Here is a 288358-nt window from a genome sequence, read left to right as displayed (position 1 = left end):
CATTTTTATACATAAGATTAGTTCAATCAATTTTTATAAGGGGAACTGCCAGAAGTTGGCAATTTTGGAGACCTTTTAAACACAACAGAAAACTGGATTCCATAAAAGTTCAACCGAATATTCTTCTAGGTTTTCTTGTGTATAAAGGATCCTCATCTATGTATGATTACCGACTCTGGGGAGTATGAAATCTTTGTCAATCTGAAAAGGAAAACTTAATCTTGATTTAGTGTGCATTTCTGACTTACTGGAGAGAATAATTTTTGTATGTTTATTTGAATTTTTATATTTTTTCACAGTACATTGCCATGTTGTATAGTGACACTTACTTTCCACTACAACATTTGTCTTTTTTTCTTTTATTAAGTTGGAAAAAAGATTGTTACATGTAAGGAGTTAATTTTTTTAAATATACTTTGTAAATCTTATCCTATCTCATCCTTTAACCTTGTTGTTGCTATATAGAAATTACTCCTCATGAGGCAAATTTTTTAAATCATTTTTTCAGTATGATGGGGAAACAGTTATTTCTTACAGATAATTCATATTTTTTCTGGAATTTCTGTTCTCTTCCACCCATCTGTCTCTCTTTGCTATCTCGAGTTCTTTAAACAGATGTTTTATTGTCTGGCAGGCAAGGATCTCCATTTCCTAGTGTTTGTTTTTTGTTTTGCTTTCTTTGCAAAAAATGCTTTGACTGCTTAATAATTATATTTTCCCCAAACTCTGATTTTTTAAAATAAAACTTAAAATCATATTGTTGACTCACATATGCATGTACACAACACATACACACACACATGCACCCCACACATGCATATACACATGCAAATATTCACACACACATCCACAAACACACTCAAGTACACCCACCTACACATGCACACACACATGAACAAATGCACATACACATGTGTGCAAACACAATCACATGCACAAGCATACACAGTACACATGCCCACACATGTATATATGCATGCACACACAAACACACACATAACACACATGCATGCACACGTGTGTGCACACACAAACATTCACATGTCCAAACACATGCAGCACACATTCACACACAGATTTATTAAAAGGTATTGGTACACATGATTATGAAGTCTGAGAAGTCCCATGACCTGCTGTCTGCAAACTGGAGGCACAGAGAAGCTGGAAATGTAGATTCCAGTCCCCTCAGATGGTCTGAGAATCTTGGGGTGCCTAAGGCAAGAGAAGGTTGATGCTCCAGCTCAAGAATCCAGTCCACTCTTCCTTTGCCCTTTGTTCTACTCAGCCTCTCCATGGCTCAGGTGGTGTCCACCACATTTTGGAGGGTGATCTACTTTACTTCACTCACCAGGTCAGTTGCTAAGCCCTTCCAGATATCTGGGCATACTGTGGCCCAGGCAAGTTGGCACAAAACCAGCCATCACACTCTCAATATTCAGTTTTGCATTTATTATTCCCCATAAATTCAAGAGTCCTGTGTATAGATTATATTTTATTTCTTAACAAATATTTGCTGAGCACTTACTCCATGTCAGGCACTGTTATAAGTGCTCAGAACACAGACAATTAAACAAGCAGCTGAATTTCTGTCATGAGAAAATAGAAAGTTAACCTAACATTAGTAAACTTAAATACTCATAGTGGGAAGAATTAAGAAAACAGCAAAGCCAGGCAGTATGATAGGGTATAATTAGAATGTGGGAGTGGAGCCCTTACTTTATCAGGTGGCTGGGGGAGGGGGTCCCCTCCAAAGCAAGGCACTTGAGCAGAGATTTGAATGTGGAAAAAGATCCAGTGAGCTGGGGACATGTCAGGAGGGTGGCGAGCAGATGTAAAACACAGACCTGATGGAGCTCTTGTTTCAGGGCCAGCAGAAAAGCAGCGTGGTGGGGCAGACTGCACAGAGGAGCAGTGTGGTAAGGACTGAAGCCGGAAGCAGTCAGTGTCCAGATCGCAGCCAAATTTGAAGTCTAGGAAAAGGTGTTTGGTTTGGCTGTAAGCAGAGGAGGGATATTATGGATTTGTGTTTTATGAGGATGGTCCCAGCTGTGCTGTGGAAGACGGAGTGTTGGGTGAAGAAGGCTGAAGCCAAGATGCCTCTCAGGAGGCTGTTGCTATATTCCAAGTGCAGCCCATGCTGAAGATGAAATCAGAACAATGAGGGAGAACTGGTTACTTAGGTAACCTGAATGCTTAGTGAACTGTGATTCCCTAAGAGGTGGCCTTCAAACCAGCTTCTGATGCCCTTCAGGGAAAGAGACAGGAAGAACAAACCTAAGAGGCCACTTAAAAGAGTCTGGTGAGCAGATAGCTGTTTTGATAGTATTTATCTTGTTTTCATGTGAGATGTGAGATATTTAGTTATTTTTTAAACAAAACCTTGCTGTGAGATGAGCATGGTGGTACATACCTATAATACCAGCAATCAGGAGGCTGAGGAAGGAGAATCATGAGTTTGAGACTGGCCTGGGCTACATAGTGAGACCCGGTTGAAGCCCCCTCTCTCAAAAAAGAAAAAGTCACCAAAACCAAAAAACCTTTGCTGTGAATTTTTCAATATTTTGCATCTATTAAAGAATACTAATGTAAATTATGAAGTTTTATTTTGATGAAGACAGTGACTAATATTTGTGAAGTCTCAAGACTTCTTAGAAGAAGAAACAGCAGTAGCAACTGCCATCCTGTAAATCAATAATACAAATTATGCAGGGGCATTAGCCCATGGCCATTTTATTTTTATTTTATTTTATTTTAACAAATATAAGAGAGCATGTAACAAGTGTCTAAGAGATTACTGGGTTTTTTCATTTTTGATTTTTTCTTAGCATATATTAATTGTACAAAGTAAGGGTTTCATTATAACATTTTCATGCATGCATATACTGTGTGCATGCCTCATAGTCACCCCCCATTGCTCTTTTCATACCCCCTAGTTTCCCTTCCCACATCCCCAGTAGTCTCCTTTTGGTTTCCATTTTCTTCTCCCCCACCCCAGATCCCACACAGGAGAAAAAACGTAATGTACTTGGGACTGATTTATTTCACTTAACATGATGCTCTTCAGTTCCATCCATTTTCCTGCAAATAACATAATTTCATTCTTCTTTATGGCTGAATAATGCTCCATTGTGTATACGTACCACATTTTCTTTATCCATTCATCTCTTAATGAATCAACACATAGGCTGATTTCATAATTTGGCTGTTGTCAATAGTGCCATGATAAACAGGGGCCACAAGTGTCTCTAGAGTAAGCTATAATTTTGATTCTTTTGGGGTATATACATAGAAGTGGATCATATCAGAGTTTTATTTTTGAGGAATCTCCATACTGATTTTTATAGTGGATAAATGAATTTATATTCCCACCAGCAGTGAATAAGGGCTCCTTTTCACCTGCATCCTCACCAGCATTTGTAGTTTGTTTCCTTGATAATAGCCATTCTGAATGAGGTAAGGTGGAATCTCAGTGTAGTTTTGATTTGTATTTCCCTGGTAGCTAAATCTGTTGAACCTTTTCCGTGTATCTATTGGCCATTTGTATTTCTTCATTTGAGAAGTATCTGTTGTGTTTCATTGTCCATTTATTGATTGGATTATTTTCTGATTTTTGTTAAAGTTTTTGAGTTCTTTATGTATTTTAGATATTAATGCACCATTGGATGAATGTCTGGTGAAAAATTTTTTCCCATTCTGAAGGCTGTCTTTTCACTCTGTTGATGGTTTCTTTTGTTGGGCAGAAGCTTTTTAATTTGATGCAATCTCAATTTGTCAATTCTTGCTCTTATTTCTTGAGTAATTGGTGTTGCCTCTGCCTAGATCTTGAAGTGTTTCCCCTATGTTTTCCTCTGGCAGTTTCATAATTTCAGCTGCTTGGGTCTTTGATCCATTCTGAGTTGACTTTTGTATAGGGTGAGAGATAGGGATCTAGTTACAGTCTTCTTTTTGTGTGGATACCCAGTTTTCCCAGCACCACTTGTTCAAGAGGCTGCCTTTTCCAATGCATAGTTTTGTCACCTTTGTCAGGAATAGGATGGCAGTGGCTGTTTGGGCTTATTTCTGGATCTTTACCTCTTCCACATATATATTTCTATTTTTGCGCCAGTCCTATGTTGGTTTGGTTACTATGGCCCTGTAATATAGTTTGAAGTGACATATTATAATACTGCCAGCATTGCTTTTTTTGCTCAGGATTGCTTTAGCTATTCAGGTTCTTTTGTGCTTCCCTATGAAGTTTAGGATTGTTTTTTCTACTTCTTTCAAAAACAGTGGGAATTATGTTGAATTTGCATATCATTTTTGGTAGTCTGGTCATTTAATAATATTAATTCTGTTGATGCAGAATTATCTTCTATAATTTCTTCAGTGCTTTATAGTTTCCACTTAATAGCTTTGGCTAAGTTTATGCCTAGGTATGGTTTTTGAAGAAGCTTTTGTAGATGCAATTATTTTCATGACTTCTTTTTCAGCAAGGTCATGTTGTTGGTGCATAGAAAAGCTATGGATTTTTGTATGTTTGACCTTGTATCTTACTACTTTGCGGAAAGGCTTTATCAGATCTAAAAGTCTTCTGGTAGCGTCTTTAGGATCTAAGGATAGGATCATATTATATGCAAACAAGGATAATTTGACTTCTTCATTTTCTATTTTTAACCCTTTAATTTCTTTTTCTTCCTTATTGCTCTGGCTAAGATTTCAAGTACTATATTTGATAAGCGGTGATAGTGAACACTCTTGTCTCACTCCTGATTTTAGAGGAAATATTTTCAGTTTTTCCCCATTGAGTAAAATGTTGGATATAGGTCTGTCATGGAAAGCCTTTATTATGTTGAGGTATATAGTCCTTGTATTCCTAGTTTCTTCAGGGCTATTATTATGAAGGAGGTTGGAGTTTTTCAAGGGCTTTTTCTGCATCTGTTGAGATAACTGCGATTCTTGTCCTTGATTCTGTTTATATGTTCTATTATGTTTATTAATATACATGTATTGAACTTTCCTTCAACATTCATCCATTTCTGGAACAAAGCCAACTTGATTGTGATGTATAGTATTTTTAATGTGTTGTTGAATTTGGTTTGTAAGGATTTTATTGAGAATTTTTGCATCTTTGTTCATGAAGGAAATTGGTCTACAGTTTTATTATTGTGTCCTTATCTAGATTTGGTATCAGGGTAGTGATAACTTCACAGAATGAGTTTGGGGAGTGTTCCTTCCCTCTGTATTATGTGGAACAGTTTAAAGAACATTGGTGTTAATTCTTCTTTGAAGGTGTGGCAGAATTCATCAATGGATCTGTCCAGTCCTTTGCTTTTATTTTTGGGAGATTTTTTATTATTACTGTAGCAATTTCATTGCTCCTTACTGATCTGTTTGGGCTTCTTGTAACTTCTTGGTTCGGTTTTATACGTCATATATGTCTAGAAATGTATTGACTTATTGTACATTTTCCAAATTATTGATGTATAAAATATTCAAATATTCAAAATATTGCCTAATAATTTTCTGTTTTCCAGGTAACTAATATCTAATTTTATTTATTTGTGTCTTCTCTCTCTGTTTTTGTTTGTTTGGCTGAGAGTTTGCCAATTTTATTTATTGGTTCAATGAACTAACTCTTTGTTTCATTGATTCTTTTGGTTTTCCTTTTAGTTTTCATGTTGTTAATTTTAGCCCCAATCTTTATGATTTCTTCCTTCTATTAATTTTGGGATTGACTTGTTCTTATTTTTCTAAGAGCTTCACATATGTTGTTGGAGTATTTATTTGCAATCTCTCTGATTTTTTTAATGTAACATTTATACCCATCTATTTCTTTTTTAGAACTGCTTTCATTGTGTCACACAGGTTCTGGTATGTTGTGTTTTAATTTTCATTTAATTCTAGGAATTTTTAAATTACCCTTGATTTCTTTGATGACCCACTATTTGTTCAAATATGCATCATTCAGTCTCCATGTATTTGTATATGTCCTGTAATTCCTCATCCTGTTGATGTTTTAGTCCATTGTGATCTGTTAAAACACAAGAAATTATTTCAATTTTCTTTTATATTTTAAGACTTGATTTATGTCCTAAAATATGACCTATTTGGAGAAATTTACATGGACTGGTGAGAAGACGGTGTATTCTGTGTCTATTAGGTGGAATATTATGTAAATGTCCATTAAATCCATTTGGTATTATCATTTAACTGAGTTTTTTTAGGGGATCTGAATAGCCTATGTATTGTTGAGAGTGGGTATTGAAGTCGCCCACTATTATTGTGTTGGGAGTCTATCTGCCTTTTTTTTTTTTTTTTTTTTTAAATATGTGAATAATTTATTTCTGAAATTTCCCAAGAGAAGTCAATTAGTGTCAGGAACTAATATATCATTAAAAAAAATCACCAGTAAGCAAGGAATTTGTACAATTCATTCATTTCTGAATCAACAAGCTGTCCTTTAGAGACCATTCTCGTGTTACAAATCCATCAGAATAATTAATAAGTTAATTATATACAAAAATAAATCACAGGTTTTATAACAAAAGCAAAATTGGGTAAAGAGTACATCAAAGTTGTACTTTGCTTTTTAAACAGATGGATTAAGATATCATTTACATATGTACTAACAGTCACACATTTAAAGTATACAATTCAATGGTTTTTAACTGATTCACAGATAAGCTATGAAATTGTCAATAGATTTCATTTTAAAACATCCTCATTATCCCAAAAAGTAACCCCACAGCCAGTGGCCAATCATTCTTTGTTTTTTTTTTGTTTTTTTTTTTTTTTTCTTTTATTATTCATATGTGCATACAAGGCTTGGTTTATTTCTCCCCCCTGCCCCCACCCCCTCCCTTACCACCCACTCCACCCCCTCCCGCTCCCCCCCTCAATACCCAGCAGAAACTATTTTGCCCTTATCTCTAATTTTGTTGTAGAGAGAGTATAAGCAATAATAGGAAGGAACAAGGGGTTTTGCTGGTTGAGATAAAGATAGCTATACAGGGCATTGACTCACATTGATTTCCTGTGCATGGGTGTTACCTTCTAGGTTAATTCTTTTTGATCTAACCTTTTCTCTAGTACCTGGTCCCCTTTTCCTATTGGCCTCAGTTGCTTTAAGGTATCTGCTTTAGTTTCTCTGCATTAAGGGCAACAAATGCTAGCTAGTTTTTTAGGTGTCTTACCTATCCTCACCCCTCCCTTGTGTGCTCTCGCTTTTATCATGTGCTCATAGTCCAATCCCATTGTTGTGTTTGCCCTTGATCTAATGTCCACATATGAGGGAGAACATACGATTTTTGGTTTTTTGAGCCAGGCTAACCTCACTCAGAATGATGTTCTCCAATTCCATCCATTTACCAGCGAATGATAACATTTCGTTCTTCTTCATGGCTGCATAAAATTCCATTGTGTATAGATACCACATTTTCTTAATCCATTCGTCAGTGGTGGGGCATCTTGGCTGTTTCCATAACTTGGCTATTGTGAATAGTGCCGCAATAAACATGGATGTGCAGGTGCCTCTGGAGTAACAGTCTTTTGGGTATATCCCCAAGAGTGGTATTGCTGGGTCAAATGGTAGATCGATGTCCAGCTTTTTAAGTAGCCTCCAAATTTTTTTCCAGAGTGGTTGTACTAGTCTACATTCCCACCAACAGTGTAAGAGGGTTCCTTTTTCCCCGCATCCTCGCCAACACCTGTTGTTGGTGGTGTTGCTGATGATGGCTGTTCTAACAGGGGTGAGGTGGAATCTTAGTGTGGTTTTAATTTGCATTTCCTTTATTGCTAGAGATGGTGAGCATTTTTTCATGTGTTTTCTGGCCATTTGAATTTCTTCTTTTGAGAAAGTTCTGTTTAGTTCACATGCCCATTTCTTTATTGGTTCATTAGTTTTGGGAGAATTTAGTTTTTTAAGTTCCCTGTATATTCTGGTTATCAGTCCTTTGTCTGATGTATAATTGGCAAATATTTTCTCCCACTCTGTGGGTGTTCTCTTCAGTTTAGAGACCATTTCTTTTGATGAACAGAAGCTTTTTAGTTTTATGAGGTCCCATTTATCTATGCTATCTCTTAGTTGCTGTGCTGCTGGGGTTTCATTGAGAAAGTTCTTACCTATACCTACTAACTCCAGAGTATTTCCTACTCTTTCTTGTATCAACTTAAGAGTTTGGGTTCTGATATTCAGATCCTTGATCCATTTTGAGTTAATCTTGGTATAGGGTGATATACATGGATCTAGTTTCAGTTTTTTGCAGACTGCTAACCAGTTTTCCCAGCAGTTTTTGTTGAAGAGGCTGCTATTTCTCCATCGTATATTTTTAGCTCCTTTGTCAAAGATAAGTTGCTTATAGTTGTGTGGCTTCATATCTGGATCCTCTATTCTGTTCCACTGGTCTTCATGTCTGTTTTTGTGCCAGTACCATGCTGTTTTTATTATTATTGCTTTGTAATATAGTTTGAAGTCAGGTATTGTGATACCTCCTGCATTGTTCTTTTGACTGAGTATTGCCTTGGCTATTCGTGGCCTCTTGTGTTTCCATATAAATTTAACAGTAGATTTTTCAATCTCTTTGATGAATGTCATTGGAATTTTGATGGGAATTGCATTAAACATGTAGATTACTTTTGGGAGTATAGACATTTTTACTATGTTGATTCTACCAATCCATGAGCATGGGAGATCTCTCCACTTTCTATAGTCTTCCTCAATCTCTTTCTTCAGAAGTGTATAGTTTTCCTTGTAGAGGTCTTTCACATCTTTTGTTAGGTTTACACCTAGGTATTTGATTTTTTTTGAGGCTATTGTAAATGGAATTGTTTTCATACATTCTTTTTCCGTTTGCTCATTGTTAGTGTATAGAAATGCTAATGATTTTTCTATGTTGATTTTATATCCTGCTACCTTGCTATAGCTATTGATGATGTCTAGAAGCTTCTGAGTAGAGTTTTTTGGGTCTTTAAGGTATAGGATCATGTCGTCTGCAAATAGGGATATTTTGACAGTTTCTTTACCTATTTGTATTCCTTTTATTCCTTCTTCTTGCCTAATTGCTCTGGCTAGGAATTCCAGTACTATGTTGAATAGGAGTGGAGATAGTGGGCATCCTTGTCTGGTTCCTGATTTTAGAGGGAATGGTTCTAATTTTTCTCCGTTAAGTATAATGCTGGCTGTAGGTTTGTCATATATAGCTTTTATAATGTTGAGGAACTTTCCTTCTATTCCTAGTTTTCTTAGAGCTTTTATCATGAAATGATGTTGGATCTTATCAAAGGCTTTTTCTGCATCTATTGAGATGATCAAGTGGTTTTTGTCTTTGCTTCTGTTAATGTGGTTTATTACGTTTATTGATTTTCGTATGTTGAACCACCCCTGCATCCCTGGGATGAAGCCTACCTGGTCGTGGTGAATAATCTTTTTGATGTGTTGCTGAATTCGATTTGCCATTATTTTGTTGAGGATTTTTGCATCAATGTTCATTAAGGAGATTGGCCTATAGTTTTCCTTTTTGGAGGTGTCTTTGCCTGGTTTTGGGATAAGTGTAATAGTGGCTTCATAAAATGTGTTTGGCAGTTTTCCTTCCCTTTCTATTTCATGGAACAGTTTAAGGAGGGTTGGTATCAGTTCTTCTTTAAAGGTCTGATAGAATTCAGCAGAGAATCCATCAGGTCCTGGACTTTTCTTTTTGGGGAGACTCTTGATTGCTGCTTCAATTTCATTTTGTGTTATAGGTCTATTCAGGTGATTAATTTCCTCTTGGTTCAGTTTTGGATGATCATATGTATCTAGAAATCTGTCCATTTCTTTTAGATTTTCAAATTTATTTGAATATAGGTTCTCAAAGTAGTCTCTGATGATTTCCTGGACTTCCATGGTGTTTGTTGTTATCTCCCCTTTTACATTCCTGATTCTACTAATTTGGGTTTTTTCTCTCCTCATTTTAGTCAGGTTTGCCAGGGGTCTATCGATCTTGTTTATTTTTTCAAAGAACCAACTTTTTGTTTCATTAATTCTTTGTATGGTTTTTTTGGTTTCTATTTCGTTGATTTCAGCTCTTATTTTTATTATTTCTCTCCTTCTATTTGTTTAGGGATTTGCTTGTTCTTGTTTTTCTAGGAGTTTGAGATGTATCATTAGGTCATTGATTTGGGATCTTTCAATCTTTTTAATATATGCACTCATGGCTATAAACTTTCCTCTCAAGACTGCCTTAGCTGTGTCCCATAGGTTCTGGTAGGTTGTGTTTTCATTTTCATTGACTTCTAGGAACTTTTTAATTTCCTCTTTTATTGCATCGATGATCCATTCTTCATTAAGTAATGAGTTATTTAGTTTCCAGCTGTTTGCATGTTTTTTGTCTTTACTTTTGTTGTTGAGTTCTACTTTTACTGCATTGTGGTCAGATAGTATGCATGGTATTATTTCTATTTTCTTATATTTGCTGAGGCTTGCTTTGTGCCCTAGGATATGATCTATTTTGGAGAAGGTTCCATGGGCTGCTGAGAAGAATGTATATTGTGTAGAGGTTGGATGAAATGTTCTGTAGACATCTACTAGGTCCACTTGATCTATTGCATATTTTAGATCTTGGATTTCTTTATTGAGTTTTTGTTTGGATGACCTATCTATTGATGATAATGGAGTGTTAAAGTCTCCCACAACCACTGTGTTGGCGTTTATATATGCTTTTAGGTCTTGCAGGATATGTTTGATGAAATTGGGTGCGTTCAGATTGATGATTATTATTTCCTTTTGGTCTATTTCCCCTTTTATTAGTATGGAATGTCCTTCTTTATCTCATTTGATCAATGTAGGTTTGAAGTCTACTTCAAACTAAAATATGACCTATTTGGAGAAATTTACATGGACTGGTGAGAAGACGGTGTACTCTGTGTCTATTAGGTGGAATATTATGTAAATGTCCATTAAATCCATTTGGTATTATCATTTAACTGAGTTTTTTTAGGGGATCTGAATAGCCTATGTATTGTTGAGAGTGGGTATTGAAGTCGCCCACTATTATTGTGTTGGGAGTCTATCTGCCTTTATGTCTAGTAGTGTTTGTTTTATGAAATTGGGTGCACCAAGGTTTGGTAACTATATGTTTACAATTGTTATATCCTCTTGACAGATTGTTCCTTTGATCAATACAAAGTGACCTTTTCTTTAGTCTCTTCTGATATTTTGGTTTGAAGTTTGCTTTTTCTGATGTGAGTACAGGTACTCCTGTTTGCTTTCAGGTTTTATCTGCTTGGAATATCATTTTTCATCTTTTCACTTTAAAGCTGTGCTTGTCTTTGCCAGTGAGATGTGTTTCATGAAGGCAACAAACAGTTGGTCTTTTTTGTTTTTTAAAATCCAATATCCCAGTCTGTGTCTTTTAATTATAGAACTGAAACCACTAACATTCAGAGTTATTGAAAAGTATGTAAAAAATTCCTATAATTTTGTTTTTTCTATAATGGTTGATCATTTTTCCAATCTTCAATTGCTTATCTACTTTTCTAATGAGATTCTTTCCTATATTCCCATGATTGTGTTTATAATTTCTTCTGTGTGTAAGATTTTTTCAATTTATTTATTTATTTTATCATCATATTATTGTTTTACTGGGTAGGAATAGGATTTCTTTAAATATCTTTTGCACTTGTGTCTTAGTAATCATGAATTCTTTCCAGCTTGTGTTTATTATGGGAGTTTTTTTTTTTTTTTATTTTTCTTTCAATTTGAAGGATGTCCTTGCTGGTTACAGAAATATAAGTTGGTAGATGTTTTTATTTCAATCATTCTTTGTTCTCCTGAGTTTCTGAGAAATCTGCTATTATTCTAATAGGTTTGAATTTATATGCAACTTGGTTCTTTTCTCTTGCAGCTTTCATTATTTTTCCTTATTTTGGACACTTCATTTTTTAACTATAATATGATGTGGGGAGATTCTTTTCTGGTCTTGTCTTCTGGTGTTCTGAAATCTTCCAATACATGGATGATTAACTTTGTCTCAAGACATAGAAAATTTTCAACTATTATGTTGTTGAATATTTTCTGTGCCTTTAGCTTATACCTCTTCTCCTTCTTCTATGTCCATGATTCATAAGTTTGGTTTTGCAATGCTATTCTAGAGGTATTAAATGTTCTGTTCATACTTTCTTATTTATCTTTACTATTGCTTGCATATTCTGATTCACCTTGTCTTCAAGCTCTGATATTTGGTTTCTTCACTTTAAAAATTTCAATTTGACTTTTTCAGAATTTCTCTTTATCAAATTCTTCTTTCATATGCTGCATTGTCTTCCTTTATTCCTTCAGTTGTTTATTTGTATACTCTTTGATTTCATTTAAGTGTTTATTTGTGTCCTCTTTGATTTTGCTGATCATTTTTTGTCTGGCATTTTATATACTACACTATCATTAGAGTCTATTACTATAGAGTTATCATTTTTGGAGGCGTCATATTGCCTTGTTTATATACATATATATATATATATATGAGTTTCTGCATTGGGATTTGTGCATCTTGGTCCAAGACATTGGTTGGAGGTTTTAATCTCCTCTGTTCCTTCAGTGCCAGGTTGTGGCAGGGTTGACATGCAACTTCTCAATACTGAACTGGGGATATATCTCAGTAGCTCAATAGTCATGAAACATACTTAAGGCACTAGGCCCAATCCTTGGCAATATGTAGGGAGAAGAAAATTAGCTACAGAAGCAACCACAACTGATCAACAAACTTGCTGTGAAAATACAGTAATAATCAATTAAAATCAATCAACACTAGAACTACAATAATACTAGAGAAATAATAGTGTAGGGAAAATGCCATTTAAACTTAGAAGATATTAGTTGATAAGGACAGCAATAGAAAAAAATTATGTGAATAACACTACCAAATGGCAGTAAAAAAAGAAAAGTAGAAGAAGAGGGAAGAATAAATAGGAGAGGGGAATGAGAATGAAAAAGGGAAAGGACAGATGTCCAGATAAAAGGAAATTAAGAAAGAAGAGAAAGAAACAATAAACAAACAACAAAAACCAGTGAAAATAAAGAAGAATTATAGAAAGGGGAAAGATAAGAAAGAACCTGAAAGAAGACAGAGAAAGAAAAGTGATCTATTTGAAGACAGAAAGAGAATAAAAACATGGGGGAAGAGTAAAGGAAGGAGAGGAAGAAGAGAGAATTGCATATTAAATACTGAAAACTGGTGTGGGTGTAGTGACCCATATCTACAATCCCAGCTCTGGGAGGCTGAGACAGGAAGACCACAATCCCCACACCAGCCTGTGCCTTATGGGGAGAGCCTATCTCATAAAAAAGAAAAAGAAAAAAATAAGGAAAGAAAGCCCAGGACAAAGACAAAACATGTTAAAGAAATTAGACCTTAAATGGAGAAGTAATATAAGGGAAGTAAAAAAGCAAAGAGAAAAAAGAAATTGTATAAAAATAGTATAAAGAATACAAAAATATTTAAACCAATCAGTCTGTAGAAAGAAGAACCATAAAGAAAAGAAGAAAAAGGAGAAAATAAAATAATTTTTTTGACTAAAACACAGGATAGGTTTTCCAGTCCTCTTGGAATGCCAATTGTGAGGGCAGCAGTACAAAATCTGGATCTGTGCTGACTAGGTTCTCTTTCTCTGGTTACTTCAGCTACACACTACTCTGAGAGCAGTCTGTGTGCTCTTTGGCTTCCTGTTTGCTTAGTAACAAAGTGCATAGTTTGTCAGCAGAGCCAGTGGTAATTACTTTTGCTGAGGTCCTGCTTCTCAAGACTGCAATGGAAGACTACTACAAACTTTCTGCCAGTAGATCTTAGTTTCTGGCACCTTCCAGTGTCTGCTCCTGGAGCAGGGAAGCTCTGTGGGAATGCAATGACCAGCTCTATGGCAATGGAGCACATACATACTCCACTCTCTTGGTCTTCTGTAATGTAACGCCACATAATCACTTGCTACCATTCCTTACCCCTCCAGAGCTCTTGTAGACCCAGATTGGAAGGAACTTCCTCTCTCCCCTGTGAATCCAACCAGTTTCCCACTTCATGGAGTTCTCTGCGTCTCAGACTCAAAGTCTCTCTCCTGTAGCTACACTAGCTCTGAAGACCAGCACTCAGTAGATCAGCATCTGTCTCTTGCTGTGGGTTCCTGGAGTCAGGATGATGCTGGGGAACTTTGACTCCTAAAACCACAGACTCAGATGGTTTCCTGTCACTGCACTGTGACTGAATGCTGGGAAGAAAACAGTACTTTCCCAGTTCGTACAATGCTATGTGGACTTGAAGACCTCCATCTTTTTAGACTGCAGATCTGGTATTGAGTACAGTGTTGTGTTCCTGAGTCTCTTGTTCTTTCTTTTCAGGTCCCTTCCATTGCTGTGCACTTCTGTCCAGTCCAGTTGCTGAATCTCTCTCTTTGTTCCACTAAATGATAATAAAAAAACAAATTAGGATTTTTGTCTGTTTGCAATGGAAACAATAGCTGTCAGTGAACATTTTAGAACCTGCAGGCATTATGCCTTAATTTGGGATTTAAAAAATTTATGTACTAATTATATAATTAATATAAAGATTAGATAGTGATACAATTTATCCATCTACAAAAATACTTCTTACAATGGGAGTGAAGCTCGGTGATAGAGCACTTGCCTAGCACATGCAAGGTTCTGGGTTCAGTCTCAAGTACCACCAAAAAAGGAAACCAAAAATCATTTTAAAAAATCTCATTACACTTTCGGAGAACCTAAAAATTCCATTATTAACTTGGTCACTCTTCATTAGTTATCATTATTAACTTTGCACTACTTAGTATTTCATAGTTAACATATTTGGTGAAAATTTTGTTAGTTTTCCCTGTCACACTGTGCATGTATATATTATTATTTTAATATCACAAATAAGAAAAAAACTCACATAAAATGACTTGCCATTAAAGGTGACTTAGTTGGAAAATGGTTGAAAGGGCATTCAAATTCTAGCATTCTCCCTTCAAGATAAAATTAGTTTTCACCAGCCTAATGAAGATATTGGTATAATTTTATGTTATATGAAAAAAACAACTCACTAGGACTGGTAGAGTGGCTTAAGTGGTACAATGCCTGACTAGCAAGCATGAGGCCCTGAGTTCAAACCCCAGTACCATCAGAAAAAGAAACCAACCCACATTAATACTCATAGTTATTTGAATGAAGTTAGCTTTCGTTATCTAGTAAGAGCAAATCTCAAAAAGTGAAGTAGGTGTCTAATGGAATGGGACATATAGGAATTCTTTGGCTTGTGAGACGAGGTCTTAGGATGGCCTCCAGAGGTGGGATTAGAAGTAGGCAACACCATGCTCAGGTGTAGGGATTCTGAGGGTGGAAGGTTGGTAATATTTGGGCAGTCATGAGGTCCCTGGATCCATTTGAGACTGACCCCTGCTGTTGAAGACCCCAGTGAAAAACAGCACACTGCCAAGGCACTTTGAGAACACACTCAGACTCTGACCTACTTAGGAGGGGCAGGTGGGGAAGAGAGGATAAGGAGGCCTTGCACTGGGTTGAACACTGGTAAGGAATATTTTTAATATTTCTTTGACTGTCTGATATTTGAAAAAAAACACTGATGATTAGTGGAAATCTGCCTTGTTCCTACTAACATCACTGTTTAGCTCTACCTCTTTCATCTTTATTATCATTCAGTAAGAGGAAAGTGTATATAGAAATGATAGGTATAGTAGGTGTTAATATAAGCTCCCTCCCTAAATTACCCAGGAACTCAGGTGTTTAAAAGGTTTTTGTTGCTTATGTCTGCAATCCCAGATACTTGGGAGGCAGAGATTGGGAAGATCATGAGTCAAGGCCAATCTGGGCAAAAAGTTACCAAGACCCCACCTCAACCACAACCTAGGAGTGTGGTGCACATCTGTAATACTAGCTATGAGCATAAGTAAGAGTATTATTGTTCAAGGCTAGCTCTGAGACCCTACCTGAAAAACAAAAAGCAGAAAAGGGCTGGGGACATGGCTCAAATGGTAGAGCATGTGCCCAGCAGGCATGAGGCCCTCAGTTTAAATCCCACTACTACCTACACACACATATACTATTTTTTTGTTGTTTGTTCTCATACTGGTATTCTTTATCAAATGCTGTCCTGGGTGGCTTCTTAATTTCTACTTGAATTTTCCTCAATTATGCCTTGTTTTCTTCATGTGAGTCTAAAGATTTCTTCTTCAGAGAGACCTCTGGGGTGTTTTAATTTTGTGCAGGGCTTGAGACATGAGCCTTTGCAACATTTGAGACCACCTCTTCCCATATTCCTACAAGTTTGTCTCAGTCTAAATGTCCAAGTCCCCCTGCCCATGCCAAAGACCTGAACTTACAGATGTCTGTGCTGTCATTCAAGTTTGTGCTCTCTTTCTAAATGACATATTTCCCCCCAAGAATAGTTTAGAATTATAATAGCCACTATTGGGGACTTTTAACTGGCCTAAAATTATTTATTTGAAAGGTGCCTTAGAACAGAAAAAGAATGAAATTTCAAATGCCCAAAGTCTGTATTTTTTCACTGGAGTAAGGAGGGGTCTAAAAGAAATTCAGATTTCAAAATTGTGGCTTTAAGATATTCTTTGGCTAAAGTAAAATTAAAATGTGAAAAACCTTAAACTATCTTTTTTTTATAACCCCTAACATCACCACTAAGGCTGTATAGCCTTTATCATGCAATAATTGTATCATTGTTCTTTCTCTATCCTATATTCCTTCCTCTGTTTTTCTCTGCCTCCATCTCTTCCTTTAACTAGTTCGCCATCCCTCTCCAACCACCACAAATCTCAACACTCAATTATCTCTTACAGTGAAACACCCTTCAGAACAGAAAACAATCCCTAGAGTTGGTTTTAAGTCCAGGTTTTGCTGAGAGCTGAGAGCCATTGTGAAAGGCTTCAGGAAACCATCAGAGCTATTTTAACTAGCTCATATGTTACTGAGAACCTCAATCATTAAAACATGGGTATAATGGGAAACTCCAGAGTGATTTAAGAGATCCTGAATTGCACAGGAAACCAGAAAGGTTTAGAAGAGCTGTGGCTGTTGGCCAAAGTCTTTTAGAGGCTGTCCCCAAAGTCTGTTATATGACAATAGATTAAGCACTAATCCAGTCTCATAAGTGAAGAGAGGATGAGTCTATGGAAGTGTCTGGGGACAGACTCTTGAACATGTTTAGAGAGCAATAAGGAGTACATTGTAAAACCAATGTGACTACAGCTTTCCTCTCAGTTTTTGTAAATGGCATTAGGCTTTGAGTAGAAGATTAAATAGTAAGCATAAACTATAATGGGAAGTAGCTGCATTGTTTAAACTCTAACCTCAGCCAGGCATGGTGGCTCACACCTGTAATCCTAGATACTCAAGATATAGGATTGTATTCTGAAATCAGCAGGATCTCAGCTTGAAGTCAACTTGGGTGAAAGTTCATGAGACTGTAACTCAACTAGTAGCAGAGCGTGGTGGTGTGTGCCTGTTACACACCACCAGTTACACAAGAAGCCTAAATAAGAAGATCTTATTTGAGGCCAGTCAGGGCAAAAAACAAGATCCTAACTCCAAAATAACCAGAGCAAAAGGACTGAAGGAATGGCACAAACAGTAGAGTGCCTGCCTAACAAGCACAAAGCCCTGAAACTCTTAACACTTCACTGAGTATTTTGAAAGTCTTCAAATTCAGAACAAACAATTAAACTTATACACATTATGTTTAGTTAGGGTTCTCCAGAGAAACAAAACTAGTAGATATATTTATTTACCATTAGGAATTGTCTCGCTTGATTATGGAAACTAAGAAGTCTAGTGAATGCATGGGTTTGGATTTATGGCAGTCCATCCCCCTGGGCCTATGATAGTGTGCCATGCCAGAGCAAGCTGTGGCTCTGAACCATTACCTGGCCTCTACCTGTAGGCTGCTGGCAGCTGCACAGTGTGAAATAAAGGAAGTCTGGCGATGTGCCACCTGAAAGCTAGAGACTGAGCTTGTTGGGTGGTAGAATTACATTTTGAGGGCAAGAGAAAATGAGATGATACATCCCAACTCAAGCAAATAGGTGGGAAGCAGAAAGGGATGAATTCCTCCTTCTGAGTCCATTGATTCAAATGCGAAACTAATCTAGAAACATCCTCACACCCCAGGAATGATGTTGAATCTAGGCATCCCAACATGACCAATCAAGTCGACACATAGAATTAACCATCACACATATTAAAAAAACCATATGTTCTCATTCTAGTTATTAAACCCTGAGGGAAAGAAACTCTTGATAAAAAGGCTTTTAGACGCTGAGAACAGATAGAACTTGTGTGAAAATAATTGACCTGCACTAGCAAAGTAATGAAAGGAGGCAGTGAAAAACAAGTGGTCAACAAAGGTGATTTGAAGAGGGAAAGTCAAGCACATAATTTCCTATTTTGCCCTTGATAGTCAATGAGAAATTCATGAAGGAATAAAAAGGCAAATTTGGAAATTTTTGTATTGATATATGTGCTATGGTAGATTTATTAATCTTAAACCCTACCACTCTAACTTTCCAAGGAGTCAATAAACTAGTCAAGTGATACATATCTCTAAGAGTCCTCTGGCATTTTCTATGTCTCAATCCTTAACTGAAACCTTTACCCAAGGAGTATTCTTACCTCCTCTGTGATGCCACATGCACTGACTTGACAGGGAGGGATTTAACTGCAAATGGAATCACCAGGTTGAATGCTGTCCTGAGAGTTTCTTTCTTGTAGTTCCCAAAGACGCCTCTTTATATAACAAGATTGTACCTGACTGGGACAAGTGGTTTACCAACACCTTATGTCCTCATCAAACACAAAGATTGCAAGGAGGTACAGTTTTTTGGAGACAAAGCATTCTACTTACATATGCAGGATTATTGGGGTGGGACATATTAATAGTCAGACTGATGCATTGAAATGTCTTCCTCAACTGCACAGAATAGAGAAAGATTAAAAACAATAGTTGAACACCAATAGTTAGAATCCTAATAGATAAATGAATCATCATACCCTTTATAGTCTTTGTTACATGTCTATCTGTCCAGTAACAAAAACAACAGATGTACAAGAGGTGGTGATATAGGCTCTCTTTTAGCATGTCAGGACTGTAAAGAGAATAATCATTCTCCAAATATTTCATCATGGAGCCTGCTGAGGTAGTATATAAACTAATTTCTCTCTTTCTTTTTGACAGTGCTAGGGTTTGAACTCAGGGCCTTGCACTTGCTAAGCAGGCACTCTGCCAGCCCAAGGTAATATGATTTACAGTTGTATATTTGTGTTCTATGAAAATTTCTTTGCTGTTCCTCCAGAGTCTAAAGTTTAAATACAGTCAATATTTCTTTTCCATCTCCTGGGTAGAAATGCACAATACTCCTAGACCATTGTGCCCCAAGGATTGCTGAACCTCCATTTGATTTTTCAGTCTGTCATCAGCTAGGACTTTAAAGGCATTTAGTTTCCTTGGGATTCTAATTTTATCCAATATGTGAACACCTTTTGTTATGTTCAAAAGAAGAAGTAAGCCACAAGATGGATTCTGTCTAACTACTTACTGTTTTGGCTCAGAAAGGACATAAGACTTCCAAAAATTAGTTAAATTTTTCTCAAAGTAAATGTCATTATCTAGGACAGGATTTCTCCCAAGAAGATAAATTCTTGATTTCTGAAAAACTGCAGATGGTTAGAAACCTTCCTAGGTGAGTCACTAGGAGAGAGATAAGTGGATTTCTGGGTCTCACTGGCCATTTAAGGCAGTGGTTTCACAACTAACTGAAATAATCACACCACTATATGACTTAACTAAGTCCTTATTGATGGAACCTCTTCACTCAGATCCTAAACATAAGGAGGACTTTTGTGACTTAAAAGTAGTCCTACTGCCACCCATTCTGGACTTGACCTAGTTATCATAAGACTTTCTATATATTTGTATATGAAAAATATGGATAATACCTTGGATTTCTTATTTAACTTCATGGTAATTATCAGAGATCAATGATTTCTCTCTTGACCAAGTGGCAAAAGCTTTCTCATCGTATCCCCAGGAGCAGTTAAACCAGAGGAAGCTTACACCAACTTGATATTAGGCTCTTCTTGTATTTAATTGTCTTTCTATAAGCCTTGTTGCTCACTGAAAATGCATAATACTTCTTAGCAAGTGGGGCTTACCGCCTATGAAATCATATCATGGATTTTGCTTGCATTTTTCTAGTCATCACTGTAATACTTTGAATTCTGATATTCTTCTTCCATAACTTGAATAAGAGGAGAGTCTGGTTATGAACTCTTTATACACAACATAGATTTCTTAGAAATGACTTTAGAAAATCCACACGTAACTTTTATTTTTGGTGTGTCATACCTCTGGATGAAACAGGGAAATAATGGGCAGGATGTGCCGTAACAGAGCTTACATCATTCCTGGAATATGACTTCTTGCCAAATGGCACGTTCCACAGGATGGCAGAACTTGCTTTGTATAGCAGAATCTGTCATTAGCTTCAGGTTAAAGGGTTAAAAAATACACAGACAGTAGTCATTTTGGGGGGAGGGGACTTAATTTTGAAATGCTTTGGAAATAAAAAGCACTGTTGATCTTATTAAGAACCTCTATTAAGGAAAAAGAATGTTCAGCAAATTAAGTAAGGTTAGCATGTTATATTGCTTCATAAAGAGATGACTACTCAAAAGCAGATGCTCATACACAAAGACATAGCATAAGGGTTAAAATATATGAAATGCTATGACTGATATTGTGCCAGGCAGGCAGCACTCACTGAGTTCCTAAGTGAATCTTTGGGGAGGTTCAAAAGGCTCCAATAGAATGTGCATAACCAGTTTTAGCCAGAAACAGGGTACCGGGAGAAATATGAATGCAACTCTAGTGGAAGCTAGCTATCTTCTCTACACCCCCAATTTTGCTGGTTCAGGTGGTTTAGCTGTGTTAGTTATAAAGCTACTACCTTAAAGTTGCTTCTCCCACCCTTAACTACCTGTTATATGAGCCCAATACATGGCTACAGTTTGCTTGTGAACTGAATAAGGAACCAAACTGACTATTGGGTTTGTACACATTATCAGTTGGGAATGTACCACTTTCCTAGGGCCAACAAAGCATATTACCACACATCAGGTGTTTAAAATGACAGAAATGAATTATCTCACAGTTCTGGAGGATGGAAGTCTGAAATCAAGGTTTTGGCAGGGTCGGTTCCTCCTGGAGGACATAAAGGGTCTGTGCTCCATGCTTCCCTCCTAGCTTCAGCAGTTGCTGGCAGTCCTTGGCATTCCTTACCTTGTGTCTGTCTAGTCACTGCTTCCATTACCATACAATACTTTCCTGTATGTCCTGTGTGTGTCTCTGTCTCCCTAGAGAGACACCAGTCACTGAATTAGGGACCACTCTAATGTAGTGCAACTTCGTTTTAACTTGATTACATCTTCAAAGACTTTATTACCAAGACATTAGATTCATAGGCTCCAAGTGAATGTGATTTTTTTTGGGTGGGGGGGGCACTGTTTAGCTAAGAATAGGAAATAACTCAGACTCCCATAGTTCTAGGTCCTTGTAATAATTAGTCCTAGGTGAATGAATTCAAGTACTAGCTCATTTATTTATTTTTAAACACTTAAATATTTTATTTTTGATTGATGTATAATAGTTGTACATTCTAAGTGACTTTTTAGATGGAAAACACCAAAAAGGTCAGGTAACCAGAAATCCCAAACTCCCTATTATGTCACAACTGGAAAAGAAGGTTCCTATCTCCCCTGAAAAAATATGGTGACCTTTTGTGGGATCTAGCTTTTGCAACTAGACCTCCACAGAAACAGAACTTGAAAGAAGGCTAGGGAACAGATGATGTCTATCTGGAGAATGTCTCACTTCCACAGATCTTACAAGTAAGAGCTCTGCTTTTGAACTACCTAATAATTCCTACACTATGTATTTCATTTCTGGGTGCCAAATTATCCCTGATAAGTGCTGTGAAAACATTACAACACTTTGACAATCTAGTAGGTGTATTTTGGTCAAAGAGAATCATTGAGTGGCTTCAACAACTGATTTTGAATTTGTAGTTTGATAGACTGTGAGATACTATTTATAAACTGGAGAGGAAGATGCCATAAACTGGTGTTAGACCTTCTCTAAGTATAGGTCCTGACATCACTCAAGGTTTGCTTTGGATCATACATTTCTTCTTAAGAAAAAATAAACCATTAGAAAACATGACTCAAAGAAAAATCTAGGACTTGATTTAAGAACCAGAATGCTAACCTCTCAAGGGAAATTCTGGATGGATTTCTTCTCTCTTAGCCTCTTCACTTCATGCTCTACAAAAGGTCCAGAAAATGTGACAGAGTCCTTTACCTGGTATTTAGAAAAATTACAGGTAAGTTAGACAATGCTTCAGCTCCTAAGAGCTTCAGGAAATTGTCAGGCAATAGTTCAAAGCAGAACCACTTTGGATATAACATTGACCTCTCAAGAGGGGAAGTGTGCTAATTTAAGAGAAGAATGGGTACTTACATCTCCACAGATGAATATTGGTAAGCAACAAAGAAATCAATTATTTGTTAATTTATTTAATAACCCCATATGTGGTTCTAGTAAGCACTTTGGATTGGGGATGAGATATTTTCTCCTGGATTAGCCTTGAAACTCTTAGTTCCTGACTGAGAAGAGGGCTACAAATTCTAATTTACTCTCTCTATTAGTATTTGTTCATGTTGTGGAAATAAGAAGTGTCCCAAATGCTGCTGTATAGTTGTGCTCCCATAAAATGACCCAGGAAATTTTAATACAGCAAAAAAAACAGAAAATCTGGACATTTATGAAGGTTGAAAGGCTATGTTGTGAAACAGCTTCTAGTGACTCAAAGACAGACTCTTATAGAGATAATAAAGTTAAAAACAAACTCATTGGGATGGTCCACTCTCCAGCACAACCGGTGTCCCTATAAAAGACATGCACATAGGGAGAACACCATGAAACTTTTATTTGGGTGGGAAAACAGATTAAAAACAATGAGGATATAATTTCAGCTAGGTGAAATTTTTATTAATAAACCAAAGCAGGATTAGGGAGAAGAAATGAATGGGATTATCTATGTAGCAGAAGACGAAGCTATTGTAGACAGGGTCGGGTCAGGTCAGAGAAAGATTCTTTGGGAGTGATATTCCACTAGCAAATGAAATGCAGTAACAATGAGCCATATTAAGATCTAAATGAGGAGTATTTTAGACAGATTAAAAATCAGTTGTAAAATTCTTTTCACTTATCATGTTTAGGAAAGAGAGGTAAATCATGGAGGACTTGTAGCTGTAGTAAGTTTTTCCTAAGTGTCCAGTGGTGTAAGAAATTTTATTTATGAATAAATCTTTTTGCCTTTTGTGAATTTGGTGTGAAGGAGTTCCCAAAGAGTCTAGAGAATTCTTGTTAAACAGATAAAATGAAGTGTCTGAACCTGAAAAGCTGAGGACTTGACCCTAAACTTGACTCTGAACTCATAGTGCTGTTACTTCCTGAAGCAACTTGTTAGTTGTCTTCTTTGATTTTTCTTTAAATTTGTCAGGATTCTTTTCATGAGACATAAAACACCATTAAAAATGCATACTAAAGAAAGATATATTACTGTAACTGATTATGGGTACCACCCAGAGCTGAGATTCAATGTAGCTTAATGAGTTAGGTCATTGTATTGGTTCCATGCCCAGGGTGGAATAAAAAAAAATATATATATATATGTATATATATATATATACATATATATATATATTTAAATGGCCACAGCAATCCTGAGTCCCAGTGTTTATTCCTTATATCATCAGAGCAAATGGTCTCTCTTAAATTCACTGAGGTATAGAAGGAGTCAGAAGAAAAGAGAGGAAGTTTCTTTCAAGAAGCCCTAGCAAATATTTCTCAAATCTCATTAGGTTAAATTTAGCCCAGATTTGGCTAGAGCTAGGGGCTTCTCTCTTTTCCTTCCTAGTTCCTTTCTCCTGCCTTCTCTTCCTCATTTCCATCACTGGGCTCTGTGTGTTTTGTTTGTTTGTTTGTTATTGTTTTTTCCTGTTGGCTTTGTTGTCAAGAATGCTCTTCCCAGGTGGTAGCAAATGTACGTCTAACAGTTCTGGGCTTATTTTGTTCCCACAGTTAGTGAACCCAGAAGGCATATATTTCCCAAGGGCTTTAGCAAAAGCCCAGAGGAAAATACTGATGCCACTGCCTTAGATCTCCAGCTCACAGATGGAATAAATTCCTGCGGCTAAAGAGTGAAGCGTTCCAACTAGCCAGGCTGGTGAAGTGCTCACCCTGCATCAGGGGTCCTGAGACCAGAGGACTGATGGCCCCTGCTGGGAAGGAGGAAATTCCCAAAGGGAGGGATGCTGAAGGACAGAAAGCATCAGATGTTTATGAAAAACTTACCTTTAAGTTTTTCAAAGCTTATTTCTTGTCTTAATAGATAGCAAGTGACCATTGACTTTATTTCAATGAGCTTGTTTTTATTGCCCTATTTATTTTTTTACTTTAAAGGTTTAAATTAAATATATTTTTAAGTAAAAGTGATGCACAGATGTTTTAATGTGATGGGTAGCATGTGATGTTTTGATACACATATACATTGTGCAATGTTCATAAACTTATTTCTAGAAGTTATTTCTTCCAGCAGGTATGTACAGTGATATTGACTGATTTTTCACTCATAATTTGCCTCAAACTTTGGAGAATTGTTCAGGATCTATTTTGTGATAAGTAGTTGGCATTGTAAAGCAGATTTCTTTTTCCCCAAAGCCTATTCAAGGAAATCTACGTCTGCTTATCTAGTCGAAGCATGAAACAAAGGGGAATGTTTTCACAGCAAACAGCTTTTCAGAGAACAGTTGCTTAGGCAGTTTTTTGGAGCAATGGGATTTAGATGTGGTGGAAAATACATAAGGACCAAGTACCTGATGAAACTTGTCAACACTTTTAATTCTACATCTGTTGTTGATCACACTATGGGACTTGTTAATATGTTTATGATCATGTTGCCACAATGGAAAACACCAAGTTAAACTGTCATGTCTAGTCAGGTAGGGCATGAGGTCCTTCATGTATATTTGATGACAAACAATTTCACTAAAACATGGCTGGGTTATTTCATTAATGTAACTCATAGAAAGACTTGTGTTTGGTTTTGTTATTCTTTGTGCCCCAGGCATAAGCAAGTAGAATTCAAGACACTTAAGCCAAGAAAGTGGAATAATAATTAGCTCCCCCATTAACAAAACATCAGTTTTTGTGGGAAGTGCTAGTTAGGATTTCAGGGTTGTCATCTCTCATCTGGTTAGAAAATGAACAGAAAAGCTGGCTTTTACATAGAATGTGCCAGAGTTCAGGTACTTGCTAAACACCTCTAGTTGTTAAAATTGAGAAAACACTGAGGGCTTGTACGATCATATTGAAATTAATGTTCCCTATCAACACTAAAATATCCTTTTATTTACTTATTTATTTGCTTATTTTTGATGTAGTGTCTCAGTATGTAGTCAAGCTGTCCTTGAATTCATGATTCTCCTGCCTCACAGTCTCCCAAGTGCTGGGGTTACAGGTGTGCGTCACCACCTGTTTCCTCCTTAATGATAAATTAGGCTCATTCCTAATCTGTAATATGTCCATTCTGTTCCTCCCCCCCACCACGGATGTGCCTTCGATTGAATTATGAGGTCAGATATAGATTTACCTTCCAATAAAGCCTACCAAACTTGAATGCAGCACAGAAAATTTTACATGAAATCTCACATAAAAGAATTCATGCTTTAACAAAATTATGGAGTAAGATTCATGTAAAATCATCAAAGAAAATGAAATTTAGAGCTGCACAGTCATGTGCCATCTGTAAGCTTTGTGTGATTGGTTTCCCATAGACTTCAGCAGTTCTAGACCTTTGCGGAAACTTGTCTGACCCACTGTCTCCCTCTATACCAAGTGCCTAGCAGAGTGCCTTGGTGCACAAACACCACATACCTGAATATATGAAGCTAAATGTCTCCAGCACACACTGACTTCCATCATATAGTTGTAATTTTATGCATATTTTAACTTCCACACTAAAGGCCTTCTTCTTTAAGGTGCAGAATCCACTATAAACTGCAATAACCTCCATGTCTAGTACTTACTAAATATCTGTTTTGAAGTGAAAATATGACACTTACTACATCTAAAATGTTTTACCCATATGAAGTAGAAAATTTTAGTGGATAGTGATGTTTGGTTTGCCTCTTAATAATGGCTTATTTTCTCATGAGAACTACTTTTTTAATCTTCATTAATGATCTAGACAAGGTAGAGGTATGTAAACAGATGGTAGCCATACCTGATCTTTCATTTTCAAACATTTAAAATAAAATCAAGGGCAGGATAAAGTTGTAAAACCAGAAGACATGGAGTCCCAAGTTGAAATAGTCTCTTGGATTTTTCAGCTGTTTTATTTGGGAATGATCTTTAAGAGCTATTGGTTTGAAGATCAAGAGAGGAATAACTCTCAGAATGACACTTATTTGGAAAATGAATATCACAATGAGACAAATACTATGAATTTACTTATGCCATCTATAAAAATATTATAGATGGCAGATATTATAGTACATAGGAGTAAAAACAAACTCATATTAAAAACCCCAGCAAGCTAAGCAGAATTTTATAGCAAAATATGACAATAGGTCCATGCCATTTCAGACCATGTAGCAAAGAATTTTTAGTTTCGTGACTATAAATTTGAGATTAAAGGGAGGGCTCATCTTCCCTATATTGCACCTACTATCTACTATAACAGCTGACATGTAGCAGTGGTAAATACATATATGAGTATGAGTCAATGATTTGTGGGGCCAAAAGCCTTCCTCTCCAATGATGCTTAGCTTTGATATTGAGTTATTAAAAAGATGAAGATAGAAAGGAAGCCATAGTAGCTGAGCATTGGAAGAAAACATTGCTTTTAGATTCCTGACCTTTTCAGTGTTTCTCTTAGTTGTAATCTTTCCCACTTTCTTAAACTTTTTATTCCATTGTACATAAAGAGAGGTGAAAATAATTGGTTAAGGAGAGCAACTTTCCATCCATGAGCCATTTAGACTTTCAGTAGCATGATCATACATTGTGAATAATAATGATTATAATTCTTTTAATCAACTGGAGAATAATGTTTGAGTTTGAGAATTTCCATGTTTTCTGTAAACATGAAAAATTATTCTCCTCTGTGGCCAGGACTTGAAAAAAGAATTATTCCCAAATAGGTCTCATTAAGACAACAAAATCAGTTTATGTCCCCAGAGCTTCTCCCCGCACCATCTAGTTGCAATCCCATCTGTTTTTGACTGTTGGTATAACAGTTAGAGTAACATTTTAAGTTAATGCATAGCAACAAGCTAATTTGGCAGACAAGTTAAAATGATACGTTTTTATAAAAGTTTGCTTGTCAAAACTGATGGAGTTTGACTAAGAAAAATGTTAAAGGGAGATCTGGCTGTTAAAAAGAATGTTTACTTTTATATGAATATCTGAAATGGTAAAGGAAAAAGCCATCATAAATAGATGATTTAAGATGGAGAGCAAGTTCCTAAGTACGCTTTTCATGTGAAATAGCCTTGCACTTAAATTTATTGTCAGTGAAATTACAAGACTGGGCTCACTTGTGCTCCTGGTACTGTGCTAGATTCAAAGAAGAATGTTTTGAACTTCCCCCTTTTTCCTTCTTCCTTTGACCTCTTCTCTTAAAGCATAAGGGTACTAAGCACCAAGAAAATCTACCACCACTTTCAACCCAGCAGAGAATTCAATATAAATAAACCATGCATTTCTTTCTCTATGTGTAAAACCTTGCCAGAGTATTCTATATTGGTTCATGCTTTAAATATAATCTTTTTTCTGCTTTCAAAATTACCTTAGTGAGTGCTATACATTTAAGTACGCAAATATTTAGTGAATAGGTACTAATCAGCAAAGCAAAGTGGGATCAGAAAAGTAGAATAGGATTTATTATTATTATTATTATTATTATTGTTAATTGTTTACTATTTTGGTTTTTTTGAGATAAGTTCTCACTATATAGCCTAGGCTGACTTTGAACACACTATGTAGCTCAAATTGGCCTCAAACTCTCCATCCTCTCGTCTCAGCCTCCGGATTGTTAAGATTTCAGGTGTGTGCTACATACCTGGATAAGACTTATTTAAATCCTGTCTAATTTCACAAAAGGTCAGGCAGAGTGTTCATTTTCCTCATTTAAAAATGGAAAAAAAATGCCCACATTGTTTATTTCCAAAAGATGTTGCAAGGATTGAATAACATAAAAAAAGTACCATACAAATGCAAGGTGTTGTTATAAACTGTGTATTAGCTATGTATTACAAAAAATAAAATCTAGAAAGAATTGGTTCACAGGATTATGGCTGAGACGTGCCATGATCAGGTTTGTGCAAGCTAGAGACCTAGAAAGGTAAGCAGTATAGTTTGAAGGCCTGAGGGCTGTGGTACAGACTCTATACCAGTCGGAGGGCCTGAAAACTGTGAGCACCAAGGACAGGAAAAGATCAATGTCCCAGATCAACAGTGAGTGTGTCCAATCTCCTGCCTTTTGTTGTATTTGGACCCTCAGTGGTGGACTGGGTGAGATCAACCCATACTGGGGAGGGCCACCTGCTTTACATCATCCACTAATTCAAATGCTAAACTCTTCCAGAAGCACCTGACAGATGCACCCAGAAACAATGCTTAAACAGATGATCTGGGGGTTTCCTGTGGCCTAGTCAAGTTGACACATAAAATTAACTACCTCTCCTTAAAACTATTGAAATTTGCTTTCTTCATGTCTATTTTCTTCTTTTTGTTGCCTTTCCCCCCTTTCCTTAAAGTACTTTTTAAAATTTTTGTTACTACTTCTGAGACAGGGTCTTGCCAGGTTGGCCTCAAACTTGTGATCCTCCTGCCTCAGACTCCAGAGTTCTGGGATTATAGGTATGAACCACCATACCCAGTTTAAAGATAATCTGCTTTTTAAGATGTCACCAGCTTCCCAGAAAGTCTAGGTTGTTTCTTTTTCCTTTTACCCCTCTCTCCTTCCCTACCTGTCTCCGTTCCTTCATCCCTCTCTCCCTCCTTTCTTTCTTTTCCTTCCTTCCTTCCTTTCTTCCTTCCTTCCTTCTTTCCTTCCTTTCTCCTCCTCCTCCTCCCTATTCTTCTGTCTTTCTTTCTTTCTTTCTTTGTGGTAAGGATGGAGCTTCACATCCTGGACAACTGCAGTACTACTGAGCTACACCTCCAGTTAGAACTCTAAATGAATGGTAAACACCAGCATGTACCTTTCCAAGTGTGCTCCTCACTTAAACCTTGTTCCAGTTCTTTCTATTATTAAGTGTTAAAAATAAACATCCATTGTGTGGTGGTATTTTAGTGTCAGCAATGTGACTTATCTATCTATAATAGTATCTCATTTGTCTTTCTTGGCTTCAATTAGCAATCTTAACAAATGAAATTTATTTGCAGCATGTGCTTGCTATGTGAGGTTTTGAATTTCTGACCAAAACAGAAACCTCACACAGCATAGCAAGAAAGCCTACTATGAAAAAAAAATAGTCCCCTTGATCCAAAAGGCAATTCCTAAAAATTCTAATAAGCTGTCAATATTATTGATTTTAAAAGTGGGTCTTTTATAATACTACTTTAAACAACATGGGGGAGAGAGACAAATTTGTTCAGTGTCCAACAAATATTCAGTTACTTTGTAAAAATAAAAAAATGTGTACAATTTATATTTACAAAATAAATAGCACAGAAGATATAATGAATAAATACATGTTTTTCTTGAAAGAAAAAAGAAACCCTACTATGTCTTTTATAGGAGAAAAGGACTGTCAAAACACTTCTCATCTATCTTTCAAAGGACAGAATAATTGCAGCAAAGGGCTTCAGCTCCTGAGCACTGAAGTGCTACTCTGTGTCAAGAGCAATAAACAGGCTAAGATTGTATACAATTCTTACAAATAGACAAGTTAGTCTGCCATTTACATGAACACTGGTAGAAGACATGAGAATCTGGAGTCAAAGACAAAGGACTTTAATACTTCCAGCAATAGCAGTAGCCAGAGTTTTAGCATTTTTCTTTCTCCAGGTCCCTAAGCCCCAACACCTAATGGGTGATGTGAGGCAGGTCAGTGCCACTCCCAGGTTGAATTAGGGAAGGAACTCAGAGCTTATGGAACCTGAAATTTTTACACTAGACACTAACCGTGCCTGCCCTTCACTCTGAAATAAGCATCTTTCCACCTTCTGAACATACTTGCTATGAAATGTCCTTGAAACGATAATCTGAAACAAAGGCAGTCAGGGTCTCTGCTTGACAAACATGCAGAATCAGTAAGAAAACAATTACAAATGCTGGGGAGGATGTGGGCAAAAGGAACCTTCATACACTGCCGGCGAGAACGTAAACTAGTGCAACTACTATGGAAACCAGCATGGAGGTTCAGCAAAAAACCCTAAAAATAGACTTACATTTACTTTCTGCTCCTGCCATATCATCCTTAGGTAAGTATCCAAAGGAGTGTAAGTCAATATAGAAGAGAGACCTGCACCCCATGTTTATAACAGCACGTCCAAAATTGCCAAGCTATGGGATCAGCATAGGAGCCCAACAACCAATGCATGGATAAAGCAAATGCACTGTGTATACACCATGGAACATGGAACGTTATTTAGCCAAAAATAATAGTGACATTATGTCATTTGAAGGAAAATATATGGAACTGAAGATCATTGTGTTGAGTGAGATAAATCTCAAAAAGCCAACTATTGAATATAGACCTAAAATGGTGATGATGTTGATGGTAATGGGACTTGAGTATAAAAGGGGAACTGTCTGGGGGAATTAGCATGAGGAGAGGATACTGGGGGTGGGGGTTGAAAAGGGTAATTGACATTACACACACACACACACATTCAGCATAATGAAACCCATCAAAACCCACTGTTTGAAAAGGGTGGGGACAAGAGGGAGCAAGGTGAAGGGACTGTAATAGAGGGTGTGAACACATTCAAAGTACACTGTATGCATCTATGGAATTTCACAATGAATGTACTATTAATGTATGCTAAAAATAGTTAAGAAAGAAAGACTGCAGAAATGTAAGAGAAGCATGGAATTGTCACCAGCCCCTCAGTCCCTCCTATATCATGTCTACTAACCACTCTAACTAGCCATCATTACCAGTGTTATAAAAATTAGCAGTATTAGCCGGGTGCTGTGGCTCATGCCTTTAAGGAAGGCTGAGATAGAGAGGATTGCAGTTCGAGGCCAGCGTGAATAAAAACGTTCAGGAGATAACATCTCAACTGAAAAAACCTGAGTGTGGTGGCCCACGCCTCTTATCCCAGCTCTGGCAAGAAGCATAAAATAGATAGATTGTGCCCAGGCTGGGCAAGGCAAAAAGTGAAACCCCCATCTCTAAAACAGACAGACCAAAAAGGGCTGTAGGCATGGCTAAAGTGGTACAGTACCTCCCTAGAAAGCACAAAGCCCTGATTTTAAGCCCCAGTAGCACCCCCTGCACCCCCAAATTTATAGTATTGAGTGATCCACGTAAGTCATGTGAATTTTTTGAAGCTTTCTTACTTTCATTTTAATGCAACCCATGATGGTCATGAAATCCAATTCCTAATTCCTTTCTCACCTTCTGAAGACCTTATTCTATGGCTTCTACAATGGCCACAGGCACTTTCCTAATCATTGAGCAAATGCATTACTTTCTAATTTGTATGCCAAGTACATTATTTGGGTGCAAGGCAAAAGGGTCTGACCTGAGCAAAAAAAAAAAAAAACAAAAACAAAAACAAAAAACTACATTATACTATAAGTAATGAGTGTGGCGCTGATTAAATCTTCTGATGGTGAGGAGGTAAGAATTCATCACTTCTGTAAAAAGGATAATGAGTGGTTTGGGGGCATGCTATGCAGTCTTGAATTAAATGGATTCTGGATGAATCTGATTGTAAAAGCTTCACAGCAGGTCACTTTCAGCTGAGCAATATGGACTCCCATTGGCCAGTAATGAGATTGAATTTCTGTTGAAAGCACAATATGTTAATAGCTCCATGGGATTTTTTGTTTCCACCCTGAACATTGGAGATAGATTTTAAAAGGCTGAATTTACTCCATTTTATTGCAGGTACAGGCAAAATCTCTGTTAGTGATAACACCTTTGCAAAAAGAAAATCATCTAGGTATCCTTAAGACACAAAGAAAATCATATCAATTATACTGTAGGGAAGGTCTTTTAATTTTACTATGCACATATGAAAAAGCTGAATAGAAAGGCTTCTGGGAAGAATTTCTGTTAGAAATTTCAATAATACTAGAAATTAACAGGCCTAGAAAAGTCATTCATGCTTAGATTGGAACAGACTCTGCGACATTGTGAGAAGTGAGCATTCAGTGGGAGGTCAACAAACAGGACATCATGATCCAAGGTCAACTGCCAGGCATTAAAAAAAAAAACTTGGATTAAATCAAGGGCAAAATATATGTATATATGAAAATGTCACAGTGAAAGCCCCTATACAACTGTCATATACTAATAAAAACACTTTAAAAACCCTTGGATCATCTTCCCAATGCCCCCATTGCTAGAATCTATCAGGAATCATTCACACCTGAGAGGAGAATTGATCTAGAAACAGCTGCCTTTTCCACTCATGTTCAAGTACCTCATTGGTAGGTTTCCACTGTGAGCTCAAATGATCAAGGATTGACAAGTAGCTTGACCACAAAGAGGTCAAGGATCTTGTTTTGGTGTCTAGATGAATGCTCCACAAACTTGCTGATTCCTCTGTCCTCATTTTTTTGTGTATGTGTATGTGTGGGTGGGTTGGGTGGGGGTGGGGGTGGGAGAGGCAGGCAAGAACTGAGACAGGGTTTTACTATGGTAGCCCAGGCTGGCCTCCAAATCTCAATCTTCCTGCCCTGGCCTCCTGAGTTCTGGGATTACAGATATGCACCACCATGCTTGGCTTGTAGATTACTATTTTATAGCCAACTCCTCTCTGCCACATGCATCACTTTCTACCACCTGCCTTTGCTTATGCACCTGTCCCCTGTGTAGACAGCACACTCATCTTTCCACAGTTAGCAGCCTTCTTTTTCACCCATTTAAGGCTTACCTTCTGTCCACCACCATTGCCCTTACTTTGGGTTCCTCAGCATCATGGTGACCATTTACCACACTATCAGCTCACATTTTGTTGCTGCAGCTGTTACTTCTGTTTACTTTCTGCCTCCCCCACAGTAAAGTCTCAGTGTTTATTATAAGGCTACCCATTGAATGCTTAAGTATCTTTTCTTTCAATATGAATTTCTTTTAAGACCTTCAAGAACCAGGAGTTGAAAACAAAGGCCAAAAAAACCAGTGTCATCCCTCTGAGATGAACAGAGCAGCTGAAGAGACTCTTACCTTGGTGAGAGTCATGCTGCCTACAACTGCCAACTTCAGGAAAACTTTCATGCAGATGACAAAGGTCAAGAAAAAGCTTAAAAGCAGTTTACTTTAAATATTCTTAAGAAGTGTTAATACAATTATTTTTCCTCTGGCTGGAGGCTCAAGCTATAGAGTGCCTGGCTAGGAGCGCGAGGTCTAAGTTCAAACCCCAGGACAACAAAAAACCCACCTACCAACTAAACAAACTACCAATATTTTTCCTTATTTATTTTTTATAATTTAGATTTTAGTACTGGATCAGTGCCTCCACATTTAAAGTGATGTTACACACTAGGCTATGCAGTCTGGATAGATTTATTTTTGGTGGGACTGGGGTTTGAACTCATGGCTTGCACTTGCAAAGCAGGTGTGCTACTGCTTGAGTCACATCTCCAGTCCATTTTGTTCTGGTTAATTTGGAGATAAGGTCTAGTGAATTATTTGCCTGGCTGTTGCTGAACCATGATCCTCCCAATCTCAACTTCTCAAGTAGCTGCGATTACAGACATGGGCCACTGGTGCCCACTGACAGTTCTTTGTTTGTTTTTCCTGGAGCAACATTCATATTTGCTCAAATTAGGAATGCTCCCACTTCTGTTGCCCATTTGCCAAGAAGAGAGGTCTCCTTGTAAAGGCCAGTATGAAGGGGAGAGGGCAGGAAGAGAGGAGTGGCTAAAAGTCATTTGTTTACCAAGCCAAGAGATCCAGGGATAAAGTGTGATGTAAAGCTGGGGGTCTCTGATTTTAGGAACAGAAGACTCATTTGTCAAAATTCCCTTTTGTGAAAAAGGGGATTCATGATCCTCAACTGTTGTATCAGAATTTCTGGGGATAGAGAGGGAGCAGGAATCTACATTTTTAATTTTTTAAAACAAAATTATGACACTTTTATCCACTCTTTTCCAGGCTGCATTTTAAGAAATTCACTTAACTTTTGGAGACAGAAAACTCCATGTTAGTCACACTCCAGCAACACAGACTTAATCACTCTGTGCTTTGGTTTTTCTGTCAAAGGGAGTCACATCAATTTATGGGGCTGCTGGGAAATTTAAGGGATGAGAGCTGTATGGTGCCTGGCACAGGATGTATTTGGAAATATTTATAGTTTTGACATTTTAGAAAAGTTAATCACTGTATTTATCTGAAATAATCCTCTATTTGAAGTGATCTGAATTGTAAGAATCTCTTTCACATGGACCTGTGCATAGAGCAAAAGGTTGAAATGTCTGTTCTTTCATTTCCGTATTTGTGGTAATGCAAAAGAATCCTAGGTTACAAAATAAATGGCGGAGAAGCTAATCTGCCTGGTCTAACTATATCCACCTACTGTCCCTTTTCTTTTCATTTTTCCTGAAAATAATAGAGCCAAGAATTAATTTCAAAAGTAGATGGTAAAAACTGTAAAGCATCACACTGATTCAGGACAGTGATTTCTTTAATAATACACAGTGAAAGAATGTTCTGGGGGAATGTAATAGTTTTCTAAGAAAGTCAAATCCAAAAGTTGAAAGAAAATACCAAGCCACTCTTCTTTTTAACCAACTGGAACGTGACTTTATAAAAGTCTCTAATTCCTCCTTATGAGACAGTAATATACAAAATCTCACACTTGGAGAACTGGTAATTTTGAAAAGGATTGAAATTCTTGGGAAAAGCAAGATGAATTACTTTAATTTTAATAGCCAGTTTCTCCTAGCACATTAAAGAGGACAATACTACCCAAAATTTAATTGATATATTTTCATGTATTTTGCCTTTGTAAAACATGGCTAAGCTATACTTAAGTTCTTAAAATATATAGTCTTTTGAATAGCAAACTTCATTCTTACTCCCTGCCAGATAAAGTAGCATTTTCTTTTGTGTATTTTGCTATATTTTTCATGTTTCACATAGTTGCCACTTTTTTCCCTATTTAGTTTTTGGACTCAGCATTAATTATGTCAGGCTGAGAAACCATAGCTTTTTAAAAGTCATCTTCATAAGAAGCCCCTGAATCATAAAATAAACTCTGGGCTATTTCCATCGACTTTTTTGATGAAGTGATAAAATATCATACCTTCATTTTGCTTTTTAGATTGTTTTTAGATACTAAAAATCAATTATATTTATTCTACAAAAAAAAATAACCAAAATGAATAATGGGATTCCATTTTATATTTATAGAACTTCCTTCCTTGAAAAGATACTCATCTTGCAAGATGAAAGGATTAAATTCGTAGACTCACAATATGAGGGTGAAATGGCCTTAGAGTTTATCAGAGCACCCTCCCAAGACAAATAATCCAAAAAGTCCAGCATGCCATTTTCCCCATTTATTCTTAAGCCTCATTGTTTGCAATTATCCTAGTCAACCTACCTATTAATTGTAGGTCCTCATCAAGATGTCTGTGACAGTTTTTGAATGTTCCTTAATTGTCACTTTTGTCATATTGTTTCATACTGTTAATGTTCAGAGCCCTATTTTCTGTTTAGTAACTGTGTCTGATATTTAGATATTTTGACAGCAGACGTCAGTCACCTTAGCTGTTATTCACATAGTTGAATAAGCAAAATATAACAAATATCAGGATAGTTGTAGATGACACATGAAGCATACTTTAAGAATATTTTTAATAGCCCCTTCTGATTATAAAAGTAATATTTGTCCATCTTAGGAAATTAGTATAATTCTGCAAAGTGAAAGAGGAAGAAACAAAATTCCAAGCATTCTACCATCTTCAAAAAACAAACCTGTAATAGCTCGACTTATTTGTAAGTAGGTAGATTGAGATAGATACATAGCCATGTATCTGCCCAATGTTTTTTTGTGTACATTAAAAATACTTTCAACTTTGGAAAGTCAATACATGTGCAGCTTTAATTATTGATTGAGACTTTTGATGGGATTACAGTGGACTATAGTTTTTAGATACTGGCCTCTACAGCTATTAATGGAGGTCAGACCTATTTTCCCTGTCATAATAAAAAATTAAATTCTGACCAGATGATTTGTTTGTTACAGAAACAATTATAACCATCATCTTAAAACCAACTAGCAAAAATGCATCAATATGTTGGTTATCATAAAATCTTCCGGTGAGTCTATGTTTAATGTAAATTGACTCTTTTTTCTTGAGACAAGATCTTGTTATGTAGCCCAGGTTGGCCTTAGACTCAGTCCTTCTGCTTTGGCCTCCCAGCTGCTGGGATTGGAGGTACCCTCTGCCATGCTTGGCTTGAAGTTTTTATTTTTATAATTATTATAGTCGCAAATGAGCAAGTAAAATAAAGATGACATCATCATTAGGAATAGAGCATTCAGGAAGGATTCTTTAGATTTAAGAAAGATTTAATGGGCACTGGAGATTTAGGGTCTTTTTTTTCCTCCTTTTGTGTAGGGATTGAACCTAGGGCTTCACGTATAAATAAACATGTGCTCCCTCACTGAGCAATACTCCCAGCCCCTGATTTTTTTAAATTAAAAATTCTCATAAAGTTGGTTTATTTTTTTTCTCATTTGAGATTTTTTTCAAATTAACAAAAATAATGCCTCCTGAAATATTTGAGGTAATTTTTCCCTCACACACGCATTGCTTGACAATGTACATTCATTTTTTTACTAAGATATTGGAAAGATTTGGGAGTAAATTCTGTCTGTAATTTCTCTTTTCCTCTACTTGACGCTTCACCTTCTTTGCAATTTTCTATCATCTTCAGGAAATAATTGCATTGATTTATAAAAATCCACAAGCCAAGTCCACCAGCTATGGTTTAGGACACCATTATCCTTTCTGATGGCATCATGATCACTCTCCAGCTTTCTTTTTCATACCCCCCATTCCCTCCCTCAGCTTTCTTTGCTTCTTTGCTGAAAGATAATTTAGAAATAGGCTGATTTTGTAGGTCCCTGAAGAGACACCTAGATTGCCATGGCAATGTTCGATTGAGAAGAGCCTGCTGTCATGCCCTCATGTAGCCTCCTGTTCAAGCCCATATGTTCAATAATTACCCAGGTATGTGTTCCCTCAGGGCTAGTGATTGTTAAATAATAATACCTAACTTTTCAGAGTACTTCAATGCTGGAAAAACCATATATCCATTTCTTTTTGTTTCAAAGTTTTTTTGATTGAGAGAAAAAGTAGTATTCTTTGGGGGAAAGAAGTTGAAAACTATCTCTGAAAACAAAGTACATATGAGACAAAACTTCCAGCATAACACAGAGCCATGAAAGTGAGTCACAGTGTGCTTGCTGTTCAGAATACAGTGCTGAGTATAAACATGGAAATGATGTTATAAATAAATTAGGAAGTGGGGACCCTAAAGGACATCTGAGGAAAGTTTAATCTAATGTTCACATAAAATGAATCTTAGGTCACATCTCTTTGTTAGCCGAACACTGTCACAGTACTTTATATAGTTAGCCACGATTTTACATTTAGGAGTAAACTGAAGCTCATTTAATGAGGAGTCCCAAACTTGTGGGAAATGAAATTTCCCCAATTCATGCAAGTAGTAACTTTATATGGCAGTGTTGGGATTAGAACTGGTGTCTCCTGCCTCTTTGTACATTACTTTCCTCAATATTATTTTTTTATACATAGGAAGGAGTGTGGTATTTATCACTTTTTTGGTCCTGTTTCATTGCCCAAATTCTTAAAAGATTAACCCAGTCCTAATCTAGCATGGTTGAAATTGATCTCCTTAATTGTCAACATGATATAGCAGCTAAAAATGATGGCCTTTAAATAATACAGAGGCAGGTTGTAATTCCTGGTATCCTTCTCCAGAACCAGATGAGCCTGAGTGGGTTAACTTGCTCCTCTGCCCTCGACTTTGTACATCTGTGGAAGGTACCTAGGATAACTGACCTTTTGGATAACATTGCCTATTAGTTGCACACAGCCCATAGTCTCATGTAAACAGTTCAGAACACTGTCTGGCCCTTACTCTGAGACTCAGTATCACTGTTGTTGTTGTGGGTATGTTTCATGCCACATTACAACATGAATTATTTGCTAAACAGGAATTAAAAGCAAGCATCATTTTTAAAAGATCTGGTTGAGATGTAAAAATCTGCTGTGAAGTTGTAAATTGTTCATGGAAATCTGTCCTGGTACATTTGAGTGTAAGGGAGCTACTGTTGAGAAGGCAATATGGGTAAAAAAACCTCACGAAGAGGCCCCTCAGCCCATGACGTATCCAAAGAGGTCAGCAAAGAGAAGACTCCTGTAGGTGTGTTGAAGAACCAGACTCTCAAATAACAAAGCCCCGTGTAATTGCAAAGGTTTACACAGAGGGGCATGCCAGACGCAGGGTGGAGAAGATGACGTAAAGTGCCGTCAAACACTATGGGACCCTTCCTCCACAGCACATAAACAAAGTGAAGTAGAAAACAAAACAGAAAGTCTGCAGGGTACTCCTCTGCCATACCCTGTTTCACGCAAAGGCTTCGGAGAGCCAGTGGGGGAAGTTGTGCCAAAAAAGCTGAGAGCAAGCAGGCTGAGCCAAATGAGAACAGAGTACAAAATTTGTCAGACCTTTGTAATTCACACAACAGCATACTCAGTGCAACCACAGGCTGGCCAGATGTTGGCCATCTGACTCTTTACTGCTGTGGTCTGTTTTCTCTTTAAAGCCCCCTTTCCTCCTAAGTTCCCAGACACTTGGCATTTCTCTTGAAGTGGAACCTAAGTTAAATAAAGAAGAATTAGTTTTCTTCTCAATTTTCAGAACCATTTATCTCTTTTAAGGAAATATTCTGAGACTCAAAATTCTTTGAATAAATTTACATGATGGCAAGGAAATTTAGCCAAGTAATTGGCTACATTAATAAACCTGGAGTGAAAACTAGATTCCACTAGAGTAGAATCTTGGATCAAATGCTTACAGGGAGTATGAGCTAGCTAGTGATTTAATCAATCTTTACCTCAATTTCTTCCATGGCATAATGCAGATAATTAATAATAATAATAATAATAAAAACCTCATAAAATGAAATGAGATTGTGCATTTCAATTAGCCATAATTTTTGGTGCATAGGAAGCTCATTATAAGTGTAAGTTATTTTTGTTTCTGTGATATTTTAAAACCTGCTTTATTCCTGACACCATTATCTCCTCTGACACAGACGAAAGATGATAAAAGCAGAGATGATGAAGACAGAACCCTTTTGCATTAGTTTATTGCCACTTAATTAGTATGGACTTTGATGAAGGATTCAAATCTGTGTATAAGTTTCAGTGTTGGGAATGGGAGCCTGAGATTTCATCATGTTACATGGCCAGGTGAGAACGCCCTCCCATGTCAGAGACCAGTTTTCTCCATGTGATAGAGGATTATCCTCATCCATCCTTCATTGAAACAGTGACTTGGGAACTATAAGGCAAGATTTGGAAACAAATTATCCCTATAGATTAGAAGGGCGAGGTTAAGGAAAAAAGTTTTCTGACACTTAAACACATGGGCCAAAATTAATTTATGCAAGATGTATCATTTTGTAATATCCAGCTTATTTTCATTAAAAAAGAAAGTCACAAAACTCAACTATTGCTCATTTTCTCATCAAAGAAAAGGAAGTTCACCCTAAATGTAATGAACCAATGTAATTTAAAGGGAACAAGAGATTCTTCTCTACAGTAAAATAGAATCATTTCCGTTGCTGATGTTAAATGTCAACACATTTTGATGGATAGCATAAGGTCTGACAGCCCCCAAAAGATCTTACTCAGTGATATGTGTAGCAAAACAACAGCTGTGATTGTTTTAGGTAATGGAAAAATAATTAATGAATGATATCCAATCCTGGAAAACATTTGCATTTGATCACAAAAATACAATAACATTCCTTCCCATTTTTTAAATGTATGGGCAAAGGAAAAAAACTGAGGTAGTTGCTAAATCCAACTGACTGTCAGCGTTACTTAGGATTTTTCTAAATAATGCTGACACCCAGGCACTGTCCCTGCAGGTTGTGTGGGTAAAAGAAAAGCCCAGGATAGTTTTGTAAAAGTCTACAGGGGACTGTGATGAGCCTGCAGTTTTGGAACCACTCCCTGGAATATACCATGTTGTCTGCTTAGAGGTCTCATATCCTTATTTGATCTTTTTTATGGTGTCTTAAACTAATATAGCTATGAGTCAAGGTTTGTTTGTATTATAAGAATAGATGATAAATGAGATTTTAAATCAGAACATGATTATTGCCACCATGAAACACTTCTTCTTTGTTGGTGTGAAATAATTGAAATTAATCGTTAAATAAATGTGGCATATGAGCATCTACACACACACAAACACACACACACGCTGGAATATTATTCAGCCATACAAATAAATGAAGCCTGTCATTGGTAGCAACTTAGATGAAATTTGATGACATTGAGTGAAACAAGACTGCATAGAAAGACAACAACCACATTTTCTCATTCACATGTGAAAGCTAATTTCATCAAAGTAGAGAGTAAATAGTGGCCACTAGAGGCTAGGCTAGATGGAGGGTGGTCAAATAATACGTACAAAACTACAGCTAGATAGAAGGAATAAGTTCTAGTGTTCTACACCACAGTAGGGTAACTACAGAGCACAACAATTTCAGGTGTATCTTATAAAGAACTGGAAGAGAGGACCTCAGAGATTCTCAATAGAAAATGTGATAAATGTTTAAGGGGATGGAAATGCCCTCTGATTTGATTATTAACATTATACACATATATTGAAATATTGCACTATGAACTATCAGACTCCATAAATATGTACAATGAAAAATAAAAATAATTTTGGAGGGAAAAAGGAGGACCTCAAATTTTTTGGTTTTGACCCGAGAAACTTCATTAACTGAGACTGGGAAGACTGTTAAGAGAGCTGGTTTAGAGGGGATCAGGAGCTAGTGCTTGAACATGTTAAATTTGAGAAGCCCCCTTAGATTTCTAAGAGGAAATTTCCAGGAGAAAAGCATGGTAAACATATAAGTTTGGGAGTCATCAGCATGTGTACGGCGTAAAAGACTAGGAGAATGGCGGCTTTCTCAAGTTGGTGAGTGTTGATAGTGAAATTTGACATAAAACTAAGTCGTGGACATTCTATAGTTCAAAGGTTGAAAAGGGGAGAAACAAGCAAGTGAGGCTGAGAAGGAGCCACTGATGTGATAGGAAGAAAAAAAGAGAGTTATAACTAGGTAAACAAATAAACAAAAGGTTTCAGGAAAGAAGTGAGAACTGCGCTAAGTATTTCTTTCTTGTTGAGAACCTGAATGCAGTGATCGTAAAAGAAAAGTGGGAGGTAGCAACTGGAAAGACTGAGAGAGCAGACAAGATCTTTCAGAAAAGGAGAGAAGACACAGTGAAGTGATTGGAAAGGTATGTGGAATTCTCTGAAGTCTTTTGAAGGGATAGCTTGAGAAAGTGGCTAATGGAGGAAAGGAAAAAGAGGGAATGTATTGTGGTGCAGGACTGGATGGATTTGGCTTCCCCAGGCAGCTGGGCAGTCCATCACTAGTAGAACTAGGAAGCCAAGTTAGTGGTTAGTGGCAAAGTAGTCAGGGGAGCATGCTCTAGGCCTCTTTTCAGTGTTTACATTGCCTCTGGGAGACAGGAAATGGGTTGCCAGCTGACAGTGAGCATAGGAGAGCCACTGTTGGAGTCTGAGGAGAGAGAATAATTATCTGGCAGATATGACAGTGAATGTTCTAGGGAAATAGAGAGTGAATGCCAGCAGCATTGTAGACCTACGTGAGGCTTGTGGTCTTAAATTTGAAGTTAAATAAGCCAGTGTAGTTGTTCTCCAGCCACTTCAATCACAGAAGCACAGGTGTGGAGTCCACAGAAAGGTATATTGAACCAGAGATGTAATTTATACAAGTCGGTCATCTAACATAAGAGAATGCCATGGCATTGAGGGTGAATGAAAAGAAATGATGAAGTGGTTGACCATTCCATTTAGGCTAGATAGGAGGGAAGTAAGATAAGAGGGTTAGGTCACATTGGAAAGGTGGGATTGAGAGACTAGGTGGTGGTGCTATAGAAGGATGTTAAATCAGGGATAAAGAAGAATGGGATAGATTGATTATAAAAACTCGTTCTAATTTCTAATCTCTCCTGGATCTATGCCTTTCCTCCCACCAAGAGATAAAGCCCATGTGTCCACATTCCAGTCTCTTGAATCTGGGCTAGCATTACGAGTTTCCTTCACTGATAGACTATAGCTCAAGGGACAGTGTCATACTAGAGCATATGACCTTAAGCACTTTTAGCCCTTCTCTTGAATTTCTGGCTCCACCACGACAGCAAGCCTAGGAGATGGGAGGTACATGAAAAGCAGAGCCAGGTCATTCCAACAAGTTAGCCCATTGTCTATTTACCCCTGACCACAAATGAGCAAGACTAGCAAGATCAGCCGAGCTCAACCTTGCTCAGAAGACCTGCCCAACAAACCCATAGGCTCAAATAAATAATAAGAGTTGCTACCTCAAGCGATGGCATTTTGGGCTATTGTGTTATAAGACGATAGCTAACTGGTGAAAAGGAGAGTCTAGAAAGATAGACGGTAGTGAGTAGAAAGTTATAACCTTAAAGTTGACAGAATGTGTTGGGAGCAACACAACCAAATGTATGGTTGTGGGAATGAATAGCTTAGGTAAAGGGGATCATGAGCATTAGCTCAAGAAATTGATAAGCCACCAAGTATTAAGGCAAGGTAGTGACAGTGAGAGGTAGGGCTTAGTGCAAGGGAATTAGGTCACAAGGAGGGCACTGCCCATGGAAGGGATTAGTGAGAGACTTAGTTCCTAGAAAGTGGATTGCTATAAAACAGCAAGACTGGCCCTTATTCTCTACATGGCTTCCTGTCTCAACAAGTGATTCTTCTGACGCACACTGTCACCATGATGCCACCATTAGGCACTCACAACAAGCAGAACAAATTTCATCATCTGATCTTTCACTTTCAATCTCTCAAACTATGTGCGAAATAAGCCTTTAAAAATACATTACTTAGCTTCAAGCATTTTGCTATAGACTTGATAAAAAAAAACAGACTAAGACTAAGGCTGATAAGTGAGAGAAGAAGGAAGCAGAGTCTGGTGATATGAGATTCAAAGCAGGGATGCTTTTCATGGAAGAGAGAGGAGAAAGTTCTGAAAGTAACAATGAGGAACAAGAAGGACTCTTAACCCATCTCCTGGTCCCATGTTATACACACTGTGGAAGAAAAAGCAGTCACCACTTCAGGGGAAACTGTGTGTGTCTTCAGAGGAGTGTAAGAAAGTAAGGAAAGCATTTGGAAGAGAGAGAGACAGTACAGGGGACTCTGCTGCTGGTGGGCTCTTTGTACCAGAGGGTATGATGGAAGGGTTTCAAGTGCTGGTAGCACAGTGGAGTGTATAGAGAGCTTTATGAGAACCATAACTCAGGGTGAAGGGAGGGATGCCCAAAGCTTCCGTGGTGATTTTCATAGAGTGTGGTAAATACTGAAACTCCATCTCTCAATTGTCCCACAGTAGTCTTATTTGCATATTGTCCCAAAGTCCTGTCCAATTTAGCATTCCACCTGTCCTGCTGTGATCAGGACAATTTATGCGGGTACTTTACAGATAAATGGCATAATCACATTAGAAGTGGTACCCATGCTGCAGATGGTGATGGCAAAGCTGTGAGTGTTTACAGGGAGGAAAGAGAATTTCCAGCTGAGATTACAGAGATGAAGCACTGGCTAAATCTTGACATAGTCTGAGATAAATGTAGAATACAAACCTATCTCTTCCACAGTTGGTAAATGGCACTACCATCCGTCCAGTTATGAAATCCACAAACTTTAGTTATGCCTCTTACCCCCCCTTATTCTACCCTCATGTTCTCTGATTTTTGTAGAAGAAAAAACATAAAAGATAATAACAGAAACATGGTGTTTTTGCTAGCTTGAGATAAAGATACAGGGAGATTCCTTGTGTTGTTTCCATGCATATGTGTATTACAACCAAAAGTGGTTCATCTCCACCAGTAGAAGATGGCTTTTTCATGAGGCCCATGGTCCTGTCCATTTCTTCCCTTCCCTCACTTCCTACTACAAAACATTCTGCTTTTTTTAAATAAAAGTTTAAAGAATTGGTTCACACAGATGGTGGGAAATGGCAGCCTTGAAGTTTTTGTAGGGCTAGCTGCCTGTAGAGTAGAAACCCAGGTAAGAGTCTAATGATAGATATAAATGGATGTACATATATAGACACATGAGTGGGGATTTATTGGGGGAATTGGCTCACATGGTTATGGAGGCTGAAGATTTCCATGATAGGTTGTCCAAAAGCTGAGGAACCAGCTGGTAGCATGGCTTTGTAGAAGTCAAACCCTCAGAATAAGGGAATTCAATCGTAACTCTCAGTCAGAGGCCAAAGGCTTGAGAAAAGTCCCAGAGCACAAAAGCTAGACAGCCTGGCATTCTTAGGTCCCAGGGAAGGAGATGTGTATCCTAACTCAGGGGAGAGGCAGAAAGATTTCTCTTTCCTTCTATTTCTTCATTCTGATCCCTGAACTGTTTGAATTGTGCTTTTACAAATTGAGGAGAGGTCTTTGCCTGTCCTCCCAAATCACCCTTGTAGACACACCCAGAATAATTCTTTGCCACTTGTCTAGGTATTCTTTAATTGAGTCAAGCTGACACCTAAAATTAGCCATCATAGGCCTACGCCTTATCAATGTGACATGCATACATATCTCCTTAAACCATAGTTAATCTCCAAATAAAAACATCAAACTTACTGTTCCAACTACTTAATAAAACTATCCTGCATACAACCAAAATGCACTAATCCCTTTTCCAGAAGAAAAAGTAAAGTCCTCAAGAAATATTTGCTCTTCTCCTGATATTTCATAAATTAAATACTATGATGTAGCAACTAACATACTTATATATGATATAAAGCCAATAAATCTTATGTTGCATAATAAAGGAATAAGAGGAATGAAAAAAGGTATTTGGTTAATGTATGCATGTGTATCTATGTATAAATAAATAAGTACATATATATAAACATATTCATAACAAAATAGAAAATACTCATGATAGTCACAATCCTTGATTCACAAGTGGCAGCAGATGTTGCTAATTAGGACAAGAAGTAAAGTTCTTTCATGTTTCCTTTAATACCTGCTTAATTTTAAGTCAGGTATTTTAAGTTGTAAAGACCCATAGCCAGGCACAGTGGCTCACACCTGTAATCTTAGCTACTTGGGAGGCTAAGATTGGGAGGATCACAGTTCAAAGCCAGGGAGAGAGAGAGAGAGACATCATAAGGAACCCATGAAGATTACAATTTATATGCCAAATAAAAAAAATCCATAACCACCCATAATTGTTAAAAAATTAAAATTCTGGCTATATTGGTAAATCTAGATTAAACATATACAATGTATATTCCTAAGACTTATATATGTTCTCATTATGAGAGACACATTCAACAAACATTATATGTCAATTAGATAGTTTGTCATTCTGATTTAACTACACACTGAATGTCAAGATCAGCAGAGTGAATTAAAATTTTTGAAGGCTCCCCAAATTAGCAAAGGCCAATGAATATTTTTTAAAACCATGTTTTTGATGTCCTGAGACCAAAGAGCATAGGATACAGATACATGTGTTTAATACATATGTTTTAATATGTAGCCATTTAAACATAAGGGGACTATATACAGGGCAATACTGCAAGTTATTTGGGAAATAATCCTATTGACAATATAAGTGCTATTCTTTCTAGGATGGCACTGCTAGAAATCTCACAGTCAGCAGGATTGGTACCCTAAGTTGTTTTTCTGATTTTGATAATACTTTCCCCCCAAGAAATTTGCATCCTCCTATCTGGTCCTCTTTTAAATCAGCAATACTGGTTTATAAGAGGGCTGAATAGCATTTGGATATAGGCTGTGGTCATGGTCCTTTTCTCTTTACACTTCTGTCTTGTTCCATATGTGCACAAGCTAGGAGCTCATTGTCATTAATACTGTGCTCTAACAGCTAATTAAAATGTTCACACAAGAAAACTACAATAACCAGACCAATAACCTTCGTCTGGAAAAGAGGGTGTTTAGTAGTCCCTTGCTCCTTTCCCCTTGCCTTTGGCAGGAAAGATTCCTCTTGGCCCACCTATCTGAATTTTCTTGGATTTGGATATAGGTTATGCAAGGCTCCCACAAAAGAAGAGAGTTCAAGGTGCTTGTAAAATTAAATTTTAAAATATTTTTTTAAAAGAACAAAGAGTGATTTTGAGTATATGGGATGCTGAAATTTTAGCATTAATTTCATCATAAAAATTAATGAAACCATCTAGTTTTCACTGAAAGGTATAACATAATACAGTTTTGGTTTTTAATTATAAGCAGTTCACACAAATAAACTAAAAAAAAAGACATGACTTTTTTTCAGAAACTAACTTACCCCATTATGATTTTATTCTAGAATTACTAAAAAATAACACAACTTAAAGAAATATTGACAGTCTTAATATGCAGAATGGATTAAAAGGTGACATGAGAGATTCATTAACCTAAAAGCAGCCCAATCATCATTTAAGAAAATCTTTCATACTAAAAATAAAGGAATCTAATTCATAATTCTAGGGACCACTTTGAAAATGAAAGTAAAGTAAGCATTAGAAGCATTGTTTGTGGCTCTTCACTGCTGCAGTTTCTACCTGCCTCCTCTTGCCTCTTTTCATCACCTAGTACCTTCAGCCCTCTGTTCCCCAGTGTGCAGAAGTGAGAGTGGCATGGAAGCGTCTCTAAAGCAACAGGGTGGTCCACTGGGAGCCCAGGTGCCCCCATGCCTACGCTGACAGGTGCTTAATTGGCTCAGCTTGTGTAACTCAAGTGAATTCTCCCAGAGTCAAGACTCAGGTCACATTAGCTTTGGTGACACCTTTTAATGCTTGTGGTATTTTCCTCCCTGTATTTCAAAAGTTCTCAGGGATTTGTACATAGATCTCAATTCTAGCTATCTTCATAGCCTCTGTAAAAAAAATCATGTAAAACATCTAAAAATGTAGTTCATTTTATTTTATAATTTACCTCCAGGTTTATTTCTTCATATGATACATACATATATTAATGTATCATATGAAGAAAGATAGGTGTGTGGTTATATGCCTAATAAAAATTCTGTTTATTTAAAAAATTATTGTACTTGGGGTACGATGTGACATTTACAAAACTTCTTACAATATATCATAGTTGAATTCACCCCTCCATCATTCCTGGAATAATTTCAATAACCCTCATTTTCCCATTTACATACATAATATTTTCCATTTAAATATATAATATTTCCAGAACAGTTTTTTAAAAAATTATTTCAAGGCTATTTATTTATTATGATGGACTGGGCTTTGAACTCAGGACTCTCACTTGCATTTGAGCCACATCTCCAGACCATTTTGCTCTGGTTATTTTGGAGATGGGGATCTCAAGAACTATTTGCCAAGACTGGACTTGACCCTCAATCCTTCTTATCTTAGACTCTCAAGTAGCTAGGATTACAGGTGTGAGCCACAGGTACCTGGCTATAGCTCTTTATAACCTAAAATATCTAACTTAGAATTAAGCAGGTGTTAAAGGAAACATGAAAGAACTTTATTTCTTGACCTAATTAGAAATATCTGCTGCCATTCTAAACAAGAGATATCCATGTTCTGCTCAGCAACAGTTTTTCACTTCTCAACTTCATATTGTTTTTGAACTATTTACTTTACTATCTCCCCAATATGTATGTTGGCTCCAAGAAGCTGGAGACTTCTGTGTTTTTATCACTGTATTCCAGGAATCTAGAATGGTGCCTAGCATTGTTGAATGAAAACATAAAGAAATGAGAGAAAGCATGAGGTTTTCAAATGTAAATTAAATTGCATAATGTCTCATTATGCTCATGTTTAAATAAGGAAAATTATATCTCCCTTACAAGATTGTTGTGATGAAGACTAGATGATACAGGATAGGAATTTGCCCAACCTAATTTTGGAGAAAATGTTGGTTCCCTTTCCCATCTTCTAGAGAGTAATCTTCCATGTGTGACATCAGCTCTGCAGGGGGCATTCTGGAAACCTGTTGAGGGAATTATGGGTTGTAAAAGGGATAAGCCATTGGCATTTATTAGGCAGTGTCAGGTGTGATAGATAGCCTGCAATGCATAGCTCAACCATCCACAATAAAAATTGTGACATAATGGACTTTTGAGTGTCTCATTGAACATTCACGCAGGTGAAAATCTGTTTATAGTTATTGAAACTAGAATCAAACTCCACATTATAAATGAAAATAAAGTTGTTGTTCTGTGTGTGTGTTTTAGAGTCTTTGAACCAGGTCTCACTATGTGGATCCAAGCTGGCCTCAAACTTGCAGTCCTCCTGCCTCAGCTTCCCAAATGCTAGTATCGCAGGTTTGCACCAGAACACCCAGCTAACCATCACTTTTAAAATTTGTCTCTTTCTCATTCTCTGATTCCTTGCCTTTGTAGTACTTCTCATAGAAAATGGTTTTATGAGTTCTTCAATCTCTATGGACCATACAGACTTGCACAGAAGGGTATTTATCTATACTTACATACTTATTGTGATTCCTACAGTGGATGAGTTGAATGTGATTTAGTAATAAGAATAATTGAAGTGATCGCAAAATAAATTACAATGTTATTCATTTTTAAATGCTTTAACTTAGTTTCTTTTTTACCTCTTCTTGAATTTCATTAGATTTAACTATCTTATTCCTTTCTTTTCCCTTCTATTGGCTTGAAGTGACAAATTCTGTATTTAAAATTTTAATTATTACCACAGAATTTCAGCATGTATCCTTACATGGAATCTAAAGTTAATCAATATTTATGCCTTTTGTGCAAATAGAACAAGGACCTTACAATTAAATTCTGAACACTCTGAACTTAAATGTTATTTTTGCCTGTTTTATTTTTTAAATTACTCACGTATTTACTGATTTCTTTGCTTACTATTGCATCTTGAAAACATTATTTTTCTAGGCCCAATTTCCTTCTTAAAGCATTTTATTTAGAAGTTCTTTCAGTGGTAATCTTTTGACATTAAATTCAATCTTTGAAGACTTAAAATGTCTTCATTTTGTCTTTCTCTTGAAAAACAATGTGAAGATATCAACTCATTGCCTTGTGTTAGAAATAAGACCTCTGAAGACCAACAGAGTCACAATCAAAGACAGAGAAATGGAGAATTGTCTCGCCAAGGCAAAATTTACTTCAGCAGAAGGTTGTGCAGGCACATGGGCACAGCAAGTACAAGGAATAGAACATAGGTCCACATTTTCATTCCTGATGTGGTGGGGCCCTGCCCTCTCTACTTGGATTTGTCAAGTTTGGGTATACAATCTGCTCATGTTTGGGTAATGCTACACTTGGAATTTGGGGGTGGGATAGGTAGTAATTTTGGTGCAAAAATGGTGCTCAGTGAAAAAGATCTAAGATGGTGACACACTTTGATAGAAAAGATTATTTCCTCATAGTTCCACCCCTTTTTATTTTCTGTTCTTTTCTTCAAACTCATTTAACATTATCTGACTCTCTATTTCAGCTGTACTCAACAATAATTGATATTATACTGGAGTTTGTTTAGTTAGGGCAGTTTCTATGCATCTAAGAATTACCCATATACAAGGTATAACACAACATCCAGTTAAAACCATTGCCCCAAATACAAGAAGAGATGTTAAGATTGAGGTCATCACCCCCTTCGATTTCCCAAACCATTGGTCTAGCCAGTTAGTAAAGGGGTCATTTATCCCTGAGTTCTTAGCCAATTTGTTTGACAGGGCTGTCAGACCTTGGAGAACCTTTGTTATGGTCCCATCTGGAGCTGTGTTGTTGGGGATGAATGTATAGCATTTACCCCCAATCAGGACACATATCCCCCCTTTTCCTGCCAGAATCATGTCTAGAGCCATTTTGTTTTCCCATGACATCTTACTGGTGGGACCTAGTTGTTCTGCAATTCCCCTCACTGCATCCCTACTATGGTTGACAAATCTCTGCTGGTTATAATAAATATAGTTAATCCAGTCCACATTTTTGTTAATAGTGGACCACCAGAGCAGTACTGATTCAAATCTGGTTCCTTGTTTTGAATTCATCAGGGAATCCTCATGGGATCCAATGACATCTATGTAGACATGGGAGTCAAATGACTCTCCAGAGGAAACAAGATCTCCTTTCTGGCTTTCCTTGGTTAGGGAAGGTTTGGGTTTTCAAAATCCCAGAGTCAAAGTGATAGCCAATTGGACTAGAGTACAAATCCCACTCCATTTGACTGGAAGAGACTCAAGTAAAGGTCCAACACAATACCATCAGACATCTCCCTTGGCAGCAGTTAGAGCAGACTTATTGCTCATCTCCTCAGAGGATTGGCATGCACCTGGATGCATTTTCCAGAAATTCTGGTCCTTCGCCCACCTAGAGAGACAAGAGGCAAAGTTACAGCTTTGAGATGGAAGTCTGATCAACTGAGGCGGCTTTGACCTCTGAAGGTCATTTGTCATGAGACACAGTAGTGACAACGTCCTGCAAGACCCACTGCCCCAGGCTGCCTTTCCTGGAAGAGAACAACCATGCATGCCATACCAGCAGGGTCAGTGGTCCATCCCAAGGGGAAGGAGACAACTTGGGGTTCTGCTCTTCTGGTTGCACAGGTGTAGCAATTGCTCTTATTTAGTGAACAGAATATTTAATCCATTCCAGCCAGGCATTTGTTTCCCCATAATCAGTTTCAATAGCTATAGTTTGCCTCATGTCTTTGACCTCCACTGCAGTTTTCCTTGCCTTACTATGACGGGGCTGGAGGAGCAGTGTTGGAGACAGGGCACTAGGGGGCACTGTGGAAGCAGGTTCTTTGAGTAATTCTAAAAGAAATGAACCTATAGGATCAGTGCTCCTAATAAGACTAACTCCTAACCCACAGCACCTTAAAATAGATGGCTCTGTGGTCATAGAATGGGGATCATTATGATCAGCCTAAGGGGTCGAATTGGAGGGGCTGACAATTGGGAGGGGGAGTAACTTTCTTAAGCTGAATTTTGTCCCTTAATTTCTCTTTCCAATTATCCTTTCCCTGTTCTGGGGGATAGTAATAGAATGGTGACATATCTTCCCCAAGTGTAGTCATCCACCCATCATGTCCCATGCATGACATGGACAGTAACCACCTTCATAACTACCATTTTTGTAACCAGGGACAGGGTCTGCATACATATATATATAGTCTTAGCCCTAGTCTGGATATAACCCTGATTCTCAAGATCCCCCCAAGGTATTACAACACATGCATCAAATTCAATAGATATGGGGAAAGAGATCTGAGCAACACCAATAGTAGTCAGACAGTTTCCCAGATGGAAAAGGAATAACAGCCCTGTTACAGGGCTCTTTAAGGTTATTTTTGTGTTGCTGGGACCTAAAGGCATGGCCCATCAGTCCCCCATGGGAGCTTGTTTTGTTCAGGTGTGGTGTGCCATCCTTTCTCAGGTAAGTACTGCCATCTTGGTAGTGAGTAGCACTTGATAAGGTCCCTCCCAGGATGGCTTGTGCTTCTCTCCACTCAAAGTCCAGATCAGGATGTACTCTCCTAGTTGGTGTGAGTGTACTGGAAATTTGAGTGGTGGAGTCTGGGCCAGCAATTCCTGTTGCCTAAAGGATGATAGAGCTGAAGACAGATGGAGCACAGAATTTTGGAGAAACTGATCTTTGGTTTCAAAGAGGAGAGGACAGAGGGGAGACCCAAATAGGGTAACCCATATAACATTTCATAAGGAGAGATTGCTATGTCCTTCTGGGGGGCCATCGTAATCCTGAGTAAGGCTAGAGGTAGCCATTTGGTACAAGGTAGTCTGATCTCAAGAACTAGCTTAGTCAGTTGCTTTTTAAAAATCTGATTCATTCTTTCAACTTTTGCTGAAGAAGGTGGGTGCCATGGAATATGGTATTCCCACCTGATATCTAATGCTGTCACCAGTTGTCTGATTACATTAACTGTAAAGTGACTTCCATTATCTGAATCTGTATTCTTCAGTAAGTCCAAACCAAGGAATTATATTGTCTAAAAATAGCTTAACTACTCCATTGGCAGAGGTACTAGACAGAGGCATAGCTTTGATCCAATTAGTTAGATGATCCATTATAACCAGTAAATACTTTAGATGGCCCACTTGGATAATTTGGTGTAATCCACCTGAACACTTTGAAAAGCCCTCAGGCCTGGATTTCTTCCCCCTAAAGGTTGCCCCCTTAAGGCCTGTTTGTTAACCTTCCTACAGTTTAGACAGCCTTCAGCGATCTGTTTTGCTAGAGTACAGATTCCTGGACACACATAAAATCTGAGGATGACACTACACATAGCCTGGGCACACCTCCATGACTTCCTTGGTGTAACTGGGTTAATATCGCCCTCATGATAGGTTTGGAGAGCACTTCCCTCCCATCTAGGAGGAGCCATTTCCCTTCCAAGGTTTGGGAGGCTCCCAGCTTTCTGAGTTGTGCTTTCTCCTGGGGAGTGAAAACAGGTGTTAGGGATGGGATCTTGACAATGGGAGTGAGGTGTAGTATTGGCATCTCTGGGAGGAGGGTGGTCTCCTGTGTAGCTCCATCAGCTCAGTTGTTTCCCTGCATCTCGGGGGAGTTGCCTCATTGATACCCTGGGGCATGGATTACTGTTATCTCCTCAGGAGGCATACATAGTTCTTCAGCAATCTGATAATCAGCTCCTTGTGTCCAGGTGCTATCCTTCACTACTAATCAACCCTCTTTCAGCCCATCTCTTCCCAAAAGTGTGTCACCCTGAATGCATATTTGGAATCAGTATAGATCACTCCTTCTTTGTCTTTTAAGAATTTTAGTGCTTGGTTGAGTGCGAATAGTTCTCAGGTCTGAACTGACCAGATATTGGGTAAACTCCCTCACTCAGTAACTTTTCATTTGACTCCATCTACCACTGAATATCCATTATGTCTTTTTCCTTGAATAACTCTAGAGGAACCATCCACAAACAACCTAAGTACATCCAGAAAGGGAGTTGCCCTGAGATCTGGTCTGATTTCAGTCTGATATTCGATAAGATAGGGTCCTGGGCTTACATAGTTTTTGGTGGTGAGGACCAAGTCATCCCTTTCCAGTAGGATGGCTTCATATTTTAATATTCTAGAGTCAGTCAGCCACCTTCCTACTTTTTGCTGAAGAATAGTTCTGACCTGGTGGGGTGTGCTAACTATCAGGAACCCTTCAAAAGTTAATTTTCGACTTTCTTCAGACAATAGGACCATAGTGGTCAAAGAATTTGGATAAATAGGCCACAGGTTGTTTCTTTCCCCATGCTCCTGAGTGGGGACCCTAATGGCATTTCCTTTATCTATATCCTTCCTTCCCTCAGGATATTCTGGTTTGAAATGTCCTGGATTCCCACACTGGTAGCACCTGTTCTGTTTCTTTCCCCCTGAAGCTTGTGAGTATGGCCCTGTTCTGGGGTTTCTGAGCACATCTTGGCCCAGCTCTCTGAAAAGTATTTTGCTCCTGAGTGATCTGCCCTATTGTGGCTTTTTGTTTTTGCTTTTCCTCTTCTCATCTCACATAAACCTTTTGGACCTCTCTTAATAATTCCTCCAAGCTTTTATCCTTCCAGTTTTCTACCTTTTGTAATTTCTTTGCAATCTCTGGCCAACTATTGCTCACAAAGTGAAGTTTCAGCATTCCCTGTCCCAGGGAGTTATCTAAATTTAAACCTGAATATTCTCTCCTTTGGTCTGTTAGCCTGTGAAAAAAGTCAGCAGGTCCCTCATCCTCTCCTTGTTGTACATCAAAGACTTTGGCTCAGTTTTGGGATCAGGGAACAGATTCCCTGATTTGACCGTATTTCTCAAATCCCCATCTCCCTTCCAATGAGGGTCCTCAAGGGGAAATCTCCTGTCTGCGGGATGAACCTCAGGGCCTAGTATGTGCTCGCTCTCTTTCTCATGCAGTCACAGCATCCCTCCAGATAAAGTTCTCTCCTCCCCAGAAAATAAAATCCTGAAAATAGAAAGAGTTCCACCCAGGTATAAATTTGCAGGCCTAAGAACTGGTTATTGATCCACAACTTTGTTTGGGTCTTCTAAAAAAGGGCTTTAACTCTCTCTTTAAATTTTGGACTTCTGTGTTAGTCAATGGGACATCAACAAGCCAAATTTCCACCTCCAGCTGGGACCTCTCTGAGTGGGTAAAAGGTCTGTGACTGCATTTTGGGTGATGGAGGGAAAGACGAGATTCCGAATATACCTCTGACATTGTTGGAGTTTCCTTCTGAACCCCAAAAAGGATGAACCATAACCTGAAGTTGAGGCTGAAGCTAACAGGGATCACTTGGAGGCTCAGAAGTGGGTTCAGGCTGGCCCCCTGACTGGAGTCTCCATCCTGATCTTGGGATTCTACCTGAGAAGCCGAGGCCTCTGGATTATAAAGGAGAGGTAAACAGGAAAGAGGGTCTCACTTGGAGGAGGTTTTCTTCAGCTAAGTTTTGTCCCCCTTTCCTAGTTTTAAGGGGAAAAGAACCACAGGTCCCTATCTCCAACAAAGGGCATGCTCAATCTTTTTCTGACTCCTGGGATTCTTCTCACTAACATAATGCAATAAGTAATTGGCAGACCCAGTCCTCATCTGATCAAATTTTGGCCAGAAAAACAGCCATTTTGAGAATGGGTCCCCATGTCTAGATAAAGCAGCAATATTTGATCATTTGCTGCTTCTTTTTGCCTTTGGTCCAAGGTTGTCCAGCCAATATTTTAACATCTGTCCTGGCAGACTGTCTGATGGAATTTTATTTTAGTTTCATCTTTTTCTAGAGTTCTTTTTATTTGCAGCATTCCTCATCCTGGTCTTCCTGATTGGTGAGAATGCCTCATAGATGCTCAACCTCCTTAACTTCCTGGAGTGCTTCATCCATCTCCAACCGATTTCCTCTGGATGATATCCAATTGATGGCACTACTTGGCAGTAAGCATATCAGTATAAGTCCCTGACCAAGTCTGTATGGACTACTGTTAAGCCATATGTAGTTGCCTGGGTATCTACAGAACTGCAGATTGGGACTCCACACTCGCCCCATGTTTCAGACGCATTTAATTCTCACACAACCTCTGAGATCCTCCCTGACCACCAAGGAATACTTTGCTACTCATTGGTGTTTCTTACCTTCCTTGGTCTGGGCACAGAACGTCTTGGTTGCCACGGTGCTTACTAAGGCCTTTTCTCCCTGTGTTGAGATAATTCCGGCCTGGAATGAATTGGTACAGCAAGCACAGGAATAGACCATAGGTCCGCAGCTAAGATGGTGCCACACTGAGAGAAAAGACTTTTCCTCACACTTGGGACCTCTCCCTGCTGTCCATCTATTTTTTAGATAACTTGCCCTTTCTTCCTTGGTTGATCTTAAGATTTTCTTCTTTTTGTGTTCTGTAGTTCATAATTGGTTGAGATGTGAATTTACTTTTATTTATTTTTCCTTAAAGCCTGCTCTGATTTAGGATTTACAACTTCATCAGTTTTAAAAAATTCTCAGCCACGATCTTTACATTGTCTCCTCTTTCTGAAACTCAACTCTTAAGTACACATCAGATTACTTTTTACCTCCATGGTTATAATCTGTCTTTATAATTTTCTATTCCTTTATATCTCTGTGTTATATTTGGGTATTTTCCTCAGGTCTACTTTCAAGCTTGCTAATTATCTCTTTAATTGTGTCTAGCCTGTTGTCTAGCCCATTTATTTGGTTTTAGGTTTCAATCACTCTAGTCTTCATTTCTAGTTGTTACATGTCATTTATTTTCAAATATGTTTTACATGGAGTCATATGATTCTAGGGAGTTTCCTCCTTTGGCATTTAAATTACTTTAAAAAAATTATTTTATGATCTGTTTAAGAATATTATATTAAGTTCTGGAGATGTGAATCTTTGTTTGCTGTATCTCCTGACTCTTAGTTATGCCCAATCATTTTGCATGTACTTTGTAATTTTTTAGCATAAACTCATCTTCAGGGAATTTTTTTTCCCTGTGGCAGTTGTCAGGTTCTGTTTCTGGAAATATGGATATAGAATAGTTTTGGATTTGCTTTTGCCTGGCACCCACATGTGTCGAGACCAGACTAGGGACAATGTTATTTATTTATCTTCTTTTTAGCATTGAAAATCTTTCAGCAAATAGAATAAGTTCTGATTTCAAAGTCCTATGGGACTCTATTGTTCCGTTAATTCTGAGCCCTTGACAATGGTAAACTTCCTTGCTATGCACATGAACTATTGAGAAGTATTTTAGTTACTCACTGAGAAGACAGCCTGTGACAAGCTTAGTTTTATCTAGGTATCTGAGTTCCTTCCAACTGCTGCATATTCCTGCACTAAATCCCTCTCCTTCGATTCCTCTCTGGTGTTAGAACCCAGGTGCCATATTTTTAAGTTCCATTTCTTGTGTTACATATTATTCTGGCTGCAGCTCTCTGTTTATTGTACAGTGTTTCAGTTCTCTCTAGCTTTTGTCACTTGGGAATTTCCCTTTTTCTTTCAAGTGCAATTTTGTATTAATTTCTTTTTAAAGATTTCATGTAGCAATCTTATTTTTTTTTTAAGCATCGCTGTTGCATTCCACCAAATAGTTAAAGAAGAAGTAAACTCATTCTCAAATTTTTATAAATATAGAGTAGGGAATACTCCTTAACTGTCCTGTGAGGCCACCATTACTTCAGTACCATAACCAAAAATACTGCAATTAAAGAAAATGAAAGTTTTTGGGTTTCTATAGTATCTAATTTAATTAATCAGAAATGTACATGTAAAATGTATTTTGAACAGAGTCATTGTACTTCATTCAATTTTATAGAGTTCTTTCCATGTAGTCAGTAATGAATGATTTAAAAAGGGAAGAAAGTAGAATATAGAGAATAAATGAAAAAATGTCCACCTCATGTAGTTGTTTTGCTGGATTCAGCAAAAAAAAAAATCTTAATATTTGAGTGCAGTTTTCTTTTTTATTTATTTATTTTTTCTATTGTTTTGTTATTCATATGTGCATACAAGGCTTGGGTCATTTCTCTCCCCTGCCCCCACCCCCTCCCTTACCACTCACTCCACCCCTTTCCTCTCCCCCCCCACCCCCTCAATACCCAGCAGAAACTATTTGTAGCAATCTTATTTTAACTCTTAATTAACACTGTATAACAGTTTACTCCCACAGAAATTCTAATTATTCATATATTTTAAAGTTCATATCTTTTTTCCTTTCATTTATCTATTTCCTCAGAAGACATTCCCTTCCCCCTTTCTACACTATTAGTTTTTCTTAAGTGACTGGAGTCATTATTTTGTGTTTTTTGAAAATTTTGTGATTGAAAATTTTGTGATTTTGTGATTTTTGAAAAAAGATCTGATTGATTATTTTTTGGTGTGGGTTTTCCCAGAAATTGTCTATTTCTATTTTCCTGACAAGTCACTTCCTTAGATAACAGGACTAGCTCTAGACTAATTTTTCCAGGCACAGGGGATCATGGATATTACTAAAGTAGGGTAGACTTTCCTCAGGGAGGGATGCTTTGTGCGTTTTACCACTGGATGGAGCTGCCTTCTCTTTTAATTAACTTCCTCAGTGACCAGTGACCGAAATGATGGGTTTTTGTTTTGTTTTGTTTTGTTTTGTTATCTTGGCTTCTTCTCTCTCTCTCTCTCTTTTTTTTTTTTTCAGCCTCCAACAGTACATTGAAGTCAGGTAGAAAACCATTCCCCAACAATACATTTCCCAGGTTGAAAATCAAGTTTTAATCTTATCCTTGAGAACTAAAAGCTCTACTTCTAATACTCTGTATATGAAGAGGACGAGAGGTACCTGCATGTACTCTTCTGCCCTTACCCATATTTTAGAAGCAAATCATGTAAAGAAAATGAAGGAGCAAATGTACTTTAAAGCTTTCATAATAAGTTAAGTAGGACATAGAAACATAATAATATACAGCTTGATGTATTTTTGTGAAGTAAGTACACCCTTATAACTAGATCAAGAAACAAAACACTTGGAGGATCTCACTTTGGGCAAGGGAGTGACATAAAATTTGTCCTCAAAAAAGATCAGACTGGTTGTGAGTGGCTAGAGCCCATCTCAGTCATCTTTTGGCCATTTGGGGTCCTCTTCCAGCAACTTTCTGGTTTTATTCATGACTAGGACAGAGCAGGGTTACAGGTTGTCACAGGCTATTTCCCATGGCTGTGAACCATGCTGTCTGGGAGATTTTGATTGACTTCTGAATGAGATTACTTAGATCTTTATAATGTAATACCCTTATGTTTGTCCCTACTGTCAGAATGAGTCCAAGTGTCTCTTTCTGAAAGCTCAAATTTAGAAATGCAACAGGTTTCTTATAAAGACATATAATAAGTTTAGTTGGTCTTAATAACTAGAGATTTCTTCAGACTTTACCCATGTAACCCAGTCCACCTTGAGTGGCTAAATATTAAATGCATAAAATCCCCTTTGTATTGCTTAGCATTTCATTGACTCAGCCATACCTTCAGGATCATTCAGATTATTTCTCAACTTTTCAAGCATGTAGCTTTTACGTAGGTTATGACTGAGTATTTCACTTTCTTCTGTCACAGTTGCCTGCTCCAAGGTTCTCTTTCTTTGCTGCTCCTCTGTCTTTTGTCCTGGAGCCATGATGGGTTGATGGATCTGAAACAATTCCACAGAGCAGATGTGAAGGGCATAGAGCAAAGAAAGGAACAGAGGGAATTTGCAATAGTGAAAGAGTAGGCATACTGGACTGTCATTTTACTGCTGTGCAGAACAATGTTGTGCGGGAGGGTATTCAGCAGGAAAAAGACAAGGTATTCCATTCTTATTCATCATACTTAGAGATGCCAGAGTCCAGAAGTTGCAGCTCCTATTCTATTACCCTCTAATTCCAACACTTTAAATACTCCCCCAGTGGCATTCTGAACTCATATCAATTGTCTACACTTATGTAGGTAAGTAAGGACACTAATAGCGACAATTAATATTAAGTTGTTTCAATAATATTAAACTCTGAGTGAAATATAAAAAAGAAAAAGTGCCATTACAAGTTAGTGAAGCAGATTAAATAATAACTAGACCATTATAAGTATGAGCCTTCATTAAGAACGTGAAAATTAAAAGCTACATTTTAGCAAATTTACATGTATTTATACATCTGCGCTAATTAAATGCTAAATGAAGGCTGATGTGACTGGGCAGAAAGATATTTCAGGGAGGTTGCATAGAAATAGGAGTAGGCATGAATGTCTCATACAAAGGACCAAGTAGAAGACTGCCCTAACTAGATAGAATTGAACAGATCAAAATCTGAGTTAGACTGACCAGAAAGGAGAGGATCCATTGATGAAGTGCTTGATATGAACAAGTGCAGAACTTAGACATAAATGACATGTAAAGAAAAAATTTAAAATATATTTTTATTTTAATATCTGGTGAGGTTCAAGAAAGACAGAAAGAGAAATCTTGAAGAAAAAGAGATTTAACCCCTAGCAACGGGCTATATTCTCACAAATGGATACTAAGTTGAAATGAATGATCAGAATGAGGAGTTCTGAGGCCTTGAGAGGCAGGAAGAGGGCTCAGATGACCTAGGGTTGATCAGCTGCAGAGATGGCTATGTTGAGGGACAGGTGACCCTTTGGGTAACCCGGAGCAGGGGAGGCTACTGGGAATTTAATGAAGCAAGAATACAAAAGCATGCAGAGCCCAACCACTGTTTGGAGTGGACCTTTCTCGAATAGTGTTCATTCATGTAAATCATGCTTCTTTATTTTCTCAGCATGTTTTTCTGCACCAGTGTCTGCTGTATTGTCTGCTGAAGTTAAAGCAAGAATGTTTAATATTGTCAAAGCAAAGAAAAAAATAATTCCATATTTACTAGTACAATCACACTTGGTGTTTTTAATTGCACACAGACTGGTGATGTTCTTATTCTTTATTATATAAATAATGGCCCACTGTTGCTCTAGAATTGTGGTTTCTGTTGCAGGTATAAAAGGATCCAAATGTTCAGACATACATATAAATAAAAGGAACACTATGTAATGACAAAAATTCAACTTATGAAGAAAAAAAAATCGGACCCAAATATAAATGAGCCGTTACCTATACTCTATGAAATCCATTTTTAATGGAGTTTTTCCAAACTCCGTTGTTTCACTTTCTCTTCTCTCTTCCCTTCTTTCCTTTCTTTCCAAGTTGAAAAGACTTGATAATCTATATCCAAGTGAACTAGTTTATCATTAAGCTGAAGCATGAAGAAGAAATCCGAAAGTAGTCTTAAAATTATTCATGGGGCACCAAAGGAGTTGGATGGAAATCTTTGGAGGACACAACTCATCCAAAGTCTTGATAATTTGATGTTTTGTGTTTGATTTGTGTGTAAGTTGTGTTAATTATACATTGTGTTTATAGGAATTTTTGTTGTTGTTGTTGTTCAGCACTGTAAATGTCAGTCTCATTAACCACCATTATCACCGTCAGGAAGAAGCAGCTTTCAGTGAATTATTATTTCTTCTCCTATTTCTGAGAATGTATACAAATGTAAAAATTGTTTTTCATGTTCATCTTATTTTCAGTGCCAATTACCTTTTGCTTTCTTCCAAAGTGTTTCCTAACCAATCTCTACATTTGAAAATAGAAAATTGGCCTTGATTATAAACTACTGCCTTGAACTAGGTCAAATAAATTCATGGGCAAAATAACAAATGAACTCATGAAAGGTCCACTGTTTTGGGCAACTAAATTCTAATAACATTGACCAGGGAGTTTGAAAGGTGACTGTAGGGAGGTACAAGCCCTCCTGTGACTGATCATTTACTGTACGCACATTCAACCCCACCAACACAAATGACTCCATCTTTATCCCACTCCCAACTTGTCAGTGGGCTTTGGATGAGATCTGCTGCTTCCAAGAATCTACTTGATAGTCTAAAATGATGACATAAGTTTTCTCAGTTCTCCTGGATCATTACAGAAGCTACAAAAGATCTTGTGCTTTTCAGAGTCTTGCTATCCATGACCTGTTTATTTTAACATGTAAAATAACATGTTAAGGGTATGATAAGAGAATCCTAGGGAATGACTGCCTAAAATCTTTATTTAATAGTTATGCTAAGACTCAAAGAAGGAAAATGATTTTCCAAGTTTAAAACATCAGTTATTAACAGTGAAATTATTTCTTTATTCTGCACATTTGATACTGGTCACATAAAAGGCACCCATGAAATATTGGCTAAGTCACATTATTATTTCTTTTTAATTATGTTATTTTCTTTAAATCAGTAGTTTTGGTTGTCATATAAGTAAAAGTAAAATTTATCCTTTCTGTTTTGTAGACAGCATGTGTCTGTGCTACACTTTGCCCAAAGTAAAGGAAAACTTTACACCACCTTTTCCTTTTGTTGTAGATGTCTATCAATTTCCATTATCTAAGTACTCAATAGTATAAGTATTTAAAATTTTTTCTCTGTAATTGATTTCCATGACCTATTTTATGATCTTGACAATTATAAATATATATTTTTCTGATATTTGCAGAAAAACAATGTAATGATTAGAATTTTGTTTAAAAATTTGTAATATTTTGAAGCAATTAAAATTAATTGTCTGTGATAAGCTGTTGAATTTAACATCAGTTAAATTTGGTATTGGTGAGTTTTTCCATGTCAACAAATAACATTATTATGCAGTCATGCCCAATTTATGTCCTAACAATATATACTTTGTGAGTTATTATTGGTGACTGTTGGTGATTACATGAAGATTTGGATCACATGGCTAATATAAATATATATTTAAAGTGGAACACAGAAATACTAATCTAGCAAAGCAAACAACACAAACTGCAGTTTGAAGCATCCAATTTATTTATTTTCATGATAAACGAAATTGCTTATCTTTGGAGTCGATAAAACTGTAACCACAGAAATAAAGTGGTGCCCTTGCACAGTGCCATCCAAGCCAGCCTCTTTCAACCTCATAGTGAAATCCGGCAGTGCCTGAGAAGTTCCAGCCAGAATTGGCAGGTGAGCTAAACTTGACTCCTTTGCCGAGCCTCTCTACATCCTGGCATGATGCTGCAGTACTGAAAAAGACAGACCTCTGCCAGTGTTATGTTCTGGCAGCTCTGTCAATGCAGTCCTGCTTTGGCAACATAATATCCACAGCCTGGAAAGTTTTATTTCAGTGGTTTCACCTGGAAAAGTTGAAAGAATGTTGTCCATTTTGAGGGAAGTCTTTCCTTGTTATTTTTTTCCTCTAAATTGGTGAACAAATGAACTAACGGAGGTTTGCAATAGAAGAAAAGTTTGTTTTTTGCTTGAGTGTGTCATGGAGACCAAAGTTCAAACACCAGTCGGCATTTATGATTATTGAATAGACTTCATTTTTCTTCATTGGAGGTCAAGGGTATGAGCAGATGGAGGATATGCAAGGGGCTTAGGTGAGCAGAACTGACTGTGAAAGGAATTGGCCAGATCAGTTTTTAACAATGTAACAATGTGTTGAATACATATTTTATGAATATAATTTGTTGAATATATATTGCCCAAATGAGATATAACTTAATACATATATGTATACTTTGAGAAAAATAAAACAAGAAGGCATTATTTATTACCCCAATTTATGGCATACGAGTTTAGGAAAAGAAAAGGTTAGATATCAAACCAATGGCTCCCAGTGCCAACTGCACAGAAGTCACCTGTGTTATGCATTAAAGGAGAGATTCCTAGGCCTCACTGAATCATACATCTGATGTTGTGCCAAAGAATCTGTATATTTTTAAAACTACAGGGGTGATATTGACACATATCCAGACTTCCAGATTTTCCTTTTGTTTTTCCAGTATGATTTTTCCAACTCTCTTTTGTTCTGAGGCACAGAAGAGGTCTACCTCTAAAAGAAGTCATTTAAAAAATATTGTCAAAGGCCTAGCATGCACGTGGCACTTTCAGAAGCATCACAAATACAATTCTGCTTATAAGGAACTTAGAGTCTAACAAGGGAAATAAAAGATGGCCTGCAAGTGGTAAGGGCTGTGTCATCACATGACCTGATCCATTCACAAGGAATCTGAAGTATTCCTCCAGATTTTTTTTCTTTTTTTTTGCTCTGTATACAGTCATTGTCAGGGCTTCTTAGCTGACATTCAGAGAAAAAGGAGCAAGTGAATTACTATGTTAGTTAAGGAAATTCAACATAATGGTTGAAAATGGAAAAGGTAGGAATAATTCCTGCCTGTATTAATATCAGTAGAGAGTTGTATTTTAGGATTTAAGATTCCACTGAGGTTTAACATGCACCCTTTTCATTACTGTTGCGGATATACTGTCTACATTTATTTAGAAATATGAAAGTGCTGCTTTCTGAATTGATCCATAATTTATAAGGACATCATTATAATTACAAATACCGCATTATTATTCTGCATTAATCATGTGAGAATGGTAGCTTAATGCTTATGATAATTCCTTCCCTCTCTTTCTGCAGCTGATTTATCACTCGTCTGACCCACCTCCCCATGCACGACACCATTGTCTCCCTCTCTCCATACCTCCTACTTACAGAGGAATGTTCATAATGGAATATCTGAGTCTCCTTTCCATTTATGTGTTTCTAAGATGTCATCCTCTGTAATTAATCACCATCACAAATATTCTCACGTATATTATCTATACGTATACACACATTCTTTCTGGGTCACTAAACTAATGAAACAGCTTATTCTAAGCATTGCTGCAAATCACAGGCGATCATTACAATGTTGTTGGTAAAATGCATGTGGTGAGCCTAGCTTTCTAAAGTACTTGCAGTCAGGTGAAAATGCCGAAAGCTTTTGTTTTCAAGTAATGCATATGCTAATAGGATCAAAAGTAACCAGTCCCTGTTCAATAAGTAGGATTGTTTTTAGCACTTTTAATGTGCAGAAAATAATTTCAAAATACAATTGAAAAAAAGGTGGAACTTATCTTGTGTCCTTTTTCTCCAAATAAGGAAGTGGGTCACACATTACCTCTAAATAGGACATTTCACCTGGCTTATCTCCTTCCTTACAATTGAGTAACACATTAAGAGATCCCTGCTGAAAAGATTTTAGGTGAGGTATTTTTCCTCTGACTGCTTTTCTCTTGGCTTGTAAAGCAGAAAGATTTCTCAGAAGGTGTTGGGAAATACAGTAAATATAGTAGAATAAAAAGAGAATAATAATGTCTACCAAGAATTGAATTAACTTCAGAATTTTGCAATTATGGAATTTCTGACTTTATCCACGTGGTGACCGACCAGTATTTCAGAGCTGCTTTTGGTTTTTTTTTTTTTTTTTTTCTTTCCCTTTTCTTTCTTTCATTCATTTTCTTGCTTGCTTGCTTTCTTGCTTTCTTCCTTCCTTCCTTCCTTCTTCCCTCCCTCCCTCTTCTTTGTTCCCTCCCTCCCTTCTTCCTTCCTTCCTTTCTTTCTCCCTTTCTTTTCTTCTTCTTCTTTTTTTTTGTGTGTGTGTGTTTTGGCTTTTTTGAGATGGGCTGTCCATACGTAACTCAGGTTGGCCTCAAACTCCTGATCCTTCTTGCCTCTGCTTTCCTAGTGCTGCTGGTATTATAGGTGTGTACCACCACCACACCTAGCTGTTGGAGCTCTTTTTTGTGACTGTGTTTTTGGAGTTTGTTATAACTTATGACCTAGTGCTGAAATTGTGATATTAATTTGATATGAAATCATTACTGTTATTAACGATGTCCACATGAATTCCAAAGATTGTTTTATGTATGGTTGAATTACATGTGCTACAAAACTATTCCAAATATTTTTAAATAGTCTTTTCTTTCATGAAGTTAAATACATGGCAAAGAAGTTTAAAATCATGTGCAATTTCTTCACTCAGAGATGATTGCTATCAAGATGTTTGGCTATTTCCAGTGCTCTCCTTTTAAGAACAAAACATTATTGTTTATAAACTACATATCTACTCAACTTTTTCTATTGTTATTAATATAATCACATGTGCTTGCTTAAAATTAATTATATAAGCTATAAAATGCACATTCCAAGAGTGTCATTTAGTCATTGACCCTTCTCAATCATATTTATGATTTGGAGTATATTTGCTTCTTGATAGAGGAAAAGAATGGCAATAGAAAATATAAAGCCAAAATTTTAGGAGCCTTTTAAAATTAAAGTCAGAGAATGAAGAAAACATCTCTAAATGAACATTATAGTCACGATCACAGCAGAATTCTCGGCAAGACTCATTTTACTTACAGCTTGTAGAGGAATTTTTGTAAAGTCTTATGGTACCTATAGGGTATGATGATTTAAATTTTCATCGAACATATATCAGGTACCTGCTTTGTTCCAGGAATTGTGCTAGTGAATAAAATAGTCATAGCCTTCCTTTCACTGAAGCAGGGGAGAGACATGAAAAGTGAATAAGCCAATACAAATATGTGAGGTTGTAAGAAAAGTAAGCATAGTAAGGGACTGAAACCTTGAGCAGGGGTAGGGTGTAGAGGTGTGAGTGTGTGACATCTGGAAGCTAATGGTTCGGAAGAGCTGTCTGGTGAGGAGACTGCTGAGCAATGACTTGAATGAAGTAAGGGCATGAGTCCTGGGCATACCTGGGGTAAAAGTGTCCAAGACAGAGGGCAGGGTCAATGCAAAGGTCTTATGCCAGGTACACACATATACATGACTCTTTGCAGACTGTCCAGGAAGACTGCAGGACTGGAGTTGACTGAACAAGGGGAAGGAGATCCGGAGGCAAACTGAGAGGAAGCCATAGACTAAGCAAGAGAGCAGGTCATGATGAGGACTTTAGATTCAGTCCCTCAGCAGCTCCCTAACTAGCAGGTAGAGCTCTTGGCAGTATATACTGAGAGGGAGCTTGGGGGTGCAAGATATTTATTAGGGATCAATACCCATAAGTGGAAGGAGGAGGGAACAGATTAGGTTGAGGGAAAGCCAAGGGAAGTTTTACTAAATTTCTCTGTCCTTGCTTGTCACCATCTCTATGGGGTTCTCTTCCATGGCACAGGCAACTCTGCTCAACTGAGGCAGGACCTGGAGGAGCTCATAGCTGGAGGCTGGCTTTGTGATTGCCCTTCCTACAGCTGAACAGCAAGCCCTGCCTGGAAGGGCAGTGAGGACAATGCACCTCTAGATCTGCCACAGTAGGGAATTTATTACTGCACTACAGGAAAAAAATTAAGATGTTTTAAAAAATCATAAATATTCAAAGGGAAGAATTGATTGATATTTCCTTAACATGATAAAAATATTTATCTCAAACTAAAATTCGGGATCACAATTTACAGTGAAGCATTAGAAGCAATTCCATTCAAGTCAAGAGATCCAGAATTGTTTGGTAGTTTCTTTGGAATTATATCCAATGCAGTGCAGAGAAAAAAATGTAAATTAAAAAATAGGTGATAAGGAGGTAATATTATTGTAACCTATACATGACATAATTTTCAAATCTAGAAAACTTAAGAACACTCAAAATTATTGAAAATTCAGTGGGGAAGTTGCTTCTAATTAATATATAAAGTTCAATAACTTTTCTATGTATTAGGTGTTGATAAACTTTCTCTGTAAAGAGCCAGACAGTAAGTGTTTTAGGTTTTGGTCATATAGTTTCTGTGGCAGAAAGGTAACCATAGACAATGCATAAACAAATGGGCACGGGCATGGTATATTTTAATAAAACTTTATTTTCAGAATAAAAGCAGATCAGATTGGTCCATGTTGTTGGTGTGCTAACCCCTGCTATAAACATTGAAAATCTTTGGGATATTGTAATAGAAGAAAAGTAATTCATAGCAGTAAAGAAAATGGCAAAACCATTACAAATTTAATTTTAAAATGTGTAGGATGTAGAGAAGAAATTTACTGAAGTACATAAAAGAAATTTCAAGTGAATAGCAACAAAATATTGATTTAGTTAGGAAGGCTCTATATTTTAAACATGTCATATTCCCCTTAATGATAGAGGCAAGTCAAAGGATCTCCACTGAAAAATACGTATGATTTTTAAAACACCTTGCTCTTCTTAATTCCTTTGTCATTATATCATAGGTATATTCTATATTTTAGTCAGGCTGTCATTGATAAATGTACTGATTGATACTTCATTTTTTGCTATCATTAATAGTTTCTTTTAAGAAATACACTTGAATATGCTGAAAATTTTATAAAACCATACATTAAATTGCCAGACATGGAATTACTGGATCAAACATTGTGTCATTTGTAGTGCTGATGAGGTTGTAACAAACTGCTTCAGAGTGTGCTCTACATTATTTCTAGAACTGAGTGGCATCTGTTTTATTTTTGTATTTCTGATATGTGAAAAATAGGATCTCCTAGGTCTTTAACTGAAATTATTTGATATTACGAAAGAAAGTTCGGCATTTTTTATTATACTTATTGACTGTGTTAGACCATTCATTTTCTATAACAAAATTCCATCGACGGAGTAGCTTACAAGCAACACGTGCATTTCTCACATCTGTTGAGACTAGGAAGTCCTCAGTCAATGCCAGCATAATTGGTCTCTGATCTGAAAGGGTCCATTTCATGATTCAAAGATGGTGCCACTTTGCTGTCTTAATGTGGGAGAAGTGAATGGGCTCCCTTAATAGGGGCACTAACTCATTCATAAGGGCTACACCTTCACAACCTAATCACTTCCCATCTCCTAAAACCATCACTTTGGGTTTCAACATATGGATTTGAGGGGCAGGAGGAAGAAACATCATAATGGTAGATATTTCATGCACATCAGTTTGACCAGTAGTTACTTCTGTAAATTCACAGAACTATTTTATTATTATATACAGAATCTGCTATTTACTATTTAAATGCAGTAGTGCACACTCAGTACCCCTCCTAGATCTTAACCATTGTTATGTGCAATTATGATTAGTTGCATTTAGGAGGCTATGGTTCCTAGATGAATTTAATAATTAATCCCCACAAGTATAGTATTTATTATTCAGAACAGTATGTAGTAGCAGAACCATGACTTTCAGTAATTAAGAGTTTCTATGAAACTTTTGGAATGAGTTTTCAGATTTATGGAAAACAAAAGGCTGATTAATGACATATTGCTGCTAAATGTCATGAAAACAAAACATATGCTCTGTATCAGTAAATCAAAATTACTGGTAGTCTTAGAAGAATACATAATCAGAAGTGCTGGCCATATAATGTTAACTAATTCTTTTATTTGAGTTATTTAAGATGAATTATTAATCTTTGCTGACCATAGAAATTAGATTTGAGCAGAAAGGTTGAAGTTGAGGGTTCTACTTAGCAGGTCTAATTTACATTCCCGTAATTTGACAGTTAATGGCTGGTAATGGATGAGCATGCCATCACACTGTATTATCTCTTATTTGTGAATAAAATCATGAAAATGAGAATTTACTTAGGAAAAGGCAAATTACATTTGCTGTGGTTATTTATCATATGGCAGTTCTCAACGACTTTCCTTCAAATTATTAGGATACAGCTTTTTTTTGGTTGACACAGCACTGCTATGACATAAATTTACTGTATTATTAGTAATTTAGTAAATATTTATGAGCCCCTGAACACTGGACTGAATGTTGAAGGGGAGGCGAAATGAAGACGTGGTCTTTGCTATTCAAAGAAGAAGAGAAGAAATATTATGACCTCAATGTTAGCTGTCACTTCATTTTCTTACTCTGCACCTCTAAAATGAATCTTTCTCACTGCCTGGATACAGAACTCAACATCTTTTTACATTCCCTATATAGAAGAAACTTTTACAAAAACACTGTGAAAAAAGACAGACTTTGCTATGCTTCTGGAAGTTAACATAGAGTAATGGTAAAAAGCATGGTTTAACCCCAGTCTGTGGCTTCCTGGCTCTGAGTTACTGGCCAAAGAATTTAACTCTTGTGCTTTGACTTCTCCACCTACAAAGTAGGGGTAATAATAGTATTTAACCCTTAAGAGTATGGTACAGGTCAGATAAGGTAATGTATGTAATAGTACCTTCTATAAATTAGCACTATGGAAAGAAACATTAGCTGTTATTTTTATAATAGGCAGAGGAGCAGGTTTTCATTACACATCACAGAGGAAGAAAAGAAACCTCTAACACGTCAGTTAGACACTTCTTTATTCTGAAGAATCAACCTCTTTATCATCTGGCACCAGAGCTGGCTTAGGGTTGGACCTGAGTCCTCTAATTTGTGCTCTCACATCGTACCGCAGGAGTGGAATAATAACTTAGTAGAGCCACAGAGAGGGAAATTTAAATATAGGCCTGAGGATAAGAGAAAGAGGTCATGACTACATATAGAAATTTAGCAATCATTTGTATAGAAAAGTAAGAAATCTCAATGGTAATAGCAAATAAGAATGGTGAGCAGGCAGAAAGAGAAGCATACATAATGGACAGAAAGTGTGATGGATATTAGAGGATGTAGAAGAAATTGCTGGGTAAGAGATTAAAATCCTTACAGAGAGGATGAAACAGAGGAGAGAGGACAGCCAGCCTGACTAGCACAAACCTCTGGAGATGCTGGGTTTCTTTTCCTTTTCTTTTTTCAATTTTTTTTGCAGTACTGGAGTTTGAAGTCAGGGCCTATACCTTGAGCCACTCTTCCAGCCCTTTTTTTTTTGCAACGTATTTTTAAAATTTATTTTATTTTTTTAATTATCTTGTGTCTATCATTCATATGCCTACTTTCCATTTAGCTAAGAAAGAGGCTTTTAATTGTATGACAGTTTTTTTTTTTCCCCACAGAGGAGTGTCACAACTGCTACCATTAAGAACAGCTGCAGACCAGTAGCTGTGGAAGGCAACATATTTTTTTGAGTTAGGGTCTCGTGAACAATTTGCCCAGGCTGGCTTCGAACTGCGATCCTCCTGATTTCTGCCTCCTGAGTAGCCAGGATGATAAGTGTGAGCCACCAGCACCCGACTAGATGCTGGGTTCTTGACCAGCCAACCAGACTTTCCAGAGGGCAGACTAGAGATGAAGGACAGAAAATAGGGATTAATTACAAGTTTCTGTATGGAACTTTGAATAACGGATCCTAGAAGACAAGTTGGAGCAATTCCTTCAAAGTTGAGAGAAAAATGCATTCACCCAGAGTTCTATGCCTAAACCACCAATCCCTGCTGAGTTGAATAAAGATACTTTTTAACCATGCAAAGAGCCAGAAAGTTTGCCAGTTACATACCCTTTCAAAGGAAATTATATGAGGATGTGTTCCAGGAAAGCAAAGATGTAAACCAGGATGGATGATGGAGTCAGAAACTGTGTAACCAACTCAAGGAAGCAATGGAAATAGGTTCCAGGATCAGAACTGGGCAGCAGAGCCCATGGAGCCAAGAAGGTATTGGAGAAGAGGGTGGTCACAAAACTGATGGTGTAACTGAGGATGGAAGAACTCAAGGATAAGAAAGTTGCAGAACATGAAGAAGATGCAAAGAGTGATTAAGAACTTCAGGTCAGAATAAAAAACTACTTAAGAAAATCATGGATGACGAAAATGAACGAGGCTGCTTCATGAAGATGAATGAAATGAGTCCCAAACAAATGACAGAATGAGTAAGAAGCTGGTAGATGGGACAAAACAAAATATTTTTACACTAAGTTCATGCATCCAAAATATACCAAGCAAATATGACATGACTTTGGAAAAAGAATGGTGTAGAATAACAAAGGAGAATTAATTTGAACTTGGTTCTAGGAAGATCCTCTTTGGGGAATGTTCATGAGCTTGGTGTCTTACAGAATATTTATCAAATGGTACAATTAGTAATCGTTTTTTCAACTTATGGATTCAAGCAATAAGCAAGCACTAAAGACTTTCTTCGGATATGTAAAAGAATGTAATTGTTAACCTTGACAAAATAAAAGTAAGAATTTGGCTATAACATTGAAAAGTAGAATGTGGATGAGAAAATATGGGAAGGATACAGGTGATAACATGGTCATTTTACAAAGTGGCAGTAAAAACAAACAAACAAACAAAAAAAATAGAGGGGCCAGGCCCCAGAGTCTCACACCTGTAATTGTAGCTACTTGGGAGGCTGAGATAGGAAGGATTGTGGTTCAAGGCCAGCCTGGCCAAATACTTTGTGAGATGAACATCTCCAAAATAACCAGAGCAAAATGGACTGGAGGTATGGCTTAAAGTGTAGAGCACCTGCTTTGCTAGTGCAAAGCCCTGAGCTCAAACCCCAGTTCAATCAATCAATCAATCAATCAATACAGGGGCTAATATGAATGACATAGTTTGATTGGGAAGGGAAGGAAGAACAGGGGTAATAAGTGAACTAGATCTTCATCAAACACTGCTGAAGTCAACAAATAATATCTGTAGCTGATTATTCAAAAAGAACTGTACTAATGTGGTAGACTTTACTAGTTAACCCTCAGTATCCATCTTCCCTGTTTAAATGACAATAAAAATTAGTCGCTGTACATATCCATCCAGTTAAACACTATATTTATCTTGCAGTTAGTTACCCAACAAGGACATGAGTGAAGTAAAGTGTGCAGCCATTAGACCAGTCCTTAAAATAAAAGAAGCCTCCCCTCCCCTCCTTGCTCTACCCTCCGTAGGCTGGATGCAGTGAAGGTGGAGGTCTGTTAACCATGCAGAAAAGAACCACAGTGTAGGGAGGTCAGAGCAGCAAGACGGAAGGAGTTTGGGTCCCAACATTGTCAAGTTGTCCTAATTTCCTCATGGGACTATTATGTGGGATGAAAATAAGTTCTGCTTTGCTTGTGCCACTATATTTTTGGCTCAGTGTTAGAACAGCCTGAGTTATATCGTACTCCTACAAATAATTAATTAGAGATATAAAGATAAACATTCAAGACTTACAACAGAAATAATTGAAAGGTTTTTGGAAAGTAGAATTATGTGGGGTGGTGACTAAGTAGAAGATAAACTTTGATTTTCATTTTAAATTGGTCTATGCTGTTTCATTTTTAAGCATGTGCATGCAGTATTTTGATAAAATAAAGTGAAAGTTAGTTAAATTGATTAGGGGAAATGGAACAGATACAGTAGCAAAATGAAAAGAAAAGTTACTCTCCCAGCACTCAGAGAAAACATATTGGTAGTTTGCTTCAATCTACTTTTCTACATATATTTTTCCTTTGATTGAAAACCTATACTTGAGGGATGAGTAAAGGATGCAGACTTCACTAGGAAACTAAAATTTATCTAGAGAATTAATGGGTAAACCAAGACGACTGTGCATCAAGGAAACTAGGGAGGATGGTAGGATTCCAGTAACAGATTGGTCAGTGGTTTCAGACATCCTGAGAAAGTCTGTCTGTAGAATGAGATTTGGAAATAGGTTAATTAAATTTGACTCCTTAGGTCATTGATGGTCTACAAGAGAACTATTTCAATAGAGTGACTATGATAAGAAAGATAATTACCTAAGTGGTTCTGGGCTATACAAGGTAAGGTATAACCTTCCCAGTTCTTTTTCAAAAGTGTTAACCCATCCAGACAGTGGGCCCATGCGGTAGAAAGACCTCTTTATACACTTGGGTGGGGGTTGAGGGAGCTGGCCAAATTCTTCATCTTCAAAGGAGGCCATGTGAACCATAACCACAGAAAAGCCCCACTTGCTGCCATACCCAGGATTCTGGAGTTTGAGAACAGTGGCATTATCGAATGAGTGATGAAATAAAGGAACAAAAGGAACTTTACTATATGAAAATTGTAAACTAAGCTGACAACACATACTTGAAAACCATTTCAGACCACAGCATTTTACTGGAAACAACTTGAGTACAGAGTCCATTATCTTTTCAGTGACTGTGTTATTTGGGTAATTAGATTCAATTTCTGAATATTTGAGACTTAGGTTGTAAGCCTCAGTTCAACCATTTGTCCAGCCTAGTTTCACATTATAAAGTTGCTTGTTAGACCTGTAAGTGAAGATAATAAAACTTTTTAAAAAATTTGAGCTGGAGGAGACTTAGAATTTGATTCTAAAATTGAACATTGCTTGACTTATCAAGATAGTTTAAGCATCTGTGAATTCAGTGAACAATATCAAAGGAGCTTAAGAATACTTGTAAAGAAAAGGTTTAATAGTCCCCCAAGCCCTGAAAATTATTCATGTTGCTAAAATGCTGCTTTGGGCTTTGGGCAAATGCTTTATCTTCTCCTTTCTTTTTCCTGATCTACTGGCAACTTTAACACTTTAACTGAAAGCGATTATGCCACACCGTTAAGCACATTTCCAAATCACTTACTTTTGTTAGAACTTTCAGTCTACTCTTATGCTCAATAATGCCAGGAAGTAGGAGGGCAGTTTTAAAATCTAAACAAGGCAAGTAGATATTAAAACGAAGGTACAAAGAAAACGCAGGTGATGCACTTTGGCTAAGTCAAGCATGCAAACATTTCCACCAGGAAGATTGAAAATGTATTAAGTGTTTCAAAACCATGGGATCCATTCATCACTGATGAAATTCACAAGACAACCTTAAGTTTCCTATTTTTCTATGAGGGCATGGCTTTGTCTATAGGTAAAGTTTAGATTAATCTGAATCTAGAAGATTTTTGTCACATGTTGTGTGACAAGTGTGGGCATGCAGAATTGGGCTGAGATTGCAACGGGAAGGCACAGTAAGGCAGTTTATCAACACTGACCTCATGACCAGAATGAAGCCTCCCTCTTTGGCTAGAAGGAACCTTGGTGATCATTCCAAGACACCCTCCTCCCTTCAACATCATCAATTTGATTAGCATTGATGTTTCTATTAAAAGTATGTGTTTGCCCATTTCTTTCTAGGTAAAGAGGTTTTGCTGCATGCATTTTGATGCAATGCCATTTAGTAAACAAAAGTCTATGGCATTCTTATGTGTGCTGTAAATTACATCTTTTAGATGGTAATATGGCACAATGTAAAGATGAGAAAACAGAGATCCAAAGAAGATAGATATCCATGCCACTATGAGAGAGACAGAGATAATGTAAAACTTGACACAACCTTGCTCTTGCAGCTATAGTCTGGAACCTTTTATTATTGTGCCACATTTCTTAATTTTGGTTTTATATGATCAGCACAGTTTATTCCTAGGTACTATAGCTCTGTAAATAGCAGCAGGTCAGTATGAATAATTTCTATGTACCCTTAGGTTCTTAAAAATTAGTATTGAATTTTTCATCAGAAAGAAGACAATCCTAATTGGTTTCTTGATGTCATAAATACTGGAAGAATATAAAAAACTTTAACAAAAATGCAATCAGAGAAGAAGCAACACAGAGCTTGGAGTTAGAAGACCTGGCTTCCAGTTCTAGCTCTGTCATTTCTCCCAAGGCCATCACTGGGGTTGACTAGATAGACTAAGCCAGATGCAATAAAATGGAGGAATACAACAGCAGCCCCTCTCTAATCAATGGTGTTCAGTTTTTCAGTATTAACCAGAGGCTCAAGCCTGAGGCTAAGGTGTATAAGACCAAATCTGATCTTGCTAAATTACTTTAGAAGACCAGTTATCTCAGGTATTCTTGGTTTCAAATCAGGAATAGACAAGGGTCTATTAAGCTTGCTATTAAAATGAGTTGATCTTTGTTTGTGGCTATGGAGTTCCAAAAACCTCTGGTTATTGTGCTTTATTCTTCTGTGAGTTTCTTACAGAAACATCCCTACTTGTGACAACCCCATGCAATGAAACCTAGTAGAGACTAAAAGACAAGATCTAACATTCATAAAAAGGGTAATTTTCCTATGGATTTAAAAATATGTGATATTGCTGGATGCCAGTGGCTCATGCCTATAATCCTAGCTACTCAAGAGGCAGAGATCAGAAGGATCACAGTTTCGAGACCAGCCCAGCCAAATAATTCGTGAAACCCTATCTCAAAAATCCCATCAATAAAAAGGGCTGATGGAGTGGCTCAAGGTGTAGGTCCTGAGTTTAAACCCCAGTTTTCAAAAAAAAAAAGAGGTGATATTATTTAGAAGTTAATGATTTGTACTGATGCAAAATTAAAACATGCAGCCAAAGTAATTCTAAAAGTAAGACTGCCTTACAGATTTATCACACATGGTTTTAACAAAGTGCAGTCAAAGAATAAGGTAAATTTAAATATTCAAAGGACATTTCAAAATCCAAAATTAAAAATTTTTTTTCTTTTATTCATATGTGCATACAATGTTTGGGTCATTTCTCCCCTCTTCCTCCCACCCCCTCCCTTAATTCTCCTATCCCTTCCCTCTCCTCCCCCCCACCCCCCCCACCCCACCCCCCGTCCCCCTCACTACCAGGCAGAAACTATTTTGCCCTTATCTCTAATTTTGTTGTAGAGAGAGTATAAGCAATAATAGGAAGGAACAAGGGTTTTTGCCAGTTGAGATAAGGATAGCTACACAGGGAGTTGACTCACATTGCTTTCCTGCACGTGTGTGTTACCTTCTAAGTTAATATTTCTCGAACTAACCTTTTCTCTAGTTCCTGGTCCCCTTCTCCTATTGGCCTCAGTTGCTTTAAAGTATCTGCATTAGTTTCTCTGCATTGAGGGCAACAGATGCTACCTAGTTCAAAATCCAAAACTTTAAATTTCCTTGTGCACATTACACAGCTCACTGAAGGGGGAGAAGCTCTCAGTTAGTCCCATGCTATCATTCATTGTGTTTCCCTGACATTAGTTTTGTGAAAACTTGGTTTCCAAAAAACAAATAGTGCCCAAAAGGCAGGGTAAATGTAAATGTGCTTAATTATATCGATAAAGTGAAAATTTGAGAGGCAGCATAACTTTAGCAGAAGTTGGGCAGGGTGATAAGAAAGTGAATCAAACATCTACAGTGCAATACTGACCACTATGAATTCTGAGCACCGCAGGGTTTCCCCCATGGGTCTCCATGGAACCAGACATATATGGGCACCAAGGGCCTACCAGAAAGGCAGTATTCAAAGGCGTTTGATTTCTAAAATGTAATCTCTTTTCACTATATTACATTGCCCCTATTCTCTTATACTGCATTGTGTAGCATAATAAGTACTTCAAATGAAAATTACTTTGCCATATCCCATATTCTTATTCCTGCATGTAACTGATTAGATTTTAAAAGACTCAAAAAATCACATGGAATCACTAAGGAAAATAACAATAATTTTTTTCTCTTTCAGTTTAGAAAGTATTCATTAAGTGCAAAATGATTTTTATTTTACATAATGAAAAGAAGAAAGCTAAAAATTTACATATATAATTATTGAAGTCAAACTCATGAAGAAGGTCCACAATAACATTTTACATTAATTCTTATTATTTTATTCTACAATCTCAAAATAGAACACATCAACTAATATATTTTTATGGTAGTCTTCAGTATGTAAACATGTAGCATTAAAATCTTCCCATTTTAGGGTTAGGAAATATAAGAAAAAGGTAAGGATCCTATGAGCTTACCATGTAAGAAAATAAATTATGAAACTGCAATTATAGCTACAAGTATATAGATTTTTATCAAAGAACTCAGGGTATAGACCTCCGTAAATTGTGTAACACCGCCTGAATGCTTACTGCGTGTGTTCTTAATATAAAGTGAGGAAGGAAGGCAATTCAGTGTAAGCAGTTGTTCCACTTAATGACGTGGAAACCCACCAACTGGTCTATAGTGTAGAAAGTTGTATTTATCATGCAGTAGACGATGGTTGGTATGGTTTTTCCTTCTCTCTGTAACATATCAAGAAAAGTAAATGGTAAACTAAAAAAATGTGCCAAATGGTCATTTCTTTTTGAAATCTTTTACTGTTCTCTTCACTTGTCAAACTCTCAGCTCCTTCCTCTTTTCTCCTTGTCTTCCCCTTTCAAAAATAGAGATCATATCAGAGATAGAAATGCACTGTAGTTATTATTATTATTAGTTTTAGTTTTAGCTTTCTTTACTTTGTCTTTCCTTACATGTTTTGGGCCCACCATCACCATCAGCTGTGATTTGATGTGGGGTTTCTGTGAGCTATTCTTTGTTCAGACACTCACCTACTGGCTTGTAATTCTGAGTTTGAGAATATGACATACAGAGCACAGAAGATACCAGCAGCAGCCTGCTCGCAAATGAGCTTTAACCTTCATTTTCATTAGGGGCACCTCTGTTTTTAGCTTCAACAAGGTACACTTCCCTTTTAATCCCGAGGGGCCCACTACAACGTCAAAAAAATTGACAACCATAAGACAAAATTTGAATGGCACAGGAGAAAATTAAGGGAGACCAAGGAGAGATACATATATTCAGAAAGTGACCACCCTCTCCTCATTCTTATCAACTTGTGGAACCTACAGCCTACTACTGTGACAATGCACCATTGATGATCACAAAATGAGTTAACAAAATGCTTAATTCCTCACCTGCACTTGTGAGTTCAGTTTGCTTCAGGCCCTCCAGAGACATTTACATCCTTTCTAGTGAAAGGAATTGTTTGAATTTGCATTTCTCGGATTCCTAGAAATGTTTAGTAGTCTCTCTTAGTGTGTTGGCTACTTATGTATTAGCAGGATCTCTTCTGACTGGTTTGAAAGAGTTCTTTGTATATGCAGGTGAACTACAAAGTAAACTTGTCCAGAACCAGTCTCAATATTGCTCCTTCTCCTCCTCCATAGAGCTGGGAGATGGATGATTGATTGATTTTTTTTGTGGTAGTACCAGAGTTTGAATGCCAGGACTCGTGCTTGCTAGGCAAGCACTCTACCACTTGAACCTTTCCACCAGCTGAACACTGGCTTTGTCCATTTTCTGCTAACATAAGAGTGTACCACAGATTGAGTAAATTATAAACCATGAAAGTTTATTTGGTTCACAATTCTGGAGGCTGAAATATTCAAGAGCAGGGCACTGACATGTGGCAAAGGCTTCCATGATGTATCAGAACACAGTGAAGGGACAAGTGAGCACATGTGAGACAGAAAGGCAGGGGAAGAGGAGGCAAGATGCATAACAAAGCCACTCATATGACAAGTGACTCACTCCTGTAGTGACTAACCCATTCCCACCATAACAACATTAATGTACTAATGAGGTCAGAGCTCCCATGACCTAATCACCTCTTAAACATCTCACATCTTAATACCACAACAGCAATTAAATTTGAACATGACTTTTAGAGGAGTCGTTGGAGCTATAGGCAACCCTTAGGTGGCTCAGTTTTATAAGTCTTGCTAAATCTGGGGTCAAATATTTTGGAACCTGAGTCCTTTTCTTCACTGCATACCTGACATCCTCTCAATCTGAAGCTCTGCTTTGGGCTTATCAGTTCTTTACTCTCTACACATAGCATTCCAGTAGAGCCAGAGACCTTGTTTTCTCTTTAAAAATTTCTCTCTGATGCCAAATATTTTTTCTATGTCTTGCCATCCAACTACTTTTTGTCATAGAATACTTGTGTTGTAGGCAGAACAATGACTCCCCCCAAAGATGTCCCTATCCTAATCCCTAACATTTGAATATGTTGGGTTACATGACAGGAGAATTAAGGCTGCAGATGGAATGAAGTTTGCTAATGAATAGACGTTAAAATAAGGAGGATACATTTCATTGTCTTGGTGAACCCAATGTAATCTCAAAGATGCTGAAACATGGAAAAGGGAAGCAGAACTGTCAGTGTCAAAGTAATTCAGATTGAGAAAGACTGCCATTTGACCTTGAAGATGGAGATAAGGTGTCATGAGCTAAGGAATAAAAACAGCCTCTTAGAAGGTGGGAATGGCCAGTAAATGGATTCTTCTGCAGAGCCCCCAAGAAACATATATCTTGTTTTAGTTCAATGAACTCCATTTTGAACACTGACCTCCAGAAGTGTAAGATATTAAATGTATACAGTAACCCCACACTCCAAGTTTCTGTTTTCCAAGATTTCAGCTACCTTCAGTAAATATGGTCCAAAAATATTAAGTGAAAAATTCCAGAAATAAATTAATCGTAAATTCCAGAGATAAACTATTCATAAAAACTTGTTATTGTCTATTATTATCATTTTTATATTTTGTTATTAGTTATTATTAATCTCTTTGTCTAATTCATAAATGAAACTTTATCATAGGTATACATGCAAGTAAGAAAACACAGTATACATAGGATCCAGAACTATCTGAGGTCTCCAGCATCTGTGCAATATTTTAGAATTACCCTTAAAGGATGAGGAAAGAATAGTGTATTGATTAATCCATGAAATTTTTAGTTATTTGTTGTAGCAGCAATAAAACATTCATATATCATACATATCCTTCTTTCTCTTTAATTTGTGTTGATTTCCAGTGAGCCAGATTTGTGGCTAGGTATGTATTTTATTTTATCTTTTTTTAAATTATCATTTCTTAAGTGACCAAATCTGTTGAAAGTTTTTGATCACAGTAAGTCTCTTCTGTCCTGTTAAGATTGAACTTTCCATGTCTCTGCAAGTTGGAACGTAAAAGTCTTCCAACCACAGCCCACGATTCAACAACCATAAGGATCATACAAGGCAGATTGCAGTTACAATCCATCCAACACCAATTCCTACTTTCTGTGAACTTTTTTCATCAGTAAAATGGACAGTAAATCTCACTGGATAGTGCTCTTGTGATTATTAAAGAACAATGCTAGAAAAAAGTTTAACATAGTACATGGTACAAAATAACATTTCCATAGATATTATGTATTAGCATCTTCAGTATTTTGTTCATTGTATCTCAAATGGCACAACATATACGTGAATTCACCCAAAGATCTTTATGAAATACCATTACCAAACAGGCATGTGGTTCCACCTATATCCAAGAGTCATGGACTCTGTGTCACTCCAGCATGTAGACTATTGATTATCAAGGTAGGTGAGGGGCAGGTACAACTGCATCAGGGATATAAGGAGGAGCCACTGTCAGTCATCTTGTGCTTGTGTGTCGCTTAGCAGGAGTGAGCATAAGCTTGCACCCTCTTGATCAAGAGAAAATTGCCTTGTCAAGATTTTCTGTCTCTTGTGTGTCTGTTTTTGGCACCAAAGGGTTGTCAATTCTAGCAATCCTAAAGCTGGTAAGGCCACTTGGACAGAAACCTGGTCACCAGCTATGCAGGAGTGATCAGGAGACAGGATGCCGAGGCCTGTGAGATGGAGTAACTGACTGGCCTATTTTAGGAGTTGAATTTTCTGCTTCATGTCTGTCACACCTAAGTTTTGGTGCTGTAAGACAGTTCTCTCAGAGGCATATCGATCCTGATGGAATTATTGAAATTTAAGATAGATTGGAGTGGAAAGATCAAATCTAGACATAAAGAAAGTATCAGCCATTCCAGATCCTTTCTCAAATATCAACCATTTCTTCATGACTATACAATTTGACTGGTTTTTTTTTTCAGAATAGCACAATTTGGATAAGAGGCCAGAATTTGTGGTAATACTGGGAGCAGGTGAGATGGAGTCCCATGTGTATCATTTTAAAAGGATGGGAGGGAATGTAAGGTCCTTTCTTTCTACCTAAAGTGCTTTATAGAGCTGAGGAGGCAACATCAGGGATTAATAACTGTGAACCCCTCTCAGAGGACCATGATGGCATTGTGTTGTAAGAATGGGAACTGTGATTTCCTTGGCTCAGGTTGGAGGTGTATTAAACTTTCATTTATGGGGAAGAGAAAGTAGAAAAAATGTGCAGGATAAGTTTTCCTGGGTCTTTGAAATCTGGGTTCCTGACCAACTACAGCCCTGTTGCACTGGTGTCATCAGAGACAATTAAGAAAAAAATCAATCTCTTTTGATATTTTCCAAGATGAAAATCATATATATATATATATGTACCCTAAAAATCTATAAAACGGTGTCCTTCTTTTGGCCTTATAAATAAGTATTAACAGAAGGGCTGCACTGTTTTACAAGGCAATATTCTAGTTCCTAAGTGGGTAAGAGACACAGCTGCTTGCCAAAAACTGTAATTTATTCTGACAAGTACCCACCACCTCTACTCCCATCCCATAGCTTGATGAGAGAAACAGGGATAAGAATGCTCTGAAAGAGTTAAAATAAAGATATGTAAACTCCAGTAGGGTTTTTTAAAAGGCAGCAGAGACTATTGACTCTTAAAAAGTTGGGTTTGCCACTGGCGTGGGTGTTTTTGATGGAGGTTAGGAAGTGAGGTGTTCTGGCCATTGTCTCTTCTTGTAGGTGACAGACCAAGCAAAAGGAATGTAGTGCTCTCCTGATCTCTTACCAACTGCGAGAGTCATGGGAAGGTGCACCATCTCCCATAAAGAAAAGTAAAATGTGTTTTCATTTTTCCCCCATAAAAATAATTTTTAAAGTATGGTTTGCTTTCCAGACAGTTTTAAGGGCTAAAAGGCTCAAGGGGTGGGGGGTGGAGTGAGTTAGGAATGGTAGTAATATTTAAGTGTGCAAAAAATTACCTTAAATTGGGTCACTTTCAGGAATTGGATATTTGATATCAACTTCTTTTCAGATCAATAGTTAACATCTTAAAATATTCATATTTCGCAGAGTCCAGATACACTAAATTATGAAATGAGATGTTTGAAAAACATTTGTTTCCAGAAAATATTCTCCCAAAGGTCCACATTTTAGTAAAGTTGACTTTAGAAGACCTGCCTTACACAATTATACCTATGTAACTGAACAAATCCCAGAGCGAGTTTGCCTTTGTCTACACTATTACAAAAAAGATTTCCTAAGATCCTGTTTTCTTATCCTATTCTTGAAAATTATTTCCTTAAATATTATTCTGTATTAAAGAGATGTAAAGTAAAATGATGCCTAAGTGAACCAAAATTTATATGAAAGAAAATCTACTATTATTTGCACATTTTCTTCCCAAAATGTACACTGTTAAGAGGAGAAGATAACTTGAACCCCACAAAAGAAGAAAGGAAAGAAAAGAAGGAAGGAACAGAGGGAGGGTGGAAAAAGAAAAGAAAAGAAAAAAAGTGTAGTGATTGGCTGAGTTCATTCCTTGGCCCTTCAGAAATTATGTGCATTTTGCCAATAGCCTTTTCATTGCCAAAAAGCACACACTTAAGTCATACATCTTTTTCCTACTTGGAAAGAAATGCTATATATTTGAAATGTTTCCTAAAGCAAAATATTTGCATCTTTGAAAGTGTATTTTAGAAAAGGCTAATAAATCTGAGTATTCTAATGATATGTGAAAAGAATTTTTAAAGAAAGCCTTTGTCTTACTTAGGGCCTTCCAAGTATATAAAAGATTCTTTTAGACCTGGCAATGATTGGTAGCTCTGGAAACATCTGGAGAGTTCTTCCTGCCCCACCCCCGGCCACAGTTCTTCATCAGTTAGTTATTGCTACAAAACAAATACCTCCAAATCTGTGACTTCAAACTATAACAATTGAATTGTTTCTCACAATTCTGTGGTTTGCTAGGTAGTCCTTTTGTTAGTTTTTCCCTGGGTTCATCCATTCAACACCATTCATTCCCTGGACTTGGCAGGTACATTTCTCCAGCTCCAATCTTGTCCTGGAATTCTCAGTGCCATGACCAAAGGAATGTGCAATAGACTCAAGATGGAAACTGTAAGGACGTTTGAGGTCTAGGCTCTAGAATTCAGCAATATCACTTCTGTCACATTCTATTAATGATAGAAAGTTATAATGTAGCCCAGATTAAGAGAAGTGAGAAAGTCATGTCTCAGAGGGGGCATATCTACTAGGATGGGAAGTTGTGGCCACACACACACACACACACACACACACACACACACACACAGAGAGAGAAAGACAGAGAGACGGAGAGGGATAGAGACAGACAGAGAGAAAGAGAGAGAGAGAGAGAGAGAGAGAGAGAGAGAGATTAGACAGATGCTAAGGGACGGGGAACTGATTCACTAATATTTTTCCACCACTGCCCACCCACTGATTCTTTGTCACCATACAGATTTGATAAAGTATCAGCTTTACTCAGACAGTGGTTGACACGTTATAAAGTGAATACTGAATGTGTTGAATTAAGAAGGCATGTAGATGAATCTTACTCTTTTTGTAATAAACTAATTTATAAGAAAGAATCACATGGGCTGAGGTGGAGAAAGATCCTGTTCACCTCTATCATATTTGCCTGTCATAGTATAATAAAAATGGTGACGGCAGTACACAGAAGCTGTTCTAGTATATGGAGGGGTGGGAAGAGGAGCTGTAGTGTGTTTTTGATTCTTTTTTTTATTTTGCCTCATGATTTTGAGGCTCAGTGTCTCTCAGCACACTTCAATTTGCAGAACTGGGTTGTTACTGAATAAATGACCCTGTCCAAATCACTAATTTTAGAAGCTATCAGAATAAGGCTAGTGTCTTTCTGTACTTTCTCACAGATTATTGTGAGGATAAAATAAGCCAGTAGTGAATTTGTATAAAAATGTCCTACATAAAAAAAAATTTCTCAACAAAAATTACCCTGCATCTCCCAAAGTCCGAAGCTGGAATGGCACTAATGGAATACTATATTTTTTTCTGAGATGAGAAAAATTGTTCAGAGAATGACAATTGTGATCTATCTACCTTATGCCAAAATATTTGCTATCTTGTATTTTGTAACCTTGGAACAATGTACATATTAAAGGGAAGCCTTAATAGGTGGATCTATAGTGTAATCATTTTCTCTTGTTGCATAGTCTATCCTGAAATAAGCTGTATAAGTTTGGGTGAAAAAAATGAAATGAACATTTTGAAGATGTTTTCCCAATATAGTAGAGTACCAAATAAGAGTTTCTATGCAGCATGGCAAATACTGTTTAAAACTGTTTTATACTGTATAAAACAGTATAAAACTGTTTTATATTGTATTTTATTTTATCCACAAGCCTTTCTTTTCTATACTATTTCAATAAATGTATTGAAAATACATTTGAAATACCTATTGAAAAGGGATTCCATTGAAATACATTGAAAAATACCTGCTTTCCCTGATTACTGTGCCCTCCTAGAAAGAATAAATTCAGTTTATCCTACAACTCCTGAGTCTGCCCCATTATTTATAGGGACTTGGTCCCCAGATAGTTCCAGCTCCCCGGCTTCAGGTTCACAGCACTGCCTCAATGCTACTTGCATCAACCCTGTTGTAAAATAGTCTTTCACCAGTATATACTGAAACAAAGCAAAATAACCAACTTCTTTTAGCAATTGTGTTAATCAGCTTTCCATTGCTGGAATGAAATAGCTGAAATAATTGGCTTATATAGAGAAAAGGTTTATTTTGGCTCACAGTTTTGGAGGTTTCAGTCCAAGATTGAATGGATCCATTGCTTTAGGCCTTGGTGGGCAAGCAGGATAGCAATAGCAGGGAGGACCTCCTTATCTCATAGCCAGGAAGCCAAAAAGGAAACAGAGGGAGGGGGGTCCCACAATTCCCTTGAAAGGCAGGCCCCCAATGACCTACATCTGCTAAAGCTTCCACCTCCCAACAGCGCCACCCTGTGGATCAAGCCTTTAACACACAGGCTTTTGGAGACATTCAAGGTCCAAACTGGAGCACCACTCATTTGGAAAGTTTATAAATTCTACCAAAGATTTGAAGATCATATAAAAAGATTCTTAGTTTACTATCTGCTTTTTGAGTCCTTCTTTTTTCTCTCATTTCTTCCTCACTCTTAAAGAAACTACTACTCTCGTGGTGTTCTGAGGTCAGATCCACCCACATGGGGGACACTAGTAGTCTCAGAACCCCAAATGGACTTATTAGTTTTCCCAACAAAGAGCCCCTTCCCACCCCCAAAAGTCCTCTGCTGGATAGTAAATGAATGAAATTATCCCCATATTTTAGAAAACTTATATCTCAACTTTCTACAAACCAAACTGATATCTATATTCTATTTTATTCATTGAGATTACTAACAATTCATATTAAGACAAAATTAAGTTGGGAATTAAAACTTAACATTATCATTAGCAAGTAGCACATAGGACCAGACTCTCCCATTCTCTCATAGAATGCACTGCCCTGCTTCCCCAGACAATTCCTTCTCAGTCTCTACATTTGCCTCTTCTTAAATCACAGATAAAATGGAAGTCACAAGACATAAATTCTTGAACTTACTGCTCTTTCATCTAAAACAAAATAACTCAAATCAGTACTATACTGACTTGTTCCTCCTGTCTGGTCTCAGAAGAAGAGATCTCTCTCCTCCAGTTCAAAGCTGTTCTTGTGAACCAGTCAACTCCTCCCTATTTCCATGGTTTGTTTCATCCATTTCCCTCTCCCTCGGACATCTTCAGCTCCCTTGTTTTAGCTGTCTCATTTTCCTAAAACTCTAGCTCAAGCCTTACTATAATTGTAGTTCTCTCTTCTTGTCACTTCTTCAGGCAAGCTTCCTAGGGTGGCATTCATGATCACCATGATGTATCTGCTATACTTGCTGCTGGCATCTCTTCATTCTCTTGATAGGTTAATACCATTCCCTCCTACCTTCTTGTGATGTAAACCTTGCATAAATAAGCCCTCCATTTACCTAGGCAATACTGGTTGATTCAGAGAAGCACAAGTGACCCACATTAGGTCAAATTTGAGCCAACCAGACTCAACTTTTGGAATTTTTTCCAGTAGTTGAGAAAGAGATTTTGCTTTTCCAAGGTTTACAGACTGCATATATATAGCACTAATGCTGCAACAGGCTGTCTGCCAACACAAGGGGGAAGCTCAGCTGAGTGGGGAAAAAAAGAAGAGGACTAGCAGAGGAATGGAGAGAAACTGGATCCTGGTGACATCATTGTGCTGCTGAATCCAGTGGTGACTAAAGCCAGAAATACTCTTGGATATTTTAGTTGCATGAGCCAATAGACAGCTTTCTGCATAAGTCATTTTGGTTCTATTTCTTTTCCTGCCATTTTCAAAGGAAAAATGCCTTATGTGATACTCTTCTCTGTTTCCAGTCTTCCACCTCTCAAACCACCATCCTCCAGTCTCACCGCATCACTAAAAGTCTGTCCCTGAGTTCACCTATTTATCAGTTTTACCTTACTTGTTTTGTCTATAGAATGTGAAAATACTGATCAAACTCTCCTGCTTTGAATTACCTAATCCTGTGAATTTCATTTCATTCTTGATTGGTTTTCCTTTTTTCTTCATTTTCTTTCTCCTTCTTTCCTCAAATCTTAAACACTTATATTGATCAGAGTTTCACCCTCTTATTTCTTAAATATATGTTATTTTTAGTGTGGTTTCATCAACTGTCTAACTTTTAATTATCATTTATACTACAGTAGCTTCTATGTTTCTGTCTCTAGCTTTAAGTCTTTCTTTTCACTCTAGACTCCTGAGGCCAAATGCTATTACACATCCTTGCCTAACAGTCTAAAACAGCAAAGTTTTTTCCTCCAAAGTCTGATTTACTCTTTTCCTACAATCCCTATTTTTCCCTATGTGTAGTATGTCAGGCAACAAGACCACTAACACCCCAAACTTATAACTTAGTCACCACCAATGACTTTCTCATCTCCCCTCTTCTTCTCTATACCTAATTCATCATCAAGCAATTTATGATCTCAAAATACCTAGTTCAAGTATTGTCATAACTAAAACAGCAATATTTGTTGAGAAGACTGAAACAATTCACATCAAGCACAGCATTTGACAGATTGTACCTTTAAATTTAGCTTTTGTGTCACTTTTCTACTGCTGTTTAATAAGCCAACCCTTAACTTAGTGGCTTAAAACAATAATCCTTCATTTTGGTTATGAATCTGAAAATTAGGTTGTGTTGAAAGGGACAAACCGTCATGGCCCGGGACAAGGAGGGTCCACTTTCAAGATGGCTCACTTAGATGGTTAGCAACTTGGTCTGGGTTGTGGCTGAGCTAAGCAAGGCTGTGGCCAGAGAACTGTGTTCTTCCCCATGTGGGCCTCCCCTCGTTTCATCTCCTCACAGGATGAGGGATGAGCACAGCTGAGGCTGGAAGTGGATTCCACAACCATGTGCCCCAAGCAATACCAAACCCCAAAACTGGTAATGACTGCTTCTACCACATTCTATTTTTCAAGCTGTCACAGATCTAGATTCAAGGAGAGTCTCTGAAGGCAGACTGTCAAAGAATTGCAGGCCAAATTTATAAAAACCACCAAAGCTCTTTCTTGCCATGCCACAGCCATTCTGGTCTTAGCTACTGCCAGCACTCTGCTTTTAGCCTTTGTTATACTTCCTGAACTGCTGTCACACCGGTCAACTAGTCTTCTGGCCCTTGTTCGTTCTCTTTTTCATTATCTTCCCCACACTGACACTTCTAAAAATGATGTTATGTTTACTTCATTTAAAACCCTTTGATGGTTCCCCATGATATGAATAATATTCAAATTCTTTAGCATAATAATCACATTTCCCATAGCATGTACCAAGATATTCTGGAACACTGAGTCAAACTCATAGAAGTGGGGCGGGATATTAGATAATTTGAAGATAAACAGAAACATCCATCAGAACTGTGAGCTTTGCTACAGGTTCTGTTAGCTTGAGGTCATTAACAGTTTCAAAAATGAATCCAGTTACATTTTTTTTTTTGATGATGCCATGCTTTTGCAAAACTTGGTTTTAGGTGATCTTTGTGATAAACAGTAACTTGTTGGGATCTATGAACTTAATAAACAGAACTGTTAAATACTTATTTTATCCTAAGACTATTATAAGAAATTACTGAGACACTAAGGACATTTTAAAAAGAGTAAGTTTGGGAAACTCATGCATAATGGATGAGACGGAATTGTAAGAAAAACATTTAAAAAACTGTTGGTCATTTTTCTTTTTCAAAGTTTCTCCCTCAGCTACCAAGATACCTAGTGAGAAGGAAAGATGTCTGTTTGCCTGAGTTTTTCAAAATACATTACTCTGTGCCTCATATTCTAGTTTACCCTAAATGTCAACCCTAATAGCCAGCTTCTCAAGTTTTCAATCCCATAACGTTTTGTGATTCCTTTCCTCTAATGTAGATTCCTGCTCCTCACTTTTTCATCATAGCCTCTGGAGTTTCCTTCATGACCTAACAATGGACCTGTGTGTTCAATTTCTTCATAGTACATATTTTACAATTTAACCGAAACAGAAGTCTCCCTTGTGGATATAGCTTTTCTGCAGCCTTTTAAAATGGAATTTTCTTATTCTCTTATGATAAATATCCCCATCTATATTCTTTAGTGTACTTGCTTTCAAAGTCAGTATCAGACCTTTGCTTCCTGGTTTTCTGAAATACGTGGGTTCTGATGAGGCTCTTGTCAGCAGGTTCATCCCCTCTTCTCATCCCAGCTCCTGCCTGTCAGCCCTCACTGTACCTTCCCCCATCCATCAATGACTCTGTCCTCTGGCTCATGGTCCACTTCTCCACCCTGTCTGGTCTCCATCCTGAGTGACCTCAGCAACCAATTGAGTCATCCTACCACTAAGACTCTTGGTGCCTTGTTCTCCTCATCTCTAGTTACCAGCTTTTCCACTCCACATCAACTGGCCTGGAGTCACAGTCCATCCCATAGGTCTCAAAGGGTGGTCCAACGATTGGCTGCAACAGAATTACTGGGGAAACTTGGAAAAAAGTACAATTTCCAGGACCAGTTGCCCAGTTCTATTGAATCATGTTTTTTGAAAAGAGGTCTTAGAATCTGCATTTCAATAATCCTCACAGGTGATTGATTCCTTGGGCAAAATAAACTTTGAGATCTGCTGGGCTGAACTTAGTTCTAATAAAAAATTACCCCGATTTTAGTTTAATAATTTAGAAATCACAGCTTTTAATCAGAATTGGCTATTTTTTTTTAATAATTTTCTCATTGTCATCGAAATTGCTCTTAATATAAGACCTCTGATTTGTCTTCTTTCCCTTCATATGCTTCTGATTTCTCTCCTTAGCTTAGATTTATTATTAATAATTATGATGATAATACTTAACTTTTCCTTATCATTTCCTATGTAAATAGGTACTATACTGTTTTAAGTTCTTTACTACAGTCACTCATTTAATCTTGATGACTTAATGAAGCAAATACTCATTTTAATCTTCCTTGTTTTTCTTGCCAAAAGTGTTCAATTCCCTTGACCCTTTGGGGTTTCTTTACTTCTACCTGGCACTGCCCCAATCCAGGATCCTTGTGAGCACAGAGGAACTGGCACAAGATGAGTTCATGGCTACCTGAACCCTAGGTCTGAAGCTGGCATGTTTTCCCAGGCTTGAAAGGGCTCTTTCAATTATATATATGCTCACCTGCCTCCTTGCATGGCTACAGTCTGCTTCCTACAGGACAGTTAATTTTGATAAGCTTAAAACCCTGCCAACTTTTTGGGATGCCTGACAGAAACCCTAACATACTATACTAAGCTTGACCCTTCCTCAAGGATAGGAATGCTTATTCTCAACTCCCACTTTATTTCCCAATCCTCCCCTGATATTAAAAAAAAAAACTTAAACAGGCAGAGGATGGCCCTTAACCCCTCCGCCACACACAGAGATCTTGTGAAAATGGCATTTAAGGCATTTAGCAACCGAGAGGAGGCCTGAGACCACCATAAAGCCCAGCTTTTGGCAGCTGCCCTGAGGCCACCTCCCCCATCTTCAAAAAGGGCCGGATAACACACGCCTCCAGGGGCCTGCTTCAAGTGTAACCAGACGGGCCACTGGGCAAGAAAGTGCCCTTCACCTCACCTGCTGCCAAGACCCTGTCCACAATGTGGCCAGAATGGACACTGGAGGGTTGAATGCCCCTCTTTCCTCCACAAGGTAGGTCAGTCTGAAGGCCTCACGGACTTCTTGGGCCTGGTGGCAGAAGACTGACACAGCCCTGGAAGCTTATCCCCCTTCAAGATCACCTCACAGGAGCCCAGGGAAACCGTCAAAGTAGCAGGTAGGCCTCAATCACCTACTTGGTGCTACCTGACTTTTCTGGTAAGCTTTATCTTTCACAGATCTCCATGGTGGGTGTGAACAATCTCCCCCACCAGCCAAAAGCTACTGTTCCACTCTCATGTCATACATCAGGTTTTCCCGTTACACATTCTTTCCTTATCCTGCCCTCCTGCCCCACTCCTCTGTTGGGAAGGGACCTTCTCTCCAAATTTCACTTCACCTTTTCCTTTGGCCCCCACCCATCACACCAGACCACTCACATGTGCTTTTTTTGATGGTACTTAGTAACTGCCCTGCCTGCGTGCTTTGGCTGCAGCAGCCCTATTAACCCAGGAAACCTCCAAACTCACTTTTGGGAGACCCATAACTGTCCTGAACCCCCACCAATTGACTGACCTCCTGTCCCATCATTGTCTCTCCAACCTGTCTCTCTTGAGATTACAGCTTGTCCATCTCACTTTTATGAAAAATCCAGATGTTGCCCTACAGACTTGCCCTCCCCTTAATCCTGCCACCTTGCTTCCTGATTGCACACCCTTAGAACACTCCTGCTTAGAAACTCTAGAAACTCTTACATACTGTCAACCTCATCTATCCTGCTCACCCCTACCTGATCCTGATGTCTCCGGGTTCATAGATGGCAGCTCCTCACTAGACTCAGAGGGCAAGAGACGTGCAGGCTATGCTGTAGTGTCCCTTACAAAAGCTATTGAATCTAGCCCTCTCCCTTGGGGCACCACTTCTCAAAAGGCAGAATTTATAGCCCTGACCAGAGTCCTTACTTTAGCTAAAGACAAAAAAGCCAACATTTACACTGATTCCAAATATGCTTACCACATTATACATTACCATGTAATCTTATGGGAAGAAAGGGGTTTCCTCACCACCAAGGGAACTTCCATTAGCAACAGGTCACTAATCCTTAAACTACTCAAAGCCTCCTACCTACCTGCTAAGGTGGCAGTTATCCATTGCAAGGGACACCAACCAGAAACAACAGAAATAGCCCAAGGTAATGCCTTTGCAGACAACAAAGCAAAGAGGGCCAACACCAGACTCCTTCCTTGGTCCTCTTCCCAACCTCCCTGAGAGTTAGCCCTACATATACTCCAGAAGAGAGAACCAAACTCACTAACTTGGGAGCCAAACCAGGATCACAGGGATGGCTCCTCCTGAATGAAAAGTTTATCCTTCCTGGCTCACAGGCCAAACAAATCTTAAAGGCCATCCAGAAAACCCTTATTCTTTCACCCTTCTCTCACCTCTCTTGTAACTAAAATTACTCAGGAATGCCCCACCCGTGCCCAGGTCTCTCCTCAGTGTGGTCTCAAATCACCCCCAACCTTCTTGGCTCACCAACTCCAGGACTCTATACCTGGAGAAGACTGGCAGGTTGATTTTATCCCCATACTCTGCTTAACTCCACCTTCTGTCCAACTAAAGGATGACAATCTTCTATCTTCCTTACCTTTGACATATCGAAGGCCTGCTCTGTCAGTTGTGACCTTTGGCAGCCATTTTCTCCCTACTACTTATCATCCCTTGCCTTTTTAGATGCCTCCAGGATCACCTAGGGGAGCTCAGCAGGCAGACTTTCCACCAGATGCTACTACAACCCCCTCTGGCCTACCAAGAACTGGCCATATCTTCAAATGAGGCCTAAGGGAAACTGCCTGCCTCCAGTCCCAGGGGATCTCATACATTCCAGTCGGATCCTCCCTGACACCCCCACTCAGCAGGAAGTAGCCAGATCAATTGGCACCCATATTACCAACAAAAGGCTGGAATGTTAGGTCCCTGACGTCCACAGGGTGGGCAGAAAGTCCTGAGGCTGTCAATGAAACCAGATCCTCTGGCCCATAACTGCTTGCAAAACCTCCCTGCTTGCAAAACTGCAGAAAACTTCCTGTTTTTCAACTAGTTATACATACTGAGCCACCTGGTGATCACTGATAATCAGGGCCCAACAACCCAGTTTTCTCTGAAACAGATACCCTCCCCGCTTTGATGGATGGTCCCTCCCATAAAGCCCACAACCCAATCTACCGGGACTACTGCACTCTGAACCCAAGAGTCAGCCCAGCAGTCTGGCCCCCAATAAATCTTTCTTTTCTACACATGGTGCAGTATTCGTTCAGCAGTTCCTTACATATACCTCCTACCCTAACCTTTTCCTTCCTCTCAACTTTGATTTCTCTGTCTTACAAAGTAGAAACTCTCAAGCAAAAATGATAGAAGCAGGTCACTGTCAAATCTTCAAAGTGTCTTCATTAGCACTCAGACTTCCTACAGTTACTCTCATTTAACAAGTATTCATTGAATATCATGTGACAGGCTCTGTGCTGCATTGTTTCAGGAAAGAGATACATAAACTTCTTCTTGGGCCTTTCTTGATTCTTATATTCTGGGTCTTGGGGCTTCCTGCATTCCCATATCCATGTCCTGTGGATTATCTGTCTTTCTCACACCTTTAATATCTCTCAGACTGCTCTCACACCATAATGACAACAACAATAACAAAATCAGAAAACCTCACTCCCTTACTCTCACTTCCATCTCCAGCACATAAGTTTTTGGGCAAAAACAAAAAAAAGGTCTAGCCTTCTTTTCTTGTCCCCCCACTTTCTCTTTAGCTCATGCCATCTCTCTTTAACTCAACCACCCTCAGGCATGGCTTTTATTATAGTCCCCAATCATCTCATGTGTCTATATCCAGTGGGCACCTTTCAGCTGCTGTCTCATTTGATCTCTCAGTAGCACTCATTCAGTTAATTATTCTTTTGTGATCAATGTCTCTTTCCTGAGGTTTCAATGACCTCATCCTTTCTATGTTCCTTATTTCCTTATCTTTTCTGGCTCCTTGTACTCTCCCTAAACTTCAAGAGTTGAGGTGTCACACCCTTTCTTCTCATGTATATTCTGTTCCCAAATGATGTCACCTCTTTTCAGTTTCTATTTGCAGGCTGATTAAATCACAAACTTGCTCAGTCCATCAGCAAGGAATTCAATGTAATTAATTAATTAATTAATTATCTACTGAACATCTATAGCAGGCACTGTCCCAAGCACAAGTACAGACTAGCCCAGGGACATTTCTTTCACTCAAGATCATTCACATTTTTTCTATTTTTCCCCTCATTTTGATAATAGGGAGAAATTGCTAGAAGGTTGGTATTATTTACTTAAAAATACTAATATTGTTTAACAAGTATCAAGAGGTTATTTTGTTTCACCTTTTTTTACTCTGGCAAGTACTTGCTATGCAGGATGTCATTTAATTTTCCAACTTTTCTGTATGATGAATATCAAGGTCACACAGCCAGAGAGTGGTAGAGCAAACTCAGCACTGTATGACTCCAAATCCCATATTCTTAATTCTATAACAACAAGAATTATCATTCATGTTACCATTATGGCAACCATTTTCACATGCTTTATGTTTTAAATACCCAAAGATATAGGGCCTATTTGCATTCCTGTTTACAGTGTACAAACTGTTGTGCAGAGAAATTCCAAATCTCTCTGATTTCAAATCTGGTCAGTGGAGAAAGAGAGAGCCAGTCTTGGAGTCTAAACTCTTAAGTGGTGGACAGTAATTGGCTACACAGTGCCCTAGGAGCCCTGGACAAAGGGTAGGGAAATTTAGAGGTAAGACTCTGTCCAGGGCTCTAGTTCTACAAGAGCAAGTTTGCTTTTATCTAGTTTATATATTGGATTGTGTCAGAAGATTTCATTATAATAATAATAATGGAAAACTTTTTATTTTGTAAACTAAGTTTTAAAACCACTACACTATTTTTCCAGGTCCTTTTTTTTTTTTTTTCTCTTGTATGTTTTTAATCTCACAGCCTGGTAAAGAAGGCAAATCAGAATAGACAAATGGCCCTTTTTCTTACTTATTTATACATTTATTTATTCACTTATATATTCATTAAGCATGTACTTCCTGTTATGGATGAATGCCTGTGTTAATTTTGAGGGTCATAGAGGAAATTAAGATATATCTTACCTACGGCCTTCAAGAGCTTTTAGGTCTACCAAAAAACTAGATAGCATTTGTTGCCCTCAACACAGAGAAACTAATGCAGATACCTTAAAGCAACAGAGGCCAATAGAAGGGGACCAGGAACTAGAGAAAAGGTGAGTTTGAGAAGAATTAATTTAGAAGGTAACACACATGTACAGGAAAGCAATGCAAGTTAACTCCCTGTAGAGCTATCCTTATCTCAACTAGCAAAAACCCTTGGTCCTTCCTATTATTGCTTATACTCTCTCTTCAACAAAATTAGACATAAGGGCAAAATAGTTTCTGCCTGGAAGCGAGGGGGTGGGGGGAGGGAGAGAGTAGGGTGGTTAAGGGAGGGGGCAGAAGGAAGGGGGGAGAAATGACCTAATCCAGGTCCTTTTATATGAAACTTCATGTAATCTATTTCTTCAAAAGCTAGAGATGGAGTTTGTTGATGGTCTGGCATTGACTTTGAAAGGCAAGTTGACTTTGTTGACTCTGGGGAATCTATTTGCATTCTTCTCTGCTCATTGACAACCTCACAATTAATCATAGCAGCCCTCTGGGAGCTTAAGGCCAAATTCCAACTCATCAAGGACCTTGGAGCTTGCCTAACTCTCTTCTTTTCTCCTTGGCATTAACCAGCAATTCCATTTTCCCCTCTGTTAGTTTAGATGCTTTATAATTTTTACATATGTTTCAATAAGTTGCTTCAGATCCTTTTAGGAACAAGATTCAACATAATCAGAGATAATATGTATGAAACATTTGTAAACCAGACATAAGGAGATAAACACAAGAGTCATAGTGTTTTTTCAACAACTGCCTTATGGGCAGCCATGTGTCTCTCAGATATGCCGAGAAGATTAGGACTTGACAGAGCACTGCACGTTCCCCCTGCCCAGTAGTAGAACATTTCAAGGAAAGGAAGGACCCATAAAACTCTGTGTTGTTGATCAGCAACTCAAGAAAAAATAGAATTCCTCATGCCTTTGGTATTTACAGTACTTGTTATTTAAAATATGGATTTCCTATTCTCATAAAGAAGGAATTTTATCCTGTTAACTTCTCCCAAATAATCAGATTCATTTGGTGTTTATCCAGAATTTAGAAATAACATGTACCTTTGCAGACTGACTACTCATAATTTTGAAAGGACCAAGGATAGAGGCACATGTTTATTTAAATAAATTACAGAGTCACACAAAAATGCTAAAGAGATAAAAGAGCACATTAATGTTTTATAAAATTAAAAAGTGAATTTAAAGTGGCATTCAATCAACCATCAAATATTTATTGCATGCCTATTTATATGCCAGGCATAGCTCTAGGCACCACAGCACACTGATTGTAAAAACAAGGAAGAAGGCTGGTGGAGTGGCTCAAGTGGTAGAGCGCCTGCCTAGCAAGCATGAGGCCCTGAGTTCAAATCCTATACCAACCCCCCCAAAATAAACAAATACAAGGAAGGTCTCTGTGACCTATAAATTGGATTAACATTTTGCTGTACTCCAAATAGATTCCTGTTTTAGAAGGATGCGTCTCATTTGAAAATTAATTTAAAAACATATTTAGGCTCACATATTTGGAGTACGTATCCAGTAAATATGCCTGTGACCAAAAAATGTTACCGATATTATTAAAGAGAATATAATTCCTTTCAGTGATGTGTGGGATTCACTAATCACATTTATGTAGCTCACTGCTTCCACATGGAGAATTTCCTTTGATTACTTGTATTTGCTCAAAGGTATACTGGATAGCTTATTGAAGTAAATATGTCTTAAAGAGTAAGTAAATATTTAAAAAGAAAACACAGAAGGGTGTTTTATAAACTGACATTTTCTTTTTACATGATTTATATGAATAAAGGATTATAAACACTTGGGAGTGTAGGGCTCTGGCTTGAGTAGTAGTGCTACCACTATGAAGCAGCTTCAAAGAAACGAAGAAATATTCTAAAAAAATCTTCCAGATATAAGACAACAGGGCATATTTACCTTAAATACAGAATAAAGGATATGAGCCACCTTTATCTGAACTCTAATGTTCACTCCTTGGCAGTTTTGCTACTCCCTCTCAATTTTCTAATTTGACTTCAGAGTTTTCTCTCTTTTCAATTTTTAGAACATATTCCCCAACAAAATAAATAATTAAAGTATAGATGAACTGTCAAAAGGGAACATTATTTTAATGCAACATTACCATTTTGGTAATTAACATGGAAGTTAATGCTTTTAGCAGATGTAACATTAGACTTGTAAATTTTAATTAAAGTTAATGGTTCATGATAGCTGTAGGGACTAGGGATCCTCTCCAGATACTGAAAACATGTCTAATGTGATTAGAAATACTAATCGTAGAAAAAAGGATGGCACTGGTGATGACTGTTCTTCATGCCTTACAAAATCAGCAACTTGAAAACCCTTCCATACAAGGAAACTGGCAAGGAAGTAGAAGGTAATAGAAGAGGTGGTAACAATATTTAAAGGATGGAGTCAATAAGAATGAACTGTTCACGAACCTTTTCCTTTCTCTGGTTAATTACCTAAGACAATCCCAAGAAAAGCAATGAAGGTTTTCAGTCATTTTTAAAGTAGGAACTCATTTTCATCATTCAATTTTCTCTGCAGATTCTAACAGGGGGTTACCATCCCATACTGTATTCAGGTGGCTTTGTCTATGTCCTTAACATAGGAAAATCAGTTGTGTTGAACAGCCAACAAAAAACCCTCCATTAAAACTTGATGGTGTACAGGTAGCCAGACATACCAGCCAGCAGAAAGCATCCATAATGTTCAAATTCAATGCTAATGATAGATTCTTCACATACAGATAATCAAAAGTCCATTTGCAAATGAGAGTCAAGATTCCTTTAACATTTTCTCAAGTAATTTCATTTTCCCTAACACCTACTTAATTAAGGTCACTAATTATAAATAATTCACCTAAATTACTATATTTCTTCAATTCCAGGACACATCTAACATTTGTCTATTTACTAAAAGGTCTCCTTATCTATCTTGTTAAAACACCACTGAAAACATTATTTGGCAAAAAGTAGTGGTTCATAGAATGAATGAACTTAACTTTCTGAAATTAGAATAAATTTATAATTAATATGAATATGCATTTAGTATTGTCTATGAATTATTTCACCTATATACTATATTTTGCATGGAAGTAATGTTGCTTTGTTATTTTTTTCCTAAATGCTGATTTAAAATGCCTAATTTCTTACAATGATTAGTAAAGTCAAGAAAATACAGGAAGTTAATGTTTCCATCAAATAAATATTCTTTTAAGAATAAACCAAACTCTCCAGACAATAAATTATGCCCCATATCTGAGTAGTTGTAAGTAACAATTTTTCACAACTCTTCATTGAGAGAACAAAATACAGAAGGCTCAAAGCAGGATGAACTTTAAACACCAGGGATATTGGATGCTGGCATTCAACCAAATAAATCACAGAGAATCAGAGCTCACCTATCACTGTCAAATTCCTCAGAGCGTAAAGCAGGGAACTGGTCAGCATTCAAACTCTTCTCATTCTTTGCTCTTAATGGTGGTATGGTCTGGTCTGCAGAAATTACAGATAAAATGGAAACCATTTTAACTTCTTTTAACACTCAATTCTTGGCTTGCTTTCCAGCCTAGATGTAGACAAGCTAATTTGCAGGGCTAATGAAAAGTGGTAGCCCTAAGGTTTATTATATATTATAAACCTAATGGAATGCTGAGAATTAAAGCTTTCTTTCTTATTGGTTACTCTAGCAAGCCTTTTTATTGGTTACTTTTTAAACTGCTTTTTTTTTTTTTTTTTTTTTAGTGATACAAGCAGCACAGATCTGTTGGCAAGTGACCATTCAATGTCTCACATTTCAACACCTAAATCATTGATTATGTAATATTTTTGTTATGCATTTTAATAACAGTGACCCCAAGGTCAGATAATTTCTTATAATTAGCAACTAGCTGGGTTAGGAATCCAAACCTCATAAAATATAGTTAAGATGATTTTATGTTTTTATAAGTTAGAAAGGTCAATTAGTGAAATTAGGTAGTTCTCTGTTTTTGTTTTTTCCCAATGGTAAACATAATCTTATATCTTAATATCATACCTGTCATTTTATAAATCACAGATTCTGCAGTAGAGACAGGAACATATAATTACAAAAATTAAAAATTTGGAAGTATAGAGGACGTTAATAATAAATTTACTGGTGAGCAGGAATTTTAATTTGAAACATGATCTATTGGCCAATCTAGTATAAACATAGTAATTTTTCCAGCCATCAGCTTTTAGGTCTCTCTCTCTCTTTCTCCCCCAGTTTTAAAAAGAACAGAGTAGCATATCAGTCTGGCAAATCATTTTACATTACAATACAGTTTCCAAATTTCATAAATAACAATATGGATTTTAGTTAAATTTGGTTTTCAGATAAACAGCAAGTAATACTTTAGTATAAGTATGTCTTATACAATAATCATACTTTAAAAGCTATTCCTTTTTTTTTTTTGCATTACTGGGGTTTTGAACTCAGTGCCTCACACTTACTAGGAAGATGCTCTACTGTTGCAGGAGGGCTCAGACAGAGACTGAGAGGGCACCAAGCTTTTGGGAAGCAAGTTTATTAAGTAAGCCGGAGCGACTCAGCAGATTAAGTCCAAAACCTAAGCCCCGAGAACAAAGGGGGCTTTCCTTATATGTCATTTAGAGTGGGTTACAGAAATGGGGGAGGGGGTACAGCTTGTCCCATACATAGTCACATGTTATTTCATTGGCTGTTTTAACCTCTGGGGTAAGGTGACCTTTCTTGGGTCTCCAGGTAACATTCCCCAACTCCAGTTTTTCTTTGTTTCACTGTAGCACTCATTATCTCTCATTATCAGTCATTATCTCTCTTCCCCCTCCCTGCCTTCCTGCCACATTCCCCCCTTTGATGCTCAGACCCACTTCTGGGTCAAAGAGCATCATCTTGATAAAGACTGCAGTACCAGGGGGATCTAGGGGATCAGGGGGGTTGGGAGTAGTACCACGCATGCTCCTAAGACAAGGAACGTTGTCCTTATTAAGGTCTTGAACCCACCTAGCATTGAGAACTAGCCCCCAGCCCGAATAGATCACTGGGGCTCCATCCCTTCCAGGTCTGCACAGGTTCATGGGCAAGCTTTTTCATCTTGTCATTAATCTGTAAACAGCAGCTACTCAGATTGAGGTTATTTTAGGCTATTGTAAACTCAGGGAAGTTAGCCAAAGGTTGAGGTTGGGACTCCATGTGATTGGGAGCCCCCCACCATTAAGTGTCTGGAGTAGTGTCATTTTAAAACTTTTGTCCCAAGCAGATCAAGTCCCCTACTGGGGTGGAGAATTAGCCTTTTGGATGGGAGATACAGTAATTCCCAATAATAGAGGTTTTTAGGAGCCAAATGCTCTCCCCAAGTCTAGGGAGAGCTCTTCTGCCTCGCATGGCCAATGGTCTCTCATATTCAATCTTCCACAAACATAACACGCAGTCACATTCAGTTTGTGTTATGGACTCAGCTAGTGAGAGGAACAGGTTTTTGGTTGTAAGAGATGGGAAACTCACTTTGCATTTCCTCATAGAAGGAGTGAAAGACTTAGTATGAATTCTCATGAATGATCATGAGTGGAAAACGTAGCAAAGTACCAAGATTTTTTTATATATATATATATATATATATATATAAACTTTTTTTTTTTTGACTTTCCAGCCTGCTTCATTGAGGTTGAAAATAGTGAAATTTACGGAGTTACAGGCACCAAGAGTGTAGTCAAGTGTTGCTTCCCTTTTCTTGTAAAAGAGCAGCAGTTTCGTGGACCTCCCCTTTAAGCCAAGATGCCCACCTTTTATAATCCCAATAAGGGAAGTAGAATTGATCATAGTCCACACAACCAGATACCCCACTGTCATCTTTTGGGTATACATACTTGTCATTTAATCTGTAGGTCCTTTCCCAGGCTAGCCCCCCACAGTTGCCATAAGGCCCAGTGTTTTTAGCAATTGAGGCACACTTCAAAGTATATGGACACAGGTTTGTTGGGGTCATTAACCCAGATGTGGTTAATCAGCTTTCCATTGCTGGTGAAGCTTTGGACCTCAGCCATTGCTCCTGAGGGTGATAGATAGGGTTAAAGCAGATATGCTGTCCATTATGAGAGCACACTGAGTAGGAGGTATGGCTGTGGGTACATGACCCAACAATGGCACCTGCACAGAAATAATAAGTATGGAAAACCAGAGTTTTGGTTAACAGCACTACCTGCTCGGGTAGTGCACATATGTAAGTCACAGTCCAAAGCCTGGAGGTCCCCAAGTAGAGAGTTGATCAAGATTACAAGAAGATTACTCAGAAGATACACAGAACTGACTCATCCTGAAAGGTGAGATGGGCAACTCCTCAAACTTCCACCATGCGTAGACTAAGTCAGCTTCCGGAGTGACTAGAGCAGGGTTGACATCTGGTTGTCCATAGTCTCCTGTTTTCTCCTGGGAAGCAGGGTCCTCTTGGGGGAGGGCACAGGCAATGTATGGTGAGCCTGGATCAGGGATGCACTCTCACTCGAGGGAAGCTGGCTTCACTTGGCTGTGGTGGATCCAGGGAACAATCTCTGCTACCTTAACTGCAGTGAGGATGGACAAAAAACAACAAAAGGGCCCCTCCAGTGGAGCTTCAGCAGTTGAATATTCCATTCCTCTACCCAGACAGCATCCCCTGGTTTATAAGGGTGTGGAAATTGTCAGGCTAACAGGGAGCCTCTCTCTTACCTAATCATTGATTTTTGAGTGAGTCAATGGAGGGCCTGAATCTGCTGTCTCAGAGTGAGGTCACCTATTTCCTTAAGGTCCCCTCGCAGACCCTTAGCTAAAGAGGGTGGACGCCTAAAAAGAATTTCAAAAGGGGAGAGACCCGTCCACTTGGTGGGGCTGGACCTAATCCTGAGCAAGGCTATGGGCAGTAACTGATCCCATTGTAGGTGGGTCTCCTGGCATAGTTTTCCCAATTGCAATTTTAGAGTCCTGTTCATACATTCTACTTTCCCTGAACTCTGGCAGTGGTAGGTTGTTTGTAGCTTTTAAGTTATTTTTAATCCCTTAGCCATCAACTGTACTAACTCAGCCACAAAGGCCAGCCCATTGTCTGAGCCAATAGACACAGGTTTTTCAAATTGAGGGATATTTCCTTTAACAGGCACCTGGCCACTTCTTGGGCTCTCTCAGTCTGAGTGGGGAAGGCTTCCATCCATCCTGAAAAGGTTTAGACAAATACCAGCAAATATTTACATCTTGGCCCTTGTCAGGGATTATTTCTGGCACACTGATGTCTTATTTATGTCTGTCTTACTTATGCCGGGAATCTTGGGAACATAAAAATGCTGGGCCAAGGTGGTCTCAAGAGCTGTCTGCCCTGAGTGATTTCCTTCATGGAACTGCTTGACAAATGTGAGAGCCAGTGACTCAGGTATGGCAGTATGGCCAACTGTAAACTTCCACCATCTGTCCAGTAGAAAATTTCCTCCTTCAGTCTCAAACCAAGCCTGTTCTTGTTAGGTATACCTTGGGTCCCATTTAGATAAGGGACACAGGAACAAGGCAGCTGCCAGTGAGGCCAAGGTTTGTCCTCCTGTGACGGCTGCTCACTTGGTTTCCCTATCAGCCTTTTGATTTCCCCAAACAGCTATTGTCTCCCCTTCTGGTGCCCTTGGCAGTGCATGACTGCTATTCGCTTAGGGACCCATACAGCTTTTAGTAATTTTAGAATTTTTTGTCCATATTTAACACTTTTTCTTCCTGAGTTAATGGTCTCCCTTTTTTATATAGGGCTCCAAGGACATGAATGGTAGTGAAGGCAATATTTAGAGTCTGTATATCCAGCAGTATGTGTGCCATCCTGGACAAAGCTGTTGCCATATGTGAAATACTCAACATCCAGATGACTAACAGGTGGGTCAGTCAAGTCTGGCTGGCTGGAGAACACCTCATCCATAATCTCTAAACAGTCATGCTCTGGGGGCCTGAATCAACCCATGATAGGGTAGCTGGGTTTAGAGTCTTAACAACCTCTAGCCAGACACGTGGGTTTTCACATAACATGCTTTGATATTTGACCATTTGGGAGTTTGTTAACCAATAATTTTCTTCATATTTTATGGGCGTCAAAACAGAGTGGGGAACTCAGACTGAGTTTTGTCCCAAATTAAGTTTCTCTGCTTCAGCCATAAGATGGCAGTAGCTGCCAGGGCACACAGGCAGGGTGGCCAGCCTCAGGAAACTGCATCAAGTTGCTTTGATAAATAGGCTACTGGGCAGTGCCAGGAACCGAGCAGCTGGGTCAAGACTCCTACAGCTCCCTGGCTCTCCTATGCATGTAGGAAGAAGGGTTTTATCATATCTGGCAGGCCCAGAGCAGGGGCGTTTGTGAGTACCCTTTTAATTATTTTTTAAAGGTCTTTTCTTGTTCCTTTCCCCACACCATGGGTTTCTGTTCTTCCCCTTTTGTGGCTTCCTAAAGGGTTTTTGCCAAGAGAGAGTAATTGGGGATCCAGATCCCGCAGAAACCTGCATCTCCTAGAAATTCTCTAATCTATACAGTGGCACATAAGGAGGGGTGGGGACTCCTTGGTGTCCCCCATTAATATGGGTTTTCTCTGGCTTTTTACACTTTTCCCTGTACTTGGAACCTGCTGCCACCCTGGCTACCATAATCCTACATGCTTTCTCTAGGTGGGGCTTTAGCCATGTGGGCTGACTGAGGACTGCATCCTGCCAGCAGTCAATATAAGGAAATATCTGGATGTTTTGATGTCCCCTACAACCACTTTTAAAAACTCTGTTGACTGTGAGTTTATCTAATGACCCCTCTGAGGGCCATCTAACACCAAAAGCAGGCCAGTCTGTTTCACAGACTTCTAAGCTTGCAGGAGTCAGCTTGACCCCATAATCTCCATTAAATCCCCTCTAAAGTTCTGGGGGGGGAGGGGAGTGTTCTTTTCCTGAGCTCCCTCCATTCCTCCCTTTGCCAGATGTCTAGACAGAGACAAAGATAGAAGGTATGAGGGCTGGGGAGAGGAGGTAAGGGGTCTTCCTCTCCAGCACACAGGGGAAAACAAATAACACCACTCACTTTGTCAGACTCTGGCCACTCCCTCACGGGGATTCAGGCATCTCTTGGCCATAGTGAGTCTGTATAAGCCCCAGACCCAAGGCCATGTGAGTTCACCATGGACCTGTGGATCAGGACTGCACACTCGCTTTGTAGCTAGGCACTTTCACACATTCTCACACAGCACAGTACTTCCACCCTGCTTCCTGAACCCAAAAGACACAGTTTCACCCCAAAAAAGGCAGTTACTAAGGTGCCTTTGAGAGTTGATCAGACCCCCCCTTCTGCCTCCTGAGGCAGGCCTGATTTTGAACCTGCGTTCTTACCAGTCTGATGAGCGGGATTCCCGAGTTGGTTCCTGAGCCTTTCCAGTTTCCTTTGTGCAACTGGAACTCGCCTCCTCAGCTCACCAGGAGAGAGGCCTCCCTCCCCTAGATTAACAAGGTCCAATGCGTCTGGCAGGGGTGGTCCTCCCAGTGGACCAGGGATGCTGAGCTGGCGATGAGGAGGTGAAAACACCACTCTCCAAATCCCAGAGGAGCCCCCAGAAATGTTGTAGGAGAGCTCAGACAGAGACTGAGTGGGCACCAAAGCTTTCAGGAAGCAAGTTTATTAAGCAAGCCAGCAGACTTGAGTCCAAAGGCTGAGCCCTGAAAACAAAGGGGGCTTTCTTTACATACCATTTAGAGCAGGTTACAGAAATAGGGGGGTGTGGGTTACAGCTTGTCCCATACATAATCACATTATTATTTCATTGGCTGTTTTAACCTCTGGTGTGAGGTGAGCCTTCTCTGGTCTCCAGGTAACATTCCCCAACTCTGATTTTTCCTTTGTTTCACTGTAGCACTCATTTATCTCTCTTCCCCCTCCCTGCCTTCCTGCCACACTACCATGTAAGCCACTCCACTCTTTTTATTGAGTTTTTTCATGATATGGTCTCACAAACTATTTGTCTCAAGCTGGCTTTGAGCTGCAGTCTCCTGATCTCTGCCTCCTGAGTAGCTAGAATTACAGGCATGAGCCATGGAACCCTAGACTAAAAACCATTCTTTATCTGGAATTCAAATGTAAGTGGGCATCCTGCATTTTACCTGACAATCTTCTCTCCTTGTCCAGATTTAGGCCTTTTCCCCCACTGGCCCTCCTAGCATTTTCCAGGTCCCCATGGGTTTGGGTTAGGGTAGAGTAGCTTGGGGCACATGTGTGGGGAAGTTTCTTCCCAGAACTCCAGGCAGGAAGTAGAAAGAAGTCTCTGTGCTCTAGGACATGGAGTCTATTCAGTGATATCAAATGAGACCCCTTCCTGAATATGCAGTCATAAATCAGAGGCAGTCAGACTCTCTGATCTCCAAGAACATGCTATCTCCAACCTTCTTCCCTCTCTCCTGTTATCTCCATGCTCCCACCATTAACCAGGAAGGAAATTTCTTCCTTTTTGTTAGGCAACACATTATTCCCTCATCAAGACCTGAAACTTTGAAACTATTCAAGTTAAAAATAGGGAAAACATTTTAAGATAAAGGCACAGGCAACTGCTTCCTGAACAGGACTCAGGAAATAAGAATGATAATTGATAAATGACATTGCATTAAAAAACTTCTGTATATCAAAGGGAATGACTGTCAGAGTGAAAAGACAGCCTGCAGAATGGGAGAGAAATTTTGCAAAATATCCATTTGATGAGGAATTAATAACCAGAATATATAAAGAGCTCAAAAAATTCAACACCAAAAGAAAAACTAATCAAGTTAACAAATGGGCAAATGAGCAGTTTTCGAAAGCAGAAGGTCAAACAGCCAATGAACAAATGAAGGAATGTTTTGGCATCCTTAACTGAACAGGAAATGCAAATCAAAACAGCATTGAGAGTCTCCCTCACCCCCATCAGAACAGCACATGTTGGTGAGGATGTGGACTAACTGGCGAAGTTCCTCAAAAAAATAAAACTTAAACTACTACACCACCCCGAGCATGTTCCCAAAGGAACGTAAGTAAGCACACCCGTGCTTACTGCAGTATAATAGCCAAATTACGGAATCAGCCTAGGTGCTCATCGACCAATGAATGCTTAAAGAAAATATGGTATATATACACAATGGAATATTGTGTCATTTGCAGGACCATGGATGGAACTGAATATCATCATACCCAGAAAGACACATATAGCAAACTTTCTTTCATATTTGCAGACTCTAGATTCATAAGTACAAAAACCCAAACAAAATGTCATAAACCTAACTGAAGGACTATTTGAGGGAGAGGGACCAGGTGAGAGCAGGAGAGGGAGTGAAGAAGGAGGGTGGGGACACACAGGATCAAAGAACATTGTTTATGGGTGTGGAAATGTCATTATGAAGACTGTTACTTTTTGTAATAAAAATATGGAAAAAAATAAAAAGAAATTCTGATTTCCCTTCCTTTTGTTTTTGGCAGTATTGGGGTTTGAACTCAGGGTTTCATACTGGTTAGACAGAAGCTCTACTGTTTGAGCCACACCTCCAGCCCCCTCTCTCTATGGTTTAAATTACCTTGTTCTTAACTGGAAAAACCTGGATTCTCATCTGTTGTTCTGACACAGACTTCAAAGACCTACTTTTTGGAAGTGAAAAGCTGAATATTGAGAGGTTGCTTTTTTGTTTGTCTTTTTCACCTTTCATCTACCCTGAGGCAATGGTGCCTTTGATTGAATGGGGAGAAAGTCACAATACAACAAAAGACAAAAAAAAAGATAAAAAGAAAAAGTGTGTTATTGTATTCTTTCACAGTATTACTGGCTACTCTTAGAATGTCATTGTCGCTAAATGTTTTGCTCAAAACATTTTCGAAATGAACTAGCGGTCACATTTATCAATTTACTAGTCCTTCAGCTATCTGAGTAATCTTATAAAAGTAGTTTAACCTTTTAGTTCTCTGTTTCCTTTCTAATTTACAAAATGAAATATGGTAGAGAAGGATTTGTCTAATATTTTGTTGAATGATTATTATGTGTTAGGCAATATGAACTACTTCAGGATGCACAATATCAATGATTCCTAACCTACAAGGAACAAAATACAGTATAAGATGTACATCTGAAATATAACGAATGGATATAGTATCTTTTTCCTGGTGGCATTGGGGTTTGAACTCAGAGTCTCACACTTGGTAGGCAGGTGCTCTACCACTTGAGTTACAACTCAAAGCCATCCCTTTTTTGCTTTAGTCATCTTTTAAATAGGGTTTTACACACTAAGATTCCACCTCACCCCTGTTAGAATAGCCATCATCAGCAACACCACCAACAACAGGTGTTGGCGAGGATGCGGGGAAAAAGGAACCCTCTTACACTGTTGGTGGGAATGTAGACTAGTACAACCACTCTGGAAAAAAATTTGGAGGCTACTTAAAAAGCTGGACATCGATCTACCATTTGATCCAGCAATACCACTCTTGGGGATATACCCAAAAGAATGTGACACAGGTTACTCCAGAGGCACCTGCACACCCATGTTTATTGCGGCACTATTCACAATAGCCAAGTTATGGAAACAGCCAAGATGCCCCAGCACTGACGAATGGATTAAGAAAATGTGGTATCTATACACAATGGAATTTTATGCAGCCATGAAGAAGAACGAAATGTTATCATTCGCTGGTAAATGGATGGAACTGGAGAACATCATTCTGAGTGAGGTTAGCCTGGCTCAAAAAACCAAAAATCATATGTTCTGCCTCATATGTGGACATTAGATCAAGGGCAAACACAACAAGGGGATTGGACTATGAGCACATGATAAAAGCGAGAGCACACAAGGAAGGGGTGAGGATAGGTAAGACACCTAAAAAATTAGCTAGCATTTGTTGCCCTTAACGCAGAGAAACTAAAGCAGATACCTTAAAGCAACTGAGGCCAATAGGAAAAGGGGAACAGGTACTAGAGAAAAGGTTAGATCAAAAAGAATTAACCTAGAAGGTAACACCCACACACAGGAAATCAATGTGAGTCAATGTCCTGTATAGCTATCCTTATCTCAACCAGCAAAACCCCTTGTTCCTTCCTATTATTGCTTATACTCTCTCTACAACAAAATTAGAGATAAGGGCAAAATAGTTTCTGCTGGGTATTGAGTGGGGGGAGTGGGAGGGGGCGGAGTGGGTGGTAAGGGAGGGGGTGGGGGCAGGGGGGAGAAATGAACCAAGCCTTGTATGCTAACTTTTTGCCCAGGCTGACCTTGAACTGTGATCCTCCTGATCTTTGCCTCCCATGTAACTGGGATTACAGGTATGTATCACTGTGCCTGGCCCCTTACATTACTTCCTTCATCACATTTCCTCATTTCAGAAAAGCACAGTTGCAGTTTTCAAGTAGTAGATTGATACAGTTTGGAAGTTTTAGAAATAGTTTTATTGTCCTTTACAAATGTGTAATTTGATACTTCACATTCATCACTCAATTTCCTGTTTGTCTTGTCAGTGTAATGTATTACCTTTTAGATTGATAAATCTAAATAAAAGATTCATTTATCTGAAGTTGAATACCAGGGACTCACACTCATGTAAATCTCCCTCTTAGCTCCTAAAGATCTTACAGTACAACTTAAAAATTAGGACAGAGTCAGATATAGTCTATGGTGTCAGTTATTAATAAGTATGGAAAAATATAGACAGTTTTATAAGTAATCAAAGAAATATGAATCAAAACAATGAGATGGCAAAGAGTGTACCAATTAGAATATTCTGTGTAGGTGGAAAAATATGAAAGCAAATCAGAAAAGCAAACCTTGTTTTCACTGTTGGCTTTTTTTAATGGCATTATCCTAATTGAGCTTCTCTCTCTCCTTAGCAATGTTGTTCACTCTGTCTTTGTTTACTGTCTGTACAGTTATGTCTCAAAACTCAGTGTCACCTCTATTAATAAATTAAATTTATAGTAGGCCATTGGTTTGGACTGAGCACTTGCACCAGGCCCAACAGACCAACCAAAAATAGAGTCCTCATGCTGATGTTCCAAACCACCAAGCGGAAACTAAGTGGTTTATATGACCTTCCAAGAAACCAGGAAAGAGAGAGAGAGGATAGCCAAATCCACAAATGGGTTGGGTGTAGTTGGCAGGATAAGAAAGTCCCTTCTTCTTTAACTTTACAGAAAAGTAGCTTTGAAATGACCTCTAAAACTGACCTCTTCTGCCTGGTTCATCAGCACACTCATTCTATTTTATAGAGTGAGGCAGTGCCTGATTCTAGAAATTCAAATAAAAGCCAGTTAGGTCTTTAAATGGCATTTGTTGCAATTTCATCTTTCAACAAGATTCCAACCTGGTTTTTAGCTGGCTAACTGATATCCACTTGAAGAACTTGCAGGCATTTCAGACTCACAGCATCAATTACATTAGGACATACATGTTGTTCTGCAGTTTTCTTTAAAGTTTTTTGAGTATTTTTCTTGATGGCACACTTACCTTAATCTATCCATTTTCTCTCTCCATTCCCACAATTAATGCCCCAGCTCAGATCACAATCACATGTAGCCTGGATTTTTGCCAAGCTTTCCTTTCTTATATCCTTGTATCCACTCTCAGCCACTTTCAATCTGTTTTTGTCTTAATTAATCCAAGTCATCTTTAAAAAAACAAACAAACCTAAAATTAGCACTTCCAAGCATTAGCTGTGTGACCTAAAAGACCTGGTAGTCCATGGAAAGAAGTCTGAGCAGGGTAGGCCACCCACATACAACAATTTCCCCTTTGCAAGGTTTCCCTGGGTGATGCATAGAAGACATTGTGGAAGAGGCACTTCTGCAATCAGGACTGATGGGGGGCTTGGGTGGGGTGCACATAAGAAGTGAAGGTAGCTCAGGCTGAGGTGATAGCAGTGGTGAGAAGTGAGTGAATGCTAGAAATACCTTGTAGGTTTACTTGATAAGACTTGCTGATGAATTGCAGGGAGGGCATGTAGGAGAGAGAATAATGGTTCCATAGAAAACCAGGCAAGAGATTAGTTTGAAGAAGCCAGCAAAAATTTCATTTTGGGTGTGTTCATTTTGAGAAGCCTCCAATACATGCAAGTAGAAATCCAGGCAGGCACTTGTATAAATGAATCTGGAGCTCAGTGGAAGAATATGAACTGATGAAATAAATTTGGGATTCATTAGTATAAGAGAATATTAATAGATGTAAAAGTGGAAGAGTGAGAACAACATAGGGAAATGGATGCAGAAGTGAGTCTAAGGAACTTATGACATTTAGACACTGAATAATGGAGGAGCCTTTAAAGTAGACTACGAAGGAACTGTCAGAGAGATAAAGATAAGACATGGAAATGTTTGAAGGAGGAAGTGCTGTGAATATATTGAGTAAACAGGTCAGAAAGTATCTGCTGGATCTGGCAACACAGAGCTCCAGGATAATTTTTATATATTACTACTACTTCTTCTTCTATTACTATTAATAGTAATGGTACTGAGATTTGAACTCAGGGCTTCATACTTGCTAGGCAGGCACTTTACTGCTTGAGCAATGCCTCCAGTGGGCCCCCCCCCCTTTTTTTTTAACTCTGGTAATTTTGGAGATAGGGTCTCATCTTTTTTTTTCATTCCCAGGCCGGCCTGGACCATGATCCACTTATTTTATGCTTCTCATAAAATAAGCTGGAATGACAAATGCATGCTATTGTGCTCAGTTATTGGATGAGATGTGGGTCTCGCAAACTACTTGCCTGGACTAACCTGGAAGCGTGATCTTCCGGGTCTTTGCCTCCCCTGTAGCTGGGGTGACAGGCATGTGCCACTGTCATGGAGCTTCTTATTACTGCTATTTAGCAGTTGAAGCATCTGAGTGTCCTGCTTAAACCTTTCAGTGATCTTGGCTTTATGGCCCAGCTCAAAATACTATGCCTTTTTAAACCACTCTACTCTGACCTTCTGACATTTGTCTCTGGAAGAAAACTGGCATCTTTCCATGCAGTTCTGGAACCATGCTCTGTTCTTTCTTCCCTTTAGGCTCCCTACACAGGGCTCAACCAATACTAATTTCTAGATCATAAGCATACATGAAGCAACATAACATGGTGTTTACACATGCTGTATCTGCAACCAGCCTGTCCAGGTTTGGGTTCTGGCTTTTGCCTTCTTATTTGTGTGATCTTAGACAAGGCCCTTTCTCTGTTCACGTTCCTCATTTGTGAAAAGGGGTCAATAAGTGTACTTATCTCACAGAATTCTGAAAAACTGTCATAGTCATACAAATGAAATTAACAAGATATCAGACAACAGGTGTTAAAAGATCACTGAACGTCTTCAAAATCCTAAAAGAAAACTGCTTATAATTCATATTTCTGTATCCAGAGCAAAAATAAAAATATCTTTTGATATATTTGAGGACAAAATAATAAAACATCTTTTCAGACATGTAAGCATCTGGAAAGCAATCTTCCAAATTGCCTTTCTTAGGATTTTTTTTAAAAGTGTATACTCTTAAAGCTAAAGGAATTAAACAACAAAAAAAGGAGCAATAAGTTAAAATAAGAATTAGTGGTGATAACAAAGGGAAGGGAAAAAGGAAAATCCAAAACAACTGTGCAGTAGGCTTAGTCTACGACTAATCCTAACTGAAACCAGAAAATGGAGAATTTTGGGAAGTTTCTTTAAAAAAAAGTACAGGATCCAGAGATTTGATCATAGTCCTATACTTAAGGTGTTAGGTTTCATCTGAAGAATGAAGTAACCATTGACAATACAGAAAGCAAAGAAATGCTTTTGGATAATCCAGGATACCTAAAAAAGCTATATACTATAGTCTTGTTACACAAAATGGATCTGAAATAAACAAGATTTACATGATTAAATTATAGTTTAAGTGTCACTGATATGTGGGGTTTTTTATTGTTTTTTGGGTTTTTTTGCTTCTGGAATTAATTTGTAGAAGATTTAGTTATGCTTCTAGAACCAAATTTATAAATGTTGCTGTTATAGGACTGAATGTGTGTCCCCCTAGAAATAAAATGCTGAAATCCTAGCCCCTTAAATGTGATGTTGTGAAGAGGAGGGGCTTTTTTTTTTTTTTGTAATACTGGGACTTGAACTCACAGCATTCACCTTGAGCCACTTCACCAGCTCTATTTTGTGTGTGTGTGTGTGTGTGAAGGGTTTTTTGAGATAGAGTCTAGTGAACTATTTGTCTGGGATGGCTTTGAACCAGATCCTCCTGATCTCTGCCTCCTGAGTAGCTAGGATTACAGGTGGGAGCACCTGGCTAAGGTGGGGCCTTTGAGGTAAGTAGGCCATGAGGGTGAAGCCTTCATGAATGGGATTTGTGTCCTTTTATGAAAGAGATCCCAGAGAACTCTCTCACCCTTCTGCCATTTGAGGACATACAGAAAGGTCTACAGTTTGCTACTTGGAAAAAATATCCTCACCAGAAGCAGACAAGGCTGGCATCCTGATCTCAAAGTGTCCCGCCTTTAGAAATACCTTCCTATTACACATATGCTACCCAATTCATGGTACTTAGTTATAGCAGCCTAAGCTGAATCAGAGGGAAATCAATTTTGATTCTCTAAAAGTTCAAGTTTATACTGCTGAAGTTGAAAGTTAGCAGATAGGAAATAAAATTGATGGGAAAGGTAGACATCAACATCTTTGTCTTATAAAGTGGGGAGCAGAAAGATATTGCTATTGTCTGAATGTGCCCCCCAAATTCATGTGTTGGAAATTTAGTTCCCAAAGCAACAGTGTTGGGAGTTGGGCCTTCTTTGGAGGTGTTTAGATTATGAAGTCTCTGCCTTCATGAATGGATTAATGTCTCTTTAAAAAGGACCCTGGGAGTGGGGAACCAGAGATCAACCTGCCAGTGTCTTGGTCTTGGGCTTTCCAGCCCCTATAACTGTGAGAAATAAATTTCTGTTCTTTATAAATCACCCAGTCTGTGCTGTTTTTTATAGCAACACAGTAGACCTAAGAGAGATACTGTCTCTAGTTGCTGGTATTCATCAAAGTTGTTGGATGCATGCAAGCAATAGAAAATGAATTTGGCTTTAATAAGCAGAAAGAAGATTAATAAAATAATAATGGAACACTAACAAGAAGGATTTAGCTTTGGAAGAGCTGAGAAAAAAAAAGCAAAAACAGGCTCGAAGCTGTCTGTAAGATTAATTACCTCAAAGCATGTTGCAGAACAGGTCTAATAACAACTCCTGGTGCTGTCCACTAAACACTGGAAGGAATGCCTTCTGCTACCCAACCAATTATCGTGCCAGGAAGTTGATGAGGCCATGCTGGGAAACCATGATCAATACTGTTGTCACCGCTGAAAGCTTCACGCCCACTGCCATTCACACATCTATATAAAGGGAGGTTCTGTAGAAGTCCATCTCCTCTCCCTCACACTACCACGGAGCAGTGAGACTGTGAATAGGTGCATCTGGATGCCATAAACGAGTCACGTGCTTCTGTTGAAGTTACCAGGGAAATGGGACTTTGAGTTTGACTCTTACATTGGAGAGGAATGAGTCACAACTTTGGTTTTTCCTCAAATATGATAGCGAAATTGTGACTAGAGGTGATCAGAGATGTGTGCTATATTGATAGAAAAATAATCAGAACAAACACAGTATGGTCCAAAAGAATAATTTAAAAAGAGTCTAAAATTATTGCATTATCATTTGCTTCTCTATTTTTCTTTCTTCTTTTTATTCCCCTTCCTTGGACTGGGGTTTGAACTCAGGGCTTCACACTTGCAGCCCTAAAGCACCCTTCAGCTATAGCTCCAATCCATTTTGCTTTGGTTATTTTGGAGATGGGATCTCCTGACCTGTTTTCCTGGCTGGCCTCAAACTGTGATCCTCCCAATTTTAGCTTCCCAAGTAGCTAGGATTACAGCCGTGAACCACCAGAGACTTCTTTCTTTTTCTTATGATCTGAATCTAATTCATCAGGAAATTTCGTTGGCTCCTATTTTCCAATTATTGTAACACAAAGAAAAATGACTCCTTTACTTCTCTACTGCGCCCATCCACATCCCAACTGTTGTAGTTTTGGCTCTAAATTACTGCATAGTTTCCCATATGACCTGCCTGATTCATGCAAACTCGGCAGCCACGGGAGATCCTTTCAAGATGTAAGAAAGATCCTGTCATGTTTCCACTCCAAACCATGCAGAGTTCACAGGTGACTCAGGCTAAAAGCCCAAGGCCCTCTGAAAGCCTGCCAGGTCCTTAATATCCACTGCTGTCCTTTCCTCTGCCCACTGAGACTGCTTCTCTCTTCCAGCTCTCACTCTCTGTTCTCCTCACCCCATTGTTCATCAGACTTGAGTGTCAAGCTCCAAAGTTCCTGCTTTTTCTTTGTCATTGGTTGGTTTCCTTGTGGGAGGATTTTGCTATCATTTCACTATAAAAAAGCAATTATTTATGTGTTCCTTGTTGGTACACATTTATAATGAGAAATGCAAACTAGGACCAATAAAAATAATGTAATAAAATAACTTCAATTTTCTTTTGAGCAAAATTCCTGCTAAATTTGTTTGTTGTCCTAAAGATAAATGTCAACAAATATCTCTTAGGTTTGTGAAACCTTAACATGACACTGTTTTAGGTTTTTATCTTTTGACTTTTGAGTGATACGATTCCCAAGCATGGGCTTCGTTGACTCATAAGCTGAGGGGTTCACCTTTGAAATATTGACGGATGACTCTACAAATTCTTAATTGTAATGGTAATAGCACATGCACTACTCTGAAGGAAATCCTATTAATTGCAAGTCGAATAATGTCACAGAACTTGAATAAACAAAATAATGGCTGAGAATTGCCTTCCCAGATACTTATGTAATAAGACATACCACATGAATCCAAAAAAGTTTTTTTTCTGGAAACTCAAAAACTATATGGATGCATATGGGAGAGCAGGTTCTGCAATGAAGATGTTATATACTCTGATGCATAACTAAAACTTCATTTATGACTGTAAAAATCTACTTGTTGTGTGTTGAGTTCATCCCGTGAATAAAAATCTCAGTCATTTCCATTGAAGTTTACAACCATATCTCTAATCTGTGACACAGAGTGGCATTTTGGTAAAAAATATATAATAATGCTATTCCCACTTGACCATATTGAAGCATATTACTTTCAATTGCTCTCTAATGACTTTTAAAAACATTTCTCTTGCCTGGTTATAATCTACCACTCAGTAAAGACAGTGCATGTTAGCTGATTGACTTGTGGAATAAGAAAGCCACATCACTCTTGAATCTGTCCTGCCCACCAAATTAATGAGCTGTTGTACCTTCTGCCTCAGGGGAGAATGTGTGATCACTTCTCCTGGCCCTGAAGATGCTGTCATGATGATGAATGGGTTTTGGAGAAAGAAACCTAGTTTAGTTAAAAACGAAGAGGTGCATAGTTGTTTTTCATAAGAACTAAACTAGTTTTAGTACCATTAACCATTTTGACTGTGATTATTGAAAATACTAAAAGGGAAATCTCGCCAGGTTAACTGTACTGGCTTACTGTCTTTTCTAATAAATGTCTCTTTAGAAAGCCTGCCCAGGTTTTAAGCTGCCCATCAAATGCAGAATTTACATGAACAGAGGAAGCACTTACGGAGCACAATGGTCCTATAGACTCTCTGGTGAACACTAAGCAGAAAAATATTAAAATAAAACCCTTGGGTATTATAATATTTAATTCAAGATTCTACTAAAGCTATATTAAAGGCCAAAATTTTGGTTAGAGAAAAGAGAAAACATTCTCTTTTTTTTATGGAATTTTTTTGGTGGATTTAAAAAATTTTATTAGGTTATATTCATTATATGGGGTGGGGGATTCGAAGTGACAATTCCAATCAGACTTATATTGTACATTATTTACATTTCCCCCATAGTCTTTCCCTCTCAGCCCCCTCCCCACCCCACCCAAAGCAATCACAAGAGATTTTTTAGTTCTGTTTCACATAGGTATATGAAGTCCATGAACCATATACCGTCACCTTAATGTGGAATTCCTTCTTGTGGAATTCTTAATGCTGAATAATCATGTTACTGTGACTGTAAGGAATTAATTTCATTTTGCATTTTATATTTGTTAATTGAAAAATGCAAACTTGATTACTAGAAATATTTTTATTTGGTTGTATGTAAGGACTCCATAGAAAAAGAGCTCTAAGAATGCTTTCTTTTCTGAGTATTTCACTTCCTTGGGAGAACACCAACAAAAACAATCAAATTTCATATAAACATGCTGTGTAAATTTATGAATTGGTATGAGTAATTTTTGTAATGTCAGGCTCAATCTTTAACTGAATTGTGCTAAGTTCTGTTATTGTACTTCTCTTGTGATTATATAGTATTTCTCCAGCTTTCTCTTTCTCCTCCTCCTTTCCTTCTTCTGTTTCTTCTTCATGTTCCCTATCTTTCTTTTGCCATTTTCTTGATAATTCAGTAATTTGAAGACAAGTTCCAGAAGAATGGAGAAACATTGGAGAAGATGTTTTAAAAACAAAGCCTATTTTTCTTTACAGTGCTTTTCTCTAAGTCCAAATTTGTCTCATTTGAACCTCCTTCCCCCCCACCCACACAGAAATAAAAATGGCATTGAACTTCCAACAAGGAATTTTGAACTATTTGAAGATCTGAATTGTTTCAGTATCCCTTAATATGTGATTTTTTGTCTTTTTGTGGTGCTGGGAGTGTGGGGGATCAAATACAGGGGATCAAACCCAATGAGTTACACATGCTAGGCAAGTGCTTTATCACTGAGCTACACCCTAGCCTCCCATCCCCTATGTGTTCACAGTGGCTATTATTTCTGGCTATGAAATATAAATATTTATTTAAATAATCATTTTAAAGTTTTCTTATTTTAGCTTTTCAGTCATTTACTGGGGCAAAAGAAAAAAAAATAATGAGTAGAACTTTCTCAAGACTGTTTATCCTGTGACCTAAGATTATTTCTGCAGTTCAAATTCACCTTCCTTGTTTCCTGGCACCTCCAGTAGAACTTCTGTTAAAAGCAAGCTGGTCAATCTTTTACCCTGGAAGAAAATTGATCCTGTTTGTGAATGCTGATGCTGCCTTCCAGTTCCTTAGCCACAAATGTCATCTTGCTACTATCTAAAGCCTTTGCTCTGACAGCTTTAGCTTGTCTAGTACATTGTAAGAAAGTTTTCTTGAATTATTAAACAAATCTGCATAATTTGTAGAAAATGGTAACACAGTAGCATTAGTAGTTCTAATTCTTTTTTCAGGGATATGGCATTTTCTACATGTGTTGCAGAGAAGGAAGTCTCATAAATAAATGTTCATTTTGCAGAAAATATACTTGTGCAGGGAGATTCAAAGGAAACTTAGCACACAAGGTAGGGGTGAGGATAGGTAAGACACCTAAAAAATTAGCTAGCATTTGTTGCCCTCAACGCAGAGAAACTAAAGCAGATACCTTAAAAGCAACTGAGGCCAATAGGAAAAGGGGACCAGGAACTAGAGAAAAGGTTAGATCAAAAAGAATTAACCTAGAAGGTAACACACATGCACAGGAAATTAATGTGAGTCAACTCCCTATATAGCTATCCTTATCTCAACCAGCAAAAACCCTTGTTCCTTCCTATTATTGCTTATATTCTCTCTACAACAAAATTAGAAATAAGGGCAAAATAGTTTCTGCCGGGTATTGAGGGGGTGGGGGTGAGGGAGGGGGCGGAGTGGGTGGTAAGGGAGGGGGTGGGGGCAGGGGGGAGAAATGACCCAAGCCTTGTATGCACATATGAATAATAAAAAAAAAAAGGAAACTTAAAAGAGATGTCCGGCATCATTCTTTGGGGTATGCCCCTGTGTGTTTCATAATTTATGTTGAGTGTTTAATAAATGTTTGTTGAATAGATAAATGAATTTAAGTCAAGCTAAAGCAAATTCAGCTATTTGAAAAGAGCACTCATTCTTAGCTTGGTTCAAATTCATAGAACACTGCAAGCAGGTATGTCAGAAGCAGAGATTTCCAAACATTCTCAGTTCATGGTACATTTAGTGCCTTAGTGATTGTTGTCTTTTAACAGAGCACTTTGGCCAACAATAACAACAAAGAAAACAAGTAAACAAAGACACCACCTAACAATTCAGATTACCAAATAATTAAGTCTAACCAACTTAGTATTTTGTGATGCTTCTGTACTGTATGCACATTATAGAATGATCAAAATCAGGCTAACTAGCATGTCCATTGTTTCACATGTGTGTGATTTCTTTGTGGTATGAACATTTGAAATTCACTATTTTAGCAATTTTAAATATACACTATACTACTATTAACTATAATCACCATGCCATGCAATAGATTAGTTACTCCTCATGTGTAACTGAAACTCTGTACCCCTGTTCAGTATCTTCCTTTCCTGGTCCATTGCCCCTCAGCCTCTGGTATCCACCATTCTAGTTTTTATTTCCATGAGCTCAACTTTTTTAGATTCCACATATAAAAAGATCATAAAGTGTTTGTCTTTCTCTGTCTGATTTATTTCACTTAACACAGTGCCTACCAGATTCATCTTTGTTGTTAAAAATGACAGAATTTACTTTTTTAAGGGTGAATATAGTGCCTTGGGTATACATATCTTATTTTTAAAATCCATTGATCTGTTGACAGGCACTAAGGTTGTTGCTGTACCTTGGCTATTATGAGTAGTGCTGTAATGAACATGAAAATGCAGCTGTTTCTTCTATGTACTGTTTACAATGATGCTGGATGTATACCCAGAAGTGGGATTGCTAGATCATATGATACTTCTCTTTTAAATTTTTTGAGGAACCTTCCAATGCTTTCCAAATTGAGTGTATATTAGGGTAGAAAATGGGTTATTTTTCCACCAACAGTGTGCATGGGTTTATTTCCCTTCATATCTTTACCTAACACTCATCCTAACCTCATCCTAACACTTGTTATCTTTCATTTTTTTTTGTTTTTTTAACAATACTCATGATAATGAGAAATAATATTTCATTGTGTTTTTATTTACATTCCCCTGATGGTTAGTGAAGCTGAACATTTTGCTTTGGTGGTACTGAAGCTTAAACTCAGGGCCTCACACTTGCTAGGCAGACACTTTTCCACTTGAGCCACTCGTCCAGCCCTTTTTTGGGGTTGTAGATTTTTTGAGATAGGGCCTTGAGAACCATTTGCTGGGGCTAGCTTCGAACTGTGATCCTCCTGATCTCTGCTTTCTTAGTAGCTAGGATTACAGGCCTGAGCCATCAGTGCCTATGTGAACATTTTTTCTTATGTTTGTGGGAAGCATAGTATTTATGTCCTAACAACTCAATGACCATTTGAAAGAACAAATACTTTTTTCACTTAATTCTTAAATAACTACAAATACTTATGGGGTGTGCATATCTTTTGGATGCTATACAGCTTCTTAAACCTCAGGATCATATTGGATACACCCATTTCGTTTCTGGTTCTACACTGATTTTTCTCATACTTGCATATCATGAGAATCAATGTGGTGCCATCAGAATGAAGGTAGCCAGATCCAAAGTTCAAACTGTAAACTCCCTCAACATAGTGGATCATACAGTGGATGTCTGACAAATACTGACCATCACGGTGATTCCCTCAAATATTTAAAATTATGCCTAAGCATACTTTTTTTAAAAAATGGCATGTATTCAAAGTGTTTTAAAATCACAATACCACTCATTTAATGACTTTCTGATATGTCTGCTGAAATTGGTAGAAAATGGATTTAACAGAGATGTGGGATTTGTTATTGTGTTACTTTTCTGTGGTGTTGGTTATGGAACTCAGAGCCTCATGCATGTTAGCTAGGAAAGTGCTGTACTACTAAGCTGCCTTGCCTGCAGGATGTGAGAATTGTATGTAACCAACAGCATATCTAATCTGTGCATGTATGGTTAACAAAGACTGTTTTTGATAAATCACAAATACATTGGGTAATTATGACTTAAGACAATTTTTTTACTATAGGAAAAACCTATATATGTATGCCTTTCAGTATCTGGGTATAAGATAACCCCCCTCCCCATCTCACACAGGTGGTGCCATCTCCAGATTCTGGTCTAGATAGTAGTTTGGAAGCTTTCTGTATTACAATCCTGTGAGAGCTTATTAAATATGCAGATTTCTAGAATATCAAGGTTTACTTTCTGAAATTCTGTAGTCCTGGGAAAAAGGAGCGATGATAGTTTTATAAAGGTCTCTATATGCCTCTTTTTCTTTTTTTTTGATGGTACTAGGTTTTGAACTCAAGGCCTCACACTTGCTAAGCAGGTTCTCTACCCACCAGTCCCTCTCCAGGTGATTCTAATACAGACCACCTTTTGAAAAACCCAGAGAGATGGTATTGCTTGTTTTGCACAACGGACCAAATAACCAGAGCTACAGATCTCTATCCTTTGTATCTTATTGTGCTGCTTGTGCATGTGTGCGTGTGTGTTTGTGTGTGTGTGTACAGAAAGTTCACATACATTTTCCCCAAATCTAGAGAGAGAGAATTAATCCAATAACAATTGTGTAGTGCAAGCACTTAGCATGACAGTGGTGGAATTTATGGTGGCTCAAAATCACATAGTTGTATGTTCTTTATGTACATTATTCTTTATCTTCTCCAGAGTACTTAATTCAGAGCTTCAGCCATAGTAGGAACTCAACAAGTATCAATTACTAGTGCTTCTTAATGTAGGTTGATCATTAAGACTATCTGGAGAGCTTTTTAAAATAGTAGTGTCAAGAACCCTTCCCAAATCAAATGAAACACAGCCAGAGTTGAGAACTACTGAACCACACACTTTCCCTAGACCTCAAGTGTTACCAATTGTATGCATTTCAAATTTATCTGATTTGGCTTATGGAGTATGTGCACACAAGCATACAAGTTGTTTTATAGGGCTTCTTTCCAAGATCTACAGTGACAGATGTATAAAGAAGTACTTTTCCTTTTTTATGACGCTAAATACCTCTCTTATTTAAGATACAAATTTTGGCTCAGAATCCATAACTTTGCTTACAGTATCTTTAAGGATCCTTCATGAAAGGTATACATTGTTTAAAATGAAATATTCACCTTTGAATTTAGAAAAATAAGACTATAATTCATCATTTTAATATCTTTGAGATAACAATTGCATGGGATGCATTTATTGCTGAAAAAAAATGATAGCTTTTGAACAATAAAGGGAATGCTAACTTAAAAACACAATGAAATATCACTAAGTTTCTGGGGCTGGCATTCACTGAGCTAGCTTGAATCACAGATATTTGTAACTCTGCTCTGTTCTGGACATACCCACTAGCATGACCAAAATTAGAAAGACTGAAAAAAGCAAAGCAAATGTTGGCTTGGATGTGGAGAAACTGGAAATCTTACATTGCTGAAATGTACATACTGTGTGATTCCTTTTATTTTTATTTTTTGCAGTACTGGGGCTTGAACTCAGGGCCTTCACCTTGAGCCACTTCACCAGTCCTATTTTTATGAAGGGTTTTTCAATAGGGTCTCATGAAGTATTTGTCTGGGCTGGCTTTGAACTGCAATCCTCCTGATCTCTGCCTCCTGAATAGCTAGGATTACAGGCGTGAGCCACCAGTGCCCTGCTGTGTGATTCCTTTTAATGATAGAAACCACCTGGTATGAAGGAACTTTTTGGGCTAATGAAAAGGAATATTTGATTAATAGGTGTAAACATTTGCCAAAAATTATCAGTCCTTACAATTAAAACTTGTACTCTTTACTGTATGTAATCATACTTCAATACAATACTGTTTTTTTTTTAAGTAGGGTCTCATTATGTAGCATAGGGTGCCCCAAACTCTTGATCCTCCTGCCTTAACCTCCCAAGTGCCAGGTGGTGTGCTACCAATCTAGTACTCTTTAAAATAATTACATGTATCAAGTCATAACTGTTTTATAAGAAACAATAATCTCCATAAGTGTTCAATTGGGAAATCCTAATATATGTATTTTCTTTTTTATTATGATAATAATATTGATCAGTCACTTTATATACTTTATGTTATTTAATACTCAGAACAATTCTGTGTCTTAAATATCACTAAGCCTATTCCAAAGATAAAGAATGTTCCAGATGGCCATTAATTGGTGGGAAGGAATAAGAGAAGGAATTCTTGATTCAGTGGTCATGGTGCATAAAAACAGAGGGCAGGCAGTAAATGTAATCTCTAGAGAAGTCTTTAGATGGGATATAAAAAATCAGGGTATTTTTCTGCTTGGTTTTGAGATATCTCTCTGCTTGGGTCTGCTGCCCAAGCCAGGTGTGGAACATTACTGTAGGGCTATAGTTTTCTCCATAGCTTTTGGTCACAGTACCAAAGGCTCAAGTCTTAAAGCTGATTCAAATTGCTGAAGAGCTTTGGCAGAAGAAACAGTCATTCTGTTTCCTCTAAATCAGCCTGTTCCAATTAACACACAACACTTGGGCTCTGAAAGTAGATTCTTATAAGAGTTGCCAAGCTCACAGAAGGAGCAAGTGTCATTTATCACCTGTTTTTTTAAAAAAATTTTAATTTATTCTTATTTATTCATATGTGCATACATTGTTTGGGCCATTTCTCTCCCCTACCCCCTGTTCCCTCCCTTTCCTCCCCCACCCCTTTGCTTCCAGGCAGAACCTGTTCTGCCCTCTTCTCCAATTTTGTTGAAGAGAAGACATAAGCAATAATAAGTTACAGTGCTTTTGCTAGTTTGAGATAAGGATAGCTATACAGAGAGATTCCTAGCATTGCTTCCATGCACATGTGTATTACAACCTGAATTGTTTCAGAACTCTTCACTACTCTCCGGTCACCTTCCCATAGTGACCTCTGTCATTTTACAGTTACTATATTTGCTCCTCTACAGTGGGCACATCAAACACTTTCAAGTTTTGGGTTTCCTGCCTTTCTCTATTCCTCCTGTATGTGCTCTCCCCTTTGTATGTGACCCATGTCAAATAATATTACTGCATTTGTTTTAGGTCTAAAATCTGCATATAAGGGAGAACATAGGATTTTTGGCCTTCTGAGCCTGGCTAACTTCACTTAAGATAATGTTCTCCAGTTCCATCCATTTACTTGCGAATGACAAGATTTCATTCTTCTTCATGGCTGAGTAAAATTCCATTGTGTATAGATACCACATTTTCTTAATCCATTTGTCAGTAGTGGGGCATCTTGGCTGTTTCTATAACTTGGCTGTTGTGAATAGCGCTGCAATAAACATGGGTGTGCAGGTGCCTATGGAGTAACCTGAGTTGTATTCCTTTGGGTATAACCCTAGAGGTGGGATTGCTGGATCATATGGCAGATCTATGTTTAGTTTTTTAAGAAGTCTCCATATTGTTTTCCAGAGTAGTTGTACTAGCTTGCATTCCCATCAGCAGTGTATGAGAGTTCCTTTTTCCCCTGCATCCTTGCCAACATTTGTTGGTGGTGGTATTCCTGATGATAGCTATTCTAACAAGACTAAGTGGAATCTTAGTGTGGTTTTGATTTGAATTTCCTTTATGGCCAGAGATGGTGAGCATTTTTTCATGTGTTTTTTTGGCCATTTGAATTTTTTCTTTTGAAAAAGTTCTGTTTAGTTCAGCTGCCCATTTCTTTATTGGTTCATTGATTTTGGGAGAGTTTAGTTTTTTGAGCTCTCTGTATATTCTGGTAATCAGTCCTTTGTCTGATGTATAGCTGGCAAACATTTGCTCCCACTCTGTGGATGGTCTCTTCAGTTTAGAGACCATTTCTTTTGTTGTGCAGAAGCTTTTTAATTTTATGTAGTCCCATTTGGCCATCCTTTCTCTTAGTTGGTGAGCTGCTGGGGTTCTATTGAGGAAGTCCTTGCCTATACATATTGCTTCCAGAGTATTCCTGCTCTTTTCTGTACTAGCTTCAGAGTTTCAGATCTGATATTAGGGTCCTTGATCCATTTTGAGTTGATACTAGTACAGGGTGATAAACATGGATCTAGTTTCAGTTTATCACCTGTCTGCCTTCTTTTACCTCCTTCTCCTCAAGAAAGGAGATCATCAAGACCCCAATGCTAGTCTTCCCTGGATGACTATGCCGTGAAATGTGTCACTTGCTGGGACTCCTTGGATTGCAGAGATGGAATGTCTCTAAATTTAAACTCTCAAACTAAAATTGGGAGCCAATATATTTGCTTGTTTAGCTGAGACACAATGGACTTCATTGGAGTCTAACTACAGGTATGGCTGAATTCAGGGTCAGGAACTTTACTTTCTCTCCTTATCAGCTTTTCTTTCCTGTGCATTAACTTTGTTTTCAGGCAGCTACCACTGTCCTATGGTTGAGAAGGCACAGGGAGTTCTGGGAGTGTAGTCTATTTGATGTCAATGGTTCCAACAAAAGTCCTGGGATCCACACAGATTGAGCCAGCTGGAATCACAATTATGTGTTACTCTCATCTATTCCAGGCATTTGCTCTCCTTTTTAACTTCCTTGGTGGAAATGTGGAGGTCATAGTTGTCTCCTCCGTACTTGCTACCATCTGGAAGAATCTTCTGGGAAATCTTTCTATTTCCCAGTACTCTTCCTTGCAATTAAGCTCCGAAGCCACTTGGTGGTGATAGATGCTTTATTCACAATGGGCAAATTATCAGTTGCTCTTTTTGAGGTCTAGTCTAAATTATTTTTGCATTATTTATTCCCATTATTTGTAGACTTAAAACATCATTATAACAGTAAAATATGGCAAACATTAAGTCGCAAAGGTTTAATTCTAGAGAGAAGAGTTTGCACATAAATAAAACAGATTCAATTTTATGCCTAATCCTTACAGACATTTTATGTAAGATTTGCATTTTTACTCAATTTTGTCTAAAACATTTTGTTTGTCTTAAAAATAGACATTGTATATTGTTAAATACTATTTTATCATAGTTTGTCGACTTGAAGATATTATGGAATAGGAGATACATTTTAAGCTCACGGTTGTTGAATGTTAAAATAATGTCTTAGAAACAATGAAGTGTATTTTCAGAATACACTTCACTGGAGATGTGGCTCATGTGGTAACATGCCTGCCTAGCAAGGCCTTGAGTTCAAACTCCAAAACTGTCACACACAAAAAAAATTCAGTACAGTTTTGATACATGGAAAAAACTCAATAAATGTCTGGGGAGCAAAAGAGATTCTGAAAGAGGAAGGTGAGGAGGAGGAGAGAAAGGAAAGCAAGAAAGACCTTACAGAGGAGTAATTACATATCTTTCCCAAAGTACAAGTATAATTCTGAGGCTTGCTTGTTGGCAAACTGTCCCAACTTGTGTTTTCACAGATTGCTATAGTCTGGATCTGAAGTGTTTCCCTGAGACCCATGTGTTAAAAGGCTTAGTCCCTGGCCTCATGCTATTGGGAGATGGTAGAAATGTTGTGAGGTACGGTCTGGTAAGAGGTTTTTGGGTTACTGGGCAGCGTGCCCAGCAGTGCATGGTGCACCTAGAGGGATGGTGCACCTAGAGGGATGGTAGGACCCAGCCCTCTTCTTTCTCTTTTATGCCTGGCCACGAGGTGAGCTGGTCCCCTTTGCCATGTTTTCCCACCATGATAGTAATGTGCCTCCGCAAGCCTTAAGCAAAGGAGCCAGTTGGCTGTGATTGAAACCTCAAAAACTGTGAGCCAAAATACCTACCCCCCCATTTTTTTTTGTTTTTGGAGTTACTAAGGTTTGCTCAGAGCTTTGCACTCGCCAGGCGGGTGCTCTACTTGAGCCATGCCGCTAGCCCAGTCTTTCTTCTTTAAGTTTATTTATCTCAGGCTTTGATCTAATAATACAAAACTAAGAGATACACATGTAGAAACTTTATTAGGTCAATAATAATTTGGCTGCTTCTAAGTTAATAAAAATGAAGGTTCTGCATGGACATCTTTGTATTCCTAGGTCTATGAACGCCTGCATGCTTTTCTTCCAACTGGAAAGAAGGAAAAGAAATGTAACTGCCTTTGGAATTGAGTGCAGTACTGTGCTTTGCTGTTGCTTTCTTTCCCTTCAGATAGTATCTTAAATATCACTTCCTCAGAGAAGGTTTCCCGGGCTACCCCGATCTAAAGTAGCTCCTCTGTTGTTATTCCCTCTCCAAGGAGCTCATCCTTTGCTCTCTTCAGGCCGTCTACTTATCCCCATTGGGTGCCAATTAAGTTGGCTTAATGTGGAACTCATTTCTAAAAGCATATATACTTTGACAGGGATATTAAGGATCAAAAAAACATTCAAGAACTAAAGAAGTGAAGGCCTACATATTAATTACAAGCTTCAGTTTGAAAAACAAGCATATATACTAGCAATCATTAACTTTAAAATTAGAAAACTGAAAATGCCTAGTTTGTCCGTGATGATAAATGAGAGCAAAGCTTCACCCCCAGGGCAAGGAAATAGAGTGAGGGAAAACTTGACTTCCTTCCATGTTTCCCAGGAGTTGCATTGTGAACAAGCTAACATGGAGGCTAGTGTAATTCTAACTCCTTGTTTCTGGTCAGGTTACATTTAAGCCAAGGTTGAGAGATGCCTTGTGTTTGATTTTAGTGTTTCATTAAGGAAGAGTATTTGAGAACTCACTCTGCAAAGATAGGAATTCTTTCTTCAGTGAATTCTAGGTCACATCTTTTAAAAATTGTTCATGTTTCATTTTAAGGCATTTTATTACTCTGGTGAAGGAGAATAGGGAGTCATCTTTTAGTACATGAGCTTGTCTCCTTTTTTGATTGTAGGATGTAGAACCTGGAAAACGTCCTTGTGGTTTATCTCCCTTCCTCACCCCAGTACCATCTTCTTTATCTTTGCATCACATTCCATGCTATCATCCTCTCTACAGCCCCAAAGGCAAAATACTCCTAAAATCCCCTCCTCCAAAGCTGCATGGCCCCTAGAACTGGTTCATGAGTTACTGCCTTGTCAGAGGTGCAAAATCTCCTCATATAACAACCGATTATCTCACTGTACATTAGGAAATAGCTGGGATTGTTTGCATTTGCTTTTGTATAGTGTGAGTGTGCATAACTTTAAAGAATAACAGAACAGGGCTAGAGGAGTGGCATAAGTGGTAAAGCACCTGCCTACCAAGCTGGAGGCCCTGAGTTCAAACCCCAGTACCACCTTAAAAAATTATCATATAGTAAGAATAACAAAACAAGGAAATGCATAGAATATCTTTGAAGAAAATTAAAAATCTTAGATTCTGAAAGTGAGAGTAGTTTCTAGCTTTAATTAAACAATTACCAGCAAAGAGTCAGGTGATATGATTATTCTGACAATATAATACCTACACATATTTAGATTTTAAGAGCATATAACCTTACTAAACAGTTACTCCTAATAAAAGATTATTTATGTATCTATAGTAGAAATGTGTTTTTAAAAACTGTGTGTAGACATGATTTATGGTCATGTGTTTTTTCCCATGTCATCTCTACATTATATTTCCACAAATATACCTGACTACTTAGATAGGAATCATAAGATACAGATCTGGTGAAATATTAACTTCACTTAATTTAGAATATAAAGAAGTAATATTTTAGTTATTTGCATCTTCAGAAAGAAAGTGATTATTTTTACCTTTCAATTTCTGTGAAGGAAGGACAGATAAAGATGAGCTTGAGTGCTTGCATATTTTTGGTTGTTTAAACTATTATCTGAATATTAGGTAGTTTTAGATTATATTTACATGTATGTACTTTTACAATAATTTAAAAGTTCTACAGATTAAATAAACCTATTAGTTACATATCGTTAAATAACACTGATGGGCACATGTAACAATACTGTTCATTTGAATTGTTTGCAGTTCCCATGGAGTGCCATTCTACTGTTTGCCTTGTACCCTTCTAAAGAATAGATTATCCCATAAGCTTGTAGATAAATATTGGCTTGCCTTCACGAGTACTTGAATGGTGTATGGATTTAAGGATTCTTTCTTGCCCTTACCTTTTAAAAGTGCTAGCTCTTTATGAAGTTTTAAATCACATCTCTTGACTTTCCTCCCAAATCTTCAAGTTTTGGAAACAACACTGTTTTATAAAAGTCTTATTCCAGTGTTCCCTATCCTACATACTGCTACCTTTTGGATGGAAAGGCTGGTGTTACAGTGATTAAAGAGATAGAATGTCTCCATAATTTGGATGTTGTCTAATGATAAATTCAGTGGCAGGACTCTGGAGGATGTTGAGGTTGCTTATGATTGGTTAGGCTTAGTGCCTACCTTAGCATAACTTTGGATTTGATGTGGCATCATTCCAAATCTGATTTTACTCACTCCCTCTATTTCCAAATAGTTTGAACATTAACACTACAATTGAACTGAAAAAAAAATTACTGAGCTCTTTCTGCCATTAAGTAGAATAGCTGAAGAAAAAGATTGAAGAAGTGTACATTGTAAACAATTAATACTTAAGTATGAACAAAGAAAGTTAGATGGAACAAAACTGATTGTAACTTTTCACCTCTGGCACTGTACTGACTGTACTAGGGACAGACTTTTGGTTCTGTAACCTGAGAGTAGCCTCTCAATGGAACTATGAGGAAATACTAAAAGTCAACAGAAATGCTTGCTATTTTCCATTTTCTTTCCTGTTAGGAAATAGACCACTGATTTTAGTATTCAGGTCTGAGTGGATCCGGTATGTCCCAAGGTCAGAGTGCAAGGCACAGAAGTAGACTTGTGAGAAAAAGTAGATGAAGACACAGAAGTATACCTGTAAGAAGAGGTAGATGGAGACAGAACGGGAAAGTGAAACACAACTCTTTGAGATATCTCCTTTTGGCTTTGTAAAATTACAGGGTATTTAGCATTCTTTTTATAAGTACATACATATACATATATACACATATGAAATATTCCAATGAAACCTGCAATTTAAAAATTCTTTGAGCTTTGATGACTGTGTTACCTCAGTTCTCTGCCAGCACAGATAATTGAGAGGTTCTTGGTAGGGACTGACAAATACCACGACTGATGAGGAAATTATGTCTTGTGAAATGGCTTCACAGTCTGGCTCCACATCAAGGATAGAGTGTACAAGAATGGAAAGGAAACTAATCTCTGAATATATTTCCTGCATTGCTCTGACTTACGACCCACTGCATATTGACCCTTTGGCTTTTATAGTAAGAGGCAAGAAACATAAATTCAGATGAATTCTGTTGAACAGAAGAATCATGATATAAGCATAAACTGCTAGTTGTGCTGCTTCTTTACTGTTTTGTAACAATAAAAATAAAATATATAACTTCCCTACCTTACATATATATTACACATAAATTATATCTATAGCATATTAAAATGTTTCTTCAGTTTTGTAACTACTGCAAAGAGCTGGGAAAATGCCACTGTTGATATGCCACTATTTTTAACTATGAACTATATTCTCAAAATACCGTAAGTAGATAATTGAGAAATAGCTGGGTTGTCTTTCTGTGATTCTGGATTCTAAGGATTTGATGTAATGGTAAAATTTAGTCTGATTTCAGTCTTTTTAATGTCAAGTTCATCTGCATGATCCATTAATAATTAATTTGTCAGGGGCCATTAAATCTGAAAAAGAAACTTCGTAATATTTTTCATGGGTGTTTTCAAAGGAAGATATTTATTTTCTGACACTGTACAGTGACTAAAGCCAGGGCCAGAGAAAAGTGATCTCCCTCGGGTTGTCTGCAGTCTGCATTTTGACTTCCTTTTCTTGGCCCACTTTAGTCCAGACATTTCAACAGCTTGACTAAGGCTCATCACTATTTAGCTGCCAAATTCAGTGACTGCCAATATTACTAGTAGCTTTTTAAATGCACCTGTTGCCAGCAGTATGTTTGAGTCAAGAAGGCTAGACCGCTCTTGTCTACCCTAGTGGCTAGGATCGCTCTCAAAGGAGAATTATTTTTAATATGACTTCATCACTTTTCTTTAGGAAAACATTTTTCTAATATGCTTCTCTACTTACAGAGGAATTGTATTTACACAGAATCTGGTTCCTAGTTGTATGGTGGTTTATGGAGAGAAAATGACTTTAATAATCAATACTACCTCTAATTTTTTACTTGTATGGAGCCAGCATATGGGTTATATGAACAAAAACCCATGAAGACTTGGTGCAAACTGAGAGATTTTAAGTATGATAACCAAATTTCATTTCCGGCAAAGTTAATCTGATTCTTAATGATATGTATTGCATGGTTATAAACACAAAGTAGTTTGTAGAAAGGACTATAATTAATGCATATCATGGAGCCAAGTCAGCATCTTTGGAGCAAGTATGGTGGGGCAACGAACCGAAAAGCAGTTAAAGCAGGCTTCTGCACTTATGTTCCCTGAACCAGAGGAGCCTCTTTGGGCAAGCCTCTCTGATTTTCCATTCGCATTTTCTGCAAGCCAGGAAATCTGGTGCTGGGAATCACTTTCCCTACCCACAAAAAGAGTGATGCAAAGTTTCAAAGAGAAAATGCAGTGGATTCACTTTTGACAGCCTCCCCAATCTTTGAAACATTGTTTTACTGTTAGGTATAGCGTTTAAAAGTGAAGAAACTGGAGATAATCAGATTATTTCAACACTGGACACCACATCTAGCCACTGAAAAGATTCTTCCTAGACAAAGTCTTCACAGCCATTATAACTTCATAAATTCAATTTTGATCCTTTGAGTGTCAGTCAGTGTTCATAAATCTTACATGTTTTGCTTATGTCAGTGGAATATTTAGTCTGTAGATGAATCTGTAGTTTAAGCTGGGCAGTTTTATTGACTACCTATCAAGCTACACTTTCTGAAAGGTAATGCAATATATACTAAGAAAAACTATGCTTCTAGTCTCAGGTTGAATTGTATTTAATTTGAGGATATCTGGTTATTTTTTCTGCAAGGTGCTCCTATGCATGATTCAAGTGGCATTGTACCTATTTGATTGACTGGTTTGTCTTGGTGTGACCCACCTAATTCATCTAGTTCAAATGCCAACTTCATTTGGCTTCACCCTTATCTCCTTTAGTAGCCTACATTTAATACTGCGGCAAATCTTATTGGCTGTAGCTGAGAAATATATCTGAAATCTGGCAGTTCTTATTTCCTCTTCCATCAGCACTCTTGTCTAAATAATAAATACATTTTACCTGGGTCATTATTGTTGTTCCTATTTTGCAGTTGTCCTCTCTGTCAGTCAGATTTGACCACTTTAAAAGCTCTCTACTTCATTCAGAATAAACTTCAGGTTACAAAGTTCTACATCTATCCCCTTCTTGTATACCATACCCCCTTCAGATTTCATCAGCTGCTCTCTATTTGCTCACTGGATTCTAGCTACACTGACCTCTTGGTCATTTTTCAGACATGTCAAACCAACTTCTACCTAGGGTTTTTGCATTTGCTGTTCTCTCTGTATAAAATGCTCTGTTGGATGGTCACAGGGTCCACTTTCTCACTTCTTCAGGTCTCTACTCACATATCAGAGTGGGCTTCCCAGTAAACAGATTTAACATGGCACTTTCCCCTGCCAGCTTTTACTATGACTCATGCTCTGACATGTAGGATTATTATTATTTGCCTGTCTCTGTATAGTGTAAGTTTTACAGGGACTTTACTGCTTGGTACATGGTGGCATCCACATCTCTTAGAACATTATTTAGCACACTTATGAATATTTCTTAAGCCACTTGAGTCAATGTCTCCTCCTGAGATCCAGAATGATTTTCCTTTTTTAAATTAAACTTTCCAAATCTTAATTACCTTGTTTTAACACTTTAAATGCTTGAGGTACAATTTGTGCATTCTTGGCTCTATTTCCTTTGGCAGGGAAATTAAAACAATGAAAGAGCTAGGAATAAGAGCAACTATTATTAAATGAACACTTCTCATATGCCAGTCTGTGTTCTTAAGCACTTTGCTTTAAGTCATTTAATTCTACATGTAGTCCTCGAGATAGGAATTATGACTCTTACAGGCAATGATACAGAGAACCTGGAGAGATTAAATAACTTGCAACCAGGCAAATTAATTCCTAAGTAGAGCTTAGAATCCAGGCAGGACTGACTCCATATTGCCTCCTAGCCATCTCCTGCAGGGGCTCATGGCTGGTGAGTGCAGCAGTTGGATTGGAGGCATTGTTTTGGCAGTTCCATGTCCTAGATTTCTGGGGAGATATTCACATATGTTATAAATATGTGACATCTGAAATGTGTTTATTCACCCATGTATGTATATAAAAAATCATTACATAAATATATATGTGCTTCAAAGATCCTCCGTAGTCTACAGGGAATTCACCTTTTAGAAAGGTCTTAAAAAGAATTGTCTATGCTGGGACTCTTAGATAAAAGATTTGCTTAGCCAGACACAGGAAAACGCCTCTTTCCCTCACTTCCCTGCGCTAGCATAAACCTGAGGCAGCTTAAATGACTTGGTAAAAGAGGATGGGATCAAAACTCTGTGATTCAGAAGAATGGGGACATCACCTAGTAGGTTCACAGCTCCCAAGAGGTGGCACTGAAATATAAATGAGGAAACCCTAAGTTCTTTCCATGCAGCCTTCCCCTGGCTGGATGGAAAGTTGGTCAAAGCCGGAGAAGAGGAGCCAGGGGGCAGAATGCCTTTGCAGAGGCCTCAGCATGGGTCTCGGTCTCCAGCCAGGACATTCGCACGCTTCCTGCGCTGGGCGCGCGCGGCCTCTGGCCAGGAGAGCGGCGCAGAGAAGGGGGCGGGGCCAGCGTTGACCACGCCCCGGCCACGCCCCCTCCCCGGGGATGCCGGGATGTTTACACTCCTGACAGCAGCGGCCGCGGGAGGAGGTGCGGGAGCCACAGGAGGATGGGCCGCCGCTAGGCTCGCACTCGGGACGCGCCTCGCCGTGCGCAGGGGGGTGCCCGCGCCTGCAGCGTCCGCGAAGGCGGCGCGGCGGGAGGTGGCTGATCGGCTCGGGGCCTCGCAGCCTCAGTCCCCGGCCCAGCGGGCCTTTCCGCGGCGGCGCCTGGCCAAGCTGACCGTTCGCTCCCGGTCCTTCGAGGGCGAGAGAACGGAAACCTCTCAACTTCCTGGTGAGTTGCCATCTGGGGCTCGGGTGCCCGAACGCGGAGGCCCTGGGGCGGTGGAACTGCACGCGGGAGTGGGCAGGGAGGGGGAGGTCGGGACCGCGCGGCGGCCTAGGGATCCCCGACCCGGGGTAGGTGGGGCGGGGCGTGCCGCGATGGAGCCGGGCGGGCGTCCGACCCTCTCGGTGGCCGTCGTGGGAGCCGGCGGCATCAACAGCATGCCTGGCCCTGGCTCCAGCGGCCTGAGGTCGCGGCCGGCACCGCCGTAACTAAGAAACTCCGCGGCCACGGCGGCTGCTGCTGCAACAGGTCTTTGGTTTCGGGACCCGAGGAACTTAAGCGAAGACCCGCCTTCCGAGGTGGCTCATTGGCCACCTCGCTTATTTGCCCGTCGCTGATTGGATGAATCCAGCTGTCAGGATTCCGCCGCAGCCCAACTTAGAAAAGTGAACTCTGCAAGAGTGCGGCTGGGTGGTGGGAGTCAGCAGTGACAGTCCCAAGTGGCGGGGGAAATACGCGGAGGTTGAGAGACCTGTAGGATAAAGAACTTTATAGAGACCCAGGTTTAGGAAATGTCAGAAAGAGGAATCATGAGGCAAAAGCGAGCGTTAGTGATCATGGTAGCAATGGAAAAGAAATTGAAATGTGAGGGCACAGAGACAAAGGAAAACTTAGAAAAGTGAGCCCCAGAATAGTGGCAGTGCCAGTCTACAGGATGCTGCTGCAGGTGATTTAAAGAATCCCCGATGCCTCTTTCTTCCCGTAGGCTTTGGGAGATGATGTATCAACAGATGAGTTGTGTACTCACATAGCTGTAGTCCTTTCTAGGTGTAATGCCAGGAATATACATATTTTAAGGTAAGATATCGGCGCCTGAACTTTAGTAGTTCTCCCGACCGAACTGAAAGTTGGAAGTTCGTTACAGAAATGAAATGACCTTTCTTCTTTCTTCGAGATTACTAATCTTAAAGGATGAAATTGTAAAACCATCAGATGCCCTCAGTTTCTAGAGCACTATGTTCCCGTCGTAATCAGAACCACTGCATCGAATTCCTTTTTCAAAGACTTTGCAGTTTTACGGAGTATTCAGTTTTATACAGGCCACAGAAACATGTCCTGATCGATGGCATTCAGAGTATGTGTTGTAAATTTATTCTGTTCAGGGTAATGAACTGCTGCTAGTGTGATCGAAGAATGGCATAATACTTGCATTCAAAAAGCTTACAGTATGTTTGAGATAACCAGAAAACCCCGAAAACGGACAAGGGGTACAGTGCACCTTGTAGGGCGTTGTGGCATTTCTTGCTGAATGGATGCCAGTATCCTTGGTGAAAGCCAGTGCACTTGAATCGCTAACATACAACCTGAACAGCTATTTCGTTTTCAGAGGAAGGAGCCCTCTGCTGCACTCTGGGAGACCCAGTCCGTGGTTGGCTTCACCCCTAAAACCGCAGCATCCTCTATTTGGTCCTGGACTGGGAGCTTGCCAGAGTGGGGGAGAGCTGTTGGAACTCTGAAAAAGCTTTGCCTCTTGGAGAAGCCAAAGGGCAGAGCATATGTGGGGGTTGTCACAGGAGGCCCAGCGAAATAAGAAGGCGAAGGTAGCTTTTTTGGGGTGGGGGTTGGGGGGATTCCTCTCTGTAGCGGGAGACCCTGCCCTCCGCAGTACTGACGGCTTCCGCCGCCAATGAGCGGCGGAGACACCAGGCTCTGGGCTTGGGAGGGCGGGTACTTCCTATCCCGGCCCTGGACTTGGAACCTCGAGCAAGTTCCTCCTACAAGGATGTGGGCGGGAGGAGGGAAGCAGGCTGGGGCTAGGTCTTGTGAAATCAGTAAGTAAAAATCAGTGGGGAGGGGGCTCTAGCGTCCATTGCGTTCTCTGTGCCTCTGCTTTCCTGATTCTGCTAAACCTTATACTACCATTTCCACTAAAACTTCATAGTAGACCAGAAATGAAGCTGACTGAATACAGTCTGTCTCATCGGGGTTTTACTCTGAAATTATCAGAAACTGAAAACCAAGAAGCATGAGAGAGCAAATTATTAGACGTTTTCACAGTCATCTGGGGATATGGGAATCTAATGAATTAGAACAAATAAATTTAAGAAGTAAAGACTGCCTTGGTTTCCAGGGAACAGATGCATAAATGTGTATTCGTTTATTTATTTAGGTAATACCCGATCCCCTTCATTCCTTTACCAGTAATGCGTTTTCCTGGCAGGGCAAATTGTAGAGTTCCTTTCCAGCTCGGTAAAATCCTGCTTACTCCAAGAATGAGGAAAAGCACGACTGGTATGGTGGCCGCGCACTGGTGGAGGAGGGGAGCTTTGAGCCCAGTATCACTGACATATCTTATAAATTAAATCAGAATTGTAGTTTTAAATAATCAGAGTGCAGAGCAGTTTGTGTAAATAAGTATTTAATCTCATGACTCCAGTCCCACTCCCAATCTTCTGGTGGTTGTAATTAACAGTTTTGTTCTCTGGTTTATTACAAACAATTATTCAGCATTTAGTGAAGTTTTACTAAAATTCCTTTGATTTTTTTTTTAAATAGGTTTTGAGTTTTAAAAAATTTGCATTGTAGCCACAGCTGCACAAAGTAGTACTCCTTTCCCATTCATGGTTTCATTCAAATTATTATATTTGTCCCTTCAAATATGTGTTTGAGGTTTATGTTAGCAGGTATGTCACTACATCATCTATAAAACATGGTAGCAAACTATTGTAGTTCTAGAGAATGTGTGATTACTGTTTATTCTGAATTGATTTATTAGAAATTACTTTATCTGCATTTCTATAACTATACAGCAAAATTTTCTAAGAGACATTGCTGTACACATCTGAGGTTTCAGTTCTTCCTCTTCCCCTAATCTTATTCATCCATGGAGAATGCTGGTGAATAACATTTGGTTATCTAATGGTAATCAAGTATAGCATTTGTAGAATATAATAGCAGCTCAGAATTTTCAAGCTTATACCATTTCCTCTTAGTTATAAAATGTCTAAACTACTGATTTTGCTTGGCAAATTAGTAGTTTGATTGTTCCTAGGTGTTGTATAGTATTTAATTCTAAACACCCTAAAACACTTTGAGACCATATTTTAGTGGACAGTGGGAATGAGAATATGGTCATGAAGCAGGATAACTTAGTTTTTAACCTTTATCAAAATAACTGGTATTATTTATGTAATGAGACACACAATGAACTGTTTTATAGTAGTAGCTGTCCAAAGTGTTAAGCAGAACTGTATAAATGAATAAAACTTAAAGTGGTTTATAAAAATTTAGAAATGTATGTTTTCTCTTGCTTAATTGAAATAGGCCTTTTCTTAAACCGCCACTGTTAGTCTGTGGATGGTAGTTAAGGGTGACTTTTTCATTCCAGGCTGCTTTTGTAGAGAATAGGAGTTCACTAGCTTTTTCTCTAAAGGGCCAGACAGTAAATATTTTTGGCCTTGTGGGCCATAGTCTCTTTGCGGTTGCTGCCATTGTAGTCATAGACAATACCTGGTCAAGTGGTCATAACTCTATTCTAATAAAACTTTACTTTTATAAATAGGTTCTTGACCCATTCCTCCTCTAGAAGATAATAACAAAGGCCTAAATATGATACTAGGGTATTGATGCCTGAGTTGATGTGGACTTCTCTACAGCAGTATTTTATACCTTTTGTCCTGACCCTCTGATAATTTCCCAATCTTCCCCAATTCCCTTACAATAATATTCAACTGTACATTCCCACATTTTGCATTTCATTTCAGAGAGTTCATAAACATATGAACCTACTAGGTTTAAACATATTTTCAGGTTTCTTCAACATTCTTTGCTTTAGGGATCCCAGACACATCCTGTGATATTGAATGAATACATGCCTTTTTCAGCTTTCTCCTTACAAATTAGGGTAGAATCTGATGTCAGTCATCCATCTTTACTTGACTAATAACACTCCTAATATGAATGAGTTTGATGTGTTCCTTTAATTAGTAGTTTTCATTTTAAGCCTACTGGTAGGACTGCCTTTGTTGCCTTTAGAGGGAATTTCTGGCATGAGAGCAAGAGGGTAGGCCTGTTTTTTTTTTAAATAAGAAAAGCGAACTTAGTCTTTCATAATTTTTTTTGGTAGTAGAACAATAGTTCTTTTTGCAGTAAAGGGCCCATGCTTCAGAGGACCTACAGACAGGATGTAGTCCAAGTCTTGGAGAAGTGTGTTCTCCTTTTAAGAATTAGCTATGGGCTGATCTGGGTGCAGTACTGAGAAGCCATGGTAAAATGAAATGAAAAATGAAACACCTTTGAAATCATGCAGTAGATTCCTCAGCTCTACCCAGGAGGGAGTTCTGGTTGTGTGGGAATTTTGATCCCTGAACCCTCAGGGAAGCCAGGTAGTTCTTGGGACATTCTAGAACATCGTGGCTAGTTGTCTCTAGTTACAAGCAACTTCTCATTTGACTCTCCTGCACATACATTATCAATTTGAGTGTTTATAATGCCTAATGGAACAAGACTAGGCATCATGGTTGCCCTAGGTTTGTGTCAGTTGCTTTAATTTGTTCTGACTATAGTTTTTTTAGCTCATATAAGGGTGCTTTGAAGAGTTAATGAGAACTAAATGCGTGGTGGTATACCCAGTGTTATTTTCATTTCACCTGTTTCTCTATTCTTAGGACTGTGGGGGTAGTGGTGGCATGGGTGGTGGAGGGGTGGGAAATACTTCTGTTAGCAGTTTCTTTTGATGACAGGTCTTGTCACCTATCCTGCTTTGGTCCAGCTATTTCTGTTTTCTCTGCTTGAATTCTTTCCCTTTGCCCTGTGATTTCCATATTCATAATTTAGTGGTTCGCACATTTGAGTTAGTGTGTTTATTTCTTTATTAATATTTTTGCAGAGTGGGGAGAGACAGTAATCTGTGTTTTTCAGGCAGATAAAAGCACACAAGACTTGGGGGGTTTTATTCTGAAGTATAAAAGCATGGGAGTTGTGAAAAGAACTTCAATGTTGATTCAGAAATGGCAAAATTAATGATATTCTTTTTAGTATAGTTACAATTCTGATTTATTATTCAATTGTTGAAATAATTTTCTCATATCTTCAAATTTAGGTAAAATATAATTTTATGGTGGTTGTAACTGTAACGAAGCCTCATATCTTCTGTTATATTATGATTGGGAAAACTGAATAGGTATATTTATGAGAAATTGTTATGCTTCCACAATGTAAGAATACAAAATCTTCCATTTACTTTATATCTAGTTGCTAGACCCTGTAGTGACATAATATGTTTTTATACTGCCGTAAAAAGACCTAGGACTGGACAATGGACAATTTATTTTAGGCAGGAAGCATGTCCTTATGCTGAACAGTTTATTTCTGGGCATGGTTTGTTAGTCAACAAATGCATATAAGTTGAACAGTGTTATACAATGAGGCTATACACTCAGGTTTTTAGAAAGAAATTTATTCACATTTTTTATGGCAACCTACCAATTTACTTCCTTTGTTTTCTCCACAGTCTTTGGTGTTTGAACATGTTTAGAGTACTACAATGACAGGTGTGGTATTCAGTGAAAATTTGCATTTCTTCATGTTTCATGTTTTCAAAATACTACTAAATAAAGTTTTTGTAATATCTTTAGAGTTGATAAATGTTTTGGTTGTTGGATGGCATATTGTTTTCAGCTTCCCTTTGCTTTATGACTTTGAGGGCTTAAAATGTCAGCTGTTAATAAAGACTGTCTTTTGTATAGAGCTCTCCCACTTACTCTGATTACTTTTTTTTTTAAATAGGGATTTATTACATAGTACTTAATAGAATTTGATGGTTGAGAGGAAGTTCAGGCTTTTAGCAAAGTGTCCCAGCATCAGGCAACCAACGAAGTTGTTGCTTCTTTTTTTGACCAGAAACCTGCCAGTCTAGAACTGTATAGCCATGGTCCAGGTCAAGATACAGTTACAATAAGGAGGATGCTTTTATCCCCATATCAATATCCTTGCTCTCATGGTCTAGGAAAAGGAGGCTCTGGGCCTCCTTTGTCTTAATGACTGTATTAGTTTCTAGGGCTGTTGTGGCATATTAGTACAAACTGCAAAGCTTAAAACAACCGAAATTTATTCTCTGAAGAGAAGTCCTGAGGGGATAAATTAGAAATCGAGGTATTGGCAATGCCATGTTTTTGCTGAAGGCTGGGGAGAATGTGTGCCATGTCTTTCTCTTACCTTCTGGTATTGGTAGTAGTCCTTGGCTTTCCTTGGCTTATAAACACATCACTCCAGTCTCTGCTTCTGTCACATAGCATTCTTCTGTTGTGTCTACATCTGTGTTTCTGCTTCTGTTTTTGTAAGGACATCTTCCTAATGACCTCATCTTTACCGCTAATCATTCTTACACTTAAAATTTAGCAAGCATAGCTATATATAGCTATATTTGTTTCCAGAGTCCTTACAAAAGATTTTCAAATTTCTGACCTTTTTGTTTTAATAAAAGATTTTAAGCTTGTGTAAGGATTGTGTCTAAAAGATAAAGAGAGCCAGGTTATCTTGTACATTTATAATATGCAGTGAGGATTCTATTGCTATTGTAAAATGGCTGTTCCAAACCAAGTTTGCCATTTGACATTATCTTCCTCTAAGTTTCCTTCAGGAGATTGTAGTCCAAACTTCACTAAATCAAATACTTTCAGAACTAGAAAGAAACTGTCCCAGTGTCTAAACTGGACTTTTCATTTTATGTGAGAATAAACTGAAACCCAAGGATATTAACTTGCTAGTCTGTGTTTCACTAGATTCCATGTTTCCTGAGTTTCAGTTCAAGGTTCTTGCTTATTCTTTGTTTTGTAATGGTAATAATGCCTGTACATAAGTTCAGTAATACTTTTGACAATAGTGTATTTTCTGCTTTTCCTGAACTAGCAGAATCTTGTTTTGCAAATGGTATGTATTCAGTAAGATTTGCTGATAGAGTGATGGCATTGTATCTTTTTGGTTGCTCATGCCTTGAGTACTCTGTCAGCAAATATTTGAGCACCTAATTGTGCACTTGTAAAGTGTTTCTGTTGCCTCACAAATGAAGAACATTAAGGCTTCTTGTTAAATCCTCACTTTGAAATAGAATCAGAGAAGAAATTACCAATATGGAGGCTACTCCTTGGAAGGAGGAGCTCTTATTTAGAGGCAGTAGATAGAATAGTAAAGGCAGAAAGTTCATGGGTGGTTACAGCATTGTCCTAAATATATCAGATACCTTGATTCATAGGAATGAGACATCATCGTTGTTTGTTAATCACCTTAGTATATTGAAAGTAATGTATATGCCCACATTGCTTCTGTATACTTGCAGTTTCGGTGCACACACTGAACATTTTCTACCTCTAATTTCTTCTCCCCTTGCCATGATTCACAGATTATAGGTGCCTCAATTTCCTTGTCTCTGTAGCTGTGTTTCTCTCTTTGAAGTTGATTTTTATTTTTTGGCAGTTTAGGGCTTCATCTCGGGGCCTCATGCTTGCTAGGCAGGTGCTCTACCACTTGAGCCACTCGGCCAGCTCCAGGCTGTTTATTTTTTGTGCTTCTTGTTCAGTGACAGTTCTCCCTTGGAAAGCAGAATGATTAGAAATTCATCCATTAACCCTAGAGTATTTTTTTCATGATTCCTTTAAGTTGTATCTATTTGCATATTGAAAATAGTTTTAACAAAATTTCTATAGCTGCTCAAAAATTGTTTTCAAATTAAGGACTTCAGAGTGCCTACATCAGAGATTATGATTTGATAATCATAAGCACCGGCATTTCAAAACAAGTACCCCAGATGATTTTCCTGCACAGATTTGGGGAGATTGCTCTATGGTGTAAACTTGCCTTGTAAATGAGCAGTACAGATGGGATGAGTCTAACACAGGCATTTCTTAGGCCACACCAAGAAATTCCACATGGTCTTTTTTGTTTGTTTGCTTGTTTACTTTGTTTTGTATTGAGAGACCTTTTCTACCCTGATAGCATTTCTAGTAGGGGGTGTGCAGTCATTTGGAGTAGCTTACGCCTAACAATTAGACTCTTGTAGTATGTGTAAACAATGTCTCAGCTCAAAACATGGATAGGTGTTGTGAAATCTCTGTTATAAGTTAACTATATTACTAGAGAAGTACAAGTATTTTATAAATGACAATGGAATAAAGAAGAGAAAAATTCCATTTCAAACAAGGCAAAGAAATAGTATATCTAAGTGTTGGTTTTGGTTGCATCCAGCCAGGCAGCCCTTGTTAGTGGACTGCTTATGCTTTGTGCTCTTCTCACCATTTTTGGCTTTTTTACAATATTACTCTTAGCTCAGTGTGAAAGCTTACCACTTCCCCTGCTCCTTAGGTGGTGTGTTTTTTTGCATAAGGGTGGAACCCCTTTGCCTTGCCTTATAGGGCTTTTGCCTCTAGTTGCCAATGCCTGGAGACCTACCTGTAGTTCTTGATTTTGATCTATGGCTTAGTTGCACCAGGCCTTTCTGTCTTGAATATCTGGTGATGCTGGAAAGTGTTCAAGAACATTACGATGAGTAACCTGTTTCTTTTTCCATGAGTGCCTTATTTCCATTTGGTACTTTGATAACAAGTGACTGGTACTTGAGTCCCTTCTAACTTCCCTCCCTATTTTAGATACAAGCCTTTGTGTACAAATGATACTGTTTATTCCTGAAAGTGTATTTGGTAATTTAAAAACTGTTTTCTTTCAGTGACTTTTCTTTAAAATTTGTGGTTTATAAGCAGTCCGGGGTCCTCTTTATTTTTGACTGTATTTCCCACCTTCTTTCTCTTAGATACTATCAGAAGAGGCAACCTCACATAGGAGGTTTTCAAATTCTCAGTCCAGGTTCATTCTGACACTTTTCAAATGCCAAACATAGGGTTTGATACTTAATATGCGCTAAATTAATAGCCGTGGAACACAGTCTAAGAGTTGAGTATTTGGCATTTGGAGAGCATGGGTAGTGTGATTGATGGTTCAGGTAATAAAGGGAATGGATCTATAATAAAGCAGTAGAAATGTCCATTTCAGAAATGCTGAGGCCTCTGTCTCCTGGGGTGTGGTCCCTGACACACAGTGCCACTCTTCTTTGGCCCTTTCTGTTCATTCCCAGAATGTCAGTGTTTCCACATTTTGTAGGATATTTGTATATGTATTTTGGGAATGTTCAAAAGGTGATCCATAAGCTCAGTTTTAAGTCAAGGTGAGCTTTGCTGAATGTGAGAGTCATGTTTGTCTGACAGCAGAGAACAAACTGTATGATATCTGGATTCTTCCAGAAGCTGTAAGAGGAATGGTTCTGTGATTACATTCCCTTTCTGTCCCTTCTTTTTCCTTTTCTTCCTTTATTTTTGTTTTCTGTATTTTTCTCCTTGATCCCAACATTAACAGGTCAAAGAGAAATTTGAAGGTTGTTTATGGGTAGCTGAAAGTGATCAGAAATGATTACATTTAAGAAAGGGTCCGTCCATAGGAGAAGCAAGAAAAACCTAGGCAGCAGTGGTGTCTTTAGGAGGAGAGGATAGAGAGATACAATAATCAGGATGAAGGAGAAGGAAGAAAGTAACCTTTAGAAAGGAGAGGATGCAGAAAACATGAGAAAGGAACATTGGTAAGTAACTTTGTACACTTGTTACAAAAGACTGTTCTGAGATTTTTCTATAATTTAAAAATTGATAGTAGATAAGCCACAGTTAGTTAATGTTCTTTTGTTTGTTTGTTTGAGGTACTGGGGTTTGTACTCTGGCCTTGAGCTTGCTAGGCCTGTGCTCTGCTACTTGAGTCACACGTCCAGCCCTTTTTGCTTTACTTATTTTTCAGGTAGGGTTTTGTGTTTTTGCCTGGGGCTGAACTCAGACTGCTATGATCCTTTTATCTGTGGCCTCCTGCATAGCTGGGATCACAGGCTTATATCACCATGCCCATCTTCTTGGTTGAGATGGAGTCTTGCTAACTTTTTGCCTTAGCTGGCTTTGAACTTCAGTCTTCCTGATCTCTACTTCCTGAGTAGCTGGGATTATAGCTATGAGCTGCCAACCTGGCCTGATTAATAGGTAGTAAATAGTACCTATCACTTAGATTTGTACATTAGTGTTTAGAATTCTACATTTTTATAGAGCTAGATTATTAATCCTAGATATAATTGCTGCTCAGTAACTCTCCACATATTGGTTAATTATAAAAGCAAGGCAGATTTCAATCAACTAATGTCCAAAAGAGATTTTCCCAGTTTTGTTTGGAGATGCCAAGCTGACTTCCCAGCTTTTCATTACTAGAAACCCTTGGGGTATCCACTGTCAGACATTTTGATTGCCCTTCTAGCCTAGAGGGTTATTCCAAATTAAAGCAAATACCAAGCTTTAATGCTCTGAGGATATTTCTGCTTTTATTCCTTATAGAATGAGAGCAAATGAATGGCCTACCATTGTATCTTATTGCCTGGCTTACTTATCTTAATTGGCTTCTGCTTTCAGCCTGATCCTCACCTGCTTTTTTAGGTTTAGGTTTATTTTTATATTCTTCCACCTTTTAGTCATATCTGATGATCTACAGTTTTTTGGATAAATTTTGCATACTTTCTGGCTGCTCTTTCTTTGTACTGTCCTTGCTGCTTTTAATGCCTGTTTTCTACACTGCAGTTATTGCATATCAGTTTATTAAAATCATGTTCATCCTTTAAAGTCCTGTTCAAATATTGTACAAAAATGTAAAGAAACCTTTGCTTCTTCTGTCTCTTTAGGCCTTCAGAAAGCTTTTGATGTACACTGTAGATGTACTTTTCTTAATATCCTTCCTCGAATATAATCTTCTGGAAGGTATAAGTCATGTCCTGTGCATATTTGTGTTTCCTATAAAGGCCTTCCACCATTCTTGTCAGAACTGGCCATTCAGAGAATGGCAGATGTCAGTTCCTCAGAGACTATATGAAGCAGGAGGCTGGGCAGATCTTAGCAGTGAGAGAATGTCCAGAGTAATGGAGAAATTGGTTTCAGGAAGTCTAGGATGAATGCCAGACACACATGCTCCTGCAGGTCCCGAGGAGGTCTTGCTGTGTGAAGTAGGTGAAGGTCTGATTTGCGAGTGGGCACTGTCAGGATATTCAGGGATCTAGACTGAGAGGCTGGACTTTATATCTGAATCTTGAGTTCTAAGTTCTGAAAGATCTCCAGTCAGGCAAGATGGGAACTAAGATTAGGAAAAACATGAGGTACTCCTTAGAGACCGGTTCATTCCTGCTTCAAGTTAAGTGTTCTGTCTTTTTGTAAAGGTGTAGCATTCTTTCTGCTCATAAAAGTAACTCATTATTTGCCAGAATAATTCCATTTTGATATTATAGTAATCAATCTCATCATAAAGAAAAGGTGCTGAGTTAAATAAAATACTAGGCTACTACTTGAAAGTATTCCCTTAAGAATGATTACTAATTGCACACTGATGGACGTGTTTTATATTCATTGCTACCAAATGCTGGCTTAGTGAAAGGTTGCTCTCCTTTTTTGTGGTACTGAGGCTTGAACTCAGGGACTACAGTTGGAGCCTGTGGCTCACACCTGTAATCCTAGCTACTCAGGAGGCAAAGACCTGGATTGAGATTTGAAGACAGCCCAGGCAAATGAGTATCCAAGTTGAATAAATTCTTGCTTGTTGCCTAGGGAAAGTGACATTTGAAATATTCTTAGAATTGAGTTCCACTGTTTAAGCAGAGAAAATAGAATATTTCCTTTAATTCTCACTAAATCTACATTTATTAAAACTAACCACGTTAAGAATAAATAATAGTTTCTTCCCTATCCCTTGCTTCCACCTTTTGGAATAGTGAGGGTTTTTTTTTTTTAATTGAAATAGGATGAAATAAAGAAGCTAGAAATTTAACTTTCTTGCAGTTTCCAAGGACATTTTATTTATGACATGGTATTTACTACTTATTGAGGGCAGGGATAGTTCTTCATCAGGAATAAAGAAATATGATCTTTCTATTTTAACATTTTTAAGTTCTGTTATGATTTTGACTCTTTTATGTCTCGTACAAGCAGCAGGAGTACAATCGTGAGAGTTAGGAGGAAAAACTTCAGAAAACTTACATCTGTATACAAAATATGCTTGTAGCTGGGTTTTACATGCTGTCTTGGTGCTGGCAGTCATACATGTCCCTCCATGTATAGTTTCTGCACATTAAATGAGTATCCAAGTTGAGTAAATTCTTGCTTGTTGCCTAGGGAAAGTGACAGTTGAAATAGTCTTAAAATACATGTTTTACTTTAGTTATACCAGCTTAGAATTGAGTTCCACTGTTTAAGCAGAGAAAATAGAATAATTTTTTTCTCATTAAATCTACATTTATTAAAACTAACCAAGTCAAGAATAATAATTTCTTTTTATGGGGGAGGAGTATGCTTCCCTTATGTTGAGTTTGGGACACTTGTGGGATATCCAGGTGACACTGTCTTGTGAGGAGGGGGCTATGCGAATTTTGAGTGGTGTGCTCAGGATGAAAGCTGGCTTCAGCGTGGTAGAGGGGCAGGGATGGATCACATGTGGCAGCAGATGCATACTCACTTAAAAATAGTTTTATTGAGCCAGGCACTGGTGGCTCATCCCTGTAATCCTAGCTAATCACGAGGCAAAGATCAGGAGGAGCGTAGTTTGAAGCCAGTCTGGGCAAATAGTTTGCGAGACCCTATGTTGAAAAAAACCTTCACAAAAAAAGGGCTGATTAATGACTCCTGGTGTAGGCCCTGAGTTCAAGCCCCAGTACTGCAAAAAAAAAAAGGTAGTTTTACTGAAAAGTAAGTAAATAATTGATGAATACTGGAGGAAACCAAAAGTTAACTTGGTATTTCTCTAAGGATATTATGTAAGGGATTTTTCTTGTGAACCCCTAAGTAATCTCATTTCTAGCCTTAATAAGTCTGTGTTTTTAAAGCCTCCTAGTATATACCATTTTTCTAATACTTTATTAAAATATTCTGTAGTTAGAATAGTGAATTTTTCATAGGTTCAGAGGTTTTCTGGAAATCATTTAAGTAGATATCTATTTAATTTTGAATATCTGTAAAGATTTTCAATTTTTTGGTTTGAGTCCCTTAAAAGTCTCTAATGTAACATCCTAGTTAGCTTCATCAGCATATTATGTTTATTATCCTAACTACTAATTTAAAATAGTAGCCTTAAGCTTGAATAGTATCTTCTTAAAATCAAGGTTTCACAAGATAAAAGTGTGTAACAGTACATTTTACATTTGTTTCTAGTATATGTGTATGTTATAAGTCATACACATACAGTTTGGCATGATAGTCTTGTCTACAAAAGAGCAAGAGAGTTATGGCAAGATGGTGCAGAGTTTGGTAAAAAAGTTTGCTTAGCACCTCCCGGGTTAACTTTGTCTAATCCATTCAAAGAATAGTTCAGTTCTGAGATATAAGCAAGAATATAAGAGCATAAAGCTTAACTGTGATTCCCCTATAGATAGGTACATTGATAATCTTGCTATTAAGAGTGAGGCTAGTTTGTGTAAGTATGAATCAGTGGCCTTTATATGCTTTTTTTTCATTTTCTTTTTTCTTAATATGCATTGGGAATATTTTTGGTAAAAAAAGAGAACAAACTCAGATACAGTTATGCCTTTTTAAAAAAATGTGTGTGAGGGTGAGGTAGGAAGAGAAGGCATGAGTTTTGAAGAAGAAAAATAACAAAGTAGATTTCTTTCGTTACACATTATTTATGTTCTACTAACCTATTTATCCATTAAATAGACTTGGTTGTTCTGACTCAGGTCCCAAGAATGCTGCCAGGGCCTTGGTGAGGTTAGTGAAAAGTTCACTGGAGAGGACCTTGGAAGACCTAGAGTCCTTGCTTTCCTCTGTAGTTCAGCACCTGCTTTCTTCTCTAGCTTTTAGGAGCATCAGAAGTAACTGATGAGAAAGACTTTGCAACAATTGATGTGTATTATAAATTGTAGTGTGTAAAGGAAATAGTATGGTCAAGAAGAGTCAGCGTATACAGCAGTGTTTAATATAGTAGGTGTGCAAAAATGTTTATCGAATAAATAACTATGGTCAATTAATAAGCCTTTGTATAAGGATAAAATGTAAAATCATTTGTTAATTCTAAAAATTCTATTACATTTAAGCAAGTGTTTCTGTCTTTTTTGGTGACTTTTCTATTAGTATTTGTTACAGACCAAAGGCGCAAATGACCTTAAATAATTCATACTAATGCAGGTATTTCCAAGTACCTGCCTGCATTCCAAGGGCCTTATCAACTTTGTTTTGATATTATTTATTCATTAAATAATTCTGAATTATTTAATAGTACAACAAATTCAGTAGAATGTTTTTTTATAATCAAGTTTGAACAATAGGTCCAGCTTATTTCATCTTAACTCCTTATGTTATGACTGTTTGCCATGGCGTTTTTCCCTTAACACGACAGCTTAATGAGTGTGTGCTTTTACCAGGTGGTAGTTGTTCCTGTGTGAGTACCTGAATGACATAGCAGACACATAAGGGAAATTTGTAAGAGCACCCTATTCCCACAGTTAACCTAAACAAATACAAAAGTTTTTTGACAAACTTCTTTTAAAGGTTGGAATAGGGATCACTTGTCTCTCACATTATCATAGGGAAATTATTCTGTGAAGATAAGCAGAAGAAATAATTTTGTATTCCTGTACCACTTAAGAACTTTGAGAAGCATTAATAATTTATTCTTTTAGCCTTTTCCATGGGAAGTATCCTGTATTTGTTGTTTCTGAGGTAAGGACTGGAGATCTTGCTCTGAAGTCGCTCATTGTTTGGATATTCAAGTATTTGTTAGGCTTTGTGCACTAGAGGTATATGAATGAGGAATCAATGATTCGTCCTTTATGCTGTATTGCTGCAAGTGCTCAGCTTATGGGTAGGGCCGCAGATGGAAAGGCAAGTGATCCATTAAAATGCACTATGACAGATACTTAGAGTATTTTACAAAGGGCTACCTGAGTAGAAAACAAGGTTGGCCAGGATGACTACTAGGTGGGAAAGCTGTTTCAGTAAGATGGTACAACCTGTGTCAAAGACACATTGGTTTGGAATAATTTGGCACTTTAAGGAAGGGTAACTTGTTCATTAAGGTCAGAGCCTAGTGTTCACATGGAGGAAAGTGCTTACAAGCAAGGATTGGGGCTAAGGAATGTTTCACTCATTAAAGGGTTTTTGGCAGGAGTATGATATAGTCACTAGATTTTCATTTTAGATGTATCCTTGTACACATTGTATTTGTATAATGAATGTATAAAGTAAGAATTATATCATAAAGCCAGGGATACTAATGGGCAGATTGTAACAATAGGAAGGATTGTTAGGATCTGGGATAAGCAAAGAGATATTTGAGAGGTAGAAGTAAAAGGAGTTAAGGCTTATATGAAGGTTAGGAAGTAAAGGGGTCTGGTATGATCTGGAGAATTGTAGGATGGCTAGGTGGTAATGACACTCCCTAAGAAAAGGGATAGAGAGCTGAATGGGTTTAGAGTATTCAAGATTTTAGACCTGCTGGGTTTGTTATAACAGATAGAATGACATCGTAGAGTTGGGCATGAGATTCTAGAGCTACAGTTTTATAAATCATTAGTATGTAGGAGGCAGGTTATATGTCAGCTGAAAATGTATGATTAATCGATTTAACTAATCAAGGGATTTACCATTAAAGGAAACCTGAACAAGAGAATCAGCAGTCTTGTTTATTGATCATAGAGCAAAAGATGTATTTTGTATAGAAATGATAAAAGTAGATAAAATAGTTTCCTCCTCATGCTCTTTATGGTAATGATTCACCTTGCTAGCTAGATGTATTTCAGGCACATATAGGTTAAGTAGTAGTAAACACACATGCAGTTGTAAACTAATAATTGATGAAACTATGTTACTGGAACTAGGGTCTTCATCAAGAAACTGGAAGACATAAAAGTGTTTTCTTTAGTGTCACAAAATGCCAGAGGTATTGGAGCAAGTGCTTCAAAAGTCTGAGGAGAACAAAGCAAAGGGCCATGGGTATAAAATCACATACGCATCCAAATTATTGTTCATATATGATGTCAGTAGAATGATATTTAAAAATTTTCAAGTATTAGAGAAAGTATGTTGCACATGAGCCTTGAAGAATTACTTGAAGATGTATTATTAAAGTTACACTTATTGTTGAGAAAGCAGCATCTTTATACAAAAGCTCTGGTAGTGAGCATTGAAATGCATTACATATAGAAGCAAGACTAAACAGATGTTATGCAGGATTGAAAATGATACAGAATGCCAGAAATAACTTAGAAAGATAGGCTGTAGTTATAAAACCCGTAATCTGAGAACTAAGAATGGAATATTAGGAAAGGGAAAAATGCTGGCAAGATTAATTGTGAGCTAATCTGGCATTGGGTACCAGAGGGTGGATTTCAATTTAAGTTTGACAGTGAACAAAAGTCTGGCTGAAGGAGGACTTTAAATAACTTGAAACCATCATTGGTAGAATTTCAGATAGGAGAGGGTCTATGCTTATTTTCTAATAGATAAGATCAAAACAAAGCATGGTTTCTGTGGCAAGAGATGAAAAAAATAAATAGGAAAAATATGACACCATCAACCAAACATTTTATTTATAATGTATTAAATATCCTTTTAAGACAGATTTAGATTAAAAAACTAACCTGAACTATGTGACTTCAAAAGATTCCCTTAGAATAAGTCAGTCTAGGAAGGTTAAAAATAAAAAGTAGGCCAAGATCTATAAGCCAAACAACAGAAGAGACAGAGAAGTAGTGATAGGAATTCCAAAGTAGAACTTAATGAAGACAATCACTAAATAAAATAAGGATCTATTTTATAAATTGACTCATGCCTTGGTAACTGATTGACTATTGACTGGAATAATTCAAGAAATGTGAATTGCCTTCAAAATTAGACTTCTAAGACTTTTTAAAATTTTTGCTTTTTATAATTAAATGAATAGAAATCTTCCAATTCATGTTCCTGAGTTACCTCATTCTTAATATCAAAACCTACCATGAGATACTCTTGGCTCAGCTTCCTGAGTACTGAGGTTATAGGTTTGTACCACCATGGCCACCTTCTGTCACTTATTCTAATAAAGGTCCTTGAAGTTTTAGGCATTCAGTTGTATAGTTGTTTATTAAATGAAAGCATTATTTGTGACATATTCTTGTGCAATTTTTAGATTAAGATAAATTTTAGAAAAATGATTTTTCTTTGTGTAAAATACATTTTTTAAGTGTAAAACATGATTTTTAAAATTTGAAATAGGTGCTCTTCAGTATGGGATTTTACTTTTATGTTTATCCATAAGTCTTGAATTCTTAATGTGAATTTAGATTTGGTCTAATACTTAAGGAAAAGGGTGTTCATAAAGATTCTTGATCAGTCAAGGGGTATAACAGAAAAGGAATTATCCTTGGTATAGAGGAAGATACTTGAAGAAGACTCCAATCAAAAAGAAGTATTTGCGTAGGAAAATTAAGGGATTTGGGAACCTGAGGCTGGCCCAGAGCTCCTCAGGATGTGGTTGGGGTTTGAACTAAACACAGCTTTCTTGTGGTATTGAGGACTGTTTGTGTAGTTCATGAAACACTGTCCTTGAACTGTGGCTTTACAGAGTTTGAGAAAATTTTATTTGTGTGCAGATTTCTTCAATCTTTTTTCAGTTACACTAGACCGTGTGGGCATGCAAGCATGTGTATGTGTAAACACACACAACATAGATAGAATTTAATACTGAGTTATGGGGGTCAGGAAGCCGATTCTGCTATTTTCTCTTTGTGTGATTTTGGATAGTCATCACTTCTCTCTCTCTCTTGAGTTTCTTACCTGTAATCTAGAAATTATTTCCTACTCATCTGCTGTGATGTTCTGAGAAGATGCCTGTGCAGACTTTTGGAAGAGTATGAAATAGTAAGGCCCCATTGATGCTTATTTTCCTGGTAGAGTACATATCAACAGAGTTGGGAAAGCTTAAAAATCCAGGTGATCAGGAAATATGAAGTCTTTCCCTCCCTTGGATTTTCAGTTAAAAAAAAAACATTCAATTTGAACTAATATTTAAAAGTTTTTGCATTACAGAGAGAGTTCCTCAATAATGCAGTTATATCCTAATTTAGAATCTAGTTATGTCGCTGATATTTTGTTATTTATTCTAACTTGACTTATTTGGAATGCATACTGAGGACTGTTGTTTTAACCATGTAGGTAGATGAAAATGAGAGAAGAATTTTGGATTGGTTTCTTTTCTTGGTAACAATTGCTTCAGTAGTGAGCAAGCTTCTCCTCACTTGACAGATGGCATAGGAAGGGCACCAAGGGAGGCACAAGGATTTCCTAAGCTTGCACTTGCTTGGAAGTGACAGAGTCAGAGCTGGAATTTGTGATTTTTGTTGTTGTTACTTCACACATCCCCTCCCCCACTTTTGGGTACAACATTTCCTTGCTAATAAATTATGTCCTTGTAATACTTTTTGATAATTATTATAATTTTTTAGGAAGATAGTCAGATGATGTGCTGCTTTTACGTACTGAAAAGTCATGATGAGAACACATGGGTATTTTCAGGAAAAGGACATTATTTTTTACTTCGACAAAATAAATTCACAGTCTTAATAAATTATGTTCATATAACCATTTACTAAAAATAACAGTGTGAATAAGTAATAGGCTTATAGCTCACACATTTTTCATTGTTGACTTATAATAGAAAAACTGTCTGTAAAATGCATTGTGAAATGATGCTCTGAATATACAATCCTAATGTGATTGGCTTCATTTTAATTTAAGAGAAATGTCTATATGAGAAAGGTTAAAAGGGGACAAAGTCTAGAACTGAGGTCACCCATTTTATATGGTTTTCTCATTAACTTTAAACACATGATACTTCCACATTACTTTGATAACTAATTATAAATTGAAATCTTAGAGCATTGTATTATCCAATAGTTCAGAAAAAACCAATAACAAACCTCATTAACTTAGTTTTTTTGTGAAGTCAACCATGTGTTTTATATGTCACTCTAAGCAAATAAAAACTTTATCCTTCTTGATATTTTACACTTCAAATTAATTGACCATTTATTATTCTTCAATATTTTTCTCTTTCATGAAAGTTTTTCAGACAGAGATATCTTTAGAATTAGTCATGCTCTGCTCTGAGCTGGTAACTACTCCATAGCAGCCTGAAATTCCTTGTTTGGAGCTGCCCCAATTCGAATAAAAATGTCAGTAAACTCTGAATTTATACAACATGACTTACTTATTTCTTTATGAATAAATTAGAATTGAGTGGACTTTGGAGACTGGAAAGGACAGTGGAGATCAAGTAATTCAGTGACATCAGTTGATATTTGAGGTACTTAAGGCTGAAGAGATTGGTCAGACATTTCAAAGAGAGTCCTTGACAAAACCAGGCTAAGACTTGTCTCCTCTGTGTAATTATTCAGTGCTTCCCCCTGTTATTTATGTTTGTGAGAATCTCCTCAGTACCGTTAAGATTACTGAAGAAATTAACAGCAACATAATGTGAAATAAGAAATTTACAAGGTTGTAGGACTTACATTTCATTCAGTCCTATTGCAGAAGAAACAGTTACTAGAAAGTTTTCACTTGATTGTTGGACTAATCCACAATCTCAGTCTTAAATATAGTTTATTGACATTTGACAATGCAGTTCTCTAAAAATGACACGTGGAGGGTAAGTGGTTGAATTAAAATAGAAGCCTCATTAAAGTTTGTTAATTAATAAAATCATTTAATATGTTAGGACCCTAGTTTTCTATTTTGATAGGAAAAAATGATGAGCCATATGCAACATATAGTCTTTTGATAATGTGGGTAGCAAAATGTAGGTAGTTGTTCTTCAGGTTTACCTCTTTTCATGGGAGTAAAGAGTGAAATAAAAGATACGCAGAAGGGAGAAGTCCGTAGCAGAGTATCTGTCAGATTAATAAGCTTCAAAAAGTTCTGTAATGAACATTTTTTGACTGCAAGCCTATAAATCTCAGAAGAATTAGAGATACGCATCACAGCTTTCAGTAAGAAAGTTGTTCTCAGATGAATATTAATAATGTTTTCATTACCGTTCTTATTTTTTCTCTTTTGTTTGAATCATAATTAAAAATAGTATGCAGGTTTATTTTAGCCTCTGTGTCTAAATGGACAAGGCTGTTAGACTTTCAACTAGAGAGACAGCATGGATATGAGTGACTCTGTGTGTGTGTGTGTGTGTGTGTGTGTGTGTGTGTGTGTGTGTGTGATAGAGGGGGAGGTGTAGAGATAGTGAGCTTGACTGATTTGTATATACCTGCTTTCCAATTATAGATGAAGATCATGATTATAAATCAAAACTTGAGGTTGGTTTTCTGGCTCATATTCGTTTTCTTTCTTTCAGTATTGGGGGTTGAACTTGGCTTCACGCTTGCTAGGTAGGGACTCTGTGCTTGAGGCACTCCACCATCCCTTCTGATTAATATTGTTCCCTCTGATTTCAATAACTACTACAAGTAATTAAGTAAGCTGCTTAAAAACAAAGCAATGCGTGAATTTTAGGGTTAGTTTTTCATTGTTTCTGTGTTTCCAGGTTTTAGAAACTGTTCCTTCTAAAGTTAGATTTTTGTTCTGTGCCAACTCTCTTCTTGCAACTTTCACAGACTTAAAATGGTCCAGTCAAATATAATCCAGTTAATATTCGATAGTTACTCATTGTATCGTTAGAAAGCTTTTTGTGGAAAAGTAACTGTACTAGACATAATGGGAGAGTCAGAGGAACAGATGACAGATTTTTGTTGTTAAGGACTTTGTGATCTTCACTAATAGTGTCATTAGCAGTATAAGAAAGGCCCTCTGTATCAGAGTATGTCATAGTGTAGGGCTACTACAGGGACATCAAAGGAAGGGGTGGTTTCTTTTGGTTTGAATGGATCTCATGAAGGCTTCATGAGAATATACGGATTTGTGCCCAACTTTGAAGGGAAGCTGTTGTGGTAGGTGACATTAAGATTTCTCAGGTAGGTGACATTAAGATTTCTCAGATGGCTCAATAATGGGCCAGTTTGGCAGAAATAGTGGGGCTTGAGGCTCTGACTCATTCTCTTTATAACTGCCAAAGTGGTGGTATTTGTAAACTGCAAAACCAACCCCCAATTCCCTGAGAACCCAGTCTTCAGATGTTGCTGTGTAACCTCAACCTTAAGACTTTTCTGGATTTTTCTTTAGCTTTATCTCTAGCGGATGTTTCTGAATACTTCTTCACTAGGTTATGAGTTAAAGACCTCAAATAGAATTGTTTATTCTGTTTATTCTTAGTACTGCTTGGTTCAAAGAAGGAATTTAGTAAATTTGTGTTGCATGAATAAGGGTCTGTGATTCCAGGCTAAGGAAATGGGACTTTAAAGATAACAACCAACCACTGGATTTTTTTCCCCCTGTCCTTGAGATTCAACCTAGGGCCTTGCTCATGCTAGTCAGTGCTGTATCATTGAGCTACATTCCAAGCCTATTGGAAAAATTTCAAGCAAAATAATGATACAGTGAAAAATACAGTGAAAGAGGTATTCTAGGATGATTAAATTAATTGCAGTAAAATGAGTATTATGCATCTAGCCTTCTCAACATTAAACTTTGAAATATTTCTAAGTTAGTAGATAAACATTTATATTATTGCTGCCTAAATATGTATAGTAGTCAGTTGATAGAACATAGATTCAAATTTCTGCTTTTTTTTTTTTAACTCTAAATTAGCATTGAAAGACAATCTTACTAGTGTTCTTCAGGTTCACTAAGACAAAGCAGGACTGGATAAGCTTTATATTTTCTTTCATTCTTCAAGTATTTGAGAGGCTACTGTATGCCTATGCTGTTCTGAGTACTGGGAGCACAGCTGCAAAAGACAAATATAGTTTCTGACTCTAGGAGGCATTTTTAATGGTCTGTGCCATTCAGAACTCTAAAAGTGGTTTAAAAATCATATGGAAAAAAATTTCTTTCTTTCCTTTATTCCATTTTATCCTAAAGAATGTCACAAATGGAAATATGGGAGTGTAGGGGCTTACCCTGGATTTTCTTGGACACCATGTATATTGAAGAGGCCGTTTATCAGTTTGATGCTTACTTAATGATAGCTTTCCTTAAAATGATTTTATAATGAGCTACATGCATATGAGATTTTGAGGTTTAAAAATCTGTTGTTACTTCTTAACTGATTTTTCACATGCTAAGCTGCATGCAAGGCTTTGACTTTATTTATTGGCCAGTTTTCACATATGGCAAATGCACTGTGAATAATATGCCCAAGGTTTATGAATTCTTCATAATAGTTGGCTTATGACTTTATGGCTGGGTGCCATTTTCAAAGGAGTAGATGAAAGAACACTTTACAGTTCCGAACTTCATCTCTTATTTTGATAGACTTGACTTACTTCCCGTCTGCCTATGTGACTATATTTTACGTAGCTATTGTTTGGAAAACTCAGAATATATTTTTCATTTTAAATAATAAACCTGTTTATATATTCACAGAACTCTTTCATTATTTTTCTAAAGGATATGTGACTAATGGTTGACTTAAAGGTTCTTAAGTGAAATTTGGTTTCTATTTGAAGCAGCTTAATCAACATGAAAAGACATGCACACAAACAACTGTACCAGCAGTGGTGAAGCAAGATTACCTTCACTAGTGAGATCACGAAGTACTCTTAACCAAGACAGAACATACTGTTGGTTCCGGGAAAGTCCTGTGGCAGGACACTTTGTGAAAGGCACTAGTAAGATTTATACTAAAAATAATGTCTTCAATGCTATGTTTCCAAAATACAAACAAGCATGTTAGTATAGATACCGCACAAATTACTACAGATGTACTCATTTCTGCTCTGAGGTTCTTGTGCTTATCAGTTACTTTCCATGCTGTGTATTTTTCTTTTCCCGGGAGAAGCTTTTTGCTTAATGATTTTGTATTTTAACTTTGTCATGCCTGGATGGGAACTGTGTTCATCAATCTATGTAAGTCGTATTTTCTGGCAGATACATGTGCTTTAAGGAAGCATTATCAGTGATTATCTCTTTTTATGTGGTTCAAATTTGTGAAACTACACAAGAAACATTTTTTTCCACTTCCTCTATAGGAGGAGTTAAATTGTCGCCAGTCTAAATTTGTCTTAGTAGACCTTTCTTGGTAACTTTATGAAATCTTCTTCTGACTTACAGTGTTCTAATGTGAAAACATTAGAAATTTAAGAAGTACCTAGTTAGATATATTGAAAGTCACCTCTGACCATCCATGAAATAATACAACCTTTCTGTCCATAATGAGTATGAGGAACGGACAGTACTTCTCATCTACAGGCAGCATTGCTTGGAATAGCGTCTCTGTCCCTTACCGTATGAGCTCCTAGTTACCCTTAAGGCCTCAGGTAGTAAGTTCCTTAGTAGGAAGAGATCCTGGGCACACTTTTTTGTTGCATACTTTGTTATAGGCTTCCTTAGTACCTTGCATTTTTATTTCTTTTTCTTTTTTATTTGTATGCATTAATAGGATGAGGGGCCGTTATGATAATTTCATAGATACAGTACACTTGGAACTTCACCCCTTCTATTATATTCCCTTAACCTCCCCTTCCTCCCCACTTTTTCAAACAATATTTGGGGGTTTCATTTTACACACACACACACACACACACACACACGGATGTTTTTTCCCCCTTTTGTCCTTTCTCCCCTCCCCTCTGCTGATTTTCCCCCAGAGAGTCCCCCTTTTACACTCCTGTCCTATTATTATTATTACTGCTGTTATTATTTTAGATCTAGATTCTTCATATAAGCAAAAACATAATATTTGCCTTTTGAGCTTGGCTTATGTTGTTCAACATGATGATCTCAAGTTCTATCCCTTTTCCTTCAAATGACATAATTTCATTAATCTTTATGGCTGAATAATACTCGATGGTAAATATATGACACATTTTCTTTACCTATTCATTGGTTGTTGGGTATCTAGGCTAATTTCTTAGCTTGGCTATTGTGAGCAATGCTGCTATAAACATGGGTGTGCAGGTCTCGCTCTTGTATCTTGATTTATACTCTTGGATATATGAACAGGAGTGGCATAGCAGGGTCATAAGGTAAGTTTGTTTTTAGGTTTATTTTTTTATTCATTGAATCTCCATACTGATTTCCATAGTGATTGTACTAGTTTTCATTCCTACCAACAGTGTATAAGGATTCCTTTTCTCCTGCATCCTCACTAGCATTTGTTGTTTGTTTTTTTGATGATTGCCATTCTGATTTGGGTGAGATAGAATTGCAGTATAGTTTTTTTTTTCTCAAAGCATTTTCATTAGCATATATCAGTTGTACAGGGGGGATTCATTGTGACATTTTTGAATATGCTCACATTATATATTGGTTAGGTTTGCCCCCTCCTTCTCTCTCTTTTATCCCCCTCTCCTCTCAGTGTAATTTTGATTTGCGTTTCCTTTATGGCTAAAGATTTCTTCATGTATTTATTTGCTAGTTTTACTCCTTTGAGATTGTCAAACTTCATTTGTTCTTATCTATCAAGGTCGGCTTTCTGTCTTGATTGTAAGCTCCATGAGGGTAGACACCATGTCAGTTTTGAGCAGGTGGGCAGTGCCTAGTACAGTACTCGGCATGCGATAGGCCCTTAATAAACAGTACTAATGTGGTAAGAATATAAACATACAAATATTCAGGTGGATTAAGTGAAAAGTTTTTATTTAATCTGTGTCAATGAAGAGATCAGTGCCAGTGATATTGAGGAATCACAAATCAAGTAATCTGAAGATAATAAAGGGGAAAAGTGGTATGATATATGAATTTAGTAAATTGTCCAAAGTAGAAAAACACATATGAAGTCAAAAGATTTGATCTGTAATCACATTTACCTAATTCCCATTTCTGTATTTAAGTTAAGCTGAAAGTTAACGTACCAGGAATTGTTTCCTTTCATTTTTATCTATCCTATGTGGCTATCACTGCATTAAATGTGCTAAGATGACATTTAAGTTGTATTCCTAATACTAATCTTAGAGTTTATTATTTTTTGTTAAAGCAAATGTGATGTGATTTTGCCTTGCCTTCTGATCAGGTTCTTCTCAAAACTTAACATCATGACTCGTTTTTGTTTCCTTTCTTGGAAAACATTGATCTCCCTAGTCCCTCAGGTTCTAATTGATTTGGAAACAATTACTGTTTGCTGCTTCTTCTAGTGACCTTAGGATGTCTGCTGAACTGTGGAAATAGGCTTATTGCTCTAGATAGAACAGGAACATAACTCAAAAGAGATGCTTTTCACATGTGCTTTTTCTTTCTTTATTATGGTTACACTGACATGAGCATTAAAAATACTCTGAAAATTTTCTCACACCAATGTTCTCAGTGTTGTACCGAGGATAGCATATGCCTTTGAGCAGCACATACTGAAGTACAAATTAAATGTAGTGCATTTTTTCCTGTATTCTTAAATATTGAGATCATTCATTCATGCCAGCTGTGAGGTGTCACCCAGAAGAAATAGCCTTGGAAATCCAGCTATCGGTTTTGAGTTTGATGAGGAAACAGATCTTTTGCCTACTGGGCACTGCAGTATGTTCTCCTGTACATTGTATGATAGATGTTTAAGTATTAACTACATATTATTGAAGGAATAGCATTGGATAAAGGGACCAGAAAAAGGAGAAAAGCAGTCCTATTACATGTTTTAATAAGGCTAGTTGCATGAAATGAAACTGAAACACCCACAACACACATGCATACATAATTGCAGATTTCACTTTTATCAAAAAGAAAGGTCCTTTTCACGTTGGTGAGTGATTACTGGTTGTGTTCCAGATTAGTGTCTTTTCAAATTCAGTTTCTCGAGGCTGTATAATGGTTACATACTAAGTATTCAAAATGAAATTCTGTAAATCATTTTCTTTATTAATGTTTGAACACAGAAATCTTGGCCCTAGAAAATAATCTTACCTCAAATGAGCTGCAGAATGCAGAAGAGATAAATTTATGCTGCGATTCCTTAACCAGCTGAAAGATTTATGTTACCAGTCACCTTTCTAATGGTCATTTTATTTAAACTTACAGTTAAAATGTTTAGAGCACTAGAATGGGTAATGGAAATCATTTTTACTTGTGAAAGGAGGTCTTTAAAATTGTTTCCAGAGTCACTGAATTTTTTTTTCTGCTCCCTGAATCTTCTATTTAGAAATAAATTTAAGTGACGTTTAGGCATATTGATTATTTGTAATGTTTGGCAAATTAAAGTATTAAATTTATCGAAGTAAATGTTCAGATTTATTGAACTTTCTTTACCTTTGTAATTTTCTTCAAAGCTTTGAAATTTCAGGGTGTTGTGTAAAGAACAAGTTGTTTTTAAATTATCTGTCAGCTATCATGTGGGTTGGCAAGGCGTACCAAGACTGTAAAAGAGATGACAAAGCATATGAGCAGGTTGTCTCACCCCTGCTCTGTAGATCTTACAGTAGACATGCTTAACAGTCAGAGCAGAACAGTTTAGCACAGTGCAGCAAACAGCAGGACCATCAGCACAGTGATGCTGGTTCTCCTGCCCTCTGGTCCCATTGAGGGATGAGAGATGCCTGGATGATGGGTGTGTTCTCAGTGAGTTGTGTCACACACAGCTAAGGAGCTCAGGGATCAAGAGCTCAACACTATTTGAAGCAAATAGTAAGAAAGTCTGTTTGTCACCCCAGGCACCAGTTGCAAGGTAGTCATGCTGCTTTGACTCCTTGATTTCCTGTATAGTAGCTACTGAAATGTTAAGATTGTAGGATGGTTTGGTGCTCTTGGTAAAAATGTACAGGGAAGGTTGGGGACATTGACAAACAGCCTTTTCCAACAGTCTCCCCCTTGCCCATATACATTATTGGTTGCTGTTAATTTTCATGAATATATCATCCCATCAACAGCTTAGATTACATGTATTGTCAGGTACTGAAGTGCATTCAGTTCACTCCATTCCACACATGATGAGGTCAGCCTGCACTGTTCATCTCAACTATTTTCTTAAGGATTCTCTACTTAGCAAATTAGGTAAAGACCCTGAGAGTACCAACAGGTTATATTTCAGATATCATCTAGCTTCCTTTCCTATGGGATATATGGGTTGTTTTATGTGACCAGTGGTGTTAATTCACACATATCCTGTTAAGTAGGATGTAGTTGAATATCCGTATGTTAACCAGTATGGCTTTTGCAAGGGAGATTAAAGCTGACCTGCTAATCTTCTAGAGCTTGGACAGCCCACATTAAAGATAGGCTTTTGGTCATTTGCTCAAGGGCATGAACTCCACTGCTAGAGAAAAATACTTGCAGTACTATATGGAACCAGAAGCCTGTGTTATCCTCGGAATAGTGTAGCCTACATGGCATACATTGTTTTCAATACACAAATGGTCCATCTAAGTGCCAAGCTTCCTTTTTGGTAGGTAGGGACTGGAAGACATGTAGTTTTTTTTCTTTATTGTCTCGGAGTAGCCCATATTCTTGCTCTCAAGAATTTGACTTGGATCTGTAGTCCCAATATTTCATCAGGATTAATGAGCCACCCTCCTGGGCTCTCATGTGAATCAGCATCTTTTGCAAAGTCTTTACTACTTTTTTTTTTTTTAAGACAGGGTTTAGTGTAAGTTTAGTGCAGTCCAGGCTGGCCTTCAACTCACTATGTAGCTAAACTGGCCTTGAACTTGAAATCCTCCTGCATCAATCTCCTAAGTGCTGTAATTACAGGTATGCACCACCACACCTGGTTATCTACCTGTTCTTCATTTGACTCTTATCAATTAGCATGATATTGCCAATGTAGTGAAACCAAGTCATTTCTGAAGGGAAAAGAAGGGCTTGTTCCCTATCTCAGCATTGATGCCTACAGCAAGAGTACTCAAATACTCCAGTGGCTGCTTTGTAAACTTGTCTTGGAACTTATAGCTAGGTGAAGATAAACTAATCTTGATCTTCTGGTACCCAAGGGACAGAGAAAGAGGCATTAGCAACAGCCAAGAAGGCATACTCAATGTCATTAGTTTGTCCAGTTGGTTCATTCACAGCTACAACATCTGGACAGGCTGAGCTGAGAACTCAATTGTTAAGAATCCCTCATAGGCTGCCAAGTCCTGTTAGCTTCATGCACTTGCCGTACATAGTTATTTAGTGAGATTTTAGCACATCTCAGTATTTCTTGCTCTGCCTTGAGGTCCTTAATCACAATTGTGATCTCGCCTCTTCTGGAATTCTGCATTGTTAATGTTGTATGAGAGGGAACATGTAAATGAGTGGTCTGTCATGCACTTGTCCCATTTCTCATCTCTCTGCAAGTAGATCTTTGAGATTGAGAGAATACCTGAACATTGATGAGTGTTCACAGGACATCCACGTCAAACATTAATACCAAGTATACATTTAGAGGTGGGAACAGCAACTGTGATGCACAGTAAGAGTCTAGCTGGTCCCACCTATGTGTTTATAGTAACTTCTATTCTTCCATTTATTCATTTCCAATTCTAGTCAGTTCTCACTTCAAGAAAAAGTGAGAAGATGGCATGTGAGCATCAGTGACCAAAAGGGCCGTACAACTTTGTGGTCCCCTCACTGCCCTTCCTTCTGCAATCTTCTCTGTGGAAGGGAAGACCCTGGTCCCATCTGTGGTCCCCTTTGTGTTTAAAGACTAGTAAATGAAGATACAAAGATTCAGGGTTAGGTAGCGGAGGTATTGAAAAAGTAATTTTTTCTAAGGTTGCCCCTCTACTTCTTAGTTCCTCCAGTAGAGATGGGTTGATTTTATAAGAATCTGTTGTCTAGAAGCACTTTTGGTTTTGACCAGACTGCTTTGGTTTCAGCCGACTGCCTACGATGGGGCTTCTAGACCAAATTTCTTTGATGCTGATTTCATTCATCTCTTTTTTTTTGGGAACCTCTGTTTTATAGCCAAATTTACATTGCTTCTGGCTGGGTCTTTGGAGAGGACATTCAGAAAGTCATCATCTATCTCAGCATATTGCTTGCTAAAACCCAAACTTCATAGAGAATGCAAGGAGTAACAAGATTCCAAAGGAAATGACTACTTAGCATATTGGCTTACCTTAACTTCATAAGTCAGAAAATTATGTGAGATTATTCATTAGACCAAGACCGTTCCCCCCACCCACACACCCAACAGTACTGGAGTTTAAACTCAGGCCTTTGCGCTTGGTAGGCTGGTACTCTATAGCTTGAGCCATACCTCCAACCCTTTTGCTCTGATTATTTGGGATATAGGGTCTAGCTTTTTGCCCAGGCCATCTTGGATCATCATCTTCCTTTTTATGCTTCTCACAGGAGCTAGAATGACAGGCTATGCCCAGTTTAAGACATTGTCCTACACCCTGACAAATAGCAGGAGCATCAGCAGAGTAGTGCTGGTTTTCTTGCCCACACCGGCATGGCTGATGACTGTGTGTGCAATGAGTTGTGTTGCAGTGAGAAATCTGGGATCCTGGAGTAGCCCTTTCTTTAGTAAGTAGAATGCACACCTGTTACTTGCACCCAGACTAAGCAGTTGTACGGAAGTCACACTGTGGTTGCCTTGACCTATGCAAGAGCTATAAAAAGGGTCAGAGGATGGTTAGATGACATAGTTTGGCATACTCCATGAGACCATTCAGGAGCACTTGGGACATCTGGCTCTTCTGAGATTATTAGTAATTTATGTGATTAATAATAAAATATGATGAGAATAAGTATTTTACAAATACTGTGTATGAATTAGTATGGTAATGCTATATTATCTTTGGGTTCTGCTTTTAGAATTAGTAAAGCACTTTCATAATTTATGTCATTGAGTCATCTTGATTCCTCTGTGAAGTAACATCATCTCCATTTGCAAGAAAGAAAACTGATGCTCGGAGAGGGCCAGTAGCACATGGCAGGTTATGTGTGGACATGGTGGAGCTAGATCTTGGACTCATCATATCTGTCTTTTTTTACTACCCTGAGCTAAATATGCTTGAATAAGTAGAAAATGATGATTTGAAGGTTATGATTAACATTTGTATGTTAGGGAATATTTCAGTAAAATTATTGTCTGGAGGTTTCAAAATCTAGCAGTTTGCTTAGAAAAGTCTTCAGTGTTAAAATTGAGTTCATTTCATATGTGGCTTACTACATATCTGAATTAAGGTTTTGCTGACTTTAGAGTCAAGCAGGAAAAGATAATGGAAAAGGATGTTACTTGAAATAATTTTGATGCCTTACATTTTCAATAGTATGGACCAGTGTCTTCCAATTTGGTGTTATATTTAAGTCACCACCAAGAGAAAAAGTATATATTTGCAACTTTCAAGTTAAAAGAGCTAGGATTCATTCTGACACTGAGTAGTGTGAATAGTAAGTGGTAGGATACTGCTGAGTAGAACTTCATAGTAGTCAGGCTAGTGTTAGGTCAGACTTTCCATTATTAATCCTGCTTTTGATATTTATAACTTTTGGTTGAAAATTCTTTCCAGGGAACAATTTGTATACAGCTTCTTAGCCTGGGAACAAATATCTCATGACCCACTTACAGGCCTCTTTAAAAATTCAGATTAACATTAAGGGCTTTTAAGATGAATACAAATTTTGTGTTTTAAAAATATTAGTTCTTTGGGACCAAGAGCTGAAAGTTATTTTATTCATTTCTTCTGGGGCAACATTATTTTTAGTATTACACTCACTAGCTATCAACCTTGGATGATAAGCTTTTAAAAAATTATGAATTATAACCATGATGAATTAAAATAGCATTTAATTGAAATTGTTAGATTTGGATAATTTGTATACTGATCTAAAAGTTCAACGTATCTCTAGATTTTGTTTGTTGAAAAAAATCCCTATTTTATGATTATTTAATTTGCATTCCTATACAATATAAACAGATGTTAATTTAAGCATACAATACCCTGAGTACTTTCTATAGTGTTAGTCACCTCATTTTCCAAAATGCTTGTGTTTTATTTGAAAATGAATCAGATGAAAATATTACTTTAGCATTGAATTTATGTTCTGAAGATACATAAAAAATATTCAGAGGATTTCTCTCCCCCCCCTTCCCCCAATATAACCAGAGTTCCCATCAAATTCTGCTATGAAAACCTGTCATTTAGTCCAGTTTAGGTTACTTATCTGGGACATGTTGCCAATTTTCAGTCAGTTTCAGTGAACATAACGGATCTCAGAGATGCCTAGATTTCACTACCCCCCCATGTTAAATCTGTACTCCTGATTTTTTTCTCACCTCACAAGCAAACCAAACTAAACTGGTAGAATTTTATGGCAGTATTATTCCTTAGTGTTTTGGATGACTTAAGCTTTAATGAAATGGATATTTATTTAGAGTTGCTGTTTTACTTAGCAAAATTGAGAATCAGTCAGATCTTGTATAAACAATGAGCTACTTTGTATATTTAGAGGGACTCTGAAGTCCCCCCAAAAATAATGTGACCCATTCTAGTCACAGGCCAATTTTTTGAATGTTACTATTTTTATTTTTTTTCTAGAGACAGCGTCTTGCTTGGTAGCCCAGTCTGGTCTTGAATTTGTGATCTTCTAGCCTTAGCTGGGATTACAGGTGTCCACCACCATGCCTGGCCTCTTTGCACTCTTAAATTTATAAGTATTTGTATTGAGGTAATTAGTACTGAAATTATAAATTTAAAAATGTAATAGCCTTTCTTAGAAATATTATTTTGTTCTTTATTTCCACTGTTTATTAAGAGATTGGCCCAGGAAGAGGATGATGATTATTTTTGTTTTATTCCCAACAAATGAAAGTTTTTAGATTTTCACTGATATCTTGGCTTTTCTAAGCTGGTAGAGAATTTTGCAGTGCTTTCTGTTAGATAAAGAGCAAATGGATGGTCATGAATTTTATACAGTATTTTCTTTGATGCCTTTGCTGTTGTTTCTCTTGGTGTTTTTCATGAAATCATTTGTGCATTTTTGAAGTGTTTTAAAATGAAGAAAGATCAACATTTAAGTTGACAAATCTCTCTTATTCTTACTCAGTGGAATAGTAATGCTTAAAGTGGGAAGTAATAGAGAAAGTGGGCCTACACAGGTAATCCCCTGAGGGTCCCAGCAGAAGTAAAGTGCTCCCACCACCCTGCTGCTGCCACAGACAGTGCTGCGTGTGTCTTTGTGCATGCTTGAGTGTTTCTGGAACTGGTGTGTTATAGGACATTGTCTGTCAGATGTTCCCACCTGTGGTTTGTGAGATCCAATTGCCCTATATCTTGCTTTTATTTTGCCAGCTCTGATAGATATGAAATGGCATCCTATTGTTAGTTAATTGTGTCTCTGATTTGTACTGAGATTGAGTATTTTTTCAAGTGTTTTTCTGAAAATGACCTGTTAGTTTCTTTTACTAATTTTCAAAACTTGAGTTATCTTTTGACTGTTAGTTTTTTCTCAAGTCCTAGATGCTTTACAAGTGTTTTCCCCTTGATGTGTGACTTCTCTTTGTACCTTTCCATTCCTCCATCTCAATCATCTGATAATTGCAGTTTTAATGTGAGTGAGTTTGTCAGTTTTTCCTATTACAGTTTTCACCTTTTGTCCTGAAGTATGCTTTCTACCTAGAGGCCAAGAAGATACTTGTCTTATTTTCTTTAAAACATTGGGAGATTTTACTTTTTACATTTAGTTTTTTAATCCACCCTGAACCGCGCCTGTCAGTAAACCCTTGTTTACGTACATACGTAGTCTGTGTGTGTGTAATTATTGATTTAAAGTCATTTGATAATCACTTGTCCCTGTACCAATCACTGAGTAGGCCATACTTCCTCCACGTACCTGGAATGCTGTTTGTCAGTATTGTCATGCATCTGTAGTGCTGATTCTGGGTTTTTCTTGTTCCAGTGGTCTCCTTGACTGTCATGCTTCAGCTGTACTTCAAAACCGTGCTGGAATCTATTTATGAAGAGCTCTTTACCTTGGTGTTGTTTTTTCAAAACTTTCTTGAGTAGTTTTGTCTTCTTTTTCTTTCATATTTTAGAATTAGTCTTCTTAGATACACAAGCACTCCTACACACATCTTTTAAGGAAATTGTTCATTTCATCTACAGTTTTAGATTTCCTGACCTAAGTATATTTTTTTCTATCCTCTCTTCTTTCTTTCCACAGTCCTTGTTCTGCTGGATTTGGAACTTCCTCCTCTTATCTTTAATATTACTTAGTTTTGCCTTGGTTAATTATGCTGTGGGTTTGTTTATACTTATTTCTTTTTTTAAAGAAATAGCTTTTGTTTTTGACAGTACTGAAATTTGAACTCAGGGCCTTGCACTAGCTATGTGACATGAGCCACACCTCCAGACCTTTTGCTTTGTTTTTCAGATAGAATCTCAAGCTTCCTGGGCCAGCCTCTGCCTCCATCATAGCTGGGATTACAGGTGTGTGCCACCACACCCATCCAGCTTTTGTTCTTGTTGACTCTTATTATCTTTGTTTTTATTTCTTTTACTTTTCCTTTCTTTTAAATTTGTTGATATGGCATGGAAATTGATTGACTGTGTGAGTGGTAAGTTTGAATAAAAGATTACTCCAAGAATTATGTGCTAGGCTCAGGTAGATAATTGCATTTACTTTCTAAAGTGGAAAATAATTGGAGACAATTTTGTGGGAAAGAAGTTAGTTCAGCTTTGGAATTTAGTTTTATGGTGTCTAATAGAAAATCCAGATGGAGTTGTTTAAGGAAAGCCTGGACCTGAGATGATGGTTGGTATTTGATATCAATATTGATAGAGAAGACAGACAGATTGTTAGATGAGACCTCTGTGGTCTCAGCACCACTACCACCATTCCTATTTCATTCAGTTAAAGAGCTTCTGTATGACCAGAGCACTTACGGACATATTTATAATAATTGACACATCTGTATCTTTTAGTAGACTACAGGAATGGAATGGTCACTTTCTCACTAGGGCTCGTGCAGTTAAAACTCTTGAAATGTGTTTATGAATCAGCTTTGTTGACGCTTCATGAGAGTTCATGCTCTATTTTGTCATATACTGGTGATTAAGAGGAATGTATTATTTTGTGGATGCTCATTTTAGAGGATTCTAGAAAATTACCTATTTTAATCTTATGTCTCCATTGCCTTGAACTGAGTTGTATAATATGAATAATAGAGGGCAAGGATTAACTTTTTAAAAATGAAACTTTAATTTGATTTTGAAATTTAAGTTGAATATGTGCTAGAAGTGGTTTTTTTATATAAAGAAGACATTTATTAGTCTACCATGTATAAGGAAGAAAAATAATTGCTTTTCAATGATTTGAGATATTTCTTTTAATGAAAGGTATCTGCAGATGTATTTTCTGTTACAGCTCCTATTGTCAGAAGACATTGTCTTCTCAGATTTAGATCCTAATGTGAAGATTAAAAAAATGTTATTAATTCACTAGCTGGAAATGATTTAGCCTGTTGTCCATCCCTGTATGACTAGGAACATTGTAAAGTTCACTGCTACTAATTCTAAAGTCAGGTGCTTCTACAGAGCTCCAGGGGCATTGCTGCAACAGACATGTCTGCAAAGCTGTATTGAAAAATCGGGACAGGGTCACTGCAAGTTTACTTATCAGTAAAAAATGCAAGAGAAAAGATTTCTTCATTGACTTGCCCTCTTGTTTTTACTATTAATTGTAACAGTTTGGCTTTGCAGTAACCTATGTGGAAAATGTGTGTATATATGATTTGGAGTAAACCTTCAAAACAAGACTTATCCAATTGTGTCTTTGGAGAGAGATGGACCTAATTTCGAATCTTGGCTCCCCACTTACTGTGTGACATCTGTTAGGAATGCATTTGGCTTCAGGTAACATCAGTGTCACAACTAAAAAGAGGTTTATTTTTCTCACATAACAAGAAATCTGGAAGTAGATAGCTGCTGACTCTCTACTTACAGATTTTTCAGTGATGATAATGTTCGTTGAGGTTAGGACTGGCATCTCTATGATTCTTTGGCCTTTTTCTCATGAAAAAACATGGTGGCTTCAGCTTAAGGCATTCTATCCACATTGTTGGAAGGAGAAAGAGAAACACAATTCTCTTCCAGAACAAGAGATTTTTGCTTATCTCTTATGGACCAATGTACATTATATGGTCTGTTTCAGCTTCAAGGCACTGGAGGTAAGTAATTAGCTTTTTAGTGTCTATCATGAGACATGAAAGGAAGAGGTGGTGATAGGATGTGGGATTGGTCTATCTATAGTGTCTACCACATGGCCATGGGTGCCATTTGTAACCTGAATAAACCTGTTTCCTCTTGGAGATAGTAATAAAAGCCCTGGGGTGGGAGAAACAGTTGTACTTTTTTGTAAAATCTTCTCTAGCACCTGGAACAATTCCTGACAGATGTATTTGTTCAGTGAAGACATATATGAAGATTATTATGAGAATTACACGAGTAATTCAGATAAGGCACTTAGCTAGTGCTTGGCACATAGCAAACTATAAATAGTATCTAGTTTGGTTTTAGTTTTATTTTCAGTGTAGGCAATGATTGATTTTTATGCACACATAAATAAGAAGTTCTAGAATTTGATATTTGACTTACTAGTCAGTGTATAATGTTGAAGTTTCACCATTTTTTGATAGCTAACCTTTCTAATAAAGAGTAGTTTTTATTGTAGTATCTGTATTACTAAGTACAGTGACAGAAATAGACACATAAATATGAATACTAATATGACAAAATGTGTGGAAGTTTCTTTTTTCTTGTTTTGTGGTGCTTAGGATTGAACTCAGGGCCTTACACATGGTGGGCAAGTGTCCTACCACTGAGCTGTATCTTTAGGTCTTGGAAGTTTCTTAAGAAAACACCTTGCCTTAAAAATGTGAATTGAATATAATTGCCTTTAGAAAAAACTTAATTGAGCAGATAAAATTGGTGTATATATTTAAATGTCTAACTCAATAAAGTTTTATAAAGAGAATACATCCATGTGTCCACCACTTGTACGAATATATACATTGTTACCTGCACTGTGGAAGCCTTGCTTATGCTCCCTTTGAGGGGTGGGCAAGTGTCATTACCGCCTCTCCTTGATCTCAGCTGTTGGTCTGGTAACCAGGAGCGAAGGTGGGGGATAAATCCTGATGAGGGCCTGGGTGCCTTCTGAGGTAGAAGCCTCTGCATTGTCTTCAGGTGACGAGGAGTAGGACTCTTCTGCAGGCCCAGATCCTTTAAGGTAATTTGGGGATTCATGGTTTTCCATCATATTGATCCGCAGACCCCTAACTCACAGCTCAGAGTCTGGGTTTTCCTAGTCAGGATCTTACAAAGGAATAGCACACTTGCTAGGGCTGAGTATTTAATGTGTGTGGTCAGGCTTTGCTCTCTGCTGCGCTGATGATTAATCCTGGGCCTGATCCTCAGGTCTTTCTGCTCTCTGTCTGTGGAAGATAGGAGAGGAGTCTTCTTCATGTTATTTAAAGAGACCGTCTTACCTTTCCCATGTCAACTCAAATCATTTTCAGTTTTAAACTATTTTCCCCAGTTCATTGGTGACCTCCAGCAATAGCCGATTCCATAGTCTTTGTAACTACTTCCTGTCAGTCTCTCAGATGTCTGAGATATTTCACTTTCCAGTAGATTTCCTTTTTTTGGTATCCTTTTTCACGTAGAAGTTTAACAATTGCATCTCATCTCACCTTCCATCAGTGATGGGGTCCTCATTGCTAACCAGTGATTGAACTGAAACTTCTCATTTTTGAGTTTGGTTTTTGGAACACTTCTAGTAGCAACTGACATTGGTGGAATTTTCCACAAAACAGACTCTGAGATAGAGATCTACATGCATGGTGTTTACTGTATGATACTTTTGGGAAAAGCACCAGGAGGGAAGCAAAACTAGGCAAAAGAACCTGAACTGCAACGTGGGTGGAACAAAGGCCTCCGACATTGTCATGGGGGCATTCTGGAGCTAGAATAGCTCTTCAACATTATCCCATGTTGACGTGAGTGGTGTGTACCTGTGTACCCTTACATTGACCAGCCATTGGGAGCAGCTGTTTAAAGAGGGATAGACATCACTACCTGCAGCTTGGAAAATTGTGTGTCTCAGACTTGACAGGTGGTATGGACAGCACATCACTGCATCCACTGCAGGCGTGTAAGTATTGATTATCAGATATTCTTCTTTTCTAATGCCTGCACTTAGTAGTTATTAATTAGTTATTATTTTACTCTCTTTCTATATATAGTGACTTTTCTTGGCTTTGTTTCTTCTGTTTGGTGCTCATAAAGATAATAACCCTCCAACTCTTAATTGTAGGTTATGTCTTTTTACTTCTGTCAGTTTTTGCGCTGTATATACTGGCTATGTTATTCCACTGTAGGGTTTTTGTATCTCGTGAAGTATACCTTTTATCTTTACGAAATGTTGCTTTATTTTTAATGCTTTTTATCTTGACAGCTACTTTGTGTACACGTTCATTAGTCTTTCTTCGGCTAGTGTCCACATAGTGCTTCTTTTTCATTCTTTACGTCTTTTTGTTTTCTGATATGTAAGAAACAAACGGCATAGAATTTTAAGAAACCTAGCGTATATTTTCCTTATTATTGGAGTTTTCAGTTTATTTGTACTTAATGTTGTTACTGGCATATTTGAATTGTAAATCTGTCATCTAATTATTTCTTTGATGTTGTTCTAACTGCTCTTTGTTTTTATTTTGCTCCTTTTTGTGTATCCTTTTCCATCACTCCATTTTTGCTATTTCCTGCCTCATTACCTTGCTAGTTATACTGTTCTATTAGTGAACACCCTTGAGATTTCAATATACCTTTCACCTATTACAGCAGACACTGAATTTGGATTTTTATTATTTTGTAGTCAGTTCTGGGATTTGAACTCAGGGCCTATGCTTCCTAGGTAAGTTCTCTAGCACTTGAGCCACATCCCCAGACCCCTTTGTTTCTTTTTATACCTTTCAGTTTTCTGAGAAATTCTCCTATTCCAACAAGTTTATAGAACATATTAGTTACAGTGCTTTAAGGTTTATTTCTGGTGATTCTAAAATCTGGTTCATATATGGGGCTATTTCTGTTGCTGCCCTCCCTTCGCCTTTGGCTCATATATATGATTCCTTGGCAAATTTTTTTTTGATTTTTATTTTAATTTGCATGCCACATATTGTGTTCAACAACTTGTAGAGGCTATAGATGGTGTCACCATTCACAGAGAGGAAAATTCTAGTTTTTTTCTGGTGACCACATGGATGTTGGTCTGTCTTTATGTGTCTTCACTAAACATCTACCCAGTCCTCTGTTCCTTGGAGCTCCTGTAGTGGAGCTGTGTCTCTCTAGTACTGTGAATCTGCGAAAATCTCTGGTTTCTTTTCATTCCTTAGTAACTGCTGTCTCTTTGGTTTCTTGGATTATTTGAGACATTAGATTTAATGGTGCTCTCTCTCTGGAGGCTTTTTACTTTTTCATGTTAAGTTGTTGAGATCCATACAGTTTTAAGTAGATCATGATTTTTCTGGTGTGTAACACACAAAATGTTTTTATTGTATGTTTTCTTAATTTTTGGACTTTTTATTGGAAGAGATAATGTTTGTATTGTGTTAAGGAGGGGATAATTAGAAGTATAAATGAAAAGTCTCACCAGAATTATACCACAGTTCGTATCTAAATTTATAAAGTTGGATGGCCACAAAATAGTTCAGTTTTCTTTTATGAATAGGTCTGGGGCTGGGTACATGGCTCAAATAGCAAAGGCCCCGAGTTTAAATCCCAGTACTGCCAAAAACAGCAGCAACAAAATGAATAGGTCTGTATTATGTTCTATCTTGTAGACTTGTTTTATTAATTCCATTTGAATATGAAGTAGAGCCTCTGCCTGCTTTTATGAATAAAACTTTCATTGGCACATAGTTAGTCCTGTTTCTTTGTACGTTATTTGTGACTGCTTTGCCATTACATGGTTGAACATTTGCAAAAGAAACTATGTGGGTACCTGTGACACTTAAAGTATTTACCGTATGGCTCTTTTTAAGAAAAACTTGCTTCCTTCTGCTTCAGATTAGTAAACTACAGTGATTGAATTATTTGTACAGAATTCATTAGTAAGACTCAAGGAATTGGCAATACCTTAACTGAGATATTCTCTCTTTTTGTCTTTACATGACTTTTTAAATGGCTTTTGTGCTCCCATTTTTTTCTCTCTTTGGAACCTCATCTGTTGATAGTTTAATAGGAGAGCACAGGTGATGTAGAGAGACACTCAGGTTTCTGCACCAGAGATGTGTAACTGTTGAGAAGCACTGCAGGGTGAGAACTGTGCCTTTCTCACACAGTGACAAAAGACACTTGAAGGCCTCAGTCAGGCTTTATTAAAAAATGCAGCATATATTGAAGATGGATTGAGACACAAACTCTGGGTCAAAGCCATGAGGATGGGGGGCCTTTTGTTCAGCAAAGGCTTTTAATAAACTGTTGTGGCAATCACACAGAGCTCTGTAGTTTGGATTTATCACCAAGCTTAAGTTTCATGTTTGAGGACAGATTATTACAATCATTCATCTTAGGGCATGTAGTCTGCTGACTCTTTTTGGCTGTACCTAAAAAGTCAGAGGTACTTCGGCCACGTCTGTTTCCAAACCAGAAATAACTCAGACGTAGGCTGAGCAGCACTAGAGTTCCACGTTAGTTCCACTGGCTTAGGATTTAAATGTTCACAGGCATCAATCATCATATTAAAGTTTTAGTGCTATTGTAGGTGTTGTCAGGAATATGAAAAAACAAAACAAAACAAAACAAAAAACCAATGGGGCCAGTCTTTGTTCCCAAGGAGGACTGGAGAGGGCAAGTTTCGTGTTCTCACCATTTCACCAATCCCCTGTAAATCATTGAGTAAGTTGCCTGAAATTCACAGGGTGGAAACTTATTACTGCTGAAGGTATTATTTTTGGGTTGGGAGCTACAGTCATCTGACTGTAGTACCTGTGTAATGCTGTGTGCACAACTTCTCAGACAGGTGGTGCTCCGATTCCATGATCGTCCTTCCAATTCCACTGCACAGTGTTACCAGAAGCCATTGCAATGGCTAAGCCAGTGGAAGAGCCAGTGTGTCCTTATCCAAAATGTGTGTAGGAATGGGAAGGTTAAAAGAAACTAGAAATAATAATTTGTTGGGAAAAAAAACCTCTCTGTTCCTTCTATTTTTAGGCTAGCACTGACATATTTGAATTACAAGTGCTTTTAGAATAAAATAAAAAATACTAAATAGGACGTTTCATGAATTCTCACATGGCATTTGTAACCATTCCCCTTCACTGCCAATAATTTCTAAATCTTTACAATTGGAATGTATTTCTATAAAGTCAAAAGAGATTCAATTGAAGGTCACAGTCAAGATTTATTGAAGAGATATTACATCATAAGCCTTTTTGCTTCTAAAATGCTATTTGTTTTCAAGTCACATAATTGCAGTTCACATTCACTTAGGCCTGTGTCTTGAAGTCTGCTATGTAAAATCTTCCTGGAGTATCAGTTACATGGAAATTTTTTTTTTTTGAGAAAAATGTTTTGTACAATGAAGAGAATAAAGACTTCTCATCTTCTAAATGAAAAAGTTGAATGGATTGCTCACTTACATGAACTTGCTTCTAGTTGCAACCTGGGTTCCAAGAATGGCTTTTATCTTCACTGTTCATAGAGAAATTTGAGAAGCAGTGCAGTAGACAAACATTTAAGACCTCTGCCACTTTCGTGACTAGGAGAAGTAACACTTTCTGTCTGAGGACATTGCTACCTTTACCAAAGAAAAGAAGATGATTCTGGTATGACTCATTCAGTCCTATGACATCAGGACGAAACCCCCATTGATTGAATGGATATTGGGAGGAGTAAGTTATATCACATATATGAAACACTTCCCAATCCGTAAAGAACTGTGGCAGGAGTAGAGACAGAAATCACAGGAATAATAAAAGAAAAAAAATTGAGGACTCTGAAAAAGAAGCATTGGTTTAATCAGTGGCCCAAAGAGTGACAGAGGTTGAATTCTTTGGACTTTTCTTTATTATCCTCCCTCTCTTCCTTCTTGTTTTGTAAAATGTTTTTTAATAGATCTTTTCAGGAAAGTAAGATCTTGGCTTTTTGATGATGTAATGCAAATTCTATACGTGAAAATGGGTCATAATAATTTTATGATGTACTGTGATGTTATTTGTCATGTCTCTTAAACCGGCAAACATTAAGATGCTTGGTTTTCTTTTAAAAAGTTCAGCACCTTAAATCTATATATTTGATATTTTAAAAATCAACCTCAGATGTATCATGTATAGATATTGTCTGAAATAACTAGAACCAGATTTTGTATGGATTTGAAACTCATGGTGACTTCAGATCTGTTTTTAAAAAAGGTAGTAGGAGATATTCAGAAGAATCATCTGTGTGTGTCTAAGACAGATGTATGCATTTCCTCCCAAGTTTCCTTCTTTTTCTTTGAAAGAGAATAACATTTAATAGTAAACAAATGTTAGCAACAAGAATGTCCTGAGGACAGCTCATGTTCCTACTTCTGGTGCTGCCGCCTGCCCTCCTGCCTTCCACCAGTCCTCCTCCCACTACATCATCACATCATCACTCAGTGTCCTTGAATAAAGCCCCATTGGGAATTTTTGTTGAGATCCAGTTTAGACCCAGAAAGGTGCTGAGCATGGGCCGCTTCTTTCATGTTCTTGCCTGCATCTAAAACAGCTTTGTTAGTGCGGCCAAGTACAAGTGGCAGTTTTGGCAGTCATCGCCAAGTGCTCACCACCTTCAGCTGCAGTGATCCTTCTAGACACAAAGAGCAAAACTGAAAACAGACCCAGTCCATTACCTAGCAAGGTACTGGACAGGTCCCAGACCCAGTGTGCTGTAATCATCTGTGTGCAATTACATATTTATTTTTAAATAGGGAAGTATATATCCCTCTTCAGACCTATCCAGTCATAATCTGGGGAGGGGAGTGTGAGTGACCCAAGCAGATGTATTAAAAACAAACAAGCAGAAGTACTACAGGTGATTCTGTAGTATCTCCTGATTAGCCAGGCTTAGATCTCCTGATTCGTAATATGTATTCAGCATTATTTTTCTTTAAAATGATTTATTATAAAATAACCATTATTCAACTTTATGTAACTGTAACCGTACTTACTATGTGAGAAGCAGACTAATATATAATTAATAAATGAAGGACAAATATTTACTTATGCCATATATTTAAAAATATTTTGGCTGTCTATCTATGTCTACCTATATCTATATATCCATCTATCTATCTAATCTATCTGTCATCTCTCATCTATTTAAGCTTTCTCTTACACATCCATAGGGCAAATTTTGGTTTTGAGTAACTTCTTTCCCCTAATAGTGGGACCGTGCTTCTTTTTTTTGTGGTATAAGATTTGAACTCAGGGCTTCAGATTTGCAAGGCAGCACCCTACCCTGGGAGGCTCCCTCAGTGGTACTGGGGTTTGAACTCAGGGCCTCCTGCTTGCTCGGCAGGCACTCTACCACTTGAGCCACTCTGCCAGCCCTGCAGCCTACTTTTTAATAGGTTTGTTAATGTACTGGAAGATAGTAAAAAGTATAAAGGCAGTTACTACAGCTCCCCCGCCCCCGCCATGAAGACATTTAAAAATGTCATTGTTTCATACTCGGAATATAAAACAAGAACTTCTACAAAGAGAATAGTGCCACTTTCATACTGTGTTTTAATGGGTTTGAGTAAAAGCAGAATGGAAGGTAGGTGTAAAATTTGGAGGATTTAGTAAGAAGCACATTCTGTCTTATTTCACAGTGTACCTTACAGGATTTAGAATTTGTGGCCAAAATAAAAGTCACCCTGTTTATTAATATTTTTAAATAATCCACTTTTCCCACATTTCTTTGTTCTGTTAACATAGCCTGTTGGCTTTTGTAGTTAAAAAAAAAAAACCTTTAGTTTCAGAATTAAGTCTCATTATTAAAAAATAAAATCAAACAGTAAGTAACAAAGATTTTATATTAGGTAAGTTTATTGGGAAATGACTATAGTAATTGCTGCAATACTTTTCAATAGAAGTCAGTGGACATGGGAAGTGTTTTAGTTGACCAATGTGAGCTCATTGAGTTTTTGGGTCACTGGTTCTTTGATTAATCTAAGGATTCTCTTCCTTGTGCTACCAGCCTTTGTATGTAAGGCTTTTAAAATATCTGTATATATTAAGGAAGAAGGTAAGATTGGACCAGCAGGTGTCAGCAAGAACATAATAAAAACATTAGTCCTGATTATCACAACCTTAATTTTGTTATTTTCAATGATGCTTTATTCCAAAACAACTTTAAAATGATATTTTACTAGATGCTTAATCTGCATTTTAATGTAGACTCCTTCTTTCTCAGTGTGTTGCCCTAACGGGAAATGATCAAATGTTTTAGAGAACATCTCTGAAGTATAGCAACAGCTCTATAAAGATTTAGTTCAAAGAAAAGATGTTTGCCAAGTGCTATGAACTTTTTCTTATTTCAGTGCCTTGAAAAAAATTGTACATAAATTATCCCATATCAAAAAACTTATATTTAAACTGTTAAATATATCTACAGTTAGCTGTGTTCTGTTAGAATTTTAGTGTTTCATTGCTATTGATTAGTTAATAACCATATGCATTTTATAACACCTGGAGTAGGACTTCATAATGTAATGTAATGTAATGACTTTAATTTTCTAATGAAAATATGGTGTTTATATCCTATAATAAGTCATTTTATTTTAAGCCCATCTAATTTATTGCATAGTCAGTAGATGGCATTGTCTACTTTTCTGCCAAACTGAAAGGCTTATATGATTTCTCAATTTATTATGCTTTTTATTATTAATCCTAACCCTTATTTTCTTTTTCCTCAGTTGGTGAATTGATGAGAATATGAATCCAGTAGATAAATATGGTATCCAGTCTTTTGTGATGATTTTACTAAAGTAGCAAACAATAAAAGAATGAGTAGTGGACATTTGTGAGGCTGTGAGCTGTGTGATGATGCAGGCTAGCAGAAGTACTTTCATTTTCTATCTTTCTCTTCTTGCCATACCATCTACTGACCTTCTGTTTTACATGAACTTTAACTTAATAAATCTAGTACAGTAAGCCTGCCTAACTCATGGATTTATTACATGTGATTTTGAATAAGAGTGATCAAAGTAAATAAAAAGAAATTTCAAAACCAAAAATTTTAAATTCTCATGTGTGCATATTATCAGCTTAAAGTCTCATGTGTACACATTAGAGCAGAGAAGCACTCACTCACTTGCATTACCCTTCGTTCCTCAGTTGCGTTTGAAATTGTTTTGTGGTCTGCTGTTTCCCTACTTTTGTGAAAAGCTGCCTCCCTGAAAGCAAGTTAAAGGTGAATGTCCTTAATTGAAGTGATAGCAGTTGAAAGGCAGTATGACTTTAGTGGAAGTTGGGTGGGTTATGGAAAGATGAGTCCAGCACCCATCATACAGTGATGAATCCTATGTATTCTGAGCATACATGGGTTTTCCTACTTGGAGATCCTTGGAACCAGATACCTGTGGACACCAACGGTCTGTTTGCACTACCCAGCAATCTCATTCCTAGATAGTTCCCCAAGTAACATGAACCGAACCTGTTTGAAAACATTTCTAATGGCTTTATTCATTATTCCTCCAAACTGCAAATAAGGCAAAGCCCTTCATTTGGAAACCAGATAAACAGACTGGTATATCTGTCTATTCAATGGTGTATAGTCAGCAGTAAGAATGAATAAACTATTTGCAGGAATCTCAAAACAATGTTAAGTGAGGGAGATACACTCAAGGCCTCATTTATATGACAAAGGCTTCGTTTATAGATCCTAGAAAATACAAAACTATAGGGTCAGAATACAGATCAACAGTTGCGGACTCTGGGGTGGATTTGACTATGAAGGAACACAGGATGATTGTATGGGCTGATGGAAATTTTGCATATCTTCAATCTGATGGCAGTTACATGACTGTGCCTGTCAGACTTACAGTATTACAACATTAAGATGATGTAAAATATATTGTGAATTTGTACATTTTAATAAGGATCTAAGAACACTAACTCCATTTACCCTCTGTGCATTGGCTTTCTTGCATTTCAACTGTAGGTACAATTTTAATTCTATAATTAGTTTTACCCATTGGTTCATGTAGATGATACTTAATTAAATTTGCCCCATTGACATGCTCTGTGTTTAATGTTCCTTCTTGTATCTTTAGCTTTCCATATGAGATCAATTTCATTTTGCCTATTCTGCTAGTTTTTGTTCATGAAGTCTTATTTGCTTGAATGCCTGGTTATTATTTAAGTGTTTGTAGTAATAATTTGGAGGCTAAGATAATATCTTCTCCAGAGAGTATTTCATTTGTTCAGCCAGATGCCTGAGGGCAGTAACTACTAGGGATTACCAATCCATTTTCAGAATTTGCTGAGAAATCTAGTTTGTTAAAATTAAGGCTTTCAAGATCCCATCCCAAATCCTGGAGGTGTTCATCACTACTTTTTGTTGAGCCCTGGACTGAACTTTCTGTTGCTGTTTTCCAAGAGGCTGAAAAGAATGCTATACTGTCTCTCAGCTGGCTCTTCACTATGAGCATGAGACTCAGTGGGAAAAACATGCTTTGGTGCTGGGCTCACTTCTCTTGGTTTCCTTTATCCCTTAGATTCTGGTCCTTTAATGCTTTACTATTTCATTAACTTATACTTCATTTAGGGCAGTTTATATATCTGTATGTATGTATGTCCTCAGAAGGAGGTTTGGTCTGAATTACCACTTTGCCATTATGAAAGCAACGGTTGGTATACCCTTTGTCTTACCCATACACATTTATAGAACAGTGTAAAGATAAATTTTTATGCAAAAGGCTGTTTTTGATTTTAATATATTCATATATTAGAACATAGTTAATGTATTAGGATCTGTTTAATATTCATATTAGAAGCATTAGGCAATGTTTGTTATATGTTTAATCCTGTGTCAAGCACTGTGGAGTAAAGCAATATATTAAACAAATAATATCCTACCTTTATTTGGGTTATGTTTTGGCAAGATAGATAGTTTAAACAAACTACCCAATGAACTAATGACTAATTTTTTTCCCAGAGTAACTCATTGAGGTTTTTTTCATAATGACTAATTTTTTAAAATTGATTTTTGAGGAAGGGTCTCACTCTATAGCCCAGGTAGGCCTCTAACTCCTTATACTATGTATGCTGGGCTTGCTTTGAACTTGCAGTCTTCTTGTGTGAGCCTCCTAAGTGATGGGATTATGTGTGTGTGCCTTTTGGCATTAATTTATAGTAATTTTGGTAGTGATATGTATAGTATACTTTGAGTATATATAAAATGGAAATTTGTCCCTAAATCTTGATTTATCACTTTATATTTCATTGGGTGCATTTTAAAATATCTTTGAATTTTTAAATAAACATTTTGATAGTCTAGTGATCCATTTTATGTGTTTGTTGTAATTTTTATTAGCCATTGTCATATTTTTGGACCTTTATATTGTTTCCAGTTTTTCTTTATGATAAATGCTTGGATAATATACACTCAGTTACTGATTTGTTTCTTTAAGATAGAATTGTGGAATTAAGAGTATTGAGTAAAAGTTCATGAAAAACTCTTGGTATTTATTGTCATATTTCTTTTTAGAAAGGTTATACACTCATGTAAACATTGTATAAAAATTTTAAAATGTGTATCATTTCAATAGTCTCTCAATTGTATGATGTTTCATTATTGCTTAACTTGGTATTTTTATGAGTATTAATATTTTGTCTTTTTCTAATGCATTTCTTTGTGTCTATTAGAGGAAAACAAAATTAGGATAGTACTCTGTTTTATGAAGAAAACTGTGGGGTTATAATTCAACTAAATTGAATATTCTACCACTTTTTCTGTAGTGCTATGATTTTATTATTTTATACTTGGTTTGCCATTTTTAACATGCTCTTTGTTGAGCATACTTAAAACTTTTTGCAATGAGCAGCAGGAAACAGATTTCAAAATCAATATTATAGGGAATTGTGTAATAGATAAAGAACACTGTTGTTACCACTGTTAGAATGAAATGTGAAAGCTCTATACATAAATATCTTTCCCATCGTTTATACTCACTGATTATACAATTTTAAATCTTCTTGATATTTGTGGCCATTCTGATTTGTGATGTGTGTATACACATGTGCTTACTATTTATAGCACCCAAACTAGTATAAATAATATTTTTAGGGACAAGTTTAATATAAGGTTACAGAAAAAAATGAGAAATAATGGATCGAATTAGAATTAGAATTAGAATCGAATTAGAATAGTGATTGAAGTGTTTTAAGTATAGTATATTTTCTGGTAGTAGTAGTTCTAATTAAAAGAAATACAAAGTTCAGAGAATGAATCTAATTCTTCGTTTACAGTGATACACTGAAATAGAAATTAATACTCTTATAAAGTATTTCCAATGTACTTAAAAATTTGAAATTTCAACTTAATTTATGAATTAGAAAAATTATGATAATAGAACACATAACTTCCATATAACCTTTACTGAGATTGCTCTAGTTCAGCTTTTGTCATATATGTGTATATGTGTTAGAATATCTAATTCTAGTTTTAATTATAGTCCCATAGGTTTCATCATATACGTATGAAATAAAATATAAAATGAAACATTTGAGATTAAGTTATAGGCTCATTTCCTTTTTATCCTAAATAAATCATTATGTGTTATTTATTTATTTATTTATTTATTTTTGGTAATATTGGAGTTTGAATCCCCAGACTGGCTTGTTTGTTGAGTTGGTGGGGGTACGGCTTTTACTAACTTTGTCTAGGCTAGCCTTGGACCATGATTCACCTGATCTCCGTTTCCAAGTTGCTAGAATTACAAACGAGCCACCACACTGGACTCATTCTGTATTTTCTGAAAACAGGGCTTTAACTCTTATTTAGCACCAGTTCAATTACAAAAATTAAGAATTTGACAGTTATAATATTATAACTAATGTACAGACCTTATTCAAATTTTATCATTCAAATTGTTCCAGTAATATTGTTTGTGGCAAATGAAGATCTTGGATTATTCCTTGCATTACTTGTTCTACCTCGTTTGGCTTTTTCATATTTGTCTTTCTTATATTTCAGTATTTGCTTTTTAAGACAGTAACAGTTTTGAGGAGAAGAAGTCAGTTATTTTATAGATGTCCCTAAATTATGTTTGGCCGGTATTTTCTCATTAAAGTCAGGGCTTGCACCAACAGGCATGAAAAAAAAGCTTAATGTCAGTAATCTTCAGAGAAATGCGAATTAAAACCACAATGAGTTATCATTTCACTCCATTTAGGATCGATACTATAAAAAGACTAAAGGAACAACTGTTGGGGAGGATGCAGAGAAAAGGGAACCTTGTGTACTGTTGGTGGAAATATAAATTAGTGTAGCCATTATGGAAAAACGTAAAACAAAAGCTACCATTGGATCCAGCATTCCTACTACTGAGTATATAGCCAAAGGAAATGAACACAGTATGTAAAAGTGATATATGCACTCTATGTGCATATGTGATATATGCACAGTAATACAAACATTCACTGTAAACAATATGGAATCAACCTAAGTGACTATCAGCAAATGAATGTATAAAGAAAATGTACATATACAAAACAATACTATTCATTCTTAAAAAGAAGTGCTGTTACTTGTGATAGCATGGATGGACCCAGGTTGCCTTATGTTAGCTGAACTGAGCCAGACACAGAATGACAAATACTGCATGATCACACATACATGTGGAATCTAAAACAGTTGAGCTTGTCATATTAGAGATAGCACAGTGGCTGTCAGCGGCAAGGTTGGTGGTGGAGGTTGGGGAGATGCTGGCCAAAGGTTACAGAATTTCAGTTAGATAGGAAGAGGAAATTTAAGACCTCTGTTGAGCAGTATAGAGACTATAGTTAATATCAGTGTGGGGCATTCGTATAAGTGTCTGAGAATAGTTTTTAAAGTATTCTTTACCACAAAAAGTGTGTGAGGGAATATATATATGTTGTTTGTCTAAAATTAGCCATTCTACAATGTATACGTATATTAAAATATCATGTATAATAAATATATACAAATTTTATTTGCAAATTAAGTAAATTTGAAAAATTTAACATTGGCATTTTTGGCAAGAATATCACAGAAATGATATTTTCTTTTAAGTGATCATATAATGTCTGTATGTCCCATTGCTGGTGTTGCTAACTATTTGCAAAGGTGTTATCTGCCCTGTTCTCCATTCTGAAATTACCCTTTTCTTCTTTGTAATTAATACATATTTTTGTTGGGGGAAATACTTTTAGGCTATTTACATGTAATTATACACATATCTATATAATTAACTCTGCTAATTTAGCATCCATTGATGATTCTTGCCTAAATTAATGATTTCTGTGGTGACTAGTAAATGATTTTTTAATTTCATCATTTTTTTTCCTAGGTGGCACTCTTTTGTAATAGCTTCTGCTTTTCCACTATTTATGGACACCACAAATTATCTAAAATGTGGCCAGAGGGAGCCCATTCAAGCTGGCTTTTATAGTCTTTTGATATGTCCCCATTGTTCTTTGAGTACAACGTTGCTTTCTGGAACAACAAGGTTGTTCAGTCTCAGCTTGTACTTTCCTATCTCTGTCCCTAGAACCACCCATTTCTCCAAAGAGCGTTGCTTCCTTTAAGTGGAGAATGGAGTTACAATCCAAGTTTGGCTTAAGTTAATGTTTTTAACTATATAACATTTGAGACTGAGATGTTCTAGAAACATTTTATCATTCTCTTCAAAGATCTAATATTTATCTTAGTAGCTCTTAAAAACTTTATCCATTATACCAGAGAAATATGAAAGTGAACTATTGACTCTAGGCACTTACTTTTCATTATGTTGCCTGATGTAGATATGTCACTTGCTGGATTATGGGAAACACTGGATGATTCATTCAGTTAAATGGAGACAGGAGGGTGAGGTCAGAAATATTCCTGTTGAATGGCAATTTGAGGCCAAGAAAAATATTTTGTTCTGGACTTGAGTATTCAGACTCTGCCAAGTATCGGTCACCCTGGAATTTCCATTATGTGCTTTCATTTTGTTAGGTGTCACATATGTGTATGTATATATATGTGTGTGTATGTATGTACACGCACATGTCTATCTCTCTATATATACATGCATATAGCTAAGTCAATAAACTTTCTTTTGGATGGGATAGTTTTGCTATTTTAGTGTGACTGATTTTCTTTTTGTTTTGCCCCTCATACATTATAGTTGCCCTGTTCACTGAAACATGTCTTATTTTCATAGGATATTTAAATGTTATATATATATCTTGAAGGGGTACTGAGATTTTATGAGTAACCTTGAAGATTGAAGGGAAAATTCATTTCAAGAAACGGAAATTAAATATGATTGGACTAGTTTACTTCAACCTTTTAGAATTCTGAAAAATAAAAAAAAAATAAAAGCCTTTGCCTGAAACTGTTTTTGCAGAATATCTCTTCAGATTCATATGCACCATTTCATATTTAAATTTCATACTATATCAAGAAACTTGGAAACATGATTGAATTCTCAAAATATGTATTTGAACACAGGAAGTCTTTTTTAACGAATAGAATCTGTGGGTGTCCTTTGTTTGTCAAAATGAATATACATAAAGCTTTAAGTTAAAAGTTGAATTGAGTTATGAGACTGACTTCATTAATCTTTGTATTTTTTCATTGTTAAGTAATTTTTGTTCTAGAATGAAGGAAATTTTTTTAGCTAAACATTTTTATTATAATTTTAAAATGTTTTTCTTTCAGTGCTTATTACAGTGTTTTGACAAAAATCATCATTATAATGATTTTTCATAGATTCATTTTTCATACAGTTATATTTTTAAGCTTCATCTTCTTTCGTTTTCATTATTCTAGAAGTTTTATATCTATATTGTATAATTTGCCAAGAACCAGGTTAATGTGTTGAGATGTCTGTTGGTTTAGTTTAGGCCAAGTTATTCAAAATACTAATTTGGAAAGGTGAAATTCACTGAGGGTGTCTATAATTGTGGAATAAAACTTCTCATTTTGATTAAGATTTTGGCTAAAGTGAATATATTAGCTGTAGTCATTCCATTCAAATAGTATTCAGGAAAAAGTATATAGCAAGATTTAATTGGCTAATAATTACTCAGGGTGTTTTAGAAACTTGATAAATTAATTAAATATGGAAACTAGGCAAGGTGTTTTTATTTAGGGAATTGTACTGTAATGTTATTTCAGCATTCAAATGAAGATGGTTATCTAATACAGCACCACTGAGGACTATATTATATATTTTGTTAATAATTTCATTTGGATCTGATGAATTACTAAAAATCAGCTCACTGGCAGACCTGAGTTCTTAAAACTAACTTTTTTTTTTTTGAGTTAGTTTCTGTGCATATTCACAATTTAGATTCCTAATTTTGTACTTGTATTTTCTGCTAAATACATGGCTATGCACAAGAATAGAGGATTGTCTTACTTTAGTTTATGATGAATTTCTGGAAATATGTGAAAACATTTGTAGCATTTGAAAGATTTGGGGGCTACCCTCCACTTAAGAGGGTAATTTTTTAGCTAATAATGCTAGTAATAAACAATTAATAGTTTGACAATTACATGACAATGTATTGAACCCCACTTCCCCAAAGATTCTACTTGGCAACTTTTGACTAAATGAAAGTTTTTATGTATGGTATTTCTCCTAATAAATCATAGTTAGGCTTTCCTGTATCATTCCCATTCTGTATTTGCCCTTCCTACCCTATTTAAATATCCCTTATTTACCCTATTTAAATATCCTCTTTGAATGATGGTACAAATATGTGCTATTTTCCCCAAGCTAAAATCTTGGAATCGATTTTAACTTTCCTTTTCTATCACCAATCATTTCTAACCAATCACAAATCCCAGAAGTCTAACAATAGGCCCATAAGCAACTGTAAAATCTCTCTTTTATTCCCCATTTCTAATCATTTTTTCATTCTTTCAACAGATGTTCATTGAGTACTCATTTTGTGCCAGGTAATTGCAAGAAATACAGCAGAGAACAAAATTGACAGAGGTCATGTTACTTTATAGCAGGGGATATACAGTAAATAACAACAAAAAGACAATTACAAATTGTTGCAGTTGCTGTGTAGAAACAGCAACAACGAAAGGGGTTCTGTGGAGCAGTGGTTAAGTAGGCCTGATTTTGAGCCAGTCACTTATGGACTCTCTCAATGTAGAGGACAGCAAACACAAAGACCCCAGGCCAAAAAGCATTTAGCAGGTTTCAAGAACAGAAAGGCATTCAGTGTCTGTGGAATGTAGTTGGTGAGACAGACCCAGCTAAGCCAATATGAGGGAGGCAAGCAGGAGATTACTTACAGAGCCTGCAGTATTTGGCAAGGAGTTGGATTTTATTCTAAGACCAACAGAATTGACATGATTTTATTTATGTTTTAAAAGTATCAGTGTGGGGAGAATGGTGGAGAAAGAAAGACCAGCTAGTACTATTACCTGTTTTGGAGACAAATTACTGTTTTGGAGACAAAACAGTGTTAGTGATAATGAAGAAACAAATAGAGATATATTTTGAAAATAGTGCTGTAGGTCAGTGGTACAGCACTTGCTTAGCATCACAAGACCCTGGGTTCCATCTCCAGCACTGAAAAAAAAGTCCTTGACAAAGTGATAAAAGTATTCTTATTAAATTTCAACCTTGGAATACATGCCTTTAATAAGATGTGCTAATTGAGAGGTACCTTTAAATGCCTACTGAAGTAAAGTCATCTGTAGGAAAAGTGTTTGTGCAGTTGTTTAAATAGCAAGTGTCATGGAACACCATTTTTACTTGAAAGAATGATAAATTGTGGATCTGCAGAGTAGTTTTTGTAGATATTTCCTTGAAAACGTTTTTAAGGAAAAACCACATTATTTGTGCCAATGATAAAACTTTAATGTTTAAAGCAAATACTAGAATTTTAGAGAACTTGTACTCACTACTGTGACTATGACACTTTTCTGGTATATAAAGAATTTTCTGATGAAATTAGTGGTGATAGTAATGAATTGGTTTTTTAAATATAGTATAAAAATATATTCAACATTTAGAAAATTTGAGTATCTCAGTAAACAAAAAATTTCCAGATGACCAATGAATGAGGTTACAGAATCAAACGAGTAAAAGATCTACTCAAAGGTAAGGTAGACAGTTGAATTTTCTCGTAGTATGAAAGTTCATGGATAGGGCTTGGGAGTTCATATTATGGTTAATGTTGGCAGAATTTACCATCTGGCAAGTGTGGTATAGTATCGAAGAAGAATATTCAGAAATGACTACTAAAATATTCCTCCCTTTCCCACTGACACATTTATATAAGGTCAGTTTTATTAGTCTGTAAGTTTTGTGTACTCAACCAAAACAATATATCTGATTCAGTACAAAGATGCTTCTCTGATGTAGTCATCAAATACGTTTGCAAATATAAAATAGTGTAACTAATTTCTTGAAAATGTAGCTATTTTCATATAAACATATTACATATAAGTGTCATAGTTATGCTATTTATAAACAAATTAGTATGTATTGAAAAAAATTACTGGTAATTCTCAATTACCAGTATGGACTATGTAGACAAATGTAACCCACATAAACAAAAGGGTTTTAGGATCCTCAGGTAAAGAGGTTCATGGACCCCTAAGTCTGAGAATTGTGGGGCTGTACCGATTGACTGGACATTAGGGTACGTTGTGAAGACATGAAGAAGTAGGGACCAAAAAGACGGAGTCCTTTATTTGGTGGGCAGCTGGGTGCAGGCTTACAACAAATACTTCTTGTGAAAATATAAATTTCAAAGTAATCATATTTGGATAATATTCAAACCCATGAAACTAGATAGGATGGCTTGGGAGAAAGCATAGGTTTAAAAAAGGATTCAAATCTTGGAATATACCAACATGTATAAGCCAGAAAGAGAATTTAGAAAGCATAGTGATAAAACAGGAGAAAAGCCAGGAGGGTGTGAGATCACGGAAGTCTTCGGGAAGTGGGCTAGTCAGTTGTGTGGAGAGCTGGTTGAGGATGAGTGAGAGTTCTTGGTGATGGCCTGGTCTCTTGTCTGGATTGTTGCGGTAGCCTACTAACTGGCCTTCTTACTTGGGGTTGTGTCCTACTTTGTCTTACTGTCAGATTATCTTTCAAAAATAGTTTTCTTTCTCTCTTTCAGCTGCTTAAAAGCCAACATTAGCTCCCTAATACTAACTGGATAAAGTAAATATCAAAAAATATCATAGAAGTTTTGTGCATGTGTTGACACTTAAGTTTTTTTAGTGCAGCTGTGTGCTACTAATACTCTCCAATACTCACCACCTTTATTGTAAAATTACAAGATATTGTTTATACTTTTGAGTATTTTGATGTGTTCTTTCCTCTTCGTAGAACTCTCATCCTCTTGGCTGATATATCTGCATTTTGTTAATTTTTCCTATTCATTACTTAAAATTTTACTCAGGTAATATCTTCTTTGGGCAGCTTTTCTGTTGCTTGAAGATTGACTCAAATTTGTTGAATTTGATGAGCATCTCTCATTATTGACTTTATATTTAATTTGTAGCAATTATTATTTGATATTTTAGTGATAGGCATACATTAAATAAATACCCATTCAACTACCTATTTGTGCCAGGTGTTTACCCAAGTATTAGGGACAACACAGATACATGCTTCAGGTCCCTGAAATTTGTAATGTAGGAAACTGAATACAACCTACATATATTTTAAATATAAATATGTTTTTGCTTCGTTTATCCAAGGAATAGTGGAAAGATAATAGCATGAAGAATCTAATGGCACAAGGAATCATATTAGGAATTGTGCAGAGATAATTTTGTTGCTTTTTGTTCATTGTACTTGATACTTTTACATCCAATAGGAGATTTTTTATACAGATTTTTTTTGTTTTTTTTCTTTAAAATGACCCAAACATTACATGCACATATGATTTTATACAGATTTTCTTTTCTTTTTTTGGTGGTACTTGGACTTGAACTCAGGGCCTCATGCTTTCTAGGCACTCTGCCAGCCATGTTTTTATTTTCTAAGCAGAGGCACTTTGACTTTCTATCTGGTACACGATAGAAGTGATTTTTCTTATGCAGGTTGTTAGATTAAATCACTTCAGGCTTCTTTGTGTTCTGTTTCTTTTACTTTGGCTTCTTTCTGCTATATTTTTATTTACTTAGATATTGAACTCACTTTATTATACCCCAGCACAGACTTCCTCAATGTGTTCCTGGGATCGATCAGGGTGTCTAGTATTGAACAAGGTTACAAAAAGAAACTATTTCTTGATTATATAAGTTAAATTTAGCTCTGCTTGGGGTCCTTTAGTATGTTAATATTTACTATGACTCTCTAAGAGAGGTTCATATAATAAGAAATGGCCCAAATAATGTATGCACATGAATAAACTTATAAACAATAAAAAAGTATTTGAGAGGTTTTTGATAAAGAAACTCCTTTTTCTCCCCATAGAATGTCTTATGTAACTATTTGTGTATATTAGATGTGAAAGCCTGATTTTAATGTTGAATTTCAGTCTTTATTCCAGTTCACTGCTAGAATTCTCTTTCATTATCTGTCCTTCTCCAAATCCAATACTGTGTAAAATCAAATACAACAATATAGAAAATGATTGTATGTCGTGACTGAATACTGTTTTGACATTCAGAAATGAATCAACATAATTCAACATTTTAACAAACAAAATAGGAAGACTATATTTATCTTTGTAGATACAGAAAAAATGCTTGACAAAAATCTAAGATCTGTTCTTTATCAAAACTTTCCCCACAATAAGAATAGAAGAGAATTAACAATCTGGTAAATCAAGACATCTAAAATTAAAAATGAACACTAACATTGTACTTAATAGTAAAAGACTGAATACTTTTCCCCTAAAAGGAGGAACAACAAAAAGATGTCTACTTCTACCTCTATTCCTTGTACTAGAGGCTCTGGGCATTTCAATAAGGCAAGAATCTATTTGAAAAGTTGGTTTAGTAAGTTTGTGAGATAATAAGTTGTATTTCTGTATCCTAACAGTAATCAGAAGGTTGAATAAAAAACTCATCATTTACAATAGTATCAGAAATTTAAAACAACACTTAGGAAAAATATGGAAAAAGATGTGAAAGACCAGCATATTAAAACTGAAAACTAAGAAATTAAAATAAATGAGACATTCTGTGTTCATGAGTTTGAAGACTTAAAATTAAGATGCCATTTCTCCCTAAATTGATCTACAGAGTCAATGTATCTCAGTTAAAACTCCAATAATCTTTTTTAAATGGAAATAAGTAGACTGATTCTAAAATTGATATTAAAATCAGATATGTAATTAAGAAGATGCGTAGACTTTATAGTAAGCAATAGCAATGTATACATTACACTTCAGTATGGATATTATGGGATCCCAAACAATGTAGTATGGGTTTTAGCATACACAGATAGATCAATGCAATAGAAAGAGGATTGAAACAGATACATTTGTGTCCCTCAGAATCTGGGGTATTGTTTTCTGGACCCTTTCATTCTGCATAGATATCAAAATTCAAGGATACTCTAGTCCTTTTTATAAAAAGAACTTACATAGTCAAGTCCCTTACATATTTACATGTAACCTGTGTATATCTTTCATATATGCTAAGTTGTCTCTAGATTACTTATATTTAATGCAATGTAAATGCTATGTAAGTAGTTGCTATATCATATTGTTTAAGGAGTAATGCCAAGAAGTGTATACATATTCAGTACAGACACAACTCTGCTTATATGGAAGGACAATTGTGTGTGTGTGTGTGTGTGTGTGTGTGTGTGTGTGCAGTCACTTGACAAGTGACAAAGGTGACAGAGCAGCAGTTCAGTGTAGTAATGGATAATCCTTTGAAGTCAATTGGATATCAGTAGGAAACCAAATACTGATTTTGCCTTATACAAAAATATTTGTTTTATAGGTTGATTATAGATCTAAATATGAAAGGGTGAAGCAATAAGATTACATTAGAAAATAATATAAGGGAACTTAACAATAGGGACAGTAGGGAATCAATTCACAAATAATATGTGAAGCATTATTGTAAAGAAGACTTATTACTTAGACTACATTAAAATTATGAATTTTGTTCATTAGTTAATAAAAGACACCATTGGGAATGTGTAAAAGGACAAGTTACAGATGGAAGAAGGTATTTCCAATACAAATGACCCATGTCCAGAATATTCTTACTACTTTTTAAAGAGTATAATGAAGATTAGATGTGTTTAGTTTCTGTATCAATTAGTAGTATTTGAAGGGCCTGTAGTTTTTGACTTAAGATTTATTGAGGTGTCTGACATATAATTGGTGTTCAATATATGTTTACTGAATTAGTGGATGTGTGCTTTATAATTACAAAATGGGCATAAAAGACAAAACACTCTCATATAAGAACTAGCCTTTTAAGTTTAAAGAATCACAGTAAGCATTAAAATTGAAAAAATGAAGAAAAGTACTAATTTTTAGACTATTAAGAAAAGGTATATTTTTGAGAGGTCGTATTTAACATGGTTATGGAGAGCTTAACATGGTGTTGTTATAATGCACAGGACAAAGGGAAATGTCATTGATCTATAAGGCAGAATGGAGAAGAAAAAAATCCTTAAGAAATAGGGTTTTTTAAGCACCCAAGACTACATTGGAGAAGTGGGAACAATGGAGATAGTGATGCTTGTGTGAGCTAGGCAGAAATGACAGAAAGAAGACATGGGTGTCTTACTGAATAAATCTTGAAGTATCATGTACATTGCTCATAATGAATGCACATTCCAGGTATATGGTGAGTGACATGAATTGATACTGATGGCATAATTTAAAGTTCAACTCTCCATTTTTGCAGAGTTCTAGAGTTACTGTTGCTTTGGACAATGGATGAGCAATCACGAGGAATGCAAGGGCCACCTGTTCCTCAGTTCCAGCTACAGGTAATTTATCCTGTTAAGTCGGCGCAAGTATGGCTGTCCACGTGAATATGTGTGAGCAAGAAAGTAGTACATTATCGTTCCTTTAGGAAGTAAAGTAGACAAAAGTGCTAGTTTCGAATTTCCAAGTTTTAGTCAGAATTGTGTGTTCTCAAATGTTTTATAATGCTTGGTTCTCAGAGAAGAACATGAGAACAAAAAGGCAGCCTTGTGACTTTGGCTTTGAGGACTAGTATGAGGCTGAGGGAGGGGAGGAAAAAAATGGTGAGGCTGTGTCTGTATATTTTGTATCTATCTGTGCTTTGGTGAGCTGCTCTCACCTTGCTACAACTGTCTTCTCTTCATGTTGCCTCTCTCTCTCTCTCTCTCTGTCTACTAGTGTTATTTCTTTGTTCCTTGTTTCTTATAATCTAAGATAGGGTAAAAAGGATGTTATAATAACAAATTGTGTATATACTCTTGGAGTTCATCGTTTAGTATCCTGCACTAATGGTTGTCACAGAGCTCAATGTGTAATGGCAGGTTTGAAACAATAAACATTCCTGTGCGGGTACAGCACCCTATTTTTACTTATTTTTATTTTTGCAGTATTGGGGATTGAACCAAGGGCCTTGTGCTTGCTTAGCGTGGTATTGTTATAGGCAAGTACTCTATCAATTGAACTTTGCCCTGGCTGGCTTCAGACTTGTACTCCTCTTGCTTTGTCTCCCTAGTAGCTGGACTTATAGGCATGCACCACTATGCCTGATTATTGTTGTATTCTATAAAGACTTATTTTTGCTTGGTATTTGAGGCCTTCTACAATAGGTCACAAGTATATTTTCCTGGCCTATTGTCCAGTTTTGCTTGGATGATATTTCTTAAAGTGTTTGATAGAAGCTCTTTCAAATGAGATCTATAGTTAAATAGATTTGGGACACTTGGGACAGTGTCTTCTCAGAACCTTTACTATATCAGGCTAGTGGAGTGTCTCGAGTGGTAAAGCACCTGCCTAGCAAGCATTGAGGCCCTGAGTTTGCACCCCAGTACCACCAAAAGAAAAGAAAAACCTCAAATCCAAACAAAACAAAACAAAACAAAATACTAAAAGAAGAGAGCATATGAGATGGAGTGGTTTCCAAACATATTTATTGATGAAATCCTTCCCTTCCCGTGTGTGTGTGTGTGTGTGTGTGTGTGTGAGAGAGAGAGAGAGAGAGAGAGAGAGAGAGAGAGAGAGAGAGAGAGAGAGATACCCCTAACCCTTTTTTGCTTTTGTTATTTTTACATAGGGTCTGGTGTGATTTTTGCCTGGGACCAGTCCCCAGTTGCAGTCCTTATACTTAAGCCTCTGTTTTTTTGGTGAGATGAGGTCTCACTAACTTTTTGCTCAGCTTATCCTTGAACCATATCCTCCTGATCTCTGCCTTCTAAGTATCTGGGATTACAAGCATGTGCAACTTGCTCAGCCAAAATCTTTTTCTTTTAGTACATCTATTGACTTCTCTAAGGAGCAAAGTTCAAAGAATACTGCCTGCAAAAACTCTTTTCTTTTCTGTGACATTGTTCATTTTGTACCTTTCATCTTCTCCCCCCAATTTTTGAAATCTCATCCATCCTTCAAGAACCATCTAAAATGCCATCTCTGCCATGAGACTTTTTCTGATCTTCTGATGCTCTGACTTAGGAACTTGATGGTGTTCTTGTAATCTCTCTTCTGGGATTTCTGACACCATTGTCATTTTCTTTCTTTCTTTCTTTCTTTTTTTAACAAGCATTTCTCCCTATCCTTATTAAGTTAAAATCTTCTAAAGAGAAAGGGCTATGTTTTGCTTCCCTTCCATGCTCTGTGGGACTTCAGTTTCTTACATGAAGGTTTGTAAGAATATATAATTGAAACTAATCAGGAACTCCTTAAAATTAACATGTTTAAATGAGCCCTTAATTGTACTTTGACATTGATTTTCCTTGCTATACCTATTGGAATATCTTGTATTAAGAAAAGAGACCCTTTAGTTTAAAGTAAGACCATTATTTTAATTTCACAAAGATTATGTTATTACCTATCTCTATCTATCTATCTATCTATCATCTGTGTATCTATGTCTCTACCTACCTATCTACCTACATACCTATCTACCTACTTACCTACCTATTATCTTTCTTTCTTTCAGTGCTAGGGATGGAGGGATGGAATCCAGCACCTTGTGAATGCTAAGACAATTGCTCTACCTACCACTGAGCTATATCTCTGCCCTATTTTTTTTTAAATTTACTGTCTATGCCTATATTTTGTGTGGTGGTTATAATTATATTACCAAGATTATCTTAAACAGCTTCTATTAGATATAGGTATATTTCAGTGCCAGTCTCTCATTTATGTGTAGATACTTTGCTTCATGTCATATTGTTTCTGTCAAAGACAATAAAAGAATACCTCTAAAAATTAGGGTAGTTCATGTTATGATTTTGAAATTCACAGTTTTGAACAGCCCTGTGTTTCAAAGAAAAAAATAAGCATATCTTTTTGGCTCCTACTGAGTCACCAACCAGGAAAGGTCGGAGTGGCAGTAGGAGGCAAAAATGAAAGTAATTGTTTTCTTCAGAGACACTAGGCTCCTGCACAGTATAAATTTCAAAATTGTAGAAATGGTTCTGCATTTCTTTTCACACTGTTCCTTTCGTTTATGCCTCCTGCTGCTGCCCCTGTGTGGATGGACCGCTTTCCCTGTTGGAAATAGGCAGGTGTCATCCCAGGCTCTAGCTGCTTGTGGTGTATGGGGGAAGGGAGGATGATTTTTTTTTTTCCCTCTCTGCCTTCAGACTGATGGTGTGAGACAGTGAAAGAAAGATTACCTGACAAGAGCTTATAGGCGTTTGCTTATTAAGTCTTTGAAAAATGTTACTGCTCTCAGTAGCATTATTTTAAAAGACTTAGAAAGGATAGCCTCTGCTTAGGGTTGACAACCTTCTTTTGTTTTGTTCCACACCATTGGCCTGAATAATGGGGGTGATATGGCAACATATGGTTAGCCCAGGTGACTTCTTTCACTTTTGTAATGTTAATATAACTCTGGATATAAACAGAAATCTAAAAAAGTTAGCTTTCTAAGTGTGAAATACCATTTATGTGTTATAATAAGTGATGTGTATTTTTAACATATCTTTTCTTTTTCTTGTTTAAAATCAATACTCTTGATCCCATAATGTATAGTATGTGGTCCCATTTTTAATACAATATAATTCCTTTGTTTGCAAGGTTTAGAATGTGAAATTACCTATGTTTATTAATTTTTTTCCATTATTATTCTCTTGAAATTAGAGGAAATTTACTTTCTGTTAGCTGACTTCCCTTTTTTCTTTTTCTCCTTCCTTCCTGTTTTTTTCCATTAATGTCTAGAGGGTACTGAAAGAATACTTTGACTCAGTTCTTATCTTGTATATTTTCATAGTCTTTAGACTCTTTTTTGTAGAAAAATATATTTAGCTTTTTCCTTTTAATTCATAGTGTATAAAAGGTGATAACAAAGCAATAATAAAATATTTTATTCTAAGACTGATTTTAAACAGTGGAATTTTGTAACCTTTACAATATAATAGAAATTTATTACAGTTTGTATTTTGATTCATGGTTATTAAGTGAAGAGGGCTATGGTGCATTTACTTTTGTTAAAAAGTTACATATAAAACAATTATAATCAGAGTACAATTCTAAGAATATCTGAGAAGAGTCATTTTAATTGTAATAATGGCCAGAGGCTTAGGTTATGTGGTTTTTTTGTTGTTGTTGTTTTGTTTTTTGTTAATTTCATGATGGTGTAATATTTTTGCTATCTGTGAAAGAGGGAAGATTTCTCAGATGTGCATATAAAAAATAGTCTTTACTTTTACAGTTTGGAAAGTATGAGAATCTTGTCTTAGAGTCTGCTAACTCAACCAGTAAAATAGACTGACCATCCCTTTAAGCTTCCTGGCAGCACACACTGCCATTTATGTGTTTTGCATCTCTGTGAAGTGAGCATGAAGAAATGAAGTATAACTCATGGCGCGTTCAGGGACGTAGATAGGATTCATTGTGGGCCAGAAAAAAGGAGTCTGTTGAATGGGTAAGATTTTTGGACAGGTCCACTATGTTATCTTACTGTCTCTTTAGCTTATCTTCCAGTTATTCTTCGGGAAATAAGGGTCATTAAGCTTGCTTCTTTTAATAAATTCATTTTGCAGTGCTAGTTTTCATATGACATTCAATAGAGCTTATATATTTGGAAGTCTTTATAGAAATTTAGATTTTTTTTTGTAACAGTTTACTTCTTTGAATAACTTTATTGATATAGATGCAGGAGAATGAGCAGTAGCTGTTTTAAGGAAATAAGAATCTTACCCTGGTTTAATTCATTACTGAACCATCTTCAGCAAAGCTTGATGCTTCACAGCAGTCATAGCCAAAGTCCATTCATTTCACACTCTCCTCTACCCCAAACTCTCCTACTTCATATATTTTCTCTCTTAAAACTTCTAATATGTCCTCCCTCAGTCTCATTCACAGCTGAAACCTTATTTTACTGTTTTCCGTTTCCTTGAAAAAAATTGAAGCAATCAGAATAGAACTTACATCGACTCCTACTGTGTGCATCCTCCTCCCAGAATCTATACTCCAGTAGTCTGCCTCTTTAGTTACTAGATTAGCTAACCACACTGCTCTCAAAGCCAGTCCCGTCTCTGTCCCCTTCCTCAGTTTAACACCTGCTTCTGAATCCTCTCATTAGTGTATTACCATGCCATTGTTTCTCCAGTCTGGATGACAGAACAAGATAAAAGAATGGAAAAACTCCCAAGCAGTTTTGAAGTTGTTCTTCCCTCTAGTTCTTAAACCTATTTCTCTGTTGCCCTTTATAGCAAAATTCTCACAAAGAATTGTGTAAAGTTTTGTCTCCCATTTCTCCTTTTTCTCTCAAATTTACTCCAAGTAAGCTTTCTCATCCACCCTGCCACCCAAGCTGCTCTGGTCAAAGTTCTGTTACCTCACTTTGCTCAGTTCAGCGGTCAGTTCTTAGGCTTCTTGCCACTTACCAGCAGCATTGGAATAGAGTTGATCTACTCTTCTTTGAACCTTTTCTTGTTTTGACTTCTAGGCATCTCATTTTTGTCTGGTCTTGCTGGTCTCTTCCTTGATGATTTCTCCTTACCCCAGTCTTTTAACAGTAGAGTGCCCCAAGACAGTTTTTTTGACCTCTTCTCTATCCATCTGTATTCCTTCCTTGGCGATCTGTTCCAGTCTTATGAGCCCATGCAGATGACTCTCAAAGTCACTTCAACCTGGATCCGTCACTCTTCCAAACTCATATATCCAGTTGCTTGCTTGACATCAGATTTGACTGTCTTAACCTTAATGTGTCCGAAATGGAACTCTAAATATTTTCCTTCAAATTCTTCTATTCCCAGTCTTCTGGTTTTAGTGACAAGTTCATCGTTCTTGTTGCTGGGGCTAAAATATCCTTGGTTTCCTCCCTTTTCTCTAATTTTATATTTAATTTAGCAGTTACCATAGACCCTTATCTTTAAAAATGTTTCGGTGGGAGCACTTATTAACCCTCCCTTGCTACCACCAGGTCTTGGTTCTTTAAGTTTTCATTTGTCACAGAGTAGCAACTTCCTAACTACTCGCTTTGCTTCCTTCCACTCTTTTCCCCTTCCCTCTTGTCTTTTCCAGTACAGCAGTCAGTGACCCTTAGAAAATTTCAGTCAAACCATGTTTAAAGCTTCCTGGAAATTTCTCATTGAATTGCTCTTTCACCTTCTTCAAGTATATATTTAAATATCACTGTTTTTTGATCATTCAGTGAAAATTGATGTTCTTTTTTGTTATTGTTTTGTTTTGCATAGAATGTCTCACCTTATCACCTTTTATTTTGCCCATTGGCTTTCTTCACTGAGAGTATGAGGTCTGTCTCTCCTCTCCTCTCCATTCAATAAATATTTCTTGAATGAATACAAACTTTGTTTCAAATCAGCCTAGACTGTTTTTTTTGTAATAAGTATTAAAAATTACAAATATCTTCAAATTTCTCTTTTATTATACATATAACTACTCACATCCTCCACTTCCTAGTAAACTTTTTTCCTCCCTCTCCCTTGGTTTAACTGGAACCCACCAATTTCTCCTCAGAACATTACTTCCCCTGTAACCCTGTCAGTGCAGCCTCCTTATTCTCCCATTCCCACATACCACCAGCATCAGGAAGAAGAACAGCAGTACTCTCCACTCGTAATGTCTCTTCTAGACCACACTCCCTTTTTCCTGGGGAGTAGGATAGGGATGCACTCTGCAACTTTGAGACTTCTCTGCCATCTAAAGGACTTTACCTTTCTTATTACTGCCGTCTTTGTACTTTATACGGAACATGAGTTGAAAACCTGAACACCTTGCTCACTCTTAACCATTTTCGTCCTGGGTACTTGTACTGCTGCTGCCACCTGTACCTACTGATTATTGAGTGCTTACAGTGCACCTGTGGTACATTTCAGATACATTGTCTCATTTAATTCCAACAGACACCATATAAGACATTATTTTTCACATTTCACAAATGGGGAAACTAAGGATAGTACTAATTAGTTAAGTTGCCCACGGGCATAGGCTGGTAAATTGTAGAGCTGGAATTTAACCCAGGTTTAGCTGATGCTAAGACATGTTCTTTAGCTTTCTCAGAGAAAGCTCCTAGAATATTCTTTGGCTAGTCCTGTGTCTTGGTATTTTTATACATACCTCAAATGTTCAGTCCTCAAAATGAAATGTGTTTCATTCTGTACATTAGTTTGTGATTATTGCTACCATCCCTCTAGTTCCTCAAGGTAGAAATAAGGGGATTCATCTTATGCCATATGTTTAGGTGATTTCCATGTTCTCTTGATTTTATCCCTACATAGGTAATGAATCTACTAGTTCTCTACATGTGGGTTGGTTATAACCACTCTATAACTACTCTCCCTCATTTAGATTATTGTCACTTTGTGCCTGGATTATTGCAGCAACTTTGTAACTCATGTCCTTACCTCTCATTTTACATTTTTAGTCCCTTCTCTGCATTGCAGTAGAGTCATTGTTGTAAAATACACAATTTTATTGTATTTTTCTCCTTATTCCTTCTAGCTTCTTACTGTGTTTAGGATGAATTCCCTATTTTTTTGTATGCTTTAGAAACTCTTCCTTATCTGGTCACCTTTTAATTCTTCTGTTGCATCTTGTTCCTCAGATTGAGATGTATCTTGATTTTAGCACATTTTCTTTCATCTCCAAATCTAAGGTGGTAAGGTGATGGTTTCAGGTGGTATTCAAGGAGATATAGTTACTAGTGGGACAAAATGAGCCTGAAAGCTCATTATATTATATGTTACTTAGAAAAAGTGGTTCTATGATAAGGGACCCCAGGGAAAATATTATAATAGAGGAATATTATAATTTGGAAGATAATAAAAAATTACTCTGAGAAAAATAAGGATTATGGCTGGTTCCTTACAGTAGTATTCTTAGATAAGAATCTGTTATTCTGTGTGGTTCTTTTTTATACACCATATTTTATATCACTGAATGACAGACAATGGGTAATCAACAAATGCTTTTTGAGTGGTAAATTTAACTCTAATTAAAAGTTAATTTAATTTCTCTTCATCTAAATATAAATCAGACTGTATTATGTCATAATATGTGATTTTCAGTTACTTTACAGTTAAATATTTCAAAATATTTAACATGTTTGAGTTATCTTTGAATTTAGATATATTATATACATTTAGATGCAGAATAAATAGTAAATACTGTTACACATGTTGGTTATCTTTTTGCTGTCATTGTGTTACATATTTGTTTGTTTAATTTCCTGCACTAATATTTGTGGACAAATGAATAACAAAAAATCTTTGGTTTTTCTCTGTGAGTCTCTTGTCTTTTTCATTAAGAGGCTTTTTCTCCTATATTAAATTTTACCCAATGTAGCTGGGGGGTGCTTATTGGGAATGGGGGTGATGGAAGTATCTTTGTTATTAACTAATTACCTTGTTCGTGATAAGTTAGTAGATATAATTAGTACTTTTGGTTATAGGTTATAGCATTTGGATGTAGTAATTATAATGCTACAAATACAACTAACAATGATTAAATGCTACAAATACCAGGCCTTACAAGTCTTAAATTATATAATTGGTTATATTTGGTCCTTCATTTTTCTTATGCTGTAGTGAATTTCCTCTTTTATTAGAAAAAAAGCTAGTGATAGTGATGACTAGCATACTGTTTAAGTGATACAAGCCTCTGACATTTAGGAATTGTTAGGAATAGTCTACTTTTCAAATAGTTAAAGCAGTTTTAGGGAGTAATTGTCAAATGGGAAGAGGTACAAATAATTAGGCATTTTTGGCATATGTGCTATTTTCATTTTTCTTTTTTAGTTTCAAGCGATGTGTATAGAAAGCATTTGGTAGAGTTATGTTAGATATTGTCAGAAAAGATATTCTGGTTTGTATAATTTGGAGGAGAAAAACATTTTTTTAAAATAAAAGATCATAGCATAAGCTTAATTGCTAAATAAAATAGAAGTACATTTAGAAGTTTTGTTGCATTAAACATTTTGGAGAAGTTCAACAATATTAGCATAAAATATAAGCTAATTTATTAATTCCAGTAAGTGATAAAGTGATAATCACTAGTAAGATATGAAGTTCAATAACAATGAAAACCTTATATTAATAAGTGTTAAATGTTGTAATTAATACTGGGTTGTACATTAGATCATTGATAACAATACCTCTAGGAATTATTAGGGCATAATTTTCTCTCTGGGGAATTTACTGAGTCCATGCTGTGACTCTTCTAATTTCCCCAGAGAGAATTGTCATCATAATGTTTTCCTGACTTATCTCATTGCTCAGTAACTGTCCTTGCCTCCAGATTTTAAAGCAAATTAAATCAATTTAGTCCTAGGAAATTATTAATCACTTAAGGGGTCTGTACCTGTGAGAATAAACAGCTAGTGATACACAGGATGAATTTTATTTTAAAGTGGAAAGTATTTACGTGGAGTGAGCACAGTAAATGGAGACCGACATGCAGTCAGTGTAGTTAGTATAATCTGGTGTTGTATAACTAGAGTGTATTCAGATCAACTAGACATTCATTAATAAGAACTCAGACAGTCAAGGTATTATGTAGAGCTTCATTCACTCTAGTGTTTAGTTTCTTAGGTACCATGCATGATTTTATTTATCCTATGCTTCTGAGGTTTTGGTATGCTTTTATAATATGACCTGTTAGTATGTATAGGTCTGGTTAGCGCAAGAGCCTAAACTTAATAATTTACCACAGTAATGTTATATAAGTGCGTCCAAGGTCAGGCTTAATTGTGCCATTAAGCAAGGAGTTGTGGATATTTCATAGTAATTAAAAAAAAAAAACAACTTATGTAGGCATATATTTGTTACTCATGATGTTTACATTTTGAGACTTCTTCCAAATATGAGTGTTTGAAGATATTTGTAGGGGGTGTGTAGTCTTTACTTAGTAATTTTAGAAGATATTTTGTGCTGAATTAGCCATGCCCTATCTCAGTGCTTTCATTTGTCATGTATAGAATGCAGTTTCACACTTCTTGGTTTATGGGCCATGGATCAGTTATTCTGTTTTGGGTTATGATTTTAACTTTATTTTAAATATGTTCCAACCAGATAACCTAACTGCCACTGAATATGTTTTTATCCACTAAATGTTCTCCTCTGATAATTATTAAAAGGATTTGGGATAGAATGACTGCAGTTAGATTTACTGAGTTGTCACTAAAGTAGTCTTTTATCTAAAGACTAGGTTGTTTTCATTCAGGACTCAGAAACGTAATTCACATGATAAATAGAGTATCCCAGAAAGAATACAGAGTCCAGGATTAGGTGATTCTTAGAACTCCTACTAACTATGCTATTGTCAAATGTGAAGCCTAGCCAAACATAGAGGCTCCAGTTGTGGCCCAGAGAAAGAGGGACTAGAAAAGAAAATTAAGATTGATACTGAAGAAGAAATTTAGTCTTGAAAAGTAAACTGCATAAAGGAGACCCCATGAGAATGAGGTGCTGGAAAGTCACTGCTTACACTTGGGTTGGTGGGGGAAGTCGTAACTGCTGTGGAGCTCTTGCTAGGTGCTTCATATTCATTATGTCACTTAGGCACAGTTCTTTCAGGTAGGTTTGCTCCAACATAGAAAACAGATTTGGGTAGCCAAGTTCAGAATAATGTTGAAAACTGGGATTTGAGCCCAGGCCTTGCTGACTAACTCTAGTACCTGTGCATTGTCTAGTGGGATCTATGAGAATACAGTGCATTCTTTTGTTGTGAAACCATGCCTAAGTCAGGCTTTTAAGAAAGATTAATTTGAACCACAGTGTTCAGTGCTTCTCCTGTTGCTCTAACAGGAACTGTGCATTATTACTAAAGTCTCCATTAATGGTAGTGGTTAAAGGAAATTCCTTGAATTCACCTGTTGGGAAACTGTTAGAGGCAGAGGCTGTTGCCTTCCAGTTCCCTTACACAGTCTATTCATAACTGCTGTCATGCCCATGTATTTAATACCTTTTACATTCATTAAGTTCTTTCAGATACATTCACTTAAGTTAGTAAATATTTGTCTACTTTGTGGCATCTAGCTACAAACCTTAAAAAAAAAAAGAAACTTGATCTCTGCCTTTGAGAAATTCAGTGTGTAAGCAAATAATTAAAGCCAGTAAGTATGAGCTAGAACCTAGTATAGGGTTTGTGTTTAAAGAACTCTTTCAGAACTGAATGATTGCTGTCAGTTGCTTATGGAAGTACTGAGGCATAAACCAATAAAGAAAGCTACCCATATGAGCTGAAGATTGTCCCTTAGAGAAGCTAACAATAGAATTAAGTCTGGAAGATGAGTTGTGGTTTGTTACATGTGAAAAAAGAAGTTATTCAGAAGGCATGGGAACAGGCAAATGCAAAGCCACGGAGAGGCCAAATTTCATGGTGCTTTTGGGAATGTATGGTACAGCTGGTAGATGGGGCCCATCAACCTTGTTCTGGCCCAGAGAAGGTCTCATTAGCCTCAGTCGTAGTAGAAGAAACTAAGAAGGATTTTACACTCATAAAAGTTGAAGGTCTTTTAAGTGACTCATCCCAAATCCAAAAACCATGTTGTGCACTTTATAAAAATACTCTGATCACTAAGGAACTACAAGAGACAGACTCAGTTTGCACCCTAAGTTAACAATAGCAAAAAGTCAATGTAAGTGAGTTTTATTGATTTCAATGTGGATTTAAATCTCATTTTTCAGCTGAAGTTTTTAATCTCCAGTAAAACTCAAGATGAGATATATATGTATACACATACATACACACACATACACACACACACACACGTATGAATAATTAGACATCATTTTGAAAGGAAAATAGCACTCCTAAAAATAGTTCCTTACTTGACTGGAACTCATGTGATGTTACCATCTTTTATTTAAAGCATTTAATAGAATGCTATTTAGAGTGGGATCTAGTTCATCAAAATGAAGTGTGGCATTGAATACAATATCATATAATCATTACTGAAGTATATGTATTACCTGCCTGATGATCTCCTAAGGAGACCTCATCTTATACAACCTTATTTTTATACAAATTGCAGTGTGGCAGAGAGACCCAAGGGTAGTTGGAGATGTGCAGCTATGCTCCTTCTCATGTCAGCTCTCCACATCTTCACTGGATGACAGGACATGGGAACAGATGAGACAAGCTGTCATTCACCCAGACTGCCCTTTGAAGAAAGCCATGGGGGGAAATAGGTGCCGCAAATGGGCTGTGAAGTTTACATGCACTGCCCACTGTTAAACAGATTACATCTAATGAAGTGTCTAATGCTCAGGCCATATCAACCTAATCCTTGCTGGCAGTTCATCCCTCAACTGCCAAAAACACCGCCCTCTGGCCCTGTCTCGCCACTCTGGCCGCCAAGCACAGGGAGGTGCCCAGTCTTAATAAACCAAGACAGTGTGTGATCTGACATGCAAATGTAGGTCATTGCATATGTAAATGTGTGATTACAAACCTGCATGCCAAAACACATTAGTAAGACTTTGCTCTCAGCATGCGGTTGTCACACTGCCTTAGTGATTCGTGCTAATATTTGTCAAGTCGTTGTGCAGACAGAAGACGGGGTCCCAGTCAGATTGAAATCTGCGGATTCTATGATGCTGCTCCTTCTCATGAAGCTGATGCACTGCTGAGATTGACAAGTCTTCATCAAGAGAAGGAGTGGTCCTTGTGTGAAGGAGAGAAGAAGGATAATGTAAAGTAGGAGTTAATGTAAAGTACTGCTCATATATCAAATATCCTTCTGTAGAAGTCTAGGATACAGGAACTTAACAAAGTTCATTTGAAGGCATAAGATTTCAAGTTGAATGTAATGTGTTATGAACTGGGACCATCTTTGAATGCATTAATAGGTCTTTAATGCTCAGTTTCAGGGTGCACTAGGCAGGCTCCACTAGAATGTCATGTGTACTTGAAGTTGGCTCAGAGAGTAGAGAGGGTGCAGAGAATGTGAGGAGGATGGTAAAAGGCTTAAGGTGCTCATCAGAAATCTACGGGTCTTACAAAAGCCCAGGCATATTTAGCCAAAAAAGATGAAATCAGGGATGTAAGATAGCTGAATAGAGTATTTTATTGTGTTTTTGTATAGGTAGAGCTGTAAGAGACAGGCGGCATTCGTTGGGTATAAGTTGTAACCTCAGCAATAGCCAGAGTCTGTCTATAATGGACATTCATCCAGCCTTTCACCCTCTAACTCAGTGACCAAACAAATAAATGAACAGAACTACTAGGATAATGGATAGACTTTCTAAGTTGCTCTTTCTTTCACATAGGGACCACCACTATGCATCACCCCACAATTATTTCTGTCCTAGCACAGTGCAGAGCTCCTTCCATGTATTTGAGTAAGCTGTTTGTGAGCAGAAAACATTTCTGATTCAATCTGTTTCTCTAGCAGTTAGCACAGGGCCTGGTATATAGTAGATACCAAAAGATACTATAAATAAAGAAATGAGTTTCTCCACAAACAAGAACAAGAAAAGTATTTTTTAAAAAATGTAATGATGTGCTGGTAAACTCCCTGCCACTGGAAATACTGGAAATATGTTTTGTAGAAAGTAAATAATGGTCAGGAAGTTAAAAAGTGTTTCAGGCATTAGTTGACAGATTGGACTAAGTGAATGTATATGAGGTCCATTTAAGTCAAAGACTTTTTTAAAAAAAAAGAAAATAAATGTCTGAGAGATACTAGCTCAAATGAAATTGGTTTGTAGTGTGTGAACTAAAGAGAAATTATAGGGAGTCATTATCTAAAATTTCAAAATTCTTCTCATCCCCATATAGTATCCCTCTTCTTTCTGTAATTTTACCTTACTGTAATTTTTGCCCTTTCCAATCTCACATACTGTATACATATCTCATGTTTACATTCCTTACTTTCCCTCCTCCTATAACATACGTTCATCATGTGCAGAGGTTATCTGTTTAATTTGCTGCTGTATCCTCAGGAACAGTGCCTGGCATGTGTAGAGTTCAGTAAGTATTTTTTGAGTTATTGGATATTTGCAAAATTACTGTAGTTATCATTTACTTAAGTAAACATGTTCAGTGATTGTGTGTGGTGTAATTGAAAGTACTTCTGACTTTGTTTTCGTTACAGAAGGCCTTACGACCGGATATGGGCTACAATACATTAGCCAACTTTCGCATAGAGAAGAAAATTGGTCGTGGACAGTTTAGTGAGGTTTATAGAGCAGCCTGTCTCTTGGATGGAGTGCCAGTAGCTTTAAAAAAAGTGCAGGTAAGATGATTTAATTACATAAATCGATGTAAAGTTATCTGTGTGACAATTAGTTAGAGAAAAATACTTCTGGAGTGATTTGTGTAATGGTAACCTTACGTTGAGAATGCTGGGAAAGACTGAGCATTGTATTTTAAAGTTTGAATTACATGTATTATAAAGTGGAAATTAACTTTTTAGTTTTAACACTGCTTTCAGATGAGTAAAACTTGGGCGAGTACTGTTTACCCATATCCAGCAATAACTGGAATGATCCTAGAAAAGCTTTCACAAGTTCAGATTTTAAGAGGCAGATTTGAGTTGTCACCATTACTTCTATCTGGACATTTAACAAGGCATGAAATCCTTAGCTAGAGCTCAGTATCACAGAAGGCAATGGATTTACCAGCTGTGTTGCCTAAGTTAGTAAGTGGCAGTCACCAGACTGGCAGTGACTGAGAAAAAGATGAAGTGAACCTCACTCACTTAGAGGGGAAATGAGGTCGGTAAAGTGAGAGGACTAACACCTGACTATAAACCTCCATTTGTTCTTTAGCTGGGCTCTTGGGTATTTTTCAGATTTGTTTATTACTTCAAAAGTCCTGCCCTAGTGCTCGTGTCCTAAACTCACTGAGCACCTCTCACTGCAATGCCCACTGCCCAACAATGGGGAAAAACTATCCCCTTAGGACATCAGGGAGGAAACAAAGTCCCACCATCAGCATCCAAAGCTGATATTCTTACAATTAAACTACCCCCTGCATTCAATTTTCTATCACCTAATCCTAAGTAATACACTAGTATGTACGCATTACAATCATGCATTCGGTTACATACCACATTAATAATGCTTGAGTACTTGAAATGTTAATCGTACATTGTACATAATTGTATAATTATACATAAAGTCCTCTACCCCAAGCATATAAGCACGCATATAAATAGTTATTCGGACTATAATACATGGAATGTCAACGTACATAAACCTACTCCACAACAGGGATATTCATCACCAAAGAATACCTATTGACAGGACATAATACATTAGTCTTTTGGTCGTACATTAGCGCATTAAGTCAAACAAATCCTTGTCAAAATGGATGTCCCCACCATAATTTGGTCTCTTAGTCTCCCATCCTCCATGAAACCAGCAACCCGCTCGGGAAGTGTCCTTCTTCTCGCTCCGGGCCCATTACACTTGGGGGTTTCTATAGTGAAACTGTACCTGGCATCTGGGTCTTACTTCAGGGCATGACAACTAAGATCGCCCACACGTTCCCCTTAAATAAGACATCGCGATGGACTAATGACTAGACTGGCCCATGATCAGCATAACTGTTCTGTCATACATTTGGTATTTTTTAATTTTTAGGATGCTGTGACTCAGCATAGCCGTCAAGGCATGGTCTCAGTCAATTCCATTGTAGCTGGACTTTTAAATCAGTATTCTTTATCTGCATAATAAAAATCAAGGGGTGTTAGAACTCCATGCTTGATGGACATAAGGAAAGAACAACACACACATACGCATACACGGATACATGGATACACGGATACACGTGTACACGTATGTGTATACCACTAGGTATACACTAGGGCGAATGCAACTCGCCCTGGTGACATCCTTGTCCTAGACTGTGGAGTGTGTACAACCTCATGCAGTTTCACGTCCCTTTCCAGTTAGGTTGTTACTGCTTTCCTTGCCATAGACTGCCCATTTTGCTTTGCTATTGTCTTTTCTCTGCAGAGCCCTCTAAAACTACATTGCCTCATTTTCTTTTTAACTTCTTCAGGTGATCTATATACTTGAAATTGCCATTACAGAGATGAGCAGTTTTAATTTATATCTAACAATGAAATATTAAATATGAAAGACTTTATATAATAGATAACCTCATATTCACAACCCAATTTGGAAATAAATTTTAAAAATATTTCTGATTTGTGTCTACCACTCTCTACCCTCATAGGTAGTCATATTGTGTATTTACTGTTTAGCATTCCTTTGGTTTTCTTTATACTTTCTTCTACATATACCTGTATGGATTTCCAATAACATTTATAACTTTGTATAAAGGAAGCATGAATTATATGCATAATATAAAATACACAAAGTATAAACATTATTTAGGATATATTAATATATAGTGTTACATATACAATGTGCTTTTTTCATATAGCATCATGTTTCAACAACTAATTCATGATGGTGCAAATGGCTGTAGCACATCCTTTTCACTGCTGTATAGTATTCAGTTCTTATTGCTTGTGGTTCAGGCTGTTTACAGTTATTTGCTGTTATAAACAGTACTTCTCTGGTATTCTTGGGTGTCTTTTCCTGATGTACTCATGCAAGAATTTCTCTGTCATTTGTGCCTAGGACCAGAGATGATGAGCCATGGGGCATACATACATGCCACAAGTTAATGCTGGTTAATGTGATTTTCCACAACTGTATTTGTTCAGTTTCTTACAGTAGCATATAAGAATTGGAAGTTTCTCTCATCTAATATGTCACTTACAGTTTAAGAATATGCAATAAAATGCAGATTCATGTTTATGAAGTACATGACTTTTGGAATGACTATTTCTTTATAAAAGAACTCAATTAATTTTTGCAGTGTATTAAATTTCTACTGTGTATCTGTGAGCACTGAGAGAGATATAAAAGAAACTAGTGATATTATTTCTACCCTCCAGGGCAACAAGTCTATCTGCTAACACAATTACATGCTAAACCTCGTGGCATGGATTCATGATCTAAATAAGAGTTTACAGAATGGAGATGTCAATTTGAGCTGTTGGAGTTGGTGGAATTAGAACCTAAGTCAGGCTGTAAATTGAGAGTAAATCGTGTGAGCTTTGGACTTGGGCAGAGGAATTTGAACAGCAAGCAAATAAGGATTCACTAGAGATTCTAAAGTAGGGGAATAATCTTTTATATTTCAATATTTTCAAAATAAAAGTAAAAATTAAGCATATAGAATGCCCTGGAGAGAAGACAGATACCCATTTGCTGAGGTACCCACGTGGAAGTTCTGGGCCCTTCTTTGCTTCCTTCTTACCTTTTCATGGATTAAGAATGTGGAAAAGAGAGGGGGCTCAATTCTGTCTCTTGTGATTATTTTTTTAAATCACAGAACTTTGTCTTAGAACCAGAAAGAAAAGGCAAGAAAGGAAGAAGGGAAGAAGAACAAAAGCTCTTTTAGGTCTCTTGTACCATCTGAATGGTTCCCTCCTGCCTGTACTTTTCCTTCTATTGATTGGAAGTCTGAAGAGCATGACTTAATTTGCACAATTGCATTTCCATTCAGTCTTACTTGCTGTCCCCTCTGACTTTGACTGACCCCATTATAGTGTGATAAACCTCAAATTGCTGTAAGAAGGAAGTTGAAGTTTATTCTTTTGGATTTTGTCATTCCTGTTCTTCTTTGTTAAGTGTTAATATTGTAGCATCTCCTAGTTTAAATGTAGCTTCCTTGTAGAAGAGAAAAATGATGTTATAACATTATACTTAGCTTATTTAATTAGGGAACAATGTCTTAAGCCTTCGTGAGGAGAAATTTATTTGCATTTCAGGCATATTATTGATTCTCTTGATGTATTACATTTGTGTTGAACACGAAAAACTATGGTTCTTCCTTTATAAAAAGTCATTTCTACAGCTTAAAGTAGAAATTCTTAAATATTTTTAGCTAGATGATTTTCTTTTCTGAAGAATCACAACCCTAAGTCTTCAAAAAAAAAAAAAAAAGTCCTCAGAATCGAATACTGAATTTCCTCATCTAACTTGCTATTTTAAGGCCATATTGCTTGTCTGAAATGCTACATTTCCATTTCCAGCTCTGTTAGAATCCTTCCTGAATAGATGGGGTGAGTTCACATGCTACAGAACTATTTGGCAATTCATTTCTTTGCTTAATAAAACACTTTAGAACTTCCACTCAGACTCCTGACCTTTGTTTCTAAGACACTTCCTTTGTCCCACATCATCCAGTTTACTTATCCAGAGTCTTTAAAAAAGAATGTGCTAGGCTCTGGTGACTTTCCTGCAGGGTTTCTTATTACCTGTACAAGGAAAGAAGAGTGTGTGCATCGGATGCACGTTATTTCTTGGAAATCACAGACCTCAGAATATGGCCACGTTAACCAGTCTTTTTGAAAATGTACCTCCATCCCATCATGGTTTGTTGGCAAGAAGTAAGATGGTGCCTTACTGATAATTTTGAAATTCTGTGCACTGACTTTTCTTTCCTCTCTCCCGCCTTCCCTTCTTCCATGCTTCTCTTCCCGATGAATCAGTTAATTCCACCAGTAGTTATCAATCACTTCAAGTTCATTGGTCAGTCTGTGAAGCTTTGAGAATACAAAAATGAGCCTAATGGGGCTTAGGAGATTCTCATGGTGGGACATCAGTGACACTTCTAAAACTATGAGATCGTACCATGATGGGAGCAGCCGTGAGGTGTACAGGTGTGTGGGGAAGGGTGAGAAGTCTTCACAGAGGCATCATTTGGGACTTAAGTACTTTGTGTTAAAAGATTATCAAAGACTTGTTTGGATCTGTAAACAGCAGTTTGTAGTTTATTATATTTAGTTCATTGACTAGAGCTATATGATTGGACTTGATTTTTATTTTATTAGTCTCATGGCATAGGTAGTATGAACTGGGGTCTCACTTCATTTCAGTTCTTTATTGTTGCCCTAATTTTTTAATACTAGCAGGTGAGGTATTTTGATCCTTAGTTCATTAAAGCTTAATCTCTCTTTGCTTCCTCTTAAGTAGTTTGTGCAAATAACCCTTTTATTGTGCAATGTCTACTGTCAGTGAAATTGTGTTAGAATGAAAAGCTAAAAAATATACTTTATGTGTATTTATTTAAAAAAAGTAACAATATGTCTTGTTCAAATTAATCTTTTTGGTCTAAGTGATTCACAAAAACCTTCCTGAAAGGGAAAGTATTCCTGGGTATTTAGTGCTTTATTTTTATTTACTTATATTTAATTGTTGTTTAAAAACATTCATCAAGAAAATACTTTCTAAATTAATAGGACTGTGGGTGTGACTCAAGTGCTGGGGCACCTACCTGTCATGCATGAGGCTCTTAAGTTCAAACCAAGAAATAAAATAAAATAAATTATCAGTAGTGCAATTTACTTTTTTACATACGCTAATTTTAAATTGTAGATTCTTCATGTTTATATGTAGTTAAAAGTTTGCAGTGATGGCTGATGCATTCATAGCGTCTGTCACATGTATTTACTCTTTTTCTCAATGTTCACTTAATTACTAAATCATTTTGTAGCTCTTAAGAACTTTATTTAATCTCTATAAAGTTCTAACTTCTAGTTGTTATTGTGTCATCAGGAGAGTATTCAGAAAAGAGATTTCCCATTGGAAGACAGGAATTTTCTACTCAATTTTCCAAGCCCACCATGTCTCCCCAGGGTCTTGGGATAGCAATGAAATGAATTTTGAAGTAATATACAGTGGAGGCATGCAAGGTAGCAGGCCTACAGAGATTTACTTAGCATAGACAAAGCCGGGTGGTAGTAGGAAAGAGGGAGGATAAGCCTACGACACCTCTGACAAGCTGTCAGAAAATGGGTGGTAAGGCTCATGGGCAGTCTTCACCTCAGGGTGTTGTATCCCCTAACTGGGCTGGGGTTTCAGAACTGGTCACCTGTATTTGTGGTCTCCTAGAAGCTTTCCAATCAGGAAAAAACAGGATCCTGTCACTTAGCCTGGAGACAAAGGATCTGGGTTGGTCTTATCAAAAGGTCTGTGGCATGGGTGTCTGTTCATTATGGACCTTTCTAAGGTTTTCTTCCTGGTCACAGACTTATAAGAAAACAGGCGCTTTCAATTCTCAGACTGAATTACTCATCTGAGACAGTGATCTCATTTGATATCTAAAAGGGAAGGGGTTGATGGAAGGAATACAGTCTGTACCTTTTTGAACAGTTGATTCATTTCCTTGCTGTTCTGGTGATTTTTCAGCCTCACTTTCTGATTCTGTCTCAGCTCCTGAACCTGGTGTAGTTTTTGATGTATGTTTTAATTTCCCTATCACTTTATACTATCTATCCTGCCTCAATTATAATAAGTGAAAATTAGGAAACATCTGCTATGATAAATAAGCTGGACATGGAGGTGCACACCTGTAATTACAGCACCGAGGAGGCAGAGGCAGGAAAGATAGAAGTTTGAGGCAGCCTGCCCTAATAGTGATCCTATCTCAAAAAACAAACAAAAAACACATCAATAACATTAAAAAAATAGAGAACAGTTTTATAATTGATGTTAGTTTTACTTGAAATGGTGACATGGCTTTTGTCTTTCAAGCCGTAAAAGAAATATGGTCAATTTTTAGTCTTGCTGAATGGTTAACAATATTTGGGGCTTAAAAAACTATCCATATTTGGCATGAATAGATTGCTAATGTTAAAATGTTTAAGTGATGCTTTGGACATAAATGAAATAATTTAGCATTTGTCCTACTTCTGATGTTTCAGAATTTTTTTTCCTTAATGTCTTGTGGCCCCTTAGAATTATTACTATTGTTAATGTAAGTTTTCACTGTAAGACTTATCTTAAAATGTGTAAATTGTAAACTTTTCTAGTCTGGGCCCAGTGAATAAATGTAATCAAAGTAACTTTTTATTCATTCTGTTGAAAATTTTTATTCAGTATTCATGAGGGCCTACTGTGTGGTAGACACTACACTCAGTACTGGGGACAGTAATTGAGTTCAATATTTTTGTATAAGAGACAGCCAGTAATTGAAATAACGACAGCCACAAAGGAAATGACTGATGTGCATTAAAGACAAACCTGATGGGGGAGGACAGCTCTCTAGATGGTGTTTAGTGAATGCTTCTGTGAGGATGTGAAGTTTAAGCTGAGGTTGAGGACAGGAAGTCAGCAGTCTGAACAGTAGGAGGCAGAGCTTCCAAGTATAGAGAACAGCAAAGATACAGGATCTGAAGAATGGGATGGATTTAGATTGAATGAATCATTGTGATCTCAGAGAAGGGAGCAAGAAGGAGAAGTAAATGGAGTTGTAGAGCTAGAAGGGAACCAGATTTTTGAGGGTTTTGTTTGTAGACTATGGAAAGAAGTTATGTGTTCCATGTTGTCATAAGGGTAATGAATAGCCAATGAAGTAGTTTAAGCAGATAAGTAATAAAATCTGATATATTTTGTAAAGATTAAGCAGGTAAGTAATAAAATCTGATATTTTTGTAAAGATTGCACAGACCACTGTGTACAAAGTGGATTCAGCATTTTCTGTACACAACAATAATAAGGCTACAAATTGCTAATTGGGAAATGTCCAACTATTAAATAAATAATATTGTTAGCAACATGAATAAGAATTTAAAAGTTTGTAAATACTACAGCCAGAAGAATATAAAAAAGCTAGTGAAGTGTTCTTCTGGTTCCCTCATTAGATGCAGGTTTGATGAGGCAGTGCACTTGGCTTTTTCCTGCAAATAGTCCTTCAGTCATTGTTCTTCCAGTGACTCTTGAATAGTCTCTGAAATTCCCACTTTTCCCACAGACCTTTCCAATATAGTGTGCTTGTCGTTTGTTGACTTAGGCACCCTGGGATTATTTCCCTTTGGCTTCCTTTCCACAGTTTCTTCACACAATGGTCTACAATAGCAATCTGAATTGTTCAATCTTTGAAGCCAGTGCTATTTGGTTCTGGTTAAATGCTTTTTTTTTAACCTGTCTGCCAGTCTGCATTCCATCCCCAACCCCACCCTGGCAATGTGTGTTTTCATGTCCTTATTCTCATTTTTCCTCTGTCCTTTCCCTGGCAGTCTACCCTACTGAATCATGATCTTTCCCATGCCTAATACCATAGCACTTATTGGACCCTCTCAGCCCAACAGTTCTTTCCAAAGCTCTCAAAGTCTGCTCTGTAAGTACAGTTCCCATCTCTCTTCTGTTTCCTCTTTCTTACCAACTTCCTTCTTGAACTCGTCCTGACTATCAGGCACAGTTGTATATTCTTTAGAGTTCTTATTTGAGGTCCGATTTCACTTGATGTGGGGTTTTTTTTTATGGTACTGGGATTTGAACTCAGGGCCTCACACTTGCTAGGCAGGTGCTCTACCACTTGAGCCACTCTGCCAGCCTTGGTATTTCTCACAGATAAGGTTTTAGATTTTCTTGCTTATCCTGTACCCACATTCTCGTTTGTGGCTTCCACTGTACCTCTGAATGGTGGCTTTTTAATGGGTAGTCCCATCTCTTACTAAACTTTTTTGTTTCAAGAGCTCATAAAATGTGAACAAAAGATGAATTTCATAATAATTTTCTACTTTTAAGGAAACCTTTTGAACACAGCTTACTGATGGATTGGAAGTTAGATCATTATATGTATTAGCCTGTTGAGTTAAAAGGCATCCCCTTGGAAACAAAAATTATTTTTAATACTCATAGAATAATTATTGACACATACAGGTATCTGATTCCATTCTATCATTTGCCAGGGCTTTAGGGAACCCATGAGAAAGAAAATGAGCTCTGTCTTTCAATTTCTAGTGTGGACATGTTGATGCATTTGGGTGAGAGAGGAAGACAAACGAGTTCAGGACTGGGTGTTAGAGAGAGCACAGTTTCTGGCACTGGGATAGAATATTCTTCTTAGACTCACCTTGCTTAAGCTCTACTTTTCTTCTCACCACAACTTGACTCTATAAAATGCCTGTGTATTTAGGCAAGGAAGGGCTGGTGATGGAGAACTAAGTGTTTGGAGATTGCTTTGTTCACTGATTATGGTTTCTATCTAGAGAGGCCACAGCCCTTGTGACATGGATTTTTCTAACCCCTTTGCTCATCTTCTATGCCTTCAAATAAGAGACAGGCTCTAGAATGGAAAGTCTACCTACCAATCGACTAGGAAGAGAACCAGAAATTTTCAGATAGGCAGCAAAAATACTACTTACATGGACAAAGGAATTAGGGTTCCCTTTCTCCTCCCTTTCCTCCCAGCCAAAGGTTTGGGGGTTCTGTGCAGCCATCATCTGTTTGAATAGAGGGATGGAAGGGTCATTATAACACCAGGGTTAAGAGGGCATGACAGTTACAATAACACAGGCATCTTCATGGGTGAAAGCAGAAGGGAAAGAAATGAGGGCCTGTCATGTGGAAGACTGGGTACTTGACTTAGGAACAGTTTAGGGACTTTTATTCAGGTTCTATAAACTGGAGAGGCCCGGTGGATATTTGGGTAAGATTTCCATATGTGTAAGGTTTCAAATGAGACACATCAAGTTGGTCAAACTCTCTTAGTACATATTTTTAAGTAGTTTCTTGGCTGTATTTCACATTTTTTTTGTTTTTCTTAATACAACACATGCCTTTTAGCCAGGTTTCTGTTAATTTACTTAAAATATTATTTTTCTTATTTAAATGTCTGTGTTAACCTTTTGAGTTTCATTAGCTTTGAGTGATTTTGGCAAAATTTGAAGATGACAGAGAAAACTTTTTAAATGATTCAGAAAATACCAATAATTTATCAGCCAGTACTTGCCTAACCGCAGCTAATAACTTCGTTTTTACCAAGTATAAAATAAATTTTAAAGCCCCAAGAAACTTTGATAGTTCTGAAAAAGATGCCTTCTGAAAGCTTCTTGTACATATTTTATGTAAACTATTTTTACAAAATCCTTTTCTGCATATGTATTGTCTTTTCTTGCTCATGGAATCATCAGACAGCTTTGAATCTATGTCTGGAAATGACTTAATGTAAATATTCAGAATTTATTTTCTGTCTTGACTTACTGACTAAGAGAAAAAGATGAGACACATGGATTTCCATTAGGTGTATTTGTAAATGTATTTAATTCAGAATTTGGTTTTGCTTTAAATGTACCAGCAGTGTATACTTCTCCCAATGTCTGAAGACTATCTTCTGATACTGGAAAGTCAGTTAAAAATAAAGTTTGATTTGTGATCAAAATTAATTTGTTTAATAAGTTAAGATTTGTGATTTCTATGTAGCATTTCTCTACCTTGGTATTTTATATCTAGTTAGAGTTTCCTAAAGCTGTTATATGTATCTTACTGTCCTCATACTCTCTTTGTTTTTAAATATTGTCCCCTCACGTACTAATTATAGGGAGATTAGATTTACATATATTTCCAAGTTTGATTTCTCTTCATTTTAGTCTCTTCCTCTTTAAAAAAGATTTTTCCCCAGGAATTCCTTCAAGATCGAAAATATATAAAAGTTTTGTCTTTCTCAGCAGATTGATCTCTCAAGTCCCTAGTGATTGACAGTTCCTGAGAATAGCACCAGAATTCATGGTTTGGCAGGAATCTGTGATCTCTTGCCATTTTGATTTTTAAGCACAAGTGGTCTATGTCTGTATCTCATACCTACAACTAGCATCCAGTTCACATTTTTGTTTACAAGACTGTTACTGTGGTTATTACTGTTGTTAGGTAGCCACAATATCATTCTTCTGGCACCCATCATTTGACGATTTGGGAAACAAATGCTTTTCTGTGTGAAATTACTAAATACAAAGCTTATTCCTTTAACTGAAGAACTTTTGAGTATACTAATTTTTACAAATGTCTGGAGGCCGTTACATGTTCCTGCTTATATAAATTAAGTATTTGAGAGCCTGCTAGCCATACTTTACTCCTCCACCCTTGTTGAGTTTCTCATAACAGTGGACAAGCTGCTCCTGATAAGTTGCATGCTGCATGATTTTGTTTTGTTTTTGGAGTTTGAACTCAAGACCTCGCACTTGCTAGGCAGGTGAGCACACACTTAGCCCTTTTGTTTTCATTTAGCTATGGTTAAATAGGGTCTCTGGGACCACAGTCCTCCTAGTTATACCTTCTGCATAGGTAGAAGGACAGGTATATGCTACCGAAGCCAGCTTATCAGTTGAGAATGGGGTCCTGCTAACTTTTTGCACAGGCTTTATCCTCTTGATCTGTTCTTCCTGAGTACCTGGAATTACAGGTGTGAGCCACTGTACATGACTCATATTGTATGTTAATTTTCTGTGTCCCTGTCAGTAGTCTGCACCTGATGGAGTACATCATTAAGAACTGTAACCCTCCTCATCTATATCTGTAATAAAACCTAGTCATAAAATGGTGTTCAGTGTGGCCACTAAATATAAATAATTGAAAGTGTGGTCTTGAACAACTTAAAATTATCTGTACTCAGGCTGTTCTTATTAATTATCTCTTTGTCATATAAAACTGGCACTTTTGGAGAGAATTTTAACGTATAAGGTTTTTCCTTCCTTCACCAAGTAGCATCACACTGTATGTATAGTCTTCAATACTGGCATTTTTTAAAGCCCTGTGATCAGTGTTTATATCTGAACTGTTTCCTCATTTTACCAAAGTTTGATATATAGAGGGCCTTAATGTTTGCCAAAAAAAAACTTCCTAGCTTTTTATATGAACTTTGTGGTAGTGATTTATCACTTACCTTCCCCTTCCTTCCTTCATTCCTCTCTCCCTTCCTCCTTCCCTCCCTCCCTCCCTCCTTTTCTTTTCTGTTTTATTTTGCTCTGTTCTGAAGTTCACTGTGGTTAGACTTACTACAATGGAGAAAAGAGAAGCTACTGTTTCTAGCAGATGTACCTACATCCACTTTTCCTGTTCTAACATTTGATCAAGTGAAAGAAACTTTAATGTCATTTTGTTTATCTCTTTCTTTTTTATAAACCACTAAGATAAGGTTCTATATGTTTTTTTCAGTTCTTAATTGTATGTAGTGCTTGGCTGGTTCACATTAAGACCAGCAAAATATAAAATAAATCCTTGACATTTTCATTAGAAGAAAGAGAACCAAAATAAGTTGAAGACTGTGGAAATATGAAAACCTTTGTCACAATGTTAATTTGAAAAGCATAACTATTTAATACTGCTTGCATTGGTATGGCAGATGGAAGAGGCTGAGCAAAGGGCTCAGTGAATTTATGGATTTTGTATTTGTCTTAAGTTTCATTTAATATCCTCATGTTGATTTTTATCATGTTTTTAACTAACACATACTGATTGTACATTTTATCGGTTATAGTATGATAATTTAATATATTTAGTGATCAGGACAGTCTAATTGCCATTTCCCCTCTTTAAACAGTATCATTTGTTTGTTTTGAGAATCTTCAGATATCCCTCTTGTGGTTCTTTATTAAAAATATGTTGTAGGTTGTTTTGAACTCTAGTCATCCTACTGTGTTATAGAACATTAACAGTCAGTCCTCCTATGTGTTATCCAGCTCACCTTACTAACCTCTGGCCGCCCCTATTCTACTTTATACTACACTGATTTTTTTTTCAATTAGGGAAAAATTAGGACCTTGTGCATCTTTAAGTGTTAAGGAGGACATCCAGCAAAAGTTGCCATTTATTATAATCCATATGCCCTTATCTATATTTATTTTATGCATAAAATTTCTGTTATTTCAGAATGGTAGAATTCTATACTCCTTTCCAGCATTAACATTATCCCTTTTCCATGTGAGAATTCTTTCTTTCGGTTTTTGATATTACACTTTGCACGCATGCATTATTATTGCACACAGTTGTAGTTAGCTGTGTTTATGTTACCCTTCACAGCAGTTCAGGCCAGTGGAAGAACCGTACTGTGGAGCTGAGTTAACCTGGCTTTAAGTTCCAGTTCTGACATACTAATTTTATGATTATAAACATATTATTTAACCTCTGGGAGCCTCAGTCCTCCTCTCTCTTACGCCAGTACTACCTGTCTTACAAGATTGGGGTGAAGATTAAAGCAGCACAGGTAAAGAGGCCAACACTCACCGGCCTCATTCACTGTTCTTCAATTCCTTCCCTAATTAGAAAGATTCTTTCAAGTTATACACCTCCCTTCCTGTTACATATTAGGGGTCTAAAGCAAAAAAAAACCTGTCTCAAATAATTGACTCAAAATGTGACTACTTTTTGAATTGTTATATGACTAAAGTTTTATTCACCTTGCAATACTGACTTATTCAGATATTTTCTTCAATATCTAAGATTTAGACTTTTTCATTTTCCATATATTTAGAACCTTGAGAGATTTGTTTTGAGATACACTAAACATCTCTTGATTGTATTACTTATTGTGGTGGTTTTAACATAGATAAGTATTTCTCAACATTTTCATTACCATCTCCCAAGGAGATGGTATCGCTTATGAAATTTTAATAGCACAGACATACCTATTTATGTACTAAATGTATATGGATGCATTATACTTAAGAGTAAAATTTTGTCACCCCTCTCTTCAAAGAACCAATTCGCACCCCCTTTGAGTGATAGATATCATTCCTGTCCTGATAGATACTGTTCCTTTTAGAAATGATCTCTTCAAACAGATTAATGGTTGGGTTCTAGTTGGATAACTCAGAATATATTCTGCTTGCTCCATTAGTTAACTGTATGACCATTTGTCAATCGCTTAAGTTTTGTAAACCTTCTTTTCTTCAGCTGTAACATGGGTCCTTATAAGGATTAAATGAGAATTAGATGAGATAGCTCATGAAATACATTTAGTGTATATTAACTGTTCAATATATATTAACTGTTAACTTCATTATCTTAATCATAACTTCCATTTTGTTCATTTAAACTTAAGATGTGACAGTGGATGTCTAGTTTTTCTTTTCTTCCATTTTCTCTTCCAACTTCCTGTGGAGGGAAAACTGTAAACTTTAGTTGTAACCTATGGATCTCCACAATAAGTAAATGCTAATAAAAAATTCTCATATAGATGTAATTTGTGTAGTATTTTACAATGAATTTCCATGGTAGCTTGAAATAAAATTATTATATTAAATAATTCTGGGTTCTCTTTTTAGATATTTGATTTAATGGATGCCAAAGCACGTGCTGATTGCATCAAAGAAATAGACCTCCTTAAGGTAAATAATGAACCATGGGCTACTTTAGCATAACTGAACATGTTGATAAAAGTGACATCAGAATATCACACTTACAAGTAAACAGATTTTTTAAGACTTATCTTATGTTACATTGGATTTAAGTAACATGAAGTAAGTTAGCATGTAAGTATATTGAACCATGTATTTACATTTTGGATTTAAGGTATAAGAATTTAATTATAATATTTGGTGGAATCAGCTTTTTCAAAGTAGGGAATAGACAAATGGGCATAAAACACTGAAGAATTTTTTTTAATCTCAAGATGAGTTATATTGAGAATGTGGACTAATCCAAATGGTTCATATGTTTTAAAATAATAGTTTTTAAACTTTTTGCAGACTTAGAATGGGTGGGTATAAAGAGTATGTCAGGATTTAGCTTTTCAGTTTCATCCACTTAAGAATGAGATTTCAATTATATCTACAATGCTGTTTTCTAGTGAAATTCTTTTATAAAATGTTCTGGCTTATATGATACATTTAATTTTTAGGTAAGACTTGTTTTTTATACCATCCATTTGTGTTAGTTTCTAAAACAAGTCAGCTTTATCAAAAAAGACAAGAGCGAGGTCAAAAGGATGCTTTCCCATTCTTCTGTTGGTTATAGTTCTTTCTTTTTATTTGGAAGTACTGGGGGTTGAACTCAGGGCCTTGTGCTTGCCAAGAAACTGCTTTACCATTTGAGCCACCTTACCAGCCCTTTTAATGTTGGCTTTTTTTGAGATAGCGTCTCACTTTATGCCTGGTGTGGCCTGGATGACGGTCTTTGTATCTCCATGTAGCTGGGATGACACGCAGGCACCACCATGCCCAGCCATTGGTTGAGGTGGGGTCTCACTAACTTTTTTGACTAGATGGCCTCAAACCACTATCCTCCCAATCTTCACCTCCGCCCCCACTAGCTAGGATTATAGGTTTAAGGCACCGGCAGTTGTAGTTATTTGTAGACACTGAAGGAACTAGTTTACATCTATATAAACTTGTGTTATAGAGATAACATACTACTATAGAAAATACAGAAGAAAAACTTTTAAGTGGAAACAAGAAATCACACAAATGTGATAAATGATTTCCTTTCTTCCCCTTTTCCTGATCCTCCTTCCTTCCTCCCTTCCCCCTTCCCCCTTTCCCCTTCCCTCCTCTTCCCTCCTCCCTCCCTTCCTTCCTCCTCCTCCCTCCCTCCTCCTCCCTCCCTGTTTTCTGCTCCTCCCTTTCCCCCTCCTCCCACCCTCCCCTCCTCTCCCCTCCCTCCCTCCCTCCCTCCCTCCCTCCCTCCCTTCTTTCCTTCCTTCCTTAGTTCCACAAGGTATAAAATTTTTCTTAGGGATGCTCTTATGAATCAACCTACATAGTTCTGTATTATTTATATTATTTGGTATAAAAGCAATATTTAGATATAGCACAGTAGATATTAGTTTTTTCGAAGGATGTATGTGTCTGTGCATACGTGTGTCCATGCTCTCCAGCTAGAATTATACTAGGACTAGTCCTAACTTCAAAGCAGGAGTAAAAAGAGATACTTTAGTTACCATGGAATGGTTGTAAGTTACAGTTCTCATTTTGAAGGATATAATTTTTCAGCAGTTGCTGACTTGATTTTACTATTTGTTTATTGCATCTATTTATATGTCTGCTGAGCATAGCAGGCATTTTAAAGTGCCTAATTAAAATTTTTAATAATGTTCAAATAAAATAATTCATATGTAGTTTTCCTTTTACTATTTTCAAAATTCATTAGATTTCAGAAAAATATACAGTCATATAGAGACTTCTGTAATTTAAAAACGAAATATGGTAAAATTATTCCTATGTTAAAAAATTGCAAATGATTCTTTGGAATTTAAAATAAGAAAACTTTTTTTGATTCCTTTTTTTTCTCAGCAACTCAACCATCCAAATGTAATTAAATATTATGCATCATTCATTGAAGATAATGAACTAAACATAGTTTTGGAATTAGCAGATGCTGGTGATCTGTCCAGAATGATAAAGGTAAGGTCCTTTTCAAATTGTCTTAAAGTTGTTTGGTTTTTTTCCTCATAGAGTTGTCTGTTAAGCATGTAGGCCCCTTAGGCACTTTAAATGGAAGAACTCAGCTCAGCACTTAGCATGTAGTAGGCAATAGTAATTATGGCTCTGAAACTGGTTTATCTGGCCAGGTTCACACTTGTCACATTAAATATCAGAACTCACCAAAATTAATTTGGACATAGGCCCAGAGACTTTTCTTCTAAAGTTGCAGTTTTGCGGCTTGATTCTCTGAGCAGACCATCCTTGATCCTGAGTCTTTGGACATCAAAGAAAGAAATTGAGAGCAGCCTGACCCCTTTCTGGGAGGGAATCAGAGAAGACCATGGATATCCACCCCTGACTTGACCATGGAAAAGTTGTGTAATTTTCTTTTCTAAAAGCATATTAGTTGAGTTTACATTTAACTGCAAGTAATAGAAAACCCAAATAACAATAACTTAAAAACTGTCTTCTTCAGACAAGTTACTTCTCTGTGCCTATAATATTAGCAAAATATATGTTGTAGAGTTGCTGTAATGATGGAATCAGTTAATGTTTATTAAGAACTTTGAATAGTGCCTCACACATTATAAGGCTATGTAAATGGTAACTATTATTATTATTACAATTACACCTTCTGTCACATAAATGTCTGGGGCTAATATGGTGGCTGAGATCTTTCAAATCTTATCTCAGGGAGCAAGGCTATTTCCAGCTCACCAAGTCTTCCTAGCCCTGAGGAGATAAAGAGTATCTGCTGGCTATATCCTGAAGCTGCTCCTGAATTGCTTGCCACACAACATTTCAGATTCAACCCTTTGACCAGCATATTGTCTTATGAACATATTTAGCTGCAAGAAAGGCGAGGACATACAGTTTTCATTTCACTGGCCCTGTGCCCGGCTAAACTTCTATTACTGTGAAGACAAGCTGAACAGTGTGGAAACAAATGAGACCATCCAAAAGAAAAAAGCCAAAACCACTTATTCACAGCTTGCTAAAGCAAGGGAGGCACCTACTGCCACTTGAATTGTGGCAGACTTGAAGGTATACAGAGAAGTGAAATTGTGCTAGAGGGAAAAGGAGGGCTTCACCTAAGCCTTGATTGAGGCTCCTGGCCTGAGAAAGCTACAGATAGACTTATGAGAAGTTGTGGGTACTCTACGGTGGATATAGAGGGCATTCTATGTTATGTGGTTGATTAGGAGTACAACTTGGCTTTCTCTCGTTGGTCCTAGTTGAAACTAGGGAGAAAATGAAGGGAGCTATCAGTTATAATCAAGACTTGTCCATTTTGGCCCAATTGTTACTGAAGTTATTATTTAGCTTTCTGGATTGTCAGAGGAGATAGCAATCTGGCTTCTTGGAAGTCTCCCTTATGGCAGGCTTGCTTCCTGAGTTGTTCATTGTAAAATGTTAGCTTCCTAGGTAGGTTGTTGCATGTTGTGGGTTAAAGTACTATTTTTGTGTATGTCTGGGTCTTAACAATAGTAAAGAGAGTTCCAAAAACATTTTGCTTTACATATCTTACTTACTTAATCTTCACAAGGATTCTGTGTATTAAACTTGACACTTTGAGAACATAAGTATTATTACTAGTAAACAGAATTGATATTTTTACAATTAGGTTTTCCTTCAATAAAAACCCATGTGTTTTCCTTTGGGCCCTTAAAAAGGTTTATATAACATGACTCCTTTGAAAATTAGATGAACTAACTTGATTTTCTCCCCAGAAAAAAATGTTGATGTACATACAATTTGTGTTTCATTATAAACATTCTGATTAAGATATTCAGTTGTTAAAAAACTTTGTTCTTGAGTGGGAGATTCAATATCAGTTACTGTAACTTTCATGTTACTTAAATTCTCTCAGTCATAATTTTCTCATCTGTAAATTGAAGATCATTTACGAGAGCTTTCTAAATTATAAAAGTGCTACATAAACAGGTAATGTTATTGTCAGGTGCAATTCTATAAGCTGACTATGTTTAAAGTCCCATAAGTAGAGTGGATCACTTTTAATCAGTTATGTGATTTTTCTGTTTTAGGGACTTACTACTACTAGTTCAAATAACCATCCATCAAAAAAATCTCTGCAAATTATAGAATAATATAAATTAGTCATAATTTTAAAAAGAAATGCAAATGCACAAATGCGGTATTTTAGGAAAAGATTCTATCAAATAAGAAATTTAAAATTAACAAATGAGTAATACTACTATAAGATTCTTTTCCTGAACCTTTATGTGTGAGAGTTTCTAAATTACTTATAAAGTAGTATGATGGGAAAGAGAGTAGGTCTTTCTGATCAGTTAGACAGACTCAGGACAGCAGAGTTACTGTTTGATCTCTCAATTATTTGACTCTGCTTTTCATTCTCTTCCTAAAACACTCTTCCACTGGCTCATTGAGTACCATAGTACCTTGGTTTTCATCTTTCCATTCTGGAGATTCTCATTCTTCTTAACTAACTTCTTCCTGACTTTAATGATGACGTTTTAAGTTTTGATTCTGGCTTTTATTTGTTGTGTTTTGTACCTACTTTGTAGGTGATCTCATTCATGCCTGTGGATTCAATTAGACTTGTTGACTCCCGTTTTTTTATCTTTACCTTGTAGCTCTCTTAAATTTTGAATCCACATAGCTCAATATGTCTGTAAACAAACTCATGATCTTCCTTACAATCTTGCTCCCCCCGCCCACTTCCCTAACTCAGGCTGGCTGTAGTCTATATAGTTGTGTATGCTGAAAACCGAGACTGTTTTTTGACATTTCTCTTTCTCTTACCTCCCATTTTCAGTCTCACCAAGTTCTGTTTATTGTTTCTTATAAGTGTTCAGATTTCTCCACCCAGTACCATTTCCAGACTCTCTGTACAGTGTGAAATAAAACACCTCTCACCTTCAGAGTTAGAACTTTTAAAACCATTTCCCAATATCCAACACCTACTCCTCAACTCTATTTCTCCATCAGTCTTTAAGGGGGAGGTGTGACAGAAAAAAGGAAAAAGAAAAACCTCTGATTTCAATCAAATTCCTATAGAGTTCCCCAACGAGGGTACAGATTAAAATATTTGAAAAGATTTACCAAATTGCGTGTTACAGAAGAGCCTCCCCGAGGGAGGAAACTCCATCTGTTCTGCATATTCACACATCCCTGGTGCCTCAACAGTGCTGGCTCCTACTTCACCCTTTTCTCTGGCACATGGACCTTTTAGTACCTTGACTATATCTTACTTTTCTTTCTTTGAGGTACTCATGTATGCAATTCTTTCTACCTGGGATGGTCCTCTACATTCTTGGTCTAGTTTATGTCTATTTATCCTTGAGGGCTTCACTTAGATACTACTTCGTCAAGCCTTTTCCTTTGACCCACAGTGGTTTTTGGCATAATTGTCTTTGGAGAACCCTTCTTTCATAGCAGTAAGTAATGTAACCCTGTAGTTATTTGTGTGATTACCTTTTTGATGTTCGTATTTCCCATTAGACAGACTTAAAGTTCTCTTGAGGACAGGGACCATGTCTGCTCAGCTCACCAGGCTCTGCTCACTTTCTAAGGAAATTATTGGCTGATAGGAGGAACCTAGTAAGTATGTGATGAATGCATGTGTAAAAATTAGTTCTTGTACCTAGGTGACGTGTGGTTGTTTGTGGCAGTTTCCTACTGCTTTACACTCTGGTCTCATGCAAAGTTGCTAAGACAGCAAAGGGTGTACTGATAGGAGAAACGGCAATGTTTGATTCAAGAGGATCCTTTTGGAGTGGGGAAGGGACTAAGAAACTCAAAAATTGTTTCCCAAACACCCTTATTAGTTCTTTAATCAATTCTTTATAGAAGAGACTATACTAAGAAAAAAATCATAGGAACTTCTTTTATGCAGGAACAGGACAGTGACTTAGAACAGCAATAAATACTTGAATTGTAAAGAAAATGATTCATTTCTTTATAGTGAGTAACATTGTAAATCATTGAGTATCACAGAAATGTATTTCATTCTCTCAAGTCTTTGGCTTAATTGGGGTATAAGAGGAAGTACAGCTTCTGGTCTGTATTCCAGAAATGAACCTCTGGACTCTCTGCTCAAGGTCTTAGAAAAACAAAGCCAAGGTTGTGAGCTTTCTGACGTCCAGGGTCCTTTCCCATGATCACTGGCTGTTGCTTGTAGTTGTGTAGGATTAAAGTTTTTGCTATCTTCCTGGTTGCCAACCAGGAACCATACTAATTCCCTGTCACATGGCCCTCTCCATAGTCTAGCATCACATTCCCTTAAGGCCAGCTGGAGAGTTTCTGATTTCAAATCACTAAATTGGAAGGGCTCATCTGATTAGGCCAGGCCCGCCCAGGATAATGCCCTTTGATGAACTCGAAGTCACCTGAACTGGAAGCTTTATTACCTTTAAAATCCTTTCTGCTCTAATACAATGCAATCTGGGGATTAATATTTAGCAGTATTCACATGCCCAACTCTTGCTCAAGAGGAAAGAATTATATATCAGGATTTGGGAATTTTGGAGAGTGAGATAACATTTTAAAATTCTGCTTAATACAGACTGATAAATTAACTAGACTATCATCCATGTTTTGGAGATAACATTATAACTTACAACATGAACTTTTAGATCTTATTTACCTAGTTGGTTCATCATGTGTTTTACATTGAAGACATATACTTATTGTACTTACTCAGATTTAATGTTGTATTAGGAGTGAAGCACTGAAATATCTTTTATACTCTGGGCTTTTGGCTCCTTAAAGCAGCAAAGACTTCCCAATAGAGCCATCTATTTTTGATGGCTCTGATTTACTGTTTAACAAGATACTTGCACTTCCTACTTCAGCCTCTGGCTAAAGTGTTTAGCCCATGTCAGAAACTGAGAAGGGCCAGTGATCTCAGATGCAACCTGTTCTTTTACTTGAGTCCTTTGTGTTAGATTGTCAACTGTTTATATTTCACTGTAGAATTATTCTGAAGTCTGCAGGGTACTAGTTAGTGTACTGTCTGAAAGAAATATATAGAACCGAACATTATAAATATACATACATGTTCTTAGGAGGTACCGGTACATAGTACATGCACGACTCTATGTATTACTATATAAATGTGTTTATTGTATATGGTTATGTATATAGGTGTGCTGTACAGAGTTTTTTTCTTTTTGGGTCATACTGGGGTTTAAACTCAGGGTTGTTGGCTTGCTAAGCAGGCACTCTACCAGCCTCAGAATTATTTTTAAGAGCAATATTACATATGAAACATCACTTGGATTTTCTTTGCTTATGTACTTTGATAGTGAAAAAGGATAAAACATACGGATTTTCGTAAGTTGAAAACTATATACCTTAATGATCATTATGTAGTTTTGTCCGTGTCAGTAAAAGGTTATTTATAAATTTCAAACTGTTTACTTAGGAAAAATTAGAAGATAATTTTCAAGGAGCTCATTGTTCCTTACATTCAAAGACAATTCTGATCTCAAGCTACCCTTACAAATGATGTAAATGCCACAAGCAACAATTCTGGTAGCTATAGACAAGTAAAGAGAAGACTCTGTTGTATTTAGCATCTCAGTTTTTTTGTTGAGATTTCTATTCAGAGATTTTTACTGTCTCATTGTTCTGCTGTGTTTTCTTTGTCCATTAAGAAAATCAAAACATCTTTCCATTTCACTGTTGCTTATTTTCACATAACAAGAAAGGGTTCCTTAAAGAGGCAAATGTTTCATGTATGTTGTACCTCCATGCCATCCTGAAGATTAACTTTCTGCTTTTTAAAATCTCATTTTCTCTGTCTGCAGCACTCTTGATGCAGTAGAGCAAGCATTTGAAGTATTTTCTTTTTTTTTTTTTTCATTTTTCTTTTATTATTCATATGTGCATACAAGGCTTGGTTCATTTCTCCCCCCTGCCCCCACCCCCTCCCTTACCACCCACTCCACCCCCTCCCGCTCCCCCCCCCTCAATACCCAGCAGAAACTATTTTGCCCTTATCTCTAATTTTGTTGTAGAGAGAGTATAAGCAATGACAGGAAGGAACAAGGGGTTTTGCTGGTTGAGATAAGGATAGCTATACAGGGCATTGACTCACATTGATTTCCTGTGCATGGGTGTTACCTTCTAGGTTAATTCTTTTTGATCTAACCTTTTCTCTAGTACCTGTTCCCCTTTTCCTATTGGCCTCAGTTGCTTTAAGGTATCTGCTTTAGTTTCTCTGCATTAAGGGCAACAACTGCTAGCTAGTTTTTTAGGTGTCTTACCTATCCTCACCCCTCCCTTGTGTGCTCTCGCTTTTATCATGTGCTCATAGTCCAATCCCCTTGTTGTGTTTGCCCTTGATCTAATGTCCACATATGAGGGAGAACATACGATTTTTGGTCTTTTGGGCCAGGCTAACCTCACTCAGAATGATGTTCTCCAGTTCCATCCATTTACCAGCGAATGATAACATTTCGTTCTTCTTCATGGCTGCATAAAATTCCATTGTGTATAGATACCACATTTTCTTAATCCATTCGTCTGTGCTGGGGCATCTTTGGCTGTTTCCATAACTTGGCTATTGTGAATAGTGCCGCAATAAACATGGATGTGCAGGTGCCTCTGGAGTAACAGTCTTTTGGGTATATCCCCAAGAGTGGTATTGCTGGATCAAATGGTAGATCGATGTCCAGCTTTTTAAGTAGCCTCCAAATTTTTTTCCAGAGTGGTTGTACTAGTCTACATTCCCACCAACAGTGTAAGAGGGTTCCTTTTTCCCCGCATCCTCGCCAACACCTGTTGTTGGTGGTGTTGCTGATGATGGCTATTCTAACAGGGGTGAGGTGGAATCTTAGTGTGGTTTTAATTTGCATTTCCTTTATTGCTAGAGATGGTGAGCATTTTTTCATGTGTTTTCTGGCCATTTGAATTTCTTCTTTTGAGAAAGTTCTGTTTAGTTCACATGCCCATTTCTTTATTGGTTCATTAGTTTTGGGAGAATTTAGTTTTTTAAGTTCCCTGTATATTCTGGTTATCAGTCCTTTGTCTGATGTATAATTGGCAAATATTTTCTCCCACTCTGTGGGTGTTCTCTTCAGTTTAGAGACCATTTCTTTTGATGAACAGAAGCTTTTTAGTTTTATGAGGTCCCATTTATCTATGCTATCTCTTAGTTGCTGTGCTGCTGGGGTTTCATTGAGAAAGTTCTTACCTATACCTACTAACTCCAGAGTATTTCCTATTCTTTCTTGTATCAACTTAAGAGTTTGGGGTCTGATATTAAGATACTTGATCCATTTTGAGTTAATCTTGGTATAGGGTGATATACATGGATCTAGTTTCAGTTTTTTGCAGACTGCTAACCAGTTTTCCCAGCAGTTTTTGTTGAAGAGGCTGCTATTTCTCCATCGTATATTTTTAGCTCCTTTGTCAAAGATAAGTTGCTCATAGTTGTGTGGCTTCATATCTGGATCCTCTATTCTGTTCCACTGGTCTTCATGTCTGTTTTTGTGCCAGTACCATGCTGTTTTTATTGTTATTGCTTTGTAATATAGTTTGAAGTCAGGTATTGTGATACCTCCTGCATTGTTCTTTTGACTGAGTATTGCCTTGGCTATTCGTGGCCTCTTGTGTTTCCATATAAATTTAACAGTAGATTTTTCAATCTCTTTAATGAATGTCATTGGAATTTTGATGGGAATTGCATTAAACATACTACTCAGAAGTTTCTAGACATCATCAATAGCTATAGCAAGGTAGCAGGATATAAAATCAACATAGAAAAATCATTAGCATTTCTATACACTAACAATGAGCAAACGGAAAAAGAATGTATGAAAACAATTCCATTTACAATAGCCTCAAACAAAATCAAATACCTAGGTGTAAACCTAACAAAAGATGTGAAAGACCTCTACAAGGAAAACTATACACTTCTGAAGAAAGAGATTGAGGAAGACTATAGAAAGTGGAGAGATCTCCCATGCTCATGGATTGGTAGAATCAACATAGTAAAAATGAAGTATTTTCTTACCTGCTTTGGATGGGGTGCTTCTCCTAGGAGTTACTCGCATAGTAGTAATGCAATAATCATTCTTCCTACTAATTCTAATGCCTTCATCTACTTAAAAATTTTTATTGAATTTTTAAAAAAATTATTCTGGTAAGTTTCCTTGATACGGTGTTCCTTTTGGGGTGAGGGAAGAACATTGTATGACTTTATAGTGGCTTTTTTTCTTTTATTGCTAAAAGATGAAAGAGTTTTTTTCTTCAGTTATTTTCTTAATCTTTTACTATTTTAGATTTTCAACCCTAATATGAAATATAATTTTGGCTTCCATTAATAACCTGTATAACTCTGGGGAGTGAGTTGATTGCATTCATATTCTTTGAAGTGATAACCTAGAAAGAACAGAGCATTTTTAACAGATATTCCAGCGTGATAGGAAATGGCGGAGGCTGATAGAAGATGGATGGGGGAAATACCTTATCAAAGCAGGTAGAAAGTGATGTCAGTCATGGGCATTGTTAGTAGCCTCATGGCTGCCTGGTCTCGTCTGCTTCATGTTTCTCAAGCAACTTAGGGATCTTGAGGCTTTGTTTGTCTGTTTTTGCAGCACTGGGGTTCGAACTCAGGGTCTCACACTTGCCAGGCAGGTGCTCTACCACTTAAGCCATGTTCTCAGCCCTTTTTCCTTGTAGTCATTTTTTGGATAGGGTCTTGAGATTTTGCCTAGGGCCAACTTTGGCCATGATACTCCTACCTTATGCCTCCCACATAGCTGGGATTATAGATGTGAACCACCACATCCACTTCATTGGTTGAGTTTTGCTAATTTTTTGCCAGGCCAGTCTCAAAATGGGATCCTCCAGATTTCCACCACCCAAGTAGCTGGGATTGTGAATGAGTCACTGCATCCAGCTAAGTTATCTTTATTTTCTTCACATTGCCAGGAGTGAGAATATTCATATGCTGCAAATTATCATTATAGATCAAAATTCTAATTGAGATATATTTTACACATACAATTTTTCCAAGATTATGTACAGCAAAACTTGCCTAGTGTAATCTGTTGATATAATACTTTCAGAAGAAAAGTGTTACACTCATGTCTTACATGAGTGTAAAATGGGGGGACACTTTGGGGTGGGAACCAGCAGGAAAGGGGAGGGAGAAAAGAGAAGGTGAAGTGAGAGGGGTGAATATGGTCAAATTATAAAACAATGAAACCCATTAAAATTGTTTAAAACTGGGGAAGAAAGGAAGAGTAATGGTAGTTGAATTTGATTAAAGTACATTTTATATATATATATATATATATATATATGAAATATCACAATGAAACTCCTTTGTACAATTAATACATGCTGATAAAAAATAGAGAAAAAGGTGACATTATTGTATAATAAAAACACATTTAGAATAGTCAGCTACACTTTGAGAATCACAAGACTCTGTAGTTAATTCTTTGAAATAATGGCTGCAAAATGAAGTTTTGTAAAAATAGGTGTAACTACAAAGATGTTTGGAAGTAAAACAGCCTTTCTGATAATATTTGTCCTAACCACAAGTTTATAGCATGGAAATATAGTTTACCTGTCATTTCATGTGAAAACAATTTATAGGATTAAGTGAAACAATGTTGATCTCTAGGGTTTTTTTTTTTTTGGAGGGGTGCATTGTTTTTATTAACTGGAGATATGAAGGATAGGGCATATGATTATCTTCAAGGGTGAAAATGTGCCAAATAGACCTTTATTATTTTATGCTTTATTTGTAAGTGGAATTATAGAACCACAGATTATATTTAGAGGTGGCAGGGACCTCATAGATTACCCCCAGACTCTCTGCTTAATATAGTGAGATCACATTGAGACCCAGTGTGGTGAAGTGCATGTTCAAGGTCACACAGTTAGTTACTGTCATGCCTCATAATCAGGTCTGTTATTAAAGATAAATATGTATTATGTTAGTGGCAGTTTTAAACATTTGACAGTACTCCCAAGCAGGAAGTGTTTCCTTATTAAACATAAATCACTCACTTCCTCCTGTTGCATAGTTGGAAGAGATGGAGAACAGCTGGTGCCTGCAATTGTAGTTCTCTAATAACTTCATTATTTCTTATCAGTTAATTATCATTTTTCCAATACTCTTAAAAAATGTCTTGCACACAAAGATTCTGTTTGTTGTTTTTGTTCATTTTTTTTGTTTTTTAACCACAGCAGTACAAAGGATACTTAGTGTGGATTTCCAAGTACTGGCTGCGTAATTGCAGGTCTCTTTGTTAAAAAATCATTAAGAATCTTTGAGGTGACAGTAAGAGAGCATTCAAATAAGGACAGGACCTGTGTGACTGCACAGGTTGCAGGCCCACAAAGCTGGCTCTAATGGCTCCAGGTGTTTACTTGTAATTTTTTCCCTTAAAGCTTTCTAACTGAAAGCTTAAATACTTTTGCATGTCATACATATTAAATCAAGATCATTCCCCATTTTTTTTCTGTTGAGGAATTTATGCTGAGTAATTATTGAAGCTCCTCCAGAGATTTTTTTGAGGAAAAATGGTAGAATCACAAAACTTAGAAACAAGCAGTAGTAGGTTCTTCCTTGAGTGGTAGTGTCAGGGGCCAAGTTACCCAGCTGAGTCCAAAGAATAGTACTTAGGTATTCAACAACCGTTATATAACTCGATTTGGTCTGGGGCATTTAATTTGTGTATGGACGTTTAGTGATTATTAAAAAAAGGTATAAAATCTTTGAATGGAGGCAGTTTGCCTCAGCTAGTCTCTTTCATATTAATAAAAAATCACTTAGGTTGCAACACAAATATGTTTTACCAGGTATGCTTAGTTTTACCTAAGTGAAATGTTAGTAGTCTTTTTACTAACATGTAAGAAAATAATAAAATCTGAAGTTTCTATCTAAGTTCGTAAATTGATTAGCACTTTGTTACATGTTACTATTCTAATTTTTATTTAGTAACAGTAATGGCGGTGGAAAGTGCTGTTTTAAAAATCAACTATTTCAAGATTAGCCTACTTAAAAAAAACAAACAAGATTTATGTCCAAGTGATCCAGTGTACCTGAATGTTAATTTCTGTTTATTTTTAGGTATAAAATAGTTACAGTTCTGTTTCATAACATGAAAGTGGTAAAGGTGCCATAACACATAATCTTTCTTATAAATATTTGTCTTGATACCAGCCTTTAGAAGTTTTGGTTACATTATTTATTGCTATATTAAAATTTCCTATAGAGAAATATGTTTGTTTAATTTTTATATGTTGGCATTAGATTTTTTTAAAATTTCAAGCTAAATATTTATATAGAGCAGTCCTTTTCTGGAGAAAATAAGATTTGGAGCAATAATGCTATTTGGCTAGAGAATGAAATTTTGAAATAGATGTGTTTATTAGAGTAAGTTTTCAGAGAAGGTCAGTTTTTTTATACTTTAACATACAAGTTTCTATCTTACAATGCTAATGTAAGTCATCAGTATTAAAAATCATTCAGGTTTTCATTGCTTTTTGCTGTTCATCCTCTCTTAAGAGGTAGCCAACAGCGCCACCATCAGAACAGACTTTTCTTGTTGTAGGTGTTGGTTTTCTCAATAAAACAAACAAAAAACCTATACTTCAAAAACGTTTGAAAACCCACATACGTTTAAACACACACTTCTAAAGAAGCTCGGGAGATACAGTGACATAGTAAAATTGCCTTTAATTTATTTTATGACAACGTCAAATTCATAGTGTTAGTCTTCAGCAGGCTGTTATGAAGTTGGATGTTTAATTCTTGCGAGGTCACATTAAATTGGTGTCAGTTTATTGTCATCATTCTTAACTTGTTTTGGGAGTCACTCTGGAAGAATATGGAAATGGTCAGGTCATCTTGGTCTAATAGCATCTTCCCCTAACATACATTTGAGGGTAATTTCTTTCTTACGCCTTTTCTTTTCTACTTAGGTTTCAATAATGAGACTTAATCATAAACTGCCAAGTTAATTATAATTAATGATTGTAGAATCTATATTAAAGCATAAAATTTTTCTTTCATGGTCTGATGCTTGCATGATATGGTATATTTATTTTTGAATGAAAAGAAGCCTGGTCTCCATCTTCCTGTTGACATCAAACAGTCCTCTGATATGCTAATCTAGCATTGGGAGAGCACATGTGCAGGCTTTATTTGGACTCATTCCAAGTCTGAAAGAAAATTATGTGTAAAAATCTAGGTTTTGAACATTGCCCCCTTCAAATGAAAACTGACGTTGACAGTCTACAGTTACAAACACTTCATATTGAAACATGATGTAAGAGATTTTCAACATTTTAGTAAGCCCTGGATTTGCTTTTAAAAAAATTACCATCCAACTGGTCATCTATTATTTGGTGTTTAGGATATAATGTTGATGTAATAGCAATTGAAAATTTCAAATAAGTTCATTCCCGCAAATGTGCTATAATAAAGATGAACATAAGATTACTAGCTTTTCCTTAAAGATCTGTGTTTCAGTGTATTCAGTAGATATAATCTATTCCTATGAAGAAGGGATATGAACATATTTTCTTGTACTGTTTTCCTCTCAGCCTGCCCTCAGCTGGTCATAGGTGTAACAATTGAGTAGTAGTTTTGAACTTCTTCATGTGCATTCTCTCCATATTCAATAACAAAAATCAAATTAGTTGGACTTCTCCAAATGTCTTTTCTAATAGCGTATTCCATTAAGTACTATATTTAAAATTTGACATCTATGTAATAAGTATGTATACTTTTAAAAGTTAAAATTAACAGAATTTTTTAATGAAAACACACCTAGATATATGATTTCTTCATTTTGGCCATTTATAAATATTGTTGAATAGGAAATCAATTGTATTTTTGTTTTTGAGAAATGATTTTTATAAAAGAATATACCTGATGAAGCTAAGAACTTATAGTCTTGTAGCAAATTCAATATAGAAAGAGAGGTATGAATATGTGTTTGGTTTTGCAGTTACTTTAGTAAATTTCCCTATATGTGCCATGCATGGCCTGCTCTCTCCTAAGTGGCCTGTTGGTCCTCTCAGCTTTGCTCCACCTTCCTGTTGGACTGTGCTCACAAAGAGTTCAGTTTCATTCATTCAAAGCAAAGTGCAAGTTTGCCTTGAATGGTGTGGTAGAAATATTCATGAAAATTTTTTACACAAATCCCTTTTATTTATTTAATTTTTAATAAATTGAGGTATTTCAAATCACCAGAGTGGTTCAGTATTTAAATGGAATTCTATAGTGAAGCCTTCTGCCAGAAGTATTGTCTTTTAGTGAATATAATTATCTTCAGATTTCTAGACATTTTCATTCTGGCTTTTCTTAAAATGAAATTTGACAACTTCTTTTTAAGACATTATTTTATATAGATGTTAAGTTTTTGTAATACTTGGACATTACAGAGATGTAGTGTTATGTAGCTTGTGCTAACCTTATGTATAATAGGAAGCTTAGGCTTTTATGTCAGTTTAATATTCTTAGAATCATTCAGAATAGAAAACCATATGCTTTTTGATAAAAATAAATAAAAGGTGTTTTCTGATTTATGGATTTTTGCATGCCAGAATTCAGTTTAAGAAACTTTCTCATAATTGTTATTTTCAATTGTTTAAAAAGCATTTTAAGAAGCAAAAGAGGCTAATTCCTGAAAGAACTGTTTGGAAGTACTTTGTCCAGCTCTGCAGTGCATTGGAGCATATGCATTCTCGAAGAGTCATGCATAGAGGTAAGATAAAGTCATTAAGGATCTTTAATATTTTTGGTAAGACAAGATTTTTAATATTTTTGGTAAGTAATTTAAAATAAAAGTGTTCTAATCATCACATAGTGTCACCTAGTCTCAGGTAATTTGTTTACAAATTACAATTTTGTTAGAATTGCAAACCTTTAAGTATAGATGTATTTGGTTTTAAATAAGAATTTTTTAAAATTTGCTTTTTTTATTCTCAGCATCTTACTGGTTATATTGATAAGGAAAAAGATGTGGAAAGAAGTTGAATGTGCATAAAGAAGAGAGTTTTTGTTGCTTTGTTGTTGTTGTTTTCTCTTCAAATGAATACTGTATATGCTATGTGCATTTAGATTTTAAACTTTAGCATTAGCTTATGATGCAGTCTTGATAATCAGTCAAATGGATGAGCAGAGTGTTAAGGTCATATCATTAAGTAATTGATTCACTGATTTGGGAATGTGAAAATTCTCAAAGCTATTAAAGCAAATTTTCTAAAGGCATCTAAGTAAATAACAATATGCATAATATTTTAAATCATGATTCTGTATCTTATGTAAGCATACCAATATGTTCATTTTTAGTAATATATGTTATTTTAAATTGTTGGTAAGTAGGACACAAATTAATTTTGTTCTTTAAATTTCATAAAAGGTTGTTGAAAATGGAAAAAATACTTTAAATGGAAATTTATAACAATGGTCATCCTGCTGCATTTATGATAATCTATCAGAGGATTGGGAACTTTGAAATATTATATGTCAAAATTATTGTAAATAAAGTGATTGATTCAAACTCAGGCTTTCATGTTTAAAATACATTTTAAATCCTATACTGAAAAAAAGTTTCTTACCCATTTAAAGTTCCTAACATTTTGTCTTTCACCTGATCTCTTCGTTTATTAACAGATATAAAACCAGCTAATGTGTTCATTACAGCCACTGGGGTGGTAAAACTGGGAGATCTTGGGCTTGGTCGGTTTTTTAGCTCTAAAACTACAGCTGCACATTCTTTAGGTAAGAACCACAATATAATTTCATTGAGCTTCCTTTTTGTATGCATTGGTTATGGTTGAAAAGATAAGAGGTGTGCCATGTATATACCAGTTCTTACATTCTTGATAAAACTATTTTTTTTAAATCAGGTCTTGAGAAAGACCCATAATTCTCTATCAGATATAATGTTTCCTTTCACATGACAGCTGAGTACTTCTGTTAACCTGACCTCCGGTAAGCATAGTTTAAAAAAATGCTGATAAACCTGTTTTTTTTTACTGTTGCTATGGAGCATCTGTTTTATTCTATGTGAATAACAGTAAGGTGACATGGTAAATAAACTATTTCAGAAGAGGACTTCACCATTTGTAAATGTTTATTTATTTAAAATAATGTATGACTCTGATTACTGCAGAAGGGGAGCCTGCAGATGACCTGTAGCAAATGAGGAAATACTCACTTTGATTATAAAGTAGAAGAAATACCTGCAGTTACTCATTGTAGAGTTGACTATTGTAGAGTTGACTATAGCAGCTCCCTGTGTACATAAAATATAACAGCATTACATTAGCAGTGGAAAGAAAATTGTCCAGTTTAGAAACAACAGAAATTCCTAGGAAGAAATAAGTTTTAAATTGAGTAACTGAAAGGGAGTAAGAGAGCATCTCTTAAAAACTCTTGAGATCATATTTTCTTGAATTCAAACATACTAATGTTCTTTGAACCCAATAAAAAGTCTTACGGGTCAAGAAAACTTAAAATGACACGAACAGAAATTCTGATACAGACTCTTTTTGTTGACAAGATGGCCCTAATTTTCATGTTCAGAGAATTGTTACTCTTTTATGTTAGGGTATATTTTTATTTTTAAAAGCAGATTTATGTTTATAATAGTTGGTGCTAAAAAGAAAATATGGTCACTCTACAAATTTCTTTTGCTTATGATAAGATGATACAACTATATTGGTTATTGATATATTTTCTAATTTTATTGAGGATAAAATCTGTAGGGCGTTTATGCATAGAGCAATTGTAAATTATAGTGAAACTTGAAATGAATGAGATGCATATGTAGCTTATAAAGAAACGCCTAAGTAAGGTTTACTCTAAATAATGTCTGTCCTTAAGCCAAATTTCATTTAACATTGTAAAAGAAATGTTTTCAGGAATTTAATTTAAAAATGCAAAGATACTGGATTTTAGAAAGGTCTTCTTAGGCATTTATGTGTTGTTTTTCCAAAATATATTTTTGTTCAGAAATTAAATAAAGATACTATTTTAACCTTTTCTGATCCATTAACAAGAATGTGTACTTCCAGAATATTTTCTATTTAATAATCTTTTAAGATATTGGCAAATTTTTGAATTTTTCAGTTGTCTTAATTTTATATTTCTTATTTGTCTTATCTGAGTCCATGACAACAAATGAACATGTGATAACGTCTGTTGCTCTCCATATATTCTATAGCAAATAAAGTTGTGTAGCTGACCACATTCCCACTTTTCAAAACCAATTCTGAGAAGTATGACAGCATAGAATAGTAGTAATTTTTGAGTGCGTGGGTAAAAAATTACAGATACTAAATCTGATGTTGCCAGATGTTCATACTGAGTACAGATTCTCAAATTCGGTGGGGGGGAATCCAAGGCCCTTCACTCTTCACTTTTTTGTTACCACCACCTATGTTGTCTGACAATAGCTCCGCTTTCCTCTATTCCACTTCCTTAATCCATAATTACTTCATTATTGTAAATGAGAAGAACATCCTCTTTTGTTTTTAATATTCTTCTTTAATCCATTCTACATCCACTAGAATTATTTTTCTCCAAGACATCTGATGATATTACTTCTCCCCCCCATCTTTGGTCTAGCATTCAGGTCCTTCTAGAAGGAAGTTCACGGTCCTCTGATGTCTCACTGTTGTAATTGGCTGTATTTCTCCAGTTCAGTATATGCCAGCCGTGTTTTCCTTCTGCTTTGTGTGAACATGAGGAAGAGCATGGTGTTCTAGATAAAATGGATTTGTGTGCTCATGGCTCAGTAAATGATCAAGCCATTTATTATTTTTCTAAAACTCACTTTCTGGATTTATAAACATAGAAATCTGGATAATAACCATCCTGTGCTTGTCCCTAATCAACCTCTAGCCAATCTCTAACCAAATAATACTACTAACATAAAAGCATTTTCCAAACATTGTAATACACTGTGTAAATGTTAAGTTGCTTCTGTTAAGATGACAGTGTGGTGGTGGTAAAGATGCAGACAGCAAAAGAGCTGGAGTTGTCTGTGTGCCATTTACTTACTCTATTAAACTTCATGAATTGATTCACTCAAAAGATAAGCAGATGTTATTCTAGGGAGACAAGGAATGTAGTCCGATGGAGACAAGGAATGTAGTCCGATCAAGACAAGTCTTTGTCTTCAGGAAACTTACCTTGTGGTGAGAGGAAATAGATGATTATGAAGCAAATAAATCAGATGACTTGTTAGCAGTGTGCTGGAGAATGACTAGTGGGGAACTGCTTCAGCAAGAGCAAGGAGAGGCAGACTTCTCTGAGGAGGTGATGTTTGAACTAAGATTCAAAGGATAAAAAGAGACAGCTGTAAAGTGTCCTGCCTGTCTCAGGCTGACCAATGGGCATTTCCCACAAGGAGCAGATGCAGGTCAAGCTTTGCCTGCAGAAGGTTTGCTGGAGAAGGTGAAGGAAGGGAGGGCTAGGGCCAGGTGTAGGAAAAATTCACATTGTATTCCTAGTGCGATAATTTTAATGAAGATAAACATGATCTGAGTTGAAGACAACAGCTATGAACAGCCCTCAATGGTTTCAGGTTAAGTGTGCCTGCAATTGCCTACCACCTTCAGGTTCTTTTGTGTACCCAGAGTCCTCGTCTTTGCCTTTCAGAGGTTTAAGTATACCATGTTGGAGACCATCACCCAGAGAACAGAGGCTTATCACTGTTGTGATCTGTGATGCACAGTTCTTCAGGTTTTGCCCCCTCACCCTTCCCTTTTGTTTGATAACATGAACTTAAGATTTTTGTTTTAATGCTTTCATATTGATTTGGACAGGGGATGTAGCTAGGGGACTAGTTAGGGTATTATACAGATTGCTATGAATTTTGCCTTGCTTTCTTCCATCTTATCTACCTTACAGGTGTAATAGAAGCACCCGTGTCTTTAAATTTCATGATGAGGACCCAGCTTTCCCTTGAATCTAGCTTTGTGATCGCTTAGGACAGTGTCTTTCAAATTTCTTGAGAAAAACCCCAATAATATTGTGACCTACAGAACATAATTATGTAGAACTGAATCCAAAGTTACATGTAACAGTGTTTTATATTATGACTACAGCTCATTCTGACATTGTTCTGTTTTATTTTATTTTACTAAAAATAATGCTGGTTGCAACCCAGTAAAATAATTTTACAGTTCACTGATAGATGAATGATCTGCAATTTGGAAAATACTGGTGGAGTTCTACAGTGCTTTCATGCTGTTTAATTTACTTATGGGCTGATTCCCATTTTTTACCTATGGTTAAGCATTCTCCTGACTTGGTATCTGGTTGTTTCAGTTGCTAAAATATAAATTAGTCATTTACGGTGCTCCCTGTTCTTCTGCAGGTGGTTAATAATATGCATGGTAGTTCTTTACGGTTTCCAAACCTTCACCTCCCTAAGATTCTAGTGGATACATGTGGACTCTGTACATGAGTTGTTCCCCTTCTAGAGCTGAGGAAAAGAAGCACAGAGAGGTAAAATGGATATGTAGCTGGAAGCTAGTGAGTTGGTCTGTGGCATCTTAATCTGGGTTTACTATCTAACACATTTTATTTTTCCTTTGTATCAGTACCTGTGACATTTTCTCTTGCTCACTTACTGTTTTCCAATTTGTTGTTATTCAATCTGAAATAATCTTCATCTACTTTGTTACATTGCTTAGGAGGCCATTTATGAAAGCCTCATTTGCTCCCTCCTATTCTTCACTGCTCTTATGGCTTCAAGATTCAGAAGGAAAAAAGCAAAAACTAGAAAGTAGGCCTATAGGATGCTGAGATTTGTGTTCCTGACCATTCTGTCTGCCAACAACTTTAGTTAACAGGTCTAAAGAAGTGACTTCTACCCTGGAAACCAAAACTCCACCAAAACCTGTGAAACTGGAACACTGTAGTAAGGGGAAGAATATACTTTTGGTGCATTTCTATTTCTTAACATATGCTGAAATCTCCCTCCACCAAATGTAAATATTCTAACCCAGAGGTGGCTTGCTAAGAGGTGAAATATTTCACCTCTGAATATTTAAACATAGCAGAACAATAATTTTATATAATCTAAATAGGTACTATGATTTCTAGTCATATCATACCAAACTACCCATATTTCCAACATCATAATGACCCAAAGGAATCCTCTGTTGCTACTAAATACCACCAATAGCAGTGGTAATGGTAAATATGTATTTTGTGATTTCTAAGAAGTTTTAAAGGACATTTCCTCTTCCGTCATCATTGTTGTGTTACAGTTAGATCAGATGGTATGGTTTAAGAAACTGAGGTCACTCTGTTTAATGCTACACCTGACCTTCCTCTATCACTCCATCCCTAGAATCCTTGATCCTTACCTTGCTATAATTTGTCCTTTTTTCCCCTTAGGACTTACTATCTCCTAGCATGTTCTGTACCTTACTTACACTTAGTACTTGTTTCTCTGACTCAGCTAAAAGTTACCCTGCATGACGTAAATCTTTGTGGTTTTGGTTCCCTAATGTATAACACATACACACATAGAAGAGGGTGTCACACATAATAGATATTCATATTGATTAAATGAATATGGCTTAGAAATAGGGTAACTGTGAATACATTATTTAGCACAGACAAGATTTATATTACAAAATAAAGTACCAAAACCAAAAACACCAAAACCAAATTTCAGTTGGTAACACTGAAGCACTTGTGAGTCTTTAGGGTAGCTTCCCTCCCTCCAGATGGTGTTTGACATTTCATGCAGCTTCAGTCCTGCGTTATCTTCACATCAACATACATTTTTGTGATTCCATGAGGGGAAGAGAGATGGAGACTAGCTTATGGCCCTTTACTGCTTCAGTGTAACACAAATTACTCCCATTCATGTTTCATTATCCAAAACAAGTCTCCTGGCAATGCCTGGCTCAATGGGGTGGGGAAATGTAATTTTCTCATGTGAGAAATAACGAATGTAAGCATTTTATCCATGGCTCTGAAGTAAATGAAAACTACCACATTGATTTGTATTTTTAATACTATTCACATCCTTTTTCTACTTACTTATTTTGAAGACGTGTTTCCAGTTACCATAAGCAAAGCATAATGACTGTTGTAATGGGAGCTGATGGTAGTTGCTAATGAAGTGGGGGCTGTACATAGACTCGGGGAGTTTTCAGTTTTGTAAATTGGGAAATTCTGAGCACAGGGATTATCCTTAAATCCAAAATGACTTATGAGGTTCACTTGAATATTGTTTCTTGGTTACTTTTCTTTGGATCAGCTTATCTACAGTTGTCTCTTAAGATAAAGATCTTCTTTTGGTCAATTTAAAGCATTTATATTAAATATTTTTCCTTATGAAGCTTCAAATATTAACTCTAGACTAAGCACCATGCACATATTAACTGTTTTCTGTTCTGCGTCTCTTAACTCAATAGCTTTTGAGATAGGTATGATTACCTGAGTTGTGTAAGTTAGTAACCAAACCAGAGTTCATTTAAGTTACAAAATACCAAATTTTGTCATTAAACATTATGATATTTACCATATTATTCTTCCTATGGTGAATGTGTTAGCTTTTCCTGCTCTCCCCTCCACCTAAAAAAGAAAACTGAAAACAAGACTTACCCCATCTCAAAATGATCCATTGAACTCTTGGAGGCCAAACATTTTTGAACCATATCCCTTTCTTTTGTAGCCCCTCAATGCCAAGTGTGGTTCTTGTTATGGAGTATGTCTTCACCATATTGAACTGAGCGGTCCACTCTCCCATGCAGTTCATGAATCATTAACACATTAATATTCATTTTTATTGCTACTCTAAATTACCATAAATTTAGTGAGTTAAAATGACAGAAATTTTTTATTTTACAGTTTGAGAGGTCAGAAATCTGATGTCTCTCACCAGGCAACCTCAGTGTGTCTGTAAGACACCTGGAGACTGTAGAGGAGAATCTGTTTCAGAGTTAAACTTTTTGGTGGTTTGAAACTGAAGTTCTTGTTTCCTCACACCCTGACGGCCATACCCAGCTTCCACAGCTGCCGCCACCCCCCCCACACACACACACCAACTTTCCTGGGCTCCAAACTCCATTTTCAAAGGTAGCAATGGCAAATAGAGTCCCCTTCACACTTTGAATCTCTCTTGCCTTTTTATTGCATCTCTCACTGATCTATAACCTTACAGTTGCAAAGTCCCTTTTCTCTTGTGCCATAACGTAAACACGTGACACCAAAGCAAAGATCCATGGAGTCCAGAATTCTACCTCTTATACCAGTGTAATAGAGTTGACACTGGGGAATCATTTGTGTTCTAAAGCCTGAGTGAGGGAAATCATTTAAAAGATAGATTAATGGAAGAATGGTTTAACATTATTTGGAAAAGTTTAACCTGAAAGGGATTCTCACTTCAGTAGCTTCATGTTTGTCAAAGGCTTAAAATTAACTCCATCATGGACTGGATGTAAGCGGGGGGAATGGTATTTTTAGCAAAACTTGGTTGGGAAAATGAATCTGGTATAAAACCTAATTATATACTTATGCCAAAGATGTCTATAAGTAATTGGGGTGGTTGTCTGCTATTCAAAAAAATATTTTTGCACCCAAACCATGTTTTTGGCATATATGTGGGCGTGTTTCCTGTATAACCACTTGCTGTAGTGATAGGGGGAAAAACAGATGAGAACAAGTAGATTGAGAATGTTTCCATGGGGTGTTTTACTTGCTTTCATAATGTCCCCAGAAGAGGAAAATGGAGAGTTCTCTTTTTACATGTATATATGTGAATTTAGGTGTTGTATGTATGTGTTCTACATCCTGAAAATGGAATAGAATTTTTTGAAAATCTAACTAAAATGCTCTGATATCGATCCTTAAGCTAGACAAATATTTAACCACCCCTTGGGGGAAAATGTTGTCATAGGATTGCTTGAACTCTTGTTTATCTTTCACAGTGAGACAAATGGTTCTCTGATTTTGTGATATTGCCAGCAGAGTAAATACATTGCTATCATTCAAGCCAGATATCAGAGTTTTCACATTGAAGTCTCTTGAGTGTACAATTCGTGTTCCCAACACTATATCCAAGTGTGATACATCCTCTTATTTCAACTTGGAAAATTAGTGTTCTTGAACCAGGCATTAAAATAGTTTCAGTTTTGTTGCCAGGTGCCACCTGTGGTCACATACATGTTTTTCCCACACCTTTCTCTCACACCTCTCTATGGGTCTGGGTCTGTCTTTGGCTTATCCCCCCTCATTGTTGTGGAGCTGTGAAGGCAGCATATGTTCGGTCAGTACTAGTAGCAGCTTTCACTGATTTATTTTTAACTTTTAGTCCTTTCTAGGCTTAAGTAATTGCTCCAGGAAGAAGCTATTATCTAATTTTAAACTGTGCACATTTAACCTCTCGGCTACCATAACAACTATTTATTTAAAACAGTGAGAGGAGCTGCAGAGTATCATAATTTGTACTTGTAGCCCTCTGAACCAGGACCTTTGTTTCTGCTTTTTGCATGCTGTGAGTTTTACACAGATTTTCTGCTTCTTAATTTGGAAGGTATAGGTTTTATTTTCAGCCATATTTCACAGTGGTCAGTTTTAGCGAAATAACTTCCTGCTAAGTGCAGAACCACCTGGGTTTGAATCACAGGTCCACACTTTACCGGTTTTGTGATCTTCAGCCACTTACCTGACCCCTTATGCCTCTTTTCTAAAGCAGGATGATAGTGTATCATCTCATACAGCTACCTCTTAACAGTCCCTATTTTGCTAGACGGGGGCCTCTACAAGATCAAGTATTCATCCTGTTTATTTCTGCCTCGCCAGCACCTAGAACAGTGTATGCCATGGAGTAGGCATTTAGCAAATGCCTGGTTGACATTTGTTAAAGTTTAGTAAGGTAATGCATGCAATCACAACAGTAACATGCAGTGAGGTCTTTTTCTCAGCATTACTAAAGCTCTTAAATGTTGTTGAGTAAAATGTCTTTTGCCCAGAAAACAATTGATCTGCTACTCAGACATTCCATATTGACCTCAGATAATACTCTTAATGATGATACAAATTTGGTCTCTCTCTATTGTCTGCCAACATAATTTGTGGCTTACTCATGAGTATAAATGAAAGAAAATGAAAATTAATTCCTGTTCTCTAAAGTTGTGTGTGTGTGTGTATTTAAATCAAACTGAGGTATAAGGTGACTTGTCTCTTTATAAGTTTCACAAAGAATGTCAGTGTTTTTTGTTTTTTCTTCCAGTTTGTTCTGATTCTAAGAGAAGGAGAACAGTATCTCTATGTTGAATTTGCTTGCTTATGGTCTCTGACTTAGAATGCCTTCACTTAGCTAGACTAAACAATAGTTTAAAAGTGACCATATCTTTCTTTTTCTACTTACTTTTCCACTGGATTTTTGTACAGTTTTTGAGTGCTGTAGTTTTGGAAAAGTTGTCAGAGACTGCTTTGTCTTGCACATCATCACCCCGTCTTACAGAAGAGGAAGCCAAAGAGAAGGAGAAGTTACGGGGGACTACCTGTGTCAAAGGGAAAATGGAAAAGATCTCCTGACCTTTGACCAGTTTTATGTTACCACCTTTGTTTAGAAAATATAAGACAGCAAACAAAAATCCAGCCATAGATTCTTCATTTTTCCTATTATTTTCTCCTCATTCAAGTCTTTGTAGAGATTAAAGTGCTAAAATTTGACTTGTTCTAATGACATGTTATTAATTGAGTCATATCTTATATAATACCAATATGTTAGCAGAATTTGTTGGTTCTCTTGAACTTATCATAGAACTTCCTGAAAAATGGTCTTCATTTTATTCAGAATAAATTTGAGAATGTATCTGTTTATAGAGTATGTAACATGTAAAGCTCTTCTCATATAGCTAGAATAAATCAATTAATGGCATCAAAATGGTTTTTTACATTTGAGTGACTGACTCAGTATATTTTAATATGGTATTAGTACAGATTTAGGAAAGGTCAGATAACGTTTTCAGTTGTTGGCAGTTTTCCTCTAATGTCAAGTCTTCCCTTGTTTTTTAATAATATCCATTTTTTACTTACTTTTACTCATGTCACAAGGTTAAAATGGCATGTCTGCTATTGCAAGACGAATTCTTATTTTACCTACAGCCAAAAATTCTTGAAAGATAAGTGGAATTATGCATCCTCCATCCTCCATGTCCCTCAATGCATAGTAATTGACATGATTGTTTTAATGTCTAATCACATCACTCCACAACTCTCTCTTTTCTCGTGTAGCTGTTAAAAGAAGTCACAACATTCTTGAAGCAACACTAATCATAGGTGCAGCTGTCATGGAGTTTTAAAAAAAGGTTTTTAGGAAATAATTGTATCTTAAATGAGTTTGAAATGTTGAAAATATATCACTGCTTGCAAATTTTCTTGAGCACATAAACTTTTAAGCCCCTCTGCTACATAGAGAGGTGTAAGTACAATTCATTCTAGGATGTAATGGGGCTGAACCTCTTTGCCCATTGTCAGTCAGAGGAAAAGTCTGGTTCAAAGCAGAGGGGCACCTAAGGAGCATGTCGGAGGGAGACAGTAGAACCTTCCTTTTAGGTCTGTACTCAGCAGTTAATTATGAATTTACCCAAACTAATTGTAGTGCAGACTACAAGCCTGCTCGTCTTACTTCTTATATAATGAGCCTTTTGGAAACAAGTCAATCAAGGAGGTGAGTAGCATACTTAACTTCCAATTTTAATATATAGTCAAGAGTCTGTAATTTACATACTGAAGTAAAACTGGTGTATAGTATAAAGATGTTTGGGTTTTATACTATGAAGGAGAACAGATGATCTAAGCTTAAAATAGCAGTGCCGAGTATATAACATTTTATGGTAACCTCCAGCAGCTCACTACAAAAGGCTTTTTTGTACGATAAATTTTTCTACATCTTAAATGTAGTTAGTAGATTTCCTAATTGTTCTTTTTCTCTGCCCCCTCCACTTGTGGGTCGTCATCGGTGAGTTCAGTTTGTGTTGCAGTTAAGGTGTTATGCTGGGGCTAATCTCTGTAAAATGCTAGCATTTGTTCTTCTTTTTCCCTATCATCAATCTTTCACACTCATATCAAACCCCTAATGTATCAGCAGGTTTCCCAGAGCTACTGGTTAAAATTACCTTTGCTTTTGGTAAACTCTGAACCTTGAAGCCTCAGTGTTTTCAGCTGCCCCCTGTGGATTCCATGAAGCCTCTCTTGCACATTCCTCACTGCCAGTCACTTGCTTTATGTCCTACAACCAGGAGCCTGTGCAGAACCTGCTTATTATTCCAGCTGTACCCACCATCCTGCCTTGCATGGAGTGTGTAAATATTTCCAATAATTGGTGTTGCTTATGCAAACTACAGGAGAAAGTGGTTAGAACTCCCAAAGCTAGCAAGCTTCTGCTTATTTTGTGCAATAATAATACTTTAAACATAGCTCTAAGTTTCCTTGCTTTGCTGACGCTGCTGAAATTGGAAAATTCATCTGTCTTCTAGGCGAATGCTACAGTTAAGTTTGTCTCCTTAATTTCATATCTAAATAGTGTATATGTTCTTTAAATTTTTTATCCTCTTGCTTACATATTCTTTTTCACGTTTCTTCTCCACTTTCATAAATACTTCCCTTTCATCTATTCTGACCAGGATACCCATTATTAGTAAAACTGGATTCCATTTAGGTAGGATTTCTTGCATACATGGTTCATGATATCTCCACTTTTAACACAGTATTCTTTCCATACACAAATATTAGGTTATAGTTCTATTCTTTTGGAAGGCTGACTTCTGCTTTTGAGGAAAGTGCTTTAATTATTGGTGGGACTCTTTTTTATTGTCAGTAACACCCTCGTGTAGTATGATGAATTAGTCTCATAGTCTGATTAAGATTTGCAATAAATACTGGAGAATTCTTGAAAATTAACAGAAAATGGAGAAATGCTCTTTTCTCCTTGAGTAGCAGCATAGTTTTTAGTAGCTCTTGCCACTCGTACATAAGATTCCTAAATATTGTTTGCAAACTTTGATTTTTCTGTTTGGCAGGAAGTCTTAGACTTAATGATGGTGAAATAATAGCCACTAAATTTGAGTTTAATGGTATTCATTTGAAAGTCACTTAGCTGTTTTATCCTTCAAAATGTAATGTAAAACAATATTAGCATCTTCCAAAATGGCCATATAAAGGAGAAATTTTTCTGTTTTATTTTCAAACAAAATCATATTTTATCTAGAGTATCTTGTCTCTGAAATGACAGGAACTTAGGCACTTTTGTAGAAATGTCAGTGCACTGTCCCTTATGTTGCTATTCTGTAGAAAGTCCACTGCATTCTTTCTAAAGAGAGGCAATGAGGGCATCAAGTGCCAACTGTTACATCACTTGTAATACTGGAGCTACGACTGTGTGCTTAGAGATGCTTCTGTAGAAGCTAATAAGTGTGATATGTTTGTACACACTCTTCTAAATTACTATATGATATTTGGTTTAAAACAAACTGTTATTTGTCATGCTTAACTATTTGGGAATACACAGTCATATTTAAAAAAAAAAAAGCCAATGTGAATTGTTTTAGGTAGGTTTTCTTGTTAGAATTCCACTTATTTTCCCTTTATTTATGCTCCTTAATTTCTCCCTGAATTGATCAAAGGGGAATAATGTAGAGTTTATTTTTTTTATAATGTAGAGTTTAAACCATCACACCCTTTATATTATAATACAGATATTAATGTGCTTTATAAGGGTTGAAAAAATTTTAAACTTTTGTGTATTCTCAGAAAACGTTTTCTGATTCTTACTGAGTTTTGGTGATATTTTTAAATCTAATTTTTTGTGTTTAAGTTTTTACCATAACTATCTTTGTTTTTATACATTTTGTTTTACTTGTTTTGTGTTTTCAGTGGGTACACCTTATTACATGTCTCCAGAGAGAATACATGAAAATGGATACAACTTCAAGTCGGACATCTGGTCTCTTGGCTGTCTACTGTATGAGGTAGGTAATGTTGATAGATTCCATGTATTGAAGCAGTTTTACCTAATTTCCCTGGTCTTCATAGTTTATACTTACTTTTTTCTGGATAATGTTTTTAAATTAGCTTTTAAATTATGAAAAGTTTATTCATTAGGTAATAACTGGTTTTATAATAAAATTCGATAACAACGTATTACCACAATTTACTTAATGTAGTTTTAAGTTGTGTCTTTCTAATGCGATTTTTATTGTATAAATACTAACTTAATGTTAATGCTTTTTTGCCTATATTATTTACAAGTGCATTTTTGAGCATCTGTGAAAAATAGTACATTGCAAGAAAGGAATAATGAAATAGATATATAATTTGAAAGTATAGTGAATGTCTTTATCAGTGTTGTTTCATGTTTACATAGATACAATCCAGCTAAAGGATAGAATGCACATGGATAATTCTTCTTGGTTATCATTTAATTTAGGTTCCATGAATAACAATTTATATTGGCAAAGCTCAGAGAAATAGTCTCCTATTCTTATCAAAGAAAGATGGTTTTGTACATTGATTCTCTAGAAATATTACAGTGTAATAATTTGGAAGAAAGCATATTGTTGATACATTTCATACCATTTTATAGAGCATTGGTATCAAAGAGTATCTCAACTTAGTGACTTTTATAATTTTGTTTTTTAATTGAGTTAGAAAAATACAGACTTTAAGTGAAAAGTGTTAACTAAAAATTAGTCTACATTAAAGTCAGTTTTAATGAACTGAAGAAACACAATATATAGAATAGTTTTCATGTCTCAATAAAGAAATCTAAAGTGGGTAGATTTCTTATTCTATAATTTGTTCTCTTGTCCTCCTGACTTAAATGAATATATGATGAGGTCATCTATTTTAATTGTGTTACCATTACTTGGAATTAGAGCATCAGGGGTGCTTTTCCTAATGTGTGTTGTGATCTTTTGTTATTTTGCTCATTACAAATGCCAGTTTTCTTAATTTAAGGAAGCTTAAATTACTTATTTTATTCTTCTACTAAAGTGACTAATGACTACTCAAAATCAAAGGATGAGTTTTTAAGTAAACTCAGCCTATTTCTATTAAGAAATATTATGAAATAGTGATATAACAAAATGTTTTTGTGTGTGCACATGAGATGATAAAGTAGTCTCACTATATTCTATTCTATTCTATTGATTCTATTGGTGCAATGTTAAAGAGAATTGGCTTGATAATATTGTTACTGCAGTGTTTTAAAGTTACTCACTTTGTGTATTTAAAATATTTGTCTGTTTAGATAACTTTAGAGTCCTTCAGACCACAGTCTAATATTATCAAAGTAACATTTTCCCTTCAATGCCTAAAAGTAAATAGCAGACTAGTTTCTAATAATGAGATTAAATTTAGCAATAAAAAAAATGTTCAGTTGGAGTTGTAAGTATTTTGATGGGGAAGTTTGTGTAATTCTTTTGCAGCTAACAAACTCAGGTCAAAAACTGAATATTTCACATTCTGATTTTGCCTTTGAGAGACAGTGTCCCATTTTTATGTGTGTTTAAAGTGGTCGTCAAAATAAAAATTATTTCTATGTACATTCCTACATTCACAAGTTATATGTGTTGGGATGATTTGAGTTAAAATATTTATCTTGTTAACATTCGTTTTCTTCTTGATACAGTCTGTTAATTCCTTCATGCAAGACTAGAATTTTTCCAGTCTTAGTTTATGTTCTATATTCTTTTAGTTATATTTGGATGTAATGTTAATAGAAATAGCCAGCAATTTAGCTTTAAAAAATTGCCTATAACATTACATAGATCTTTTATATTGTAACCCACTAAGAAATTACTATTAACAATGAAGGAAAAGGAAACCTTTTTTAAAATGTATTTTAAACTCAGAAAATTAGACTTTCAAATATTCCTGAAACCGTTAAAAAAAAAAAACTAGCAGTACGGTTTTAATTGATATGCAACAAAGTAGACTTTACTAATTAAAATCAAGATGCTGTGCTTTTGCTACACGGACCTTTACATGGAAAAGTAGGTTTTACACATTTCCTTTATTGTTCAGCGCAGCAATTGCATCCTTACAGGGTTGTAGGTTGGTGGCTTACAGTTCAAAAAAAAAGAGAGCTGCCACCAGCCCTGAAGACAGACAGTGGGCTTTCGTCCCTCCGACACCCCCAGAATACTAATCAGGAAAGTCAGACCCTGGAGGTCAGGGAGCAAGTCAATCATTCTAGCGATCGTCTCAGTGTGGAGGATCAAATTAGCCTGAAAAATTCAGCTGCTGGGAGGAGAGGGCGAGCAGCTGTCAGGGGCAGCATCGAGATGCACTAATGAACCAGATGAATAGTGCAAAAGCTTGAAAATAAAAACAGGACAGTTGACATTTTTCATCTGTCAAAGCAGGAGATGCATGAAAATATACTATTCCTGTTTAACTCCTTAGGGGACATTCTGATTTTTTTTTTTTAACACTGCAGTATTGAGACAAAAGTAGTATAATGAACTCCTAGTATCTCATGACGAATGTGTGTACATTTAAGGTTTTAAAAAGTGGAGAGACTATACTTTGTATAGCTTTTTATCAGAAAATGTCCTTGCATTTTAAACAAAAATGATTATTATTATTATAGTTCCCCCTTTAGAAATTTAATTTCCCCTCTTAGAGTGTTTATATTTTTAGGAGTATTCAAATTGTCTTTTACTTTTTCCTCACTATGTGGAATAGCTAGTCTTCCTGGGTTGATTGTATAGGTGGGTATAGGTTTTATATAAAACATAGGTTAGGTAACAATTTGTCGAGCTGCTTTTCAGGCCTGATCTCCAGTCCTGTCCCCTCCTGGCTAAGGCTCTGAAGGAGTTAAAACCTGGTCTGGAGAACAGAAGACAGATGAGAGCCATTTTCAGCTTGTCCTGTCCCCACTGACGCTCACTGAGTAGCACAGCATGGACCAGCGTGTTTCACACATACTCTGCCTGTCTGGGGAATGTACACAGTGTCCTTCCAAAATCAAACTTATTAGCACATGTAGAAAAGGGTGACTGACTTTGGGGCAGCCTGGCACTCCATGTTGTATTCTTGCTGTTGCGGTTCAAAGATTTAGAAGGATTTCAACAGGATGCGAACATTTTAAATTGAATTTTGAGTTTGTAACCCTGCTTACCACAGTACTTGCTTGCACTTTAAATGTCAAGTTAGAACCTTGTCTTAAAATAAATTTAAATTCAATAATGTCTTTTCTAATGTTGTTCATCCATTGAGTCTTGTTTTTCTGCAGAAAAGTTTCATTTAGATGCTGAATTGCATCGATGATTCCTAGACTTTTTGTACATATTTAGGGTTTTTGAGACATTATCAAAAGCAAAGAAGTTCTAATTCATTACAAAGTATTTGTGAATCAATTACAATATTCAGCTCAGGATGTCATTGTTTCCCAAAGTACCCTTTCCTTGCAGACTATAATATGCAAGATAAAAATGGTATGCATTCTATTCCCCAAGACATTGCTTGAATATAGTTCAGTTTTAATTTCAGTTTTATGCTTGTTATATTTTGACCATTATATGGTTGAGCTTTGCCTTGTGATGTCTGTTTTGTCATAGTTAATGCTAGTTGTTTTTATGGCATTGTATGTACAAGAGTTCTTAAGTTATTGTATCTTAAGAAGTAAGCTATTATATCTTCTGTTTCATAATATTATTTTATGTTGTTTATGTATATAAAGGAATGTGCTAACCATTTCTCTATTTTAGGGAATTTAAATGTTGCAAAAACAATAGCCAAAGGTTGAACTAAGACTTTTTACCACTTAATAAGTAATTCTTACAAAGGATTGTTTGTAAACATCAATATATCCAGATAACTTTATTTACATTTATAATTATTTTATATTTATAATTATTTTCTACCCCAGTGTAATATACTTGGTGAAACCACCTTTAAAGTTACCATGTAGTATATCAGTTTCATTGGGAGCATTTTACAGATGGCTGCATTGCAGAGTCCTTTCTATGGTGACAAAATGAATTTATACTCATTGTGTAAGAAGATAGAACAGTGCGACTACCCACCTCTTCCTTCAGATCACTACTCAGAGGAAGTAAGTTCTTTTAAGTTCATGTGTTTGTCTCTTGTTCATTTTGCTAATTTATGTATTTTATTATGGAATTTTCCTTTATCCAAAAATACAGATAGTATAGGTGGCAAAAATGGCACTTTTCTTTCTGTTTTCATTCTCTTGGAGGTAGATCCTCAGAGTTGACTCTGAAATTCATAGTGTGGAATGGGACACAACACAACATGTGTTATAAAACTGGACACTTCCGAGGAGTGATGAGAATTGCAGCTGCCTTGAGAGTGGACTGAACACAGAGAAGGGGCAGAACTAATGCTCAAGCCCAGGCTCTAATTAATGGACATGTCTGGTAGTCCCTCTCAACAGGCTGACTCTCCATTCTTACCATCTCATACCTGTAAACAATTAAAACCTATTCTAGCAGAACTTCCCTCCCATCCATGTTTTCAAAACCTTGAAATATATATCTCTTAGCTTTATGGCTTGGAACTTTATTCTTTATCCTTCCTCCTTTGACAACACCTGTCCTCTCACTACTTCACTGGTGCAGTCAAAATCCTTCAAGTAAGTGTTTGAGGTTATCACTGTAGACATCTTAAAAAGTATATTGGATAGGCCTTAAAATTTTCAAAGATCTTAAGATATAAATCCTTTCTTGCCTTGGTGTAACCCATTTGGAATAAGTTGTTTTGGCACTACCCAACATCTAGTTTTTCACTGAGCAAAGTAGTCCCATCTTAACCAAATAGTACCAGTATTTAAGAAGGAAGTATGCAGAATAGGAGTGTCTTAGGTCAACTAAGGTGTGTTCACATAAGCTCTTTTTGCACTGTTCATTGGGAACCTACCCAGAGAAAGCACTGTCTTGCATTGGGACATCTTGCCTCATGAGCAACGGATTTTTTTGCCTGAGGAAAATGGAAAGGAGCAAAGGAAAAGATAAAACAATTATAATGTTCACTTATTAGGTAATCTTGTCAGTCTTTCTATTGTGAAAGAAATGAACAGCATTTGGTCATAGTATTGTATAAGGAAATTTGATTCCATGTAACTTGAATAATAAATATCTCTAAAGAATTTTTTACCTTATGTAAAGCATTTCTATTCCTAGAATATAAGTGTATTTTCTTCTAATAGTTTTGATACTGATAATCAATGATGTCTAGTTTTTTGCTTCATAGCATTTGTAGTTAGGTGATTAGAATATACTCAAAAGACAGTGATGATAACGTAGAAGTATTATCTTTATTTGATGTTAGTGCCCTTGTGTTAGCAATTTTTAATTACTGTTTTGGGTATAGGATATAAATAGGGTATTTCACAAAACCAACTTCAGAACTATAGGCCTAGAAATATAGTGGGGTGTGAACAATAATGCAAAATGATAGCAAGAATGTCAGGGGCCTTTCTTTGTTGTGTCATTCATGCTGTCTTCCTTTTTCCACGAAGCACATGAATATTTCACATATCTGCATCCTCATCCCCTATTCTTCTTGACTAATTTTCAGACTGTCTGAATTTGCATTTCACATGGTAGCTGATTAGGAGATGCGAGTGCAGCAGTGAAGCCTCAGCAGGCGGTTACCATGGTGACCTTCAGCAGGATTTTAATGATGATACCACTAGTGGTTCGTTGAAGTCGGCCTGCCTGCAGGGCTACTTCACTGCAGCTAAGTGTGAAGTTGGATATGTGGATTCTCAGCCAAGGGGCAAATATCAAAGTCTGGCCCAGATAGAAGGTCTTCGAGTTGGGAAAGGAAAATAGATTCCACTTTTTACTTCTCTGTATAGTTACCAGTTTCCAAAAGAGCTATAAAGCAAAGGATGTTATATGGTGCGTCTTCCAAAAAAAGACAGTGCAATCCCTCATTGGTAAAACCTGTTGTCATGCCCTGGTGAATCAGAAAGGTACAATATAATAATAGGTAAACATGGAAAATAATTCTCACTGAAGAAATGAGTATAAAAATATGCAGACTATATAACAGTGTTCTTTAATCTGATCAGTTATGTAGACGAGTTCTCAGAGCAGGAGCTTTGAAATGCGGATGTACTAATGAATATTTTCTACCCTTAAGTAGGAACTCAGTTTGTTTATAAAATAATCATTCAGGATTCATAGTAACAGGAAAAACCTGAACAGATTTGGTGCTACCGTAGTGATATCTTAAACATTTCTTAATAAAATAGACTCTGTAGATATTTAAAAATTCAAATTGACAGTTAATTTTTTCCCATAGAAAACTATAGGAGCTAATGAAAAGTAAAGTTGAAGTTTTTCAACAGTGACCTTTTCATTAAGAGACTAGTACACTGTCAATTTTATGGTCAAATGGTAAGACTCTGTAAGTGAAAAATAAAAGTTGTAAGCAAATTAATTTGCCAAGTATGTGTTTGAAGGTTTATCAAATTTACATAGCTCCCACTACATTTTCAAGGTTTCTGCCCCAAAAAGGTTTAAAGGGAATATTTCATAAGAATACAAGGTGCACGTGCCAAGTAGCCTCCGTTGGTAGGAATCTTAAGTGAACCTACAGGACTTATTTCTAGATATCGTCCTTCCACTTAGAAGAACAAGAACTTGGAGTTTAAAATATTGTACTTTTTATTTCCTACATTATATTCTAAAGCATAAGTATAGTTTAGCTTTAAAAGCCCAAAATGAGAACAACCCTGTATGTCAAATATGTCCTTTTGAATTGTGCTATTATTATATATACAGAATAAGTGTTCTAGATTAAAATATTTCAGCTACACATGAGTGATATTGGGGAATTTATATTTTATGGCTTTTACTAAAGTGTTTTTGCTTATGATAATTTTATTATAGGATTTTTTTTTCAGTGTTCTGTATTCTTTCCTTTTTAAGTAATGATATATCATTGGTAACTATAAAGCAAACACTTGTTAAAAATTTGTTTTAAGGAATTATGAGTCAAAAGACTCCTAAATTGACTGGGGCTTATCTCTCAAGATTTATGGATTGTGGACCAGTTCCATATTTCCCTGTCTCTACCAATGCAAGTTCTACTAGAAGTTCCATGAATGTCTGTGCTTTTGTAGATACTGTTTCCTTTCTGAACTACTTCTTGCCTTATTCTTTACTAGGAGAATTCATTTTCCTCCTTTGAAACATGGCTTGGCCATCATCTCTTGTATAGCTTTCCTTGGCCCTGTCCCCCTGCAACCCCCAGTGTTGCTTTTTGCCATATGCATGTCCCACCTCCATTGTCCAGCAGTACTCTAGTGTGTGTCTCTAGGACCTGCCAGACTTTTAAAAGTTGCTTAATTGATTGGAGAAGTGTAAGAGTGAGATTAAAGGAATAAATTTAAAAACACAATGAATGACCTGGATTCAATGACAATTGAATGAGAGAAACTTCACCAAAGAGCTTTCGATCTAGTAAGCCAAAAATTACTTAAGAGATGCCAGAAATGTGATAGCTTTCTTTCATCAATGTCATTCCCTGTGTGATTTTCTTCATTCTTTTACATAAGCATTCTCATCTGAAATTTCCATTGACTATTTACCAGGAAATAGGATGTTTTTCATGTCATGAAACTCAGTTAAAAGTAGCTTGCACATATAACTCTGGAAGAAAGTTCTGAGAAGTCAAGTACAAGGTTTACAGATGATAAGTGTAAGAGATGGAAATGAGAATGAGGGATAAGGGTGTCTCAGTTTGAGAAAACAGAGGACAGAAATAGTAAATTGAAATCTTGAAAGTATGCTTTAAGTGAAAAAGAAATTTAAACATAGGTAACACATTGGAAAGATGGGTCAAACCTTACTGAAGTGGACTGTGTTCTTATAACAGGGCTTATGAATCTGAACTGATTGCTATAGCAGCTGTTTATTTAGTAACTTTAAATTTGTTGTAGCTCAGAGAATTTTAAAGAATGTAATATTTGTGATAACGTATCTTCTAGTTATATTTTTGGAAACTTACTAGTTTAGTAAGTCTTACTACATTAACAAAGAAACAAAAACATGATTTGGTAATCAGAATTATTAACTCATTGACTAGTTGTTATATTCTTTAGTGTCTCTCTTGTTTTTCATTTAATGTCTGTTCACTTTATAGCTTTAAACCCCAAACCCACAAATAGAAAAGTATTTGTTTTTTATTCAAGGCATGTAATGGGACTGTCTCTTAAATATAAAAATTAACATACAAACCAAAAGATCACATCCAAAGAGCTAATTGAAAATGGATGAATGAAATCATAAACTTTTACCTCATAAATGATAATAAATTACCTTGCTTCAACTGCCTGTTATATTTGACTTCCTTTCTTAGTTGGACAGTGTCCCCATATCTTCTTTTTAAAGTTAGAGAAATGGAAGGCAAAGCCAGGGCTTTTTCTTTTCCTCTCTAGCCTTTCTTGGAATAGTGCATTTAGTGCATACTGACAGCACCTTCTCTGCTGCTTCTCTCAGATGTGCAAGAACTTGTAGCATCACTTCATTGTTCTTGAGACAAAAACTTCTTGGTTTTTCCAGAGTATTTAAAATCTAACACAAGGAATAAGGGTTTTAATAGAGTTTTGTTTCTGTGGTTGGTAATAAATGATAATAAATTTGTAATTGAACTAAATTGATTTTAGAAGTTACTGGAAAATATGTAGTTATATGACTTTGATAAAACTAATAAGATATTTCTTCAGCCTTTGAAATCACTATTTTCTTTCATTCATATAAAAACCATTTTTTGTTAAAGAAAGAAGATCAATGGCGTTATTCCCATTTTACATATAAGCAAGTAGAGATCTGTGCAGTGTAGAGAGCAAGTTCCAGCCTTTAGGGAGCCTCCACCTCACAACTCCCTCACTTGTGCTATAGAACTCACAGCCCAGAGAAAACACTCAGGTGTCTAATACGGAACGTCTCATGATTTCAGTAGACTTACCAGTTCTTCATTTTTCTCTTCTCTGTTCTCACCTTTACACTTGCCACATTTATCTGGAGTCTCCTTCCCTAGGGAATGTCTTGTTAGAGGGCAGAGGCAATGATTAGGCAGTTACTCAGAATGTTTATCTGGTTTGGGAGAACTCGGGGATGATGTAACACTAAAAGAGAAGAATAAGCAAACTGTTGGTAGAAGGTAGGAATTATTTTTACATATTAGATTGTTTATTTTTGGTGAGACTAAGGTTTGAGCTCAGGGCTCTACCTCCAGTCCTGTTTTAGCATATTAGCATATATAAATCTACATATATCTCAAGTAAGATGTCAGATGCATGGATTCCTAATATGCTGAACAAAAAAGGCTTTCATTTGTCATAATTTTACTTGTATGCTGTCTTCCAAATGCTCAACATTGTGGAAAGGAAAATACTAAATGAAAGCCGTAAGCATTATAGTTGATTTTCAACCTAACATAAATGATTTCTACTTATTTAATGATCTTTGTTTTGCCTTATGAAAGAACTGCTTTACATAAATAAGAAAAAGATGTAAAGCTTAGGCAGAGATTGCTTTTGCAGTTTTTGAAATTAAAGTTTACAAAACTTTATTTTATAGACTCAAATTTTAATAGAACTATGATACCTTGAAGTTATTACTGACAATTATCCAATGTTACTTAAGCTGATGCTATAAAATTCTTCCTAGTATATTGTTTATTTAAATGAAGGGCAATTAAGGCACAAATACTGCTTGAAAGTAAATCTATTCAGATGTTTCTGCTGTATCTGCAATTATGTAGTCAAATACCAAGTGAGATATTTTATTTTAAAATGTAGAACTATGTGTTATTACATAGATGTGCTGTTATTTATTAAAATTATCACCTAATGTATCTAAAACACTATTAACAGTTGATTTTTTTCTAAAAGTTATTTTAGTAAGTTTGATATTCTGATCACATATGATATCAATTGGCTATTGTGCTACAAGTTGCCATGTAAGATTAGATCTTTAAGCTTTGAATGTTCCATTTTTGTTTAAAATAATACATTAAGCAAGCCCTTTGTTCACCTGTGCTTCTGAAGTGACAATGGAGACTTGCTCCTTGAAGACATGAATCTGAAATCTTGTCCTATATTTCATATATCCTGTGGGATCCTACAAAATACGCAACTTTCTCTCTAAGACTTTCAGTTTTAAAAGACACTGAATGATTTTCAGTTGAGAAATATAGACATTACATTACCTTGTATCTGTGTAAGATTACTTTTTCTTTTCCCCTCTACCTCCAAGCCAATCACTAGTGACACTTTAGTGTACAAGTTGGATATGCCTAATCATTCTGTGTAAATATCTGACACTCCAAAATATAGCGTACTTTAATGCATTAGACCCACTTTGGGGTGCTAAACTGTGTCCTTGGGTAGATGGAAATTGGGTATATCTCGGAGGTTGTATAGCATAATTGGTCTCAGAGGGATTAAGATGGGGTCAAAAAGAAACAGTACCAATAGCACTAGTCTTTATTATTCTATTGAGAATTGTGCTAGTGACCTAAAGCTATAATGCACAAAGAGCCCTATTTTTATTACCTGTACGTGATTGAACTTGGTCTGTAATTGGGTTATCACCCTGACAACAGTGACTCTTAACATTCTCTTTAATATTTCTGATTTTGACCCTTATGCTTTGATAGTTCTTTGGAGCGATATAGATCAAAATATATTAGTATTTTGTCTGCTTTTCTGAAAACATTCATTAACTGCATAATCCTTTAGAAGTGTTACAGAGAATCCATTCTATTTTTGCTTTGTAAGTTTTTGCTCATTTGTTTCTTTGTTGCTTTTTAAATATCTCAGATGCATCTGAATTAAGCAGTTTTTTTCCCTATTTTTGTAAAAGTTCTTACATATCCAGACCTTTACTTCTGCCTTATTTTTAGCATGTTCTCCAGAATCATTTTTTAAACAAAGTATTCTTATTTTGTAAACAAGTAGGAAAGAAAACATGAAATAGACAAATCTTATAAAATAACATAAACCATGAGATGCTTTTTTATTTGCTCTTATTTTTATTAATATTGTAATATCTACTGGTCATGGAATTAATTTCTATAATAAAGAAATAAATGGAAAGTTATCTCACACTACATACTCTCTGACAAGGATTTGGATTCTATTTTAAGATCCACTAAGAGAAAACAAACAGTAAATTTGGTTGACACCTTTAATGAAATTTGAGACATCTCACCACTGTGTTCCCCAGAGGGAGGTCAGACCACTTTGTCAGTGGAATAAACTACCCGAGAAGTTTCTTTCTCCGTTGTCTGCTGACCATCTAACAACTGATTGTTACAGTTAGTACCTAGGAACTCATCTCCCCTCATTGGAGCTCAGATGTTCCCTCATCCCAAGTGACATTTCTCTATAGTGGTGATGATTTGAAATTCTACCAGTTAGCAGTGTTACTCATAGTCGTTATGTATGCAGAGCTGTATTAGGCCTCATGAGGACTTCAAAGTGAAAGACCAAGTAAAAGAAAGCAAGCTCTCCACAGTGGCAGGTGGGGAAAGACCCACACTATTAAGTGGCCAAATGCCTTAGATTCCAATTCAGGTTCGACTGTCAGTTTTTCAACTGATTCTTAGTTTCTTCATTTGTAAAATGAAATTGTGGAGAATTACAATACTTTAGAAATAATTAATAAATGGATACAGAGGCTTTAATAACATATTAGATTCTATATAAATATATAATATTTTTGTAATGAAGAATATCTGTCCTTTAAACAATACCAAATTAACATGAATATTTAAGAGAACTGTATAACACAATTATGTTCGGTATAGGTTAACACCTTTTTACTTGATCTATCTCCATTATCTTCATAATCTAGATATGGTGGAGTCCCAAATAATTATTTGATAAATAGAACCCACTTGTCTACTTTTTGGATACAGAATTAAACCCAGATTCAGGAATTCATATTTCTATCAATATCTCAAATGTGATTGTCTTCAAAACTCACAGTGGCCCCTTTCCTTCTCAAGGTCACTCCTTTTGTTTTACTCTGCTTGCCTGAAACTTCAGAGGAATTCAGTTGAGTGTTCTGGTGGTGGTGGTCTCTTTTTGTTCTATCTTTGACTATACTAGGAAAGTATATGCTGAAGCAGAACTATTCTGATTTCTCCCTCCTCTATTAAGTACTTATTTCCTGTTGCCTACATGAATACATTCTAAACTCCTTAAGTCTGTTTCTTCCCCCCGCCCCGGCTTATTATTTAATCCTCATCATTCCCTAATCATTCAGAAGTATTTTCCATTGCTGTTATATACCTCATACTTAACTTTCTCAGGCCAGTTTACCTCTTAGACTCCTTTCTACCACTTCTTTCTTTCATTCAACAAGCTAATGAGCACAGTAGAGGTCAAATAGAGTAAATTCTGTATGGCAAATAAGGTATAAAGAAAAGCTTTAGAGAAGCGACACACAGTGAGCTGAACAGGGGAGGCCAGAGTCAGGAGTGTTTAGGGAGGCACTTTAAGCAGAGGAACATAAAGATGTAGAACATAAAAGAGTTTGGTAGGCACAGAACTGCAAGTATTTTATTATAGTTAGAATATAAGGTGGGGCTGTGGAAAGGGAGGAGAAGTTTGGGGCTAGAAATGAGGTTAGAAAGGTTAAGTAGGAGCCAGATTTCAGAGGCCCATATTTTTCAATACTATGGGTCTTAAACTTTCCAGAGATTGAAATGTTTCTAGTTGAAAATTAGTAAGCCTTTTGAATTTAGGCAGTGCTGAAGAGGTTGGAAGAAAATGGAGGCAAAACTGTCAGTTGGATTACTATTACAGGAGCATAGCAGTGGTGACTGTGTGGCAAAAGGAGCCTTAAGTAGTCTGAAAAAAATAGGATGTGGTTAGTGGTTGTTAGGCCAGTGGTGAGGAAATTTGATGAGGTGTCTTGTTGAATTTCTGATTTCTGGCTTAAGAAATTAGAGATGCTATCTGAGATAGGAAGAACTGGCTAGGGGTAAAACAATATCACAGTTTTGAACGTGTTTACTATGAGTATTAATGGGTGGATTATACTCAGAAAGCAGTGGAAGATATGTTAATGGAGCCTGCCCACAGGTCTGAGCTGAAGAACTGTGTTTGTGTTCCTCAGCACCTAAGTGGTTACCTAATCCATGGGGGTAAATGAAGCTGTTTAGGATAAGGAAGATAGAATGAGAAAGGAAGACACATCAGAGAGATTGTCAGATGAACACAAACCTACAGGGGACACTAGAAAAGATATGTCAGAGAAGTTGACGGCCTAGAAATGAATGACATTACTCCAAAAGTTGAGGATTGACTGGATTGAAAGGACTGGGATGCATCAATCAGCAAAGCATTATGCCCAAGCTTGAAGGGAGTGGCAGACCTTAGAAGACAGAAGCTTTTGCTTACATTTCTAATGTGACACAGGACATTTTTAAGGAACAAGGATGCAGAAACTAAAAAGGAAGGAAGGTGAAGATTAAGACCAGACAATCAAGATGCTTTGTATCAAGTGGACCTGAGTAGATACCAAAGAATCCAAGATGGTGGTTATAAAGTCTGGAACAGAGAAGAGCATCAGTTGGTTGTTCTCAATAAGTGCGGTTGTAGAAAAAGAGGAAAGTAATGATTCCCTCCTGAACAGCTACCCATAATCTTTTACTTCTGTCTCTCAAATATCTCTTGAGGTACTTAGCCCTTTGCAGTATATATAGAATAATTTATATTATTATCTCACTGTCATATTTATGTCTTTGTTCTAGCTCTTGTCTTCCCTCACTAGACTGTAGACTGTAAGATTTATTCTTACCACCTAACAAAGTGTCTGATGCATAATACTCCGTAAGAACTTATTGAATCAATAAATGAATGAATGAATGACTGAACGGATGAGAGGAAGAGAAGGATAGAAAGGAAGGATGAAAGAGTAAGGCAATAAAGAAAGAAAATGAGTCATTCTGTCACTCTTCATCCTAGCCAGTAAACCTTCCTTTGGGAATAGAATCTTTACCTGCCTTATGACTATATCAATGCCGCAAGCACAGATTCCAGAAATACTGGTGTGGCCAGTGAGTGAGAGTCACTGCCCAGCATATTTAGTTTTGTAGGATTTTCTTTCTTTTCAAATATTGTTAATTATATAACAATAGTTTAAGAAAAGTTACATCAATAGATTCATAAATATGTGAGGTATGTATATTCCATATTTTACATATTTAATTGTCTACAGTGATAAATCTTCCAATAATTCCTCTAGAAAAAATCTTTATAACAAAAGAAACTTCATTTTTGGTGGAAAAAATGGTAAAGTAAAAGCAAAACCATTGCTCTGGCCTGTCTACTCAAGGTTCCTGATCCTTTCACCTGCTCTTATGGCATAGTTGAGAAGCACTGCTCACTCTTTCTCCCAACCACTTCTCTGTTTCTCCTTTTGTTGTTAGTAGTTCTTGTCTGTTACTTGGAGACTTAGAGAATCACTGTTTTCTCCAGCTACACTTGCATTGTATTCTTTCTCTCCAATCTTGGGTAGTTTTTCTTCATGCGAGGAGAGCTTAGGGTTAGTCATTATTGTTGGTAGGTTGGAAAATCCCCTTTATTCTAAAACATTGTGCAGAAGTGAGGTTTCCAAACTAGGGTGAAGGATATGGCAGTGTTAGGAAGTAAAACAATCGCTATTGTCTCCTTATATTTTGGTTAAATATAATGAATTTGTAAATCACATTTATCTTTCCCTGCTATCCTTTCTGCTTCCTTTATTATTTTTCTCTCTAAACAAAATATCAAACAGCTTGGTGACCTGTTAGAACACATTATCCTTTAAAATGTGGTATCATTGTATAAGTGCCTTCCTACTATTTTCTGAATTGTACATAACTGGATGCATTTCTTTTAATTTTAACAGATAAAATGCCAACCTCCTGATTTATTAGATCAGCACAATAAAATGCCTGTGTGTTGTTATGTTCCTGAAGGTTCTTTAAGAGTTTTCAATGCTGTTCTCTGCTCTTTTGCAAGGAATATAAATTAAAATCTTCAAGCCCTCTCAGTGGGCAAAACATTACCGATCCAACATAATTGAATTTCCCAATGTGGCTAAAATTGAGTCATTATTTTTATTCTGGTAGGATTACCTAAATTAATGAATTAGAGCTAGAAGAACTCTTGCTAATCCTCTGCGCCAACCTCACTATTTAATAAATGCAGAAATAAACTTGTAGATAGTGACTTACCTAAAGGCATAGGACTGCATAGGGCCATCAGCCAGCTTGGACCATCTTCACCCTCCTGTCTCCTCACCGAAGTCCTCCAGACTCTTCACAGTCTGACCCTGTGGCTGTCAGACTCCTTTCCTCAGGGCTTCCTTCGCAACAGCATTTCTTCCTGATAGCCAATTTGTTATTAACAAATTCAGCCCACAAATTTTTATCACCTATTTTTTGTAGGAAAAATTGTTTTGTGGTAAAAGTTGAGCACTATGAAGAAATTATGGTAATTTGATAATTTACTAAGTGCTAATGTATTTGCTGGGAAAAGTTAATGCAAGTTTTCAAAACCAAAGAACCTGTATGTGAAAGATGCATGCAATGTTATGAAATGACACAGTTTCCTAACCCGATGGCGATTAGGATTGATAATAAAATCCCATCTTTTAATCAGTGGATCTGGTTCATAAGAGAAAATAGTTTCTTAATTTATTGAGATGCACTTTTTTGTCAATGATACAAGTAAACCTCAGCTCTCTCCTCTATTAACTGGGGCAGTAAAGCATTGGAATAAAGTTTATAATTTACCTTGCTGACAGTTTACTATTTTTAGCTTAGAGGAATATTTTCTTATATAAAATGAATATGAAACTTTATATATACATCAAATGGTTCATGATAAAGGTATATGATAGTCATCTACCGTAATTGCCTTTTATGAAAATTTGAACTTAATAATTGAGGCTAATATAGTAAGTTCTACATGAAATACTTATGTATACATCTACATTTAACTTGGAGCTTTATAATTAAATACCTTTTGCCTTTGGTGATTGCTGTCTTTGTACTTTAAAAGTAACAGTCCAATTTAAAGCCTCTGATTGTGGGAAATATTTCTCACTTGACATTAATATCTCCCAATGAATAATATTCCTAGCACACTTGACTGATTATAAAATTACTGATAATTAGACTTGTATGTATATCCCTAGTAAAAGGAATATTTAGTCAGAAAATATACTTTCCTTATAAGTATGTCACTAGTCAGAATTTCTTTTGGAAAAAGTTACTGAGCAAGTTGGTTTACGTATATCATGTTACTTTTCTTTCTTTGCAGCTACGGCAGTTAGTTAACATGTGCATCAACCCGGATCCTGAGAAGCGACCAGACATCACGTATGTTTATGATGTAGCAAAGAGGATGCATGCGTGCACTGCAAGCAGCTAAACACAGCCAAGATCATGAAGAACATAACCAAGATAATTTAAAGTATTTTTGTGCAAGTCATACCTCCCCATTTTTGTCTGGGTGTCAAGATTCTTATTTCAGAGCTAATGGGCTTTGAATCCTTAACCAGTTTTCATATAAGCTTCATTTTGTACCATTTTAAATCTTCTTGCAAACCCAAAATGACTTCAGGATAATAGAATTGCATGTTAGGAAAGCAAGTGAACTAGGATCGTTTTTAATGGCTGCAGATTTTTTGAATTATTCTCAGTTTCTGCTAATGAATTGTGTTCAAATAGAATGTCAGTGCCAAAATACTAAAGGTGCACCTTGGTGCACCTCACATCAGGATGGATGTGAAGCCTGAGGAAAAGGATTTGAACGACTGACTTGCTTGCTTTTTAGTTACTTAAGGATAGAGATGAACACAATTGTGAACATTTGTGATTTGTTTTTTAAGTTTGAAGTATATGTTTTAGTATTGTAGCTTTCAAGTATAATTCGTATGCTAAATATACAGAAACTTTGAGAAACATTTAGAATTCTTAGTTTATACCTTCAAAATCAACTATTAAATGTGAAAAGTTTTGGGGACAAAATGTGAGTCAGACACTGAAGAGTCTTGTGTTTTAATATCTTTGATATTCTCTTTGTATTTAAATGGTATAACTGAATTCATTTTAAAAAGTGGTTAAGGATTGTTTCGCTGGCGTGATAGTAATTTTTAAAGTTGCACGTTGCCCAAGGCTTTTTTGTGTGTTTTTATTACTGTTTGTACATTTGAAAAATATTCTTTGAATAATCTTGCAGTACTATATTTTAATTTCTTTATAAATCCAAATACATTTAAGTCATAATTGTACACTATAATGTAAGCATATGTTTTTATTCATAGATTATATTGAAGCTCTGATTGGTTCCCTTCAGAATTTTTTTTATATTCTTCAAGTTACTTTCTTATTTATATTATGTGTGCATTTAATTCATTTATGTTTCAGGTGTTCTGAGAACATAATTCCCTTTTAAAAAATATTTGGTGTACCATCACTTTTCTTGGATTGAAAATATTTTTTTAACTTTTTAAAATTTGGGCAACCCTGTGTGTATGTGTTTTGTCTTGTCAGAGAGGAAGAAAGTATGTGTGTTATAACGTACCTGTGAATGTCGATAGTTGTGATGCATTTGACAAAGTTATAATTTTAGAATATGTTCAAAGACATGAAAACTGGCCATTGCTACTGCCAGAATTGTTATAAGAATAACATTTTGTTGAGATGCTTTTGAGCAAAGTACTGTATTTGTGCATGAAGATGACAGAGGGTAATGCTTATTTTAGTTAAGGAAAGGAGCAGAGTTAGTAAATGCTGTTGTGGAGATTTTTTCCTTGAATGCCTTCATATTGCAGCAACCAGTTCCTCACAGAATTGTAAAGCCAAAAGCCAAGTGGCAGTCACTGTTAAAGGTCACTGTGTGCCACTGAAGACCTGCGGACGGGTTATCCTGCCAGCCTGAAAACCTCAGCTTCAGGGAACACCTGTGTCAGCCAATATTGTAACTGCTGGTTTTGTTTTTCCACATAGTTTTGTACTTACACTCACTTGAATTTATAAACTTTAAAAATATATAAAGGGCAAAAAGTTTTAAAACCTTCTACTTTTCAGATTTTAAGTGGTTCTGTATGATACCTAGCAGGCAGTTTTATCAAGGACTAGGCAAAGGAATCCTGGTTGGTCTTTCTTATGAAGGTAGGATGCAGCTCGTCCTGGATCCTGGGACTCAGAAAACTCACACTGAGCATCAAAGATTTATATCACAATATGAGTACTTGTTTCTGTTGACCATTAGTGTCATGTCCGTTGTAATGTAATGAAAGGAAATGTCCTCTGGTTGGAACGGACACTCTCATTTTTCTTCCAGTCTTTAAAAATACGTGGATCTAAAATTCATTAGCTTAATCCTCATAGTGACTTTTAAGTAAAGATGTAAGCTTTCCTTTTCAGTGAATCTATGTGCTAAAAATAAATAGCTGGAAATGATATAATGGTCAGAAAATACATTGTTATTTTCTACCAGTCAGATATTGTATCTTTTTTTTAATCCAAGTGTTCACATTTTTTCTAAAGGAAACCAGTGTAAAAACAAAATTAATTTTGAATGAGATGATTTCAAAGAATTGTGGGGATGTTTAGGAGTTCTAATCTTTATAATCACCTATAAAATGTTCTTTGTATATTTCTACTTATAAGTAAGTTTTGTATTAGATTAAACATTTAAATTGATTTGAGAAGCAGTAAAATGAAATGTGCATCTGATTTAAATTTTATTTAGATATTGGTACCAGATACCCAAGGGAAATTGTGTAGTGACTTTGTTTTGTATGCTAAGGTTAAAAAATGGTGAATGAAGGGTATCCCTATATAAATAAAAGTGCTCAACAATGTGCAATGATTGTAAATTTAGTAAGATATTGTAGCCACTTCATGTATGCGCTACCATTCTGCATAGTATCTATCACAAAACACCTTTCTTGTATCCATATACTTCAGGTGTTGCTGTTAACATTACCATGATATTTATTTTAACCAAAATGTTGCTATTCACATTAAATGTTTATTCTTTAAAATGAATGTATTGTTTATAACCCATAAGTGCATAATTACTCTATGCCTCATATTTCAATAGTACTGTAATATGAACTTCTTTTGTGAAATAGACTTTTATTTTGTTATGCTTTAAATACACATACAAAAAGATTCTGTTGTTAGCTTCGAAAACTGTACAATATCCTAATATAAATATATAAAACTTAAAAATGAGTACTGTAAAATTTGAGTATCTGTGATTTTTTTTTCCTCCAAATCTACCATTGATTTACTTAACACTTAACCTGCAGAAATATTTTAACGCATTTCCATAACTTTGAAGCCTAGGAATTCAAAAGAGTGATACCCTAGCTCTAACAGACTCTGAAGAGGTAGGTTTTTAGTATGCATTTTGTAAGACACATCTTCACTTCTTCTTAGTCCCTTCCATTCCATGTGTTCTGTCTTTGAGTAAGAGAAGTTTTCTAAAAGTTAAAAGACAAATATTCATTTTCTACTTTGAACCTTTAGAATTTAAAATCTAGGCAACAGATTCAGTTTTGGCCACTGCAGTAGGTTATTAACAGTGTTGCAATTGGTTTATATTTTAAATGTTCTTGTTGAATAATAAGTGAGAGTTGCTGGTATGCCTGGGAACTTTGAGGCTAAAAGTTGTTAGGAGGGTAAAACCTGCCAGACTTGCAGAAGAGTGAGTGAATGTACCTTGCGTCCATGACAGATAGTCCATGGTAAGGTACAGCTATTTTTATAATCTGTGACTGTGTAAAGAACCACTGGTTTGTGTCTTGTGTATGAGTGTGGGTGCGTAGTCATAACTGTAAAATAATAGTAAACTCGAAGCGCATGATAGTTTTTGGAACTAGTTATAAATTTTATTTCAAGGTGTACTGGTTAATTGGAAGAATCAATACCAGGCATAGATGTTTATTAAATGTATCACCAGCTGTAGGTACCACAAACTGGCGTAATTAACTTTAAAAATCAAAATGACATTATGACAGACTACAATGAAATCCTTAAATTATCAAAAAGATTTCATGAAGTTCTTACGCTATTTTTACTTGCCTGGGCATTTGCGATGAAATTTATGATGATTTAAAACAGACTTATCAGACTGTCTTTCTCTGTTGAGCTTGTACCATTGTATTTTTGACAGGTTTATTTCAGGGAGTTTTCTTTCTAGTTATCTTATGCATTAATTTCATTGTTCATTTGAGTACCTAAATCTCATCTTAAGCCTTAAAAGATAATGTAAAAGAAAAATTTAGAGTTAGGATTTGTAACCAGGGAGCTTGAGTACATTGTTTTCAATATTAGCATGACAAAACATAGGAAATTATTATTTCATTCCCTTTCCAGAAGTATAATACCATAGATGAATTATTTAATTTCTCTAATTCTAACTTTCTTATATGTAAAATAGGGATGCAAATCCCTACCTCTATACGAGAATTACACGGCATGGGGTCCTTATAAAATGTATTCCAGTGTTACGTTATCAATGAGTGCTTGATAAATGTAGCTGTTATTGCATGAGTGTGTATCTTCTCTGGCTACACCTGTACCCATGTTTGCCTTGATCTCTCCTTTCCAGTGCCGCTGGCCTGGTTTCCATGTTCTAAGCTCTTGCTCACCTATGGCCAATATAGCTTAAATGGTTCTTCTCTTTTTGCTAGGAGAAAAAAAAAATCCAGTAGTCTTTCTAAGCTGACTAAAATGCGCTTTTTCAAGAGCCACCTAGACGACATCCTGTACTTCTGCTATGTCAAGTGTAGCCAAATGATTCCTTGTGTCGTTTATTTATTCCAGTCTTCTTGCTGGATCCTACATGCTAACAGGATGAGTGCTTCCTGTTCAGTGTGAACAACACTGAACACAGTGCCACAGTCACATGAGTTGCTATTTTTGTCAAATTAGCAAATGAGCATTATATTGCTGAAAGTGTAGCTGAGTGCTCCAAAGGGTTGTACATAGATACAAAAACAGAAGTCAGAAGAGATAAGGACCAAGAAGGAAGAAGCATAACCGAAAACAGATCACTAAAGAAACTCAACCAGAAAATAATTTTGAAGTTACCCATTTCCCTCAGGTTATAAAACAAATATCAAAGACAATACGGATGAAATTTGGTCCCCTGGGCTTAATGTGGAACACATAGCATCTTTAAAGCAACCACTCCAATAGCAGACTGAAGTAGAGAGAAAATGTAAGTATAGAGATGATGGCCATGGAGGGAACTACACGATAACCAGACATAACAGTGATCACCTTTTTAAGATAAAGTGGACTGAGGATGATCTGAAGGCATAAGAATTAGCACATGGAGAGAGGGAGCACAGGTGGTGATGAAGAATGAGGTCCATGGGAATGATCCATCCCTAGTTCCTCCCCTGTTTATTAAACTCCCCATAAGCAAGACCCACACACACTCTTCAGCAACATGTTTTGGTTTTCATGGATTGAAAAGTCAGGTCAGGGAAAACACATCTATCAGAAATACTTAAATGCAAATTATGGTGAGTGCTGTGATAAAAGGAGCCACTGTGGCTGCGACAGTGATCCAGTTCATAATGGAAAAATAAGTAAAATATTTAGAAATAAAGCTCACTAGGAAAGTGACAGACTATAATGAAAATTTTAAACACTCATGACATAAATAAGACACTAAAAAAGTGAGAAGGCCTACACATTCATGGATTAGAAAAACAAATACTGTTAAAATATGCGTACTACCCATAGCAATCTATAGATTGGAAGCTCAGAAAAGCCCAGATAGCTAAAGCAATCTTGAACAAAAAGATCAAAGCAGAACCCATCCCAATATCTGATTTTAAGACATCCTACATAGACGGACAAGCTAAACATCAGGGTGTTGGCAGAAAAGCAGACACAAGTGGACAGCTAAGAAATAAATCCATGCATCCAAGTCAACTGACTCATCACACATTGTGTGATGGACAGCATCATCAATAAATGATTCTGTAAAAACTGGTTCTACATTCAGAAGATGTACTTGACTCCTATTTCCCACCTTATACCAAAAATCAGCTCAAAATGGATCAGTGACCTAAATATAAGACTTCAACCTACTGGAACAGAACATAGGGAAAACATGTCATCAGACATTTGAGATAGGCATTGATTTTCTGGATAGGAACCCAAAACCACAGGAAACAAAAGCAAAAAGTTTTCAAAACTTGGATGGTACTAAGCTAAAAAGTTTCTTCATAGCAAGGAAAATTGACAAGGCAGTGTCAGCATTCAGAATGTGACACAGCACTTGCCATGTAGACATCTGAAAATGGGTTAGTATCCAGAATATCAAGAACTCATAAAAAGTAAAAACAAAAACAAGTAATCTTAATTTAAAAGTTGCACATGATCTGAGTTGACATTTTTCAAAAAAAAAAAAACAGTAATTGCCAAAAAAAATATATGAAAGCATGTTCAATATTATTAACCACTCAGGGAAATGCAAATCAAAACTACAATGAGATCCCATGTCAGAAGTTAATAATGGCTACTAAAAAATAACAAAACAAACCAGAGAGGATTTCACACACTGTGGGTGGAAATGTAAATTAGCTCAGTCACTGTGAACTTGAAAGTAGAATATTTACTACTGGGGATAGAAATGGGGGGGATTGTGGGGGAGGGGTGAAATGAGGTTGGATATGATCAATGCAAATTGTATGTTTGGATGGATATAGTCATTGTACCTTATTAATAGCTACAATTAATGTGCTAATGAAAATCATTTTCCTACTGCAAAATGACAATAGATAGGAGACTTGTTGGAAATCATATTTGGCCATATGAGTAACTGACAATATATGCATACCATTAACAAAATTAAAATGCAAATAACTGGGAGCCATTTATAGGTGAATACTCCCAAGTTGATAAGCAAAAATTGAATGAAATAGAAACAAAAAGACAAGTATAAATGGAAAATTCACAGCAGTGGAAATTCAGCCACTTATCAACAGTGAAGAAATCAGTCAATAAACTTGAACAGTGATGGCATTGGTATTGAAGATGTTGGAGTGTACTCTTCTGTTTGCTCTTGGCTGTGCAAAGTGCAGTTTTGTTTAAAGTGGTTATGGATAATTATAATGTACTAGTCTAGAACTCTAGAAGAAAGACTTTTTAAAGCTGTCACCATAAAGAACCGTTAAATGTTTGAGAAAATAGGTAATGTTTAACCTGATTTAATTAGTACACAGTGCATACATGTATGGAAACAATTTTTATGGTTTTGCTTATCAGTTAAATAAAAATCTGGCATACCTATTAAATAAATACACATATTCACTGACATAAGCAATCTTAGTTTGGGGAATTTATTCTGCAAAAACAAAGACAACCACTTTACAAAGACCTATAACTATAGAACAATCCCTTGTTTCCATGAAGATTTTTATTAATCCATGGTGTATAGGGGACAAAGAATTGGTGGAGGAAGAACCCTGAGTGTACTTAAATAGGGAAGTTTTTGGATAAATTTTTTTACACTTATAAAATGATGGGATTAATTTTAGATCTTTCCCCAAGTTCATGATACTTCTTTCCATAATGAGTTCCAAGCCAGTAGTGTAGTAGTTCTGTTTTAAAAACCCAAACTACAGGAATGCATGTACTTGAAAACGTTCAAATTGCCATGGAGGATGGTGAGAAAAGATGCAAAGTGGCTAACTCCGGTTACCATAGAGGGGCAGATAACAAAGATGGTGGCCTATATAGATAAGTTATTCCTTATGGGTTTTTTTTATACTTTTTGTCCTGTACAAAAACATGGCGGGGTTTTTCCTCATTAAAATAACTTGTTTTGGTTTCCATTGCCTTTACCCATTATTTAAAAACTTTTAATTTGAACATAAATACAAAATTATAGAAAATTGGAAGGCTACCTCAAATAACTCCTATGAATTCTTCAGCCAGGTTGACAAATGTTCATATTTTGCTTCATTTGTTTTATTTTTGTCTCTCCATATATATTTATTTCTGAGCCAATTGAGAACATATTACAAACACAATGTCCAGTATTCCCAGGTGTTTTAATCTCTTTCCTAACAAGGAGACCATCTAGTACATAACCATCAAGCAACCATAACTGGTAAATTGACATTGATTCAGTACACTGTCTACCCTCTAAATAATCAAACTTCACTAATTTTGCTTCAGTCCAAAAGTTTTTTCTTATTTTTCATTTACAATTAAACTAAGGATCAAATGTATTTAATTGACATGTCTCTTTATTCAACTTCAGTTTAGAACAATTTCTCAGTATATTCTTTATCTTTCATGACCTTGACAGTTTTGAAAAGTACAAACCAGTTATTTTGTGCATGCCCTTCAATTTGGGTTTGTCTGGCATTTCCTCAGGACAAGAGCCTGGCAGTTCTATCACAGAAGTGATGCTGAGTTTATCTCAGAGCACATATCATGAAGCAAGACTGTCAATTTGCTCATTGCTGGTGATTTAAACTTTGATCGCCCAGTAAGTCATTGACCTTAACTATAAAGTTATTAGTTATTTTCTCTATGATTACAGTCTATATTGGCTAGGTTCTTTGAGAATATGTAAATATTATGTTATCCAGCAAACTAGTTTTAGCATCCATTTATCATTTGTTCCTGTTTTAAATATTACTGTCATAGTTAGCAAACAGTGACTTTCCATTTCTTTCAATCCTACATTTATTAGTTCCCATTGCACTTTAAAGAATTACTTTTTCTTTTCATCAAATTCATGTTTCATTCCTTTGTAACATATCCATATGGACATGGGTCCTATTTTATTAAATGAGCTTTAATCTGTTACTATCCTTATTTATATGCACAAATCACCCTTTATTCAGTTAGTGGGGTCCTTACAAGCTGGCTCCTATGGCTCTTTAATAAGTCCATACCATTTACTTCTTGGCAAAAAGATGTTATAAATTCATATTATATCTGACCTTTCCCAGCCTTAGAATTCGTCGTATTTGTAGGAGCCCTGGTTTCTTTTATTGGAAAATTGTACCGGTAATGGATACTTGGGAAGAAGGAGGGAGATCAGATGGTGGAATAGAGTACTCAGCATTCACCTCCTGCCACATAAAAAGGAACCACAGTAACAAGTATGTAGCTCCATTATGAGGTGAGTGATAGACAGGAAGAGAGTGATTGAAATTTTGTAAGAGTCAGAGACCTGAGACAACAACATGCAAAGAAACAAAATATCTTTGACACCTCCCTGAACTGCTAGAGTGCCCCAAACGTGCGACACACAGAGACATTGAGTCAATCTGACACAGACATGCTATGCCTCGTACCCAAACTCTAAACAAAGCCAAAGAAGCAAGAGGTTTTTTTCTATCTAAGTTACCGAGATAGAATCAAAGCCACCATTGCATAATAATGTGTCTACTGAAGATACCTCTTCAAATTGTTAGAGAGAACCAATCAGAAATCTGGAAGATGAAAAATTCAATTAGATAAATAATTAAGTTCAAAGTCTCAATGAACGATTATGCCAAGTAGGGTTGAGTATGGCTCAGGAGGTAGAATGCCTGCTTAGCAAGTGTAAGTTCCTGAGTTCAAAAAATTCCAGTACCACCCAAAAAATAAAAGATTGTATCAAGTGGAAGAAACAATGTTTAGACTGTAACCCACTTTTTTTTTTTTTTTGGAATATCTCATTCAGAGAGAAGTAGAATAATAAGAAGTGATGGAGGAGGACGATGGGGGAGGTGAGGGGAGGCAAGGAGAGGAGAGAAAAGGAAAGGAGGGAGGGAGGGAAGGAAGAAAAAATTATTCAAGATTTTTCATACACTATGAACTAAACAACCACATCCTTGAAATACCCAAAGATAAGGAGATAAAGGCTAAGGGAATAGGAAAACCTGTTCAACGTGATAATAGCAGAAAACCTCCTTAACCTTGGGGAAGACATTAACATCCAGATATAGGAGGCTTATAAGAGCCCAAAAAGACCAGAAAAAAAACTTCACCACAGCATATTGTAGTCAAACTGTCAAAAGATAAAACAAGTAAACAATTTAAAAATCTACCAGAGAGAAGAACCAAGTCATATTTAAGGACATCAACATGATACTAACAGAAGATTTTGTACAGGCCAGGAACCTGTGGAATGATGCATTCCACATTCTGAAAGGAAAGAACTGGCAACTATGATTATACTCAGCAAGGCTAACCTTCGGAGATGAAGGAGAAATTAAGACCTTCCAAGATCAGCAAAAACTGAGGGAATTCACAACTACCAGACCAGCCTTGCAAAATATGCTAAAGGGAGTACTACATCCAAAGTAAAAGAGAGGAAACTAGCCTGTGGAAACATAAAACTCACTGGAAGAACAGATACACAAAAGAGGAGTCAAAAAGAATGAAACATCATGAATACAGTAAACCGTCAAACCACAAAGATGAACAAGAGAGGAAGAAAAGACAAGGATAATTCAAAATAAGCAGAAAAAATGAGTAAAAAGACAGGCATAAGTCTTTTCCTACATATAATGACAGTGAATGAAAATGGAGTAAATTTTGTGATTAAAAAATGCAGACTGTCTAAATGGATTTAAAAAACCATTAGATGTAACAATGTCCTGCCCACAAGAAACTCACTTTCTCCTTCCTTCCTTCCTTCCTTCCTTCCCTTTTGTTCTTTTTGGTTTTGGTAGAACTTTATGCTTTGCAAAGCAGGTGTTCTGCCACTCGAGCCACACTTCCAGTCCATTTTTATTCTAGTTATTTTGGAGCTGGCGTCTTCAAACTGTTTTCCTAGGCTGGCTTAAACTGTGATCCTGCCAATCAGCCTCCCAAGTAGCTAGGATTATAGGTGTGAGCCATGGCTCCCAGCTGAAACTCACTTTCTTATTAAAGATACACACACAGACAAAAAGTAAAGCATGGAAAATGATATTTCCAGAAAATGCAAACCTACAATGATCAGTAGCAGCTATATCTGAAAAAATAATTTTAAGACAGGAACTGTAGGAAGAGACAAAGAAGGTAAATATTAAGAAATCAATTGAAGAAGATATCTAACAATTGTAAGTCCATATGCAAATAATGTCAGGGCATTCAATTTTATTAGAACTAAAAGGAGAGATAGACTCTAATACAATAACAGTGGGGACTTCAACATTCCACTTGCATCAGTGGAGAGATTTTCTAGACAAAAATGTCAACATAGAAACATCAGAATTAAACTACACTACCCATCAAATGGACTTAACAGATATTTACAGAATGTGCCATCCAATGACTGCAAAATACACATTCTTTTCACCAGAGCATGAAATTATTTTTAGAATAATCATATACTGGTCCACAAAATGAGCATAAAAATTGAAATCATAACCTTTATCTGATCACAATGAAATAAAACCAGAAGTCAACAACAAAAGAAAATTTAGGGTTGTTTAGCTCCTGAACGCATGGACACTAAACAACACATTATAGAATGAACAATGGGACTTCACAGAAGTCAGAAGAGAAATTAAAAACATTTTTCAAAGCAAATGAAAGTGGAAGCATAACATCCCAAAACTTCAGGATGTAACAAAAACAGTACTAAGAGAAAAGTCTGTAGCAATATGTCTGCATAAAAAATGGAAAGAGTTCAAATAAACAAATGAATGATGCATCTTAAAGACTTAAAAAAGAAATAAACCAAACACTAAATTATACAGAAAACACAGTAGGTATTAGAGCAGAAATAAATGAAATACAGGCTAAAATATACAAAAGAACATGAAACTTACAGTTGGCTTTTTGACAAGATAAAGAAAATTGGCAAACCTCTAGCTAAATTCACCAAGTATAAAAGAAGACACAAATAAATTACATATAAAAAGGGAGACATTACAACCAATACTCCAGAAATATAAAAAAGCACTAGGAAATATTTTGAAAAAATATGTTAAATTAGAAAATATAGTACAAATGGACAACTGTCTGGACACATATCACCTACCAAAATGGTACCCAGAGGACAAAAAGATTTGAATAGCCATAACAAGTTCTGAGAATGGATCAGTAAGAAAAAGTCTTAACAGCAACAACAAGCAAAATTTTAAAGATAAGACCAATTCTTCTCAAACTATTACATAGAACTGAAAGGGAGGAAACTTTCAAACTCATTCTCTGAGGCCAGCATTAAACTGTCCTCCAAAACCTGACAAGAATATACAAAAAAGGGGAAAAAAAGAAAGGAATAAAGAAAACTATTAACTATCTAAGATGAGCATACATGCCAAAATCCTTAATAAAATAGCAGCAAATTAATTTCAATAGCACATGAAAAAGGTCATATACCAGATCAAGTCGGTTTCATCCCAGGGATGCAAGGATGTTCAACATACCTAAAGCATCACATCAGCAGAATAAAGGGAAAATCATACAAATCATTCAGGAAATGAATTTTACACAATTAGCTTGTGTTTATTATAAAAAAGCAGAGCAAATTAGGTATGAAAGGATCTTGGCCTAATATAATAGAGACTATAAATAAAACATCATATCAATCAACATCATATCAAAGGCACTGGAACCCAAGCCATTTTCTCTAAGAAAAGGAGCCCATGCTCACCACTCTTAGTTAATGTACACTAGACATTCAGTGAGAGCAATTAGGCAAGAGAAAGTAAGAAAAGGACTACAAACAGAAGGGATAACTATCCTGTTTGCAGATGCTATAATTCTATACAGAGAAGCCCAAAGAAGCCACTAAAAGACTGTTAGAACTAAGAAATTCAGTAAAGTAGCAGGAAACAAACTCAGCATATAATAATCAGGAGGCTTTCTATACATCAGAACCAAATTTGGTGAGAAAGAAATTAGAGAAGCAATTTCATTTACAATAGCATGAAACAAAAATGAAAAGAAGTACTTATTAGAAAACTTTAATAAGGAAGTAAAAGACCTCTGCAGTAAAAAAGCAGAAGATGCTAATGAAGGAAATTGACACTAATGACCAACATATATATGTATATAACTACCCTTAGCTATCAGAGAAGTGTAAATCAAAACTTCAATGAGATACTGTGTCACTCAAGTTGGAATGACTCTTAGTAAGAAAAACTGCTGGAGAGGAAGTCTTCTACACTGCTGATGGGAATGTAAAGTAGACCATCCAGTACAGAGTACAGTATGCAGGATGTGCAAAAACTGAGAAGGATCAACCATATTATCCAGCTATCCCACTCCTTGGTGTATATCCAAAGGAAATGACATTAACATACCAAAGAGATACTTTGAGGCCCATGTTTAATGTGGCACAATAGCTAAGATGCAAAGCAGCTTAGGTACTCATCAATGGACAGATAGAGAAAACATGCTATGTATGAACAATGGAGTATCAGCCAGACTTTAAAAAAAAACCAACGAAATCCTGTTATTTGCAGTAGAATGGGTAGAAATGGAAGTTAAGTGAAATAATCAGACGCTGAAAGACAAGTACTGCATATTCTCTGTCATGTCAAGAAGCTAAAATAAAGCTGACCCTGAAAGCAGAATAATGACTGCCAGAGATTGGATGTGTGATTGGTAGGAAGTGTGGAAAAGGGGTGATTGGATTTGATCTACACATGCTATACACATGTATGTAAATAATATCTGAACCCTATGAATATGTGCAATACATTTTAATAAAAATAATTGCTTCAGAAAGAATAAAAAAGGAATGGAGACCTCATGCTAGGTGTTCTCACATCTACCGGGAGACTTTGCTTTTGGGTCTCTTTAGTAGATAGAGATAGGAAATATATCTGTGTCCGTGTACTCACACACACTCATATAGATTTCTGTATGAAAATGCCTGTTTTTAGATTATGAGGTTATACCAATGCCCCCAGTTCTAAACTAACACCACAGATTTTTGTTTTCAGTTTTTTCAACTTTCATCTGCCAGTGGCTCTCGCTATCAATACTGCTTTTCCCACTGAATATGATCAATCCTTTTACCTACCATCTGTGTCACAGACTCAGACTGTCTCCTAAGTACCAGGGTTGTTGCCTTCAGTCTCCTCCCCTGTCCCAGCACTGGAGGTCCTACATGCCTGGCTCTATTCTCATCTCCAATTTCCCTTGGGGTTTTATTCCTACACATCACTTCAGCCCTGTCTATCGCAAAGGAAGGAAAATGAAGCAATTAATAGTTGTTTAAGAGGATAAAATAAAGATGTTTTAAGACAAAATTTACAGAGTCAAATACAACAAAAATGAAATTGTTAACCAATCATCCAAATTATGCATATGAAGTTAAATTGGTGAATTTACTGGAATTTGCTAGAATGGATTCAGCAAATAACACTTTTCAGTGATTTTTGTTGTAATAAATTTTGTTGACATTAAATATTTTTCCTAAACTTGAGTAAATGCATATTTATTTAGTATTGTGTTAATGTACAGCAAATTCTCAATAAAGTTTTTCCAGCATGTTCAATGCATTTTGTAAATTTTTTAATTGTTCCATTATTTTCTGAAAAGGTAGAATTTCACCTCAGTGCTATAGTTACTAACTTCATACTGCATGCACATTAGATCATGACATTCCTGTTGCTGTTTTCTAAATACATCCTTGTCCAGTACATCTGAGTATGAACCTCTACTTTGGTACAGAATGTCCAGCACCTCTCCTTTGCTTACTTTCCATGCAAATGGACTTTTTCTGAAGTCATTCTGACAAAACAATAACTGTTTCATGAGCAATGTGTCTTAAACTGAGAATCCCCAGTCTTTCAAAAGTAGGATGCTAAAGTCATGATTCATTGTCTGGCAACCCCAGAGCATGGAAAAGGACACTGGAACACACGTCCAATTGGCGGGCCACCAAATTTGATTTTCAATCCTAAGGTTCCCTGGGAGTTGAAACCTATAGGCCCCTTGCCTCCCAAGACTTTCTTCCGCCCCTATGCCATTATCCAAGTCTGTACCACTGCCATCTGTCACCTGAATCTCACAGTGCTATACTTTCTCCCATGCTTACCTTTCTGCTCAGTTTTCCATGCAACAACCAGTGTGAACTAGTTATAATATACATCACATAAGTTTACTTTCTTGGCTTAATATCATCTAGTTGCATTTAAAAAATAAATCCAATTTATCACAGCCTGAAAAGGTTTGAAGAGCAATCTGTCATCTTTCTCCCATTCACTGTCATCCCACAGCACTGATACTCGTTCTGTTTCAAGAATACACATAACAGCTTACCTCAGGGACCTTGCACTTTCCTTTTTGACTAAGGTAACTCTTTTGTCCCTGGATTTTCCTGTAGATGGTTCTTCCTATCATATATGTGTCTTTCAAGGGTTTCCTCTTAAGAGGCCTTCCCAGCCCATCCTATCTACCCCACCCCATTGGCATCTCTGAGCTCACTGACTTGGTTATGCTCATTCTTTAAAGCATACATCACACCCTGGAATTAGCTCACAATCTTTGCTCCTCATTGCACTTCAGGCTATGCATGAATCATATAAGTATCTTTGGCCAGAACTCCCCCTCCCCCAGTCCAGAAGCAGTTTTAGGGAAGAGGTTGCACACAAAGGATTTACTTTGGGAAGGGCTCATATGGAATGAGAGTAGAAGACTTGAAAATCATGCAGCAGGGAAGGAGGACAAGCAGAAGAAGAGCATTTATTCTCTTAATCATTATCACCAAGAGAATCTGGAACTTAGCCCCACTGCAACCTGCTAGACCACTTGAAGAATGGGAAGCATTTACCCTCCGTCCCATTCTGCATTGTCCCTATGTGAGGGTGTCCACCATCAATGCACAAATACCAGGCTGATTCCCTAGGTCTCCCTTGCCCCAGCCTCAGAGAAGCCCTGGGCAGTCAGTGGGAATCAAGTCCAGCAGCTGAGCTCAGTTGTGGTGGATTTTACCTGGGTGGAACAGTTTGTCTCAACAACGGCTGGGGTACAGGTAGTTTGAGAGGATGTAAGGCCAGGAAACAATAGTGTTCCTCAAAGAAGGCTCATCAGACTGCTTTTCTGCTTTCTCTCATCCATAGCCAAAGTCCATCTGAAGAATCAGATACTAAGGCACGAGTTGTTTTGACTGAAAAGAAATTTGGGAAAATGGAATTTTTAATGAAAGATGTAGTAAAAAGGCTTAAGAAGGACTGCTACCTACTCAAAGGAAGCATGAGGGATCATGAGAAAGAGAAAGGGCTGGGAATTACACGGAATCAATGTGGTTTTGTGATTTTGCTGAAAGCTGAGACAGAGATAAACTGAGTGCCTGGCATAGAGATACTTAAATAATTTTTGATGAATAAATGGATGAGTGAATGAAATATTAAAAGCTGACAATTCTGCCTCATTAACAATGCCTACCAAAAATTATTTGTCAGTTTGTGTTCTTTATCATTTACTTGTATAACTTCAGCAGCCTGAAATGTATGTTTGAATGCCTCAGTCTTCACAAAGAAGCACCATCTTTTCATCACGTCTGAGAACATCTATGTATGTACGTCATACATATCTGTGAATGCATGTCTTTTTTTCATACTGCCTTTTAGAATGAAACTGAAGTGAACTAAGTAAATAGGAGACATTTCTCTATTTAATAGTTATATGAGTTCTAGAATCAGAAAAATAAAATCTCATTTTATTTGCCTTGTATTTATCAAGAAGAATGCAATCATTGACAAATAATTTTGGTAGGCATTGTTAATGAGGCAGAATTAATTGTCGGCTTTTAATATCTCATTTTCATTCATCCATTTATTCACCAAAAATTATGTAAGTGTCTCTATGCCAGGCACTCAGTTTAAAATAAGGCTTTCATATGCTCCTTATTTTACCCAACATTCCTAACAATTGAAATATGTTCTTTCAGATGCTGTCTTATAACATACCACTCTTGTAAATGAATAATCTGTCATTATTTAATGCCCCTTAACATGTAAGGTTAGAAACTCCTTGATAGCAGTGACAATGTCTGTCACTATTCCTGCTCCATTCTCAGAGTTTGCAGAGCACCTGGAACATAGGACGCATCCAACAAATACTTACAAAATGAATGTTTTCATTCTTTATCTCATTGATAGGTATCTTTCAATATTTCTAAGAGAGTGATGGTATGCCCCCCCAATGCCACCCCTCCATTTAGCAGTTGAGAATTCTGTGTCTCGAATTATAGGATCACTTGTGTGGCAAATCAGTGAATGAAGAAAATGGTAGGAAGAACAAGGGGGATTTTGGAAACTATAGAGATGTTTATGAAAGCGTGCTTCATACAAAAGGATAAAGGCTTGAGCCTGGAAGTTATAACTGATCATTTGAGTGACCATCATTTGAATCCATACTTCTTTCCACTAAGTTGTAAAGACAAGCAAAAGTGTTCCTGTACCCTTCCCTTATAACAGGACTTACCACACCTGTTTATAATTTTCCAGGTGTGTAGAGAGGGACTAGTTAAGCTCAGTGCTCAAAATCAATCAGAATGCATTTTAAAATGGGATCCAGACTTAAGATGGACTGTAATGCAAAAACCAGAAAATAGGTATTCAGCCTACAGATGGCATTTCTTATTTTTAGGCTGCATTACCTTAATACTTCAGAGAAATTGTGCGTTAATTGTAATGTTAATGACATTTTAAAAAAGGTCTTGCAAAGAATTTCACTGCCTAATTTTATTTGCCAGCACAAAGGCAAGTAAGGAAATTCAAGAAAATTTACACATGGATATTGAGTTGGGTCTGTCACTCCCATTTTCCTCATAACTCTCAAGTGTATACCAGATCTAGCATTTGGGAGGGGTGCCCTGCAGAAGCTCCCCCATAATAATGAGGCAATAATGAGATAAATTAGGTGTAAATCACATCAGTGGGTTTTTTTTTCCTGCTTCTGTTGATTTGTCAGAACACTTTATCATGGAAAAGCAAAAATGAAAACAAGTATTTTCTCTCTGAAACTAAGACAGCATGCTTTTGGGGGAGTGTTTGCCCACAGAGCCTCCGATTCCCAGACTATAAAGCCCTCTTAGTGCTTCTCCCAGAGTTCTGAGAGCCAGACTGCCTTGCACAATCTCTATCATGTTTTACGCTGTGTTCTGAACGATGCTCTCTTCCAGTGAAGGATTGAAAGCTTGCTCTCATGTACACAAAAATCAGATTTATATCTTTGTACCACAAAATGAAGCAATTATTTTGTCTTCCAATAGGTTTCGCTTCTTCTGCATTGGCACCTGCGCTACCCACTGTTGTCAGCAAGGCGGTGACATTGGTGTAAGCTTCATTAAATAGAGCCCCGCTGATACTGACCATTGATCCAGCAGCTAGCTCAGGTGCATTTGGACACAGTATTTTCTCCCTCTGCTCTTTACTTCTCTCCAGGGATAACCAATCAGAAGAAACGACCCTCATGCCTAGTGTTTTGAGAAGCACAGAGCAGTTTGATTTCAATTGCCAACCGGTCCACTAGCTTGGTAAATCAAATTTCAATCTCCTAAGGGCAAAAAGAACATCTAGCCTGCTTAGGTATTTCTGGGTTTGTCTATGTACGCGTGTGTGTGTGTGTATGCAACGTGTGTGTGCATTGAACTCTGACAGCTGCTCTTTCCTTATACTGCACCACAGGAACTCATGTGGTAACTGTAAAAAATGAGGAATTCAAAAGTATTCATTCTTTAGAAGTGAGGTGAGTATTCTTTAAACATGCCATTATTTCCTGAAATCTAGGATTACACATCTAATACTGCCTATGTAAAATTTTTTTTAAAACTTAACTTTGATCAGTACCCTTAGGGACACCATGTTACCCTGTCTGTGTCCTTAGGAGTAAGGGATGGAGAAACATGAGTTTTAAAATATTTGTGTCTCTGCTAAGTCATGAACCTAACATGCTGAATTCTTTCAATAAAATTGTATGAAAAAAAAATTTTCCCAACTTATGCTAGCTTCAAAAACACAAATGGTAACAAATCTAGATAGTAAACTTAGTGCCACCCAACTAGGTCATGTGGGTATGAGAAAGGTAGCACTATCCTGGCTTACCTGGGGCTTTCTACTTTTCTTTTAAATAAGTCATCTGCTCAAAGGAGCCAATAGTATTTTCTCCTAGTGTTTCACAGGTATAATACAGTTTAGCTACAGAAACCTGTCAGTTCTGCTTTTTATGTACTTTGACTCTCTGGGACATGTCTTTAAAGATTTGAACTAGTTTTGAATTTTATATGATGATACTTTTCATTTTCATGGTATGTTTGTTCCTCTTTAAAGAATCCAGAGATTTAAAAGTACTATATATTTCCTTTAAAACATCAAGCATAGGTCAGTGTTCAAAATTGTTTTATTATGTGTTGCAAATAAACCCCAAAGTAACTCTGGTTATAGAAAGAACAAAAATGATACAGAATTCAGCAGTTTTAAAATGAATTCCTTTTTTCATCACCTCCTCTTCCTGCCCTGAGAACTAAATATTTTGCAAGTAAACTTATAAAAATAAAACCAGAATTACGTATCTTTAATGTTCTATGTGACACCACACATCTTATATCCTAGGAACTTATTAATCAACCTGTTTTATGACAAGGAATTAAACTTTGTCTTCTTTCTAAACTTCTGTACACCTGTATCTTTTTGTAGTGTTACATTATCACTTTTAATGATGGATAAAATATTTAAATAATGTTTGAGATTCTATTAAAATTTTGCCTGTTTTAGTCCTTTGATTTAATTACATGACTTAGAGGAGCAGCTGGCAGAATATTATAGGGTTTTTTTTAAAAGAAATTAAAAGTATTTAAAAAGTTGTATTTTGATTCTAGCTAAGAAGATAAAAGAAGCTGGTTACTATAATGAATGATCTGTCTGTACCAAATTGATGGTCAATAGGTTATGCAATTAACTCTGAGAAAATTCCCCACATCCTGCTGATGGAAGCTGTTTTCTTCACCATGTCAATAATACGAATTGTACCCATGAATTAAAAGTTGACTTTTGCCTCCAAAGGCAGATATTTTCTATAATTTTAGTACACATTAATCACTGGTCATCATTTAAGCTAGTGATCCTCAGTCTGTTAGATTTTATGCCCCCTCCTAACCCTGGTAATATCTGGAGACAGATTTAATTGTCAAAACTGGAGGTAGGGGTGGGTAGGGGGAAGACATGACTGGCATTGAACAGGTAGAAGTAAGAGGTGCTGCTCAACATTGCAACTCACAGAGAAGCCCCCGATAAGCTCCAAAGTCAATAATGTAGAAATTAAGAAATCCTCCTGGACACTGGAGAGGCATAATGGGGCAGTGGAAATTGAGAACTCAGTTGACTTCAGACATAAAAATCGTGTCAGTGAGAGCTGTGAGTAATATATCATGGAACAGATTCCATTATCTGCCTTGAAAAGAAAATTGACCTTTTTATACTTGAAATCACATAGAAGGCTCAATGTTTAAGTGTGTAAGGATACTTTTCTCCTTCCTAATTTATTTTCGTATAAATTAGGATGCATTTCTATAAGAAGCAAAGAAGCACGGTACGGTAGAGAAGGCTTCGCCAAAGAGCTACACTAATAACTTAAAGAGTCAGTTATTTCAGCTAAGTCAGTTGGAGTCCATCAGCAACAACCTGAAAAGAAGGAATTTCATTCCTTAGGAAGTGACACTTGCCTTAATATTATATATTAAATCCACACATAAAATACACTTTTGAAGTTAACCAATGAAAGGATACACTTCATTTCTTGATGTTCGTAACCTAAAATCAGTCAATGTTTTCTCAGTATATATGTAGATACCAATTTTACTAAAGTAGACCTAAAAGCTGGCAGCCTTCAGTGTTTAATTCCACATACAACTTTTTAAAATTATCTCTGCTGTGTTCATTGTTAGCTATTCATCCCATTTGGCAGTTTATTCTTTTTAAAAATCAATTTTGTGAGTACTATTTTCTCCAGTAATAAAAGGTTCTGTGAAGTTATTTGCACAAATGCAAGATATTTTTTGTGACATTTTCTAAGTAGAAAAGCTGATTGAGAAATTGTCTGTTTTTATGACTTGGAGACACTGAAGTAGAGAGTTAATGCCTTGGTTAGAGGTTCATTCCTTGTCTCCTGCTAATTCCTACTAAGGTTTTCACCTGGTTTAGGAAACTGTACTCACCTACACTGTTTGCATCATAAGAGCAAAAATTGGATTGACTCTATGCACTGTTGTAGTTTTAGTATTAGCTCAGCAGTAGCCCAAGATGGTACTCTGTTAATATTTGTTTTTATTTTCAATTGCTGATGTAGTAAATGAAAAGATACAAACTCATTAAATTACAGCCTATAGGTCAGAAGTCCCACAGGAGGCTTGTAAGGTGTTGCCTGTCTGTGTTCCTTCTGGAACCTCTAGGAGAGAATGTGTTTCTTTGCTTTTTCTTGCTCTTAGAGGCTTCCTGCTTTCCATGGTTCATGGCCCCTTTCTCCATCTTGAAAACCAGAAACTGTAAGTAGAGCCCTTATACTGCTATCTCTCTCTCTATGGCTGGGAAAGGTTTTCTGCTTTTAAAAGCTCATGTGATTAGATTGGGTCTGCCTGAATAATCTACACAAGTCTCTTAACCAGGTGTCCAAAACCCCCTTTTTCAGGTAAGGCCATATATTCTCAGGTTCCAAGAATCAGGGAATAGACATATTTGGAAGACCTACCAAAATACTGGTTAAATAGAAAAGACTTCTAAAATTGTCTTTTAAACATCAGACCCAGCCAGCTACTTCTAGCCATCTGTTTAGTTCTACCACTATTTCTAATGGGATGTCTACAATCTCTTAAGCATTCCTTGCTTTGGTGGGCATGTCTCCTTTTTTCTTGATTGTATTTCTGTCTCTGTTCGTCATTACCCAATTGTGTCACTAGCCTGCCAGTAGGAATCACTGGGCCTCAGACCCTGAAATGTATACAACTGTAGGTTTCTGGTTAATGTCCTCAGAACCATTTTGCAGAGCTGACTGGTTCTTTTAGAAAAGAAAATTCTTACCAATTAGAATCTAGAAATTCTGAATCTTTCAGGTTCTACTTTATTAACCATGGTATCCATAGAAACCTGAGAAATAGGAGTTTACCTTGTGATCTATGGATAGACACAAGAATGGTGGTCTCTTCTTTACGGAACTCAGAATAAATCCTGCGTTTTGGCAGAGTAACAATGCTGGAAAATTTCCAATGAGAGTCATTGTAGTGGTTTTTAAAAAAAACCTTGGCGGTCTGGGTGGAGTACAGATTTGGGGTGGTAAGCAGGCTTTATGTTGATAAAACTTACCAAGAAGAAATGTTGGCTGTGCTCTTTGTGCTCTAACCTTGGTCAATAGAGCACAAAGAACAGAGTAGTCCAAAGTGGATTCTGGAACCATTCTGGATTGTTTGACCAATGAGCTAATACTAGACACCCCAGCCTTGTCCTAGTGAGAAGGAGTGTACCCAAGATCAACTCCGTGTTCTTCCTCCTGTCAATGTGCAATATCCCATGAGCACCATATTCTTGAGTTGATGGAAAGCTGGCATTTCCACATGACTCATAAGCAGAGCTGACACCCCACATCTAAACCTCATAGAACCACTGACGAGACACATTCTCAGGCTTGTCTTATAAGAGGCAGTGTTACGGGGTAATATCTCTCCATAGGAAGGTAGCTATATCGCCATAGAGCTAAGGACAATGGAGAGACTTGTGCCTTCTCTCCTTTTTAATCTTGGTATTCTAAGTTTTCTTTTCCTCACAAATCCTGTTTCTTACTCATACAGTCATGGAATTTGTTCTAAACCCTGGTGGACAATATTAGTGACTCAGAAGGGAACACTTTGCATGAATGTTAAGTTAGTCAATTTACTTTCTAAGTTTCCCCTGTAGAGTTCCTTTATTTCTCTGTGGCACAGTTTCCTCTTCTTGTACAATTGTTAAGATACCATCTTCCATGAAAAGTGTTGTGGACTTAGAGATACTATTTGCAAAGTGCCTGCACAGAGGAAGCTCTCAATAGAACAGAGACATAGTGGTGGTGGAAGTGATGAAGAAAGATGAGGAAAAGAGACCTCTTAAGATCCTGTTTAGGTTTGAGTTATATTGTGAATTTTTAAAATATTTAAATTTTTACTGTGGGTCCTGGGAGCCCAGGGAAAGAGGACAGGGAAAAAGAGAAAGGACAAGGGCTGAGGGAGCTAGGAACTAGCATGAAGTGGTAAAGCACATCCCTTTCTGGGTGAGAAGACTAAAAGTTTGGAGACACTGTTTTGGAACAAACTTTCCAGGTTTCATGGCAATGATAGCTAGCCTGTATGTTATTTATAATTCACAAATATGAACAAATATGTTGTCCCATTTGATTCTTCCATGAGTGCTGTGAGGGAGAGTATCGTTATTTCTTTTGGAAAATGAAGACAAACAGACTCTGAAAGGAAGTTAAGCTTTTTCGAGGTTACTCATTAGTGATAGAATTAGTGTTTGAGTTTAGAATTAGTCTTCACATAAGGATAATGGAGACCCTACCATCCCTCTCCTGGTCAATACAGACCTACTCAGAATGAGAGTCCCATTCACATAAACCCTCAAGTTAGAGCAAGGGCTACATTCTCTCCACCTGGATGCTGGGTCCAAGAAAGTGGTATTTTCTGTCCATGAAAAGTTGTAGTTCAAGCAGACACATGGGTGTCCAATTCCTCAGGTATACGTCATCAGTACTGGAAAGTGTTTAGTGTATTTTCCTTGTACCCTAGCTCTAGGTAGCCAGTCCTTCCCAGCTGTCAGTCAAAAACACAAACATATTTACTAATGAAACAGCCATCCTTCTACCAAATAGTACAAAATTATAATGAACAAATTGTATATATTTTTTTAGAATAAGCAACCTTAAGATGTAATTAAATATTCCTTTATACCACTTCCTGGGGGAAGATATAATATTTGTAGTGGAATATTTAGTTAATTCTCAAAAGTTATGTCTTTAAAATATGCAACTGGGAAACCCAGTGTGACAGACATGACAAACTCAGGGTGCAAAGCCAAGGCTCATGTGAAGAGTACTGGGTGGAGGGGTGAGAAAGGAAAACCCCACAGGGATGAATGGAAAATGCCCAAGCAAGTGCTGTTAACACACAGTAGTCATCAAGTAAATATTACTGCAATGATCACGTTTGTAAAAGCTAACACATTAGTAGGTCAATAAACATCTACAGAAACCCTTGACTTCTTAACAAATTGTTGAAAAGACTAACATAAAGTCACTTTTCATATTTTCTCAGAAATAGCAGAGAAATTCAGTTCTTAAACTCTGCAAGAAAACCCCTTAAAACATCATAAAATTGTCATACTTTTTCTTTTCCTCTTTGCCTTCTCATCAAATTACCAATGAGAGTTATCGTGCATTTGTACAATTTATATCTCTTCAGTCATTGCCGTGGCTGTCTACTAAATCATGCTTGGCTATTCTGAAAATCTTTGCTATGGAGTTAAAAAGGGTCCACATTGTAGAATGTAGTAAGAATTATGACAATGAGGTCTCTGTTATATTCCTTTCGGGGACATGCTTGATTTGTCAATTGATGTATATTACTTGTTAGACTGTAATCCTGTTTAATTCTGGTTTCTTTTTCCTTTTTAAGTCTTTTTAAAAATTTTTATTAGGATGTATTCATTGTACAGGGGGGATTCATTGTGACAATTACCAAAAGTCTTACACTGTACATTGGTTAGGTCACCCCCCACCATTTCCTCCCACCCCTGCAACCCACTCCCTGCCCCACTTAAAGTAATTGCAAGAGATTTCATCATTATATTTCATATATATATATATATATATGAAGCCCATCAACCAAATTCCCTCACCTTCATCTCTTCCATTCACCTTCCCCCTACAACAAGTACACACACACACACACACACACACACACTATACCTATT

General features: G+C 36.7%; 1 protein-coding gene, 1 long non-coding RNA gene and 2 other non-coding genes across 7 annotated transcripts; 2 read left to right on the top strand and 2 right to left on the bottom strand.

Annotated features, from left to right (window-relative positions):
* Positions 1–17806: 17806 nt before the first annotated feature.
* LOC141414453 (small nucleolar RNA SNORA42/SNORA80 family) lies at positions 17807–17940 on the top strand. The gene has a single exon (XR_012439480.1). It is a non-coding gene; the product is annotated as a small nucleolar RNA SNORA42/SNORA80 family (small nucleolar RNA).
* A 52311-nt stretch (positions 17941–70251) lies between these two features.
* On the bottom strand, positions 70252–70390 carry LOC141414445 (small nucleolar RNA SNORA41). The gene has a single exon (XR_012439474.1). It is a non-coding gene; the product is annotated as a small nucleolar RNA SNORA41 (small nucleolar RNA).
* Positions 70391–132282: 61892 nt separating this feature from the next.
* On the top strand, positions 132283–266695 carry Nek7 (NIMA related kinase 7). Of its 4 annotated transcripts, none has more exons than XM_020183446.2 (10): positions 132338–132510; positions 190577–190661; positions 204383–204523; positions 218357–218419; positions 220322–220432; positions 234066–234174; positions 235086–235193; positions 247329–247423; positions 251401–251514; positions 263758–266695. In XM_020183446.2, exons 2-10 carry the CDS (start codon positions 190605–190607, stop codon positions 263866–263868), a joined length of 909 nt encoding a protein of 302 aa, XP_020039035.1. In that variant the 5' UTR covers positions 132338–132510; positions 190577–190604; the 3' UTR covers positions 263869–266695. The 4 variants fall into 4 exon arrangements, with proteins under 4 accessions (XP_073904800.1, XP_020039036.1, XP_020039035.1 ...); XM_074048698.1 differs by lacking the exon at positions 132338–132510 and adding an exon at positions 134147–134336; XM_074048699.1 differs by lacking the exon at positions 204383–204523 and having other exon boundaries at positions 132283–132510.
* On the bottom strand, positions 231526–241186 carry LOC141413983 (uncharacterized). The gene is made up of 4 exons (XR_012439067.1): positions 241050–241186; positions 237611–237749; positions 235633–235710; positions 231526–232280 (listed from the first exon to the last, which is right to left on the bottom strand). It is a non-coding gene; the product is annotated as an uncharacterized lncRNA (long non-coding RNA).
* Positions 266696–288358: the final 21663 nt, after the last annotated feature.

The sequence above is a fragment of the Castor canadensis genome, chromosome 11 (genome assembly GCF_047511655.1).
Source record: "Castor canadensis chromosome 11, mCasCan1.hap1v2, whole genome shotgun sequence".
Taxonomy (NCBI): domain Eukaryota; kingdom Metazoa; phylum Chordata; class Mammalia; order Rodentia; family Castoridae; genus Castor; species Castor canadensis.
Note: the sequence above shows the minus strand (reverse complement) of the source record. Positions and strands in the feature narration are given on the sequence as shown.

Coding starts and splice junctions, on each gene's coding strand:
- Nek7 (XM_020183446.2), top strand. CDS start 190,605: ATGGATGAGCAATCACGAGGAATGCAAGGGCCACCTGTTCCTCAGTTC. Junction 234,175..235,085: donor TCGAAGAGTCATGCATAGAG/GTAAGATAAAGT, acceptor GTTTATTAACAG/ATATAAAACCAGCTAATGTG. Junction 247,424..251,400: donor TTGGCTGTCTACTGTATGAG/GTAGGTAATGTT, acceptor AGCATTTTACAG/ATGGCTGCATTGCAGAGTCC.